Source organism: Amblyraja radiata, chromosome 26 (genome assembly GCF_010909765.2).
Source record: "Amblyraja radiata isolate CabotCenter1 chromosome 26, sAmbRad1.1.pri, whole genome shotgun sequence".
NCBI classification, from domain to species: Eukaryota; Metazoa; Chordata; class Chondrichthyes; order Rajiformes; family Rajidae; genus Amblyraja; species Amblyraja radiata.
This window is the reverse complement of record NC_045981.1, coordinates 2229170-2492735: the sequence shown is the minus strand read 5'-3', so window position 1 is coordinate 2492735 and position 263566 is coordinate 2229170. Positions and strand designations below refer to the sequence as shown.

At 40.7% G+C, this 263566-nt stretch overlaps 2 protein-coding genes across 3 annotated transcripts; both read left to right on the top strand.

Moving 5' to 3' along the window:
* The first annotated feature begins 99997 nt into the window (after positions 1 to 99997).
* On the top strand, positions 99998 to 201672 carry LOC116987808 (protoheme IX farnesyltransferase, mitochondrial). Of its 2 annotated transcripts, XM_033044047.1 has the most exons (7): positions 99998 to 100102; positions 112011 to 112150; positions 123253 to 123574; positions 141223 to 141347; positions 187728 to 187798; positions 196876 to 197108; positions 201234 to 201672. In XM_033044047.1, exons 1-7 carry the CDS (start codon positions 100072 to 100074, stop codon positions 201656 to 201658), a joined length of 1347 nt encoding a protein of 448 aa, XP_032899938.1. In that variant the 5' UTR covers positions 99998 to 100071; the 3' UTR covers positions 201659 to 201672. The 2 variants fall into 2 exon arrangements, with proteins under 2 accessions (XP_032899938.1, XP_032899939.1); XM_033044048.1 differs by lacking the exon at positions 196876 to 197108.
* A 15243-nt stretch (positions 201673 to 216915) lies between these two features.
* LOC116987807 (heparan sulfate glucosamine 3-O-sulfotransferase 3B1-like) lies at positions 216916 to 244922 on the top strand. The gene is made up of 2 exons (XM_033044046.1): positions 216916 to 217762; positions 242848 to 244922. Exons 1-2 carry the CDS (start codon positions 217230 to 217232, stop codon positions 243464 to 243466), a joined length of 1152 nt encoding a protein of 383 aa, XP_032899937.1. The 5' UTR covers positions 216916 to 217229; the 3' UTR covers positions 243467 to 244922.
* Positions 244923 to 263566: the final 18644 nt, after the last annotated feature.

The window sequence follows — 263566 nt, the reverse complement described above, 5'->3', positions numbered from 1 at the left end:
TTCAAGTTATTTTCCTTGTTTTCACATTACTCTACATTATTGCCCCTCCTGCTTCAAAAAGACAATCTGAAAAACCAGTGCTCCTTGAATTCTTTAGATCAGCCCTAAATGTAATCACTTTGCCAAATGTGATCATCACTTCAGCTAGACGCCCCTAAACTCTGGAATTACTTCCAGGAATCTCTGAGCTTGTCCACCTTTCTTTCTGCTTTTATAAAACACTGCTTAAATGGTTACTCCATTGACTAAGCTTTGGTTCACCTCTCTTAGTATCTTCTTGGGTTCCTCAGCAGCTGATAATGTTAGCTGGGGAGATGCAGTGGCGCAGCGGTAGAGTTGCTGCCTCAGCGCCAGAGACCCAGGTTCAATCCTGATTACGAGTGCTGCCTATCCGGAGTTTGTATGTTCTCTCTGTGATCGCATGGGTTTTCTCCAGGTGCTCCGATTTCCTCCCACACTTGGTGGCACGGTGGCGCAGGAGTAGAGTTGCTGCTTTAAAGAGCCAGAGCCCTGGGTCCTGGGTTCGATCCTGACTACGGGTGCTTGGCTGTACCGAGTTTGTACGTTCTCCCCGTGACCTGCATGGGTTTTCTCTGAGGTCTTCAGTTTCCTCCCACACTCCAAAGACGTACAGGTGTGTAAGCTAATTGGCTTGGTATATTCAATTCAATTCAATTCAATTCAATTCAATTCAATTCAACTTTATTGTCATTGCACACATAGAAGTATGGGTACAACGAAATGCAGTTTAGCGTCAGTCCGTAGTAATCGTGCAATATAGAAATAAAAATACAGAATAAGCAAACAATGTGGACGGAGAGACTGGAGAAATCTATCGGCGGGACTCCGAGTTCAGCAATGTGATAGTGTTGTTGTAGAAGCTGTTCCTCATCCTACTAGTACGAGACCTGAGGCTCCTGTACCGCCTCCCTGATGGGAGGAGGGCAAACAGTCCATGGTTGGGGTGGGAGGGGTCTTTGATGATCTTCCCGGCCCGTCTCAGACACCGTTTTCGGTGGAGGGCATCCATGGCAGGGAGCGGGGCACCGATGATGTACTGAGCGGTTTTCACCACCCGTTGTAGTGCCTTCCTGTCCGCTACGGTGCAACTGCTGTACCATACCGTGAAGCAGGTGGTCAGGATGCTTTCGATGGTACAGCGGTAAAAGTTGGTCAGGATCTGGGGGGACAGGTGAGCTTTCTTGAGCCTCCTCAGGAAGTAAAGGCGCTGCTGCGCCTTTTTGATCAGCTTGGAGGTGTTGAGGGACCAGGACAGATCCTCCGAGATGTGTACCCCGAGGAATTTGTAGTTGGAGACGCGCTCCACCTCATATATGTAAATTGTCCCTAGTGTGTAGGGTAGTGTGAATGTGCGGGGATCGCTGGTCGGTGTGGACCCGGTGGGCCGAAGAGCCTGTTTCTGTGCTGTATCTCAAACCTAAACTAAACTAAACTCCAAAGACATAGAGGTTTTATAATTGGCTTCGGTAAAATTGTCCCTAATGCATGGAAAAGCGCTAGTGTACTGGGTGGCGCAGGCCGGTGAGGACTCGGTTGGCTGAAGGGCCTGTTTCTGTGCTGTATCTCTAAAGAAAGTCAAAGTAAAGTCTAAAGCTAGCATGAAGCGTAATGGAGCATTCTGTAACATTAAATGGGAAATATAAATGGAAGTTGTTATTAGAAGGAAACTCTCCGTTCTTTGATATAAAATCCCTCCACAAGTTTATACTGGGAGAGAACTTTTCACACTTCTTGTTGAGCAATGTAATGGAAATTAATTGACAATATTTGGGCTTTTTAACTCCTTACCTTATTCCTATTAAGGTTTTTGAGCATACCTGGAAATTTACACTCCAATCACGCCCTCAGTTGGCACTCTGTGACCACAGTGGAATATTAATTGATGGTTGGGAAACAGTGAACCTTCAGCTTACTTTACATATGTTCAAAAGAATCGTGCTCACAAAATAATAGCCCACCAAAGAAAGCGCATACAATACTCAGCATCTGCAGATATATGCACAATATCTTTCTATGGGTGGGAGGAATTTTATCCAGATAGGAATCTGGGAAAGATAAAGCAAGGTTTACAACTTTTGGCAGGTCTGGCAGCATCCAATACATCACCCATCCATGTATTCCAGGGATGCTGCCTGATGCGTTGTGTTATTACAATATTTTGAGCCTTTCCTTGGGAAATCACCCAGCATTTTTGCATCTTTCTTTTGTCAACTAACCTTCAACCAAATCAGTCTGAAGAAGGGTTTTGGCCCGAAATGTTGCCTATTTCCTTCGCTCCATAATGCTGCTGCATCCACTGAGTTTCTCCAGCAGTTTTGTCTACCGTTGATTTTCCAGCATCTGCATTTCCTTCTTAAACACTTCAACCAAATCAGTCTGAAGAAAAGTTCCGACCTGAAATGTCACCTATCCACGTTCTCCAGGGATGCTGCCTGCCCCATTGAGTTACTCCAGCATTTTGCATCTATCCTTGGTAAACCAGTCTTCAACCAAATCAGTCTGAAGAAGGATCTCGGCCCAAAATGTCACATATCCATGTTCTCCTATGATGCTGCCTGACCCACTGAGTTACTCCAGCACTTTGGGTCTTTCCTAATGTTACATGTTATCCTGTTCTGGCAAAGGGTCTCTTTCACCAGATGAATCCAATAACTGTAGTCTTCTGCTCTTCACTGACAGAAGATAAAGTCAGGTGGGCATGAATAAATCCAAAAGCAGGGTCTTTCCAACATCAGTCGCAGAGCGACGGTAAGCAAATGACACTTGAGCTTGTGCACAGAGTGTGGCAGAGCTCTATGTCTAGGTCAACTCATTTATTGAAGTGTATGAGAAGGCATCCACAAAACAAAGTCTCTTTCCCAATCTCCCCCCCACCGTTCAACAATCCTCTTGCATTAAGTTGCACGGCACAGTGGCACAGCAGTAGAGCTGCTGCCTTACAGTGCCAGACACCCGGGTTCAACCTACAAACCTGTACATCTTTGGGGTGCGGGAGGAAACCGAAGATCTCAGCGAAAACCCACGCGGTCACAGGGGAGAACGTACAAGCTCCGTACAGACAACACCTGTAGTCGGGATCAAACCCAGGTCTCAGGTGCTGCAAGCGCTGTAAGGCAGCAACTCTATCACTGCACCACTGTGCCGCCAATGTTTCTGCATTTAAATAACCTCAGCGGTAAATGCAGCATTTCTGCATTTAACGAACCTCAGCAGAGAATGTGCCGCTTCTGCATTTAGATAGCTGCAGCTGTGAATGCACTGATTCCATTTAAACACTCACTCTACCCATTTAGGCCAGGAGAAGGGAACTAACATCCCCGCACCGTCTCTGTGAGCAGTCAGCTGCACCATGGATCAGGGCGATATCCTTTCATTCTGCGACATGTATTTAAATGCAGCACTGACTGACAGTGATGAATGTCTTCTCCTGCTCTCTAGCTGTACGAGTTCCCTGTGAAATTACTCTGGAGCCACATGGGTAAGTCCACAGCAATGTTGCCTGTCAGTCAGCTACAGAATGTGTCAGGGCTCCACCCGTATCTTTTGTGGAAACTGATAGCACCATGTGTGTGTGTGTCATGTCACCTACATTAACAAGCCAGCCCAGCAAACCCAATGTTTACAGGTAGTACACATCTTTAGGTTTCAACACCGTGACAGCTCTCTACAGTCAAAGTCATAGAGTCAGCACAGCACAGAAACAGGCCCTTCGGCCCAAATTGTCCATGCTGACCAAGAAGTCCCATCATAACCAAATAGTGAAAGGCCTGGATAGAGTTGATGTGGAGAAGATGTTTCCACCAGTGGGAGAGTTCAGGACCAGAGGTCATAGCCTCAGAATAAAAGGACATTCCTTTAGAAAGGAGATAAGCAGGAATTTATGTAGTCAGAGGGTGGTGAATGTGTGGAATTCATTGCCATAGAAGGCTGTGGAGGGATATTTTTTAAGGCAGAGATAGATAGATTCTTGATTAGTACGGGTGTCAGGGGTTATGGGGAGAAGGCAGGACAATAGGGTTGAGAGGGGAAGATAGATCAGCCATGATTGAATGGTGGAGTAGACTTGATGGGCCAAATGGCCTAATTCTGCACCTCACTTATGAACTTACGACCCTCCCTGATCTATTTAATTCTGTAAGTCTTGATTAATTGGCTTCCACCTCTCCAGCGTCTGTTAGGGCAAATGGGATAGACCTTAACAGCTACTGTACCTACAGCACATTGCAGCCACACATAAAATGTCCCCAAAAAGGATTTAAATATCAACTTTTGATGGATTCAAGGAGTATCAAATCACTTGATGTCACCTACACATCCTTGCTTCTATAGGATACCTGGTTTAGATATACCTGTACCTTAAGGCCAGTACAATGCAGTAATGAAGATAGGCACAAAAAGCTGGAGTAACTCAACGGGTCTGGAGAAAAGGAATAGGTGCCAATTCGGGTCGGGACACTTCTTCAGACTGAGTCAGAGGAGAGGGAGGGCAAGGTGTGAAAACGACAGATCAAAGCAGACAATGATAAGGATATGTAGAATGGTTCATTGTTAGTTGAGGGGAAATTGACAGAGGCATAGAATCAGTAAGATTAATCAGAAGGTCTGTGTAATTAGTTGAAGAACTAGGGTGGTGGCAGAAGGATGGAGAGGGAGGGAAAGCAAGGGTTACTTGAAGTGTGCAGTCATGAAGTGACTTGTTGCTTCTTTCCCTGATTCTTTGCATCCGATGCGTAGACTTGTGAAAATTCCTATCATCAAGATTGGAAATGTAAAGACCGCATTGCAGAAGAGGGCAGTGAACTCTGCATACTTACTGTCAAGCTCAGGAGATTTCAGTCAGGGACTAAGAAGGTAGTGTGCCTAATATGAGGGGAAACAGAGAAACCCCATGTCCTGTTGTTACATGAAACAACTTAGCTAAAGCTGTGTCGGAAGTGTTTAGTTTAGTTTAGTTTAGCAAAGTTTAGTTTATTTTAGTTGAGTTGAGTTGAGTCTAGCAGTGGCACAGTGGTGCAGCGGTAGAGTTGCTGCCTTACAGCACCAAGACCCGGTTTCAATCCTGACTATGGTTGCTGTCTGCACGGAGTTTGGGTGCTCCGATTCCCTCCCACATTCCATAGACGTACGGATTTGTAGGTTAATTGGCTTTAGTAAAATTGTAAATTGTCCCTAGTGTGTAGGATAGTGCTACTGTGTGGGGTGATTGCTAGTCGGTGCAGACTCTGAGGGGCCGAACGACCACGCTATATCACTAATCTCTAATGTTTAAAGTCTAGTTTAACAGATGCAGCATGGAAACAGGTGTTTCGGCCCATCAAGTCCATGCTATCACTCATTCATACTAGTTCTATATTATCCCAATTATACATCTGCTCCCAACACACTGGGGACAATTCACAGCAATTAACCTACAAACCCGCATGTCTTTGGGATGTGGAAGGAAACTGGAGCACCCAGAGGAAACCCATGCGGTCAGTGGGAGAACGTGTAAACTTAACACCCAAGGTCAGGATCGAACCCAAGTCTCTGGCTCTGTGAGGCAAGAGAGAGAGAGCGAGAGTGAGTCAAGAGAGTTTAATTGCCAAATGTGCTGAAACATAAAATGAAATACTTACTTGCATCAGCACAATAGGTTTGTAAACTCAGTACTCAATAAATAGCACAATATACAAAAAAAAGGTTCAATAAATGAAACACGATATAGTACAAAACAAAACAAAAGCACAAACTCCCTAGTGCAACCTAGGCAGGTCATAGTTCGAAGATTAGTGATCAATGGAGTCTGAAGAAGGATCCCGACCCGAAACATCATCTATCCTTTTCCTCCAGAGATATTGTCTGACCCGCTGAGTTCCTCCAGCACGTTGTGTGTATCTGTGCTCAATAGCCTAATGGGATGTTGTTGGGAAGAATCTGTTTCTGATTGCTATACTGGCACCTCACGTTTTACGCAGGGGGTTACCATCTTTAAAAGCAACGCCTAATCCATAAACACGTAAATTAAACACATACACAACTACGCTATCAGCTGTAAACTTGGCCACATATTATTCTGAAAATACTGTATCAAGCTTTGGTATTAAAGGAACAAGTGCATTATTTTAAAAACACATACATCTAACACATGTTAAAGGAAAGGTGCCTGTACCTTCTTCCCAATGGCAGGAGTGCAATGAGAATGTGGCCAACAGCTCTATCAGGTGCACCACTGCATTTGGTTGCATGTGTAATGTAAGGAACAGTGCATGCATCTGCTTCAGTAATTCACACCCAAATAAACAGCAAGCCTTTGAGCAAGGTGCAAGATGGCACAACAATCAGCTCAGTAATTTAACAGGTTCGGCACACTAATAATGTTTGTCTTCGGAAAAGAAGCACTCGGGCTTTTCAAGGCTTACAGTTTATTTGAAGATCAGAGTTGGGTTCAGGTGGTGTAATAATTGACTTTGCTGTGTTTTGGTGATCTGATTCCTTCAGCTTCACTGCTAAGCCGAGTGCAAGTTGCATATCAGTTGGAATAGGGCAGAGATCAGTTGTGCAATAAGCTTGGCCACATCTGCCTGAGGTGTCAGTGTTTACCAGTGCCCACAAAAGCTCCTGTATTTTCATTGTCTGTCAGCACACCAATTCACCAATATTGTCGTTAATAAGTTAGAAATGAAAGCGGTTAAATTCAATTTCTTTGTTAATAAACAATACAGGGCACTAATTAAAGAATAACAAGTTAAAACTGAGGTTATTGATTTCATAAATGTATGGAATGCTGGAGATCCGAAAATCAAATATGCTTCATTTTTTGAGTAAAACAAAATAATTATGCTTCCAGTTTTTAAACAGCACAATTTGTTTTCAGCTGTAATTTGTTCTGCACCTTGTCAAACCTTTAGTTTCTTCCTCCCCAGCCTCTTAGTCTGCAGAAGGGACTCAAACCGAAAACCTATTCCTTTTCCTGAAAAGTAACCATCACTTATTCTTTTTCTCCAGAGATGCTGCCTGACCCGCTGAGTTATTCCAGCTTTCTGTGTGTCACTCTCCAGTCTTTAATAAATTGGATATTCTACCACATCGAGTAGCTTGCATTGTGGTATATTTTTCTTAAGTGACCGAAGCAACACAAGCATGTTGGGGTATTTGATGTGCATCAAAGGTGACAGAAACTGACTGCATTATATGGGGTAGACTGTCTCCACACCTCATTTTAAAGAAGTAGATGAAAGTGTTCTCAAGGCTGCAATGATCAGCCTAACAACTTGCCCTGTAAAGCAGCAATTTTTGTACAGCAAGATATCATTATTTGAGTTGTGCCACTGCCATCATGACAACAGTGAGAATTTGGAGCCCAATCGTGTTGGCAATGTGTTGGGATGACCCTCCCCATGATCTCTTCTTACATTTGAAATATCAGGGGTTAGTTATAAAAAAAAATCTCATAATATATCAAACATTTGACTTCTAAGAGCATAACAAGGTGGAAGTGGATTTACCCAAAACAAGCAAGGAAAATAACACACATTTAAAGAAAGAAAAAGATATGTTATAGAAGTATAAGCCATTAAATATGACACATTGTCATTGATCGATTGAACGATACAGTGTGGAAACAGGCCCCAGAGCACAAGGCCACACCAACCATCACACTGGGTTTCACACCCACCTGCTACGCACCAGGGACATTTTAAAGCGGCCCATTAAACCACAAACACGCGCATCTTTGGAATGTGGGGGGAAACCAGAGCTCCCGGAGGAAACCCACGCAGTCACAGAGAAAGAACCTGCGCAATCCATGCAGACGGCACTCGAGGTCGGGATCAAACCCGGGTCGACTGGTGCTGTGAGGCAGCAGCTCTACCAGCTGAGCCACTGTGCTGCCCATCGTGTGGTTTAAAACAGGAAGCACCTTGAATTGGCAAGTTGTAATTTTTAATGTCATTTCTTCCAAACTTTGAAGCTGGATATCTCATAAATTGAAATCCCAAATGTCTTGCAGAGAAACTACGTGCACTGACAAGGGGCCCAGTAATGAGAGGATACAAATTTCAGATAATTGGTTTGCAGGCAGATGGAAAGCACAAACATATTTTTTTGCAAATGAATACATTCTGGAATACACCGCTGGTTAGGAATGGAATGGTGATTACTCGTGGAAAGAATAAATATCTGCAGGTCTGCAGGGATTGATTGGAGAACCTGCAGCAGGAGGATAGCAGATCAGGCTTCTTCTGTGTTGTAGCATTCGATGGAGTAGGAGATTGCAACCTTCACGTGGTCCACCCTGTTTCGACTAATGCACAATCAACCCGACGTGCACAAACAAATGGGTCAAATAGTACAAGTTGACCGACAACTTTAGGCTGTGCACGCCATATGAAAGAAGAAGAAGTAGCATTGGGTGATTCTTGGAAGCATTACTATACGGCAGGAGGTGGCAGGCATGGTGGCGCAGCGGCAGATTTACTACCTTGCAGCGCCAGAGACCCGGGTTTGTACCGTGTTTTCCCCGGTTGCTCCAGATTCCTCCCACACTGCAAAGACGTACAGGTTTGTAGATTAATTGGCTCCGGTAGAAATTATAAATTGTCCCTAGTGCGTAGGATAGCGCTAGTGTACGGGGATCGCCGGTCAGCGTGGAATCAGTGGGCCGAAGGACCTGTTTCCGTGTTGAGTTTATAAACTAAACTATACTAATTAGACTAAACTAACTAAACCAAACTAAACTAAACTGAATTTAAATACTCACGTAGAATGTTAATGTATTATTATATTTCAATTTAGCCTTCATAGTGATATGTGTTGGGGGAGGTATAGTATGTGTTTAGGAAGACGGCGATATTGAGAGAGCATTTATTTCTTTTTTTCTTTATTTCTGGGCTTTCGTGATCAGTCCGTTTCGGTTGTAGGCACATGGACCCTCTAATCCACATCTAAACACTCCTGGCAAAAGATTGCCAGAAAGGGTTTCACTACCCTGGCCACACACACATTTTATCCCTGGCTGGAAATTACAGGCCTGAAAACTGTAATGTCCAGGTTCAGGAACAGCTTCTTATCTACAGCTCACGAACAAGGATTGAGAATGGATTTGACTGAAAACGGAAATAGATAAATTGAAGATTGACACAAATGCTGGAGTAACTCGGCGGGATAGGCAGCATCTCTGGAGAGAAGGAATGGGTGACGTTTCTTCAGAAACTTCATCCAAAACTGAACACAATACTCTTTCACAACTTTACAATATGTAAAACTTTTCACTCCATAAAAATCACTGATGTCCAAGTGGACATCTGTTGGCAAAATTCCCCTCCCCCACTAGCTCAGATGAGAAAGTGGAATAAAATAGAACTTGTGCGAACGTGTCATAAATGGTTATCGTGGATTTGGCGAGCTGAAGGGTCTGTTTTCATGTTGTATCTCTGAACTAAACTTAACCCCCTGGGGTAGAGAACTCCATGAGTTCACCACACTCTGAATGAAGTGATTTCTCTTAATCTCACCCCTAAGTGACTTACACTGAATTGTGCAAACTCTGGTTCACAAAACCCCACTGGGGAAACATTCCTCCTGTAAACAACTTATCAAACATGAATAGTGTTATGAATTAACCAAGCAGGGACTACTGAGTTTAACTGCGTTCACAAGCTAATGTGATTGGTCAGTAATTAATGTATGGTATCTCAAATTTAAAATATGCTTTTGAGACCAAAGATTATAAAATTATATTGGCATTACAGAAGTTTACTGGTGTTTAAAATATCATTGGACTTTCTAAGCAGGTCATTTAGGAAGTTGTTTAGGGGTGTTATTCAAGTTCTTTCCATGTGACACAGGGATAAAGAAAAATACAAAGGAAATCATGATATGTTAATTTAAAAAAATATAAATCAAATAACTAAGTTTGGGTGGTACGGTGGCACAGCGGTAGAGTTGCTGCCTTACAGCGCCAGAGACCCAGGTTCGATCCTGACTATGGGTGCTGTCTTACGGAGTTTGTACGTTCTCCCCGTGACTGCGTGGGGTTTGCCCAGGTGCTCCGGTTTTCTCCCACACTCCAAAGACGCACATGCTTGTAAGTTAATTGGCTTTGGTAAAAATTGTAAATTGTCCCCAGTGTGTGTAGGATAGTGCTAGTGTAACGGGGTCACGGGTCAGCACGAACTCAGAGGGCTGAAGGGCCTGATTCTGGGCTGTATCTCCAAACTAAGCTAACCTTGAATATAAACTCTTGCTAATCAGGAGAAATATATTGGTTTAGTACAAAGTACCTGACTAAAAAGATTTTGTCTTGAGCCACAGTTTTTATACATCCAAAAAAGTTTCAAATCCAAAGTAATGGAATTAGCTATAGACGCACATGTTGTCGAGGTGCACTAAGCAAAGTGTGTTCATTCTTCACAGGCCGACAGAACTGCTGAGGCAGTTAACAACTAATGTCAGGTCATGCTTGATGTCCAGTGTGAGCAGTGGAATTTGATGAGCTGGTGTCGTTTAACACAATGGTAAACATATGTGTCAGTGAGGTGCAGGTGGCCAGATAATGAAGAGCTTCAAGACAAGCCAAGGGTGATGAAAACCAGAAATCCACGTCACCAGCTGACTTTCTTTACAGCACAAGATCAATAACACAAACCAAAACAGCAGAGTGTGTGGAGGTATAGATCTTCGGAATAGTTGGAGGGCAAACAAGATAAATAAATAGTTGTGCGTTCCAACAATGAATATAAATGGCTTTTTTTTTTAAAGTTGCTTTGAGATGTTACTTAACTTTACAGCTTGGCTGAACATCGATGTTCAGCCGGCCTTAGCCTTCGTGAACTCCCGGTTGCCAAATATTTCAACTCCCCTTCCCATTCCCACACTGACCTTTCTGTCCTGGGCCTCCTCCACTGTCAGAGTGAGGCCACATGCAAGTTGGAGGAACAACACCTCGTATTTTGCTTGGGTAGCTTACAACCCAGCAGTATGAATATTCATTGATCTCATTTCAAGTAACCCTTGCATTCCCTCTCTCTCTGTCCCTCCCCAATTCTAGTCGTCTTGCTAGTTTCACTGTTTGTTACCCTTCATTATCACCTCATCCACAGCCAACAATGAACCATTGTGGGCTCCACCTCTCTTGGGTCATCGGTGCTGGCTCTGATTTGTTCTGTACAATTTCATACCTCTAGTTTCTCTCTCCCCTGACTCCCAGTCTGAGGAAGGGTCTCGACCAAAGCCAAGAAGGGTCACCTATTCCTTTTCTCCAGAGATGCTGCCTGACCCACTGAGTTACTCCAGCATTTTGTGTCTATTTACAATTTCCTACCCTTGTAATTGGAATGGTTAATTAAACCTAGAAAGAGTAGGTGAGGCATTTTCCATTAGAAGCAGAAATTCCACTGAATCTTACACAACGGCAACATTTATTTCTCCTACGATAGGACGTTGTCCATTTTGGCCTCGTTGGAATGATTTAGCAGACTGGTTTTCAGCTGATTATATGTTCATTCTGTTTGACCGATCACATTGCCAAGAAACATTTTAAGAATTTTTGTTGACACTCACGGCTGCTTAAAGTTTATTCTTGTGGAGTTCTCTGCATTCAACGATTTTTATTTTCTCAGTTAGTTTCTGAACTTCCTCCAAACTAATGGGAATATTTGCCATGCAAAGGTCATTTACTTCTTAATGGTTGCAACACATTTAATGGCTGCAAACAGATGTGTGTGTTTGGACTGAATACCTAGTATAGAGATTAAAACATTTGACCTTATGTCCCTGATATTTATTGATGAGACAAAGATGTAAAGTGCTGCATACAAAATGAGAATAGCTGAAGCATTAAAAAAAAAGGTTAAATCGAGCAAAGAAAATTATTGAAAATAAACAAAAGTTGGAACGCCTAATTAATGCTTCGTCAATGTTAAGTTGAACTTCAGTTCAGACTAAACGTAGCCAGGCTGATACTGGAATCCATCAGTGAAAATTGTGACTCACCATTTTGACACCATCCACCCCTTAATTTGAGCTCCTGCCATTCAACAATGACAAGTGAATTTACAGCCGTTGAAATGGTGCAATACCATTCATCATGCCCCAGAAAATGACTGACATGGAGTAATTATGATGATGCCTCTGGAAATGAGGCCCACAGAACATGTTTAGCAGGACGCTGCCTGGATTTGAGGCTATTAGATACAGGGAGATACACACAAAAATGCTGGAGTAACTTAGCGGGTCAGGCAGCATCTCTGGAGAAAAGGAATAGGTGACGTTTTGGTTCGAGACCCTTCATCGGCTATAAGGAGAAGCATTGACTGTTTCCTCTGGGCAGCCGGAGGCTGGGGGCATGCCTGACAGAAGTATATCAATATTATTGGAGACATGGATAGGGTGGACAGTCAGACCATTTTCCCCAGGGTGGAAATGTCAAAGACTGGAGGGCATAGCTTTAAGGTGAGAGGGGGAAAGTTAAAAGGAGATGTATGGGGCAAGTATTTCACACAGAGGGTGCCTGGAATCATGTGCTGTCAGGAGTGCTGTTGGCGGCAAATATGACAGTGGCGACTAAGAGGTTTTTAAGCTATTGCCACAGATGGCTATGGAGGCCAAGCCAATGGATATTTTAAAAATAGAGATTGTCAGATTCTGATTCGAAAGGGTGTCAGGGGTTATGGGGCGAAGGCTGGAGAATAGGGTTGAGAGGGAAAGATAGATCAGCCATGATTGAATGGCGTCGTAGACTTAATGGGCTGAATGGCCGGATTCTGCTCCTAAAGCTTACATGTAGGGAATGGAAGGATATGGACATTGTGCATACAAATGAGATTAGTTTATCATGGCATTATGCTCAGCATAGATATTGTGGGCTGAAGGGCCGATGCTCTATTTCTCTCTGTTTCATGTTCTGTGTTTGGCATCTGAAATGTATGCTCTGCTAGGACTGCAAATGTGTTCAACATTCCAGTGTTCTTACCATGTCAGCGTGACAACAGATTTTCATTTTACATCTGGTGTAGTGCTGGATGTTGCCAAGCTCTTATCAATTTGTCGTGTTTGTCTAACAGCAATCAAGCCATTCCAAGTGTGTTGTGTTCCTCTATCATCTGCTCTGCATCCATTTCATTTGCATAATCATCAATTGATCTTTGTATATTAGAACGGGTGCAGCATCAAGAATTTATATTTTCAGTGAAACTCCCAGAAGAAAACCTATTATGTTCTTATAGTCTCATAAATCTGTGCATCTTCCCTTCCTGGCCACAGGGAGAATGTATACATGCAGTTATAATTCATGGTCATTTCAATAGTTTCATCCATTACCACAGAAAAAGTGATCAGATCATATTTATCCTAAAGAACGGAACATGAAAAAGGATATACTTCTGGCATACCTGCTACATTTGGAATGTCACACACACGCACACGCACACGCACACACACACACACACACACACACACACACACACACACACACACACACACACACACACACACACACACACACACGAGTGAGGGTGAGGGGTGATCTTATAGAGCTGTACAAAATCATGAGCGGAATAGATAAGTAAACGCACTGTCTTTGCCCCACAATTGGGGAATCAAGAAACAGAGGACATGGGTTTAAGGTGAGGGGAGAAAGATTTAATAGAAACCTGAGGATTAACTTTTTTATACAAAGGGTGGTGGGTGTATGAAACGAGCTGCCAGAGGAACTCATTGACGCAACATTTAGGAAACATTTGTACCATGAGAAAAACCCCATATCAATTCTTAGCCCCTAATTAAATGGAAAATAATAGCAGCTGTAGGTCCTTCTTGCCTTGAACTGCCGCTCAATACAACCATGGGTGATCATTTAATTCAATACTAATAATAATCCTTGATAGCATTATAACTATGGGCGGCACAGTGGCGCAGCGGTAGAGTTGCTGCCTTACAGCCAGAGACCCGGGTTCGATGGGTCTGTCTGTACGGAGTTTGCACACTACCCATGTAATTGCGTGGGTTTTCTCCGGGTGCTCCAATTTCGTCCCACATTCCAAAGACATTTTGAAATTGTCCCCTGTCTGTAGGATAGAACTAGTGTACAGGGGGATCGCTGGTCAGCTCGGACATGGTGGGCTGAAGTGCCTGCTTCCATACTATATCTCTAAAACTTAAAAAACTAAAACTATATTTCTGTTCTCACTCCAAACCCCTTAATGTCCCGAAATGTATTTATCTCCTTCTTAAAAATATTTATCTACACAGGCTTTGTAGCCATCTATGGTAACAAGGTCACCATAAGTAAAGACATCTCTCTTCTCCTCCAACCTAAGACCTGCTCCTGGATTAAATTGGTCATTGGACAATTTAATTATTTCTTGCACATGTTGATGGATCTGGAGTCATGTGGGCGCTCCGGGTTCCTCCCACATTCCAAAGACATGCAGGTTTGCAGGTTAATTGACTTCTGTAAATTGTCCCTGGTGTCTTAAGGTCATAAGTGATAGGAGGAGAATTAGGCCATTCAGCCCATCAAGCCTACTCCGCCATTCAATCATGGCTGATCTATATCTCCCTCCTAACCCGATTCACCTGCCTTCTCCCCATAACCCCTGACACCCGTACTAATCAAGAATCTATCTATCTCTGCCTTACAAAAATATCCATTGACTTGGCCTCCACAGCCTTCTGTGGCAAAGAATTACACAGATTCACCACCCACTGACTAACGAAATTCCTGCTCATCTCCTTCCTAAAGGAACATTCTTTAATTCTGAGGCTATGACTCTCCCACTGGTCGAAACATCCTCTGCACATCCACTCTATCCAAGCCTTTCACTATTCGGTACTTTTCAATGAGGTCCCCCCTCATTCTTCTAAACCCCAGCAAGTACAGGCCCAGTGCCATCATAAGTTAACCCACTCATTCCTCGGATCATTCTTGTAAACCTCCTCTGGACCCTCTCTAGAGCCAGCACATCATTCCTCAGATATGGTGCCCAAAATTGCTCACAATATTCCAAATGTGGCCTGACCAGCGCCTTATAGTCTCAACATTACATTCCTGTTAATGTATTCTAGTCCTCTTGAAATAAATGCTAGTGTGTAGGATAGGACCAGTGTTCATTGCAAGACCAACTCTTATCTACCTACACATAACCTATATCCTACCATTCCCTGCATATCCATGTGACAATAATGGTGTTAGAGGCTTTTCGATGGATATGCAGGGAATGGAGGGATATGGGCCACTTGCAGGCTGGTGAGGTTGATTTATCTTGGCATTATGTTCGGCACAGACACTGTCAGCCGAAGGGCTTGTTCATGTGCTGTACTGTTCTATGTTCAATGTTCTGTGTACATGGATGATCAGCCATGACCATGTTCAATAACGGAGCAAGCCCAAAGGCAAATCATAAGTTTGTGAGTTCATGTCATAGGAGCAGAATGAGGCCATTCAGCCCATTGAGTCTACTTTGCTGTTGAATAATGGTTGATCTTTCATTCCCTCTCAACGTCATTCTCCTGCCTTCTCCCCATAACCTTTGACACCAAATTAAAGTAAAGTAAAATCAATAGGTGACATTTTGGGTCAGAACCCTTCTTCAGACTGAAAGATAGAGGTGGGGTGGTGGAAGTGGGATGTTGGTAAAGACTCGAGACCAGAGGCCAGAACAAATCAAATTGTGGTTCATTCTTGTCTATATTGGCGGGTTAAGAAGCAATTCACTGTCTGGAAAACAGGTGCAGTATCGCCACATTTCTAGAACATAATTTTCAAATGTAGCACATTCCTTTCTTTATAAGTGGGAGAAAATCACCACAGGCAACAAATGAAGTCCAATAGATCTTTTGGAAAATGTGGATGTGTCTCTCTCTTGGGATGCTGACTGTAAAGCTCTCACCGGAAATATTCTTGTGTCTGTTTTCAGATGCAACTTCTCACCACCCCAGGGAAAACTGGACTAAAATGTGAATGGAAGCAGAGATTAAAAAGGAAAACAAAATGTGTCTTTCCAACTGCTAACACTTGGAACATGTGAAAAGGAAATTGTTAAATGTTGTTATGTAGTGTGACAGAAGGAACTATAGTTACTTGGATGGCATTACATTTTCTTTTCAAGGAAAAGTACCATGCATCTAAAATATTGGGTGCATTTTGAACCTTACATTAAACATCAACATCAAGCTTGGTATTGTTCTGTAGAGAAATATATGCATCTTCTTTCAATTGAAGGATTATATTACTGTTGGTTTGTAGGATAATTGGCCTCTGCAATTAGCCCTTAATGTGTATGAAGTGGATATGAATGTGGTTTAACATGGAACTAGAGTGAACAGGTTCACTAGAGTAAACCATGGATAGTTGGCATGGAATCAATGGACCGAAGGGCCTGTTTCCATGTATATTTTAATCAATCAATCAATTTACGGCAGTACAGTGGCGCAGCGGTAGAGTTGCTGCCTTACAGAGCCAGAGATCCGGGTTTGAACCTAATTATGGGTGCTGTCTGTGTAGAGTTTGTACGTTCTCTATGTGTCCGCATGTGTAGGATGCAAAACTGGGATAGTATGGAGCTAGTGTACGTATGGTCGATGGTCGGCGTGGACTTGGTGGCCGAAGGGCCTGTTTCCATGATGTAACGAAACAAAACAATCAATCAATCAATCAATCAATTATTCAGTAATATACTGCCATCAAGACACCTTTTTAATCAGCAGACTCTAGGAAATGCAGATGCTAGTTATGATCAATTTTTTAAAAAGACACAAAATACAGGAGTAACTCAGGAGGTCAGACAGCATCTCTGGAGAATATGGATACATGACGTTTTGTTTTGGGACACTTCTTCAGACTGAGGAAGGGTTTCAAACTGGAACATCACCTGTCCATGTTCTGCAGAGTCTGAAGAGGGGTCCCGACTTGAAATGTCACCTATCCACGTTCTCCAGGGATGCTGCCTGACCCGCTGAGTTCCTCCAACACTTTGTGCCACCTTTTTACTCAATATTGGATAAATCTGATAAAATTAACTAACCCTGTTTCTCTGCAAATATATGCCACGTCATTTTGATCCTTCGCTATCTGCACTGGTACACACTGAGAGCTCAATATTCCAGCCATGTACTACTTGCTGCTGCAGGTTGGGATGAAGGAGTAGCTGCCACATCGAGGTTAGGCCTTGGAATAATTTGCAGTGAAGTCTTTGAAAGGCAAGAGCTAAGCATCCTCCCATGAAGTAAAATAAACACTTAGGATCAGTTAGGGGCCTTTCCAAAGATCTGCTTGCCGATGCTTTTATCATGAATGCTGGAGGTTGCCAAGGTCTCATCCATTTGATACAGCTTTAGTTGAACAAGCACTGACCAATGAGTAATGTTAGGAAGTTGGGAAAATGAATAATGGCACTTTTAGCTTGCCATCATCATCTGTCCCAAGGCTGTTTCTGCCCTCTGAGAATTATCTGGCTGATATAGTGTGTAATCACAGCTGGTAGGTCAGAATTTCACACCTACCCAGCTGTCAAGCTGAAACTAGATTTCAACCAAAAATGTAGCCTCCTAAGCGGCAGTGTGCTGAGTTAGGGTGTTGTTCATCCAATTGATTTTGGCTCACTTATTTCATTCAATTGTTTTACTTTTTCCACTTACCTACTTTAATTACAGTTGTATAGTCATAGGGTCATAGAGCGTTGAAACAGGCCCTTCAGCCCAACTTGCCCACACCGGCCAACATTTCCCAGCTAAACTAATCCCACCTGCCTGCATTTGGCCCATACCCTCTAAACCTGTCCTATCCATGTACCTGTCTAACTGTTTTTAAAAGTTGCAATAGTACCTGCCTCAACTATCTCCTCTGGGAGCTCATTCTGTACACCCACCACCCTCTGTGTGAAAAAGTCACCCCTCACATTCCTATTAAATCCTTCAACCTCATGTTATTCCTATGTCCTCAGGATCTTGGTTCCCCTATCAAGTTTCAAGATCTATTCTTCTCATGATTTTGTACACCTCTATAAGTTCACCCCATCCTCCTGCACTCCAAGGAATAGAGATCGGGCCTGCTCAATCTTTCCCTATAGCTCAGGCCATTGAGTCCTGGCAATATCCTCATAAATCTTCTCTGTACCCTTCCCAGCTTGACAACAGTTCTTGAATATTGTTTTCTTCAATCTTCAATCTTCTTCTGCACCCAGCGTTGGCTGAATGGCGGAGTGCTCCATTGGAATGGGCAGTGTGCTCTAGGCTGTGGCCAGCAGCTCTGAGTGGAATCTGTTGGAGTGCAGCCATCCACAACGAGGAAGTCCCTGCAATACAGAAAGCCTGGGAGTTTGTCCTCCCACTGCTGCAAGGTGGAAGGTTTCATCCTCACCAGACTCCCCAACTTTTATTCAGTCCCAACACTGACTATGAGAGTAAAGCACAAAGAAACAGAATGGGTCAGGCAGCATCTGTGCAGGAGATGGAGAGGTGACGTTTCGGATCGAGATCCTGCTGAGAATCTGCTTTCTGTGAGGATTCCAGGGGGTGAGGTGCAGCAGGTAGAGCTGCTGCCTCACAGCACCAGAGACCCAGCTTCCATCCTGACCTCGAGAGGCTGTTGATGTCCTCCACCATTGTTCCACCGCTCTGTGCCGCTGTAGGCCACTTCCGCTCCAGGTGCTAGACGTCCCAGAGATGAACAGACAATGTTATGGATCGAGATCCGAAACATCTGTTCTTTCCCTCCACAGATGCTGCTTGTCCTGCTGAGTTTCTCCAGCAGTTTGTTTTTGCTCAAGGTTCCAGTTCCTGCAGTTTCTCGTGTCTCAACATGTTCAGTTGTTTTCCTCTTTTACATTTTTTTAGCGGCACAGGGGCACAGTGGTAGAGTTGCTGCCTTACAGTGCCAGACACCCGGGTTCAATCCTGACTGCGTGTGCTGTCTGTACGGATTTAGTATGTTTTCCCTGTGACCGTGTGGGTTTTCTCTGGGTATTCTGGTTTCTTCCCGCATTCCAAAGACGTGTAGGATTGTAGGTTAATTGACTTCTGTATATTATCCCTAGTGTACTAGATCATTGTGAACTAGTGTACTAGATCATTGGTTGGCATGGATTTGGTGGGATGAAGTGCTTGTTTCCATGCTGTACCTCTAAACTAAACTAAACTTTGCCTTTTTCCATTGCTGTAGATCCCATTTCGAGATTAAGGAGCATCTTTCCCTGGTTTGGCGAGCCATCCCCACCTCCAAGGGCTCCTCCCTCCTGCCACCCAACCATCTACCAACCTTTCCCCTTGCTTCATCTGTGTCCAAACAATGGCTATAGTTTGTTACCTTTTTGACAGGATTGGGATTTGTTATTCCTTGCAGTTAATGGCTTATCATTAGGCTATTCCTTAGTTAATGGCTTATCATATAAAATTTCAAATATAAGTTTTAGAAGTGCAAAGAAAATAGCAAAACACACCGAGTAATTGTTTACATGTCATCATCAACTTGTAAAGGCCCCTGGCCCCTGATGCAGTGTTTCTACAGAAATGGGATTTTTTGGAGAACAGGGATGTTCGAAACATGTTTTCGTTTCTGTATAATCAATATCCTGCTGCTGAAATTGCATTCTCGGGAGTCACGCATCTCAAACCTGTGACTTTCAGGACTGCTAGACTCTGTTAATAAAGGAACTTGTTATCATGGTAAATCACTCCACTCCTGGCTTCTCCACATATTGAGCCTGTACGTTTGTCACTATGTATCTGAACCAGATATCTAAGTGAGCAGCACAGTGGCGCAGCGGTAGAGTTGCTGCCTTAAGGGCCTGTCCCACTTTCACGACCTAATTCACGACCTCTGCCGAGTTTGCCCTTGACTCATACTCGCAGCATGGTCGTCACAAGGTCGTAGGAAGTCGTATGAGGTTGTAGGACGTTGTAGGTAGGTCGTAGCAGGCCATGATGCTAGTCGTAGGTACTCGTGGCATCAAGTAGGTCGGGGCGTTTTTCTAGCCTGATGAAAAATGTCCACGAGTAAAAAAGGTCATGAATTAGGTCATGTAAGTGGTACAGACCCTTTACAGTGCCAAAGAACCAGGTTCGAACCTGACTACGGGTGCTGTCTGTACGGAGTTTGTACGTTCCCCCCGTGACTGCGTGGTATTTCTCCAGGTCCTCCGGTTTCCTCCCACACTCCAGAGATGCACAGGTATGTAGGTTAATTGTCTTCGGTAGAGATTGTAAATTGTCCCTAGCGTGTAGCATGGTGCTAGTGTACGGGGTGATGTGGGTCGAAGGGCCTGTTTGCGCGGCTTTCATAGAGGCACAAGGGAAAATATGTAATTGAAGTGACTGAATTGTACTGATGGTAGTTTTTAATTATTATTTGAAAATGTATTTCAGAATGCCGTTGTCAAACACACTGTGCCGAGCCTGCTGAAAATCATCATGTACTTTTCCATACTTGGACAGATAATTTTATTGCCAAGATTCCTTAGAGTCTGCAAATCAGAATATTTTTAATTGTACCGAAGTTAAACTTAATTATAAGTGTAAACCCTACAGCGGGGAACTCCCACAGAATCGCCATGCTGGCCATCACTATTAGGGGAGGTTAGCTTCAAGGTAGCATTATCTCTTGTTATTTTTCAATTTAAATCTATATTGGATTTCCCAATAATAAACATGCCCTCTTGCCCCTGAGGAAGAAACTGTAGCAGTGTTTCAACATCAAGTCACCAGGCAGTGAACACACCCTGTGATATGCGTAAAATTCCCATGCATTAGTACATCCACAGTAGAAATGAACAGGTGGCTTGCTTTACTCTGGTCTGGTGCAGAGTTTATTCCACTGGAAATCTGAACTGATTTTTTAATCTATATACTATAACCCTTAGCTTTTCCCAGGAATATTAATCATCATTTTGTTGGGGAAAACATTCTAAAATTTAGTGAGAGGATTTGTTTTTCCTTGTCAGCTTTCCACCCATAACTAAAAGTACAGTTAATTGGAAATCAGACAATGTCTTGATATTGCAATTACACAAAAGTTAATGAGTACGTTTGTGTTCAGCTCATTTCTGAACGAGAAATAAACCAGAAACCAGAAGTAATGGCTTTGTGGTTGAATTTTTAGCCCACATTATGAATTGGATACATTTTTCATTTACTAAAGTAGCTGCACTTCAAAGGACTTCAGATTTGAAATTGAATGTCACCATTTTTGGTGCACAACATAGCCACAAGTGTTTGTCCCAATGCCAAGTCATGTGTCATCTTTAAACAATCTAAGTGGGACATCCACACTTGAGTATATCTTGGCTCTCTCCCATTTAAAAGCAGTACATTTTTACAGATAGCAGCTGCTACATGAGCTGACTGTGTCCCTGCATTCACCGCTGCCCACGAGGAAGAGGGGCAAGTCATCCACAGACTGTATTGGAATGTTAGAAGCTTCATGCCATGCATTGGAATTAAAGATAGAACATAGAACAGTACTCCACAGGAAGGGCCTTTCAGCCCACAGTGTTTGTGCCAAACATGATGCCATTAAACTGATCTCATCTGCCTGTATATAATCCATATCTCTCTCTTCCTTACACTTCCATGTGCCTATCTAAAAGCCGAGCCGACCCTCACTTCACTGATTCAGTGCCCTCAGTCTTTAGAGATACAGCATGGAAATGGCCCGTTGGTGCTGACCAGCGATCGCGCTGTACACTAGCACTATCTTACACACCTGGGACAATTAAATATTTTACCGAAGCCAATTAACCTACAGACCTGTATGTGTTTCGAGTGTGGGAGAAAACCAGAGCACCCGGAGAAAAGCCACACGGTCACAGGGAGAACATGCAAGCTCCACACAGACAGCAGCTGTAGTCAGGATCGAACCCAGGTCTCTGGTGCTGTAAGGCTTCAACTCAACCACAGCACCACAGTACCACCTGCCAAAACAGAGTACCCGTGGAGGAAACCTACATGGTCACAGGGAGAACATGCAAACTCCACACAGACAGCACCCCAAGGTCAGGATCGAACCCGGGTCTCTGGCATTGTGAGGCAGCAGCTCCACCAGCTGTGACACTGTGCCGCTTGTTCTATTGAGGATATATTGTACTCATGTATAATATGATTTGACTGGGTAGCATGCAGATATAGTAAACTAATACTCTGTCAGGATCAGTGTAGATGCAGGAATTAACTCTCTGGCACTGGCAACATTCTACTGCATTTTGGTTAGATTAATTTGGAGAATTGTCAAGCTCTATACAAGGAAGATAAGATCTCACCCCTGTGGTTTTCACAATGATTTAGTTCCATTTTCTCAAGTCCCCGAAACATTGTGGGAAATGACTCCATTTAAAGTCAAGTGAAGGTTGCACTCGTAATGGGATCATGTTATTATGCAGAGTGGCTACCAGAACTCCTGGCGTTCCACTGAGATGCTTCATGACCATAATAAATCAAATCTAAATCACAGCCCACATTTTGGTTTCATCACTCCCATTTCCTCTCATAGTCATCTATTGGTCAAGTTTATTTGATCTGGTGTGAGGGCCCTATCTTGTTGATTTGATGAGTCCCAGAGTCAATCTCCACAAGGATTAAGAACTGCCAGGGCCTAGAATTGAAAAGGCCCAGTCTCTCAAAATACACTTGTCAACAGTAGCAAGTGTTAGTTTTATGTTCCTTAACATTTCTCATTCAAAACCATTTAATATCCATCAAACTATAAAAAATATAGAAAGGATCTAAACGAGATGCTATCTCAAAAAGGCAACCAACCTACAAACCTGTACGTCTTTGGAGTGTGGAAGTAAACCGGAAATCCCAGAGAAAACCCACGCAGGTTCTTGGTTCTTCTTGGTTTCTTGGTCCTCCAAAATATTCCAAATGGAATTTAAACTGGAGGTGGTGGAGTGGATCACAAGTACAAACTCAGTACAGACAGCACCCGTAGTCTGGATCAAACCCGGGTCTCTGGCGTTGTAAGGCAGCAACTCTACCGCTGCGCCATCGTGTTGTATGTATATGTGTGTGCGTGCGTGTGTGTGTGTGATTTATAAAACATACTGTACATATATAAAGCTCTCCACTCTACAAGCACACTTGGCCAGGATTTAACCCGGGTCTCTGGCACTATGAGGCAACAGCTCTACCAGCTGCACCACTGAGCTGCTTAAAAGGTGATGTTTGAACTGAAATAACAATGAATGCAAAAAATGCAAGAGAAAATGTATAGATTCATATTGAAATATGACCCTTCAGTGCTTCTGATGAAAGCACACACCCAAAGCATTTCAGGTTTCATATACCGTTTGATCTGATAATTTTCATTAGATCCCGGTATACTTGGGTATATTAGGTCACGGTAACTTGAGAGGATGCCCACATTGCATCTGATCTATTCCTTATCATCTGCTACTTGAGGTCTGAGAGCACTTAATCCTGTCAACAAATGTAAGGTTGTGAAAGGACCCAGTTGGCTGCACTGTCATCACTTGCTGATCAGGACTCACATGTCTGGCCACACACACGTACCACACAAACCAAGCAAAGGTGCCTACAAAAGTTAAAATATCATTCAGAATTAGCTCAGCACTGGCAATTGCTTTTTTCTTTCCGCAGATATATCAAGATGGATGTGGCCTGCAGAGTAGAATTTGCTGGAGAAATCTTTAACCCAAGCTTCCGTCTTATTTCAGTGCAAATCAATGATTTGATACTCCTGCAATCAGTATGATTTTGCATCGACCAATCTTTGATAAAATTGTATTTATTCGGACAGGATGAGCAGTTACGTGGAAACAACAATTATTTTCTGATAACAGCTCTGACAGCCTGAGGGATATGGCACCGATTTTATTTATAAATGACTGTTATTAAATATGACACCTTTGTCAAGTGAATCGCAGGAAGCCATTTAACCACAAACCAAAGCAGCTGGTTTATGAAATGTTACCTTAAGGCCGAGGCCACCCAAGTAGAACAATATCTTCATGTGTAACAGCAAAGAGGCTCCTGTAAATGGCTTGTCTCGTTAAGGCCTTTTGGAACAGTTTTCAAACAAATTTGACTAATTATTTGAAAAACTTCATGGCTCTATTCCATTTGATCTGGGCAAATCGAACCAACTCAGGATTCCTAAACTAAGGAAAAACACATGTGACTGCTGATTAAAGGTACAATTAGTCATAGAGATTCAACTGGTTCCAATCAGTATGTAGTCATTAGACCTGCAGAGGAAATACATCGGAGCTTCTGTTTTAGATTAGTATAGAGATTTAAAAAAATTTTTAACAGTCTATTATTTACCTTGCTTATTGAATAAAAACAAATTAATCCTATTGAATAATTTTTCCCATTGATAGAAGGATGTCATGGAGAAAATACAATGGAATAGAGATGCATGTTACCTTTCATATGTTTCACCTCCAACACAGTAACATATGCGTGTAGTACTTTGTTCATGTAATTTGGCTTCATTGACTGCTTGGCAAATGAAGTTCAAAACCAGAGTATTCTTTGGTACTGAACGAGTATTTTATTTCTACATATTCTTTCGATTTTAGAGACGCGGCACGGAAACAGGCCCTTCGGCCCACCAAGTCCGCGTCGACCAGCGGTCGACTATCAGTAACACTATCGTGCTTAGTGACTCAGGACAATTTACAATTTTTACCGAAGCCAATTAACCTACAAACCTGTACGTCTATGGTGGGAGGAAACATACGTGGTCATGGGGAGAATGTACAAACTCCGTACAGACAGCACCCGAGGTCAGGATCGAACCTGGGTCTCTGGAGCTGTAAGGCAGCAACTCTACCGCTGCGCCTGTGCTATATGCTACTGTATTTTCTACAGTGCATGCGACTAGCTTAATTCTCTTTGATTTTTGTTTTCCCTGGAACAAAGAGGCTGATAGAAGTGTACACAATTAAGAGGGGCATGGATTGTGGTTGACAGTGGACGATGTCTCCTGAAATCAGAGACATCTCCAACAAGATAGCATAGGTTTTAACATGAGGAGTAAGAAGACAAGAGGGGAAGGGAGGAAAAATTCAGCCTCAAATATCCAGATGAGTACTTACAGGGTGGTACAATAGTGAAGTGGGTAGAGCTTCTGCCTCACATCGCCAGAGACACCGGGTATGATCCTGACTGTCTGTGTGATTTGCATGCTCTTCCTGTGACCTTATATGTTTCCTTCGGGTGCTCTGGTTTCCTCCCACATCCCAAGGACATGCAGGTTTGTAGGTTAATTGGTCCTCTGTATATTGCCCCTAGTGTGTAGGGAGTGGATGCAAACATGAGATAACATAGAACTAGTGTGAACGGGTGATCGATGATGGTGTGGGCTTGGTGACCTAAAGGGCCTGTTTCCATGCTGTATCAATAAATCAATGAATTAATCTGGTCAACGTTTTTATCATCCAGAGGGTGTTTGCAATGGCATCACATCAGAAGGTGGTGGAGGCAGATAGTCTCAGAACATTACAAAAATATTTCACTCTACCTAGGTACATGTGACAATAAAGTCTAATTGAATCATTGAAATATCTGGATGAACACTTCAATCACCAAAGCATAGGCTATGGCCCAATTTCTGGTAAATGGGGTTAGTATAGATGGTCAGCATGGACAGGATGGGCTGAAGGGCCTGTTTCCATATTGTATGACTATGAGAACTGCAAGTTATGTTAAATCTTGAAAATCCATTTGTATCCACAGGCATTTAGATTTTGTAGAATTGCTGTCTTTGCACACTTGGTCCAAAGGATTGTTGAATTTTAAGCTAAAATTCCATTTAGTTTATCAGCATTATCAATTTATGTATTTTAACTCTTTTACACTAATTTACAATCAAATGACAAAGTCACAGGGTCAGCTGACAAACTGACCAGATTCAGATTCGTTGATTGTCGTTAAGTTTACTAATCACCATGTCCAGCATGACTTAATCATCATTAGGTTTCTGCCACTTTTACGGTTAGCTGGTCTTCAAAGCTTCCAGAATCTGTTGGAACGTTTGGGCCTAGAGCAGTGTTAGGTTATCTCGTAATTTTTGAAGTTTTAAAATAATAATCACTAAGTAACTCACAAAGTGCTAGAAAATCTGAAGAAAGGTCTCGACCCAAAACGTCACCCATTCCTTCGCTCCATAGATGTTGCCTCACCCGCTGAGTTTCTCCAGCATTTTTGTCTACCTTCGATTGTTCCAGCATCTGCAGTTCCTTCTTAAACAGAAAATCTCAGCAGGTCAGGCAGCATCTGTGGAGGGAATGGACTGAAGATGGCTCGGATCTGAACCCATCAGGGTCCTGACCTGAAACGCCATCTCTCCATTCCCTCCACACATGCTGCCTGACCTGCTGAGTTACTCCAGCACTTTGTGTTTTCCTCAAGATTCCAGCATCTGCAGTTCCTTGTGTCTCCGTCACTCATCAACTATCTTCTGTTGTCCGAAAGGAAAAGAGTTGTTGATTTATTTTTAAATAAACGTGAAGAATTTAAAATTTGGCTTCTTCCTGCTCCTTTTCGGACACATATGATTTCATTTATTTATAGATATTGTTTATGACACTTTATAAATATTTTTGTTTTGTTTTTTGTATGCTGTTTCACATTTGCTTTTTATTCTGTTCGAAATAAATAATAAAATAAATAAATAAATAAATGGAAAATATAATCTGGAGGTAGATTGAAAATGAAATTTGAAATGATTATTTTAGTGATAAATCCATTCACAAATGTGTTACTTTAACTTTACTGCTACTAATCTTTTTTGTATCAGCAATATTTTTAAACATTTTTTTTAAATATTGCGTCTCAATTAGTTCAGGCAATTTCAGACAACATGGATGGAAGACATTTTAAAAATACGCAGAGATTTGAAACCCTGATTGAATTTAAACTGGGTAGAATGGTTGAACACAAATTTAAAACCGCTGCTTGGGGTGGGGTTGGGGGGGGGGGGGGGGGAGGGGGAGGGAAGGATAGTGGGACATATCTGTTTTTTTTTTTTTTCCCTTTTTTTTTCTTCTCACACTTCTTTGGCAGTTCTTTGTATCTTTCTTCTTTTTCCTCATTCTTTCCTTTTTACTTCTTTTCCCGATTCATGTATCAATTTATAAAATGTTAAAAATGAAGCTGTACGGAAGTTGTATAATTGTTATGCCGATTGCTTTATTCTTGTACAATTGCTTCTAATAAAATAAACATTTAAAAAAAAAGAATTTAAACTGGGAACTCCATCCCAAATATATTATGTCCAGCATCCCTCTGTGTTACCTGAAACGTGAAATATTGGGCAACAACATGACAAAGTAATACCACGTGGATTAGGTCAAGATATCCCTCTGCAAAGTATCCATGTGTTTGATGGTTCTTTCACCAGAATGGTTGGCAATATATATTTGGGGGCTACAAAGCTGAGGAACACCAGTTACAGAGAGGAGAAGATTAATTACCACCAGGAGGAGATTAGTGCCAAAAAGGAGGAGGATCAGTTACCAACAGGAAGAGATTAGTTGCAAACAAGAGGGAGATTGGTTACAACATAGGAGGGGAATATGCTTCAGCCCCAGTGAATTAGGATTGTAAACAAATATTGAGCTGTAAAATCAAAGGCAAGTGATTGGTTTCATGTTCTTGAATTATAAAGTGGGAATCATTTAAAACAATATTTTATTAATTTAGTAATTTCTATGGTTTTTCTCTGAGATTTTCAGTTCCCCCCCACACTCCAAAGACGTACAGGTATTTAGGTCAATTGGCTTGGTAAATGTTAAAAAAAATGTCCCTTGATGTGCGGAGATCGCTGGTCGGCGCGGACCCAATGGGCCTGTTTCCGCGCTGTATTTCAAAACAAAACTAAAATAACTGCACATGATGAACTGTTATAAGGTTGCATTAGTTGTGAAAATAATTCAGGGAATTATAGGCGAGTAAAATCTGCAGCAATCACATCGGGAGTGTTTGTACCGTGAGGAACATCTGTCCTGCGGTGTGTGAGGTGTGGACAATGCGATGAATGAGGAAAGAAGTTTTGCAGCAGTAGAGTTGCTGTTTTACAGTGCCAGAGACACGGGGTTGATCATGAATACTGTCTGTACGGAGTTCGTTTGTTCTCCCTGTAACCTGCGTGGGTTTCTCCGGGAGCTCCCAATCCAGTTTCCTCCTACACTCCAAAGACGTACAGGTTTGTCAGTTAATTGGCTTGGTAAAATTGTAAATTGTCCCTATTGTGTGTAGGATAGTGTTAGTGTGCGGGCATCGTTGGTCAGTGCGGACTTGGTGGGCCGAATAGCCTGTTTCCGCGCTGTATTGCTAAACTAAACTAAACTAAACTCATCAACAAAAAACATTATATCTGCCTACATATTCTCTAATGATGTGATTTTGCTAAAACATATTTACATTTCTACACGTAATCTCTGGGACACAATATCTGGACTACAGAAAATCTCTCGCAAGAAAACTCATTCACTGGAATTTACCAGGATTAAATACTAACTTGCTTTTTATTTAAATCAAAAAAAAGAGTTAAATTCACTGTCTTCAGAACATTTGTTAAGCATTATTTTCTTTTGTCTCTTTTGTCCAAACCTATTCTCCTGCTTGTCTTACTTTGTAAAACATTCCTAAAGTGTTAAAAGGGAAACGATTATACACAACTAATCATTAGTTTCTTACTGATCTATTGAGGCCTTATATTCAATCAGACAAGTTCAATATGTTGTTAATTCAAAAGGAATTTGATACCTAGAGTAAAGAAGTCATTGCAGTTTTCATAACACATCTGGAGTTTGATATTGGTTATTACCACAGGTAGTAACTCCAGCGCCAAAATCAATGTAAACCGAGCTGTCGTTGCATTTTCAAAATAATGGGACTAGGAACTATTGAGTGTATTAGACTTCCTCTTGTATGCAATCAATGCCTTTTTTAATTCTGTGAATGGCGTGGAACAATACTAATAATACAAGGAATATAAATGTTGTAGGATCCGTACAATTACATTTTGAAAATAAGCGCCAAGTTTGTTCGTTAAACCTCAGGAACTTCCTTCCTGAACGTTATGTGTTTCCATCTATCTTGCCCCATCTGTTTCCCATTGATTAATATATTGCATCAGTTTGCGTGTTAGCTATGATCATGTCAGTGCTTACCAAATTTATTTATTTACAAAGGTCTTGAGAGTGACACAAACCGTTTAATTGCTTCAATTGAATGCAATGCCATTTTGATGAAGGTTATATGATTGATTTATTTCTTAAGGATTACATTGCATGTGTGAGGAAGTGTGATGCCTGCTGTGAATTATCTTGTACATTACATCTGGATGCCTGCGAGATGTATGAGTTAATTACACATAATTGCAAATTTCCCAATTTGCAGCTTGTGGAAAGGCAAATCTTTCAAGGCCATGTTCTCCAATATCTGGAAAATAATACCATGTGGTCATGAACGCTATTAAGACTACAAAGTGTAAGAGCTAATCTCTTTCGGATAAGACATTAACCCAAGTTCCGATTACCATCTCAAATGGTCAAGATGTGAAAAGAAAACTCCAAGGCATAATTTGTTGAAGAGCAGGGGAATTCTCTTGAAATTTTTGTCCAACTGCTTATTCTCAACCATGGTCATTCAATTTCACCGCTTGTTCATCGAAGTTTGACCAGCTTTGCTGTGCATAAATCGGCTATCATCTTTACCAATAAAATAGGAGTCATCACCCTTCAGAAATAATTTATTGGCTTCAAAGTGTGCTGAGTCAAGAGTCAAGAGTGTATTATTATAATATGTCCCAGACAGAACAAATTCTTACTTGCAGCAGCATGACAGAATATGTAAATACACTACTCTGTATACAATAAAATACATTTTTAAAAGTTCAATGTATATATATATACACACACACACACATATGTACATATAAAAACAAACAATAATAGTGTAAAAAGACAAAGCCAATGCCCGCCAAGTTTATGTAGTTCAGATCTTAAGGGGCTGTCCCACTGCGGCAACGTAATCTGCGAGTTCAGAAGAGTGGCTTCGACCTTCAAGCTCAAAAATATATACATTTTTCATCATGCTCGAAAAAACGCCCCGACCTACCTGATACCACGAGTACCTACGACTAGCATCACGGCCTGCTATGTCCTACCTATGACCTCCTACGATCTCGCGACGACCAAGCTGCGAGTATGAGTCAAGGGCAAACTCAGCAGAGGTCGTGAATTAGGTTGTGAAAGTGAGACAGGCCCTTAAGACTTTTCTAGTAGACTTCAAAAATGGTTTTGGTTTACTGAGATTAATTTAAACATAGAATTGCTTTGTAGCACACTTTGCTTCAGTTGTTATCCTACCTAACATGCTGCACACATCGACTTTGCATAAACAGTACAGCCACTGTAAAAATTAAATCCCCTGGTTAGTTAGTCTACATGATAAAGAAGCAAATCATTTAGCCCAATCCACCCCACCTGGTATCTTCCATTAGGGTCATATTCCTAATCCCATGTGCTCCAACTCTCATATCCCCTTTTCCTCTTTCCTTCATCAATCATTCCAACTTATTTTTAAATATAGATTTGATCTCTGCATCAATCATATGTTCCAGTAATGTATTCTACAGTCACACAAACTCCGGTGTCAAAAAATAATGATCCCCCAGTCTTGGTCCAAACCTGTTGCTATTATCATCACTGTCTTCTTATTCAAAACGTCACTCTCACTAGAAGGTGCCTGCTTTGTAAATAATGTTGCGTTATTTTGAATGGTTAAGAACCTCGGCTTCCTTCCATTTAACTGAAAGTCATTACTTCAGTCTTTTTATTGCATGCTTGTTTGCTCAGAAAGTAGAAATCTCAACAAATTAGATAAGATTAGATTAGAGATACAGCATGGAAACAGGCCCTTCGGCCCACCAGGTCTGCGCCAACCAGCGATCCCCGCACATTAACACTATCACTACACACACTAGGGACAATTTACAATTATACCAAGCCAATTAACCTACAAACGTTTACGTCTTTGGAGCGTGGGAATTAACCGGATATCCTGGAGAAAACCCACGCAGGTCATGGGGAGAACATACAAACTACATATAGGCAGCCTGTAGTCGGGATCAACACTGCTTTATAATAGTTTCATAATATTTAATTTCTTTCCAGTATTCATTCAAAAGCAACAGTTCAAAATTAAGCCATTGATCAGAGTGAAGGTTGGAAAGGGGTGAGATTATATAGTTAGGAGTTTCAAGGCTTGTGGAGGCAACACCCTCCGAGATCGAAAATGGCAGAGATACAAGTGTGTCCAAGGTCATTCTATGATGGTGTCGTTAAGCCGTTTGTCTTATCTGGAATGGTAAGCAAGGCCCTGAAGAGCAAAACATTATTCACCTACCACCATCCCTGGCAGAGTGTTCCAGTCACCCACCAAATGCCACACACATCTCCATTAAACTTTCCACTCTCACTTAATGCCACGTTTGACGTTGCCCTGGGTTCTGACTGTTTACCCTATCTATTTCTCTCATAATTTTAATATGTTTTAACTTTTAACTTTGGGGGCCACACAGTGGCGCAGCAGTAGAGTTGCTGCCTTACAACGCCAGAGACCCGGGTTCGATCCTGACCACGGGTGCTATTTGTATGGAGTTTGTACCTTCGCCCTGTGATCGCGTGGGTTTCTTCACACATTCCAAACACGTGCAGGTTTGTGGGTTAATTGGCTTCTGTAAATTGCCCCCAGTGTGTAGGATAAGAAACTGGGATAACTAGTGTACGGGTGATCACAGCTTGGCGCGGACTCGGTTCGTCGAAGGGCCTGTTTCCAAGCTGTATCTCTAAATTAAACTAAACATCTCCCAGAACTTCCCCCAGCCTCCGACACTCCAGAGAAAACAATCCAAGTTTGATTGAAGCAGGTCATGCATTGTCTTCTGTAGGATAAACAAATTGACTCTCTATCCATGGATCCTTCTTCATAAAATAACTACACTATATCTGATACAATGCAGTCAAATATTCCAATTAGACTACTGCCAGTGCTTTTTTTTGTGTGTGATGTCATGTGGCAGTACAGCACACCAACACCTCTAAAGAGTTAAAGATTTTCACATTTTATGAATTTTAATTTTTATTGCCTTCAATGTTATTAGTCTGTCAAATTATGAGTTGATTGGTCGCAAAACCAAATCAGAAGAGGTGGGTATATTAATGGAAAAAAGATTGTAGCTTAATTTTTAGTTGACATGCGTACCAACACCTTCTTGTTCACAAAAGATCACTGGTCACCACATGACAACATTAGCCCTGACCAAAGGAATTTTTACATCAGCCTTGTTGTTTCTTAATTAGTTTGCACGCCGGTTATATAAAAAAGAGAGCAACCTCCCTATTGTCACGGTTACTTTCCTAATAAATAACCTGTTCTACAAGGCATATTAACATCTTTACCAAGATAATTATAGAAATACATTGTGGATTAAATAAGTACTGATCAATCATAACAGACACATCTAAAGGCTTTCCAATGAGACATAATACGTGTCTAAAACTGCAAATTTGTTCTACTATTTTACACAAAAATGGCGTGGCTCATATTGAGATGAATTATATTTCGGACATTTGCAGACATTGTAGCCGATTGAGGAATGTTAAAGGGTCATTAGTATTGCTATGTTAAAACTCATGCCAATGGAATTACATTCTCAGGAAGAGTCCATTTCAAAGCTGTGTATTCACATCATTTCATTGATGGACTGACGATCATGAAGAAAAGCAGGCTTCTCCTCTGATTTTCACAAGGACTAATAGACTAAGACATGTCTTACAAATGCACCAGTGCAACATTATTATATCTGTGGTTAACCATTCTGAAGCATACCAATAGAATCATTATGGATTGTGGATTTACATTAGTCGTCATTTACTCCAAGGTTAAAAGGCTGTGGGTAAAGTGCCAGGGAATAAGATTAACTGATCAGCTTTTTCCCGCAGTTGGAACAGGACTGATGGGTTCACTGAATTCCCCGCGTGTGTGATAATTCCTTTTTATAAATACGAGGCACACTCAAGATCTAGAAGATGTATATTTTTCACATAGTGTGTTATTTTACTTCAGTTCATTTATTTTGTTTACTTCAGTAAAATAACATGCTTCTTTTAAAATGTTGCATTAATAGATTCAAAACTGTTAAAGCATGAAGACCAAAGGTAAATTCTGGTCGTTCAATGACCACGAAGAGTTTTTATATCATCACAAGAAAGAGAGAACTATTTGCCCAACTGTGAACACTACCGTCTAGAAAGAGTGCTGCAGCAGGTTCATGGCAACTGCTTTTACCTGCAAGTTCACATTCAAAGGTTGCAAATGTCAAAGGTCTTTTATTGTCATGTGTACCAATTAAGGTACAGCGATATTCCAATTACCATACAGCCATACTAAAAAAAATGCAACAAGACTCACAACTATATAAAAGTTAACATAAACATCCACCACAGCTGATTCCCCACGTTCCTCACTGTGATAGAAGGCAATGAAGTCTAATCTTCTTCCCTGTTTATTCTCCCGTGGTCGGGGCAGTCGAACCATCCCCTGTTGGGGCGATCAAAGCTCTCGCGTTGGATCGGTTGAAACCCCAAGCGTCGAGGCAGTCGAAGCACCTGTGGCTCGGAGCTCCCGAAGTCGGTCTCTGACCAGGGACCGCGAGCTCCACAGTTAAAGTCCGCAGGCTCCCGCGGTTGGAGCTCCGAGGTTGATCCCTGACAAAGGCCGCCAACTCCTTAATGTTAGGCCGCAGTGTGGACGATATGGAAAAAAATTCCATCTCCGTTGAAGTAAGAGATTAAAAAAGGTTTCCCCCAACCTCCTCCTACCCCCCACATAAGACAAACAAAAGGACACTAAAACATACATTTAACACATACTAAACAAAACAACAAAGAAGAAAAAGACAGACAGACTGTTGGCGAGGCAGCCATTGCTGGTGCCACCCAGTCTTACACTATCCTAAGTTGGAGATTTGTCATTACTCCATCATTCCTGCAACTAGGTGTACCTTCATTGAGGAAATTCCAGCACTTCGAATCACACAGAAGATCGATCAGAAAACCTTTTACAAAGTACAGGTGCACAACCTTTTATCCGAAAGCCTTGGGACCAGACACTTTTCGTAATTCAGAATTTGTCGGTCTTCGGAATGGAAATTTTTTAGCGTAGATTTTAATGGCTGGCTCAGTGGTAGAGTGCTCGGCTCAAATCCGCAAGGTCGCGAGTTTGCGCCTTGATCCTGGCAGTTACTCGATCGCGAGTTTGAGTCTTCAATGTCGTTTTTTCTTGCAGAATAAATGTTTGTATGAAATACAGTGTAGGAGAGGTGTACTGACTGTGTGGGCAGAACTTTGGAAGTGATTGCCCACCAGTCTAAAAAGCCGCTGTGTCTCCCTGTCCCTGGGATAGCAGGGGGCGATCAAACAGCACAATACCCCCCTCCCCCTCCAACTCCAGAGGAATCCGCTCCCCGATGGGCCGCTACCAAAGATCATAGAGGAGCTCCTCTGTGATCTTTGGCCGCTACAGCGACAAGTGGCAGTTCGCCCACAGCCCGAGCTGCGCCCCCTCATCCGCCACCCCAAGAACAAGACGTACCTTGCACACCATCAGCTTCTGCCCCTACGTGTTCCTCTGGAGTTGGAGCGGGGCTGGGCTGGAGTTGCTGCTGGCTGTGAGTCTCTGGGATCTCCGTGCTTGCAGTGGGCCTGGGGGTCGGTGGGTGGCGGTGGGAGCTGTGGACCTACGGACCTACCTTCGTGGAGCTAGCCAGCTTCGGAGCATGGAGAGCTGCGGGGGCGAGCTGCTGCGACCCGACTCCGGTGGATGGTGACACCGGGAGCTCGCGGGTCCCCGGTGGGAGACTGCTTTGCGGGGCACCGGCAGCGGCGACTTCTCCCGCCCGAATTACGGGGTTGAGAGCAAACATCATAGAGGTTGAGAGTGACCTGGAGGGGGGCCTTACAACGCCCGGCGCGGCTGTAAATTGCCGCGGACTTGCTAGCGCCCGCCGGGGGCTCCAACATCAAGACCGGGGCAGGGCCCTACATCTCCCGGCGTGGCTTTGAGTGGCCGCTCCCCGATGGGCCCCTACGACGCCCCGAGCTGCGCCCCGTCATCCGCAACCCAGGTTCCTCTGTAGTTGGAGTGGGGCTGGGCTGGGCTGCTGTTGGCTGTGGGTCTCTGGGATCTCCGTGCTTGCGGTGGTCGGTGTCCAATTGGTCCTGACACGGTCCTGCTGCAATCGCCGACGTGAAGACAGTGCAAAGCCCCCGCGCCGGTGCAATGGCCGGGGAGCTGGAGAGGGGAGGGAAGGGGTCACACACATGGCCGGGAAGCAGAGGGGTGTAGGTGGGGTGAAACTAAAGGGAGCGACAATCTGCTGCTGCCTGCCCGCTGAGTTAAAAAGTTCCCACGCAAGACTCACGAAACACTGTATATCGTGAGTCTACCGTGGGAACTTTTTAACTCAGCGGGCAGGCAGCAGCAGATTGTCAATTATTAACCCTCCCGCGCAATATACCCTCACCTTCTCTTTTATGAATGGGGATTTAGTTCCCCTTTCTTCGAGGACCGACCGGAGGTTCCGCTGTCACCTCTGCGGGCCGCCCTCGGTGAACGTTTTCAAGGACCTTTCTTCAAGGACCGAAAAAATGTCCGCTATTCGGAGGTTTTCGTTATTTGGATCTTCGGATAAAAGGTTGTGCACCTGTATAAGCAATAAATACTGACTGTGATCTTTAACGGAGCTGGGAGAGCTGCTGCCTCACAGTGTCAGAGACCCAGGTTCGTTCCTGACATTGGCTGCTGTCTGCGTGGAGTTTGTACAGTGTCCCTTTGACCACGTGGTTTTCCTTCAGATGCCCTGGTTTCTTCCCACATCACAAAGACATGCAGGTTTGCAGGTTGATTAGTCTCTGTAAATTGCCCCGGGTGTGTAAGGAGTGGATGAGAAAGTGGGATAACATAGAACTGAAATAGTTACCATTCATCAAAAGGCCTGTTTCCGTGGTCTCCCTTCAAACTGAACTTGACAGTGATGTCTGCATCTTATGCATAAAACAAGAGCTTAATCTGTGGTGCATTTGAAGTCACAACCACAACCTCCTCGACATATTCTCATCATTTTAGTTAACGTAGTCTGATTAAAGACACAGCATAACTAAATAATGCAATTATATTAATCATTTGAATGACACCAAAGGAGCTTCCTTAGGCAACGTTAAAAAAGAGTGAAAATCATTTTAGTAAACTTGAATGTGCACACAACTTAATGCAAATTATAGAAAAGCTCATGAACAATTTAAATCCCATTATTTGATGTGGTTCTATTCACTATAGTGTCTAAATCTTTTGATGGTTGGTTGCTTCCAACGTTCTGCATATATAACTTCCCCACTTTAATTGCATTATTAACTTAATTCTTTGCAGACATCTGTTGGTTTAAACTCAAGTTTAAAATTAACCACAGACTTGTCCAGATTTGAATGTTTTATACACCTTTCGCTGATGTTCACTACATTTGATCCCCGCATTTTTGAAGCATTATTACACCAGTTACTGATTTGTTGGCCACAACTGGAATAGCAAAACCGCAATAGTATTGGGATTTCACAATGATTGCATGACGAAGAAAATGATTGTTCCAATATTATTCTTTTATTCAACCATGCATTTGAAAGTGTACAATTACAGTACACAAGTAGGTCTCACTAATTCTTAGACGAGCTACAATCTGATGCTTCTGCTTATGACTTGTTTATGTTGTGATCATGAGCAGAAGAAGGCAGCATCTATCATCAAGGTTCTCCACCATCTGGAGTAAGTCCTCTTTTTGTTGCCAGCGTCAGGCTGAAGTCACACACCACCAGGTTCACAAACAGCTACATTTCATCAGGTTCTTGAACAAACTTGCAAAACCCTAACCCTACCTCAGCACTTGCACACCACAGACCACCTCTTGCAACACCATGGACTTGCTTTCTAATTATCTTTGCACTGATGCCTTGTTTTTGCACAATCTTCTTCTTTTCGTTGTCTTCACCCGTTTATATGTGGTTGTTGTTTGAGTCCATGTGCCTGTGATGCTGCTGTAAGCAAGAATTTCACCTTACCTAAACCTCCATACTAATGTCATTGTACACAGTATCCTCGCCATTCCTCTAACTTTCTTTTCACTTGTACGTATATCTGGCATAACTGGGCAATGTTCCCTGAGCTGCAATAAAGTGTATAGACAGTTAGAGTAGGCTGTGAGGTTGTGGAATAGAAATATATTTTTTGGCCTGCTTGTGTTTTGTCTGCACACACTGAAAATGGACTTCTCTGGGTGTTAGAAATCTAGAGGAAGTAGATATTCTATAAAATTTGCAAACCACAATGGCCCTTTTGATGGGATACCCTGCTTTAGTAAAAGAGACCCAAAGAGCTGGAGCAACTCAGCAGGTCAGGCAGCATCTCTGGAGAAAAGGAATAGGTGACATTTCGGGTCGAGACCCATCTTCAGACTGAGAGTTGGGGAGAGGGATATTAGAGGTATGAAAAGGGTCAGGACAAATCAGATGACTCTGGAAAGGTGGAACCCACAATGGTCCATTGTTGGCCATGGAAAATGGATATATATATGCAAACAGTGGAATTGGCAGGACAACTGGTGGGTGGGAGGGACGGAGAGAGAGAGAGAGAGAGAGAGAGAGAGAGAGAGAGAGAGGGGATACATGGGTTACTTGAAATTGACAAAATCAACATTCATACCACTGGGTTGTAAGGTGCCCAAGTGAAATATGAATATAAGGTGCTGTTCCTCCAATTTGAGTGTGGCCTCACTCTGACTGTGGACAGCAACGCCAGTATTGGAATGGGATGGGGAATTAAAATGTTTGGCAACCGGGAGATGGCATAGTCCAAGGCGGACTGAACGAAGGTGTTCAGCTGCTTGTCTGCCCATTTACAGGTGCTTCCAGTCACAGTCATGTGAAATTGGCAGTGGCTACTCCAGAGTTGGGTCCTTACCTGCCTCCAGGATCCAGCAACATGCCACTCCCTTCCAGACATCGCTTCATATGTACAGTACCCTGTGAATCATACGTCCAATACAGTGCCAGGCTTTCACATACTCAGGCTGCATTCCAGAGCATTTAGCACAAGCTGCTTGGGAGTTTTTGCAAAGCAGATGTCCCCAAGAGTGGCACTTGCGCCAGGGTGCAAACGACATTCTGGTAATATCTTGCCAGCTGCATCTCTGCATCGACTGAACTCAGCCTGGTGATACAGTAAAGCCATTGCCTGTGTCAATTAGCGCTGGCAAGCTGACAATTGTGACAGGCCGCAGATGTATCTCCATGTTGCTATGTGAATGTTAATGCTGCCTGATCCTACTTTAAGTGTCCTGGTTAATCATAGCAATCCGCACCACCGGACTCAGGAACAGCTCCTTCCCCTCTGTTATCAGGCTTCTGAACGGTCTTTCCATAAGTTAGGGTACTGTCTGATTCACCACTACTGCATAGAGGACATTGGACTTTGTCTGTGGAACTGGTGTGCTACAACACTGAGAACTCTATGTTGCACTCTTTATCTCCCCCTTTGCTCTATCTATTGTATTTGAGTTTGACTTGATTGTATTCTGTATGGTATAACTGATGCATTTGGATAGCGTGCAAAAGCTTTTCACTGTACCACGGTACACGTGACAATAAGAAACCTAAATCTAAACATAAATCTTCAAGGCACTTATTCAAAAATCAGTTAATTCATCTGATTTTGATGAGAGTTGGGAGCTTACGTGCTGGCCTTGTTTTATTCATTGTCATTGTCCATTCCCAATAGATCAATATGACAATTACCAATATTAATTTTATTTAAGTATCTTGAATGAACGAATGAATGATTCTTTATTATCACACGTGACAAATCAGTGACATTCTTGGGTTTGCGAACCACACACAAAGTGACCAAAGAGTTGCCATGTGCAGATCGCCAATCTTTATCGATTTACAAATATATATGTACTTCCATTGTGTTCCTTTCACTCCACTTATCAGTGCTAATTTAACCCTTGGGAAAAACCTTCATCTGATCTTGATTGCTGAATTGTACGTGTGCGATAGTCCACAGGAACACCGAGCCAAATGGAATGGCTGGCTAGATGCCATTGACTACTCTGTCTGCTTCACATTTCCGCACATGTTTGGCCAAGTGTGGAAGCTGGATTTGATCTTGAGCTCAGATGCTGTTACACCCACAACGACCCCAATTGTTTGAATAAGAGCCACAAAACCTTTGGGAATAGGTGAGTGCAAGCAATTTATTATTTAGTTTAAAATGGTGCTGTTTGAACTGTTTTGAAATATTTTTCAATTGTATGCAGAACAGTTCAAATCACCCCAGCCAAATGCACTGAGTGCCCGCACCAGAGGTTCATACGTTATAGGAGGAGAATTAGGCCATTCAGCCCATCAAGTCTACTCTGCCATTTAATCATAACTGATCTATCTTTCCCTATTAACCCCATTCTCCTGCTTTCTCCCCATAACCCCTGACACCCTTATTAACCAACAATCTGTCAATCACCGCCTTAAAAATATCCATTGACCTGGCCTCCGCAGCCGTCTGTGGCAATGAATTCCACAGATGCACTGTAGCAATCCCATGAAGGCAGTTCACCAGCACACCTCAAGGGAAATAAAGGCTGCACGCTCCGATTGTGAGAAATCAATAAATAAAACAACAACCAAATCTCCAAGGAAGGAACTGCAAATCCTGGTTTATACTGAAGGTAGGCACAAAATGCTGGAGTAACTCTGCAGGTCAGACAGCATCTGTGGAGAAAAGGAATAGGTGATGTTTCAGGTCAGCACTCTTCTTCAGATTCCAAGTCTCCAACTCTTGACTGTTGAAGCTCCAATCATCTTTTTATTTTGCGATTGATCTGGTGATTGGCTCATGATTATAAGGGAAACATGGTAGGGAGAGCGTGTAGGAAGGAACTGCAGATGCTGGTTTAAACCAAAGATTGACACAAACTGCTGGAGTAACTCAGCAGGTTAGAGTCTTAAGAAGGGTCTTGATCTGAAATGTCACCCATTCCTTCTCTCCAGGGATGCTGCCTGTCCCGCTGAGTTACTCTAGCATTTAGTGTCTATGTTAGATAGAGCTTTCAATTAGTTATTTGATCCAGTCCACAGCCTCAAGGATGCCTGTGTTACATTAAAGTGAAGGAGCCGTGCAACTGTTCAGCTGGATCATTTAGAGAGAACACTGTCCTGACTGCACAATGTTTCTGCCTGCCTGCCTGCTCCAGCTGCAGATGTTTGAACAACTGGAACCTTTGATGTGGAGAATCATACTACAGGTTGGAACATGGACCAGGAAGTGTGTAGTCATCTCAGGCATTGTTGAAGGCCTTTGAACTGTTTTTTGCATGGAACCAAACAAACTTTGTTCAGCAGATCAGAAAAGCAAGACCATCATCATTCACGGAACTACGATGTGCTGAACTTGGATCAACAGGTACACAGGAGGGAGGTCCTGGAGCCACTGCAGGAACCACTCATGCAGCACGACAGACTGACAGAGGAGAACGTACAAACAACATACAGGCAGTCCCTGTAGTCAGGATTGAACCCGGGTCTCTAGCACCGTAAAGCAGCTACTCTACCGTTGTGCCATGTGCCTCTTCTTTTTGATTCCCCCAGCCTTGGTAAAATACTCTGTGCGTTCATCCTCTCTATTCCTCTTGATTTTCTACACCACTTTAAGATCACCTCAGCCTCCTGCACTCCAAGGAATAAAGTCCTAGCCTGCCCAAAACTTTCCGTATAGCTCAGGCCCTCAAGTCCTGGCAACATCCTTGTAAATCTTCTCTATACTCTTTCCACCTGTAATACCACAATAGAGAAGTGTTATATGAAGCATATGTCAGCAGAGACAGACTCAAGGTCATTGAAGTGAAGGTTTTGAGAATTAATGTGATCCTGACTTTTTTGTTAAAGAGAGCGAATCATAGTCCTAGGTTTTATTGGTAAGCTGGGAGGCTAGAAAACACACTGGGATGATAGAAGTGGTGGAGGGTGGAGGGAGGGGGTTAGAGTAGGAAGAACTGCAGATGTTGCTTTACACTGAAGATAGACACAAGATGCTGGAGTAATTCAGTGGGACAGGCAGCATCTCTGGATAGAAGGAATGGGTGACGTTTCGGGTCGAGACCCTTCTTCAGACTCTTCTTCTTTAGAAGGGTTTCGAACCAAAACGTCACCCATTCCTTCTGTCCAGAGATGCTGCTTGTCCTGCTGAGTTATTCCAGCACTTTGTGTCTATCTTCGAAGGGTTGAGAGTATGTGGGATAGGGAGGAAGTCCAGTTATCTAACAATGTAGGGATCAGGATCTGTAGAGGAGAGGGGCTTTAGCACTGTTAAAGTGAGAAACCAACGGTAGGAGGGTCGTTAGGGTAACGAAACTCCTCTAATGCTCCGAGAAATAACTTCATCCTATGTGTCTCCGATGCAGAGGTAGTGTTGGAGTCACTGGGCTGCTCCATGACAAGAAGTGCCCAGTTAAGATGCATGAGGAAATTGCTATAATTACCTCACATCAACAAAAAGTTGTAAAATCCTGGAAAAAAAAGTATTAAGCAATTGAATAAAGGAGATATGTGGGGCAATTTAATTTTTACACATTGGCGTCTGGAATACGTTGCTTGGGGAAGCTACAATAGTGGTGTTTAAGGCTCTTTTATAGGCATGCAGATATAACATATAACATATAACCATTACAGCACGGAAACAGGCCATCTCGACCCCTCTAGTCCGTGCCGAACACATAGTCTCCCCTATGCAGGGAATGGAGGGATATGGATCATGTACTGGCAGATGTGATTAGTAGAGTCATGTTCAGCATTGACGTTATGGGCCGAAGGGTCTGTTCCCGTGCGGTATTATTCAATGTTTTGTTCTAATCTCCGGGGAGCTGCAATACAAGAAGCAAAAGTGGAGATAGACATAATTGTTTATTTTTAAAAAGAAACATTATTTGTAATAACTCTGTGCATGCCACATGCTGCAGTCAATAGCTCGTAGATGCAATCATTGACCATGAAACAAATGTTTCAATGGGCATTGGCAAGTTTCAGGCAAGGGCTGTAAATGTCAATGCCGGAGTCTTTAGCAATGTTGGCATAGATGCGAAACATAGGAAGCTATTTACCGCCTTTAAAATGGGTGGGGTGGTCCTACATTTAGAGGGCTTAGTGCCATATAAAAGCAGCACTAATGGGAAATGATTAATTTGTGTTGCTATCATTCAATTGATCATTTTTGGGGAAAGGAAATGAAAGTCCAATATACAACTGTGCATTTTGGCAACTGATGTATGGGGATGTGACAGGAAAGCCCCGAATGCTTTTCAGAGATGGATGTGATGACATCAAGTTTCATATCAGGATATTACACAGTAACAAGCCAGATAGAAATGATGGATTGTGACTACAGGCTGGCGAATGATAATGTTAATGATAATAAGTTTCTCTTTGAGTTACCATCAATAAAACATATTTAAGTGAACAGATGGTTGCTTACAGAAAAAACATTTTAGTTTAGTTTAGAGACATAGCATGGATACAGGCACTCCAACCCACCGAGTCCACGTAGACCACTTGTTCACACTAGTTCTATGTTATCTCATTTTCTCATCCACTCTCGACACACTCGGGGCAATTTACAGAGGCCAATTAACCTACAAACCTGGACGTCTTTGGCATGTGGGAGGAAAGCTAAGCCCAAGCAGTCACAGTGAAAACGTGCAAACTCCACATAGAGAGCACTCGAGGAGAGGATCAAACCTCGATCTCTGGGGGTGTGAGACAGCAGCTCCTCCAGCTGTGCCACTGTGCCGCACAATCTTTTCGATAACATCCTCAGTGCTCAGTGCTTCCAATAGTCTGAAGGATGTCTATTAGCTTTTTAGTTTGGTTTAGATTAGTTTAGATATACAGCATGGAAACAGGCCCTTCAGGCCATCGAGTCCATGCCGACCAGCGATCCCCACACACCAACACTATCCTACACGCACTTGGGCTAATTTACAATTTTACCCAGGTCAATTAACCTACAAACCTGTATATCTTTGGACCGTGGAAGGAAAACTGACAAAACCCGCGCAGTCATGAGGAGAACGTACAAACTCCGTACAGACAAGCAGGATCAAACCTGGGTCTCTGGTGCTGAAAAGCAGCAACTCTACCACTGCCCTACCGTGCCACCTTAAGCTAGTTCCAATATGTTGCAAGAAACTGAAGAAGGAAATGAAAGTGAATACTTAAGGGCCTGTCCCACATGGGCAACCTAATCCGCGAGTTCTGGCGAGTTTGCACTCATACTCGCAGCATGGTTGACACGAGGTCGTAGGAGGTCTTCGTAACTTTCCTTCATGCTCGAGAGTGGTCTCCGCATACTTGAGGCCTCAGCTAGGTCGCGGCGTTATTTTCAATATATTAAAAAAAGGTCGCCAATGAAAAAATCGATACTTTTTTTACTAGTAGGTTTAGTCGTAGTAGGTCGGCATGTTAGTCGTAGGTAATCGAGGGTAGTCGAAGGTAGTCGTAGATAGTCTTCATCATAGTCGAAGGGAGGTCGAAGGAGGTCGTCTTCACTCTCCACTATTCAGTGTCCAATTTTCCCGAAGTTAGTCGTAGCTAGTTGAAGCTGGACTTCAACATAGTCGAAGGCAGTCTTCAACATGTCATTTTTCCAAACTCTTCTAAACTGGCCAATTAGGTTGCCCAAGTGGGACAGCCCCTTTATTGAGACAAACCGAGTCTGTCACGTAGAGATAGACACTCAATAAACCTATTGGGTTTTTTTAAACCACTGAGCTGCATCAGTCAGGTTTCATTGCAGCAATATCAAGGGAATAAGTTAAGTATTAGGATAAGAAATTCTCAAGTAATTCAGGAGAGAGGGGTGTTTTGATGCGTAAATCTTTGCTGAAGTAACAACAGCCTAAGTGGTTAATCAGCTTTACCATTAAAGCATTCATCAATATTTCAGATGAAGAGCAAGTGAAAGCTCCATGTGACAGGTAGACATGCTTCAACTGTAACACCTCATTCGCACAGCTTGTTGAGTGCTCCTGACTTTTAAAGCCGTATAATGGGATAAAAGTAATTAGCTAAGGCTTTGAAGTGTTGTAGTATAGACTTTAGCACTTTAGTTGCTCTGTGATTGACAGTACATCCTATCTTTTAATGTTGCTATGTTTACGATACAATACGATACGATAGAACTTTATTTTTTCCAGGAGGGAAATTGGTCTGCCAACAGTCATAAAACACAAGGTACATCAAACATGAAATTAAAGTGACAAGTGGAAAGGATTGGGGATGTGCAATGATGTGGGGGGGGGGGGGGGGGGGTCAGTCTACCGCACGACAGAAGGGGGAGGAGTTGTACAGTTTGATAGCCACAAGGAAAAATGATCTGCATCTTGGTGTAACCAGCCTGTTGCTGAAGTTGCTCCTCAGGAAGCGGGAGCATTACCCGTCATTCATGTCCCTCGCCACCAGGGGCGCTGCACGATTGGCAGCCCCGCCAACAGTCTGTCTGTTTTTTCGTACTTTTTTTGTTATTTTTAGTGCGTTTTAAAAGTCTGTGTAAATGTTCTCAGGTTTCTTTAATGTGGGGGGGGGGGGGGGGGGGGGATCGGGGGAACTTTTTTTTTAGTTTCTTACCTTGCCGGGAATGCGATTGTTTTCCGGGTCGCATCTCCGGTCACTCTGCGGCCTAACATCGATGGGGCTGGAGGCCTCCTTGAGCCCCACCGTGGGGCGTGGACTTAACTTCGGAGTCGATCCCTTGCCTGGGCAGTGTCGGGAGAGGCTAGTCGGGAAGCTCCAATGACGCAGGTGTTCGACCCGCCCCGACGTGGGGTTTCGATTGTATAGCGTGGGGGAGCTGACATCCCCCCCCCCCCCCGATGCAGGAGCTAATCACCCCGATGCGGAGAGCCGAAACCCCGCCGGCCACGGGAGTCAAGATCGTCCTATCAACAGAGGGCTCGAGGCCCCTGACCGCGGGGAGAACAAGGAAGGGAAGAGATTGAACTTTATTTCGCCTTCCATCACAGTGACGAATGTGTAGGTCACTGTGGTGGATGTTTATGTTAAAATGTATTTGGTGTGTTTTGTTGCTTTTTATTTGTATGACTGACTTTGCAAATGAAATTCCTCGTAAAATAAAGTATTATTGTGATTGTGATTGATTGTATAATTTCAATGTGCAGAAAGGATGCTTCCAAATAAGGTTAACTTCTGCATAATTCTGCCTACTTATCCATCCGCATATGCACCGTGAACATAAAAATCTTGACGTATAAAAATGTTCAAAAAAATGTCCTGTTTCAAACACAGAGTCATAAAGTAACACAGCACAGAAACAAGCCCGTCGGCCCAATTTATCGCTGCCGATCTAGATCCATCCAAGCTAATCCCATTTGCCTGGGGCCAGTCCGTCTAAACCTTTCCTTTCCATGTATCTGTCTAAATGTAATTTAAAAGTTGTTGTCCTACTTGCCTCAACTTCTTCCTCTGCAGTTCATTCCGTACACCCAATCGTTTGTGAAAAAGTTGCCCCTCCGGTACCTATTAAATTTTACTATTCTCACCTTAAACCTATGCCCTATAGTTTTTGATTCCCATAATCTGTGGGTCAAAGACTGTATCTTCTACCTATCTATTCCCCTCATGATTTTATATACCTCTACGATGTTATCCCTCAGAATCCAGTTCCCTCCTACCCATTGTCTTGTACGTGTTCAGAGAAAAATATGACTATGAATGCAGTATACAATAACTTATACATTCAAATCGTTTGCAATAAAGTGCCTTTGGGCCTATGGTTCAGTTTCAATAAATTGGTAGCATTTGTAGGAAATATACTTTACCCCGATCATGATTAATGCTCTTTTAAAGTCTCGGGTGATCAAGAAGTAGACTAGTGTCCCAAAGATTGTTTTGATAAGCAGAGAAATTTGTGAATTACATTGCTGAATATCTTTCATATTGTCTCCAAATATGTTGGAGATTGGCTTTGATATATTGAGCATAATGATTAGATTCATCTGTCTCTACAGCCTCTGAACGAATCTTTATTTTATTTGCATTTAGTGTATACACAAACCGCTCCATCCTGTGAATTAGAACAGCCAACAACAGTTCGAAATAATCAGTGTGATGGACATCAATCATGCATGCTTCATCGTGATTTGGGTTGGGGATAAATGGCAACATGTCTATATCATAAGCAAAGACAGGCGTAGAAAGTGCTATTCTGAAGACATAAAGCAGTCCTTTGACAACCGTGCAGAATAAAGTATTTGAGTCACATAATAAATACATTTAGCGGTGTAATTATTAATGAATGTTATTGTTGTAAATAATCATTAATTTAATCACAACCTAACATTTATGTATTCACTAATTAAAACCAATTAATCATGGGCAAGAGCTCTTGAGTCTCAGAGTGTTACGTGTAATCTATAATAGACCTTAACTTGCTGTCAACGGTCTGGCAATGGAAACATTGATAATGGACAGACCCACCTTTTGCAGACACTTGGAGTCCACTTGACAGTTAATCCTGATCCATAATGCTGAGGGCATTGTGTAATGCAATGCCACCTCACGTGAAGGCTAGTATGAAACACACCCGCAAGTGTGCTAAATAAAAACGACAGCTGATATAACCATATCCACGGGTTTTGACTATCGCCAAAAACATTAAGGACTCTGAACGCTTTTTAATGCCCTGTTATTCGAAATAATGAAAAACTGTGCTAAGATTATAAAATTAATTATTTCTCATTTAAAAATATATAAAATACGAAACACAGACAATAAATGCAAGAGCGACTCAGGCAGCATCTCTGCAGAAAATGAATAGGTGCCGTTTCGGATCAGAATCCTTCTGCACACTGAAAATTAGAGAAGGCCAGAACAAATCAGGGCTGGCAACAGAAGACCTCAGAAAGGGTGGAGTCCATAATAGTCCATTGTTGGCTGGGGAAGATGTGCTAATGACAGGAATACAAGGATGTAAACAGTGGAACTAGTAGGATGATTAGTGTGGGGGGTAGGAATGCAGGAGTTACTTGAAATTAGAGAGATTAATGTTCATTCCGCTGGGTCGTAACCTGTCCAAGTGAAATATGAGGTGCGGTTCCCTCAATTTGAGTGTGGCCTTGGTCTGACAATGGAGGAGGCCCAAGACAGATGTGGATAGTGTTAGTGTGCGGGGATCGCTGGACGGTGCGGACTTGGTGGCCTAAAGGGCACGTTTCCACACTGTCTCTCTAAACTAAACTTAAAGTGAGTATTATTTAAAAAGGTAAAACTAGTAAATATTGGTATGAAAAGGAATGTGGGTGTTCTTGTTCAAAGATTCTAGTTAGCTTTTCAGAAAGCTAATGATATGTTAGTGGTTATTATGAAGAATGAAAGATAATGAAATCTTGTTTCAATCAAATGAGTGTTTGTTGAGACCACACCTGCAGTAATTTAGATTCCATGCCTGAGAAAGAATATACTTGTCGTGGTGGGGTACAAATATACATGTCTTGATGGCTTAACAGTTTACTGAAGATGCCTGGATCCTGTTGCCTCTCATTGCAGATTCCAGGCAGAACAATAGTTTAAGGGAAGTGGTTTATTGGCAAGTGTACCGAGGTACAGTGAAAAGTGTTTTGTTGCGTGCTATCCAGTCAGTGGAAAGACAATACATGATTACAATCGATCCATTTACAATGTATAGATACCTGATATTTAAGAATGACATGACATGGTATTCTTTCACGTTATATATCTGCTCAATGGTGATGATCTGGATGTCAATGCTGAGTATGTAGAGTCATACAACAAGGAAACAGGCCCTTTGGCCCAGCTTCCCCATGCTGACCAAGATGCCCCAATGAATGAATGAATAAATATTGCTTTATTGTCACAAACACCTAAGTACAGTGAAATATTTTTGTTTTGCATACAATACACAAAGTATGTAAGAAGTCGCCATGTTCTCACGAAAACCCCCCCCCCCCCCCCCCCCCACACCGTGTCCCTCTGTTCTCTCGGCAGCCCCAACCTCCATGCTGGTCCCTCTTTACTACATTTGGCCCATATCATTCCAAACCTTTCCCTTCCATGTACCTGTCCTGATGGAGGATGGAGGACCATCAATCTTCGATTTAAGTTTGGAACAACACGTTCCTTCAGACATTTGTCAACAAATCACCACTTGGTCCTCAGACAGATGTGTTCTACTACTGCTGCATCTGGCCAAGTGATGTAGTTTAACGCAGTTAAACAAGCCACTCAGTCATGAAGCTCCACTGTTGTTGGTGATGACAGCAACAAGCTTGTGAACAGTACCAGCAGCCATCACCCTTCCATTATACATTGGTGTGAACTCTAACGTTCATCAGAGTAGCGTGGATAGACCAGAACAAAAGCTCCAGTGATAGCACATGGCAAGAAGGAAACATTTTTTGAAGGGGAGAAATACCAAAGTTTGCATAACTGTGGCCTTCACGAGTCAACGGCAACTTACAATCTGGGCAACTTTTCTAGTGAAACCATATGTAGAGAAACACAAGTATTTCTAAAAATATGTGTGGCTTGGAAAGAGAAACATTATCCAGACGTCCAAAATTAGAATAATAATTGTTGAAAAAGCTTTGCTCTAGAAATGGTGCCTTGCCAGGATATGCGTACTTAAATTGGCAATGCATGTTTTACTGTGCCCAGTGAAACCACATGTGCAACTAAGTCCGTCATACATTCTTCATGAGCACTAAGTTTTCTCATCTGCTAACTTTGCTATTAAAAGAATTCAAGTCGGCGTTAGACCATGGGTTTTGTTGTAATTGTTTTGTGGTCTAATAAATAGAGGTAACACTTCACTTAGAGGAAGAAAACGAAAATCAGAAAATCACGGATCAGGTTAAGGCATTGATCAGCTTGGTTGGGTTGGGATTACAAACAGTTGCTTGAGACAACAGGACACTGAAAAAATATATGACTTTAGAATTTCTGTGCCATGCAACATATTGTCTGAAGAAAATGAGAGAAATCCCTTAATAAGCCAAATACATGCCATTATTTACTAAGCCTCTTCTTACATTCCTTATTGATCTCTAGTTTTATTACATGAGATCCAGATTGGTTTTTAAATGGTGCACAACATTAATTACCGAATTAATGAATTACTGAACATTAATTAGTGAATTATCTAACCCTCAAACCCAGCCTTTCATGCATTAACTGTGACTTCTCCAAATCATGTTTCAAAATATATGTCACACTTGCCACGCCGCCACTTGAGACTCTTGCCACACAACTCCCCTGAGCTATTAGGAGTTACACCTGCATTTAATCTGCTCCCCTATATCACTTGGTATAAATACCTGAGATCGACACCAATTGGGTGTTGACTAATCAGTTCTGCGTTCTGTCGGTTCCAGGTCTACATCTTTCGGTTCCATTTGCGTATGGATTTTGGGTTTTCTTTAGTACTTCTCAGTGAGCCTGCATTCGAGTCCTTTCCATTTCGGAGCCTTGACAATATATGAGATTCTGAGATGATAAAGTTTCCTGTTACTAATTACTAATTTCAGATAACCAGTTTGGGAGAGCTAGATTGTGTTGGACTAATCAAGAGTATGCTTTAATACAGCTTCTTTTAGATAAAGAATCAATATTCATTTAAGGTAATTTCAAGGAACTCCGGATGCTGGTATACTGTATACCAAAGAAAGACACAAAATGTTGGAGTATCTCAGCAGTTCAGACAGCATCCCTGGAGGGTCGAGGGTCCCTGGAGAATGTGGATGGGTGCCGTTTCGGATCAGAACCCTTCTTCGGACTGATTGTAAGGGGAGGTGGAGAAGTATAATATTAACAACAGAATAATTGTTAATGTGTAGGAAGGAACTGCAAATGCTGGTTTAAACCGAAGATAGACACAAAATGCTGGAGTAACTCAGGCAGCATCTCTGGAGGGTCGAGACACTTCTTCATTGTTAATGACTGCCAATCAACATCTCTTCCTCATAATATGGGCGATTCAAGCCTCGGATTATCATTTGTTCAGATTGTCTTTTCCTCTCTGTCATTTCTCCAAAGCTATATTTTATATGTTTTTTTTATACTAAAGACAAACATTCATCATTCATTCAATCATTCATCGTCCTTTTCAGTTTAGAGATACAGCGCGGAAACAGGACCTTCAGCCCACCGGGTCCACACCGACCAGCGATCCTCGAACACTAACACTATCCTACACACATTAGGGACAATTTATATTTATACCATGCCAATTAACCTACAACCCTGTATGTCTTTGGGGTGTGGGACGAAATCAAAGATTTCAGAGAAAACCCACGCGGTCACAGGGAGAAGTACAAACTCCCTACAGACAGCACCCATAGTCGGGATTGAACCAGGTGTCTGCCGTTGTATGCACTGTGAAGCAGCAACTCTACCACTGTGCCACCGTGTCGCTGTTCTTCCTCTGCTTTTCTTACTACTCTTAAATTTCTAAAGGAGATACACTGTCTCATCATGCTAAAACAGTAAACACTCTGCCAGTGAGAATTTTTCTCACATCAGTCAGATAGTAAGAGCTCCCTGATGAGATTTCAAGGTTGAAACTAATGGCATAATGGTGGCAGTACTGCATGTTATTTGTGGATACTGGAAGATTCACATTTGGTAAGATCTGTGGTTTGTTTTATGTAAGTGGTAATGTTATGTGGAAAGTCTAGAGTTGCTGTGTGCAAACGACAGAATTTAAGTACACTCCCGGCTTTAATTTAATTGAGTTTTGCGTTTAGTTTATTGTCACGTGTACCAAGAAACAGTGAAAAGCTTTTGTTGGGATTTGTTTTCCACATGAAATGAAGTTTGAGAGGATTTTGGTGATGTGAACTTATCTTGAATAGTTTCATTCGCCTTTACACATTTTGTACTCAAGGCTTTTAAACTGCTGCTACTGAAGAGGCGGAACATGTATGCAGAATGTGACTGTGGTAATTGTGGTTGGAAGTGACAACAGAGCTTTATTAAGGACTCCTACAGATGTTCCATTCAAGTGGGAATAAATAAGATGAAGTGTTGTTAACAAATGTAGCAATTTGGCTGCACACATGATTTGATCCGGTGGCGCGATGCTCTGCTAGCAGTCGCAAACCTTTTAGCTCCGCTGAAAAAAATCGCGATTTTTCGCGTAAAAATCGGGTCTGGAGGTCGGGACCGTTTTAAAAAACCTACCGGAGCACCGGGTCGCTGTGCTGATGACATCATCAGGAAGCGCCGTGAATTTAACGGTGGGGAAAGTCATTTAAAATGAAAAACACGTCTCCAGGTCAGAGCCCACAGAGGAGAGCTACAAAACACCTGCTGAAGACTCTGAAACATCAAGAAACTGCACAGCTGACCTCTGGAGTGGACTCTGGAATGGCTACACGATCTAAGACTGAGATGGCCACAAAAGAGAAACCCGAAATGGAGGAGATAAAGAACTTGGTAAGAGACTTGAGAAAGGACATTGAAACTGGAAATTTAAAAATGATGGAAAACATGGAAGCCGGTAATCAAAAAATCCTTGAGGGCATTGGGGCTCTGCAAAAAAGAGTTGAGGATGTGCAAGAAGAATTAACGGGGAAAATTAATATGGTGGCAGAAGAGACCACAAAGATGTTTGAGGCTGTGCATGAAACTGTTTCTGCAAATGTAACTGCGGTGAAAGATATGGAAGCTGTTGTGGAAGAGATGGCCGGAGATATGCAGGCGATGAAGTTAGAGTTAGACAGCCTCAAGAGTCAACTAACAAAAGTCTCTGATAAATGTGTCGACCTCGAAGCTCGCTCAAGACGCCAAAATATACAAATACGTGGAGTAACAGAGGGAGCTGAGGGGGACAATGCCTGTGAGTTCACTGCCAATCTAATCAGACACGTACTCAAGCTACCTGATGCACCTGTAATTGAAGTAGCACATCGACTACCCAGATTTAAACCAAGATCACAAGGAGACCAAGCCTATCCACGACAGATCATAATCAAACTTCGGGATATCTCAACAGTGGAAGAGCTGATGAAAAAAATTAAACACGGAGAGAAGATGATGTACAGAAATGATTCTATCAAACTCCTACGGGACTACCCTTACGAGATTGTGCAAAAGAGAAGAATGTTCTCACAGACAAGAGAAGCTCTTTACGGTGTCAAGGAAGTCATATGCGGAGTGTATTATCCGGCCAGGATGCGTATTGCTTACAAGGGAGTTTCAAAAACATTTACTAATTCGGTAGCATCTCTTAAATATGCTCAAGAAATCGTGGCAGAACTCACAGCGTAGGAACAGAAGATTAATCACGGCACGAGGACGTTATGAACAAACTAACTTGTTTATTCCCTCAAAAAGAATATTAGAAAAGAGAAATAACACCAATCTTTAAAAATTATTAAATGCAACAGCTTTTCCACGAGAAGTGTCTAGACATTATTATCTCCCCTTGGACATTGTGGAATTCAACTCAAGGACACTTTGTGTTCAAACGGGGAAAGACTGATAAACATGGGAGTGACGATCGGCTGAGCTGAATGGGGAAAACATTACAAGGACAAGTGTCGCTTTACGATCTTACATAGTTTCACAAAATATAGAGAATTAATAATAATTAATAACTAACAATACTAATATAGAAATAGTAATGGAAACTAACTTGAGGTATATAATGGTAAAAATTGTAAAAATGCGTTGCCTGCTATATAACGCAGACAACACTAATCCTATGTGTTTCGCAGCCTGAGTGGGGAGGGGAGGAGACTCAGACACCTGGCATAATTCCAGGAGCCTGACTCTGGTTCACCCTTTCAGCGAACAGCTCACTATTAACAAAGCTAAAACCGATTATAAATAGTTAATAGATAAAGAGTGAGGAATATAGGTAATTGAATATATGATTAGATTTGATAAGTCGGAATGAAACATATATATATAGTGTAACTGGGTGAAATAGAACTAATTTGGAAATGGTACCGACCTCCTAGGTTTAGGGTAATAAAGGCAGCGGGGCTAACTTCATAACATCTACACCGGAAGTGGTATGTCGAATCCCACAGACGAGTGGGACACTCACTACAGTGTCGAATACTCAGACACTGTAAATTTACTTGTTCTATTTAAAAAAAAAATCACAATAGGTCACATCTATGTGTTTTTTTTTCAAGGAAAATCGCGGAAGGGAGCTACCAAAGAAGCCTATAATATAAACGCCCCCCAAATAACCAGAGTCCTGAGGTATGGACGCACCGCAATAAATAAGGTCATTAAAATTGGTAAAAATGCATGACGACAATCAAAAGAAAATGGGAGGAATCACACTATGTAGTTGGAATATAAGGGGTAGTAATGAACCTATTAAAAGAGGCAAGATACTAGCTCAGTTGAAATCATACAACACGGACATTTCGTTTCTACAAGAAACGCATCTTAAACACCAAGATCAGACGAGACTGAGGGCGAACTGGATAGGCCAAACATTTCACTCTTCATTCACTTCCAAATCTAGAGGCACTGCAATCATTATTCGTAAAGGAATACCATTTAAATCAAAGAATATTATATCAGATAAGGAAGGGAGATACCTTATAGTAACAGGAGATATCAATACTACGCCAATTACGCTGGTAAACATTTATGCGCCCAATTTTGATCATCCTCAATTTCTCAATAAAATTTTGAATATAATTGCAGAATTTAATTATCAAAATGTTATAATTGGAGGAGACTTTAACTGTGTTTTAGACCCTTATCTAGATCAATCGATGCAAAAACAAAGAGGTAATATGAAATCTAAAACCAGTGAACTCTTACATACATATATAAAAAATACAAATATAGCAGACGTTTGGAGGATTGCAAACCCGACGGGAAGGGATTATTCGATTTATTCAACGCTACACAAAACATACTCACGTATAGATATTTCCTAGTGGATACAAAATTAATTCCGCATACTATGAACCCTAAATACCACATCAATGCGATCTCAGACCACTCTCCGTTAACTTTTGTTTTAAAATTAGAAGGAATGTTTATGAATAAATCGTTCTGGAGGTTTAACTCGCAAATTTTAAAAGACCCACAAGGGAGTATATATCTAAAAAAACAGATGGACCTATTTTTTGAGATAAATGATACACCAGATATATCCCCCACGCTATTATGGGAATCCTTCAAAGTATTTATTAGAGGAGTCATTATTTCATTTCAAGCTTTTCAAAATAAAAAGAATAAGAATGAACAAAGACATTTAGAAGAACAAATAAAACAATTAGATACAGATAACGCTAAAGATCCAACTATGGATAAACATAATAAAATTCTACTATTGAAATTCAGGCTAAACAAATTGTTGTCAGAGAAAGTTATAACACTATTTCAAATTACTAAACAAGAGCATTTTGAATTCGGGGATAAACCCCACAAACTTCTAGCACGCCAATTGAAAAAACGGGAAAAAGAGAATGCAATACTAAAGATTAAATCAGATAGAGGGGAATTATTAACACTACCCAAGGATATCAATAAAAGATTTGCTCAATTTTACCAGAATCTATATACATCTAAAACGTCAATAGACAATAATAAAGTCTCAGAATTTCTGGATAATTGTAATCTCCCTCAATTAGAACTGAGGGAACAAGAGGAACTGGGAGCACAAATTACTTCTAAGGAGATAGAAGACACAATAAACACACTTAAGAACGGAAAAACACCAGGACCAGACGAATTCAGTAACGAATTCTATAAATCCTTTTACGACATAGTTACTCCACGCCTACAGAAAATGTATACATATGCTTTTAAAGAGCAAAGATTACCTGAAACATTAGCAGAATCAACGATCACATTAATACTTAAAAAATATAAAAATATAGAAGAACCAGGATCATATAGAGCTATTGCTCTGTTAAATACGGATCAAAAAATAATAGCGAAAACACTAGCCAGAAGACTAAGCAGGTATGTTAGTAGATTAATAAATGAGGATCAAACAGGATTTATACCTAAGAGACACTCATTCAATAATTTTAGACGCTTGCTTAACATAATGCACTCACATAAATCTCATGACCAAGAGTTATCTATCATTTCACTGGACGCAGAAAAAGCGTTTGATCAAGTAGAATGGGATTATATGATTAAAGTATGGCAAAAATTCCAAATGGGAGAGAACTTCATCGCATGGATAAAATTATTATATATAACAAACCCACGGCTAGAATACTAACTAATAATATACTATCCACGAAATTTGAATTATCAAGGGGTAATAGACAAGGATGTTCATTATCACCGCTGTTATTTGCTTTGGTAATTGAACCCCTTGCTGAAAAAATAAGAACACACCCGGATATTTATGGTTATAATACAAAACACTCAAATAACATAATATCTTTATACGCCGATGATGTACTATTGTACATCACAAAACCACAAATTAGTATACCAAACATATTAAATTTAATTGAGGACTTTGGATCCTTCTCAGGATATAGAATAAACTGGAACAAAAGTGAAATTATGTCGATAAAACCAAAAGACTCAACACACCTCCGGAAATTCCCCTTTAAAATAGCCACAGAAAAATTCAAATATTTGGGAATTGAAATTACTAGGAAACTACCATGATATGTTTAAAGCCAATTATAATCCCTTACTTAAGAAACTAAATAATTTGATTAAATTCTGGAAAACACTTCCGATGTCCCTAATAGGCAGAATAAACACTATAAAAATGATCTTTCTACCACAAATCCTATACCTATTTCAATCAATACCTATATATCTCCCAAAAAAGTTTTACAAAAAATTGGGAGATATCACAAATTTTATATGGGATTATAAATCCCATAGAATACAAAGAGCACACCTTAATAAACGAAAAGAGTTGGGTGGTCTAGCGCTCCCCAACTTTATGTATTATAATTGGGCAGTAAATATTAAAAATATGATTCACCTGCTGGACAATTCTGCCCAGCAGGTGGACTGGATTGTAATGGAAAGAGAGGACTGCTCTCCATGTAATATAGGAGCGACTCTCCTCTCACCAATACATCTGAATAACAAAAATTATAATAAAAATACAATTATACATAGCACAATTAGAACATGGAAACAAATAAAACAGAACCTAAAATTAAGAAACCTATCTCTTTTAATACCAATAGTTAATAATCCATCGTTTAAACCATCAATTATAGACAAATCATTTATACAATGGGAAAGAATGGGAATCAAAACGCTCGGAGATCTGTATGAATTGGGAAAATTACTATCATTTCAACAACTACAACTAAATATAATTTGAAAAATAATCAATATTTTAAGTATCTTCAAATTCGTGATTATCTGAAAAAATACACAAAAGACTATCATAATATGCCTACAGACTTACTGGATGAAGCAATGAAGACAAAGGCGGAATCAGTGAATCTAATATCGTACTTATATAACATCATCTTAAACATAGAAATACCCACAACTGATGGAATTAGAAGAGACTGGGAACAAGAATTAGCTATAAAAATTTCAAAAGAGAGCTGGGATAATCACTTACTACAGGTGCATAAATGTTCGATCAACGTACGACATACTCTCATCCAATTCAAAACATTACATAGACTATATTATTCAAAAACTAAAATAAATAAATTCTTCCCTAATGTCTCACCCATCTGTGATAAATGTCTGTGTCAAGAAGCTACCATAGCGCATTCTTTCGTTTTTTGTACAAAAATACAAAAATTCTGGAATGAAATATTTGACATCTTTACAAAATTAATTAAAATAAAACTGATACCAAAACCAGAATGGATTATTTTTGGAATATCGGAAGGTAACCCTGAACTAAACGTGTTTCAGAAGAATTTACTCAATTACGGGCTAATAATGGGAAAAAAGCTCATACTTAAATTCGGGAAAAATGCGCCTACACCAACAATAAAAATGTGGATATCATATAATAACATATAACAATTACAGCACGGAAACAGGCCATCTCGACCCCTCTAGTCCGTGCCGAACTATCAAATATGTTTGAAACACTACATCTGGAAGAGATGAGATTCCTCTTAGCAGGTAAAGCAGACCAATTCCAAAAGACGTGGTCTACGTTTTTGGAACTATTATAAGCATACGGTGCAATAGTAATTAAAATAAATAAATAAATAAATAAAAGGTGCCAGGATCTGGTAACGGGGTGTAAAAAAACAAAACATAACAACAAAATAACAAAAACAGACTTGGTTGGTAGTCCCCTTTCTGCGGAGTTTAATGTTATAATAGAGCGATTGTTTCTCCTTTCTTTTTCCTTCTTTTCTAGGATCTTCTTTCTTTCTTTACTTCCTTCTCTAACTTCTTTTCTAAGGGGCTTTCTTTTCTAAACACTCTCCTGCACCTTCACGACTCTTGCGCACTTTCTTTACTTTCTTTACTTCTATCTTTTTCTTAAAGCTCAAAAAATGAAGCGGTACAAAAAATGTATTAAGACATATGTGTTGTGTAGTATTGTAATTTACCGTACTTCTAATTAAAAAATTTTTTTTTTAAAATAAATAAATAAATAAATAAAATGATTTGATCGTGGTATTTCCACATACGTTTCAATAAAGATACAAAATGCTGGAGTAACTCAGGCAGCATCTCTGGATAGAATGAATGGGTGATGTTTCGAGAACAAGACCCTTCTGAAGAAGTCTGAAGAAGGGTCTCAACCCTAAACGTCACCCATTCCTTCTCTCCAGAGATGCTGCCTGTCCCACTGAGTTACTCCAGCATTTTGTGTCCATCTTCGGTGTGAACCAGCATCTGCTGTTCCTTCCTACACATATGTTCCAATAAACATGTTTTCCCAGCTACTGGAAAACTAGATTGGGATGGTGGGTGGGTGATGTCCAACTGATTCCTTTAATTAAGCTACTTCTATCGTTACAGATAAATGGGAAAAAATTACTTTCACTCAAAAATATTTTGAATGTGGTTGTTTGATAACTGCTCTTACACCATAACATGTTTCTATACAATGTGTGACACATTTAAAAGGAATGTGTATGGCGATCAGGAATCAGGAACAGACAAAAATTCCAACAAGATAAACACACTAGGTACAAATTTACTAAGGTATGGATAAAATACATTGTTGTTTTATCATTTACAATTTTGAAGAAGTAGCTCTTTAAATGGAGTCAGGACTCAAGATAATTTAATTGTCATATGTACCAACAATGGAACAAGTTAGCCTGACATCAGTAGTGGGGAAGATGCTCGAGTCGATTATTAAAGATGTAATTGCAGTGTGTTTGGAAAGCAGTGACAGGATCGGCCAAAGTCAGGGAATTATGAACGGGAAATCATGTTTCACTAATCTTCTGGAATTTTTTGGGAATGCAACAAAATAAGGGAGAGCCAGTGTATGTCGTGTATCTGGACTTTCAAAAAGCCTTTGATAAAGTCCTACACAAGAGATTAGTGTGCAAAATTAGAGCGCATGGTATTAGGGGTAGGGTATTGACGGATAGAGAACTGGTTGGCAGACAGGAAGCAAAGAATAGGAATTAATGGGTCCTTTTCAGAATGGCAGGTCACTAGTGGGGTGCTGCAAGGTTTATTTACAATATATAGTAACGATTTAGACGAGGAAATTAAATGTAACATCTCCAAGTTTGCAGATGACACAAAGCTATGTGGTACTGTGAGCTGCGAGGAGGATGCTATGAGGCTGCAGGGTGACTCGGATAGGTTGGGTGAGTGGATAAATGTGAGGTTATCCACTTTGGTGGTAAGAACAGGAAGGCAGATTATTATCTGAATGGTAGACACAAAATGCTGGAATAACTCAGCGGGACAGGCAACATCTCTGGAGATAAGGAATGGGTGACTTTTCGGGTTGAGACCTTCTTCAGACTTATCTGAATTGTGTCAGATTAAGAATAGGGGAGATATAAGGAGACCTGGGTGTGCTTGTACATCATTCACTGAAAGTAAGCATGCAGGTACAGCAGGCAGTGAAGAAAGCTAATGGCACGTTGGCCTTCATTGCGAGAGGATTTAAGTTTAGGAGCAAGGAGGTTCTACTGCAGTTGTACATGAGCCTGCTGAGACCAATCCTGGACAATTGTGTGCAATTTTGGTCTACTAATTTGAGGAAGGACATTATTGCTATTGAGGGAGTGCTGCGTAGGATCACCAGGTTAATTCCCGGGTTGGCGGGACTGACAGAATATGATGAAAGAATGGGTCCACTGGACTTGTGTTCTTTGGAATTTAGAAGTATGAGAGGGGATCATATAGCAACATATAAATTTTTTAAAGGATTGGACAGGTCAGATGCAGTAAAATTGGTTCCGATGTAGGAGGAGTCCAGGGGTCACAGATTAAGAATAGGGGGTAGGCCATTTAGGACTGAGATGAGGAAAAACTTTTTCACCCAGAGAGTTGTGAATCTGTGGAATTTTCTGTTACAAATAACTGAATGGAAACAAAGCCGAAACGCCAAATAACCAAAACCTTGCGAAGCCGAAACACCAACTGACCGAAAGGGTGGGACGCCTAAAAGCAAACTACCCGAAAGGCCGCCAAACTCAATTTCATAACATTTGATGCGGAATGCAGGCCACCAAACACAATTTTATAGCACTTCAGGCAAGGTGCAGGCCACCAAACTCAATTTCATAGCATTTCAGGCCGAGTGCAGGCCACCAAACTCCATTTCATAGCATTTCAGGCAGAGTGCAGGTGACCAAACTCAATTTTGTAGCATTTCAGGAAGAGTGCAGGCCAGCAAATTACCAAACAACTCGTTGCATTGTCATTAAGTGCTAACAAATCATTTATTGCAAGTACATTGATTCACAGCTTAGAATCACAGTTGTAGACTCTCCCTCGCGATCTTCCAGAGTGACTGACTCACGTCCAGGCATCCGCGCATTTATAGTCCTGTCCCCCCCGGAAGGGGCGTTAACTTCATCGTGGTGATTGACAGGCAAGAGGACCAATCAGCTGATCTCAAGATTTTTTAAACACTCATAACTTTTTTTTTTTTCATCGATCGGAAAAATCCTCAGGTCTACCTCAGCGGAGGAGGACTGTGAGTAAGATGGCCAAAAATCATAGCAATATATGGTAGCGTTTTTTCTAAAATCAATATACAGCGCAGACAGGAAGTGTCAAGATGAGACTTTTAGTTATATAGGTGGGCCAAATGTAGGCAGGTGGGACGAGTGAAGATTGGGTACCTTGGCCAGAGTGGGCAAGTTGGGTCAAAGAGCCTGGTTCCATAATGTATGACTCCATGGTTAAACGCAAGTTGTAACATAACTCTCTATGATCATTAATCTATTTTTCTTTTCAAATACCACCTGAACTGCTGAGTATTTATGCCCTATAATTCTAAATGTACAACAGCAAACTTGATTTAAACTTCTCCTTCGAGTATTGAATATCCACTTATTACATTAATGGAAATTTAAAGGCTTCTCAGATTTACTGGCCTTACAATTGTTCATTCTTGGCTAGAAATTCACAGCTGGAGGCACTTTTGTCAAATTCTGAAACTATTGGTTACAACAGATTACTTACTTCAAATAGTTCAGGTAATCTGAGACTTTGTTTTTTTCTGTGCCTCTGACATTTTTAACAAGCCAACCTAGTGAGGAGGTTCCTCAGAGTTAGTCAGCTCTCATGCCACCTCTCATGTGGCACTGCTTTATATCTGTCAAATTCATCACAATTTTTAAAACCAGTAACGTTAGCCATGGGCAGACAAATGTTCTGCAGCATGGTAAACTGATAATACATTTATGTCAACACAAGGAATTGCAGATGCTGGAATCTTGTGTGGAATATAAAGTGCAGAGATGCTCCCTGACCCAGGGAGTTACTCCAGCACTTTTTGTTCTAATACATTTATGTCAATGCATTTGCTTCCCTCGGTTTATATCATTACCATAGACATTTGCAAATTATATAATTTACTTTTTAAATCTTGTCTATGTAGTCAAGGTTTTTCAGGACACAGACAGATTTGTAACTGGTTCGATTAGTGAACAGACCTGGGAGGGTTGGAAGAGCGTTGGGGGGTAGTCAAGCAACTGAACCATCCTACCAACATAAAAACAAAACTTGACATTTTGAAATTCTAATAGCCTCCTTCGAGGTCCAGCCTGTGGTCCCTTCAAATTTTGCGAGTCTTTAAAGCTGGATGAAAGCCAATGCTCAATCCATTTTATACCTGAGTTTGGTTGACAAAATCGTCACAGACTTGTGGCCCAGCTATGTATCATTAATCTGTTAACATATAAATGTGATGGTCATTAGGCCAAATCAATATCAAACTAGGTTGCTGAGGTACCCGTTGCCCATGTTACACCATTATTTTTGCAGTTGATATTATCAAAAGAAGAAATTCTACCCTTGCAATCAGCAAAGATATGTGACTAAAGCTTTACATTGCTCTTTAGCTTTCAGAATAATAAGCCAGTGAATTAATCTAGATTTCCATGATATTCTTTCCTAGATAGCACAAAACAATAATAGAAGCATTCATGTTGTCAGAGTGAACAATGAATGGTTACGTGTGTATGTACACATGAAAAAATCAGGCACATGGTAGTGGCATTTAAGAGACCATCATGGGCATATGGATACGCAAGGAATGGAGGGTTATAAATTATATGCAGGTAGATAAATGATAGTCTTGGCATCATGTTCGGCACAGACATTGTGGGCTGAAGACCCTGTTCTTGTGCTGTACTGTTCTACGTTCTAAATTCTGTTCCTAAAGCCAGAACGTTTACAATCAGAGCAGGCTAAATTATTTTGGATACATTTGGAATCAGAAAGTGAAATGGGAGAATGCTTGTATTTGAATCGTTAAAGGCACTGAGTGAAAAATGAGCAGTTAATGCAGGCTCTGCATTCATTAAGTGTGATTTAAAGAGAAGGGCAGTTGTAGAGGAAAATATTTCATGGTGGCTTGAACGTAATAAGCAAAGGGCACCCAAGACAGGCTTTCTAAAGCTCCTTGCAATTCATGTTGTGATTATATTTTACTTCCACTGAATCAAAAACAGTTGATAATGAGAATACCTAATAACTTTCTTGTGCTGTTACATGCATTTTATCATGGAACAATGTTCATTTGTGTATGAAAAGTGTATGAAAAATCTGCGATAAGTACAAATTACAATGGTGCCATCATTTAAACAATTTATCAATGTAATTATTTAACTTCGAAACATCTTTGACAAGAGTGGGAAACTTACCAATCAGTATGAAAGATCCAAGGCTATGTAAAATATCCACAAACCCCATGGGGCTGGAGTTTGTTCTATTGATGTTATTATGGCTGGGGTGGTTGAAATGTCTTTTGGTGAATATTAGCAAACCAACACCAGTTGCACCACTTTTTTCCATTAGGTTATTTCTTAACATTGATTGATTTAGGAACGGACAAGCAGGTGAGGGGGGTGGAATTGCGAGTGTCAAATGTAATTAAAATCTTGCATAATTCTGAACAATTCACCCTCAAAACCAGCCTTTTTAAAACACTATTTTTCATTTTTAGGGTGGTTCCTTGGGGGCATTGTGTGGGACATCAGAGTAAACCACCCTGCTCTTGTTGAAATAGTTGCATGGGATATTTTTAATCCTCTTCAAGCTTATTTCATCCAAAAGACGACATAACAGTACAGTATTCCATCAGTTCTGTAATTATTACAGAAGTATAAATTGTCAGAAATATCAGGACATAACTTTGTCCACAAATTTAAGTCTAGCGCTATATTTAACCCAGTTTAACAGCCACCAAGAACTGGAAGGGTACTTGTGAGTAGGGTATCTGGTACTTCTCTTAATGTCAATTCTGAAGGTGCAACATTGCGGGACATTTACATTGAACATGAAATGTAGAAAAGTACAGAGCAGGTACGGGCCTTTTGGTCACAATGTCGAGGCCAAACATGATGCCAAGTTAAATTAATTTCAACAGCCTACACAAGATTCGTACCTCTCCATGTGCCTATCTTTTAAATGCCGCTTTCATATCTGCCTCCACCATCAACCCTGGCAACACATTCCAAGCACCCACCATCTGTATGAAAAACAAAAACTTGCCCCACACATCCTCTTTAAACTTTCCCCCTCTCACCTTAAAGCTAGCCTTCTAGACTTTGACATTTCTACATTTCTACCCTGGGGAAAAGGGTTCAGACTGTTTGCCCTGTCTATGCCTCTCATCATTTTATATACTTCCATCAGGCCACTCCAGAGAAAACAATCCAAGTTTGTCCAACCTCTCCTTATAACTAATATCCTCTAACCCAAAGTTGTAAAAAGGTGTTAGCTGGTCTGAACATACATACAGTATGACTGCTATATTCACACTGCAGGCTTTGGGCTGTGAGGCATCTACAATTATTGTTGTGATACTTCACCTGAGGGAAATTTGTTCTTCTCATTGGTCTATGACTATACTACGGATGCCGTGGGTAACTTCATGTTGATCATGTGGGCATGTTTGCTCTTACGCAAAATCATTGGAATTGTAAGATACTCTGGTTGGGATTTTTCCAAATAAAATTTCAAATGATTCTACCACCACATCTTCAATGGCACTGAAGCCCCTGGCCCACTGTCCCGAGATATTCACGATTTCTCCCGAGTTTTCCCCTTGATTCAAACTCAGAGAATTACGGTAATAGCCAGCCGTAGGTACGCGGGGCTATTTTTTTTACTCGTGGACATTTTTCAACATGCTGAAAAAACGTCCCGACTTACCTGATGTCCCGAGTACCTACGGCTGGTATTACGAGCCGCTACGAAATATCTACGGACGCCTACGGCCTCGCTACGGACATTCTGTGGCAGGAAACCCTGTGCCATTCCATTCCAGGTAGATTTCACCTACAGTAGGCCCCTATGTTCAGATGCCTTGAATCTGCCCGGATACACATCCGGCGGGAAGTCTTTGGAAGTGTGTGGAAAGTCTGAGCTTGGTGGTTGTCTAATCACTCAAATCTACTGTTCTTTCAACATCAACATGGAATGGTGTTCTGCATTCCATTTCAACGTTGCTAAGATCTCTCTTTACTTAAGACTCATGCATTATTGTTATCAAGCACAGAATTTAGAAAAGGTGAAGCCTGTTTGCTGGATCTGATGTGATTACTTCCATGGAATATCAAGCTGAATAAATAATCATTTCAAAGGGTTTTTTTTTTTAAATCTATGAGGGCTTTTGAGAATTCAAAACTTATGGAGGACCCTTTAGACTAATTGAAGATACCCTCATCCAACAAAACTAGATCGTCAGATAAAACCCTGATGAAATAAAGGTAAACATGGTCTCTGGTATAAAGACTGCCTCCTGCACCAGAATTCAATGTTAACATTTCTCACTCGGAAGAGCCATTTTAAATTTATTTTCAGTCAACCAGCAGCCCAGGAACTAAACATCACTAAAACTGAAGTATTTTCATGGTTGTTGTTATACCTGCTGCCAGTGGCATGTTTGTACCCACCCTGGCAGTTGGAGAATTTAATTCCAAGTTATTAAATAATGTGGAATGAGTAATCATAACCGTGAAACTGCCCAATTGTTGTAAGATCACAGCTTGTTCATAAAGACCCACAAGGGACAAAATGTTCCCTCGATATCTCTCCTGGCTTAAATGTGACTCCAGAGCAATAGCAATGTAGTTGACTCTGAACTACTCCTTGAAGTATAGATACAAGGAACTGCAGATACTAGTTTACAAAAAAAGACGTAAAGTGCTGGAGTAACTCAGCAAGTCAGGCAGCTTCTGCTGAGTTACTCCAGCATTTTGTGTCTACCTTCGATTTAAACCAGCATCTGCACTTCTTTCTTCCACGTCAGGCAGCTTCCCTAGAGAACATGGATAAGTGACGAAGGTACACAAAATTGCTGGAGGAACTCAGCGGGTGCAGCAGCATCTATGGAGCGAAGGAAATAGGCGACGTTTCGGGCCGAAACCCTTCTTCAGACTTGACGTACTGGTCGGGTCACTTCTTCAGACCGATGACATCTGAAGAAGGGTCCCATCCCAAATCGTCGCTTATCCATGTTTAACAAGGAAGCTGCCTGATCCACTGAGTTATTCCAGCACCTTGTGTCTTTTTGGCACCCCTGGCAGTGGCAGAGTAACCTCCAATTCAGCAGCAATGAGCAAATGGGAATGAATACCAATAACATCCAGGTGCTGTGCAGGAATAATTTAAAAAAATCAAGTTTCTTTACATAAAACAAGACTTGGAAATAGTCATAGTACCATACAGTGTGGAAATAGGCCCTTCAGTCTGACGTGCCTACCACGACCAACATGCCCCATCTACACTCCTCAGTACCTGCCCCATCTACACTAGTGTTCAAGAAGGAACTGCAGATGCTGGAAAATTGAAGGTACACAAAAATGCTGGAGAAACTCAGCGGGTACAGCAGCATCTATGGAGCGAAGGAAATAGGTAACGTTTCGGGCCGAAACCCTTCTTCAGACAAGGGTTTCAGCCCGAAACGTTACCTATTTCCTTCACTCCATAGATGCTGCTGCACCCGCTGAGTTTCTCCAGCCTTTTTGTGTACCCCCCATCTACACTAGTCTGGTTCAAAGGGCCGAATGGCTTACTCCTGCACCTATTGTCTGTCTGCCTGCATTTGGCCCATATTCTGTACGTCTAAACCCTTCCTATCCATGCACCTGTCCAAATGAATTCACAAACATGCACTATTAAAAAGAGATTATTTTATCAGATCCACCCAATTCGTGCCTAAATATTGGATGCAATATTTGTCTGGCCCCTCTCCCCTTCCAGTTTTATTTTCTCCGTCCCTCCACCCCACCCTCTCCCACCCGTCACATTTAGTCTGAAGAAAGGTCCGCACCTGAAACATCATCTGTCCATGTTTTCCAGAGATGCTGCCTCACCCACTGAGTTATTCCAGCACATTGTGTTTTATTCAAGTGAGTTGTTTACTTAAGCTATAGCGGTCATACAGTGGGAGGATGGGGAGGTTAAACACACAGTTAAGATACTTCACACTATCCTGCTAAGCTGCCTTTGTACCTGTTGAATTGCAAGTTGGTTTCTCTTGACTAATCTGCCTGAATAGTCTTTATTTGTCAGAGAAAGATAGCGTCTCTATCTTGCCAAGCCCAGCACTATTGACTCTCCTCACCTGATTTGGTCGGCTCATCAATGCTTTTTACCAGAGTATGGCTGCTGTCCAAAGCAGTGTTTGGAGGAATAGGCATAGGTGCAACTCTGGTTACAGTTAGGAGCATAGTGGGTGACAAGACAGGGAGCAAAATAAGTTTGCTGACCTACGTCCAAGACACCTCACACACCCTTCATCTCATAGTTTTCCAGGCCCCTTTTCCCTCATCTTTACAATGGACGTTCAGTCACTCTATACCTCTACCCCCACCAGGAAGGCCTTAAACCCCTCTGTTTCTTCCTTGACCACAGTACCAGTCAATTTCCCTCTACAAACTCTCTTCTCCGTGTACCGGAGCTGGTCCTCTCAATGACTTCTCCTTCCTCCAAATCAAAGGCGTTGCCATGGGCCCTAGCCATGCCTGCCTTTTTGTAGGTTATGTCGAACAATCCCTGTTCCAGGCATACACTGGCCCTATTCCCGAAGTGCATCGGGGCTACCTCCTGCACCAATGCAGAACTTATGGACCATTAACTTTGCGACCAAATTCCATACTGCACTCAAATTCACTTTACCAATGCCAACACATCCCTCCATTTCTTGATCTCACCTCCCCATCACAGGTGACAGACTATAGACAGATGTCTATTACAAACCTACTGATTACCACGACTACACTTCTTCCACCCTGCCTCCTGCAAAGACTCTATCCCCTACTCCCAATTCCTCCGTCTACACCGCATCTGCACCCAAGATAAGGTGTTTCGTACCAGGGCATCCGAGATGTCCTCATTCTTTAGGGAATGGAGGTTCCCCTCTTCTATCATAGATGAGGCTGTCATACAGGTCTCCTCAGTATCCCGTAACTCCACTCTTGATGTGAATATAACTGGATGGCTGTGCATAGGTTTAGAGTTTAGAGATGCAGCGTGGAAACAGGCCCTTCAGCCCACTGAGTCCACGCTGACCATCAATCACCCAATCACTAGTTCTAGTTAGACTACTTTTGAATCCTACACACTAGGAGCAATTTACAGAAGCCAATTGATCGTCAAACCTTTGGAATGTAGGAGGAAGCCGGGTCACAGGACAATATTATTAACAGCAATAAATGTTATATTTTGTGACATGCAAATCTTAATTTCTTAGTGATAGCTTCTAACAATTTAATATACGTTTCAAATTTCTTTCCAATGCTTCTATTTGTGAGAATTAGGTTTCATTCTGAGAAAGGAAGAAGTTAGATACAGTATGTTTAAGTTTTCAGTACTTGCTTTCTGAAAAGGACTATTGTACGTTTCAACAGAAATCAATGCATTTAATAGACAGTAACTCTATCAAGAAAGTAACGTTTATTTTGCAACAGTTATTAGAATATTGCTATTTTAAATTTATAGTATGAATGACTCATGGACCACACAAATAGATTACATTACACTTAACACTCTCGGCACGAATAATGGATTCCTATTGAAGCACAATCTTAAAATACAGATTTATATTCTCTGCTACTTATTCATCCAGGAAGTAACCGAGACATTTTGGTGCCTTATTAAATGCCACATTGGGAAACAGACATGAAAAGAAATGAAACAATTGTTGCATTAACCATCAGCTCATTTCATACTCGGAAAACTCCAACTTTATTTTTGCACTGTCAAAATTTCCCACACAGTTACACAGATCTTTTTAAGTGCTCAATAACTTGCTATTCACTACATTAATTTTTAAACTGAAGTTTCTCCACTAAATTATTACTCCCATGGGATATCAAAGCGAACAAAGATATCTTGTGATACCCTGGGCCAAAAACAGGACATTTTAATGCACATTCCCCATGTTATATGATTTTCTCTTCTGAGGAATTCATTCTGAACTACAATTTCAATGATCTGCAGGAGGTGGGTCATAAAGGTATATTTTATCCTCCAAAAGGTACATTTCAAAATGGCCATCAATGATCTTCCTATAGCGCCATTTAATAAGGCCGGCCAGCCAGCCTTGTAAAAAGCTACTCTATCGGTGTTGGCCTTTCTCTCTGCCAAATCAGTGCCCATATTTTTGATTGTAAAGTACAGCAATAGAAACAAGCTATTTGGCCCACTGAGCCACACAGACCATTGATTACCCGTTCACACGCGTTCTATGTTATCTCACTTTCACATCCACGACTTACGCACTAGTGACAATTTACAGAGGCAATTTGCACTGTGGGAGGAAAGTGGAGCACCCAGATGAAACTCTCCTGGTCACAGGGAGAACGTGCCAATCCCACAAAGAGAACACCTGAGGTCAGGATCGAACCCAGGTCTCTGGCACTGTGAGGTAGCAGCTCTACCACTGTGCTACACAATTTCTCCAGCTCCATGTCTGAATATTCACCAACGTAGCTGAAATAGAAATAACTATAGTCAGATATTCGCTGAAGCTCAAACCACTAAGCTTCATCGACCTTCTGATTTTCCTACTCGGTTAAGCACAATTTATCATCATCTTCTTCTCAACACATCTCCTCCTCTGACCAAATTGCCTCTGCAGAAGCTGGTTTAAACTGAACATAGACACAAAAAACTGGAGTAACTCAGTGGGACAGGCAGCATCGGACTGAAGAAGGGTCTCGACCCGAAACGTCACCCATTCCTTCTTTCCATAGATGCTGCCTGTCCCTGCTGAGTTATTCCAGCTTTTTGTGTCTATCTTCGCCTTTAGATTTATCCTCTCTATATCTTCTGTTTCTTCAATTCCCTGTACATTTACAATAATCCTCCCATTATATGCTTAATAATATAATTCATTCCAGACTCAATGGCGTTTCCTTTTCCGCAATATGTCCCACTGTCCTCAGTGGCCTACTGTGGCTCAGATATCCCCATGACAGACATTTTATATGTTTAGAAGCATAGGGCAAAGAAACAAGCCTTTTAGTCTACCATGCCCATGCCAACCATCAAATACCCATCTACACTAATCCCATTTACCAGAACTTGGTCTGTAAACATATACCTTGGTAATTCAAGTTCTCATCAAATTATTTTTAAATGCTCTGAGCATACCTGCCTTCTGACTCCACTTTCACCTTTTAAAATGTGTTATTAAAACCCCTTTGTGATCCAGGTTTAGATTTAGGTTCATTATTAGCATGTGTACTGAGGTACAGTGAAGGCTTTGTTTTGCATCTGAAATAACCAAACACATAAATACAATCAGGCCAAGCCCAAATACCAGAAGTAGAGTTAAGGAAAAGATTAAAAAATACTGAATATAGTTCACACCATTGTAACACTATATAGTTCTCAGCATTGTAGCCCTGTTGTTGTCAACATTGTTATCTGACCATAGCCTATGTTAATAATCTCCTCCAGTCAGACAACCCCCTCCATTTCAACAATGAAGCATCCAGTTTCTCCCCTCCCCAACCACCTGCATTCCTTCCAATGGATACACAATCCAGTTTTTCTACCCTCGAGTTGCACAATTTGCAACTCTATATCCTTTTTGGGCTTACTCCTGCCTTTTCATCCCTTTGTCTCACAATCTGCCTATCACAAACCCTGTGTTCGCCTATTATCAGCCTTGCTCTGTCCCACTCCTCCTATTTTCCAGCTTTCTTTCCTACCCCCCTGCAATTAGTCTGAAGAGGGGTTCCCGACTGGAAACGTCACCTATGCATGTTCTCCAGAGGTGTTGCCTGTCCTGCTGAGTTACTCCAGCATTTTGTGCTCCTCCATTTCAAGTCTCTTTACTCTTCTGATCGCGCATGTATCCCTCCACAACACACCCCTCAAGCTCGCTCCTCTCATATCATTAAAAATGCTTCTTTGCCCAAGACTATATTAATCCAGCTAATATTACCTTCATCACCTCAGTAACAATTTTACCTTAAAATCTTTAGAACACTATTTATTTGCATAAATTGCATGATATGAATTAAAAAATATATATATAAAGTAACAATTTGTGAACCGATTTGCACAAGATAACTTCTGTGAAAGGGTCATGGAAAAGCAATGGGAATAGCAATTACACTGTTTTTGATACAAATACCATTGCTCTTGTGCTGAAATTATGATAAATGAGCAGAAGACCTTATGAAAATTTCCTCTTGCAGCCTCAAAGTGAATTCACTTCACTGTCAAATGTAAAGTTTTGAGAGCAATTAAGAGTTGGTTTTAAAACCTGTATTTCACTGGTGAAGTGGCTGGATTGTTATTGCATGGTTAATGAGTTAATATTTTCTTTACAAAAGTAAGTAGACAAGTCTGAGTTGATATGATAAGTTATAAATTATCAAATCACACCAAATGTTATTTCACCAATAAGCCTTAAGTATGAATATCATACCGCAAAGTTTGCTTTGTCTGAATAAACGGAACATGGTATGACTGGTATTTCCCAGGCATTAACCATTTCCCTACATATACATAGGAAGTTAATTGATTAAAATGAGTCATGCTACAGATCCTCCTTCCCCCTGATGCTGCCTAGATTTCCACCCACACAAATCTGTGCCTGTCTGAGTTGACCATCCATAGGTAATTGTTTATCCGCAGACTGGAACAGGTTTCAAGTGTCAACTAGGTCACAGGAGTTGGTCCTTAAGGCCTAGCCCCAGAATGTCCTGATAGCTTTCTGTAAAAGAGAAGTATGGCCTGCACAAAGGTAAGAAATGAATGCTCCTGGTTTTCATGAGACAGGTGGAATAAGAGGTAACTCACCAATTTTGCGCATGTTTTTCTCTGAACTTATATCACCTCAACATTCCTTTCCATATTTCTTTATGACATCAAAGGAAACCATTCAGTCTATGCTGCAATCCCATTCCCTGCTTTAGTGTTCCTTGTAACCCATTTGCTCCACATTTCCATCAACACTGATCCCATCAACTCTGGTCTGAAGAAGGGTCTCGACCCATAACATTACCTATTCCTTTTCTCCAGAGATGCTGTCTGACCCACTGAGTTATTCCAGCTTTTTGTGTCTATCTTCGGTTTAAACCAACATTTGCAGTTCTGTCCTCAACACTTCCCATAAACTCACTGGATTCAACCAGCCACCGACGCTTGGAGAAATGTATAATAACCAATTAACCTACCAATGCAAACAAAATGGGAGGAAGTCGATGCAAGAAACCCACAGGGAGACAGAGCAAACTCCACAGAGGTCAGGATTGACTTCAGATGGCTAGGTAGGGTACATGCCCCAATCAGCATCAATGGTGCCAAAGTGGAAATGGTTGAGAGCTTCAAGTTCCTTGTAGTCAACATTACCCACGATGTGTCGTGGACCAGCCGTATTGATACGGCTGCCAAGTAGGCACCCCAACGCCTCTAATTCGTCAGTAGACTGACGAAATTCAGCATATCTCCAAAGACTCTTCCAAACTTCTATGGATGCATCCATAGAAATCATGCTATTGGATTGTATGATAGCTTGGTTTGGGAACAGCACTGCTCAAGACCCCCAAAATTGCAGAGAGTAGTGGATGTAGCCCAGTCCGTCATGCAGATCAGTCTTTATCTACATTTGGCTTCATCAAAATTCCCGCTGCCTTGAAAAAACAACCAACATAATCAAGGGGTTGTCAGACTGATGGTATAGAAGCTTGCAAACACATGCCACCAGACTCAGAAACAGTTTCTTCTCCTCTGTTATCAGGCATCTGAACAAAAGCCAAGGTATTGCCCGACTCACTTCCTCCCCTTTCCAAACATTTGACTTTATCTCTGGAACTGCTGAGAAAGATACTCTGCACTCTGGTGCTTTCCCTTTGCCCTCACTATTGAATTTGGGCTTGACCTTTTGTATCTATGTATAGTATTATCTAATTTGATTGGAAAGCATAGAAAACAAAGCTGTACCTCAGCACACGTGACAATAATAAATCTAAAATTAAACCTGAAACCTGGTTGCAGGAGTTGTGGGATAGCAGATCTACCAGGTGTGGCACTGTGCAACAACATCTTTAAAATAACAGGAAATAAAATATTACACAAATCAGCGCCCTTGAACCCATTCTAAATATGTTTATGATGATGTGACTGCTAAGTTAAATGATTTTTCATTCTAAAATCCTAAAAAGCATAACAAATAGTGCTATTCTCCGAGTAAGTCTGCAAAAGCCGGACATTAAACTGTTTCTTTCTGGGTAGTATTTAAGGTCAGCAATAGAAATTTTTAGATAGGTCAATGGTAAGTCATGGAACTCAAAAAGTTACTCCAGCATTTTTGTCTACCTCCAGATGTCACTGACATGGGCTCACTGATCACTTGCCAAAACTTGCTGAGCCAAATCTAGAGGGAAATCTTGCATATCCACCATTGGCAGAGTTGACCGACAAGGTCTTGAGTACATGCTATGTTACAAACAGTCTGATGATGTAAAGTGAGGGGCCATTACACCCATGAGACTCTTCTGAAAAACATTGACAGTGGGAAATGTCTTCACCCCAACTATTCAAACAACTTACATTAATCAAAGTAACAAGCTAAACACATAGTAATTATGACCAATTAATGAGCTTCGATTGCCCCGACTACAGATGGTTCAACTGCCCTGACCCCGGGAGAATAAAGAGGAAGAAGAATGGACTTTATTGCCTTCCATCACAGTGAGGAACGTGGGGAATCCGCTGTGGTGGATGTTTATGTTACCTTTTATGTAGTTGTGCATCTTGTTCCTTTTTTTTTTAGTATGGCTGTATGGTAATTCGAATTTCACTGTACCTTAATTGGTACATGTGACAATAAACTGACCTTGAAACCTTGAAACATTAAATAGATCACAAATAATTTATTTCGAAGAGGAACCTAATTTATTTATCATTTTCTGCATTGGTGTGCCACAATCTTCATTGAAATGAATGGTCTGTAGATCGCACAGAAGGTATAGCCTAGCAGAGAATCTGATATATTCCACAGGTTAAATTCTGCTGATTCCCAGCAAAATCGAGTTCCCACATTGGACTTCAATCCAGTGGCAATGTACAGGGAACAGCAGAGGAACATGGCCAGTAAATTGGATTTTCTATATTTACGCATGTCCCAAAACTTACCACCACTTATCACGGACCACTTTAACGTCCAACTTCTGCACTCAGAAAATAGCACTATTTTTTATGCTTTCTAGGACTTTAGTATGAAATAACATTCAACTTAGCAGTTACATCATCGTAAACATATTTAGAATGTGTTCAAGAGCAATGATTTATGTCATTGGTGTTTCCATTTTGAACAACTACGAAATACCAGCAAAATCTAACCTATTATGTTTCTTTGTCGTTGCTGATACCTGTACTGGTTTTGGCTGCAAGTCCAATATAGAATGAGTGATATTGTTGTATTCTGGAGTCACATTCAGACTAGCCCAGGAAAGGATAGCAGATTTCCCTCCTTGTACAATATTGGTATCAGATATGTTTATAAATACAGTATAACAGGACATAATTTTATACCAGAATAATACCATATTATACCAGATTCTTCATTTAATTAAATCAAAATCCCTCAGCTGCCGTGGAATGATAGAGCTCCTAATTTTGGATGTTAGTCCAGGACTGTGGAATACTAGTTTTGTCATATAATCACGATTGTTCTGTTTCCTGAATTAACCACGTTCATCTATGTGCTAATCTAACTGAAAGAGAAATTTAATCTTGCAATCACATTTAACAATGTTAGATTATTCTAAAAAATCACCTCTTAAAAACAAAGTTCATTCATGTTACACGGTTTCAAAGTTAGAAAGGCATTGATAATATACACAGCATTAAACACTCTTAACTCTCCCATGGATCCTTGAGGTATTATTGTAACTAACTCTCAGTAATCAGTTATTCTAGGTGACATTTCACCATCATTGCTCAAGAATGTTTAACAAGGGGAAATAAGTTGTGTAGTATTAATTTGTTGATAAATCATCACATTCAATTGAAAAATCTTGTGGGATTTTTCACAAAGCACTTTTACAAGTGGCTAGGAAAAGTCAACAATCAATTAAATCGTTTTCTTTGATTAACAGTGAAGAATTAAGCAGACCTGATCACACGACAGTTCACTCTGGTTAATAGCTGAAGGATAAAACACATTTTAGTCATATGCTTTGCATCAAATTACATTATTTGTACAAATCCTGCACAAACTAATCAGCTACGCAGGAATAGCACTTATTTTAAATGGTGTCCGTCAAAAGCTTTGTAGAGCAGCAGTTATCCATGAATAACTTTAGTCTGAATTTGTATATGCCAGCATCTGCTGTTATGAAAACATAATGGATGTTCCCCGAGTTTGGAAAACATTGCAAACAGATGAGACATTGAATGTTCTGCATTGCTGTTCTTCAGTAACCAAGCCCTAAGCCTGGTAATTACATTTATGCACTGATACAATTTGTTGGCTTTCTGCGAGGCAGCTCTTATTCTTTGTCATGTTGGCATTTAAAAGCAAATGAAATATAACCATTAGAGCGGCGCCAAAAGCAACAACGATAAATAATGAAGCAAAAGTGGATCACAGTTGCCTGTCATAAAATCTCATTAATGCTGACATCCTGTACAACATGACCAATGCATAAGCACTGATACAATCCCTGGCCTTATGTCGATGTATTTCAGATTAAAAGGAACAAAGTTGGAGGTTGAATCGTCGCAGTTATTTTCCCCACTGTAGCTCTGAATAAGAATCTGTGCAGAGAAAGATATATAAACATGTAAGGACAAATCAGCTGATAAGCATGCTTTGAGGATGTCTGTGTTCATTCTATAGCAGGCAATACAGACCAGTGATGCGGCTTATTTGTTCTGCCACTCACGTTCCTGCACTTCCATTCAGCTTTGGTGAGTTGATTTAACCTCGTGTGGTCTTTAGCCTATGGGACCTTCAAATTATTAGAAGTAAATCTGAGTATTATCCAGTGAATAATAAGCAGCCAATATAACTTCAGAAGGGAAAGACAAAACAGAGCTGATTTTCAAGCCATTAATATCCAATCATCAGTAGTGTAGATACATGGAGAATGGTACACAAGTTCATCACACCATCCACCTTCCCTTTCTGAATATATTCTGCATTTTCCTTTAGCTGAGAAAAGCCAATCCTTTGTTAACACCTATCCTTATCCCTTTAAAAGCTCCTCCCATGACTCAAAAACAAATTTTGTTTCCGAATGCTTGGGACATATTCCAACATTTAGGGTTCAAATAAATGTACAATGTTGTTGGGCAAATCTTCGCTCAGTCCAAATGGACCTACCTGATCTCCTGGTTGCTAAACACTTTAACTCCCCTTCCCATTCTCACACTGACCTCCATTGTCAGGGTGAGGCCAAACGCAAATTGAAAGAATAGCATCTCATATTTTCCTTGGGCAGCTAACCACCCAGTGGTATGGATATTGGTTTCTCTAACTTCAATTAACCCTTGAATTAACTCTCTCTCTATCCCTCCCCCACCCAAGGTCATGTTATTGAATCAAGAGAGTTTTCTTGTCATGTGTCCCAGATAGGACAATGAAATTCTTGCTTGCTGCAGCACAACAGAATATTGGAGGCATAAATACAGAACAGATCAGTGTGTCTATGTACCATAGACCATATATATGCACACATAAATAAACAGATAAAGTGCAATAGGCTGTTACAGTTCAGAGTTTGTTTGATGTTGTGTTTAATAGCCGGATGGCTGTGGGGAAGAAGCCGTTCCTGAACCTGGATGTACCAGATTTCAGGCTCCTGTACCTTCTACCTGATGGCAGCAGAGAAATGAGTGTGATGGGAGGATGAATATTGATTTCATGGTTTTTTGACCCCCACACCTCTGTAATCCATTGAAATCAAATCGCTGGAGTGCGTTGATTCCCTCTAAAGCCCTTTGTACACTGTAATACACTTCAGTGATGGCAGTAGTCTTAACTTTCCATGGACGGGCCAGACATTGGATGTCTATTGCCTGTCTCAGTGGAAGCTGAGGCATTGTCCGGGTGCTGCATGACGATTGCGTGTTCAAATGTGAATGGGTTTAGTCAAAAGATTCAAGCATGTGTAAATATACACAAGGTACATGTCTAAGGAATATATAATCAAAGGGACAAACTGAAACTGAAGCAATCCAATGCACCTTTTTAGTGCATCATTTTATGGCCTATTAAATTTCTCGGCAGAAGAGAAATAAAAAGCCCAATATCATTGTTTATAGATAGACAGTCAGCAAATAACATTTTTCAACATAGTGAATAATATAGTTCACAGAGTGAATAATTAAAACATCAGCTATAATCTCCTCATCCCATGATGCTTTAATATATTGGTCCAGTATTTGCTTTGATAGAAAAGGATATTGGCAAAGATGTATCCAGGTTGAGAAATAAAGGTTATATTGCTTTCAGACACGATTTTCATTGTGGATGCTGTCTACAGACATGGCCTTTGCTCTTTTAATAAATTGGAATTATCGTCCTCTGCATTATCACCATGTGTTATGTTTATTCAGTGCCCTTTACACATGGACCAAACAATTTGTTTAATGTAAGGTGATGAGTACGGATGAAAAATATTGGCATGCAAAGCTTTGTATCCAAATTAAGCTATTATCCAACAATCAAAAATATCATTAAGAATCTGCCTCAATTAACATTCACTCTGATATTTGTCAAAATGATTTGAAACATTGAAAGACCAAAACAAATATATATTTTTTGTTTCCCCTCGTTTCTTCTGTCCTGTCATCGGTGACTGATGCTAGCATTTGCAACAGAGGAACAGCAACCCTCTCAGTACATTAGTAGTGAATGTTAACTTGTGATACATGATTGTTACGTTGGCAAAATATTCATGTTAGACTATTTACTTCTTAATTTGTTTTATGGTTCACCCCTCTGTAAGGCTATAAACAGTAAACACCCCTCTTCACCGTTTACTCTTTATTGTTGTGAATCTTCTGCCCAAGACGTTTCTGAACACCATGTAATAAGATGGATATCAGAAATTCTGCTCCTGTTTGCGAGAAGAAAGCATGTTGTTTCTACTCACACATTGCCGCAGCAATTGGCAGCTGGGGTTTTGAGACTCTATCAGGATCACAGGTGAGTGAAATCTCTGGGTCCAACCTAGTTCAACACAACCATACATTGAATCCTTCTCCATAGGTGTCCTCTAACCTCCCTGTAACATCAAATGACTCCATTCATGATTCTAGACTCTTTTTCTGATTCTTCTCCATTATATGACACACACTACCTTTTTATCTCCATGTAAAAGTAAAGGATTTCCTGTTATTGGTCATGAAGTAAGAATTTCACTGTTCCGTTTCAGGACATATGATAATACAGGAGAGGTTCCTCATACCATAGACCCATTCCATATTTACCAGCGGCATGTATACCTCTAATGTCACAAACATCAACATATGTGGTGGGAGCAGCACTTGGCCAAATGGCCCCTTGTGCCTACTTCTTCATTCAATAATATCATATATGATCTGATCTTGGCCTCCACTTCATTGACTGTTCCCACAACCCTCATCTACCCTAATGTCCCTCTATAGTCTAATCATTAGCCCAGCCTTGAGTATATTCATTGACCCAACCTCCGCATCTTTCCATGGTAGAAAATTCGAAAGATTCACCATACTCATAAAGGAGAATTTTCTCCTCATCTCCCTCTCACTCCTCAGTCATTTTGTGTCACTCCTAAAATTCATGTCTGTTACTGAGATGTTATCTATGTCAGGAGCCAATGTATGACAGTAACGCCATGTAACGGTACTTTTAGGGGGCAGTCGAGGTATTTGGACTATGTTGTTTTAGGAATGATCACTATTGGCATTTTCAGGACAACTAAGTTCTTCCAGCATGAAATTGATAAAGAGCCTGATCAGTTGTCCATTATCACCTTCTATCCTTTGGGACCACCCAGCTTGTACTGAAAGCTCCACTAAATCCTGATCTTCCACCCATTCAAGAGTCAAGAGTGTTTTATTATCATATGTCCTAGATAGAACCATGCAATTCTTACTTTCAGCAACATAACAGAATATATAAACATAGTAGTACTCTGTAAACAATAATAAACAAGATGTGTATATGTGTTTTTATACACACACATAAAAATAAACAACCAATAATAGCGCAAAGAGACAGGTTCAATGCCCTCAAGTCTGTGTAGTTCAGAGCTTATTTGGAGGTTGTATTGTGTGTAATTCAAGGTCATATACATACATTTTAAGTGATAGTTTTAAGCAAAATTCTTGCATTAAAATGTTGATGGATTAACTGAGGGGGTCAGGCAGGATCTCTGGAGATCATGGATAGGCAAAGTTTCAGGTCAATACCATTCTTCAGACTGATTGTACTAGGGAGGAGAAAGCTGGAAGAGGGGTGGGGGCAGAACCTACCCTGGGTTTGTCCCTTTCCACCTTTCTCCCAGCTTTCCTACCCCTACTACAATTAGTCTGAAGAAGGGTCCTGTTATGAAATGTCACCTATCCATGCTCTCCAGAGATGCTGCCTGTCCTGCCGAATTATTCCAGCATTGTGTTTTTTTCCCTCAAGATTCCAGCGTCTGCAGTTCCTTGTGTCTAGAATTCTTGCATTATTCCATTAGTACTTCCCTTCCTCAAACTCGCCGTTACCCACCTATTTTGAGGAGTCGACAACCATCGGGGCAACAGTGATAGTATTTTTTTTTTAAATACAGATATAAAGGAAGTCTGAAACTCTCTTCATCAAAAATGTTATTGAGGTTATTTCCATCAAAAATGTTTAAAGTTATATTGTTAGGTTTTGGTTAAGCAAATGGATTACTGAATGGAGGTGTAAGATGGAGTTGAATGTCAGATCAGCTGTTATCCAACAAAGTAGCTGATGTTCTCGTGTCTGAATTGCTTACTTCTGTTTCTCTAATCCACCATGTGGTTTCTTATTCATTACCGATTTGTGCTGAATGCCCACAGCTTTGAGTTTAATTAATAGCCTTTGTGTGTAACTTTAGCAAAATTTCTTGGAAGTTGTGGCGTGCCACATTTAGCTTTTAAATCCCCCAAGTACAGTGATTCAGGTTTTGTTAAATTAGTTGGAATATAAGGCTTAGGAAAGTAAGCCTTTTTTTGTTTCGCTGGCATACGAAGTACCATGTGTCAAGAAAATATGAAAATAGCCTTTTGAATATTGAGAGAAAACGTTCGGACAGAGAGTGGATTAAAAAGCTAAGACAGGCTACCTTTCCCCAGACATTGTAATATCAGAGCTCCCCAAAATTGATCTAGATATGAATAAATCTCAATCACTGCATTTTTTAACAGGGAGCAGGTATCAATGTGGCTGAAAAAAGTCACAATATGCTGGAGTAACTCAGCGGGACAGGCTAGCATCTGCAGTTCCTTCCACAGAGATGCTGCCTGTGCCGCTGAGTTACTCGGCATTTGCTCACTCCCATCGTCAAAAAGAAAATTCATGAAATTAGCCAGGAATATGTGAATAGTAGTCCTATTGCATTTATCACACAGTTTCACTAGTACCTGTTTGGAACTCTATGGAGGTCTGGAAGGTGCCTCATCATTATTGCACTGACCATTTGGAAGTGAGCCCAGGCTTGAAGAACCCTCTATTTGGTATCAGAAAATTGCAAAGAGGAAAATGCCAAAAAAAGGTAAGGTCGCAGCACATTATGTATCCGAATCCATTCTTCCCTGACGATGCAGGAACTAAGATGGTCAGGCAGCAACTGTGGAGAGAAATGGGCTGTTGATTTTTCAGGTTGAGACCCTGCATCTGGACCACTCTCGTGCTTCTGAGACAATGAATTGGCCTGATCAACTCTCATGCCATGCATGGTTCTAAGCCAATGTAAACTTCAGACTGATCAATGGGTCCAGTTGGGAAAAGAGGGTGCACTCATTGAAGGGAGCCCCAGCAATTTTGTTTGAACTTGATCAGTGAAGATGGAAGCTGGGAGATGCCATGTGCAGTATATTCTTGTGATAGTGCAGACCCCTTTCTATTCACAAACATTGTGCTATGTGGTCTTTTTTGTGAATTAATAATGAAGGTCATAGATTTGGCCTTAAAGCTCCAATTTCTGGCAACTGTGGAGGAAATGTGCTGTACGACCTATGACATCATTAACAGTACAACTGACTCCAGTAAACGCTAAGGTGAATCAGGTCTAGAAGTGCGCAGACCAATTTCCTAACGTTTGCTAATTGATCCAGAAATTATTGCTTGCACAATTTAATGAGCACAGAACAGCTTCCACGCACAATTATGCATGAAAAATGTGCAAATGGGTTCGGTTTCTGGAGAAATACATCTTATTCCAGTTAGCCTGATGTATCTTTATTCCAATCAATCCCATGTTTAGCTTTCAAATAGAAAGGCAGTATTGTTGTCACAGTATTGTTCATTTAACTTAGATGAACTGAGGCAATGTTAAAATCCAAGTATAAAAAAGTGTAAACTCCCACTTCATCCGCAAAGCTTTCTTTACTGTTGTGAATATTCTAAAAATTAAGATATGTTCTGAATTACGAATTGTCTCCCGTTTCATTCCGAATTACAAGTATACCTTGCAACTGGTCATTTTTTCCCATTTCCTTTTCTATTCTCAATGAACATAAACATTCAAAAATTAATTTGGGTAAAATTGTCATACCTGTTCATATTTTGTTAGAGTGGAATAGAGTAGGGCGCTGTGTTGCTTGAAAGCAGGAAGTGATCAAGGCAGTGCCGAATAAGGAGAAAGTAGCAGCCCCAGGAATTGTGTCATCTATACGGATCACCTCCATCCAAGGGATGAAAACATTCTTAAGTTTTGTCAAGGTGTTAGTGGTAATGCAAATAGTTTAGTTTAATTTATTAATGTCACGCATACCAGGGTACAGTGAAAAGCTTTTGTTTGCGTGCTATCTGGTCAAAGAAAATTCTATAATGGTAGGGGGATAGAGGATAGGAGTTAGTGAGGCGAATAGTGGCCAGGGATTGTTTTTACTCTCTGGGAAATCGGCCTGGTGTGATGGAAAGATTCAGCGGAGAACAATCAGCCATTAAGAAGCTGAATAACAGGAACATCATTTATAAACAGGTACTGTAGAAAAACCCCAAAGTTCATGACAGAAAGGGAAAAAAATATAAAAGTAAAGAGATTCGGAATTGAGTCTGAAGAGAGGGGAAAGATGGTCAAGAGGCTTTTTTTAAAAGAAGTTGTTTAATAGATAAGGTTTGTGAAAGAGGAGAATTATAGGCCAGGTGTGCTCGTGTGAGAGGCAGCAGACCAAGGGGTCAAGATGTGAACTGCAGTGGAGAAACAGCAGGAGTGGAAGATTGTGGGTGATTTGTTGAAATTTGAAGGAGAGGTGAGAGAGAAGTTCAGCAGGCCAACAACAGCAGAGGTGTCAGTGGAGCAGGACCAGAAAGCACACCCTCAATCAACGAGGCAAAACAAAAATAGAGATCTATATTGCCAAGGGCTACTGAGATTAAATTATTCACTCCAGAGAGAGATGCAATATTAGTAGATTACTAAGGTGTGTGATTATTAAGCATTGTTTTATAGTGATACAAATGCTGCCATGGAGAGATATAGTGAAATGCTTTAGAGCTTTAGCAATAGGTTATAAAATTGATATTACACAAAATGAACTGCACCAAGTTAGCCTCCATTGTTCTGCTTTCAAACTATAAGATTGATTTTGAACATATATTTCTTCATATTTTATCACACATACATATTTACCCTCCTGCAGTTAATTTACTAAAACCTGGTTCAAATTATTCTATACCTTTTTCTTTTGTGTAGTTCTTGTCTCTGGCTTTTTTTTTTTTTTTAAGGCGGTCAGGTTTACTTGATAGCTATTGGTAGCTATGGCATAAATATTACACTTTTACCATTCATATAGAATCCATCTTTCCTTCAGAAACATCAATAAGTCAAAAAAAAATCCACAATGCAGTAATTAAACTTTGTTGTCTAATTATATGCTCCAGTTATAACTGCGGCATTATAGCCTAAAACAGAGGCATCCCAAACCACAGATCTTTGTTTACCTCTGACTGGTCCTTTTTTTTCAGCTGCTATACTTTAAAAGTTAAGTGGTTGAAGCAAGCCATCTGGAATATTAACCATAACAGCAATTAAAAATTGCTAAGCTTTTAAGACCAGTGGAAACTTTGACCCTTCTTTATAATTAACCTGGACAGAACTCATCAAAAATACAAATAATGAAAGATGCAAAACAAAAGACGTGCATCTTATTCCTGCCTCATTAACTGGGTCTTCTTTTCAAATACTACATTCTGCTACTCATAAACCTGGTACACTTCAACAGTTTTTTTTAAAGCATCATTTTCTTTGTAGGATACAACTTCCTGGATGGCTATAAAAACCTTTGAAAAAGGGAAGCATGTTGATGCAATGATTATACTTGTATAAAATACACACATTTTAATTGGGAGCCAGATGGTTTTGCCTGAACCCATGGACCCAGCTGTACCACTGAACACAGACTTCTCCTTGTCTTTCAAGGGCATCATTGATTACTGGATGGCTCTGAAGGAACTGCCAGAGAATAACAAGGCCGTGTTCTAAACAATCCAGGAAAAAGAGGACATTAACTGTGATAATTAACTATTTAATAACTAACTGTAGGGGAGTCTATAAAAATTCAAATTGTAAAAGTTAATACAACATGTGAAAATTGCGACAAAGTCTGTGTAAATTATTCAGGCTTCAATAGTATTTGTTCTATTCCAGCTCTTTGATATTTTATTCACTAGGCATAGAGATGAAATTCTTTTCATTATTCCCATTATCCTGAATGTATTTCTCTTTTACATTCTTACATATTAATATGATTAGAAATTGTATAAACTGCTTGAGACTACAGCCGCTGATGTTTCTATTACACCAGCTCAGCTGCCAGTGACTGCACAAATAAAGCTTGATAGTAAAGGCAGTCTTCATCCATTATACAACCTTACACTCCAACCCCTGCTCACACTTTTATTCTGTAGTGAAAAAAAGTGCAAAATGACCAATTTATGTGAAACAAAAAAGCCTTCTTATCAAATCAGTTAATCTGAGTGCAGGGACTTGTTGTCTAATGCAATTCCTTCAAATGTTTCAATGTAAATATGTTAAAAACTGTTTCAACACATCACCTAGGAATGGCTAATATGAAGGAAGGATTTGTAGTAGAGTTAAAGAAAGTACTGTACATAAATGTTATATCCTAAAGGTATTTCAATTGTCCATCTGTGTCCATCATTTAGAAATATTGCAGCTTGAAATATTTGTCAAGAATGTAACATAAGTCAGTGCTGACACTGTAATGTAATACAGCTCAGGATATGTGTTAGTTGGCATGGAATACGTTGGTGTGTAAAATCTACTGGAAAAGAAAATTCTTGAAAAAATAGGCAGCTTAGCTTAAATATATAATTTGAAGAGAATGAATAAGAGCATAGACTAAGATTTTTGCAGCAGTGGATACCCCCTCCCTCCCCCTCCGTAGAGTAAAACACAATTGTGAACACTATCAAGCTAAATGAAGCTACGACAGAAATTGGCCACTTCTGGCCACAAATTAGACATCAAATGCAAATTACACATCAGGATGGTCATCATCAAGTGACGACAATCTTTTTGTATTTTTCGGGAAATGCATGCAAAATGTTCAATATAAAGCTGTAACACTACATTCTGGTGTTTTTCTCTCTGCATTACCTGTTGTGAATTAGACTAGAAGATGTGTCTCGACCCGAAACGTCACCTGTTCCTTTTTCCCAGAGATACTGCCAGATCCACTTAATTACTCCAACATTTTGTGTCTATCTTCGGTGTAAACCAGTATTTGCAGTTCCTTCCTACACACGTACTTGTACATTTGCTTGATTGTACTCATGTAGAGTATAATTTGACTGGGTAGATCACACACAAAGTTTTTCACTGCATCTAGATACTCGTGACAATAATAAACCAATACCAATATGAAGTGGGCCCATCGTTGGGCATTCCCAGAACAATCAAGCTTGAATCATGCCACTCTAGGCTGGGACACTTACTTGGGAAAGTTCCTTTTACGTATCTTCTCTGCCTCAGGATCACACCTTCACGATGTCAATGCCTCCCTTTCACCCTCTCCGCTACTACTACTCAGCAAACCAACACATGACCCACACACCTTCAGTTGAGCCTCCCCTTCCCCCAAACCTCGATTGGCCAAGATCTAATATCCAAATCAGTTCCACTCCAAACATCACAACCTGTCCAACTATCTAACAAACCTACTACCACCAATGAATCTCACCCACCAATCCCCACTCCCTGATCCTCTCAAAATACCCCCAGGTTTCAATCTCTCCCTATGGGAGTGGTCATTAATTAGATATTTGTATAAAATACAATTAATTGCTCTATTATTCATTTTAATAGTAGAAAATAAATCCCTTTAATATTGGAATGTTCCAATGAAAATTTTACTTTTTTTAATGACCTTTAATTATATAATTTAAAACTCTTACCACATTCAATTCCATCTTTGGCTTTGTCCTTCCCTCTCTCTGCAACCTGGCCATATCTTCTTTTGATCAATGTTTAATTGTTGACATTAATGTTAGGAATATGTAGTTGTTACCCATTCATAATTCCTCCGATGATGCAGGACCAACAAACCCAAAGATGACTCATCATTCCATACATTTAATTATTCCTGTTTGATGCATTAACCTATAGGTAAGATTTAAAAAAAAAGAATGTAATCGCCTTGATCAGATGCTCATTCTGTATATTTACGAGCATGTCTACCATTTTCGAGCAGCAACATGCATTCGTCTTAAATTCAAAGTCCAAAGAGAACCTTTAAAATCTCTGACTAAGCAGTTAGAAGATTAAATCATCATACTCTGACAGTACATTAATTCTCAATGGCTGTGTCAAAAATGTTTAAAATGATGTACAATATTTAAAGTTGCATTCGTTTTTTTATTTAGACTGTAAGAGTCACAAATGAATACTGGCATCTGAGTATTACTTCACATCCTGTAGCAGGCAGTGTTGTGTATGGTACTGGTGCCAGTTTAGTTGGCCTGCATAAAACCAAATGAAAGTCTCTCACTGTTGGAAGGCAGTCCTTTCCATCCCCAGGGACCAGGGACTATAAACAGAGCTTCCCGTTTGGAAACTTTTAATTAAATAGCTACAGAGTAGTACACATGAAGGATAGTTCCTTCTTAAGAGAGGAATTTGCAAATGCCTAGGGAGGTCTCCAGAAAAATTCCCATTTTCAACACACTCTTTAATAACATGAATGCTCAATATGCCAACATATTCTCAGTAAACTACACTACAAACATTTAAATATATATCTTAAAATCATTGGTATTGGGTAAAAATAGTGTATTAACCATTTCTACATTTGTTAATCAGGATTCACCATGGCACAAAGACTGAACTGCTGAGTTTACCCAATAGTCTGATTTGTCAGATAAAAGAAAGGCTTATGTTTTGTTAAAAATTCTGGCTTTTGATTTATTTTCATTGGTGGTGTTGGCAGAGAGCCATTAATATTGTGATTGTACTACCAATTATCTGTAATTAAAACAGTACATTAATTAAAAAGAAATGAAATTATATTTTCAATGGAGGAGTATTCTTGGCATGATTCTAAGACTGCCAGATGTGGTCTAACTACATAGGCTCACTGAAAATCCATCTGATGCCTGAACCTTTGTCTCCTCCATGAATGATGTGGAACACTCTCTTCTGTCATTTTTTGTCACTCTCCATCTTTTGTTTTTAAATAGTGAGGACAATATATTTATTCGAGACTCATCAAAACAGCATTACCAGACACAATTTGACACTGAACCTCATAAGGAGATATTAGGGCAGGTGTTCAAAATCTCGATCCAACAAGCAGGATTTTAGAAATGGCTCCAAGTTGCAAAGAGAGAGAGAAAGAAAAGTTTACAGATGAATGTCAGGACTTAGAGTCTTGGCAGCTGAAGCATACCCATAGATGGTGGAGCAATTAAATTAGGGAATAATTGAGAGGCTAGAATTGAAACAATATAGATATATTGGAAGCTTGCAAGGCTGGTGTTAATGATAGAGATAGGTGATGTATTTGAGATTTTAAATATTGAGGTGTAGACAATCAAAGACAACAAACAAAGCAATTGGTAGAATAATGTGTTCAAAAGGGAACTGCAGATGCTGGAATATCGAAGGTACACAAAATAATGTATTTGGACAGGTTATGATGTCTGGCAAAGTTTCACATGACGTTATGTTCATGGAGTGGAGAAAGTCCAAGAGGGGCACGTTGGAATAGTCAAGTCTGGAAAACTGTGGTTTCGGAACAGATGAGCTGAGTACGGGTAGAGTAAGATAAAGTTAGAGAAATGGAAATAAATCAATGCTGGTCGAACCTTTATGGAGTTCAGGAGTTCAAATTAGGTGGAGAGTCAGTTTTAGTGTGACTTGCTTTATGGCTTTATGAGTTGGAAAGGGGCCATATTGTGTGCAGAATATTAGTTGGAGAGGTTGCATTAATGTTGAAATTAAATGAATGCCTGAACAGTTGGAAAGTCATAATGGCTTCAGACACTATATTCCACAGAGAGTCTCTATTGACTGGGAAATCTCAATTAGCTGGGGTGAAGGGTGAGGGGTGAGGGGAGCAACGTGTTAGTGTTAGTTGTGTTGTTCCGCTGGTTTGGTGTATTAGAATGATCCATGAATAAGTAGTGTTTAAGAAGGAACTGCAGATGCTGGAAAATTGAAGGTAGACAAAAATGCAGGAGAAACTCAGCAGGTGAGCAGCATCTATGGAGCGAAGGAAATAAGCAATGTTTCAGTCTGAAGAAGGGTCTCGACCCGAAACGTTTCCCATTTCCTTAGCTCCATAGATATTGCCTCATCCGCTGAGTTTCTCCAGCATTTTTGTCTACCATGAATAAGTAGGATTTCAGTTGAAAAACCTGTACCAGTTAGCTGGACTGTTTTTGTCTGAGAGGCTGCATTTACTGCGTTAATTGAAGGATTGCATAAACAAGAGAATCTGTATCATTTAGATGGTGCTGCCAATTTACAGGCCAGAAGATGGACTGTTAAGCTTTAAAATGGATTGGAAGGAGATTTGGACCAGTACTACTAGCGTGAATACAAAGTATAATTCAACATTTAAGCCCAGAAAATAATTTGTAACTTTGTAAAATTGAAGATGAGCTTCGGAATTAAAGCATTTGGGGGCCACAATCACATTAACACAGAGAGAAGCATTACTTGGATCTGGCCCTTGTGCAAAATCACCAAACAGGCACATTTGTGGAAGATAAAAATCAACAAAACTTTGTTTCACGCTTTCCTTAATTACCAGAAAAATTGACTGAAGAAAAAACAAGCTAATCCAAATAAGATTTTGTTCAAAAACAAAACATTTTTCAAATTTGTTGCCATTGACTTTCCATCTGTCATCACCAATGTTTTTCACACCATTCTCCCACATATCCCAGGTTTGGCATAATATTTATGGTACTATACATAAACCTCAGATGACAGGTGTTTAAAGAAACCAGCCTCCATTTTATTTACCCAGGAGACTTTCCATTCAAAACTAAAATTGTGTGGTCAATGGCATTTTTCAGGCAAGTTAAAATATTGTCAAATCAAACTTACACACAGCTTATTAAGAGCTACTTAAAACTACTTCTAGAGTATCATCTTAGTATTTGCGAGAATTTAAAATATTGGTCATAATTTCATTGCAAATACAGACATTTTATACAATCCTTTGTAAGTCTCAAAGTTTATTGTCATATTCTATGTGATCAATATGACTGTTAAGGCTGAGAGTATATTTTGTAATATGGAAAATTATTAATTTAAAACGTGGCAAGAATTGTATTTTACATTTACTGAACGAAGTTACGTTATTGGACAAGAATTTGCATTTTGTAATTATTTTCCATTATCTTTGCCAATGGGCCAAATCCAGTTCATTGACATCTGGCAGTGCCATAGGCAACAGCTGGCTGTCAGCCACTCATTTCTCGGCTTATTTTAGATTTCCGCAAATGCTCGGCCAAACATAGAAGTTTGAAATGGTTTCAGGGTTAGGTGCCAGCATCTGACCAACTTCTCCACTGCTGAGGCCATCATTAAGCCCAGTACCAGAAATAAGAATTTGGTCCCTCAACTTTACAGCAGGGCCAATTGGCATATTTACAAGCAATTCTGTTCAGTCATAGAGTCTAGAATCATACAGTACAGACATTGGGTTTTCAGTTGACCATGTCTCTACCAACTATTATTTATGCAATCAAACAAATCCTATTTTCCAGCACTTTGCCTGCAGCCTTTTTATACCTTGACAAATCAATTGCTTATCCAGCTGCTTCTTAAATGTTATGAGAATATGTGCTGCTACTACCCCCTCAGGCAGAGTATTCCATATTCCAACCACCCTCTAGGTGAAAAAAATCTTCCTCAGATCCTCATTAAACTTCAAATCCCTCATCTTGAAGCTATGCCAATTTATGTACCACTGCAAAAGGAAAAAGTATCATACTATTCGTTCTATCCATGACGTTATATTTCTCTATCAGGTTCCCCCTTAGCCTCCTTCCATCCAAAGATTACAAACCAAGCCCATCCAGTCTCTCCTTACAATTGATAAGCTCCATCCCAAGCAATGAGCTAGTGAATTTCCTCAGTGCTCCCTCGCACGGTGTCACATCCATCCTATAGTGTAGCAACCAGAACTGCATACAATACCCTAGCCGTGATGTAAACAATGTTTTATAAAGTTGTACCTTAACAGTCAAGAGTATTTTATTGTCATACGAGCCAAAAACAGAACAATTAAATTCTTAATAGGTAGCAATGACAATGCTGTATTACTCATCCCAAAATGCATCACTTCTCAGGAGTAAATTCTATTCGCCGCTGATCTGCCGATTGATTAACTGATCAATAAAGGAATTGGTGACTTTTTGGGTTGAGACCCTTCTTCAGACCGAGAGTAAGGGGAGAATTTTTGGGTTGAGACCCTTCTTCAGACCGAGAGTAAGGGGAGAATTTTTGGGTTGAGACCCTTCTTCAGACCGAGAGTAAGGGGAGATTTTCTAAGTACACCATCCTGGCCATCCTTTATATATTCCCGTTGAGCCTTCCTCCTTCCCAGTTCTGCCACATATTTTGTTGTTTTTCTTTAATCTTTTGATAACCAGAGTTTTTTGGACGTGTTTTCATTACCTTTCACCCATACAGGAATATGTTGACTTTTGAACACTCAGTATTTCACTTATTAGTGACTCCCATGTGTCAGATGTAGACTTAACTGCATAAAGCTGTTCCCAGTTTATTTTGCCATACACTCTCTCCAATAAGGACTCTAACTTCTCATCCAATCTTATTTGTTTAAATAACTGCTTTGACATTTACAATGTTACAGTCATTATCTCCATAATGGGGGACAATAATCCCATTAAATTGAATTGGCATGTGTTTAATAGTATCAATTTTTCCATGGAAGTAGATAAATGTTTGAATTGCTTTACTATAATTTTAATGTTTACCATTACCTTTCAGTATTTTATCTTTAAAAAACAAACTTGTTTAGTCATTTGGTTACATTTCTTAAACGAGGCAAGCTGTCAAAGGGCGTAAGTGCATTCTAAGCATAGCAGTGCCATGGGAGTCAGTGCCTGAGGCCTACTCACCTGTCAGCGCCCACTTCACCTCTTGTGCATTGAGGGTCAAATTATTTAGCCCAGTAGCACCAAAAACTAAGATAGCCAAGTGTCCACTTGCGATTCCATTGAGTGGTGCTTTTCACCCAGCATTTCTCAGATACAGAATAGCCTGGCAACGGAGGGAAAGCACATAGTAAATGATAAATGTTTGCAGAAGGTCATGGAAAACTGCCTTGCTCTGCTTTTGACTGCATTTTACCAAGGATGAGTGTGGAGTGACAGGCGTGCATGCTTAGAGGTAAGATGGTCACTTCCTTGGTATTTCAATTCCAGTCTTTCAGGAGTATGAAATAAACTAGAAATAACAGAAAGTAAAAAGAGGAAGTGTGCTGGAAAAACCCCATGAAAAACAAAAAACCGTTCAACATCCGCTCGGTGATGGGGTTGGACAAAAATAATCAGTTGATTCAGATGAGTTTATTGTCATATACACCAGGGTGCAGTGAAACCCCTTGTTTGCATGAAGCTCACAGTTTATAATAAGTTTTAAATACATTTTTGTCCCAAGACTGAAAAACTGGAGCTATTTTATTACAGATTATATTGCTATCAGTGTTAGAATGTCATTAGTTCAAGTTCCACTGCAACACCTGAGCATATAATTTAATCACTCTGGAGAGAGTGGCATCTTTAAGTGCGACACCATACCCACGTCATTGTTGCCTTTACCAAGATGACCCATACCAATTTTGACGGATGCACCATAGAAAGTATACTGTTGGGTTGCATCACAGTTTGGTTTGCGAACAGCTTTGGCCCAGACCGCAAGAAATTGCAAAGAGTTGTAGATTTAGCTCAGACCATCACACAGACATGATTCCCCATCATTGACTCCATCTAGCCTTCGCACTATCTTTGAAAAACAGCCAACATAATCAAAGACTTGTCCCATCCCACACACTCCTTCTCCTCCCTGCTCCCATCGGAGAGAAGGCACAGCAGCTTGAAAGCACAAACCACCACAGTCAGGAACGGCTTCTTCCCTTCTGTTACCAAGCTTCTGAATAGTCCTTCCATAAGTTAGTGTATTCTCTGATTAACCTCTACCAACGTTGCCGTCATTGGAATTTGTATGTGGAACTGAAGTGTTATAATACTAATGGGCCTGTCCCACTTAGGCAATTTTTCAGGCGACTGCCGGCAACTGTCAAGTAGCATGCAGGCGGGGGACAGGGCAAATGGGGGGAGCGCTGTCTGAGTGAAATTCACAAGGTGCAAAGCCAATGTGATACAGGCACACACTGCGATGAACAGGACGGTTGGCGCTGTAATGAAGATGGTGAAAGCACAGTGTACGGGAAGGGTCACGTAAATCCTTTAAAAAAGGGGGGGGGGGGAGAAGGGGGGGGAAGAAGGAGTGGAGACAACTTTTAAGAAGCCAGAAATACACGGCTGTTAAGCTTGGCGACCATTTAACATTACCGGTCGGTTATCATTGGTTGTGAAAACTACTGCTTACGTTTTTTTTCCCAATGAGCCAATGAAGTTCACTGGTCAGCATTGGCTACAGCCTACGAGAACCTTCGACCTCCTGGCGACCCACCTGCAGCACGACCACATGTTGAAAAATTTGCGGTGACCATAATGAGGTCGCGACTAGTTCCCAGAATGCGGGAACTCCTCAAGACCATGTAGGGGACTCCCCGGCAACTACCCGCGAACATGTGGCGACCGCATAGTCTCCCGCAGTCGCCTAAAAAGTCGCCAAAGTGGGACCGTTTGAGTTTGATTGTATTTTTGTGTCGGATTGTCGGATCTGATTGGACTGTTGCAAAACAAAGCTTTTCACTGTACCTCGACATATGTGACAATAGACCTAACCTAAACCAAGTCAGGTATGAAATGAAGCAGGCATTTGTAACATATTATTTTGCCTTGTAATTTCTGAAGCTGAATAATGCAACTGGTTATAAAACTATATCTTTGTTTAAACTTTCCACCTAAACACGGCCAAACTAGTAGGCATATGGCTAAAGAGGGTTTAACCATTTGCCTAAGAGAAGAGGTAGGCTCATAAAATGTAATTTCTTTCCAGATTGTGAAAAATAAGTATTTCTGTCAGTTAAACAAAGTGCTCATTGCGAGTTGTTTGGAGAAATTAGAACACAGCTACTGAATTTTTAAATAAATATTGAAGCTGTTAAATAAAATAGGAGGTCACCATATTTCAGATTACGCTAGAATTCACCCATTCACTTCCAAGCACATTGCTACAAATATATTTTCATAAGGACAAGAAGCCCTCTATTGCATAAACACTCATGTGTTTGCCTTGTGGTGTGTGTGCTTGCCAGCAAAGGATATGAAAAGTTAATAGTAGGTTTGCTTTACACCTTCGGTTTTCATGAATTTAAACTTAGAGGAATTTATACCTGTTTATGTTCTGCAACTAATAATTATGTGATGGGCACTTCTTCAAACAGAAGCCTACTGTAAACAATACCTCAAGTTCAAAAATTTAAAAATGTCTTGATTTTTGTTTTGTCGCACCTGCTGTTAGTTAGGCTTGCTCTTACATGTTTAAGGTTTTGCTTCTAAAAGTACAAAGTGACATCGTCGTTCAGGTGAAACAAGCTTCAGGAAAGCCATGACCCACTCTGATTGCATAATTGTGCAATGACAACTACATGGAGTAGGAAGCATGTGTAAATTAGAGTTGTCAAATTTATTGTCAAATTCTAATTTAGTTTAGTTTAGAGAAACCCTTTGTCCCACCGAGTCCACGCCGACCAGCAATCTCTGCACTAGCACTATCCTACACACTAAGGACAATTTACAATTATTACCAAAGCCAAATTAATCTGCAAACATGTACGTCTTTGGGAGAACATATAAACTCCGTACAGGCAGCAGCCATAATCAGGATCAAACCCGTGTCTCTTGCACTGTAAGGTAGCAACTCCACCGCTGCGCCACCGTGCCGCACCAGGCACAGAAAATGAAATAGGGATAGTCAGGAAAAAAAGATAATTATTTTCTTATGTCTATAAAAATTCCAACAAATCATATCCAAAGGAATAAAATATGACATAATAGTTAATGTTGCAAAGAGTTTTATTGGTTGTAATTGACACTTACCACGTGACGACAAGATTGCTCAATTTTGAAATGACAGGCTTAACTTTCTGTAACAGGTTTAGCCAAAGCAGCAACAACGAAAAGCATAAAGAGCTAAAAATGCAATACACGTCTGGCAGCATCTGCAAAGTCTACATCTCTTACACTCATAGACCCTTCTTCCAAGTGCCCTGCTGCTGCTCACAGTAACATCGCCCACCAGTGAAAGGCCATTTTTAGAATATTTGTGTAGGATCAACATTTTCCCAACTATGTCCTTCAATGAATTAGGATCATCATTAACAAATTTAAAGGTCTAACTGTTTTCAAATTGTGTCAATCTAGGAAACCAAAAAAAATGTCTAACACAAATGTGTGGCATCTTGTTAGTAGTGTCAAAATGAAGACTGGTTGCGCACCCCCATCAACATGATTTGGATGATTGTATCACAGTGTTATACAACTTTTGATGCTTTATGAAAGAGAATGGACAATGTGGGAGAAAAGCCTTTATTGTAGGCACTGTTCATCAAAGAACAATATTTCATTTATCAATGCTGCTGTTCCTCAATATATAAATCTATAGACAAAAGGTTTTGGACTGAAACAATGTTCTTTGATAATATCAGTACTCCTAATAATGCCATTATTTCTCTGCTATGTTTCAACTAAATTACAAACCCCCTGGAGTGCTTTATGACTGACAGCAAATGTAAAATAATGCTAAGTTATAGTGTGATGTAGCAGGAAGAAAACATATACTTCTACCACAGAAACAAATAATTCAATTGAGGGTGATGCCTTGCATCACTTTCCACTGCTTCCAGCCAAACAAAGCTATATTAATTGCCCGAGTGAACAATAAATGTGTTTGAGGCTGTATTGGATCAGCAAGAACATGAAAGATTGGAAAATGATGGATTATTGCACCATGTTGCAAATACTGTTCCCTGCAAGGTCTGGCTAATGGCCAAAAGCATAACCAAAAAGTTATTTTTAGCATCTCTATGTGTTCTACTACTAAACAGTTGCTGTCATTAAATGATGTCTGGGAGCATTGTTACAATTGTAATATAAACTTTTTTTTTGTTGAAACTAAAAGCATTTGACATTTGCCTGGCCCATTTTTGCATGATTTTATCAATGGTTTTTAAAGACAGGAAAATAACTATAGTGAATGTTACCAAAAATACAACCTTAAAATAAATTACATGATGGTAGTTTATTATCCTGTTGGAATGTAAAGCAAAATTATTGGGAATAATTTAAACAACCTGAACTATAACTGATAGTGACAACGGTGACTAATGTTTATTAATTACTCAAACACCAAGAAGTGGACCAACCAGTATAATGTGCATGGTCCTGATGTAGGGTTTTGACCCAGAAACTTTGGCTATTGCCTGACATGCTGAGTTCTTTCAGCAGTTTGCTTTATTCTCCAGATTCCAGTACCTGCAGTCTTGTCTCTGAAACCTTACATGAGATGTCAAGTTAATTTGAGGAAATCCAGCTGAATGTTGCAGCTGACTTTCTGCAGCACCTGAAGCCCACCCTGTTTTCTTAACAACGTCATGTTCAATGTGATAAATGTTGGCCGAAAAGCCTATTTCTGTGCTGTATTATTCTATGTTCTTCTTAGGCAGCCTCCTCATGGAACTTGCTATGTAAAATTTCAAGTTCAAAAGGTGGGAAAGTCTTGTTGCATTCAGCACAATCAGTTGGCATGTGATCCTCATCTGAACAATAGGGCAAATCCAGAGAGCACATCTCTTTACCACAGAAGGCTGTGCTTCTATTAGGATGGGATTGTGCAGCACACAATAGTCTCCCTGCAGTGAAGACTGAGACCCTCACTGCAGAAGACTGCATGATTCTTTCCAATAGCGCAGGAACAGGGAGTGGACCTAACTTCCCATTAATACTCCACACTGGGTGTTGACTGCATAGGCATAGATCAATTGTATTAATTGTGTATTGCAGAAGAGCACATAAACCACTTTTGAACGATTTATTCTGTTTGATGCACCCCAAGTTATCAATTGCTTTGAGCAACGTTTCGGGTCGAGACCCTTCTTCCGAAACGTTGCCTATTTCCTTCGCTCCATCGATGCTGCCTCACCCGCTGAGTTTCTCCGGCATTTGTCTACCTTCGATTTTCCAGCATCTGCAGTTCCTTCTTAAACAAATTGCTTTGAGCAAATGATTTTACACTGCAATTCAATCACACAAAACTTTAAAAAAGGTAAGCTAAGATTTTGAATTTTATGCCGAAGTGTTCTTTGTTATAATCTATTATATCACTTTAACAATATATGGAGAAAATATATGCACTGCACCATGTTATTGCACCATATATCACCAACTTTAATTTCAAATAGCCAAAAATGAAGTCCCATCAATAATCGCTGAGAGGTCTGGGTGGTAACAAAGACAGTTGAATGGCTCCAATCCAGCCTGTTGTCAGGTAACATGCCAATAGAAAAAGTGGAAGTAATAGCAGCTTTCCCTAATTTAGGATGAAAATTACAACAGCATTTTATAAAATTGTCCAAGGTTATTTAATAAAATTCTTGACAGTTTATTGTTCCCCTCAAAGTAAATGAAAATATATGACTGCAAAATTTAAGATCTGTCCCTAACAATATTCAAGCTTTCTTTATACCCATGTTCATGAGAGTTGTTGAATCATGCGATGACAATTTGGCTATCACAGACTTAAAATCCAACAGATTTTATCGTTTGCAGCCATTAATCTTACATTCATTCCTCAAGAAAACAGATGCAGCTTCAATTATTTATAATTAAAAATGCTGGAAGCTTGTGATAACAAACTAGACTTTGGAAGTTTGTCCGTTTTTTTGCAATTATGTCTTTAGTTTACTAATTAGATTCTATTCAAATGTTTCTGCTCTTGTCCTTAAAGCAAATACTCAACTCAAAATATGAATGCTCTAATATTGTAAACACTGGGATTAGGTGTGGCCTGTGTAGACATATAGAGGTTATTTTGGCTTTCAATTCAAGTTCTAAATGTGAATGGCTTAAATGTAAGGTATCCAATTATAGACAATTTTCTGACTTCTGTATCAGTCTTCTACCAATAATGCTAAAAAGCAGTTGAAGATTTTTGTCATCTGATTTCAAGGGTCAGTGTTCTGCAATAATCACAAAGGATTATTGTCTGCTGATTGATTTTACCTCAACTTTTTCTGTAATCATCTCACAAAAGTACATTCTTTCTGAAATCATAATTTTGAAATTATTAATTGCATATGGCCATTTTGCTGTGATCTAAATTGCTTCGTAAGGAGGTTGGGAAAAGCAAAAGTGGAGAGAGACAACGATATGCAGCTATCCAGGTGCTTACGCATGAAACATAAAAACGCTGAATATACATATGGTAAATAATCAGGGAAACAAACAAAATGCTGGATTTTATTGCAAAATGTATGGCATATTAGCATAGGGAGATCTGGATCAGGAGATGCAATTGGTGAGATCATATCCAGAGAACCACATATCATTTGCGTCTCCTTTTTAAAGAGAGATACAGTTCACTCGATTGATCTCCAAAAAGGTGTTGTCTCATGGAAGCAAGATTGAATGGGTTGATCTGCACACATTTGGAGATTACACAAATGAGAGGTGATCTCATTCAACCACATAGGTTGCTAGAAGCTTGATGGGGTTGAAGCCAAGAAGACAATTTGCATTAAAGGGGAATCAAGAACAGTAGTGCTGAGATTTGGAATAAGGGGATCATCCATTTAAGATTTAGATGAAGACAAATTATCCTACTAGAGGGTTGTGAACCTTTGAAATTCTCTACATTTCGAGAACTGAAGCGACTAATCACTGAATATGTTCATGGCAAAATAGATTTTAGATCTACAGGAGAACTGAAAGGTTTTGTGAGTTAGCAAGAAAATGGAGCCACCATCCTTATTGTGGAACAAAAATGGGAACAATATGCCCTATTCCTAATGTTATTTTTTTTAATGCTGTATAAGCATGCACATACATGCTTGTCTGCTGGATACGGCAAAAGGAATATGAATCCTTTCTGTGCTATCACCTCTATGATATAATATGACATAGTTTTGATTCTGTGGGTTCACCTTTTCATCTGATTTTCCTGGGGTGCAAACATTTCCTAAAAATTGTTTCTTCTATTCTCAATCTTACTCTTAACCTTTTACTTAAAAGGTCCTGTTTAACATTATTTTGCACCATGCAGCCTCTAATTTGAAGACCACCACTGATTTGTTTTCTCTTAGAAGTATTGCTATTTTTTTATATATTTGTCAAATGTATCAAAAGCCATCACCACTTCCCAAGGATCTAATGATCTTCATAAAATACTTGCATTCTGTTCCTATTATTAAAGCAATATTCTAAACCTGAAAATCCATCACAGCAAAGTCACTCCCAAAGTCAGACCCAAGAACCCATTGGAAGACAACTACTAGATATTAAACATACATTTATCTCGACGTAGATTAGTTATGCTTAAGCTGTGCCAGAGCAAACAAAATTTGTTTTTATTCTGAGAAATTAAATTATTTACTGGATATTTATCATGAGTAGTGAGCTCCAACAAATGCCGAGAAGGATTAATGTTTTCATACTTTTGATGAAAAAAATGGACAACAAACAGAATAACTTCATGACTACACTAAAATACAACCTTGAGTTACATTTCTATCTTGTCATGTGATGGATGCTTTTGGTTTTTTATTGATATGTTTTGGCAATAAGGAAGCTATTAGTTAAGGAATATAATATATAGTTCGAATTACGGAGACATGGCTCCAGGGTGCCCAAGGCTGGGAGCTAAACATGCATCTCTCCCCAGACGCAACAAGGACAGAGATCCCCTGGTCCTCACCTTTCACCTTTCGAGACTGCTCATTCCGCAACTCCTTGGTTCACTCATCCCTTTCCACCCAAAGCACCCCTTCCCCAGGTACTTTCCCCTGCAACTCCAGGAGATGTAACTCCTGTCTGTAAACCTCCTCCCTCAACATCCAGGGACCCCGACAGTCCTTCCAGGTGGGACAGAGCACCTCCTCTAACCTCAGTCACTGCATCTGGTGTTCCCAATGTGGGCTCCTGTACATTGGCAAGACAAAGCATAGATTTGGTCACCGTTTAGCGGAACACTTACGCATGGTTTGCCAAGGCCTACTGGATCTCCCGATTGCTAACCACTTTAACTCCCCTTCTCATTCCCATACCCACCCTTCTGTCATGGGCGTCTTCCATTGCCAGAGTGAGGCCACACACAAATTTGAGAAACAGCACCGTATTTTGCTTACAACCCAGCGGTATGAATATTGAATTCTCCAATATCAGGTAACGTTTACAACCACCTCCCTTCCCCTCCCCCTTTACTCCCTTCCTCCACTAAAAATCTGTTAAAAGAGATGCTGCTTCACCAGCAGAGTTACTTCAACATTTTGTGTCTTTGATAATATGATGAAGGCTGTTGAAGTGATTGATTGAAAGAAGCAGCATGGAAACAGGATCTTTGACCGACCAAGTCCACGCTGATTTGATCACCCATTCAGTTCCATTATGCAACTTTCACAGCCACTCTCTACACACTTGGGGCAATCTACAGAGGCCAATGAAACATAGAAACATAGAAATTAGGTGCAGGAGTAGGACATTCGGCCCTTCGAGCCTGCACCGCCATTCAATATGATCATGGCTGATCATCCAACTCAGTATCCCGTACCTGCCTTCTCTCCATACCCTCTGACCCCCTTAGCCACAAGGGCCACATCTAACTCCCTCTTAAATATAGCCAATGAACTGGCCTCGACTACCCTCTGTGGCAGGGAGTTCCAGAGATTCACCACTCTCTGTGTGAAAAAAGTTCTTCTCATCTCGGTTTTAAAGGATTTCCCCCTTATCCTTAAGCTGTGACCCCTTGTCCTGGACTTCCCCAACATCGGGAGCAATCTTCCTGCATCTAGCCTGTCCAACCCCTTAAGAATTTTGTAAGTTTCTATAAGATCCCCTCTCAATCTCCTAAATTCTAGAGAGTATAAACCAAGTCTATCCAGTCTTTCTTCATAAGACAGTCCTGACATCCCAGGAATCAGTCTGGTGAACCTTCTCTGCACTCCCTCTATGGCAATAATGTCCTTCCTCAGATTTGGAGACCAAAACTGTACGCAATACTCCAGGTGTGGTCTCACCAAGACCCTGTACAACTGCAGTAGAACCTCCCTGCTCCTGTACTCAAATCCTTTTGCTATGAAAGCTAACATACCATTCGCTTTCTTCACTGCCTGCTGCACCTGCATGCCTACTTTCAATGACTGGTGTACCATGACACCCAGGTCTCGCTGCATCTCCCCTTTTCCTAGTCGGCCACCACTGACAATGAATGAACCTACAAACCCTCTCAAGTCTTTGGATGTGGGAGGAAACTGGAGCATTCAGAGGAAACCCACACAGCCACATGGAGAAGGTGCAAACTCCACACAGAGAGTTCAAGTTCAAGTGAGTTTATTGTCATGTGTCCCTGTATAGGACAATGAAATTCTTGCCAGAGGTCAGCATTGAACCTGGGTCCCTGGCGCTGTCACCAGCTGCACCACTCTGCCTCATCAGGAGACTGGAAGAGAGGAATCCCTTACCCCTGATTCTCAATCTGAAGAAAGGTCTCGACACGAAACATCACCCAGTGCTCCTTTTCTCCAGAGATGCTGAGTTACTGCAGCATTCCGTGTCCATGTTCAGTGTAAACCAGCCGCCTCTGCAGTTCCTCCCTACACAGTTGTTGTGGTTCTAATGACCTGCTGCTGCTCCCAGCCCCGGTAACCACGACAACCGGTCCCGCGGCCGCCACCCGGAAGTGAATGCCGGCGCCGGGCGGGCGGGGTCAGGGCGCGGCGCAAGATGGCGGCCCGCAGTGAGTGAGGAGACACCGGGGGCTCCTTGTCTCAGGAATACACCATGTACCGTGTGTCATGTCGGCTGTTGTCAGGTATGTGCTCGGTTAGCGGAGTCAGAAAATCATCGCACGTTGCTTCAGGCACAAAGAGTGGCGAATACTCGAGTCATCGTGATGTTTCCCTCGCTTCCGATTGACCTTGTCAACCTTGAATTAAGAGGCTTCGGGCGCCCAGATATCTTCCATAACCCGCCACTTAAACAGTAGTAACGTTTCACAGTGGGCGCACGACTTTCCTAAACTGATATCCCGCTTAAGATACACATTAAAATTGAAATAAACGCCCCCCCCAGCCCCACAAAAGGGGTTGGACAGGCTAGATGCAGGAAGATTGCTCCCGATGTTGGGGAAGTCCAGGACAAGGGGTCACAGCTTAAGGATAAGGGGGAAATCCTTTAAAACCGAGATGAGAAAAACTTTTTTCACACAGAGAGTGGTGAATCTCTGGATCTCTCTGCCACAGAGGGTAGTCGAGGCCAGTTCATTGGCTATATTTAAGAGGGAGTTAGATGTGGCCCTTGTGGCTAAGGGGATCAGGGGGTATGGAGAGAAGGCAGGTACGGGATACTGAGTTGGATGATCAGCCATGATCATATTGAATGGCGGTGCAGGCTCGAAGGGCCGAATGGCCTACTCCTGCACCTAATTTCTATGTTTCTAAAAGGAGTCATGTGCATTGAATTGACAAATATCTATATTTAAGATAAACACAAAATACTGGAGTAACTCAGCGGGTCAGGTAGCATCTCTGGAGGGAAGGAATGGGTGACTTTTCGGGTCGAGACCCTACTCCAGAGTCAGCGAAGTGGGAGACTACAGATGTGGAAAGTTAAGGTGTGAAAACGACAGATCAAAGCAGACGGTGATAAGAGGATGTAGAATGGTTCATTGAGGAGATAAAGAAGGGCCTGAAGAAGGGTTTCGGCCCGAAACGTCGCCTATTTCCTTCGCTCCATAGATGCTGCTGCACCCACTGAGTTTCTCCAGCAATTTTGTGTACCTTAGAATGGTTCATTGTTAGCTGAGGGGAAGGTGACGACACGCTATATAATCTAATATTTAATCAGGAGAACATGTGGGACAACTAGGATTGGGGAGGGACGGACAGAGAGGGGGAAGCAAGGGTTATTTTAATTTTAAGTTAGATAAATCAAAATTCATACTGCTGGGTTGTAAGCTGCCCAAGTGAAATTAGAGGTGCTGTTCCTCCAATTTGCATTGGGCCTCACTCTGACAGTTAATGAGGGACAGCACAGAAAGCTCAGTATGAGAATGGGAAGGGGAGTTAAAGGGTTTAACAACCGGGAGATGACATAAGCCTCGGCAAACTAAGCAGAGCGAAACGATCGCCGAACCTGCACTTGGTCTCGCCGATAATATAGTCCACACCTGGAGCAGGAACTACAGTAGATGAGGTTGGTGGAGGTGCAAAAGAACCTCTCCCTCACCAGAAAAGACAGTTGGAGTTCTTGGATGGTCAAGGGAGGATGTATAGGGACAGGTGTTGCACCTCCTATGATTGCAGTGGAAACTACCTGTGGAGGGGGTGGTTTGGGTGGGAAGCGATGAGTTAACCAGGGAGTTGTGGAGAGGATGGTCTCTGCGGAAAGAGGTGAACATAAGAAGATGTGGCTAGTGGTGGGATCCCGTTGGAGGTGGCGAAAAGGTTCGAGGATTATGTGCTGTATGAGACGGCTGATGGGGTGAAAGGTGATATTAGTTCTCCCATTAAATGTATCACTGGCATATACATTGCAAAATAATACATTCTTTAAGAATTTTTTTCAAACGCAGTTTGTTGTTTGAGTATTTTCTCTGAAGAGAATGAAGCAATGACTAATGTTTATAATTATGGAGCCATGCAGAAATGAGCACTTTTGGCCTATCAATGCCAATCCTCAGATATGGCTCTCCCTGACCTCCTCCTTATTTAAGTAGGGTATCTGTTTAAATGCTTTTTAAATGTTGTAATTGTATCTCTCTGTTATCTGGCTGTGCGTTCCAGTAACCTCTGTAAGAAAAATCTACTCATTGGATCTCTCAAGTTTCTCAATATTTTAGTTGCAGGTGGTGTGCAACAAGAATCTGAAATTACAGTGTGTTCATTCTCTTTAAAGTTACTGTTGGTTAAACTTATTTTTATTTTGGACTAAAAGTTCAAAACAATGGCCTCTATAGTGGATAATTACACTGGGCATGGCATTAATTTGGGGGGAAAGCCTGACATTGAGAATTATTTAAATATATACTGTTCACCTGATTCTGCCTTTCATGATAATCAGACATGCCAGCCATTCAATTAGTAATTGCATGTATAGATTGACAGAATAACATTGCAATACACTCCATCTTTCGCAGAATATTTTTGCTTGTATTTACATGATTAATCTGCATCATAAATACTCTATCCTGTGTTAGGATTCTAATTACATGAATGCAGTAATAGTGTGTTTTGCATATTCATATATGCAAATTGGGCCATTGCATATGAAATGCATGCTCTCGAGTACTGATTCTGACTAATTCAAACCGATATTCAAAAAAAAGCTGGAGTAACTTAGCTGGAGGCAGCATTTCTGGACAGAAGAAATGGGTGATGTTTTGTGTCTAGACCCTTCAGACTGAGAGTCAGGGAGGAGGGAGAGGGGGGAGGGAGGGAGACACAGAGATAAGGATGGGTAAGGTGTGCACCCTTCTTTATCTTTGTGTCTCCCTCTCCCCTGACTCAATCTGAAGAAGGGTCTCGACTCGAAACATCACCCATTCCTTCTATCCAGAGATGCTGTCTGTCCAGTTGAGTTACTCTAACATTTTGAGTCTATCTTCGGTGGAAACTAGCATCTGCAGTTCCTTCCTATATGATTCAAACTGATGCTCTACCTTTGATCTCTTGACACTACTGTGCAAAGAAAAGTGAGGAAATATTCTGCTGGTCTAGCCAACAGTTTAAAGATATCTCATAACTTGTTAAGAACAGTATTGATAGATGGGATTTGCTACAGTGCTTTCCTTTTAAACAATGGGGAGAAGACAGGAAAATGGGGTTGAGAGGGAAAAAGTCATGGTCGAATGGTGGAGCATACTCGATGGGCCAAATGGGCTAAATCTGCTCCTTTGTCTCATGCTCTCGAGTTCCCATTGCAACACTCAGACAGTGGATGGCAGCTGGAAGGGAATTTGTAGCATGGCCTTCGGACATGGATTGCCACTGGGCCTACAAGTGTGTGAATAGAGTTAGTCTAGGAAGCATTACCTCAGAGCTTTGTGCAAAACTTGATGCAAGTTGATGCTTTGCTTTGCTTTGCTATGTTCCTTGATTATAGTACAGGCTGCATATTGTGTACCAAGTTTCTCACCTTGCAAAGATTCCACCTCAATGCTTTAAAATGGATCAATTTCTAAAATTAGTGTAACATTGATTGATAATCCTGCAGTTCCTGTAGTGCCTGGCCAATGTTATGCATCTAAATTGAAAAATTGGCAATGATAATGTTATAATGCAGGGAGGCTGATAAAGTAAGATGCAAGTGCTTAAACTATATGCTAGTCATCAGAGAGTGCGGCTTGAGGAGAAGCTGGAATCTGAGAATGAGTTTGCTTTTCCAAGAAGGGTGTCGGCATGAAACATGACTCAAGATCCAAAGTGTTTGATTCTTCAACTTCATTGAAAATGGCAATGCAAGCTTTTGACTTTAGAGATACAATGCAAAAACAGGCCCTTCGGCCTACCGAGTCTGCGCCGACCAGCGATCACTCCGTACGCTAGCACTAGCCTGCACACAAGGGACAATTTATATTTTAACCAAGCCAATTAACCTACAAACCCATACGTCTTTGGAGTGTGAGAGGAAACTGGAAGAAAATCCCACATGATCACATGAGAACATACAAACTCTGTACTGACAACACTCGTAGCCATCTAGGATAACCAATAAATGGTGTTTGTTTCTTTGCTGACCAAGTGTTGTGAATGAATATATCGGGTGAAAATTGCAGCCATACTCTGACCAGAAAGGTTTCCAAGATCTGACTTGGGTCAAAAAGCAGGAGTGTAGATTTTTGGTACAATGGCAAATTTAAACTCCAACCCCCCATCCTTTTCCCCCATCTTATGGTATGGAAATTAGAAACCAGACATTGTAAAGAAGAACATTTTGGATAATGAATCATTTGTTATTTCTGTCTCAGCTGCCAGTTCATAGGCCATGTTTGAGTGTTGACTGTCTGCCCACCCTTTCCAGCAGTATGCGTTTCAGGAAACCCAAATCAAAACCAAAGGCAATAAGGTTGCGGGAGTGTGTGGTGTGAGTTCTAGTTGCCATATTATGTCACACTTGTTATGCATGCTTTACCTAGGCATACTGTTACTTTTGGTGCACGGTGGGGAACCCATAATTTGGAAGGATGTTAGCAACTTCATACATTCTTGCTTTTGAAAATTGCAGCTGTTTTGGCACTTCTAATGGCCTCTAAACTGCTGGGTGTCTAGACGATGGTTGAAGATAACTTTTGTCAGTTAATGTTCATGTAATAGTTTGCTGCTGTTGTAGTGACTCACTTTTGTGATGTCCAGCTGCTAAATGATTAATTTAGCATTAGATTTTCTTTGCAGTTAAGTATATCACAGAAAAAAATAAAGACTGAAAATGTTCAGGCTAGAATAGACAAAGAAAATCTGGCTTGCGCAACTTGAGCTCTGTTATCTACACTGACTGTCGAAAAGTGTAAATGATCCCACAGTTTTTCTGTGAGATTATCTCAGAAGCAGCTGGCTGTTGTAACTTTGGTTTTTGACGTGACAAGCAAATGTATTAGTTTGGATATTTTGATCTAATTTATGACTTAAAATAAAAGTGCTGCTTTAGGGCCCGAAAGTTAAAGAGGTTTCCAGGCAATCCATCTTTATTTTCACCATATTCTTTTATCTGAAAATGAGGGAATAGATTAAATAATCACTTTGAGCACTGCGGTGAATTGAAGAGCGAGAACTGTTGCAACAGAAAATGAAAGTATTCAAGTTGGCTAAGATGATTTTAGAGAGCAAAGTTGGTGAGATGTGTTTTGACAATATGAATTCCATCATTATTTCTGTTCTCTAAAATATTTTCCATTGTTATTGTTGGTGCTAAATTTGTGCATTTCTCCTTTGCTTTGTAAAAAGGTGCAAAGGTTAAGATTTACCTCACCATTGGAGAAAGATGAGAGAATATGTTTTAAAAAAGGTGTTAAACTATGGCATTATTTTTATTTGTATGAAAGGAATTTGTATTTTGTATTTGCTAATACATCTAATTTATGCATCATTTACTGGATTGAAATAAGCAATTTAATCCATTTAGGTCATAAACCTCCTTTCACACTTCTTCATCTAATCTGACCTTGTCCCTTCACTACTGTTTCTCCCCTTAAACGTAGCTATTGCCCTAATCACATGACTCCTTGAAGTAGGAGTTTTATATTGTCACTGCCCTTTGGAGGATAATATCTTTCCCAGAATCTCCTGATTAGCTGTATTGATTACTAAATTATGCTCATGGTTAATCCTTATTAAACCTATAAGGAATTTAAAACAAAGTATTTGAGGAGCTGGTGGGTCAGGCAGCATCTGTGGAGGGAATGGACAGGCAGCATTTCAGGGCTGGACTCTTCTTCAGACTGGAATGAAGAACCACAGAACTCAGTTAAAACTTCTAATGAACAATAGTTTGAAAGTAAAGCTTGGTTTTATTCAACCCGACATTTTACCAATATTTATCACAGCATTCAATAAAGGTATTGCTTCAATATTATGCCCCTAACTATAATCTTTACAAATGGCATATCTCTTGCTCATGGTATCATCTCCAGTGGCTCTATATCCTCTTTTTGCCGTATGCGGATCAGAACGGTTCAAGGCTATGCATAAGTGTAATGTTATTTCTATGCTTTTTAGTCTGTCCCTCCAGAATTTGACTCCAGTGTTTTGATTTCTATTTTAATTACCTTGCTAATCTGCTTTGCTTTTTTAAAACTGATTAGATTAGTCTGCTGCTGCTTTTTGCTTGACTTCTTGAAACTGCCAGTGGTACAACTTGAAATGGCATTGCTTTCTCTTCTGTTATCTTTTTGATGAAATAATTAACTGAGATCATATCTGAGTTTCAGATGTATGTAAAATATTCCCTGGCAATGTTTTGGACAATGTTAATTCTTCAGTATCGCAACCAGAAACATTAACATATTATTCATCTCCTTCGAAGCTTGTGGGGCATTCGAACGTGGACATTTCAAAAATTAATTAATTTGCTTTGAGGCATCATGAGAATATATGAGAATATTTCAAAAATTCATTAATTTGTTTTAGGCATTGTGAGAATAACACTTTAATTTTTTTTCTAAAGATGGTAAGGGAAATAGGTGAACATGTTGCTGTAGCTTAGTGTTATGTTCTCAGGAAATTTAGTTAGATGACAGCAAAATGGGGATTGGTTTAACTGGACATCACAGAGATATGATATAAACACAGATTTTCTTCTCTAAAAGCACAATTTTTTCAAAATTGCTGGATTGAAAATGTAATATAGAAAAACTACTAGTTCATCTGTACAGGCCATATCTACATAATTGGTGCCAAAGGGTTCTATAGATGTAATAATTTGAGTAATGTGTTTGTGGAGAGCTTCAACTAAATATCTGTGCAGAGCATGAATAATGACAAAATTGATCTGCATTTATCCGATTCAAAACAAATCCCAGTTACCGTCTTATCCAGTGTGCCTGCATTAATGCAAGTGCTTCACTGTTCTGGAAAATTGAGTAAATTGTTGTTTAAGTGATTTTTTAAAAAGCGTGATAAATGTGCAGGACATTAAAGTAATGCATGAACGGTCTAATGATTTGTGTATCTTCTCTTTGGTGAAATTAGGTGTAAATATCTTATTTTGATGCTTGAATTAATGCATTTGCATGTAAGGCAAATGTTTGATGTGGAAAGGTTACCTTGTCACACACTGAATTAAATTGACATTAGCAAAAATAGCACGTTATTTACTGGTCATTGACTATATTTAGATAAAACCAAATTATAATCAATTTTCTGGCTATTCTTACGCATGGAATTAATTGCAATATTTTTTATTGGACTGCAACAATTTTATGGACAATTTTTCTGAAATTGTACTGGTTACATTTTTAGTAAAGTACTGCTTAACTTTCAATTAACAATTGGTTTCTTTGTAGTAACACCATTGAAATATTGGATGGGTTTTCAGGTAATGCAGGATTGTTCCAGTTTTATTGAGATTAGTTTAAATTCATAACAACTGCATTGCTATTACGCATATTTGATTTGTAAAATCATACCTCTATAACAAGTGTTCATACACGTATGTGCAATTGGATAGTTTGTCAGGCAATTGTGTTTGCTGCTTATTGTATGTATTGAAGAACATTCAGTAGGTGGCAGTGATTTGCAAGTTTCTTATCTATTTATCTGGGATTTGACCATTTCACGTACCAAAGGAGTCTTGAACATTTGCAGAATCGTGAGTGTACTTTAGCACCTAACAATTTCTGCCAATTACTACTGTCCATTCTCTCTTAAATTTTCTTCAAAGATTAATCTATGGTTATCTCAGTTAGGTAGAATGTGCACAGCAATGATGCTGTAATGTTGTTATGCAGCACTAGGTGTGATCTTGTTTAACATTGACTATTGTGGACAATAAATTATGATCAGCAATTTTCCATTTATTTTGAGGAATTAAGAGTTGCAGTACTGTCTTCTTTTGGGATATTTGACCATGAAGAATATAAATTCTTACAAGTTCTCCAGGGATGCTGCCTGACTCGCTGAATTACTCCAGCAATTTGTATCTTTATTATAGAATTAAAAATAAATAAATTTTAAACGTTGTATTTTTAAAACATAAGTTTTATTTTAATTTAAAGATAGCTGAGGTGGTAGATGTTAAAATGATGAAAGATGTAGCATTGGATTTGTTTTTGAAAAAAACAATTGTTAAGAAGTGCAATTCCCTTCAAGATTATAACTTATAATTTATAATGACAAGCTAGGACTCAATCTAAACTGCAGAGGAGGAACGGTCTAAAGAGAAGCAAATTTGAATCAAAATCAGTGGAAACCATGGTGATAGTAATGATATTTCATTTTTATATCTCCTACAGAAAAATGGCATTTTGCATTACAAGTAAATTAAAATGTGATGTGGCATCACTTTTCTGTACAAGACGGGTGGCTTTGAAGCTATGCTTCTCACAACTTGCATTATCTCATAGAATCTAGTTGTTTCTTAGTCATTTACTCCACTTTCATTATATAAAGTATTAACTGGGATGATTGTCGGCATTTGAGATAAACATTTTGAGGATGTTATTTGCCATCCTCTAATCTCATCTCTGTGTTGCACATGTAATTGCCTCTTGATTTTTTTCACAGCAACTAGGGATGGGTGATAATTACTGGCTTGTAACATTGTGTGTGTGTGTGTGTCTTAACAAAATGGAAAATAATCATCTATCTCGGTAAACAAATACTTGTCATCCATTCTTCTGGTCTTTATACGCTCCATGTTCTCATCAGCTTCCCCAGGTTCTATCACTGACCAACACACTAAAGCCAATTGACAGTGAGCAATTGAAAATGGCAATTACAGTGCCCTCCATAATGTTTGCGACAGACCCATCATTAATTTATTTGCCTCTGTACTCCACAATTTGAGATTTGTAATAGAACAAAATCACATGTGGTTAAAGTGCACATTGTCAAATTTTATGAAAGGGTATTTTTATACATTTTGATTTTGCCATGTAGAAATTACAGCCATGTTTATACATAGTCCCCCCATTTTAGGGCACCATAATGTTTGGGATACATGCCTGCACAGGTGTTTGTAATTGCTCAGGTGTGTTTAAATGCCTCCTTCATGCAGGTATAAGAGAGCTCTCAACACCTAGTCTTTCCTCCAGTCTTTCCATCACCTTTGGAAACTTTTATTGCTGTTTATCAACATGAGGCACAAAGTTGTGCCAATGAAAGTCAAAGAAGCCATTATGAGACTAAGAAACAAGAATAAAACTGTTAGAGACATCAGCCAACCCTTAGGCTTACCAAAATCAACTGTTTCAATCACAATCACAATAATACTTTATTAGCCAAGTATGTTTTGCAACATATGAGGAATTTAATTTGCCAAGTCAGTCATACAAATAAAATGCAACAGAACACACAAAATACATTTTAACATAAACATCCATTGGAACATCATTAAGAAGAAAGAGAGCACTGAGCTTACTAATCGCAAAGGGACCTGTAGTGGAACCACTGCCTGATTAAATACTGGACAGTGAGTGGATCAAGATACAAGATACCTCGGGCTAGCTTGTGAATGATTGGCACCTGTGTCTAAGAAAAACATGGCAATTAAGGCCAAAACTTGTAAAAGTACAATTTAGGTTGTTTATACACTTGGGAACATTTCTTACTACAGGTACTTGCCATTTATTTTAATTGATGCAGCAGTATGAATGAATAGTTTAATCTTTTTTGCAAATATAAACCCAGCCTTTAGTTAATTTGGACTGGAAATTCTGGATATTAGTCCAGCATTGAGGTTGGGAGATTGCAACCTTCATGTGGTCCACCCTGTTTCGACGAATGCAATCAACCTGGCGTGCACAAACAGAAGATCAAACAGAACAAGTTGTCTTAGAACTTTAGGCTGTGCACGCCATACGCAAGAAGAAGAAGAAGAAGAAGAGTCCAGCGTTTTGTTTCAATCTTCTGGTAAATGAATGTTAAGTTATACACACACACAAACACACACACACACACCCCCCCAAACCCCCCCATCCCCCCCCCCCCCCCCCCCCGACATTGTTCACAACTTTTTGCAGTTGTCTTCACTCCTGGACTCTCAGGTTGCCGACCCAGGCCGTGATGCAACCAGTCAATATGCTCTCTACTGTAGACCTGCAGAAGTTCAAGAGAATCCTCTCTGAAATACCGAATGCCATTCCAACTGTGAAATATGAGCAAATCTCCAAATTCCTAAGTTATCAAACTGGGTGTGGTTGGGGTGTTATGAGTATGTGGTGGATTCAGAGAAGGAGCAGGAATAAAGCTGCAGCTTTTTAAACAATGCTTATGTTCAGAGTAGAGAATTTGGGGCAGCAGAAAAATCTCTCTTTCCAGAGGAGCACAGCAAAAAACATTTAGCAATCTGCGTTTAATGCTTTTAATTTGGATTTGTTTCTCCAGGAACAATGAATATGACAACATGAAATTCATTTCTTGGAAGAAATGTGTCCAGTATTACTGTTTAACAATGTGTTGCTTTATGATTTTTTTTGTCAAACATCTGTGTCTGATTATTTCATAACAAGTTTCATGTGCATCTGAGTAGAATTGGCAAAACAATGCCAGTGATAAAGTAGTAAATGAAAACTATTTGTTTTAATTCAGTGCTATAACGATCAGTTATGCTCTTGAGTTTTGAATGAACGGGGATCTACTGTGCATAAAGACACATCATTGACAAAAGATAAAATCTACATGAAATTGATGAGATTCTCTAAGAAATTACTGCAATTCCTACCGTTTTAGTGTATAACATAGATTCAACGGATACATTGCAATATGGAAAATTAACAGGTAATTCAAATATCTTAATGTGACTTAAAAACATTTGGTTTAATCGTGAAAAAACATGAATCTTAAGATTGGGGTGGTTCAGTGGCACAGCTGTATAGTTGTTGCCTTACAACGCCAGAGACCTGGGTTCGACCCTGACTACAGGTGCTGGCTATATGGAGTTTGCACATTCTCCCTGTGATCCGGTGGGTTTTGTCCGGGTGCTCGTTTCCTACCTCACTCCAGGGATGTAAGGTTGTAGGTAATTGGCATTGGTAAAATTGTAAATTGTCCCTAGTGTACAGAATAGTGCTTGTGTACGGGTTGATTTTCCACACAGTATCTCTTATAAAAAAAAAAAATTCTATGTTTACATAAACAACCATTTAATTCTTTATCTCATGAATAAATTATTGTAAGTAATAAAGTTTAGCAATAACTTTCGTGTGTTAGTAAATACATTGGCTAAGGGGTACTGTCCATGGGATAGATTAAAGAGATTAATCATGGATTCTGAAAGAGTTGCTACTAATTGTGGTGCTCCCCGGGTCACTTTAATTATGCAGAAAGCTGCGCCAAAATGATCAGGAAACAAACTTCAGCTGATCAACACATTTAGAGGGAGTGAAGAAGATGTATCTGATTTAATGGGTCACTGCTTTCTGTCACCTACACTCAATCCAAAGCTTGTCATTTGTTCAGTCTATTGTGCGATAACCTGTTTTAACATAACATTAGCCTGTCACCATCGAGAAATTTGTTATATTAATATGATGATTATTCATGGTTGTGTGGAACTTGTATATCACACGCCACCATCCTAAAACTCCACTTAACCAAATATAATAATAATAATACATTTTATTTGTGGGCGCCTTTCAAAAGTCTCAAGGACACCTTACAGAAATTAACAAGAGTAAAAAAACATATAATCGGAATAAAATAAATAATAAAGACATCACCAATACACAAATTAAAGACAGAATTCGATCCAAAGACAAAAAATCAAAAACACAATGTGAAGAGAGAGCAGCGGCAGCCAAACCGCGCCAGCGTACACTCTCCCTTCCGACAGCCATCTTGGACACAAACTAAAATATGAAAGAGTAGCTGATGAAACATTCTCAACCATCCTGATTATCTGAAGTGTGTTTGCCAAAAGGAAATGGAAAGATTGTGTGCAAAATGATATATAATAAATAATTTGTATTTGAGTAAATCCTGAGATTCTGTCAACTGAATGGATGGTATATTTAAAGTATAAGCTTTCTTTCCTGTAGAGTAATAGTTTGCTTTCTTTCCCTTACTTAGGTCGCTTGGGTTTGTGTGTTTTCGAGCCTCTTCACAAAATAGCCATCATCAAACAAATTCTAAAGGTTTTCGTCCATCACTACAGACCAGGAAATGGGGAATGGCTCCAGATTCGACATTTTTACCTTCCTAAATGCCAGGTTAGTAGGTATATTTGAGTATAGAACAGCCAAAGTTAATTTTTGTTTGTCAACATAGAAATCCTCGCCAAGTGTATATTGGGGATAAAACAACTGGGAAGAAATGTAGCACGGTGGCGCAGCGGAAGAGTTGCTGCTTTACAATGTTTGCAGCGCCCGAGACCATGGTTCGATCCCGGCTACGGGTGCTGTCTGCACAGAGTTTGTATGTTCTCACCATGACCGTGTGGGTTTTCTCCGAGATCTTCAGTTTCTTCCCACGCTCCAAAGACGTACAGATTTGTAGGTTAATTGGCTTGGTATAGGCGTAAATTGTCTATAGTGTGTGTATCGCTGGCTGGTGTGAACTCGCGCCTGTTTCTGCGCTGTATCTCTAAACTAAACATAATGATAGTTTAATAGCTACCCTGTTTTAAAAGAAAACTTTATATAAATTGTAACTACAGGATTTCTACAATACTGGATGGTGATATAATGCTTTAAATTAGCGCAAAGGGGATGAGTGGAAATAATAAAGGGAATGTCTGTAATCAGATGCAGACCGATGGAGATTGAATGACACATAGGGTGCTGACTGAGAAGGGATAACAAAGACTTGTCAATGCACTTGATCCGTCAGAGGGAGATTGACACGGACGGAGGAAAGAGAAACAAATGCCGGAAGTGTGAGATAAAGAACACTATAATGGCTGAAAATCTGAAATAGGAGAATGCTGGAAATCGGCAGAAGTTAGGCAGCATCCATGCAAAGAGAAAAATTAAATTAACATTACTTAACTTATCAGAGGTACACAAAAATGCTGGAGAAATTCAGCGGGTGCAGCAGCATCCATGGAGCGAAGGAAATAGGCAACGTTTCGGGCCGAAACCTGGTCTGAAGAAGGGTTTTGGCCCGAAACGTTGCCTATTTCCTTCGCTCCATAGATGCTGCTGCACCCGCTGAGTTTTTCCAGCATTTTTCTGTACCTTCAATTTTCCAGGATCTGCAGCTCCTTCTTAAACACTTAACTTAGCAGAATTGGTCAATGCTGGTGCAAACTGGAAAGTGGATCATCTGAAATTCTTTGTGATAACTGACGCATGTACTGCACCTTGATGGAAGATGGGAAGTTGTTCTTTGATCTTGGGCCCGGCTTCAATGGAACATGAGATATCAAACACAGAGAGCTCACAGCGTTTGGAAAAATAAAGCGATAGACTGTTGGTAGCTCAAGATCACCTTTGATGAATAGACAGACATATTCTGCAAAGCTGTTACCCAATCTTAACTTGGGTTTCTCCAATTCAGCAGAGATAACGTTGTGAGCATCAAATGCCATGCTTACATTTGGTTGAAGTGCAAGTAAATTGATATTTTCATCCATTGAATTAGCAACTAACTTGCACTTCATCCAAATTGGGAATGGAAGAGGTAAAATGGCAAATGTTGCATCTCCTGTGGCTGCAAGTGAAGGTGCAGTGAAAGAGAGAGTGGGTGTTGGGAGTCACTGCAGGAACTTTCCCTTCAGAATGCTGAATAAGGAAAAGAAGATTAGATTACAGAGAATAATCCATTGAATGTGGAGGCCAGTGGAACAGAAGGTGAAGAGAAGATGCTTGTTCAGAGCAAGAATGCCTGACATGGAAAATTCACACGTGGAAGCTCTGACAACTTCAGGAAGGAGAAATTACAGTGAAGGGAAAAGGAAGATAACTTGGAAGCATTGGTATAAAAACTGCCATTATCACAACTGTTTTCTTGGAGCTGGAGAAACGGAGAATGGAATGGACTTTTTACAAGAAGCAGAGTGAGAGGAGCTGTAATAAATGTAGCTGTCGGAATCTGTGGACATAGATGTAATAGTTATAACCCATCTCTTGAGATAGAGAAAGAGGTCCCAAAAAGAAGAAAGGAGGAGTTAGAGGTTGAAAGTGAGACCTGGGTAGAATTTTCAGCAAAGACGATGATGTTCAAGATCAGGATCTGGATCAGTGTACCAGAATAAAAGGCAGAGGAGAGGTTTTGTGAAGGATTGAAACAAAATCTGCTTCACATTTTCTACAGGGATGAGTATAGTGTGGACTCTTGCAGGTACACTTTTGATTTAGGGGAAGTGAGTTCAACGAGAAAATGAGTTCAGCCAACTGAGGGCAGATGATGGTGAAGTTGGACTTTCTGTCAAGGAAAAAAAAAATGAAGAGTCTTCAGATGATTCTGACGTGAGGTAGATTTGTAAAGAGATTGGATGCCCATGAGCCAGTTGGGACCAAAAACTGAAAACTTCCAGACGGTGGGGGTTGCTTTAAGATGTCATGGATGTAAATAGGAAAAGACAAGAAAAGAAAGAATAGAGTCATGACAGGACAAGATGTGTAAGATGGAACTGCAGATGCTGGTTTAAACCGAAAATAGACACAAAAAGCTGGAGTCACTCAACGGGACAGACAGCATCTCTGGATAGAAGGGAATGTTTCAGAACGTCACCCATTCCTTCTGTCCAGATATGCAGTCTGTCCCGCTGAGTTACTCCAGCTTTTTGTGTCTTTCTACAGGGCAAGTACAGGTTAAAATGGGTCCCCTTTGGATTTTGAGTAGTCAGAAGTGGGTCGTTTGTGTTAAGTATTCTCTGTTCCAACAGTGCTCCAGCTGATTGAGAAGTACAGGTGCACAACCTTTTATCCGAAGATCCAAATAACGAAAACCTCCGAATAGCGGCCATTTTTTCAGTCCTTGAAGAAAGGTCCTTGAAAACGTTCACCGAGTGCGGCCCGCAGAGGTGACAGCGGAACCTCCGGTCGGTCCTCGAAGAAAGGGGAACTAAATCCCCATTCATAAAAGAGAAGGTGAGGGTATATTGCGCGGGAGGGTTAATAATTGACAATATGCTGCTGCCTGCCCGCTGAGTTAAAAAGTTCCCACGGTAGACTCACGATACACAGTGTTTCGTGAGTCTTGCGTGGGAACTTTTTAACTCAGCGGGGCAGGCAGCAGCAGATTGTCGCTCGCTTCAGTTTCACCCCACCTACACCCCTCTGCTTCCAGGCCATGTGTGTGACCCCTTCCCTCCCCTCTCCAGCTCCCCGCCCATTGCACCGGCGCGGGGGCTTTGCACTGTCTTCACGTCGGCGATTGCAGCAGAACCAACGGGACACCGACCCCCAGGCCCACTGCAAGCACGGAGATCCCAGAGACCCACAGCCAACAGCAGCCCAGCCCCGTTCCAACTCCAGAGGAAAACTGCAAACTGGCCGGAGACGTCAGGACCACCAGAAGCCGTTCCCCGAGCTGCGCCCCCTCATCGGGACACCGACCCCCAGGCCCACTGCAAGCACGGAGATCCCATAGACCCACAGCCAACAGCAGCCCAGCCCAGCCCCGCTCCAACTACAGAGGAACGTGGGTTGCGGATGACGGGGCGCAGCTCGGGGCGTCGTAGGGGCCCATCGGGGAGCGAGTTGCTGTTGGTCCTGACGTCTCCGGCCACCTGCCATCCTCCGGGAACTGTACCGCCCTTGCAGGAGAGTGGGGTTGTTTGCAGTTGCAGAGGGAGGGGGCAAGGGCGGTACAGTTTCCAGTCTCAGCTCCAGTCCAGGGCGGTGGCCGGAGACGTCAGGACCAACGGGACACCGACCCCCAGGCCCACTGCAAGCACGGAGATCCCAGAGACCCACGGCCAGCAGCAACTCCAGCCCAGCCCCGCTCCAACTCCAGAGGAACACGTAGGGGCAGAAGCTGATGGTGTGCAAGGTACGTCTTGTTCTTGGGGTGGCGGATGAGGGGCGCAGCTCGGGCTGTGGGCAAACTGCCACTTGTCGCCGTAGCGGCCCATTGGGGAGCGGATTCCTCTGGAGTTGGAGGGGGAGGGGGGTATTGTGCTGTTTGATCGCCCCCTGCTATCCCAGGGACAGGGAGACACAGCGGCTTTTTAGACTGGTGGGCAATCACTTCCAAAGTTCTGCCCACACAGTCAGTACACCTCTCCTACACTGCATTTCATACAAACATTTATTCTGCAAGAAAAAACTACATTGAAGACTCAAACACGTGACCGAGTTTACTGCCGGGATCAAGGCGCAAACTCGCGACCTTGCGGATATGAGCCGAGCACTCTACCACTGAGCCAGCCATTAAAATCTACGCTAAAAAAATTCCATTCCGAAGACCGACAAATTCTGAATTACGAAAAGTGTCTGGTCCCAAGGCTTTCGGATAAAAGGTTGTGCACCTGTAGTAATATCAGGTAGCACACAAGTATAAGACATTTTGAGGATTTTAATGTTTTTTTGCTGTTGTGTATTATGCAATTATTTTTTCCTTTATTATAACTTCCTTTCTCATTTGCATTTATCCTCTTCTCCCTATCTTTGTTATTAATGCCCAGTTATCGAGATTCTCTTTTTTTCAGGAACGTGACTACCTCTTCTATCTCAATCGTCTTTACTCGTGCAAAAGCTGAATTGCATTATAATTTCTGCCTCCTTTGTTCACATTTCAGGAGGATTTACTATTTATTTTACTCCACTCGAGGAGAGGTATATTGTTTAATCTGTGAGTCGTGTATCCGGACTCCTACCTTGAGTTGAAATGATTTAGTTTACATTGTGGGTGATTTTAAAATATTGGCCAGCTAGATCAGAAGAAAAGTATCACTGATCGCTTTATTGTGTGATTGCATTCTTGCATTGTTCCACTTCTTTCATGTTGTGATTGAGTATGTGAACAGACCTAATGTGAAGTATTCAAAGAATTATACTTCAGTCACAGCTGATAGAGTGCTGATTGGACTGCCATTGCGATAAATCCTAACTGGGCAGTGAATTGATTCTTTCAGTGATACATATAACATCTACGTACATTAATGCTTTTGTGCCACAATTTATTTACATGTTATACCAATGTAACGATTAAAACTGGCAAAGTTATGAAATAGTTTATGAAAATGTTCCTTTGAAGGCTCAATAATTTGATTGGATCAAAATTCAAACTTGAATCACACAAGTTACAAAGTACATTGTGAATGCATTTAGCACAGTGGCAGAGCAGCAATAGAGTTGCAGCCTTATAGTGCGAGAGACGCAGGTTCGATCCTGACAGTTGGGGGCTGTCTGTACGGAGTTTGTACATTCTCCCAGTGATCGCTTGCATTGCCTCCAGGTGCTCTGGTTTCCTTCCACATAGAGGTGCAGGTTTGTAGGTTAATTGGCTTCTGCGTAAAATCTGCCTGGTGCAGAAAATTCCGATTTAGCCTAAAGATGGGGGCTGGAGAGGAGGAAGTTGTTTATATTAGTGGCAAAGATGGAAGATGTTGGCTTTGACCTACCTAAGTTTTAAAGAAATAAGCATCATTTATTGATGCCTTGATTGCAAGTCTGACAATGCAAACAGTCAAGAGTGTTTTTTTGTCATAACCTGAAACGGAACAACGAAATTCCTACTTGCAGCAGCACAAAAGATACGTAAAGATGGTACTCTGTAAAGTTTACAGTGTAAAGACCATAATAAACAACAAAAAAGTTCAGTGTATATATAAAATATTAATGTAAAAACAAATACAATGCACCCAAGTCTATGTAGTTTGGAGCTTATTCGCACGTTGTACTATTTAAACACATGATGGTAGTAGGGAAGAAGCTGCTCCTGAAACAGGACATTACAGTTTTTAGTCTCCTATACCTTCTTTCCAATGGCAGGAGAGAGATAAAAGCGTGGCCAGGGCGGTGTGGGTCTCTGATGATGCTGGTTGCCATAGTATTTGGGGAGGACTGTATCTGTGATGTACTCACTACTTTATTCACTACTTTTTTGTAACCTTGTTCATTCTTGGGCATTCAACGTGAAGTAACCAATCAACATGCTGTAGAAAATCTTCTCAGGAAATAGAGGCATTGGTGGGCTTTGTTTAAGATTGCATCAGTGAGCTGGATCCAGGATAGATCTTCAAGGAGATGCGCACCCAGGAATTTAAAGTTTTTGTCTCTCTCCACCATCGTCCCAGAGTTGGAGACAGGTTTGCGGATCCACAACCTTCCTCTGTCCAAAGTCAACACTCATTCCCTTGTGATACTGACGTTGAGAGGAAGTTTGCAGTGGAATGGTCAGTTGTGTTTTAGAAAATGGCTGTTTTCTACATATCCTTAAAGGAATATTCCTAATAAGATTTTAGGCGGCATAGTGGCACAGTGGTAGATTTGCTGCCTTACAGCGCCAGAGACCTGGGTTCGATCCTGACTATGGGTGCTGTCTATACGGAGTTTGTACATTCTCCCTGTGACGTGTTGGTTTTCTCCAGGTGCCCCGGTTTCCTCCCACATTCCAAAGACGGAAAAGGTTTGTAGGTTAATTGGCTTCGGTAAAAACTTGTAAAATTGTTCCTAGTATGTAGGATAATGTTAGTGTATGTGGTAATTACTGGTCGGCACAGACTTGATGGGCTGAAGGGCCTGTTTCTGCACAGTATTTCTAAAGTCCAAAGATGAATTAATGGCCTTACAAGTAAATATGAAAATTATTTCTGGTACGTAAATTAAAACACATTGGTTCAGATAAGTCATCAGATCAGTGGGAGATAATTCCAGAAAATGGTGCAAAATATTCAGAAACTTTAAGGGCATTAAGAGACAGCTGCTCTTTTCAAAGCTTGTGGTCTTGTCTCGGCCTGTATTGTTGTTAGAAAATGAGCAGAACTCTTCGAGTTTTGTTTTTTGCCCGTGGCTTTAATCGTATATACTTTGTGCATTATTATTATCAAGCTTAAGTTTTGCCACAACAAGACTATATTTAGACATGAAGTGAAGAAAGGCACCTACACGCTACAACCTATATTTTAGTTTGTGCTCTTATGTGAGTGATTATTTTTAATTATTATTTTGATTGCTTAACTTGTTTGTATTTGGGGAAGAAAAAACTTAAATTCTTCAAGGACTGATGAATCCATTGCAGTCTTTCATTAAAAATAAATGCACTTTGGTATCATGTTTAGCTTCGATTTGAAGACTTTGCTTTCATTTACGCTTCGTAAACATTCAACGAGGATTGCTACTTGGCAATTTAACAGACTAATGGTGGGGAGTTGCTTTTCAACAGATTTTATTCTGATGGCTGTAATTATAGACACTTCTGAACATGGCGTGCTACTGACAAAATTTTACGTGCTGCTGGTGCTGGAAAATAGACCAAGAAATATCATGGCTATAACAAAAAGCTAGAGCCCTAAGAGCAGTGGTTCATTGTTGGCTGCAGAGAATGTGTTAACAAGTGATGCAAACAGTGAAACTCAGCAGGACAACAATGAAACTAGTACGATGACTAGGGCGGGAGAGGGATGGAGAGGGGATGCAAGGATTCCTTGAAGTTAGACAATTTAATATTCATACCGAAGATAGACACAAAAAGCTGCAGTAACTCAGCGGGACAGGCTGAATCTCTGGAGAAAAGGAATGGATGGCCTTTTGGGTCAAGACCCTTCTTCAGACTGAAAGTCACGGGAAAGGGAAACGAGAGAGAAAGAAGATGATGTAGAGAGACATAGAACAACGGATGAAAGATATGCAAAAAAGTAGTGATAAAGGAAACAGGCGATTGTTAGCTGTTGTTGGGTGAGAACAAGAAGCTGGTGCGATGGGTGGGGGATGAATGGAGAGAGAGTGAATGCCAGTGTTACTTGAAGTTAGTGAAGTCAATATTCAGACCACTACGTTGTAAGCTACCCAAGCAAAATATGAGATGCTCTTCCTCCAATTTGCGTTTAACCTCATACTGACAATGGATGAGGCCTAAGACAGAAAGGTCAGTGTAGGAATGGGAAGGAGAATTAAAATGTTTAGCAACCGGGAGATCAGATAGGTCCAGGCAGACAGAGCGAAGGTGTTCAGCGAAACGATTGCCTTGTCTATGTTCTGTCTTGCCGATGTATCAGTCCACATCTTGAGCAACAGATACAGTAGATGAGGTTGGAGGAAGTGCAAGCAAACCTCTGCCTAACCTGAAAGGACTGTCTGGGTCCCTGGACAGAGTCGAGGGAGGAGGTATAAAGACAGGTGTTGCAGTGGAAGGTACCTGGGGAGGGGGTGGTTTGGCTGGAACGGATGAGTTAACCAGGGAGTTGTGGAGGGAGCAGTTTTTGCGTAAGCGGAAAAGGGTGGAGATGGGAAGATGTGACTGGAGGTGGGATCCTGTTGGAGGTGGCGAAAATGGCTGACGATTATGTGCTGTATGCGACGGCTGATTGGGTGGAAGGTAAGGACGGGGGGGCACTCTATCCCTGTTGCAACTAGGGGGAGCAAGGCTGGAGCTCTGGGGTACCGAGGAGACACGTGTGAGGGCCTCATCTATGACGGAAGAGGGAAATCCCATTTACGAAAGAATGAGGACATCTTGGATGTCCTGGTATGGAACACCTCATCCTGAGCCAGTTGTATTAGCATAACATTTCAGCATTAGCCTCTCCTTACTGCACTTGTGGCACATGCTGAAATATTCTGCAAATACAACTGGCTCACATAAACTCAGACCCAGATTAGCAGGGTCCCTGTGCCCTGCGTGAGATTTCTCGGCTGCTCTGGCTTCCTCCCACACTCCAAAGTCGATCAGGTTTGTTGGTTAATTGGCTTTGGTACAATTGTAAATTGTCCCTAGTGTGTGCAGGATTGTGTTAGTGTACGGATATCGCTGGTCGGCACGGACATGGTGGGCCAAAGTGCCTGTTTCCATGCTGTATCTCTAAATTAAAGTAAACTGAACTAGAATTAATAAAATACACTCTTTTAAAAGAATAAGCCAGTTGATTATTTTGGCCAGGAATCAGTACTGAACTTTTAAAGAATGGTTTGAAGGAGATGTTTGCACCACATTTCCATGTGCACCAGGAATAGTGGCTGGGCCTTGGCTGTCTTGTTGATCGGGATTACTCCTTTTCAAGAGCATGAATATTTTCTCATGTCAACATATGGAATATTTGTCTCAGGTTCTGCAGCTTCTGTCATTCATCCAATGTACCAGGGATTAATTGTCTTATCTCTGTTTTCTTTGAGCCCTGGATAATTGAGAGAAGACTGTGTTTTAAATAGATAAATAATTGAGGAATATGAAACTTTGGATGGCCAGTGTTGCAAATTGTTTTTAGAACTTATGTTTTGATCTGAAATATGATAACCCACAGCTCATTAATCTGCTCAGTTTTCTCAATACCATGCTGTCATTTTTGAAATTATGATTTGCATGGTGTCTCAGTGATTTACCATATGGTGCATTTACTAGTTTTACATTTCAATATAAATAGTTGCAAAAAAGCTTCCTGTCTGCCAGATGCAAGAGGTTTTATGTGGAACAAATGGGTATTTTTTTAATCAGATTCACAATGAACAAAATTGCCCATCATTCAGAACTTATTATTCAGTCATTAAATTGCCAGTTTTGTTGAAAGAATTCAGAAGCATAAATGAAACAGAGAACAGCGAATGTAATACACTGATTCAGTTAAGATTTTTCTTCAGAGAATGGAATTGCAATACTTGGATGGAGATTTATTCTGCATTTTTCATGCGCCATCAGCTGATTTGGGAAATGGTTAAAGCTGATTGACAGTGCCAAGGGTGAAATATGGTGTTGCATTCTTCATCACTGATAATCCCTACCTTTACTGATCACGAACAAACAATGCATCTCGATGCAGTCAACTTTAGATCCCAGCTATTATTCAAAGCATGTTTGCTTAGAGGAGATTGTTTCTTATTGTCATGAAGATCTAGGTAGCTCCAGTGCACACCATGCTTTCTGGAGGCACTGTGCCATCAGTAATGTTCTTTGTTTGAATTTGTTCCATAAGCCATTACGAAATTGCTAGTGGCTTCATTTTTTCTAATCTGAACAGTAGACCCAAAGAACTGCATCTTGAGTAAAACGCACAATGCTGGAGTAACTCAGTAGACCTGGCACCATCAGTGATAGGATACTCCCTGACCCACTGAGTTACTCTGCCATTTTTTTTGTTTTAATCCGAACAGGCCACGTTTCACACTTCCTGGTAAATTGACACTTCTGAAGAGGGTCTCGACCTGAAACGTCACCCATTGCCTCTCTCCAGAGAAGCTGCCTGTCCCGCTGAGTTACTCTAGCATTTTGTGCCTTCTCGTATATTGATATATATATTTAAACTTCTCAGCTTTTTAGCACATTCTTAATGCAATTATCTGCTATAGATTCATATGGATACATATACCAGCCTTTGGACTGGATGGGTTTTATATTGAAATTTTAATAGCACTTTGTTAGTCATACTCTCATTCAAAATCTGTACGCTGATATTAACAATAAATAACGATGCCAATCGGTACCCAAAGTGACATTGTTTTATTTTCTTTACATTTTCTAGATCAGTTAAATAAATGTCAGCCATAGATTTTTGTAGTATATTTGAATGCTTCAGGAATGCAGCTTTATCTACACACGTCATTATTAATTCCCACCATAGTGTTTAATTAATGGAGTGTCTTGACGATTTTGACAAGTCTATTCATTTTAAATCTTAACGGTTGGATCAGTACATCATAATAGTTGCAAATTGATTGCGATTTGTACATTAGCTGCTCGGTTAAGACAACAATAAAGATGAAAATTCATTTAGTCGATATACAGTTATAACCCAACAAATATAATATTTTGTTAATACCTAGTAACTTTGTTTTCATACTTTTACTTTCCCATATGCTGCAAGCAATTGTTTTTATTAACAATACAACAGGTAAAATTGTTGATTTGTTTCTGATGGTCTGTGAATGTACAAGCTTCAAGCAGCTCTTGACATGAAATAATTTTGTGTTCTGTATCAAAATGGTTGATGTTCTTTCAAAAGGTGAAAAATAAAACAATTCTCTGGGATGAATAATTATATTGTGGAACACAACTACTAATATTTATCCTCAGCATTTTATGTGATTCTCTATTTAAGAGCAACAAAATCTGTAATCAACTATCAAGTTGCAACACATTAAAGCTAAATAGCAGACAGCCATTTAGATTGTTTTTTTAAATATTGCTTTGGAAAGCAATCCACTGTGGATTTAATTAGTTTATTTGTTCTGCTGACTTTGTACCTGAATTGTTTCATTGTTTCTTTCTTCTGCAGTATGTTACCAAAGTTGATAAAGTACTGTACCAACGTGCAAAACCCAAAGCTGAACCATCATCAGCACCTTTTCCAGAGAAGCCACCTCTGATCAATGATGTTGTTGTACGATCAGTTCAACAAGTTCCCACAATGACACCATATCCGTCCAGTCTTCATGAGGCTGAAGAACAAATGCCAGGGAAAGCAGGAATGGAAGAAGTAGCTGATGATAAAGGAACTTCCCAAGATAATCGAGAAGGCAAACAGTGGAACGAGGTGAAAGTGCAACTCGCAGATCTACCAGGGATCTATGCAAAGCTATCTAAAATAAAACTCACAGGTACTGCATGATGCTATCACACACCCCTATTAATATGGAGAGAACTGTGTCTTTAGAAGCTGATTTCATTCTTCTGAAAGAGAATAATTTTATATTGCCACTCTTTTGCTCAATAGATTTGCCAAGTGCAAAATAAATCACTTTGCCAAATGATATCCCTACATGAAAGCCCAAAAAATAGAATTACTTAAGGGCATTTCCTGATTTAAAAAAAAAAACAGTACTAGTGCATTTTTAATTTGCAGCACATTTTAATCATATATTTCAAGCCAGAAATTTGGCTCACTCATCACTTGAAGTCCCTCAAGTCATTAATTAATTATAGTTTACAATGTGGTTTTGGTGCTTTGAATGGAACCAGTTTATAAGTGACTGTAGGGAGGCTCTAGTATGATCTCTCTTCCCATGTCCTGGCCGATTTTAGAAACTAGTATTCATCTTGGATTTATTGACATGAATGCCAAGACTTCTCTCTTCCTCCATGTTGTTTGCCCATTGATTGATCTGTGGCAGGTAGTGAGTGTGCCAACATAAGGGATCAACCTTCTTGATCTTCTCCACATCAATCTATCGGTTGCAGATTGCTTAGATAGCATTTAATATGGAGTTAAATTCCTGTCTTCACATTGAAGGCATCCTTCATTGTGTAGTCTTAGCCCCAACCCAAAACCTCACTTATCCATGTTTTCTAGAGCTGCTGCCTGACCCACTGAGTAGCTCCAGCATTTTGTGTCCTCCATTGTGTTATATGTCATTATATTGAGGCTAAACTCAGAACAGATTGGGCAGTTCAAAAGTGGTATCCACCAGGTGGGTGTTTAGTCTATCATCTGATGTGGCAAAAAATGTGACACTAGTCTGATGAAGATGCAGCACAGTATGCAAACCAAACTGTGCTGGAAAGCACCAAATCATCTCAACCAATGTTTCAGATCAACGTTCTGCACTCTTACCACACCGAATAGTGAATCATAATGGACAATGTAGAAGATGCATTGTGCTTAAACTACACCAACCACACCTCTCATATCTAGGAGTCCTTATCCAACAGCGCAGTGGAAATACGTACCTTTACTAAAAGGACTTCCACTGCGCTGATGGAAGCACACTGCCATTCCCATACTCCAGCCAAGCTAGTTCAAACTTGCAACTGAAGGGTCTCGACCCGAAACGTCACCCATTCCTTCTCTCCAGAGATGCTGCCTGTCCCGCTGAGTTGCTCCAGCTTTTTGTGTCTAACTCACTTACTTAACACCTCCCATTTGAAATAACTTTCTACTTATTTAAAAAAAAATCTCAGTAAAGACAGTATAATGCCAAAATGTTAAAAACTCTTTTCAGCAAGATTAAAACCATGTTATTTGCCAGGATGATAAGAGACTGTATCCAATAACCACTTTTATTGAAAAATACCGTGTGACTATTTAACAAGCCAATCATTTCAACAAGAAATAGTGAAATATTGGCATTTATTTTGAACTGTTATAGAGTAATGCGACATGCAAACAGGCTCTTTGGCTCAACTTGCACATGCTATGCATATGTATATGTATTTTGTATATGCTACCAATATGTATTTTAAATGTTGTTATGGTACAAGATACATTTATTTGATACAGTGAAATGTGTGGTCACCATACAGCCATAGGAGTAAAAATAAGAACACAACACACGGTAGAGTCCAACATAAAACATCCACACACAGCAGAATCAAAGTTTCCCACTGAGGGAAGGCACAAAAAGTTCAGTCATCTTCCTCTGATGATCTTCGATGTTCACCCATGGTCGGGGCCTCCCGAGCCCTCCGCAGGCGCCACTACGGGTGGCCCGATGTTTAGGCCCGCTCATCGGGACGATGGAACTCCGACGTCGGACCGGGAGAACAACCTCAGCAGCTTGGAGCTCCGAATCGGCCACTTCCTACCGGAGTCTGCGGCTCCCAAAGTCCACAGGCCGCGCTGGGCGGAGATTCACGCTGGCAACCCTCGGCAAAGGGATCCCAGGACTCCGCAATGTTGAAGTCGGCGCCGCCCGCGCTGGAAGCCCCACGAACCACAGCTCCGCGATGTTGAAGCAGCAGGCCCAACACTCCGGAGCTTCAAACGGCGATCCAGGTAGGCATCACCCGCTCCGCGATAAATCCAGTGCTGCGCTGCCGCTGCTGAAGCTCTTGTCCGGTCCCTGGTCTCTGGCAGGAAAGGCCGCTCCAATCCAGTTGGTAGGCCGCGAGGAGGGAGGCGTGGACGCAACTCGGAGAATAGTTGCATCCTCGCCAGGAAGTGACTGGGAAACGGTTTCCCCTTTACCCAACCCCGCTCCCCCAAATAGAAAAACTAAAGAAACCTCTGAAACAAACTGTTAAGACAGACTAAAATAAAAACAAGATAGAAAAAAACTGACAGACTGTAGGCAGAGGCTGCCATCAATGCGGCGCCCCTAGTGGTCGCAGTACCTGCCTCAATGACAACCTGTCGCAGCTTGTTCCATACACCCACCACCCTTTGTGTGAAAAGGTTGCCTCTCAGGTTCCTATTAAATCTTTTCCCCCTCACTTTAAACCGATGTCCTTTGGTTCTTGATTCCCCTACTCTGGGTAAAAAGACTATACATCTACCGTATCTGTACCCCATATTATTTTGTACATCTCTATAAGATCACCCCTCATTCTTCTGCGCTCAAAGGAATAAATCCTAGCCTGCCTAACCTACCCCTGTATCTCAGGCCCTCATTTACTGGCAACATCCTCGTAAATCTTCTCTACGCTCTTTCCAGCTTAACAACGTCTTTCTTATAGCACAGTGATGTAAACTGAATACTACAAATGTGGCCTCGCCAACATCTTGTACAACTGTGACATCATGTTTCGACTTTTCTCCTCAATACTGTGACTGATGAAGGCCAATGTGCCAAAAGCTTTCTTGACCACACTATCTATCTGCCACTTTCAAGGAATGATGTACCTGCACTCCTAGGTCCTTCTGTTCTACAACACTCTCCAGTGCCCTGCCATGCACTGTGTTTCTAAAACAAGTCGACTGAATTATACCTGTTTACAGCTGGTACAGCTCCTGCCGCACAGCACCAGTAACCTGGATTCATTCTGGACCTCGCGTGCTGTCTGTGTGGAGTTTGCACGTTCCCACTGTGATCATGTGAATTATCTCTGGATGCTTCCATATCCCAAAGATGTGTGGGTTTGGAGGTTAATTGGCCTCTGCAAATTGACCCTAGTGTGTAAGGAGTGGATGCAAACGTGGGATAACATACATCTAATGTGAACAGGTGATCGATGGTCAGGGTGGGCTCATGGGTCAAACGGCCTGTTTCCATGCTGTATCTCAAAGTTAACCTTTATAGAAGCTAATAACTAGTAATATTATGTTTCAATTTTCATGTTTCTGTGATTTCATTTTACCCTCCTGAGGTCCGGACTTTTAGAATCCTAAAGCACTTCTAAGAACTAGACCAAGTTTGGGCTATTAGTTTTCAAAAGTAATTGCAGTTGGCTTTTCACAAATGCACAAGTCTTTTGTTATGTGGAGTTTATCGTTAAATGTTGAGTTGTCGTGCAGAAGATGATTGCTGTTCCCATATCATGAATTTTGATGTCTTAGAGTTCAGAGTTTACAGCATTTAAAAACTCAATTATTTTGAAGCCTGACATTAAGTTGTTACTCATTCAAAAACATTGCAACTGTTATGGTAAATTGCATGTCAGGCTTCAAGACCTGAAATGCAGAAGCTCATAAAAGCAAACTAGTGCACAGCACACCTGATTGTTAGGAATGTGCTGTAAGAAAGAGTTTGGCCGAAAGTGTCAGTGTTTAAGTTTTTATCAATATATCCAATCTGTTGACACAAATGCCTTCAAGGTTGTTTTGAGAAAAGAAGGTCCCTTATTATTTCTCTTGATTTTGTAAGATGATTTGTAGCATGGATGGCAGATAATAGATTCACCTGATGAGACATTATTAAAAGGAATAATCTAACAGGTATTTATCAGAATCAGAATCACACTTTATTCGCCAAGTATGTTTTGCAACATACGAGGAATTTCATTGGCCAGGTCAGTCATACAATAAAAAGCAACAGATCACTCAAAAACACATTTTAACATGAACATCCACCACCGTGACGTCTACACATTCCTCACTGTGATGGAAGGCGAAATAAAGTTCAAGTCTCTTCCATCTGTCCTTCCTCGGTTGATGGGACGATCTTGACTCCCGTAGCCGGCGGCGTTTGGGCTCTCCGCGTCAAGGCGATCAAGTTCCCGCATTGGGGGATGTCGGCTCCCCCACGCCGGGCGATCGAACCTCGCGTCAGGGCTGGTCGAACCTTCCACGACGATGGATCTCCTGACTCGGCCCTTGATGTTGATTCCACGGTGGGAGCGATCCCAGGCAAGGGATCAGCTCCGGTGTTAAGTCCACGCTCCACGGTGGGGCTCACGACAGTCCGAGGATGCTTCCAGCCCTATCGATGGTAGGCCGCAGAGCGCCCGGAGAATGTGAACCGAAAATTAATCACATCTACGGGAAAGTAAGAGCTTGAAAAAAAAAAATGTTCCCCCGATCCCCTCCCCCCTCCCCATATAAAACAAGCCGAAGAACATTAAAACAAACTTTTAACACACTACAAAAAAATAACAAAAAGAATGAAAAAATGCACAGACTGCTGGAAGGGCAGCTGTTACGACTCCCGAATGCAAGTACTTCAGAGCCACGTAACACAAGTCAAAAACCAGGTTCAGGTTCAAAAAACAGTTTTAATGATTCATTGGAACACAAAACTCAAACCTGATTTAAACAACCCAGTCAGGGATATGGATAAACCGACAAACAATTTAACAATGCTCCAGCCAGCCACACCATGGGCCGTCGAACCGGAGATTCCAAAACCTGCCCAAAGAGATACAACCCTGAAACCAAAATACACGAAAACTCTAAGGTCAGCCCTTATCCGTCCCAATACAATATCTGATAACAAGGAATGGTGAAAATACACAAAGTTCTATGCCATGTGGTCAGGCTGCCTCAGCCCCCACCAACAGTCTGCTCATCAGTCGGAGTCTACGACGAAGAGAAGGATCCTGGGAAGTTCTCGTATTTATACTTCAGATGAGTCACCCGTCACCTGACGCAGCTGGGCCAATCGGGTACAGGAGCCTTTAACCCCTCGATTCCAGACTCACAGCCACGAGGCCTGTACTTGGGATAGAAACAGAGAAGTAAGTACATAGCATTCACCAGGAGGGGGACAGTGCCTAACACCCCCACCCAAAGATACTGAATAAGTTTCTGAAAATGAACTAAAAAAAACACCACCAAATTTCAGCAACTATTCAGTAACACAGACATCACTGGCGCGACAATGCATCAGCCAATACATCATCCTTGCCACGGATATGCCAGTCAAATGAGACAACCGCAAGGGAAGCGTCTCCAAAGCCTCAGAGTTACTCAGCATTCCCTGCGTTACTGCCACAGACAACCGTGCCTCCCCCACATCACCACCCGTGTCAGGGGGCAGCACCACTGCAGCCAAAACATGCTTAGAAGGACTTAGCTCCGACCCATCAACCTCCACAGGCTCCTTCCTGTCGAACCAGTCCTTCATCCTAGACTGAGCAGAGGCAAGATTACCCATTGCCAGTTCGCATGCCCTCCTCAGTCTAGAGCGAAGAGTGCAGACGTGGTCTAAAATACTTCGTTTTGTATCCTCCTGCAACCATTTCTCCTTCAGGACCCTCAACGGACCACGTACAGTATGCGCGAACACCAGGTCAGCAGGACTGAACCCTAAAGACTCCTGCACGACCTCACGCACCGCAAACATAACTAGATGAACCCCCTCATCCCAGTCTTTTTCAAACTCCAGGCAGTAAGTCCTCAACATAGATTTCAAAGTCTGGTGAAACCTCTCGAGAGCTCCCTGGCTCTCAGGATGATACGCACTGGAGTAACAATGCTTAATATCTAACAACTTCATTACCTGACCAAAAACCTTCGACATGAAGTTGGTACCTTGGTCACTCTGCACAACCTTGGGCAAACCGAACAACGAAAAAAACTTAGTGAGAGACTTAACAATTGCAGGGGCAGTAATTCTACGCAAAGGGACCACCTCCGGAAAGCGGGTAGTCGCACACATAATTGTTAATAAAAACTTGTTGCCCACCCTTGTCCGAGGTAGAGGGCCCACACAATCAACTAGAATCAAACGGCTCACCGACCACAGGGATTGGATATAAAGGCGCAGGAACAATCGATTGGTTCGGCTTTCCTGCCACCTGGCAAATGTGACAACACCTGCAGTGCTGTTTCACGTCCTTTTTCAACCCTGGTCAAAAAAAATTCCGTAAGATGCGGTCATACGTCTTATTGACCCCCAAATGTCCACCCAGTGGACCATCATGAGCCAAACAGAGTATCTCGTCCCTATACCGACGAGGCATCACAATCTGATCAACCACGCTCCAATCATCATGCCCAGATATATCCAAGGGAGACCACTTTCGCATCAGTAAGCCATCCCTTAGAAAATACCCCTTTGCTGTGGAATCCATATCCCCCTCAGGCACTGCGCAGTCGAACAGATCAGATAAACCTGGATCACTCTTTTGCTCCTCAACCAGCCGGTCACGTGACAGTGACACCGGCACATTTCCAGACACTATCCCATCTTGAGATGGAGAAACACCCTTCACAACACAGGATCTATCATCCTGATCCCCAAAAATGCTCTCACTCAGGTCCACCACATCCTCAAACTTCGCCTGGCTCTTAGCCATAGCCCTCGTGACAGCACAAGCTGCGAAGACCTTTGGATGCTGCATAGCCAATCTATCAGGACTCTGCACATCGGAACAGCCGTCACCTCAGGAGTGACTAAAACTCTACCTCCTGCCAAGTCATTCCCCAAAATCACAGAAACTCCCCCAACGGGAAAACACGGCCGTAACCCAACAGTTACCCGGCCTGAAACCAACTCGGACTCGAGACGCACGGTATGCAAAGACACTACCATGTCATCCATCCCGAATCCTACCACTGGGACACTTGACCCAACCGATGATTCCCCAGAAAACGGCAGTACACCATCCAATATAAAGGACTGAGTAGCACCAGTATCACGCAAGATGGATACTGGAACTCTATCACCCCCATCCTCTAGAGAAACAAAACCATTCATGATGAATGCAGAATAATTCCTACACTCATCAGACTCAGGCACCTCGGGTACGACAGGTGCCTTCTGTGCACCCACCAAAGCCACAGGCTTTGCATTTTTCTGCTTCAGAACGGGACACGACTTTAACATGTGCCCTCTCCTTCTACAATAGTAGCACACAGGACCTTCATCAGTCTTTACATTTCCGTCAACCTTATCAGCTCGGACCTCCCCCTGTATCAACGTGCTGCCACTTGCAGGCACAGAAACAGCTTTGACACTGCCACCGGCGACACCACCACGATCAACCGGCCGTGCACCAAAACTATAGGATCGCCCAACAAAATCAGATTTATGAGTCAATACATACTCATCTGCCAACACCGCAGCCTTAGACACCTCATTCACCTTCTGCTCATTAAGGTAAGTAGTAACCCTCTCAGGGAGACAGTTCTTAAAGTCTTCCATAATTATCAAGGCCCGCAGTAGCTCAAAATCCTTCACTCCTTGAGAAGCGCACCACCTGTCAAAAAGTGCCTCCTTCTCCCTAGCAAACTCCACATAAGTCTGACTATCAAACTTCCTAAAGCGCCGGAACTTCTGCCGGTACGCCTCTGGAACTAATTCATAAGCCCTTAATACTGTAGACTTCACACACTCATAGTCCAGACTGCTTTCAACAGATAAAGACGAGTACACCTCCCGTGCTTTACCCACAAAGACACACTGCAATAGCAAGGTCCACACGTCCCTAGGCCACTTCAAGGACAAAGCCACCCGTTCAAACACTGTGAAATACTTGTCCACATCCTCCTCACGAAATGGGGGAACCAGGCGGATGTTCTTGCTCATATCAAACTCCCGTTCCCTAGAAGAAACCCGGGAATTATCTATTTCTTTTTTCCGCAGCTGAAATTCAGCCCTTTTGGTTTCCTCCTCAAGCTCAAGCCGTTTCATTTCAAGAACATGCATGAGCTCTTTCTCTTTTAACAAAGAGGCAATTCTCTGTGACTCAAGCTCCATCTCCTTCAGTTTAATAATGGCCTCCATGTTCTGACCAGGCTGAACAGAAGGTGGGGGACTGTCTGTACCACCAGGCAAAACCCCAGCCTCCACCAACGCAGCCCACAACTCCGATTAAATGGAGTGTTTCTTTGAATGCTTGTCAATAGTCACGGCATAGTTCTCAGCCAGCAAAATCAAATGCTCTTTCGTACATCTATCAAACAACTCCCGACTAGGAGCCTCAACAAATTCTTTCACCTTAAATTCCATTTTCTAATGTAGCACCAAACCACCAGCTAAAACTTGGGCCTTAATGCTACCACAAACAGGGAAGAAAAAATTCCCTCTCAACACACAGACTTCCTCAGTCCAGAAGCCTACCAAAAATACCCCCTAAAAACGTCTAGGGTCCTCAAAACTTAGGACGAGCCCCCATTTTGTTACGACTCCCGAATGCAAGTACTTCAGAGCCACGTAACACAAGTCAAAAACCAGGTTCAGGTTCAAAAAACAGTTTTAATGATTCATTGGAACACAAAACTCAAACCTGATTTAAACAACCCAGTCAGGGATATGGATAAACCGACAAACAATTTAACAATGCTCCAGCCAGCCACACCATGGGCCGTCGAACCGGAGATTCCAAAACCTGCCCAAAAGAGATACAACCCTGAAACCAAAATACACGAAAACTCTAAGGTCAGCCCTTATCCGTCCCAATACAATATCTGATAACAAGGAATGGTGAAAATACACAAAGTTCTATGCCATGTGGTCAGGCTGCCTCAGCCCCCACCAACAGTCTGCTCATCAGTCAGAGTCTACGACGAAGAGAAGGATCCTGGGAAGTTCTCGTATTTATACTTCAGATGAGTCACCCGTCACCTGACGCAGCTGGGCCAATCGGGTACAGGAGCCTTTAACCCCTCGATTCCAGACTCACAGCCACGAGGCCTGTACTTGGGATAGAAACAGAGAAGTAAGTACATAGCATTCACCAGGGGGGGGACAGTGCCTAACAGCAGCCATCGTTTCGGCACCCCTTATAAAGCCTTTCTGATGGTCAGAATATCACAAAATGATTCAGAGCTAACCATTTGATGCTTTGGGTTTGAAATGGCCACTACGTTTCTCCATTGCAATGCCTCAAGTACAGAAAGAAGACATTCTTTTTATTTCGCCCAAGTGTTAGCTAAGGGTCCTATTGGCCAGAATACCACAGAGCTCCTTGCTTTTCCTGCACATGCTATTGTTTGTAGCATCTTTTAGTTCCACAAAAACAAAGGGGAATCCCATTTTGGCAAATATCAAATCTTATCAAATCTTTCCCCTCTCACCTTCACCCTATGTTCTCTGGATCTTGATTTCCCTACTCTAGGTACAAGACCATGTGAACCTACCCGATCTATTTTCCACTTTATTTTGATACATTTCTGTGAGATCACTCCTCATCTTTCTGCACTCTAGCCTGCCTTAACTCTCCCTATAGCACATGCTCTTGGGTCCTGGCAACATCCTCTTAAATCTTCTCTTCACTCTATCCAACTTAACTTCTTTCCTATAGCACGGTGACAAAAACTGAACATAATACTCCAAATGTGGCCTCACCTGAATTTTAATTCTGTTTCCCTTTCCACAGATTTTGTGCAATTTGCTGAGTGTTTACTTTTGTTTAGTTTAGTGATGCTGTGCAGAAACAGGCCCTTCAGCCCACTGAGTCCGTGCTGACCAGTGATCCCCGCACACTAACACTATCCTACACACACTTGGGGCGATTTTGCAATTTTACCAAACCAATTGACCTACAAACCTGTGCATCTGGCGTTTGGGGGGGAAACCTGGAGAAAACCCACACAGATCACGGGGAGAACGAACAACTCCGTACAGATAGCACCTGTGGTCAGGATCGAACCTGGATGTCTGGCGTTGTTTCCAGCAATTTTTAAATTTCAGATTCACAACTAGTGCAGGTTTAAAAAAAAAAAATAATTTCATTAATTTGTCTAAGATGCCAAGATACTGGAAGTGACATGATTAAAATATCAAAAGGAAAATGTATTTATTTATATGATCTCCCATGGTCTTCGAATGTTCCAATTCAGCAGAAAAGCTAATGCAGTTAATTTTTTTGAAGTATTGCATTGCCTGATCATAGTAAAGCCTTAGTCTCATCAACCGACACCAAGCCATTAGCTATTATTGAGAAGGAAACAAAGATGATCCGGGTGATACTTTTGACTTCTATATGCTTTCACTCATTTTGGATGTGTATATTATTACTGAACTATGAAGAAATTGATCTGTTAAAAGAGTAACTCCATTTTGTGGCTTGAATCTATCACAATCGAGTTGTTGAATATCTTTGGATTGAAAATATTCATTTGAAGATAATATTTATCCAAGCAACAATTCTTATTCCATGCATTATATAATGTTTGCAAGTGCAGAACGTCTGGATAAATGAATCATTGGTTTTCTGCAATGGCATTGCCATTTAAGTGAATTTCATTTACTGTTACCTTTATTCCCTTGGAATGTATTATTTGCTATAGAGTTTGAATCTAGTAAAGCCATACAATGGTTTCGTCCCGAAACGTTGCCTATTTCCTTAGCTCCATAGATGCAGCAGCACCCGCTGAGTTTCTCCAGCACTTTTGTCTACCTTCGATTTTCCAGCATCTGCAGTTTTAAAAGCCATACAATTCGTTTGTGTGACATGGGAAGAGAGTTTTCTCAGTAGGGCTCATTTATAGGCTACCCAAAGTAGATGCTAGTTCGGTTATTTGACAATTTATAATAATTAACTGAACAAATCCATTAAAACAATTTAATTGCTGTTGCAATTACATTTACGGGATGAAATATATCTTGCAAGGTCAGTGGTAGCAACTAAACACCATTTGTTTTCCACTTGCCTTTTACACAGATCAGTTGTGTCGGCAAAATGATTGTAACAAATGTACAGAGCAAATCTATGTTTGAAATTTAATTAACTACCCATCTGCTACTGGCCACTTCAATTACATTGGGAAATTAATTTTGTACTTTTCACAGACTGTAAATAGGAAAAGCCAGTTTCCATTGTGACTTTTGACTTCTAATTCAATTTTGTTGATTTCAAAATCAGCATTTTTATTAATTTTCTGCTGTTTACATAACAGTCCATTTAGTTGTTTTGTAATGGAATGTTGTACACGGCCTAAAACTGGCAGCAAACTCATTTCTAATGTTGTATTTGCAACTGGAAGATTCTAAAAGTACAGAAGAACACAATGGTGGATGACTGGAAGTGGAAGACAAATAGGAATCCTTACGTTCTAATATTAGTGAAATAGATTAAATAAAAGTAATGACATCTTATTCCGGATTATCACAGTAGAAGAAACACGACAGACTCCTTGTGATGATTTCAGTACAACTTGCTAAATACTAATATCAGTCTGAAGAAGGGTCTCGACCCGAAATGTCACCCATTCCTTCTCTCCAGAGATGCTGCCTGTCCCGCTGAGTTACTCCAGCGTTTTGTGTCTATGCAAAATACTACTATGTGAAGTACTGATATGTAGTTAGGGAGACTATTCTGAGACTTGGATTAACTTTGGCTCAATTTGTAATCTGACGATTGCATATGATCTTATATCCACGGTTTGTGTTTACAGTAGTTGTATTGCATTGCATATATCTATGGACTTCTAGTTGGTGGAACTGCTGCATTAGTATAATTATGCCTAATGTTGAGGTTAAGAAAATAATGGCTATGTCTTAGTACATTTTCCAGTGCGTTGTCCTGCTCTTAGCAGATGTATCTTTCTAACCTAATTAGCAAATATCTAAATCGAATTGCCCCAGCCAGTCTGATCCGGAACCTCACCCATTCCTTCTCTCCAGAGATGCTGCCTGTCCCGCTGAGTTACTTCAGCTTTTTGTGTCTATCTTCAGTTTAAACCAGCTTCTACAGTTCCTTCCTACACAAATATGTCCTGCTGTTTTGAGGCAGGTGGGGTTTTAATTCATACATTTCAACAGTATCTGAATTGGGGTTTTAGGGCGAGCAGTTATTGGAAAAATTGTGGTTAGTTATCTCCATCAAGGATCTGTTTAAAATTTCTTGACTAGTAAGTTCGAGTGGTTCATCATTAAATTTATCCTATATTGTACAAATGGATATTCAACACACACTGTTCAGTTACGAGATTGTGGTGTAAACTGACATGTCGGCCCATGCATGATACATGGCAAAATTCTAATTCATCACGAGACTGGTTAGGCAATTACAAAGAAGGATTTGAATGTAAAGCCATGTGCCCAGAAGACTAGCTGTATCTAAACTATGTAAAGGATTATGAACTAAAACTAATGAACAGCTATTCCAAAAAATTATGGTATCGGATAACATCTGATACTTGTAATGAACTAACTGCTACCTTATTCTTTTAGCCTGCCAGTAAAAGGATGCCAACAATTGCATATTGTGGACATAAACAAGACTGAATAGCAGCTGTTGAAAGGAATTTTGTAATTCATCAAGTGATTAAACTGCAATGCAACAAGATATTTAGAATCCAAATTTGTTTTTACCTCGTATTGGCCAAAGTCCAGGACAGTTTTTATAAAGAGAAGTTTGTATCAGCAGCCTGGTGCTGATTATTGATGGGCATACTAAATGGCATTTTGTGGAATTGTTCCTAGTAATTCTCCTCAAAGACTAGAAGTGAAGGTATTTTGATGAATGACATTTAGTTTAGAGATACAGTGCAGAGACAGGCTCTTCGGCCCATCGAGTCCACACCCACCGGCAATCCCTGTATACTAACACTAGAGACAATTTACATTTATACCAAGCCAATTAGCCTACAAACCTGTATGTCTTTGGACTGTGAGAGGAAACCACAGCTTCTTGGAGAAAACCTACACATGTCATAGGGAGAATGTACACCCTCCGTACAGACAGCACCCGTAGTCAGGATCGAACCTGCGCCTCTGGTGCTGTAAGGCACTGTGCCTCCACGTGACAATAATTAGCAGGGAGATTGATGACTTGCAATTCTTCCATGCGTTCTAGAACGGTCTTAAATCTGACATGGTCAGAGAGCAAACTGCCAGACTGACGCCACACATAATATTACTGGTGGTGAGGAAACCTCGGACACTAAAAGATCACCAGAAAAATAATGATTCAGGCAAAACTTCTGATGAGTTGTATTATCTAATTAGCAACGAAGGAATTGCACTTGATATTCATCCAGCTGAACAGTGTCACAAAGTTCTCTTGGGCATCAACATTCCATTTAAAATGTAGCAACCAAGGTCGTGCAGGCATTCTACATTGGAAGTACAAGGATGGGAACAGGCGAAGAATCACAGAATCGACAAGTTCTCTACACAATCAAACTATAGAATCCTTTCTGTGATCAGCAAAGTCCAAAAGCGGAAGCCTTCAGTAGGAAATCTAAATTAGAATAGAATAAAGATTGGGAAAATCCAATTACTGGGGAGGAAATAAAAGATTTAAACATTTAAAACAAAAAGCTTTGTTTCAAAAGAAATGAAATTATACACTTATAAAGTTACATTTTCAGGATCAAAGAGGGTGTTCGATCGGTCATGATGCCTTTAAAGCTCACCAATTGTTCAGTGCCACAGTTGATTTTTTTTCAGCTGTCTGAAGTAGGGTCTCAAGCCGAAACGCCACCCATTTCTTCTCTCCAGAAATGCTGCCTGTCTTGCTGAGTTACTCCAGCATTTTGTGTCTCTCTTCAATGTAAGCCGACATCTGCAGTTCCTTCATGTGCAGGAGAAAAGTATTGCTCATTATTGCAACCAATTGGTCTAATAAGATATGAACCATTTGTAGAGTCAAAAGCGAATCTGCAAGAAAGTTTTGATGTTATGCAAAGTATAAAAGTTGAACATTGGGTGTCTTATCAATGCTTTATGCATTTGCATACATAAGCAAACATTACCTGATTTCCTTGGCCTCAAACAAATACAGGAGTGACTAACATGCATGACTGAGCCCCAAACATTGAAGTATCGTACCCAATTTTCTTGAAAGTATTTACCGTTAGAAGCTGTTCACAGTATGTTTTCCTTTTATGTATGCCTATCAATAGAAGATAAGATCATGAAGGCATTATAAATCTAGTTTTGTAACCGTGCTGGACACAAGTTGTAATTGCAGGTAGACAGAAATGCTGGAGAAACTCAGCGGGTGAGGCAGCATCTATGGAACGATGGAAATAGGCAATGTTTCGGGCTGAAACCCTTCTTCAGATATCGCTTTAGTGGTATCTTAAGTGGTAACTTTGAATGATCCATAAAGTTGTCAGCAATCAATTGCAATAATGCTAGCTGGTCTCCAACATACCAAACAAGCCCTTCATGGGAGAACTCAATAATTACCTGGCTTCGGCTCATGTAGAAAATTATGGATTGGATATCATCATATTCCAACAGAGTGTTGTAACTATCTTCTTAACTGAATATGAACTGAAAAAAACTTCTAACACAAATTAGAGAGACGAATGTGTTGCTGTAGAGGCTGGAGAAAGTATGGCAATTTGTTTTAAAAGGGAAAAATAACTTAAATCATAAACAAGGAAGAAACCATTCATCTCCGAGGCACAATTATCTCGGGGAGTCTGAGCCTTATTTTACAGCGTCTATTACTCTGTCTATTACCTATCCAAATGTTATTTGAATTGATTCGATTTTTGACATCTTATTCAGGGAGTGATTTCGATTACTCCCTTGTATCTTTAAAAGTGTTTCCCTCGGTCCTTGAACTGTCTGCTAATTTCAATATCTCTGCTTACTCACCCTATGTAATCCAGTCATGGTGTTGGAGACTTCAATCTCTGCATTTTCATCAAAGATCTTGATCTCAGGTCCTCCATTTTGGCTGAAATACTCCATCTCTACACTATTCTAATAAATCTCTTCTGCATCATTTAAAGGAAGCCTGCTGACCTTGGCGTGTGCAACTCTGAATTTGTCACAATGCTCTAGATTGTTGCCCCGCCAGTGTTTTGTCCAGGTTGAACATAATTTCCTTGCTTTTCTAACCTCCAACCCCTATTTAACACTGCCAGGATTGCAAATGCTATAGCTATTTCTTTCAGTGATTTATGCGCATGTACACCCAGAACCATCTGTGACTTGACACCCTTCAGAACTTTAACATTTACCAGAACTGGAGTACCGTCTCGTTTTTGTCCGCAATATATAATCTATCACTTCACACTTGTGTTAGTTTTCAGCTGCACCTATCTGCCTGTTCTGATAACATATGTATCCCTGTCGTTCTGCAGTCTGCTACTGTCCACACACTCAAAACCTTTGTGTCACTTGGGAGTTTGCAAAATGTTATCCTGCACATCCATGGCCAAGTCATTTGCTTTTTCTTTTTGAAGCCTATTTCCAATCCCAGTGACCCTTTAATTTATTTTGCCTCAATTTTACTAATTGACCTTTTGTGTGAGACTTAATCAGATCTCATCCACCACATTGCCTTGATCGGAAAGCAATCACTCAAGTTAATCCAACCTAATAAATCTGCTTTATCAATTGAAACTTTTCCAAGTGCCAGTCCATATTGATTATTTTAAAAAGCTTCTTCACACCTGCAGCTAAACGCACTGGCCTGTAATGTCTGGCATGTCATACATCATCTTTTGAGCATGTTTCCAGTTGCGCTGGTGTCTTTCCTGCACCAAGGGCAGTTAGCAAGAATGTGACAAGCCCTTCTGCAACTTAAACCCTCCCCTCTCAAAGCAACAGCAAAGCAAAGAGTTAGATAGAGCTCTTAAAGATAGCGGAATTAGGGGATATGGGGAGAAGGCAGGAACGGGGTACTGATTGTGAATGATCAGGCATAAACACATTGAATGGCGGTGCTGGCTCGAAGGGCCGATTGGCCAACTCCTGCACCCTATTGTCTATTGTCTATAACATTGGATGGCACCCATTGAACACAGTGTCCAGTACCTCCTCTATCAGTTTGTACCCCATTCAATATCTCTACCACCTTTCTCTGAATGAAAAGATGGGTGCCGTATGGAAGGAAGGAATCTTTGTGACTTTGCTTAAATTAGCAGACCTAAATAAAGCCCATTGCGATCCAAGATGACACACAAACCAGGCAATTCATTGTGTGCTCGTCACTGAAGTGGATCTGCAATTACACATTACAATCGCTCCACACTTTTAAATCTCTACCCCAAAAGCAGCCTTTCTAACTATGCTAAATGTTATTCCCTTTGTTATACCTAATCATAAGAAAGATCTCGACCTGAAACGTCACCCATTCCTTCTCTCCAGAGATGCTGCCTGTCTCACAGAGTTGCTCCAACTTTTTGTGTTTATCTTTGGTTTAAACCAGCATCTGCAGTTCTTTCTTTAGGGCCTGTCCCATTTGCGCCTCATTTACTCGTCATATGTAAAATAGGTCGATGCGTCGTTACGTGCGAAGTAGCGCACAAATCACGCGTCATCATGCTGTCTGGTGCTCGTGATTTCATTAGAATACCCTGCAGCGCGCGGCGACGCATGTTTTCGCACGGTGACGTAACCATGCGTCACCACGCGATACACGTAAGACGTCGGGATGCCAGGGTGCGATGCCGATGCGTCAGCGTGCGTACCCAATGCGTCAGCGTGCGTACCCAATGCGTCAGTGATAAGTCACGCAGGTGGCGCGCGAGGATTTTGTGCACCACGAAATCCTGGCACGCCGCGTGATACCGTGCGCAACTCCACACTACTCCACGCCTCTCCTATTGCCGCCGGGTCCTCTCCAGATGCCACCCTAGCGCTGACCCAGGCCCCGGCTGATGTTTTGGGTCGAGACCCTTCAGACAGTTCTGCAACATTCCAGACTCAACATTATTATGAATAAGGATAGCTTGAATTGTTGACCACAAAATCAAAAAAGTACAGATTGAAGATTCCACGAAACTCTCTCAATCAACTGACTTAAGGAAATCCTAAAAAAAAAACAGCAAAGTTCTACGTAGCCCTGTGCCATTTTAATTTATAATTATTTCCAAAGTGCTTCAAAATGGTGCATGCTCTGGAAGTGTTAGTTACTGAGAATGACATTTTTGAACTAGACCTCAGTAGCTGAGGGTTAGTGTTTTTAATTATTTTCTATGTACTTTTTTGTACTTAACACATGGGGAATCTATTATTTTAAATATTTTGTGAATACATAAAAGAAAACTGATCATGATGGCCCAATCATGGATTAGTCTTAAACTAACATTTCTCCAAATTATCCCAATATCTACCCAGACTAATTCTGATAATGAATACCATAAATAGTCTGCAAAGATTCAACATAAATTGAACAAACATTGAAAGGGATATCAAACATTTTTGACTAACTTTTCAACGATCATAGAAGTAACTGAAATAAGGTGATAATGAAATTATAAGTGATTTATTTTCTTCCTGTTTCCTGTTTATTTCAGCGTTAGTTGCAACCACTGCGGCGGCTGGATTTGCAATGGCACCTGTACCCTTCGACCTTAGCTGTTTCCTTCTCGCCACTCTTGGAACAGGCCTTGCTTCCTGTGCTGCCAACTCGATTAATCAGGTGAGTCATTCATTTTAACACACACCAGGCAAAAAACAGAGCATTTGTTTTACAGAATCACACCTTCCTGGGTAGGAAATCATGTTGGTGTGTGTATGGCAATGCTGAGTGAGTAAACCTCCACCATTAAAACATAATTTTCAATGTTGCTCCCACTTAAAATAATCTAATATCTTTGTTGTTTATTTAAAATAAATAGTCTTTGAAAATCTGACAAAAATTAAATAATACACAGTGCACAATACAATTTATTTGTCACTTGAACCTCATAGAGGCTCAAATGAAATGTTGTTTCTGTAGTCATACACACAAGAAAAAAAAGACCCAAGACACAACACAGTTTACACAGACATCCATCACAGCGCATCTCCTCCTCGCTGTGATGGAAGGCAAAAAAACTTATCTCTCCCCTGCACTCCCCATTCCCCTCCCGATGTCAGAGTCAAAGCCCCCGGCGGGCGATGGCAATTGTCCCGCAGCCGTTGAAGCTGCGCCAGGCGGTGATGTAAGGCCCCGCTCCAGGCACTCCTCGACCCCGCGACTCGGGCGGGTGAAGTCGCTGTTGCAGAAGTCTCGAAAAGCGGTCTCCCAGCAGGGACCCGCGGACTCCCGGTGTCACTGTCTGCCAGACCTGCGGTAAGCCTCCGAATCTCCGGGGGTCGGGTCACAGCAGCGCGCCACCACCGCTCCACCCGCTCCGGACTCGGCCAGCTCCATGATGGTGAGTAGCTCCGCAGCTCCGTGACTGGAGCCCCAGGACGTTCCTGCTGGAGGCCGCTTGACACTAATCAAGTGATAGTTCCTGCCATTCTGTCATAAGACGCTCAGGATATTTTGTTTTTTATGCTTTAGTTGTATAATGAGCATAATAAGGGGTTGGTCATTTTAAGTAAGGAAGAGGCTAAACTCTGGATACCTTGCATCTCTGCATTTAATAGTATAACTTTGAAGCAGATGATTAATTTTGTTCATAATTTTCTGTTGTTAAAGATTTGTACTCTTGATTTCTCTCGATTAAATCTTATATGTATATTATAATGAATATTAGCAAGCAATGAAGTTTGTGTTTACCTGTCCTCGAGTTGTATCAAAATACTTTGTAACAGTTGAAGGAAATCTGAAGCTAGTTATTGTTATGTAGTCAACTTCAAGGTTTGAACTTTGTCAAGTCCCACCAGCAGCAGATGACATAAATGACCATTTTGCCCACTTTAGTTAAGGCCAGGTAACGACTGGAACATTACATTTCCAGATTATCTTTGAATAACATTATGGAATGTTTGTGCTCATTTGAAGTGCTGATATGAACTTTATAAAGTTATTCATCAAAAAGATGGCTGATTCGACAAAATAACATGAAGACACATGAGACTGAGGAATCTTGAGCAAAATGCTGAAGGAACTCAGCGGGTCTGGCAGCATTTGGGGAGCGAAATAGGGCGGCCATGTTTTGGGTCCAGACCTTTCGTTAGACTGAATCAGTCTGAAGGAAGGTCTAGACCCAAAACTGCCAGACATGCTGAATTCCTCCAGCATTTTGCGTAATGACAAACCGGCATGCACTTCATGTTGGGACTTAAATCAAAATAAAATGCTTCTGAATGAATTCAGCTGATTTGTCAAATTCAGGTGCCATTGTCGTTAATTTCGTGTACACAGTAGAATCAGTCACACCAATAAGTAATTTGTGACTTTAATTTCATAAAAAGTGACATCAGCTGAGCTGTATGTAATAGTACAAAGAGATAACCTGGTATCCCTTGTGACCTGAACTGTGTATTTTTCTGTTCAATAAATATTTCTTTAATCTCTAATTTTACAATCTTCTTGTGATTAGTAAGAATGTGACTTTTTTATTTCAAAGGTAAATTTATGCAAACTAGACATTTAAAAGTTGTTATAGAACTGGTGTTGAAGAGGCTTTCAGATAGGCACATGGAAGTGCAGGGAATAGAGGGATATGGATCATGTACAGACAGGTGAAATCCACTCAGTTAGGCATCATGTTCAGCACAAACATTGTGGACTGAAAGGACCATTCCTGTGCTGTACTGTTTTATGTTCTATATTTTAGTCCAATCACATACATTATCTTAGTATGTTATATGAAAGCACAAAGAAAAAATGTGTACTGTCGTCTTACTTGATTCAAACAATAAAATATCTCTCAGCTTTGCTCAGCTTTTAGTTTTATCTTAAAAATAACCCAAATGATTGCCCATGTATAGATTTTTTTTTCTGCACCTGAAGGGAAGATTGCCCAGAATCACAACTGAACATCTGGGAGATCTGAGCTTACCACCGATTTCGTCATGTAACATTTCCTCCCACAGTAATGAACTTGGGTTTATACTTGAGAGGTCTGGATTTTGCTTTCCCCAAAGGTTAATAGGCAAATCATAGCTCTAGTACAATATAACACTTGCATGAGAATTCAAACAGTATTTCCCTCTCCCCCGACTTTCAGTCTGACGAAGGGTCTTGACCCAAGACATCACCCATTCCTTCTGTCCAGAGATGTCCCACTGAGTTACTCCAGCATTTTGTGTCTATCTTCAATTAATTATCATCTGGGTTGTAATTCAGAAATGCAAGTTCCACCGCAATTTATTTTGAAGTTTCAGTGAAAACTTGATTGAAGATGAATGAACTCCATTTGACTAAGTATAACGATTTCTCGTACTGTATTGGCACAATCAGCATTTCCATTTTGAGCCAAGATCTGCAGCTGGTTGTGTTAGTTTCTCACTCCGGCTGTGCATCACTGGAAGGAAGATGACATTTGTTTTCTTCCAAATGATATTACAAAGTTTTCCAACTGTTGGAAAAACGATGGCTACCAGCAGGACTGCAAAAAACAAAAGTAGACATTTCCTGAGCCGTAGGGAATCTTTTTTGACAGCCTTTGCTCATGGTGGTGAGCCGTATTTCACAGAAGTTGGATAGAAATATCTGATTGACCTCAGCAAAGTCTGCATGGCTTTAGTCAGACAGGTTGCCTTAAGCAATCATGCTGCCTTTAATCACAGTCGATGAAGTGATCGTGATAGGGACATATCAAAATATTCCTTGGTGGTTTCATGCTGTTGTAATGAAACTGCATCTTGAAGTCATTGTGTCAATACATCTTGTGAATTGTTGCAGTTCTTGTCTTTAATTTATCATTTTATTTGATAAACTATAAAATTGTGTAAACTAGAGAGAAAATTCTTCCAGAGCAATAAAGTACACAAATCACCACTTATCACCAGACTCAGAAACAGCTAGTTCAGTTCTCTGCTATTATCTGACTCCTGTACACATCTTTTAACCATATGATAAATGCCTGGCTCTAAATTTTGGGTAACAATTTAAGTTCACTGCTCAGCTAACTGTCATAAACGGCCTCATTTTTAATCTATAATCTCAATCGAGCCTTTTGATTTGCTGCTTGTTATTCAATTGTTATCCTGTTATCAGGCAAAAAGTACGTCCTTTTGTGATTGAATCAAAATATTTCATTTATTTTGGCTGCCTGCAGACAAACTGACATTTGCCACAAGATATTGGTAGAATAAATGTTGTTTCTTAATCCAATTGGCAAAATTCCAAATGATTGGTATAATTTATTTAACAGTGTCACGCAGGCAGTTTACCTCAGATTGAAGTTTTATATATTTAATGACAAGACAGTCCTACATTAATTTATTTTAGTAGAATTACCTCAAGCACATCCCCACATCTTTTCGCTCTGTTATAATCAATGTGTGAAGAATACAAAATCAAAGTTTGATATCTTTATTAAATTCTTAAATTTTCCCCTGATATTTTGTTTAAAATAATACAGATAAGTTTGAATCAATACGAGTTGGTTAAGTGACTGGTTCTCTGACTGAATCATAATTTTAAGATTACATTGATACCTGTGCGATTGATCTCAGCAGCTGTATGTAAAATTGACAGATCTTGTGCCAAGGTCTTGCTTCACAAATAATCATTACACTGAGAACAAAAAGCATTCCAGGTGATCAAAATGTGAAAAACTAGTTAAGTAAAAGAACAAAGGAAAGACTATCATTTAAGCCATAATTTTCTGGGTTGTCTGTGAGTTATACTTAAAAGTAGAATTGTTGTTTCTAACTTGTCAAACTAGCTTTCATGAACTGATCCACCAACTTTCTGAAACCTTTTTATTTGCTCTAAATGTTGCCTTATTGTTTACCTTGTTATTCTAGGTTCTTGGGGCCTTTAATCACAACATTGTTGCATGATAGTGCCAAAACTCTTATACTTCCCCCTTTTGCTTGCATCACGACTCAATGATAACATTTTCCTTTTTCAATCTCAGTCATGGGATAAAGGACCACTCCAGACACCCTGAGTCTTGAGGGACTGTTGCACTGAGACAATTGGCAACTTTAATATGAACCATTCAGTTGAGACACCATGTTCCCTTTCAGAAGTTTGTCAAGTATCTGGTTGTACTAACTGAAGTTTTCCTTGTGTTTCTCAGCTCGTATCTCAGAAATAAACCTAAAATGCAAGTTGGTGTTGATTACTTGTAAAAGTTAGTCTGCTGCAATTTTGACAAATGTTTTGCCAGCCGTCTTGGGACCAGCATTGGGTTATGGAAAGCATCCTTCAAAATAATGGTCTCTTTTTAAAATTCACATTTATTATCCATCATCAAATGCATGTCAAAGGATGTTGTTGTGTTTAACTTAAACACAAGAAAATAGGAGCTGGGGTTGGGTAGTCAGCTACTAGGCCACTCAAGCCTTGTCCATCATTCAGTATGATGGTGGCTGACCTCCACTGGCCTCAACCTCTCTGTGTGTGTGTTCCCTGAAACCCAAACTCCCTCAATCTTTCAAATATCTATCTATACCCTAAATATTTTATAATGGCCTCCACCACCCTTGGGTCAGAGAATTCCAAAGATTCCCAAATCTCTGAGGGAAGATATTTCTCTGTGCTTCAGAGACTGGCCCTTTAGTTTAGAACTTTGTCCCCTTGTTCATCACTTTCCCAATCTTGAGAATATCTCAATGTCTATTTCCCCTTAGGTTAATGTACTGTTGGAGTAAGTCACTCTTCAGTCTTCTAAACTCCAAGGAATACAGACCCAAAATATCCTGTTGAGACATCCCGCTCATCCGAGGCTTTAGCTTGAATCTGTTGGACTACCTCCAATCATGCCATATTCTTTTTTTAGGTAAAGGAACTAAAATTGTGCACTGTATTTCAGCTGTGGCCTCACCAACACCCTGTTCAACTGCAGCACAACCTCCCTATTCTTAAACTCCAATCCTTATGTAGTGATGGCCAACATGGCATTTGCTGTCTTAACACTTGTTGGACCTGCCTGCCAACTTGGTGCCTGAACAAAATTTACACATGGATTGACAACTGATACATATGTTCCAATAAGAGTTCAACAAGAGAAAGTCTAACCATGTCTCCTTGGCATTCAACAATGTTAACAATCTAACTCCCTTTATAAATATCCTATTATTTGTCATTAACTACAAATTTAATCAAACCAACATATTAGAGCCCGTGTATCCTGAGATAAGTGAGCCGCATTCGATCGCCAGCTGCGGGTGCATCGATCGCCTCAACTGTGGATGGTTTGGCTGCCACGACCACGGGAGAATAAAGAGGGAAGGAGATTAGATTTTTCCATCAGAGTGAGGAATGTGGGGAATCTGCTGTGGTGGGTGTTTATGTTAACTTTTCTGTAGTTGCGTGTCTTGTTTCTTTTTTATGGTATGACTGGTAAATTGAGTTTCACTGCACCTTAAATGGTACACGTGACAATAAAATACCTTTGAACCTAAATGGCTAAGGCTTTCCACCATCTAACAGATCATTGGGTGTGATGTTCTGATGTTTTCCATCCTTGGATTGCTGAAGCTCTACCAGGACTCTTGTTATTCTTATCCTCTACAAATGCTGCCTGAGCCACTGACCTACTTCATTCAGTACTTCTTGCGTTTTGCTCAATGTTCTAGCATCTGCAGTTCCTCGTCTGAAAAATATCCATTATTTTGAATCTGTTTTCCTTCATGGCCCTTGTTATTCTGACCTGGATGTTTACTGCTATTCCTCGATTATTATAGGTCAGAATCCTAAAATTCCCCACCAAACCGCATTCTTTCAGTGCTTTCAGCATCGAGATTGCAGCAGTATGTCGAGGCAGTTTATCATCGCTTTTTTTCCAGGGAATTAAGAATACGGAACAAATACTGACCTTTCCAGCAACTTGCATTTCCCACAGAAGAATAATAAAAATTAGTTCCCAGTTCAGGAGCCATCTGTTTAAAGAGAAACATAATTAATGTTTCACATTGACCTGCTTCTCTTACCACAAATACCGTCTATTGAGTATTTGCAGCATTTTTTTTTTTAATTTAAGATCTCCAACACTGACAATACATGTATAAACACTGCTGTAATTTTTACATGCTGAAACCAAAATGTATAAAAATGGCCTTTATTAAAATCTGACAATGTGCACTTTAACCACATGTGATTTTTTCTATTACAAATCTCAAATTGTGGAGTAGGGAGGCAAATAAATAAATGATGGGTCTTTGTCCCAAACATTATGGAGGGCATTGTCTTTTGTTTCAAAACGATTAGTTTTAATAGATTGATAGGCTAATATTTTTTTCTTTTACGACACCATGTAATCAAACCTAAGTGATCTTATCAGTGAATCACATATCCATTAAATGAAACATATTTTAGAGAAGGATATGCTACAAGATAGATACTCCAAGCAGCAACTTTAGAAGTTGATCAGCCATTTTAATTGAATGATATTGTTTAATAAGAATTTACATCTGAAAGTCAATTTCAGGTATTTTAGTTGTTACATATACACTTATTAGCTAATGCAATCAAATAATGTACTCTTGTGCCAAAAACTGATCTAACTAATGCTGGTATAAAAATATATAGGGCAGTAATTTCTAGTTTGGCATAGAATAATTAAGGGAGTGAATATGCTATATATTTGCAAAGGAAGCCTAGTTTGTTAGTAGTGTAACAAAATACTTTTTATAGAAATATAAACGCCATTCAATGTAATGGTTGGCAAAAGATGTGTGTTCAGTAATAACCATGTTCAGCTGCTTGGCTTGGACTTCTGATCTTGCATCAGTAGGAAACCAATTTTGGCATCAATTCTTTATTTGGGGAAAACAATTACTTTTGCTACAATGCAGTGGGCGACAGCAAGAACCTTTTGTGGCAGAACATGCTAATTATCACTTTCAACCGCTGCAAACATTAGAAAGTGATCTGCCCTTTAAAAGTAGACCATGAGTGAATGTAAATGTTTGGCATCCAGGGGGCAAAGTTAACGAGCTACTCGTGTGTTTCCAGTGTTTGTAAGCTTGGTTTTGTATTTGCATTGTGTTTGCAGTTTTTGAAATGCAGCTGAAATTCTTGTTCTTTCGTTCGAGTGCCACTTGCAGTGGGCTAATTAAGTGTTACACTGGAAATTCAACAACCCTTTTAGTCCATTACAAAAATAAGCATTGTTTAGAGGAGCGCAAAAGCATCTAACCTCTACTATTACATAATCTGTATGCAGCTTTCCCCATTTTTAAAATTTATATTCTGGTTAAACAGTACTAATGACGACTAGTTTGAGAATATATATTTAAAATAAACTAGACCAAGTGGGACCCGTTGGGTCCCGTCCCCTCAACGCATGTTGGGGGGGGGGGGGGGGGGGGGGGGGGACATGCGGCGTCACACACACACACACACATACACACACACACACACACACACACACACACACACACACACACACACACACACACACACACACACACACACACACCCATTAATATTATTCATTTGCTCCTTTTCCCCCACCCTATCCACTCACGCATAGCCCCCAACTGCGCAGGTGGGGTTAGAGAGGGAGAGGGGGGGAGGGGTGCAGAGGGAGAGGGTGAGTGAGGTAGAGAGGGAGGGGGAGGGGGAGGGGGTAGAGATTGAGGGGTGTGGGGGGGGGGTGGGGGGAGCAGCGTCACAGGGGAGGGCTGGTTCCCGAACGGAATACTCCACCAGTCACCCATAGGTCCCAATACTCACCACACCCTAGAGAGGGAGGGGAGCAGAGAGGAAGGGGGGGGCAGAGGAAAGGGGGGTCAAGAGGGAGGGGGAGCAGAGAGGGAGGGGGTAGAGAGGGAGGAGTAGGGGAAGGGAAGGGGGTAGGAGGGAGGGGGTAGATAGGGAGGAGGGTCAATAGAGAGGGGGTCGATAGGGAGGGGGAGGACAACTTGTTCTATTTGATCTTATATGATTGTGCACGCCAGGTTGATTGCATTCGTGGAAACATGTGAAGGTTGCAACCTCCCACCCCTATAATCGTGGCCCCCCCCCCCCCCCCCCAGGAAGGGGCGTTATTTTCATCATGGTGATTGACAGGCGAGAGGACCAATCAGCTGATCTCAAGATTTTTTAAACACTCATAACTCTTTTATTTTTCATCGATCGGAAAAATCATAGGGGCTGCCTCAGCGGAGCAGGACTGTGAGTAAGATGGCCAAAAATCATAGCGATATTGGGTAGTGTTTTTTCTAAAATCAATGTATAGCGCAGACAGGAAGTGGTAAAGATGATACTTTTAGTTATATAGAAAAGATAGATAGATAACAATTGCACAACTTAGGCTTTACATTGCATTATGATCAGCAATGATTGTAGAAGAAATGCAGTAGAGACTGGGACAGTCGAGGTAATATTTTTCTTTTGTGTTGTTAGTACCACTTGTTATTATCCTCCAAGTTATTTGGAACATTCTGTTCATTTTTCTCCAATTGAATATTACCAGTTTGTAACTGGATCTTGTCTTATGATCTAAATACCTTCAGGCCTGATGGCAGTTACTAAAGAATCCCAAGCAACCCCATGAAATGAATGCATCAATTAAAGAATGGTAACACATCAAAGGCTGCAGAAGAATTGTAATGTTCAGATAATGAACAGATATCCAAACTTGCATTTATGTACCAACCATTACATCCACGATCACTGCTGGTGTTTAATGACCATGAGGTGCTTTTGAAGTGTCATCACCACTATTGTAACGTGGCCAACAGTGCATAGGAGGATCTCACACAGAACAATGAGATAAAATGCATGGTTGTCTCTTATGGTTGTTTCCGTCTTAAAATTGTTACAGTTTCAAAAGAGCTGATGTTAGAAGAAGCAAATGAATCTGGTGATTCTGCTATGCACTCATACAGATGCAGAGCGGAAACATGCCATTTGGCCCACCGAGTCCATACCGACCAGCAATTCCCACACTATCCCCTACACAAGGAACAATGTTCACCAAAGCCAATTGATCTCCGAACCCGTATGTCTTTGGAATGTGGGAGGAAACTGGAGCACCCGGGGAAACTCTGTACAGACAGCGCCCGTAGTCAGGATCAACACACTGAGTTTCTCCAGCAATTTTTAGATAAAGCATGCTTCTCATTTTGATATAATTTACACAAAATTATTTGGCGTACAAGGGCTATGTTTACACATAGGAGTTATTTTGCAAGTTACGTCAAAGTATTGTGCAACATTTAACATTGCTATACATGCCTTGCAGCTCTGCAAGAGTGTGTTGTATGTACATAGAGAAATGTTTTGGAAGTATGTTACTGGCACATTAAATACCCAAGGCATGGGATGGGCTTTTGGTAAGATTCCATTATATGTCACACAGAATTATCGTATCATGCAATTAAATCTCCAGCTGCTGCCTTACATTGTTTGCTATGAAAGGGAAGAAATGAGATTCCGTGATGAAAAATATCAACAAAAATGCGCTTCACCATCTTAAAGTAGTGATCTGAATAAGATGGGATCCTCTACTGGAAACATTTGAAGGTGGCATTTGAAATTGTTAATTTGCTTATTTTTCAAGTATTTAATACATGGAACTAGTCTGGAGATGGAAGAAACAGCAGATGCTGGAATCGTCAGCAAAATATTTAAGTTCTGAAGGAACTCTGCTGGTCTGGCGGGAATGGACAGGAAAAGTTTTGAGTTGGGACTCTTCTTCAAATTGATTGGAACAAGCAACTTTTTGAATCAGACAGTTCCTCAGACTGATGCAGACTCAGTTGAAATGTTGCCTGTCCATTCCCTCTATTTGTGTTGAAACCTGTCTGCTTAAATGATTAGTTTAGAGATACACGGGTCCACGCTGAACATCGATCACCTGTTCACAGTAGTTCTATTATATCCCACTTTCTCATCCACTCCCTACACACTAGTGGCAAATCTACGGAGGCCCACAAACCCGCACATCTTTGGGATGTGGGAGAAAACTGGAGCACCCAGAGGAAATCCATACGGTCACAAGGAAAACATGCAAACTCCACACAGACAGCACCCAAGGCCAGGATTGAACCTGGGTCTCTCGAGCTTCGAGGCAGTGGCCATTGTAAAGTTTGAACATAAATGAAATTTAAAATGTGGATCTATGGGGGTGATGTTCAGTCTTGGTAAATGCAGTAAGTTGACGGTTCCTTCTATTATCATTGTTTCCAAAATAATCTTGATTTAGGCTACTTACCAAGTGGTACACACTTTGTTCCACATATTGTGGTTCTGTAGTCCTCCATCTATGATCAACTTCAGTGCATAAAGAGGCACCTGTCAGACGAGATATAGTACGTAGCCACTCTGAAATAGCCCAGATGAAATTATTCAAACTAAGCTTTTATCATCCTCTAAAACACCAGAATAATAGTCCAGAACCTTCTTTTTCTAAATTTTATGCATGCCAAAAAAACGTCTTAATCTTTTCAGAGCCATGTTGTCTTAAAATACATTGAAACCGACCTGCCTAATATTGTCCACATTTTGTTTCATTAAAACTAAATTATGGTTAGAATGCAGGATTAGATCAAAATAAATTTTGCTTTGCTGGGCTAAAAGCAGGGCATCTTAGATGACTTTTATTGTGCCTTTGTGGCTAGTTTTGAAATGGGTTGCTTTAATAGATAAAACACTGTAGTTGAGATATTAGTCTGTTCTTAAATAGGTTGTTACATAGAATATGTAGGCAGTGAATGTGTTGTAAAACTAATTAGAGTTGATATTTTCATTGTTGAATATCATTTGCTCTTAAATCAGTAGTATCAATTAATGTGTTTTTGAACATTGAAATGAGATCAAGTGTAACTTGTAAGATGAATAATGATGATATAAATATGTCAATATTTCAGCTACAAGTTTTTACTTGGAATTAAATATAATCCGTTTCAGGGTCAGATCAATTTGATGAAGAACCTCGGGTTAAAATCTCATGATGAAGCACCTAAAGAATGAATGCAAAGAGACAGATAAGGGAGATGGCATGAGGTTCTGTAGTTTATTTAATGAATTAAACCAAGCATTACTTAATTCATCAAAGCTGCTGTCAAGTTCAGTCTGCAGAAAGCTGCAGCAATTTAAATATTAAAAAAACAGCAAGCAAACATTTATACACAAATGGTTTTGGGTTGGGTTTTTCAGGTTAGACATGAATGCAAAATATTATGTTCTCTTTACCTTTTAGTACCAATTTGCAAACTACATTGAACAGACATTTGTTCCCTTAAAAGAATTTAAAGGTGCCATGAAAGAAAGCTTCTCGAACTTGCGAATCAAACGCTGTGGTGTATAAATAGACGATTATGTAATAATAGGCTTGTCATTTTTACTGATATAATTCAAAAGCACATAAATTATTATAGATCAATAATTTAATATTGCTCTTAAAAGTTGAAGTTTTTAAAGCATTTATTGCAACATATTTTTGGAATTTATTTCCACGTTATAAATTTCAGTGCATTTTAGAATGTCGGACAAAATATAAATGATTCACATTTTAATATTTCCGTTGATATCTGGCTCTTAGACAATTGCATAATCTCTGTTTTGACTGTTCTGTAAATATTTTGCAAAACATTACTTTTACTGAATTTTCAACTCTCTTCCATTGAACTATTCTGTATTTATGCTTCCAATACTCTGTTGTGCTGCAGCAAGCAAGAATGTCATTGTCCTATCTGGGACACATGACAATAAACTCTCTTGACTCGACTCGACTTGTTCCTAAAATTGATTTTTAGTAGAAAGTATGTTTTTGTGCTAATATCTTATAATGTATCTTAATGTGAAGAGACATAAAGCTTCTGCAGCTACCCATTTCATGGCCCAGGAGATAATATAATTTTAATATAATTAGCTGCATTTGCCAACGTTAATTCCCCCAAGTAGATATGGTCTCACTAGTCCAGTTTTCCCATTTCTGTCAATTACCTAATCTTAATGAACAAAAATCGAGACTTATGGAGAGAGTTAGAGACAGCAAGAGGTTTGAGGAAGCCTGTTATGTAAAGGAGCAGTAACAGAAGTAGTAGATGAGAAAATAGGATAACATTGAACTAGTGAGACGGGTGATCATTGGTCAGTGTTGACTCAGTGGATCGTAGAATTGAGACCATACTGTATCTCTAAACTAAATTACACTAATCTTACATTAAACAAACACGTTTCAGTACAACTGGAAGCAATGAGAAGAATTAAAAGGTTTTTGAGGCTGAAGATCATTTTGATCTCCCCAGTATATCAAAATATTTCACAAGGTTGCTTAAATTTTTCCATTATTCTAAAAAAAAAAAAAACGCTTACCTGAACCCCTAATTCCACCCCAACATTGTAGCAATGTTATCGTAGGGTTGCAGGGGTTCAGGTAGGTGGCCGGTTTAGAATTCCTTATAAATTCTAATTTGTAAAGAATAACTATATTAGAAAGGTCTGTGATACATAAAGAGAATGTAGCATTTTTATATGAATAGATTGGAATCCAAGTGATTTTTTTGGCCTAATTTTGAATTGCAGCTTATCGACTGAAAGAGCAATGTTTAGTGAAACCCCAGTGTTTTGAGAGATGTGTGCAAAATGCAAGGCTGATGTTTGCAATCAACCTTATTCCATTGAGAGCATGATGGCCAGAGCCTCCTGTAGTTGCATCTTCACAAAAGCTCATTCATTTCACCCTGTGATGTGATTTACCCAGAACATCTCCACTCAGTGCTGAACATGAGCTTCAGAACTTGATGAGTCAAGAGCCAAATAGCTTTAACACTGGCATCCGTCCAACATGCGAATAATTGCCCAAGTATGTCCTTTGCAAGCGGAACTTCCCAAACTAAGTTCATGTGATAGGAGCAGAATAAGGCCATTTGGCCTATCAAATCTGCTCCACCATTCAATCATAGCTGATCTACCTTTCCCTCTAAACTCCCATTCTCCTGCCTTCTCTCCATAACCCCTGGCACCTGTATTAAACAATAATCTATCTGTCTCTGTCTTAAAAATAACTAGCCAGTTACCACCTCATCAGTCTCTTAGCAAGCATTGACATGATGGAAGAAGTTTTGTTTAGAGATAGAGCGTGGAAACAGGCCCTTCGGCCCACTGAGTCCATGTCGGCCAACGGTCACTTGTACACTAGTTCTATGTTATCCCAGATTTGCAAATTGTAAGTTTCCTTTTAAGATACAAACCAACCAATCTTGGAGATTATTCATATTAACAGCTCAATATCTTGGAGCCTGCTGTTGCCCAGTGTCTGAATTCTGCAGAGCCAAAGTACTGCAGAAAGCATTCTTGGAAGAGAAATAACAGCTGGACAGGCAGCATCTCTGGAGAGAAGGAATGGATGACGTTTCAGGTCGAGATCTTTCTTCAGACTCTTCTTCAGACTACCTTCTTTAGTCTGAAGAAGGGTTTCAACCTGAAACGTCACCCATTCCTTCTCTCCAGAGATGCTGTCTGTCCTGTTGAGTTATTCCAACATTTTGTGTCCATCTTCGGTATTAACCAGCATCTGCAGTTCCTTCAGACACACTTGGAAGAGAAGTGTTTGTTGTTGCTTTCTCTCCTTTGCTAGTTATTTCAGATTTCATTCAACACCTCGTACTTGTACCACCCTGATTGCAGCAACGTTATCACAGGGCTGCATGGGTTCAAGTAGGTGGCTCATTTCTACTTCAAAGGCAAATGAGATACATGAATAAATGTTAACCATTATAGGAAAAGGAATCAAAACAAAAATCTAATCCCAGGTTTACATAAGTTTGATGAAGAATTTATTGATCTAACAATTTTATGAAGTTATGTTCTTTTTTGATAAATGTTAACATGATATTAATTGAGTATTTGCGGTGACCAGTTGATTTCAAAGTGTCCTGTGGAGTGATTATTTTCAGTAATGGAATGCCGGTAGAGCTGCTCCCTCACAGTGACAGTGATCCCAGTTTCATCCTGACCTCGGGTGCAGTCTGTGTGGAGTTTGCACGTTCTCCCTGTGACTGCATAGATTTCCCCCAGATGCTCCCCGTTCCTCCGACATACCAAAGATGTGTGAGTGTGAAGGTTAATTGACCTCTGTAAATGACCCCTAGTTTGCAGGGAGTGGATGAGAGGGTGGGATAGTGTAGAACGAGTATGAACGGATATTTGATGGTTAGCGTGAAATCAGTGGGCCGAAGGGCCTGTTTCCTTGCTGTATCTTTCTAAACAATCTTCAAAATAAAATCTCAGCAATGTCTAATTGTCTTTCCCACAAAGTATTTACACCATTATGGTTCTCCTGGAATAGAACTATAATTTTAAATATGCATACAGTTACTTCACTCTATTCTCAGGAAGTGTATTGACTCAAATAAACACAAGCCGTGGATCTGAAAGATGATATTTTGATTTCTTACCCTTCTACTCAAAATGATAAAGGCATCAACCATCAAAATATTCCTCTGTTTATTGGCTGACATTTCACTTTTAGATGTTTTTTTGTCCTTGCTATTTGTGCTCTCAAACAAAATGTTGTACAACTAGTTGTTGATGCCCACACCCTGATTATTTTTCTATGTTGCTTTTGTATCGAAAAATAATGAGTCCATCCCTTGAGTTTACCTGTACATGGACATCTTGCAGCTTTTTTTAAACCACAGGTCAACTTTAAGTAATTCTGACAACCCCACTAATCATTTTAAATGCACTCCCCTAACACATTTTGAATACATAATTAATCTATTGTATGAGTGATGTTAATGTATGGGTCAAGGGCAATTCCTCACGCATCACTTGCAATATGTTTTAGACCTGCAACCAGCATGTTGTACCAGTTTTAACAATTGAGTGCACCAGTTACTAAATCACATTTGTCATGCCTCCGATATTTGCCAACCCATCCAGAAATCAATATAAATGAGTTTGTTGGGAAGGACAGTAATTATGTTAAACATATGTTAATTAGATGCAAATTTCAAATTGGGTTTCACTTCTGTTCAAACCTAATCAATAAGCTCCCCTGCCAAGTTACTATTAATAAAATATATTGTGACAATGAAACGCAATTGCTGTAAACCAGACTTTTTTTTAAAAGCATGCAATGTGCCCGTGCCACTAGACTTTCTAAAAATTATTCTATTGGCAAGTGATATTTCTTCTTCAGGAGATCTGCACTTAATTAATTAGCAGCATTAACTGCAAGAGGGAGAGGCACAAAGGAAAATGCTGGCTTGCTTTTCTCATGCAGATGCTTAATGTATGTGTTTGGGGGCTTAGATCAATATTAAGATACTACATTAATTTTGTTGCTTCCTGTTCTTTTTAGACTGTCGGTGTATTAATGATCTGATTGTTATGGTGCTTTGTCAAAACTAACGATGAAGGATGGAGAAAGTTTGTTATGGATTACACTTGGGGAATCTATTTAATCAGCGTGTTGATTCTCATCTAAGTGTACGGTGCCCAGGGAAAGAATCAAGTGAATCTGCATGATTCAATGTCGTTCAGATCCTCATGTAATTTTCTTACTGACTGTGTACTTTAGTCACTGAAAGTGTAATCAAGCAAGGAACTTTAAACCGTGTTCTAGATGGGACCATTGTGCAAATAAACATTACATTGTTCATTTTGCCAAGATTTGGAATGAGAAAAATCCAAATGAATCTGTCTTTGTGAGAGTGAATACAATAATTAAATATACAGAAATGAGAAAATAAAGAACAAATTTATGTCAGTTTATGGAGAAAAGCTTTCATTAAAATAAAGATTTTGAAAAGTGTACTGATACTAATGTATATAAACAAAATGTGTGCAGTTTGTTCTCAGGAACTGTGACAGTGCATGGCTTTGCCCGTGGTATATAATACGCACGCACATACGCACGCACAGATAGATAGATATACAATAGGGTTATATATATACTTCTGGGATCTTGTAGCACAGATGCACTCTTATCCTTGACCCAAGTCAACAATGCATCAGTCAAGACACTGTTTTCAGAGACAATTACAGGATGAATTAAGAAACTTTTTGTCTGATATCAATTCTTGAACATCCAAGTTTTTTCCAGCTAAACATTGGGAGTCAAGAGCAATTTATCTTAAAATCCACGCACCAGCTCCATCCTCTTGCAAAAATCGTGGATGAAGCAAAAATATTTGGAAGTACTTCATGTTCTTATGATGCTGAGCTTAAGACTCCAGCACAAGGTTAGCTACTCGTGTCTCCGAATCAAGTCCTTTTCTGTTGCTACTTCATCTCCTTCAGCTCACCTGCCACTTAAAGCTAGTCATTTTCAATGCCTACCATGATTATCCCAGTACTCTCTACTTTGCCAACCTATTTTCTATCCTCTATGGTTCCAGTCTATCCAAAACCTTAAGACTTCCATTCCAGATCACACACTTTTTCATTCAAAAACCACTCCTCATCTTTACTAACCTGCATTCTCAAGATGTTGACCCATTGAGTTACTCCAGCAGTTTGTGTTCCGTGCAAGATTTCAGTGTCCGGTGTTTCTCACATAGCTCTCCTTCTCTCAGACAGTTCGCCCTGAATTATTCTGCCTATTTTATGGCACTCCAGCATGTCTCTTCTGCGAAGCAGTGGACACTGAATTTCAGATTGTCTCTTGGCATTGATTCCATTTTCTTCATCATTCTTTAAAGCCAATTGGGATCTGTGGTAGCCTGTTGCTTTGTAATTTTGCATCTAGTTATTTTAATGTAATAATGATGTTTGTAGTATTTTTTAAGTTTTGCCTGAATTTGCCAAACAAAAGATTAATCATCGCAGGGGAACTACAGAACGGATGTGTTTTTCAAAATCTGCAATTGAAATTCTAATCCAGGCAAAATGTCGTCAATGATGCAGGGGCACTTTGGCAGCATCAACTCTTCTTGAGTATGAAATGTGAGTAGTTTGTTGTATCCCACCAATTACTGATAATATGTATCGAAACCAGAGGCACAGACTGGTGAGGTTCACCTAATGATCATCTGCTGTTTGACAGTGAGCAGAATAATAGGTTGCTGGTATATTACATTCTAAATCACAGAAACATGTTTCTCCGTTGAGACTGAGTCTTTGTGGTTTGTGGTATTAACACATCTACTGCTGGAGGGCTGGAATCCACACCATTGAGCCACATTGCCCGTTAAAAAGACAAATGATTGATTTCTTGCATTAGTGAAGCAGCATGTTTCAACAAATATGTATGTTTGGGCCTTTCAGAGTTTGAAAGTATGTCAAAATATAATTTTAAATATTTGAGGAAAATTACAACTGTTTGTGCTTTGCACAACTGGAGAGCTATGAACAATAAACGCTGGCTTAAATGGAGTTACGTTTAAAAAGGGAGTTTGAATGACTGGGAGGACGTATTGCGTGTTGTTCAAATGTTTGATTAAAGATGTGAAAGATAAGTAGTCCACAATCAGATCCACTATTCTCTTTCCAAGAAATTGTTCAATCTTTCTGTATATTTTTATTTTTAAAACAAGGCACAAGTCTACAGCAGGAGAAAGATGGTGGCTGGGTATTTTCCCACTCAGAACCTTTTATCCACCATAAACATGGTAGGGGATATTATAAAAGCATTTACTAAATGCTGTCTTTATTTTGATTGTGCTGCTCAGCATGCTCTGGATCCAACTGGTGCCCAATTGTACGTAAATACTATTTGAGTCTTTGGTGTATGGGTGAATTAACACTAACTCTACTGGAAAATGGTCACTTGTCAGAATGGAAATTTGAGCCAGCTGGACAGCTGTTAATGTTTGTTCACTGTATGCCGATATGGTTGACTCCTGTGGAAATTTAAGTGTTATGTTCTGTTGGTTCTTTTAAGGGAACAACTTTGAAGGAGTTGCATGCATATCAATTACAATTGGCAATGGTGAGTTTTGTTAATGTCCAGGAGAGAAAATCATTAAGTGGTTATGTTTGGCCTCAAAAACTGTAAAATCGTCCCACTGAGCTCCTTCGTACCATTGTGTCACTTGGAGAAGAAGGCACCACACACATTTGTTTAGATGCAAAAACAAAATCTGGTTATTACTCGAGAGTGATGTAGGTGTCAGAGCTCTTTTTCTCTTCTATAACTTTCTGCTGTGCTGCAAATGTTTTTACAATACCTATTCTTTAAGACTTGCATGAAAAAGAGACTTGAAGCCATTTTGTAACATTTTTCACTTGGGAAAACTGTATGTGATTTTCTGCTGGATACTTTAGCTGGAGGGATGACAGGAAGTGGTTGGAATTTGTGCAGTCTGAAAAATTGACCATTGTTTCATCCAGCATATTTCTCTAAATATTTTCTTACATTTCTTTTTCTTGAACTCCATCTCATCTGTACACAGGAACTGATGCTGGAAAGTACCTCAGACAGCAATTTAAACGGCATGTTTTGTTTTACTATTTTATGCATGAACTAACATGAAATGGCCATCTTAATGACTTGCATGTTTGCACACTGTAAAAATTGACTCATCAGGAAGCCCTTGAGCGCTACAATCTTCTTCAAGACGCCAAGGCTCGAAATTTCCAGCATAGCAATTGAATAAAATACGCACCTCTTGTTCAGTAAAAAAATAAATAAATGCACATAATTTTGAATTTCTGGTATGCAGGCATTGGCAGAAATGTTAAAATTAAACGATTCAGTTGTGCACAGCTGTAATTGTTTTTGACTGCGATGCCTTCTGTCAACGAATGTAACTGAATTATATCCAACAATGGGAAAACTTTTGGTTTTTTAAGCAGTTAATCCATCCTTCTTTTCTCGCTGCTCGTGTCATGCCCTTTCACAGCTGACTGTCTGTTTTGGTCATGCAGGTGCGCCTCAAGGCTGCCTTCAAATGCTCATTAATCTGCCCAAGACTAATTATTTCAGAGCATGAATAACAGTCAAGTATGTTCAATTTCTTTCAAAATATTAAATGCAGATGCAGAAACAAAATATTAATTTCTTCCAGCAAAATGCAGAACTATTAATGACCAAATTCGTCAGATCTGAATCAACAAATGTACATTGCTCAAAAAGAAATATAAGAATAAGATGTATTAAAGCCATTTTAGCTATGATCAAATATATATTCTAAATAAATCACCACAGGCCTATGAATGCATATTAACATTTATCTTAATTTGTTGCACAGATTGAACATTATATTTAAGCTTGGCAGTGCCTTTTTATTGATAACATCAATTTCACTTTGCATTCACAGATCCATAAAAGAACATTTCCACCATTTACTAATAAGAATTTATCAATGTTTTCATTTCAGTAACGATAACATAAAGCCTGGATTTCTTTTTCAATTGTATTCATAATAATATAATATTACTGCCAATGAACACAATTAAAGCAGGGATGATTTATTGATGCATGCATATTTACTTTTTATGTTTTGACAAATGATTATATTTTCATGGTATATTGTCATTGATAAATTGTCTGGCCCCAGGTGTAATATTAAAGCTTCAAATCAATGAAAATTGAAATTAGTGTTTAAAAAAAGAAGCATTGATTTTATATGTCAAAATTATTAAAACACAAGATTCAGATTCTAATGATATGTTTCAATTCTAAAATCGTACATCAAGAAATACATTCAAACCTCATGCATTTGTTATCGCCAAACTTTTTTGACGCCGCTCCAACAAGTAAGAGCTGTACATATTGCCAGCAACTATCTATTGACTGGGAAAACATTAAGCTACGTACAAAAAAGTCAATGACTGCAATTGTTATCCTAGTGGCCTATTCAAGCTCAGACCAGCCTATTGTGGTCATAAGGTCATGTGATAGCAGCAGAATTAGGCCATTCAGCCCATCAAGCCTACTCCACCATTCAATCATGACTGATCTATCTCTCCCTCCTAATCCCATTCTCCCCATAACCCCTGACACCCATACTAATCAAACGTGCATGTTGGGATCCCATTTTGTTGCACTACAAAACCTAATCAAAATGGAGCTTATATTTTGTGGCCTGGAATATGGAAAATTTGGTGAATAGCTTATCAGTATTTCATGAGGCCAATGTTTACATGGCCATCTCAATGCATGTATGCTGAACACGCTAATATACCTGACGTGGGCAAACAACATCATACAAATATTCAACAATACATTGCTTTAAAGAGTTTCACACAGTGAATTCAAGAAAATCAGTAGGCAGGGTGCCCATCCCAAACTCACCAAGGGCTGATCAATCAGCACACGGGCAACGTCTATGGGAATATGACCATTGATAAACCTGGCACTCCTCCGTGAAGGAAATGGAACAAACAATGGAACAAAGTGCTGGTGTAATTCAATGGGTCAGGCAGCATCTCAGGAGAACATGGATAGGTCATGTTTCGGTTCAGTCTGAAGAAGTATCCTGACCCACAACATCACCTATCCATGTTCTCCAGGGATGCTGCCTGACACGGTGAGTTAAACAAGCACTTTGTGTCCTTTTGTGTAAACCAACATCTGTCGTTCCTTGGTTCTGCAGTATGACCTGTTGGTTGATTACATGGAAACCAACTTTCCCTTGCATGTTACCTGAGCCCTACATGTGGAAACTGAATGCCAGTCAAAATGGCCATACCCAAGTACCAGCAGCAGCCATTATTATTTATTATTATAATCTTGCACTGTATAAGAATGTCCAGCTGGAGATATATATCCAGATGTTTGAAAATCAGAGAAAATAAAAGGACTAGGCTCATATTTTAGTGCTAACACCTGTTGGCACTTTTCAGGTCATTTTTTCCCCCTCCTTTATGGATGGTGAACAGGCTGCCCTTTTTATGTGTTTGATTTACTCCAATTATTTTGCAATTAATTTAACAGCAGGAATATATTTTGACTTTTATGGACATTGGAAAATAGATGCAAGGCTACTGTTCTGTTCAGCTCAGTGTGGTACTTGGATAATATTGATGACACATCCGACAATATTATGTTGACAGTAGGTGTCTGCCCAACACTATTATAGCAATCTTTCTGCATAAACATAAATTATAAAGCATGTCCACCCTATTAACCAGCAGGGCTGAGTGATACTTGCAGTGTTTTTTATTCTAGTAGTATAAAATAACAAGCTTTGTGAATTAATATTAAATCCTTAACTAGGTAATATTCTATGATAAAGTGATTTTGATGCAATGCAATGAACAATTTATATGAAAAATGTATCTTTACAATTGGAATTGTTTTACATCATGGAAGGTGGTTTAACCCAAGCAAGTACTTTAAGCAGGATTGGCACAGTGGAGCAACTGATAGAGCTGCTGCCTCACAGCGCAAGAAACCCGGGTTCAATCCTGACTTCGGATGTTGGCTGTGTGGAGTTTACATATTCTTTCTGTGACTATGTGGGTTTCCTCCGATGCTCCGGGTTCCTTCTGCATCCCAAAAACATGCAGGTTTGTAGGTTAATTGTCTTCTGTAAAATTGCCCCTAATGTGTAGGGAGTAAATAAGAAGGTGGAATAAAATAGTATTAGTGTGAATGGATGATCAATGGCCGATGTGGGCTGTGGGCCGAAGGGCCTGTTTCCATGCTGTATCTCTAAACATCAGAATGATATGGCTGATGAGAGCAATCACGTTTTATTTAGACATCCAAACTATAAGTACGACCAGAAGAAATAGTGTGAGTGGATGTTATTTTTACCCTTGGACTGTAATCTTAGAAGACTTTTTCTACAAGAATTTGGGCATTAATCTTTCCTGACTTTGATGTTATCATTGTTAAATAAACTTGGCGATGCTTGTCATAAAAGCGATTATTTGCTGCTGTAATTAAAGTTCATGTCCTTGAAGTGTTAACGAGCACCAGTTTGGAAATTCTGTTGTAAATTTATGTTACTGCTTGACTAAGATTTGCAGTGTGAGTGTCTCAGAAGCTGTCAGCATTTTTTAATTAGCCTGCAGCCATTTGTTTTAATGAAGAAAACAAATATACTGGAATTACTTTCCTTTTCAACTTCTTTAATTATGAATCTATTTTGAAAGTAGAAAGCAAAAGTTAGCAAAGCACGTCCATATTGCTGTCTCTGTATCTCTCAAAAGTACCAGAGCTTAGACAGTAATTTAAACTTTCAAGACAACATTGTTTTCTATAAAGCAGCATTTCTTATCTTGGTTCTGTTTAAAGAGTCCAACATCATCTGAAAGCTGTACAGACTTTCTGGCAGTCTTTAAATTAAAACAATTTATCAACATCAGAAGGATCAATTGGTTGATTGCTATAATTCTCGACCAATATGATATATGTTGCAATTGTATTTAGTGGGTAATTCTACCCTCCACACCAACTATATTCTACCCCAATTCAACCAACAAGTGCATGGTTGTTATTTCATTACCTCTGGTGGAATAAAGGGCCTGTCCCACCTAGGCGATTTTTTTGGGCGACTAGAGGCAACTGCCACAACATTTTCAGCATGTTGAAAATTTTTCGGCGACAGTGGCGAAATTTTTTGCTGTCATAGGTTGACGTAGGTGTTATCGTAGGCTGTTGTAGGTGTTATCATAGGCTGTTGTAGGTGCTGTCGTTGGCTGTTGTAGGTGTTATCGTAGGCTGTTGTAGGTGCTGTCGTAGGCTGTTGTAGGTGCTGTCGTAGGTGCTGTCGTAGGCTGTTGTAGGTGCTGTCGTTGGCTGTTGTAGGTGTTATCGTAGGCTGTTGTAGGTGTTATCGTAGGCTGTTGTAGGTGCTGTCGTAGGCTGTTGTAGGTGTTATCGTAGGCTGTTGTAGGTGCTGTCGTAGGCTGTTGTAGGTGTTATCGTAGGCTGTTGTAGGTGCTGTCGTAGGTTGTCGCCAGATGTCGTAGGTGAATTCCATTAACACCAGTCCCTGGAAGTCGCCTAAACAGTCGCCTAAGTGAGACAGGTAAGCTTTATTTTGCAAAGCTCTTATTTATTTTCTTATGTGAACGAAGGGTGGTACTTGACGTAGGCCTCAACCATTGCTTGGCCACCAATAACGTTCACCAACGCCCATCCAACTGCCAGCTGTGCCACACTATTTGGTTTGGCAGAATTTGAATTTTGTTTTCATTTTTAATGATTGTGACAGATAAAATTGATTATTTTTGCACGTTTATTCCTGTGTTTGTTGATTAGATTTGCTGTAATTTCTCATGGTTAGTTGTGTGTGTCTGCCCATTTGTCCATTATAATACACATATACAATACAATTACAATTATAATACACAATTAAAAGCTTTATATCATTGACAGTGTGTGTAAGGAAATATACACAAATTAATAAATCATACCGGTGAAATTCATTGTGTTCATATGGCAATTATTTTACATTTGTTAGAAAAAATGTTAAAAAAAACGTTTTAATGTCACCAGAATGGACCGATTAATGAAATGACAGAATTTTTTAATTGATCTGTTAATATGATCAAGTCTGCGAAGAATTTCACAGATAAATGATCGTGCATTCGGCCTGGTAAGGTACTGAGGCATATGTTTGATAAAACATTTTCATTTGAGGTCACATATTCGGGGTGTACAGAGTTCAACAACAGAGATCACTAGACCGCACCCCACTTCAGAATAACACTGTTCTGAATAATACTGCAGGAAATGAGTAGTTTTATAGATATTTAAAGTTCAATTTCAGTACCAGTGATGTAATGCAGATATAAGAAGTTAGCCAGAGGTTTGCTTTGGAAACAAGTCATTTGTGTTTTTTCTTAGCCTTCAGGGTAGATACTTATTTACAACCGGCAGTGAAGGGACGTGATGTTGTTTAAACATTTCAATACTTTTCTCCCAGTAATAATTCAGCCAGCATATCATTACCTCCAGCATGACAGCTGAATGTTTTTTTTATATTGCATTGTACAACTATATTAATGACTCTTACCTGAAAGCTAAAATCAACTATTTAAGTTGGGTATTGTGGAAATGTCACCCATTGTTACAATTTGAATAACGTTCCCATATTATACAATGAGAAAGTACTATTGACTGGTCACAGTGGAATTATTTATCTTGAAGGGTAGAGATGAATATAGGAGCACATGCAGACCTTTAGTTCCTTGCATCCAGTTTTGACTCTCACAGCATTTTAATTTTTTTAAGAGATTGTTTCCTCAACATCTGATGTGAAAAACAGAATTGCATCTGTTATCGATTATAAATCAGCAGGTGCTTAGGCCTTGGGTACCCCCAAGCTGATTGGCTGTTTGCCCGGAGGCACACAGAGGGTAGATTGTGTGATCCTATAAATGTTTGTGTGTGTTCGGCAAGTCCCTAATAAAATATGATGGCCTGGGCCAACCCATTTGAATTGGAATACATATTTGAAAGCCCAAAGGATTCGAGCTGTTTCCTTGAATCTGCAGGCCAAGGCTTCATCACACTGCTGTTTTTGAAGTTCCTCAAAATGCTAAAAGCTTTCCCTCATCCAGATGAGTATGATTTTGAAATGTGCTTTGAAGCATGTGGCTGCTGTTGACTAATTGTAATAATTGCTTTAGTTGGGAACATATTAACATTTGGTTTTTAGTTTGGGTACCACAAATTGTTTGCTCAGACTGACCAATTGCAGTTATTTGTTTGCTCACCTCATGCTGTGTGTCCTGCTAGTTTACTTGCTATTTCCCCACATTAAAAACACCAGTGGTGTGTGAATTATAAATGTAATGTCCAAACAAATTCCTGAAACTGTTTGCTGGAGTAGCACTCGCCATCATTTGTTTCCATTGGGAATGTAAAGGAACTTATTGAATCAAAGTCCTTTGAATGAAATTCTTTTCATGTATGGTCAACCTCTGCCATTTCAATCATTTATCAACTTCATTGTTTATTGTAAATCTTCCAACATTGCCTGGTTACATTTTGTTTTGTGTGTATGTAACTGCCAAGGAACTACTGTGAGGATATCTTGACATGGTAACTATTACTGCCTTAAAAAAAAAAAAGATAAATAGTGTTTGGCAAATGAACCCTACATACGTTTAACTACATTTTCTGCCTTCAGCAAAAAGTTGTTCTTGGAAACATTTTGACTTGGAGTTTTGCCTGGATAAATAGTAACCAAAATGTGGAGAAAAGATGGTAGTGGCAAGATCTATGAGAGAACTTTATTCACCAGGTATCTTAACGTCAGTTTTAATTTGCCAAGGAAATAATAGATGATGAAGTGGAATTGTTCTCAACCGTAATAAAATCTAGATGACAATAATTTCTTTATATATCATATTTTTATGTAAGCTCCAAAATGCTTCACATCTAATGGCACCAACCCATTCAATTTAATTACTCTCAGAATTTAATTACGCTGCATAGGTTTGCTACAAAATTAGTGCTTGAGAATTTCCTCCAGGGTTTGTGGACTGAGCCAAGATTTGTGGAAAGCATATGTTAATTAGATCGAGGAAGATTGATTTAAGGAGAAAAGTATACGACCGACACGTATTTTAGTAAGAATCAGAGAAAATAAATGTAAACAAGATAGAGCTAAACTTTTTTTACATTTAAATTTAGTGAGGGGGGGAGGAACACATTTGCACAAGTTCTAAATGCTTGGTAAGGTTTCACAAAATAAAAAGGCAAAATATATTATTTAAGCTGCAAGTCCATGGGTTGGAAACGGGATGAACGTTACTGTGGCAGACTCTTATTACTCTTAACAGGTAATACATTTAATCATGTCATACAAACCATCTCCGGAGTTTCCATTGTAGAGATCAGGAAGGGCATCCCAAAAGTACTGCCAACCAAACTTTGTTACCTTGTACCACTGACGATACCATGCTCTACTCAGGGGATTCCACATGTGGTCTGCTGAAATATAACTTTAAAACAAAAATATTGTGTGCTCCAAGCAATTGATGAGTGTTCACTGATTGTGGGGCTGGGCTTTCTCCTGCCAATCTCGCATCAAAACGACTGTCGTGCGTCAGCCACTACCGACCTGTCGCGTAAATGACGGCCAAGTGGGACAGGCCCTTTATTAAGTCTCAAGTGAATGCTTATAATGCACATTTGAGAAACTTGCATACTGGAGTGATAAAATAAACACGAAATGCAGCCCCAACCCTTGGTGACTATGAGAACTGATGTAGGCAAACCCTTCTCAAAATGTCTCCACTGGAAAAACACCATGAGCTTATGGTGTGGCTTATTAGATTGTCTTTTAAAAGAAAGGACCATGCTGCATGTCCACTGAATAAATATAAGGACTTGCTGACGGAGTGTTGCCACTCTGATGCAATGTGCTCCAATTCATTCCTGAGACTGCCGTCGCACTGAATTCCTAATTTCTACTGTGACACAATGAAACCTTGAACAGTAGGGGAGGCACGTCCCCAGGAAAAGGCTGAAAAATTATAGGGCAGTGTTGTGTGGCGTATTCCTTGCATTACATGGTAACTTGTAATGATCAAGTCTTCAGTTGCCTTTCCCTCCCCAAGTACAGGGAGCTGCTAAAAAAATGAGAATTAAATATAGAATACTCCCTTTGTTACAAAACCAAGTATGTAGCCTCATTAGTGTTTGGAATTATATCTTTAAACATCTGGTTGTGAGATACTGCAGAGAGGTATTGCATATCTTTCATTCAGTGGAATTCACAAGATATCCCTGCATGGGTCTTGACTCATTAATTACACTGAGTATTATGTTGTAATGCAGCAAAACCTATGAAAACCTTGCAGTTGTCTAAAGCAGTCCCTTGGAGTTAAGATGTTTTGCTTCCATTCCAGTTCCGTGAGTTATAAGGTGAGATTTGCAGACTCATGGATGGGGCTTGATGGGACAAATCAGTGGGCTCCCCAGACTATTACATACTTGCCTTTGACCTTCTCATGCTCCTGCTGGAGGGACTTGAAGCATTCATTACTAGTCCGGATATTTCTGTTAATTTGAGCAGTCTTAAGCCAAACCGTGCTGAAAATCAAAAAGCTCATGACAAGACATTTACCTGAAATGGTTACACAGCATCTCTCTATAAATGCTGGCTTTCTGTTTCTATTTCCAATTCTCATGAGTTCACGAGGACGTTGATGTTTTTTATCAGTGAGGCGTTGCGGATATTCTGGAAGTCTCAGAGCCATATAGCATGGTAAGAGGCCCTTCGGCCCAACTCCTTCATGCCGACCAAGATGCCCCATCTAAGCCTATTCCGTTAGCTCATGTTTGGCCCATATCCTTCTAAATGTTTGTGCTATCCTGGAACCACGTGAATCACTTGCCATGTTGGTGTGAGCTTGGAGTAAGTGGCTTGTTTGAAGAGTTTTAATCAGATCATGGGCTGCTTTATGTGTTATTGTTCCTCTCTTTGATAAATTTACATGCAGAACATTTTGAAATTCTGCCATGTTCTAGTCCCTTTTTTTTCCATTACTTTTAATGTAATCACAGGTCGTTTGTTCCATTTGCAACATTTAACATTTAGCGCACTAATTTATTTTCTAGACCCTGCCAGTACAGTCCTGTATCACTAAACATTTTTTTTTCTGCTTCATGCTACAAAAAAACATTTCTGTGAAGTTTCACAATCTTCAGCATAACACTTGTGTGGAATGAAGATTGTGCTGGAAATTGTATCTGCCATTCTGTATTGTCTGTTGTAGACAACATACAGATTCCTATCTGCCCACCTTGGCTCTTCCTTCAATGCCTGCCAGATCCTGCTGTTAGATGAGACTGTAGCCAGCTTTTAGGATTACAGCAGTGTTGTCAACAATAACTCTTTAAAATGAAATAACTGCTGTCAATCAGGGTTCCAAAGATGTTATGGAAGATTTTAATCCAATCTCTCTGCTCCTGAAATAGAAGTTTTTTCACTTGTCCAAAATTGTATTATTACACAACCCAATATGATTAGTAAGCAGTATTCCATACACCAAATTTCAACCAGTTATGAAATTAAGTGCAGATTTTTGGCTACAGTATAATATTGAAATGTTTGGCAGCTTTTGTTGATCTATTGTAGAATTAGGAAAATATAAAAAACCTTTTTGATTATGTTAATTGGACTGAATTAACTCATTTTTAAAGATTTTTGGTATTTCAGAAATGCAGCTGGACTGTTTTGCATTTCATTAAGTTACCAATAGAAATAAGTAAAGGGCCTGTCCCACTTAGGCTATTTTTTAGGCGACTGCAGGTGACTAGGCTGTTGCCACATGGTTGCCGGGGTATCGCCTGTCTGGTCGTGAGCAGTCTCCTCAGTCGCCCAGAGTCGGAGCGTCTTTCTGGTCGCCGCTGGATTTTTAACATGCTCAAAATTTTTCGGCGACAGTGCGTTGACGCCAATGAGCGTAGCTTGACTTCTCTTGATGTAGGTGCTGTCGTAGGTTGTCGCCGGTGCTGACTTTGGTAAATTCCATTGGTGACTACCTATGTCAACCAGCGACAGGTACCGGCGACTGAATTGTCTTCAGTTGTGTTCAGTTGTGGCCGGGTCGTAGCTTGTCGCGGGTGGATGTAGGTTGACTTCGGTTGCGTAGGTTATCACCTGTGTGGTCATAGATGTGGTCGTGGGTGGACATCCTAATGGGTTGCCGGTTGTCGATAGCTTGATGTCGACTAGGTGGTAGGTTGTTGTAACTTGTCATAGACATTGTCGTGGGGGGTCCAGTTGCTGTTTTATCAGCGACCTGCTACGACTGACAGTCGCCATCAGTCGCCTAAAAAATCGCCTAAGTGGGACAGGCCCTTAATATATTAAATAATGTACATGCAGGGCTGGTCTCTTTTAATTTTGCATTGGGTAATCTCTTATAACTTTCTTATCTCTGCTTGTACTGGGCAGTGGCAGAATGTAATGAACCGTGATTGCTTTTATAATCAAAACAACACTCAAAAGCATTTCAGGATGGAGACAAATGAAGTACAAGAGTTCAGAGAACTGTTACAATATTAACTTGTTCTTTACCAGGTTTGCATTTTATGGTAATATATTTAAGAAACCACAAAATGGGCATAGGACAAGGCTATTAGTCCCCTAAAGCTTGCACTGCCATTCACAGTGACTGAGCTTCAACATCACTTTCCACCCTATTCCTCTAACATCTAGAAACTTATCGATCTCATTTTTTAATACAATATATGATCGAGCCTCCATTACAGGGACTTCTTCTAATTTACCACCCTTAAAGTGAAAAAAAATCACCTCACTTCAGTCTGAAATCCTTTCTTATATCCCTACATTTTTCCCAAATCTATACTATTAAACACTTCTAATCATTTTGAATGTTTCAATCAGTTAACTTCTCGTTCCTAACAAAAATACAAAGACCTGGCCTACTCAATCATTCCTTTTAGGACAATCCTTCATCCCAGGCACCTGACCGGTATATCTTTGCTGCCTTCCCTCTGCACTAGGTATATCCTTATTTTGGTTAGGAGATTAAAATTGAACATTATATTCCAGGTGTGGTCTTCCAAGGTCTTATAAAATTGTAGTAAAGCATCCCTACTTTTGTGCTTGGATCTTTTAATTGCCTGCTGCACCTGTATGCTAACTTTCAATATTTTATCACAAGGATATAAAAGTCCCTTTGAACATGAACATTTCCCAATATCTCAACATTAAAACAAAAAGACTCTATTTTATTTTTTTTTAGTTTAAAAAAATAGCACAGTTGAAAATAAGAGTTATACGATGTGCTGTTTTTGTCCAGCAAGCAATGATACAAAACTTGTTAGGTACATTAGAGGTAACTTCATTCTTGGAAAAGCCATTATTTCTGATTTAATGTTTGGACATATCCAGCTTATCCGTAAAGAAAAGACACAAAGTGCTGGAGTAACTCAGCGGGTCAAGCAGCATCTCTGGAGAACAGGTCTCAGTGACATTTCGGGTCGGGCCCCTTCCCCTGAGTTACTCTATCACTTTGAGTCTATTTTTAGTAAATCAGCATCTGCATTTCCTTGTGTCTCCATCTTACCCATTTAAAAAAAAAATTTAGAAAGATCAGGTAGATCAACCAACTGTTGGTGCTTTTTTATGTTGGAAAAGGCCTTTGACATTGACACACCGGCAAACAGAACTTAATGTGTGTGTATTGGAATACATGCAATTCACTATTTCCAAAACTCATTCAAAATGGAACAAGTTATATTTGGCAAATCTTTTTACATCTAATTTGAAGAGAGGAATATATATAATAAAATTAACCTGCGTTCTTCCTGTACCTGCATACTTTAAATCCAGAACCAAAACAAAATGTATGGCTTGTTACCTGTATTCAATTTCCAGCCTGTATTAAGTGAAACACAAAGACAACTAGTGAGCAAAAGCTGTTTGTTTTTTCTGTACTTGCTTTTCATAATGTGATGAACAAGTGGACTGAGATAAGTAACCACCAGGGCTTGAAATGGTTGCTGATTGAGGTATGCAAAGAATGATTCTTGACGTTACTGTATGTGCTTTGTGGTCCACTATAAAATCTATCAAAAACAATTTCCTGTGATCCATACACTGCCAAATTTACTGGTGCGACTTTTCAATAGATTAACAGGAAATGTAATTGTCGTATGCGGGTTCTACTGATTGCAAAATAACATTGTGGGATATGTTCTATATTCATATTAGTTTTGGAGCATTTGTGGCATTTGAGAGTTAGCTGACAATTCACTGCATTATAGTCATTGAGGTATACAGCATGGAAACAGGCCCTTCAGCCTATCCAGTTGATGCCGACTATCAACCCTGTAAAGTAATCCGACACTAATCCTATTTTATTCCACACACATTCTCATTGCCTGCCCCCTGATTCTATTACTCACCTTCACATTAGGGAAAATTGCAATGGCCAATTAACCTACCGATGCGCGTCTTCGAGATGTGCGATTTCTTTACTTATTATTTGAAGTAAAATAATGTAAGATTAAGAATGTTTTCCTAGTTTGTTATTTAATTCATGATTTTAAGGTCTATTATTCAGATGGTTTTTCAATTAAATGAGCTTTCCATTGATGATTAACCTTATCGGGACCTGGAACGACTCAGCTAGAGTCTGAAACTGGTGCACTGCCCCTATATCGTAGAATCTGAATTAGAAGCCAAGAGGTAGATAAGAGAAAGCCAAGTATTAATTGAATTGCATGTGGGAAATGATATGGGTTTTTTAATTGTCCATTTATGTTATACTTTCTAATAGAAAAGGATAATTCTGCACCTCCCAATGTACCACATTTGTGTGTGTGAGTTGAAATGTATTCAGACCCTGGCACTGCCTCCAGATGTACAACATTTAAATGTGCGCAGTTGCCAATTTTTTATATTTGTGATTTTATCGTTCTCTCGTTCATAATTCTCAAATGCGTGGACCAATGATGTGATGCTCACAAACGTCAATGCCAATGATCAACTTCATTGATCCACATTTAATTTGGTTCTTGGCAATGTTGCACCTCTGAAAGCTTCTGTGTTTCTCAAGCCATTCCAGCACTTTCATTGATGACTCAGTGGTGCTACATTACAATTTGGCTATCAGTTTCTAAGTACATTTTTGCACAGTTCACATAATTCAGGTTAAACATTTTTTTCCGCAGAGCTATGGGAATAGTGTACTTGAGGAAGGAACCTGAGAAACTAAAGTACATGAGGAACTTTCATTATGCTATCTTCCAATATTAAACCTTAAATTAATACAAAGAATAACATTTGTGAGATGCTACTACAGTAGTACATTTACTATATAGCTGAATGCCAAGATAACATTGTTATTTCCATTCAGGTGGCATCTGTATATTTTGTTATTACAGTAAAAAGTAGACAGTAATGTTTGCATTTGTATCAAAAAAAGAGAATTTGAGTCCATGCTGGTATTTATGAGTCACCATTCATCTGCATTTTAAATAGTATTTTAAAGCAAAAGCACACGGTTGATTCCACTTTACAATGTAAATATAATTACTACTTCCTAGTACATACACCTTACACTTCATCAAAAATATATCATTTTAATTTGCACAGTTTTCAAATAATTTACAAACAGGTCAACATTCATGTTGGGAAATCTGTGCAGGAAGTTTCAAGTCAGGATGATTGCTTTACCTTTCACAACATGGCGCATTAAAAGGCTGTTACTTTAGATCAAATAATATCAAGTAGCAGCACGATGGCATTGCTATAAAGCAGAAATATTTCTGAAGAGATCTGCAGCAGAAAGATAATGTAATTCCTCAACCAGAAAAGACCTCTGTCAAATAATGTAAATACCTAGAAGGCATTTGTTCATTAATCTCCCATAAGTACTATTAAAGTTGGGGATTGGAACAGCACCGTCTATTTACTTCATTTTTTTTTGACAACTCAACAGTTTGACTTCATAAGGAACATCTGGCAGGGAAGGATTTTATTTAATGGGTTAATTTGATGTATTGAATAATTAGATAGAAATTAAATATATACGTGATGATGTGGAGTGCTAATCTTTCACGAAAAGAAACATAGAGCATGAATGCTTCCATTATCCTATTTGATTTAGTATTTCTACCGCATTTGTAATACATTTATTGTAAATCATTGCAGTTTGAATAATCAATGTTAGATCTAATTTTCTAAAATTCAATACTAATTGTCAATTGATCTAAAAACAGTCTGCTAAAGGGTTAAAAAATAAATAAAAGCCTGAACATTTGATTCACTTTTTTTTCATTAACTTCCAATGTAATCTGGTTTAAGATTAATGAGGCAATATTATTTAAATTCCAAGACTTGCAGGCAAAACTGGAATTACAATTTCAAATAGCAGCTAAGAGTGATGACTTAATGCATCTACATAGGTTTTCAAATTTGCATGTTTTAAATGTATGTTTAAGGCAGGATTCCATCTTTATTACTGCCACAAGGTGTGTTGGCTCAAGGGTAGAGAGGGAAGTGCACACAATTCCTTTATATATGCTGCAGCTTTTGCAAAGTTCTGTTGGGTTGTTCACAATCCAGACCCTCCCATGGTTTCCTTCGGATAATATGGCACATTTCAAAGTGTAGAAAAAGTAAGTTAATTTCTGCTAACATGCTCTTTCAAGGAACCCCCCCCCCCCCCCCACTTTATTAATATCCATCGTGGAATAAATATTGGTCGTACCCCAAGCATAACTCCACTGCTTTTCTTCGGAGAAAGTCCCCTGCAGCCTTCGGCACCTACTCGAGCTGATCAGGAAGACAATACTCCTGATGGTCTAACTTTCTCTAGTGCTATACTTGTGTTCTAAACTATAGCCGGACACTCAAACCACTGCAGTGCTCCACATGCTCACACACTTCAGACTGCACTGTGGCCAACATTGGCAGAATTGTTTTAGATGGTGAGTCTTGAGAAAGCCCAAGAAAGCCAAGTTAGTTGGTTGATGGTTATACATTGCTTTCATTTGAACAGCTAATAATCTTTGTATGCTTGCATTCATTGGAAACAAATACACTTTTATTAACACTTTCAGATGAGTGAAAAAACACTTTCAATTCTCAGTATTTAACCTTAAACACCAAGCACCTAGATTAAAACTGAAGCTGATTAAAGCCTGATAAAGGACAATTGGAGAAGATTGTCGTAAGGTAATGTGTATAATTTAGCAACTGGAAGAATTATGTTCCTCCTTGCATTTTAAGAGTGTAATGTTGTATTGCAGTGTGTAATTGCTTCAATTTTTTTGGATGTACTTCAAACCAGTTCAAAATATCATGCACAACAAAAATATAATTGTATGTTATTTTTGAAGGGAATTTTCCAATGATAAGTTTAGGTATTATTCTCACAGACTATAGATAATAAATGATTTGAGTCTCTATGAATGAATAAAATTACCAAGTTATTGTTCGCAACAAAATATCACGCAATCATAATGGGGTTATAATGGCTGTCGTACATACATCGATTTGACTTTGTATATTTATTGTATAGCAACAAATTAAAAAATGCTACTTCAGATGAACATTTAAAATGGAATTATAAGCTGATAAAAGCGAGTTTAGTTAAGTTCAGTTTAGAGATACAGCGTGGAAACAGGCCCTTCGGCCCACCGAGTCCACACCGACCAGCCACACAACACTATCCTACACACTAGGGACAAATTACATTTATACCAAGCCAATTAACCTACAAACATGAGTTTGGTGAAAGATTCCTGCTCAAAAAACACATTCTAGGTGCATTGAGAGTAAATGATGTTTGCTGGGCGCAGTGGAACAGAAAATACATCATTAGGCTAATGTGTTTGGAAGGGCTGGTTTCAGATTACAGCAAACACACACTAATTTACTTGTGTACTGACATTTATTTCAACATAGAACTGTAGTTTGTTAGTCTTCAATTAACAATAAACACAATTACTATTGTAATGCATGTAAGATCAACATGTTATTACCCCAAATAGTATCCTGAATGCTTCACCAAATTTGTGAACACCTCAGACCAGTAAATACTCTATCATTCTTTATATTTTAAATTAATTGAATCTGAAAAGTTTCTATTATTTGCTACATTTTAATTATTGCTTTAACAAACAGACTGCATCAATTCACGTTCCTCAATGACAAAAAAGAGTGAGTATCTGCTTTGAATTGAGTTGGCACTTAACTTTATTGATAGACAGGGTGAATGCACAGAATCTTTTACCCAGTGTAGGGGAATCAAGAACCAGAGGGCATAAGTTTATGGTAAGTGGGTAAGCATGTAATAGTTACCTGGGAGGCAATGCTTTCACTCAGGGGGTGGAGGGTAAATGGAATGAGCTGCCAGAGATGGTAGTTGAGGCAAGTACTACAACAATATTTACACAGGTACATGGATAGAAACGGTTGAGAGTGGGTGTGGGCCAAATGTAGGCAAATGGGACTCGTTTAGATGGGGCATCTTGGCTGGTATGGACAAGTTGAGCCAAGGGGGCTGTTCCGTGCTGTACGACTCTCTGACCTTATTAAGGAATAAATATATCAGTGACTTTCAACATTTGAACAGTTAAACACAGATTTGATATCTTGCCTGAGTATTCCTGCTCCTCTGTACTAATGTAGTGATTTTTATTATGAAGGATAGTAGCACATTGAATATCTGTTAAATGGTCATAAAATCTTCAAGCTCACATTCGGATCGCATGGAATCTTAAATCATTGACAAATAATGTTTCTGGATTGAAAAATTAAGTCCAGAATTTTAAATATTGAGATTTTAATTTTGGTAGATTATTATTTGTATATATTTTCCTGTTACTCTTGTTTCTGTTAATAAGTTTTCCTTTGCTCTTAAAAGTTTGTTTTGTATGCAAAATGTTTCATTGTGTTAAATATTCAAGCTTATATTGCCTGTCCTAGAATCTGTTCACTTGGTCCTCATTCTGATTACCGGTAGCTAAGGCATTACACAGTCAGTTACCCTGTTCATAGGGCCCACATGCACAGTGGATGTGTACTCTGCTTCAACTTTCTAATTACTGCAAATGATAGGGCAAAGGCCCTTAGTAATGCTGGACAAATGTAAGCAGTATGAATGGTGAGCACTATTCATTTGCTGCTGATTGCGAAAACAAATCCTTTATATAACGCATGTTCCTTGGCTTGTTTCCCATCATAAACCAGTGAAAAAGCATGCATGATATGAAGATTTGTTTGGTGCTTTGCCTAAATGGCTACAAGCCAAATATGAAGCTGCCTAAACTTGCTCTAACTTGTGACGGCATGGCCCGTTTTTGCAAGGTCTCCACTTGTAAAACCCTTCGGGCCTCATGTGAAAAGGTAGCACAGGTATATGCATCATTCTTCTATGGTTTTAATCTATGCCAAAAAATGTGTGTCTTTTCATGGAATTCATTTTCTTCCTGCCTGTTGATTTTCCATTCCTTTTTATTTGTTCTGTATGTTCTTTTACAATCCTTTTCAATTTCTGATTTGAGTCAATACTTCCTTCTCTTTGAATAATTGTGGACCATTTATTATTTTGATATTTTGATAGTAATTTTGAATTCAAATTACAAGTCAATATATCACCAGAGCTGAATGAGTGTTTCTATATAGAACATAGAACAGTGCAACACAGGAATGGCCCTTTGGCCCACAATGTTTGTGCTGAACATGATGCCAAGTTAAACTTATCTGCCTGTACGTAACCCATATTTATTTCCTGCTCTTCCATGTACCTATCTAACAGCCTCTTAAATGCCGTTATCATATCTGCCTCCACCACCATCCCTGGCAGTGCATTCCAGGCCCCCATTACTGTGCATTTGCCCTGCACATCTCCATTAAAGTTTCTCCCTCTCAAGTTATAGCTATGGCCTCATGTGTTGGACATTTCCACCTTGGGGGGGGGGGGGGGGGGGGGAGGTTCTGACTGTCTACCCTATCTATGCCTCTCATAATTTTATATACTTCCATCAAGTCTCTCCTCAACCTCTTACATTCCAGAGAAAACAATCCAAGACTATCTCTGTAGCAGAAATCCTCTAATCCAGGTGGCATTCTGGAAAACCTACTCTGCACCTTCTCCAAATCTTCCACATCTTTCCTGTAATGGGACAACCAGAACTGCATGCAATACTCTGAATGTGGCTTAACCAAAGTCCTTTGGAGCTGCATAGACTTCCTGACTCTTATATTCAATGCCCCTAGCAATGAAGACAAGCATACCATACGTCTTTTTTACCTTTTTTACATTTTGTTTCCTTAAGCAGCCGAAGACTGTGCTGGCACACATAATGACCCCTCGTCAAACGTATGTTTGGTAAAAGTATACCCTAGCAAGAACAGTCCCATTAACTAAACAACTCAGTGGAGGCCCTAAAGAGGCAAGACCTTGCTTAAAGCTTTGATAAACTGTTGAGGCATTCATCAAAGATTTAATTTATGATTTTGGCAAAGGATGTTGAAGTGTTCTGAGAGACTACGTAAAACTAAAACAAAAGAATTATTGTAATAAAGCGTGCTTTGTTGTAATTTGATTCATTGGCGAATGCTTATACTGCCTACTTTAAGATATGTGGGACAACACATGTGATAAGGAATTTAGATTGCCCAGAGAATGCAGATTGGCAGGTAGCTAACTCATACATTCATTTGGCTAATAATTAGGAAGATAACTATTATACTGAAGAAATTGGCCAGTTGAGTGGTGCTTTCAGGTCAAACTTGGGAGTAAGATTAAACCACGAGCTGATGTGTGAGGGATATTCCTGCAAGATTGGAAAATGCCTAAATACACTTAGTTGATTGGAATGTGAGAAAAAATGCAGAGAATAATTGAGCTGTGGAAGTTCCCAGATTCCCCCCTCTGTTCCCACAAAGTGACCTGGGTTGTTTTAGTCTAATTGGTCTTTTCTCCCAGAGGTCAAGTGTGCGGTGAGGAATGTATATAGCAAGGTATGCAACGTATTACAAATCTGTGGTAGAGGCAGGATAGATTAGAAAATTATTTCCCTGTACGTCATTGATGCTATGTTCAGTTCAGAAGCTGGAGAGACGGCAGAATCAAGGTGTAAGAGATTAATGGTTTCATTAATGGATTTGTGAAACACAATCAAAACAAAATGTCAACCATGCAACTTGATAACTGATAGTCTTTTATTAATGATCATTCTTAACATCATAAGTAATTCTTAAACATTTTAGTATAAGAATTTAGTTAGATTCTGTACAAAGCATAGATAGATGTGGCACATACTGAGTGGCACGGTGGCACAGTGGTAGAGATGCTGCCCTACAGCGCCAGAGACCCGGGTTCGAACCTGACAACATATGCTGTAGGCACGGAATTTGTATGTTATCCCCGTGACCACGTGGGTTTTCTCCAGGAGCTCCAGTTTATACCCACACTCCAAAGACATACAGGTTTGTAGGTTAATTGGCTTGGTATAATTGTAAATTGTCCCTAGTGTGTAGGATAGTGTAAGTGTGAGGGGATTGCTGGTCAGCGCAGACTTGGGAACAGCCTCATTACGGTAGCCGTGAATTTTTCAACATGTTGAAAAATTAGTGACGACTAGAATGAAGACGCCATGGAGAGTAGCGAGAAGTCTCGCGCCGTAGGTGGGTCACCAGGAGGCAGAAGGCTCTTGGAGGTTCGCGTAGGTTGTAGCCGGTACTGACTTTCATTGGCTCATTGGGGGGAAAAAAGGAAAGCAGTAGTTTTCAGAACCAAGGATAACCGTGTGATGTTAAATGTCCACCGAGCTTCACAGCCGTGTATCTCTGGCTTCTTTAAAGTTGTCTCCACTCCTTCTCCCCCCCCCCCCCCCCCCCCCCCCGCCCTCCCCCCTCTTTTAAAGGACTTACTTTACACTGTGCCTTAGCCATCTTTTTGCAGCACCAACCTTCCTGTTTATCGCGCTGTGTGCCTGTATCATCTTGGCTTTGCACGTGTGAATTTTTTAGACAGCGCTCCTTGCCCTGTCCCCCGGCAGCATAACGGGCTGGTGAAGGAAGCGATGTGTTTACGTGTGTGTTCCACTCTGACAGTCGCCGTTCCAGTTGCCGGTTTTTCAGGCGACTACCGGCAACTTGACAGTCACCGGCAGTCCGCTGAAAAATCGCCGAAGTGGACAGGCCCATTAATCTGATGGCAAGTAACCAAGTGAGTGGCAATGCCTAAAAAAATTATTTTGTGCCACAGAAGAAAACTTAGGCTAGCTTCCCAAAATGGAAGTGGGATTGCCAGGAAGGGACAAGGAAATGGAATATTAGAAATTACAAATAAATGGGTAATGGATAGACTGCAGTACATGAGTGTCATAGAGTGCACTTGGTATTTCATCAAGTACTCTCAGTTGACCTGGGATAAAAGAATAAAATAGCACTGTTTTCTAAAGGGGTCGTTCACAGCCTAGCTATGCTTTGTGCTGATCAATTAAAGTCTGAGTATTAGCTTCACACAAGGTGCTTCTATGCATTATTCATGTCCCCTTGGAACTGTGCAGATGCCAAGATTTCGAAGTAGTGAAAATGAGCACAGTTCAGTGGAAAACCAGGATTCAATCCCAAATCCATCAGGAGATACTTGAGGAAAATGGCAATGTTTTCTCTTGGGACCAAGAGAATTTAGAAGGCCTGGGTTTACAAGAAAATTGATAAATTGAGATTGAAATAGTTTGACAAATTTTAGACGTCCAAAAGTCTATCATGGTGAGCAGCTGAATTGGATTTATACTTCTAGATATTCTGATTTGGGGGAACAATTAGCAAAGGTCGATAGAGGGAAAGATATGCAGCAAAGGGACAAAGTAATTTCCTTGCGTTACAAAAACTTTGAACTGGCCAGAAGAACCTCTAAATACATTTTATTTTCGACGTGATATTTTAAAATGGTCATTACATTTAATTTATCAAATGGTCAGAAGTAGACACAATATATTACCTTATTTATTTCAATAAATATAATGAATTATTATCTGTGAGTTTTCCAGCATGCATTCCACTGCAATGGTAGTTAGAGATTAATGCATCATAAGCTTTTATCTATTTCCTTTTGCTTTAGACTGTCTAATCTTGAGAAAGTTCACGGTGAGTGTTCTTACTGTTTGAAGCAATCAAACCAAATAATGCAGAAAATGCACAGGGCTCCATTTATCAACCAAAATAAGGGATTAGACTGTAGATTTGATTGCAGAAGTAATGAAGGGTTTATCCAAGGTTTGAAACGTATTAAAAGATATTACTTACAAACATCTTATTCCTCTTCCGTTGCCCACATAATGCAGCCTTAAGTGCTGTACGTTTACTGTTAATGGCACCAAGTTGTCTCTAAGATAGATTACATCACAAAGAGTTTCTGATGTGAAAGCCAGTTTTTAGAATAGATTAATACCCACTGTCCCCAGCGATCTGATCATTAATTTGATTAATTATTTACTAATGCGTTATAAAGTTTATAGTGGCACGGTAATGCACGACTCAACCAAAACATTATTTTCTGTGCATGATATCATTCAGTGAAACGTGCATGCAGTCATACCTCACAGGTACAAAGTCATAGGGAGCCTTTAGAGTCTAACATGCTCATATTTCAGCTGATGATCTAACCATGAGGTTTTAGACGCCAGTTGCAGTGGCAGATTTATTTGTACTAGTCCTTGACACAGTATGCATTGTCCATCAACTTGCAATATTTTGTCTATTCGACAAGGATCCTTGTTCAGTGCTTAGTCTAGTGTTTGTACAATCAAGGTGATACTTTTACTACCCTCCCTCCCCCATCCCCCCAAAAGAAAACTCTTTCTCTCCAGCTAAGGGCAGGAAATGTTTATGCAGAATCTTTCCCAACTTCACAACATTAAATGGTACCTTTCTGCTGATGACCAATTCTTGCCAACTATCCATCCACTTGTGAGGGTAAATAGCCCTCTCTTCAAAAATACATTGTCAGCATTTCCAACAGTAGAACGCTGATCTGAAGCGTCAGCATGGATTTGATAGCCAAATTTTGTTTAGTTTATTGTCATGTGAACTGGGGTACAGTGAATAGCTTTTGTTGCTTGCTCCCCAGCAAACAGCGGAAAGACAATACATGATTGCAATCGAGCCATCCAGAGTGTACAAATACATGATAATGAGAATAACATTTAGTGCAAAGTAAAGTCCGATTAAAGATAGTCTGAGGATCTTCAATGAGGTAGATAGTAGCTCAGGACTGCTCTTTAATTGTTGATAGAATGGTTCAGCTTCTTGGAAGCTTCGGGACAGCTTGGAAGAAACTGTCCCTACATCTGGAGGTGTGCGTCTTCACACTTCTACGCCTCATGGGAGAAAGGAGACGAGGAAGTGACCAGGGGTGAGACTCGTCCTCCCGACAGACCAAATGTCTCCATATTGGCCAAAACGACAAAATCTTCGACTCAAAGGAGTCCTGCCACTTAGGTCTAAAATATTAGATATTAGCATTGGAAATCCAGAATTTCTGGAATAGTTACATATGCTAGACTTTGTGGCAGCATACGTCAGTTGTGATATTTACAGAGTGAACAACAAATGTCTAGCTTTTTAAAAGAGCGAAATACGTAGGAAAATACAAAATTAACATTGAAAGCTTGGCTTTCCTGTTCAAACTATTAATAATTTTTGATGTGAATTGAAGTCCAGCACACTTTTTATGTAAGACTAAGTGGAAATGTACTTAAACAATTATCCCTGTAGACACAAGGGACTGCAAATGCTGGTTTACAAAAAATGACACAAAGTGCTGGAGTAACTCAGCGGGTCAGGCAGTATCTGCAAGACATGGATAGGCAAATGTTTTGGGTCGGCACCCTTTTTAAGGTGAGTGTAGTATGGGGGTGGGGTGAGCGAAAGCAGAAAGGGGGGAGGGAGCAGAACGACGTCAAAACCAGGAAAGTGATAGATGGAAAAGAGAGGGGGGGTGGGGATGTGGGGGTGATTTGTATTTTAAGTGTGCCTCTATCTTTAACTGCATCTCTGATATTAATATTTCCAACCTGCTTAGCCAAGCTTGTAGCTTTCCTGCAATGTTTTAAAAGGGTGTTTGGATCATTTTACAAGTCTGGATGTGCGTTTTAAAGTAAACACTTTGATGGAAGGGAAATTGCAAGCAAACACTATTGTAAAATTATCATTTATTTGCCAAGCAACAGATGCGTGTGATGTGACAACGTTTTATTGCTTTTTGTATGTGTGGGTGCCACAGACAGCTTTCATTCAGGTAGTACTTTCAATATATACTGTAAATGTGGCCAAAGGTGTTTTGCAAGTCTGAATCGATCCAGTTTATGCAACTTTCTGGTTTATCTTTTAATGTGACCATTTTCAGTTGATTCTTTGATCTTTTCATGAGAATGTTTGTTTTATCTTATCTGAACTACATGTTTGCCATAATTCTTGGTCGGTCCTCATATTGAATGAGCAAAATCAACTTTTCATACTGAGTTCTTATCAGCAGCAGAGGGTCCAGGCAGACAACTGGCTGCCAGAGCAGTATTAATATTGTACTGCTGCTGACTATCATTAGGGAAGAAGCAGCTGATGATTAGAAGATTAGGAAGACAGTACAAAACTTGCATGGTCCCATTTCATGACACAGCTCATAGATGTTGATAAGTGGCCGATGTCGACTTAAGTTGTCATTCTTCCTATCACGCACTCGATGTCTAGAATTTCCCTCTCCCAAAGCACCTGTTCATGTACCAAACCTCATTGTAGACCTGTTCACAATAATTTTATCAAAAGCAGCTAGACGGTTTTGGGAACTGTCAAATTTTGTGAATTCAATTTTGCTGTTATGTTTTTCCGACATCTTTGGAAGTAAAATTGTTTTAAGTTTGCATTATTTTGTACAGATAATTCAATTTGTTCTTCAGGAAAATAATTGAACAGACTTAGATATCTAATGGTAGCCCTCTTCATCAAATGCTAGTATGTTTTTTTTACCAAAGTGCTTTTTTTAAAATGTTTCATCTCTTCCTATTTGAACAGAGGAGAAGAACTGTGGTTAAAAATTCAACCAGAGTTCTTTGGCATTAAATATATTGGCAGATTGACATGAAATAATGCAACATGTGAGCAGAATTGTGAGTTTCTTCAATAATATTATCTCTCATAATTACACTTATTTCCATGTAAAGATTATAATTTCAAGATGACCTTCCTCTGCATTTATGCATTTATTTGTGTCAATACATTTGAATGATATCCAAAAGGAACTATACTATGTAAACTATATTTTTCTCCATCAACTTCAAGAGTTCATAGTCTTTCCTTTGAACATCACAGAGGACACTATCAAGATGTCCTATTTTAGGCCAACATAAACATTACAATTCATCAGTATAAAAATTCTCATCCTATCACTGATGTTTGGGTACACTCATTGTTTCCCCAAGATTCTGGGTTATTAATCCAGTACTTTAACCGTTGTGGCATTTGCAGTATGCTTAAAAATCTTGTTCGTACTGAAATTACTGAAGGGTTTCCTGCTGGATCTAATTGGCCAACATTTAGGGAACATCAGTTTTCAAGTGCCCTGTTAAGTTTTCGTTCTCATTTCCTTCCTTATTGAGATTATTTCTTCGTCACCTTCAGCCTCAGCCAACATCTGGTTATTTGTGGAAGTGAAAACTCAGAATTAGTCTAAAATACATTGAGATTCTGGAAAAAGAAACAACTGCTGGTTATACTAATGTGAAGAATTATACATTTAGAAAGTTACCTTCAAAGTTCTTGTCATAGAATGAGACTTGAAATAAACAAAATTCTGTTCTAGCTGTATCCAAAACAATGTACAACAAAACTACTTTGATTCATTAGCTGTCCTGCATAAACATAACAGGGCAAAGAAAGCTGGACGTGTGCCTTGCACCATGAGCTAAAACAAGTGTTCTATAGATTTGCACCTGGCGTCAGTCAAATAGCTGCAACCCAATCAGCAAGTGTCCAATGTTCTGGGTCAGTTACAAAAAAATACACAGTATAGCAGCGCTTAAGTCTGTTTTATGCCATTGTACTAGATCAGCTGTCAATTGTGTGCCTTTCTTGTGAGGGAAATTCTCTCTAACATTTAGACTTTGAAGTAATAAACCAGCTGTTTCAAGCACCATTTGGACATACTGTATGTATGTCCATGTGTCCTTCAAATAGTGCACAAGTCTGGATGTGATATGTTTATTCTTGCAAGGAATAGACGTTTGAATCCTCCCAAAAAACTTTCATTCAGAAAATACTCTAACTGGAACCAATTTGTATATGCACATGGGATCAGTATACAAGTGGTTTAACTAATGAACATCACACTTCATTTCAACTATACATTAAGAGCAATAAAATATAACACAATATGAAATTATCAAATATCCAATTGGGTTAGCCTAAGCTTCAGGTGCCATTAAAACCTTTACAGTACTGCTAGTATGCTGTGCACCATGGAAATCCCACTGATCTGACACAAAGATCGTGAAAGGATTGTGAAAATTAAATACAGCCACAGCCAAACAGTAAATGGTTTCAGTTTGTAAAGCAGATTTCTTCCAATTTTGTCTGGTTGTGATATTTAAGAAATTGTCTTTGGTAGATTTCTTATGCTCATCAAAGTAAACAGTGGCAAAATATCCACACTGAATTTTATCGAATGTAAATTACTGAAGACAGCCTAATGTGCCTGTCCCACTTAGGCGACTTTTTAGGCAACTGCAGAAGACTATGCGGTCACCACATGTTCGCGGGTGGTTGCCGGGTAGTCGCCTTCATGGTCGTGAGGAGTTCCCGCATTCTGGGAACTAGTCGCGGCCTTATTATGGTCATTGCAAACTTTTCAACATGTTGAAAAATTAGCGGCAACTAGAAAGAAGCCGCCATGGTGAGTAGTGAGAATTTTCGTGCTGTACGTGCAATGGTAGTGGGTTGCCAGGAGGTCGAAGGTTATCGTAGGTTCTTGTAGGTTGTAGCCGTTGCTGACCGGTGAATTTCATTGGCTCATTGGGGGGGAAAAAAATGTGAGCAATAGTTTTCAGAATCAAGGATAATGTCCGCCGAGCTTCACAGCCATGTATCTCATGCTTCTAAAAGTTGTCTCAACTCCTCCTCCCCCCTCTTCCCCTCCCTTCCCCCCCCCCCCTCATTTAAGGGACTTGCGTGACCCTTCCCGTACACTGTACTTTCACATCTTAATTACAGCGCCAACCTTCCTGTTCATCGCGGTGTGTGTCTGTATCACATTGGCTTTGCACCGTGTGAATTTCACTCAGACTGTGCTCCCCCCACTTGCCCTGTCCCCTGCCTGCATAACTGGCATAAATTATTCAGCAGACTAATCATAACAAATTTGAGCAACTTTACATTTGCATAGAGTTGTTCGTCAGATGCTACAGCCAATGGTGGCTCTTATAATATAAAACCAGCTGTAGCCATACTCAAATTCAGTTTTTATTCAAGAGTTCATTTTAATTTAGAAACTCTCAACTGCTCAATTTCACTGTGTCATGGACATTTGTATAGTAGTGACTCAGTGAAACAATACAAACTACAAAATGCTACATCAACGTTGCAAAAGGTTATCAGCTTCATGCATTGTTACGTTTTGTGTTCTGGTTTATTTGTCACTGCCCAATTATGAACTGACATTTATTTATTTTCTGAAAACCAGTTAGAACATAGAACAGTACAGAACAGGAACAAGCACTTCAGCACACAATGTCTGTGCCCAATACGATGCTAAATTAAACTAAACCCTCTGCCTGCACATGATCCATATCTTTATATTCTCTGCATATTCATGTGCCTTATCTTAAAGCCCCTTCATTGCCACTATCATATGTGCTTCCACCACCACTCCTGGCAATGCATTCCAGACACCTACCAATGGGGGAAAGAACATTGCTCCTCATTACTCCATTAAACTATTCCCTCTTCTCCCTCACCTTAAACCTATGCCCTCTAGTATTTGTTGTTTCGACCTTGGGAAAAATATTCTGACTGTCTACCCTGTCAATGCCTCTCATCGTTTTTTAAACTCTGCCTCTGATGCTCCAGAGAAAACAATCTAGGTAGTTGGGAATCTATGCAGCACCGTGGCCAAAATATCATCAGTCTGGAGTTATCTTTACTAAAACTAATTTTAGCTTTGTTTCTGTGTAGTTTTAGTTTAGAATTTAGTCTTGAGATAGTTCATCATTCTTTAGAGGAATTTTGCAATTTCATACCTTATTGAAAAGTGGCATTGAAAATAATGTTTAGTACCATCATAAGTCCAGCTCAAACCCACCAGACACTCTATTGATCTACTTAGAAATCCTAAATCGTGGTGGATTTAGTGGGGAAGGAAATGTGGGTGTTGCATTATTTTCCTTTGTATAATGTTCATCTACTGTTGGAAAGTGTAAAAGCAAAACGATGATTCTTGGTTTTCAAATTAGAAATCAGTAGATTTCCCAGAAAAGGGCTTAATTTTAATAAACCTTCTGTGATGTTTCACCATTATTGTCCTATTATTCTGCATAATATCAGGTTCACTTTACCGATATAATTTGAAAATTGATGTTTTAATCTCCTATGTAAAATGTGGAATGACTTTATAGGATTTATATTGTGAACAGAACGCCTAACATTGTTTTATAATTCCATGCAGTTTTTCGAGGTGCCCTTTGACTCGAACATGAACAGGACAAAGAACCGACCTCTTGTCAGGGGGCAGATTAGGTTAGTCTCCTTTCACCATTGTACTTGCTACTTTTAACAATTTTAAGTGTTTTTTTTAAGGATTTATAGAATTAGAAATGTGTGTTGGTACGTCCACCATCCTTGGGTCCAGAGTCTTGTCAGATTATCCATTTTGCCGGACCAACAGAGGTTGCGTAATAATAATTCAACAATTATTGGCCCACTAATTATACCCCTCCCGTGTCTCTATAGTACCATGGACTGCTGGAAATTTAAATAAAAAATTAGCAATTAACAAATAAGTAAATAATTAACTCTTTCATGACAGAGGCACACATCCCTAAAGAGCATGCACCAGACGCAATGCTCTCTTAATTTTGCTCGGTTTAACGAAAAATCGGTGATGGACCTGTAATATGTAATGTGAACTAGAAAGACAAGCTGATCTTGAATTCCAGACTTCAAGATCAAACGTCTTGAATGTTTCCACTTCCATTCTATTTGCCTCTATAATGTGAAGCAAATTGAAGGAAAGTTTAAAAATTCTCATTTGCTTCAGCTGTCTCTGAACAACCACCTTATTCCATTATTCCAATTCCACATAATGAGCGTTCAGTCGTACTACATTTTGAAACTTCTGATGTTCAATTTCTCTGCTCCAGTAGTATCTGCTCAAAATAAGATGCTGGTGATGAGGAATTAGGAGCTGTAAAGTAGCAAAGAAATTTAGCTCTCTGTGAACACAGATCACTAAAAGTTGCCCTACAGGCAGAAAAACTAATAAGAAAATACTGATGTACTGTTGGCCTTTCTCTAAAAAAGGTCGGATAGAAAAAGAGTAGGTTATTCTCTAGTTGTATGGAGTTTGAGTTGAATTGCCTCTGGACTATTTTTTTTGTTCAGTTTAACGCATTATTCATCTCAAACACTAATAATGCAGAGATTCACCATAATAATATCAGAGTTTATAAGATTTAATTTTGTAGACCAATTATATGGACTTGGCTTATATTCCCTCGAGTTTAAAAGGCTGAGAGGTTATCTATTTAATTAAGATGTTTAAAGGGATTCAGTCGGATAAATCTTGAGAAACTATTCCATGCGTTGAGGATTCCCGAACAAGAGAAAATAATAAGATTACTGCCTGATCAAGTGGAAGTTAAATTAGTTCCATAAAAGTAATAGCAGAAATGTAGAACTCTTTCACTCCACACGCAATAGTTATTGAAACTTCTGTACTGAACCATTTTCAAGGCTAGTTAAGATCTTTCATGGATAATGTTATCAACCCTGAACCCTGATATTTACCCTGACTGACACAGCTAAGCCGGCTATATAATAGCAGTGATGTATTATTGTGGTTCCAAATTTTATTTCCCTGGACATAAATAGACCTAAGTTTTCAATGCAAAAGTATAATATATCTCCTCTACGATAAAAGCGTTTTGGCACTATATACCAGGGATGTGATTTTTTTGCGATAGATTTTGTAAAAAAAAAAAGTGACTAATTGGAATATATGCCTCCTGCACATTTTGAGCTGCACATTGCATTTCCAAAATTGCCTGTCCCCATAGAGTCATTTAAAGTATTGGTTTCAGGTCTCTTCCAGTACAGGAAAGAAACAATCAATGAAATGCCATTCTTTTGTTAAAATGTAAACTAGTCTATGTTGTTAAAATCACTGAACCGACACTGTTCTAAAGATTTAGATGAAAAAATGAAATGATTCAACGCAGATTCCTCTTGTACATTCATTTAATGTGCACTGTGATTTTGATCTCAACAATTACAGAGTACTCTGTGACGTTTCACTCTGTCTCACCAGTGTGCTCTGCCTCAAAGGTATAAAACTTAAAGCATCATGATGTAAAATTCAAGTGCTCTCACGACCTTGGATTCTTACACATTAATCTTGCATGCACGCTATTGACCCTTCACATTTCAAGACATTCTTTCATTACTTTCCGGAGGCTAGGGGGCCATGCATCCAGAGGTGTACAATGCAGGTTTCCAACACATTAATTGCAAGCTTGGGCACTTGATAAATTTGACTGCGTTATACCTCACGCTGTGTGAGGAAACATCCCAGATGCTCATCTATAAACTTGGAGTCACAGACCATTTTGCTAACTGAAGGCTCCATCTGCTTTTGGTGAGGAGCAGAGAAGAACGATGGACTCCTAATGGAGCTGTCTTCACTGTTGCTCTCATCTTCTTCCAGAGGTCAAACTGAGTTAATTTTATGGAACTATCCTCACTAATGTACAATTCATGGTTTGTAATTCTACCTATTTTAATTCCAAGAGCAGGCAGATAGTTGTAATTCCAAATTTTAATTTTCTAAATGTAATCTCTATAATGTTATGGATGTTCCACCTTTGGCAACTGAAACTTGTTCAGAGCAGTAAAATATTTAATTAAACATTTATACGATCATTAAAGCTCAAAATAAGGCCGTATCATTTCTTACATCACTTTTACAATATCTCATAAAATGTGTACTCATCTTTCTAAACTGCAAATTTCATTCCAATGTCACAATCTGTTAACTGAGTAACTACAATTATGAAGAATATGTGCACACATTTTCAGTTTATTTGTGAGCATCCTATTGATTCTAGCAGATTGTCAAAATAACATATTGTATTATCCCTTTTTACTTAACTGAGAAAGGGGGACAAAAAAAGTAGCGAGTGATGAGAGCTCAGAAAACCTCTGGAAGTAAAACAATTTTCCGCCCCTGTTTTGGTAGCATGAGTTAACGTGGAGTTGCATAGCACATCATAGGGTTCAGTTAATTTTAGGTATTATGTAAAATATAATGGTGGAGCAGCGGTAGAGTTGCTTCCTTACAGCATCAGAGATCTGAGTTCGATCCTGACTACAGGTGCTGTCTGTACGGAAATTGTACGTTTTCCACGTGACCGTTTGAATTTTATCCAGGTGCCCCGGGTTCGTCCCACACCACAAAGACATACAGGTTTGTAAGTTAATTTGGCTTTGGTAAAAAAAAAGAATTGTCCCTCGTTACAATGGTACAGAATCTGGACATCCCATATTCAATGGCTGGTTTAGATGGGCTTGAGATACCAGTGGCTGTTACATGCATTTATCCGCACATTTGCTCGAATCTAACGTTAATCGTGTTTACTTCAGTGGAGCTCACAAGTCCTGGGGTTTTGTCCACATGTCTTGGCAAGGTGGCAGAGGAGATGGGAAATTGAAAAAGTAGACATAGAGGAACATGGAATTTGGGATTTGATAAATAAATGTGTGGAGAAGCAAGGAAGTTATGTTGAATATTCATGAAATACTGGTTTAAACCCATCTTGAGTATCACCTGAGTGTGTGTACTACTTTTGAAAAAGGTCATCACAGAATCTACATGAATAAATTATTTTATAATATTCAATAAATGTATCCTATCACACCACATTTCAAAGCCAATTGTTTCAATGGTTGAGACTGGTTTATTGAAGAGAACAGTTTAGCCTATTAATATAAAATAGGATTTGTGAAACTGTTAAATGTGATTTTTATTCATGGTTTCTGCAAACACTCCCTCCAATTTCAAATTGAATCCCATTCCTCACCCATGAAAGCTGAATGAAGCAAAACCTTTTTATGGTGTTTTATTTATAATCTATCATATTTATGTTTATTCTGACCTGCCCATTTCACATTGATCCTGTGTAAGTTCCTATTATGTTTGGATGAAGTATTAAGTGAAAGAGTAATATAGCATTCATGCCCACAACAGGAGTTTTTAAGGAGAATCTTTAAGGAGATTGTTCTGATGAGTGTTTAATCCAATCTTATTTTACATTTGGAACAGGCAATGTTGAATCTTGAAGGCTCTTTTAATTAAGTTTCATTAGGAATTGTGTTTTTGGTTCATTAATCTGATCTTTTTTTTGCTTTTTTGCTCTTAAGTTGATGTTTGTAGAAAATGTTAACCATTAATAATGTATCAATCAGATGTGTCGATGGGCATCATGAATGCAGAACAATAGAATGGAAAATAAAGATGATAGTCATGAATACAAACTGCTGGAGTCTGAAGAAAGGTCCAGCCCAAAACATTGTCTGCTTGTTTTCCTCCGCAGATGCTGTCTGAACTACGGAGTAACTCCAGTCATTTGTTTTGTGTTCAAGATTCCAGCAACAGCAGTCTCATAGAAACATAGAAAATAGGTGCAGGAGTAGGCCATTCGGCCCTTCGAGCCTGCACCGCCTTTCAATATGATCATGGCTGATCATCCAACTCATTATCCTGTACCTGCCTTCTCTCCATACCCCCTGATCCCTTTAGCCACAAGGGCCACATCTAACTCATGTCCTAAATCATCTAACTGGAATCCAAACCTCACATAAAAAAATTTAGGGTCAAAAGCTTTTGAAAAAGAAAACTTCAAAAGCGCTCCAATGCTGTAAAGAGCTTGCAGGTCTAAAAAAAAATCTATTTTTAAGTGAATTGAAATGTAATTTGATTCCTCTTTACTGTGTTGAGGTTAATAATCCCTCTGCTGTGATAAAGCATAAGTGGCTGCCCTGATCATGGGCCAATTGTGTAGCCAACCTTGATGTGTTTAAAGTGGTTGCCATCCTCATTTGACAGGCTACTGCAACTCCATCATGTTCCTGGTTAGATTTGGGATGATGGATAGGAAGTAACGCCTGGCTCTGCAGCAGAACTTGTTCATGCTACCCAATTATGAAGCAACAACACCTGCCCCCAAGAACCCTTTGTAAAATATACTGTCATTAATATTTACCTCGGAGAGCTCCATAGATCTTTTTTGGTGAAATAAGCGCACATTCCTTAAAAAAATGTCAATGACCAACTGAAAGTTGTTTTGAACAATTATATAAATAGTTTAGCGAGTAAAGAATTAAAATAGTGCTGGAGTTTGCACAATAGATTTTGAACAATGCGTGAAGGCAGGTTCAGAATTCCTGAAGAGTTCCTTGAGATTCAAACCAATAATTTTTAGATAATGTCACATTTTGATATTTTGAGGTAATATTAGATTTTCCTTCCTTTTGTGTGAAATATTAATTTGTTGATGATGTAATGGAATGATAATAAATCAACCTTGTTTATGTCCACATGCTGGAGCATTGGTACAATCATAAATCACTGTAAAATATATATATATTATCCCATCCTTAAGAGACATAAGATTGTGCAGCGGAGCATGACCTCCTGATTGCTTGGACCCCCTTGTCAATGGACGAAGCCTTTGTCAACACCATCTGTTAGCTAGAATGCAATGACCATCCCTCATTAAATAAAATTAACACACATCCATCTTCTGCTCCTCGGAACTGGAAGAAGGATTCCGAGCTGAAACATCACCTATCCATTCCCTCCACAGATGCTGCCTGACCCACTGCGATACACTCTACTTATTCTATCTTTTTTTGCATCATGTGTTATAAAATCCATCATTCAGAAAAGTAATAACGGTATATCAACTTGCAAACTACATCTCTGCTGCAAAACTGATCAGAGTCTCTTTGAGCTGCAGATGCTAAACTGAAATGAATCCCTGGCACCTATAGGTTTTGCAAATTAAGCAGAAATTGTGGACATCAGCTATCAGACTTGAGGAAGGGGTGACCTGCAGATGATCTGGCTCCTCCCACCGACTTCCATGGAACATGCAGCCCATTTACAGTATAGTGCTGGTAATGCATTAGTAATCAGCAGGCACGTGGTGCTGTAGATACTGGAGCCTTGAGCAAAAGCTGGAAAAACTCATTTGGTCTGGCAGTATCAGCGGAAGGAATGGACAGGCAACGTTTTGGGTTGGGTCTGAAGAAGGATCCCAAGCCGAAACGTTGTTGTCCCTTCCCTCCACAGATGCTGCCTGATGCAGAGTTGTGCTATAATGCAGAAGCCTGAACTGACAATCCAAACATCTGACTTCAACTTCCAACATAACACCAGAGAACTACAATTCTGTTAATAACTGTAATTGGAAAGAAAAGGCCAGCTAACAGTAATCTAGACAACCAAAAGCTTGTCATGAGAACTCATTTGGTTCATCAGTGCCTTTCACAAGAGGAAACCGTCAGTTCTCTATGTGATTTCATGACAATGTGGTAACGAGGGATGGACAATGATCGCTGATGTAACCAATGATTCTGACAAATGAACAAATAAGGTGGTAATTCGAAATAAAACTGACCTGATGAAACCAGTTAAGCCTGCCTCGAATGGCAATTGATTCCCGAGTTTGTTGCACTGAGAATAACGTTGTGTCACCATACGGATAACCTGCTATTGCAACTCTTGGGCTGTTTGCACTAGTAATTCCAAAGGAATTAGATCAAACTAAGGAGCAACTCGTTTCTAACATGCTTGGTAACCAGAACAGTGCAGTAAAAGTTACAAACCAACATTGTTCTATTTTGATATCAATGTTTTTTATATCACCATTTCACCTTAGTTTCAGGCTTAATTGGTTTCCTTTCTAGAAGCCAGTTCTTCACTACAGGAAACATCCTCTCCACATCCATTCTATCTAGGCCTTTCATTATTTGCTAGATTTCATCCTTCTAAACTCTGGCATGTATGGGCCCAAAGCCATCAAATGCTCCCCTTAAATTAACCCAATAGATTGCTGGATATTTGCAAAACTAAGATTTTGGAGCAGGGCCAAAAAGTGGCTTTCAAATACAAACTATAGTAATAGACAGCCTCCTGAAGGGCTGAATGTGCTTCTCTTGCTCCTGTTTCTCATATTATTATAGGCATTCTACTACCCTGAGTAATCATGCACATCAGCAGGGGCTCAGCTTTGTTCACCTGGGTTTGCTGGGAGCAATTTATGTTTGGGAAATCAAGCAGCTGAAATCTGGAACCCAACCTGTCCCTTTCTCACGCAATAAACTCCGAAACATCAGGAAAGATGCCACTGATTCCTAGATCTTAATTGTATTAGTTCAATTAAAATATGGAAATTACACAAGCCAATTTGTCATCCTGAAGTTGTAAAAATGATTTAAATATATCCTGCTGAAAGTTGCTGAATGTTCAATAAACAAACAAGCTTGATGTGTAATGATTATCACCGTTTGTGTGCAATCTATGGTTCATTTAATCACTGCTGAGTTTGTGTTCAGTCAGCCTAATGTGGAGCAATGTTTGTCATGTCCAGATGGGTCATTAAATAACCTATGTGAAACATCCTCCCATTATTCACTCTTCCAGAGGTCCTTGCAAATGTGAACTGATAGATGTGCTGTACCTAATTTCAGAAGAGTAAAAAGAAAACTTGTGCAGTTCCTTACAATTAATAGTTTTTAATGCAGTCATTTTGAAAACAAAATACTCATTTGAGAATTCATTGCACTCCATCATACCCATCGTTGATCGAGGAAATTAATATTTGCCCAACCATAAGGGCAGCACGGTAGCATAGTGGTTGTGTTGCTGCCTTACAGCGCCAGAGACCCAGGTTCGATTCTAACCGTGCTGTCTGTAGGGAGTTTGTACGTTCTCCCTGTGACCGCATGGGTTTTCTCTGGGTGCTCCTGATTCCTCCCACAATCCAAAGATGTACAGGTCTGTAGGTTAATTGACTTTGGTAAAAAATTATAAATTGTCCCCAGTACAGTATGTAGGATAGTGCGAGTGTATGGGGATCATTGGTCGATAATAATAATAAATTTTATTTATGGGCGCCTTTCAAGAGTCTCAAGGACACCTTACAAAAATTTAGCAAGTAGAGGAAAAACATGTAAGCAGAATGAAATAAATAGTAGAGACATGACTAGTACACAAATTAAAGACAGAATTCAATTCAAAACACAATATGAGGCAATGCAAGCACAGATGAAAAGGGAGGGGGACGTGGGGCTAAGGATAGGCAGAGGTGAAGAGATGGGTCTTGAGGCGGGACTGGAAGATGGTGAGGGACACGGAATTGCGGATCAGTTGGGGGAGGGAGTTCCAGAGCCTGGGAGCTACCCTGGAGAAGGCTCTGTCCCCAAAACTGCGGAGGTTGGATTTGTGGATGGAGAGGAGACCGGCTGATGTGGATCTGAGGGACCGTGAGGGTTGGTAGGGGGAGAGGAGGTCAGTGAGATATGGGGGGGCCAGATGGTGGAGGGCTTTGTAGGTGAGGACCAGGATTTTGTAGGTGATCCGGTGGGAGATGGGAAGCCAGTGAAGTTGTTTGAGGACTGGAGTGATGTGATGCCAGGATTTGGTGTGGGTGATGAGTCGGGCGGCTGCGTTCTGGACCAGTTGGAGTCGGTTGATGTAGGTGGAGCTGATGCCAAGGAGAAGTGAGTTGCAGTAGTCCAGTCGGGAGGAGATGAAGGCATGGATGAGTCTTTCAGCAGCGGGAGGTGTGAGAGAGGGTCTGATTTTGGCGATGTTGCGGAGGTGAAAGAAGGAGGTTTTAATGACATGGCGGATGTGAGGCTCAAGGGAGAGGGTGGAATCAAAGATCACGCCAAGGTTGCGGGCCTTGGGAGATGGGGAGACAGTGGTGCCGTCGATGGTGAGAGTGGGGTTATTGATTTTGCTGAGTGTGGATTTGGAGCCTATGAGGAGGAATTCTGTTTTATCGCTGTTGAGTTTGAGGAAGTTATGTTGCATCCAGGTTTTTATAGCTGACAAACAGGAGTTGATATGGGAGAGGGGGGGGGGGGGGGGTTGTGGGGGGATTTGGTGCCGAGGTAGATCTGGGTGTCATCGGCGTAACAGTGGAAGTCCAGGTTGAAGTGGCGGAGTATCTGACCAAGGGGGAGGATGTAGATGATGAAGAGGAGATGATGAGGTCGATGCAGACTCGTTGGGCCGTAGGGCCTATTTCCACGCTATATCTCTAAACGATACTAAAAGTAGCGTAAGCAAGTTCATTCATAATCTCAAACTAAACAACTATAACTGATGTAAATGTTTTGTGGCATGGGATGGCAAGGGAGAAAATGAAAACTGGCAACTTTTTGAGTTTATAATGTACTGTATCACCAGTTGTGCATCCCTGGGATCTTAAACAGTGTGTTATTGAAAAGTAGAGATTAACTTTCCTTCTGGCTACCTGTGAATTACATATCCAACTTGCTGATCTGTGTGTTTTCTTTTAAACCCCTAGTCCTTTACATGCAGTATCCTTCGCTGCTGCCTGCAGTGTGCCCGGTATAACGATTTTGGCACTTGGAATTAACCCACTAACTGGAGCATTGGGAGCCTTTAACCTTTTCCTCTACACATGTTGCTACACCCCAATGAAACGGCTGAGTATTCTCAACACCTGGGTGGGCTCTGTGGTTGGTGCTATTCCCCCAGTCATGGGCTGGACAGCAGCCACTGGCAGCATCGGCGCAGGTAAGTCCTTTACTAATCAATCTTCCCAGGAAGATTAAAGATGTGCATATACCATACAGCAATTTGATTTTGTAAAAACTCATCTCTACCAATTGTAAATTTTAAGATGAACAGCTTTGAGGAACAAAATCTCCCATTACCTGATACAACTGTTCATTGGGTCAGACTAGGTGGAAAAACCTTAACAATGTTGTATCATTAGTGTTGAATAACTAAATCTTGCACCTGGAAGGTCTATACCTGTAAGTTGATTGAAAGATGAATCAACTACAGTGGAGGATCAACTTATTGGATCGTACTGAGTAGAGGAATAAGGAATAGCTGACTTCTTACAGATGTGTATTATCACTTTAGATTTTAGAGATGCAATGTGGAAACAGGCCCTTCGGCGCACCAAGTCCACACCGACCAACCCGTATTCTAATGCTATCCTACAGACTAGAACAATTTACAATTTCCAGAAACCAATTCACCAACAAACCTGTACGTGTCTGGCATGTGGGAGGAAACGGGCGCACCCGGATAAAACCCATGCAGTCACAGTGAGACAGCACCCGTAGTCAGGATCAAACCCAGGTCTCTGGTAATTCTGTAAGGCAGCAGCTCTACCACTGCGCCTCTGTGCTGCCATAATGTTTATCTCTGTAACATAAATTATATTCCTTTAAACACTTATTTTGAACTGATCCAGTCAAATTTCTAAAGTGCTCTCCCTCATGAAACCATCAATGTGTGCATCAGCATTGTTGGGTTAAGTCTGTTGTTCACCGTGCATTAAATGGCCATCAGTTTTATAATTTAAACCAATTAGTTGTGTTTGGTTGTTTACGCAGGATGTCATTGAGTCTCTGTTCCTGTTAGGATCAAAGTGATAGTTCAATGAATGTTCATCCCATGATTATTTCTAAACCTGACTCTTTCCGGCACCAAGGTTTAATTGGACATAAACAATGTCTGCAGCCATTTAGATGAATGAATATTTTCCGGGCACACATTCAAATCATCGAATGCACTTGACATGCTTGTTGCTAAATGCTATCTTATTCCTAAACCAAATGCAGAAAAGCACAAGTTAAAGGCTTATAACTAATGCACAAACCACCCAACTGCTGATCTAACCCTGTCCCAGCGGACACACAATGGCCCTTATCATTAATTGTTCATCAGATAAAGAGATTTTCTCATGGTGGGTGGTGGCACTGTGGAAGAGCGCTTGACACGATGCATCCTTGGTGGCCTCAGGTCACCACGATTCCAAGGACCAATGTTTTATCCCAGATATTAATGATACAAAAAGCTGCTGCAATTTTCACTCATTGAATGTTTCTACTTCAATATTGCTTTATCTAAAGTGGATTCATGAAGATGTTTCTGCCCTGTTGCTAGCAGGCATATTCAAACTTCAATGGTTGGTGGGAAGTGAGCTCAAAATTGAGTTTTAAACACATTCCATTTTTTCGTACACTGTGGTCTCCGCTGTAACCCTATTTAAATGACTGAGGCACATTTAAGTAGAGCTGTCTATATTTGTATCTCTGGATCTCAGCAAGGCAGGATCCCCCCCAAGTGTAAACAAATCTTCATTCCATTAGAACCACCAACACATACAGTAAATGCAATATAAGGGCATGCACTCTAGCTTAAGTTCACATTCAGAATATGTATCTGAATAGGTCCTTGTAATAAATTGCAATTAACATGAACAAATGTCAAAATCATTTTAGCAGATGTCGATTATCTAAAATCAAGGCTAAATTTCAATTCATTTCATAACAATTCAACACTCTACACAGAATGTCTGTGGTATAATTGTCTTTCTGGAACCATAAGCATTATCCTACTCAGTGTTTTTTTTAATACTTTGACATCAGTATAAGTTCTACATAAACTGCTGCCGCTAGCGGCCACACTAATGGCCTTTGAGCTACCTGGGAACAGTGAAGCTCTCTGTTTCTCTGACATATTTCCAAATGAACGGAGCAAATGTAACTCGTAATCTGTCATCAGAGTGACCCTGCTCTGGGACACTAATGTAAACAGGGCAGTTTCAGGATTGGACATCTTCACGGACTAGATACCCATTCCATCTGCTAATGTAAACAAGGCTAATGACTCTCACCGCGCATCCTGTCACTTCCATGCTGTGAACCATAAAGAAGACAGTCAAAGGGTAATTACAGCATATCATTTTTGTCCTTCCTGTGGGGAGAATTATAATCATCATGATAATGAATTCTTCCTCAATTCATAGTTTTTTGTAATTGCACATTGTATTCTATTTCTGCAGTTGTGTCTTTTACCTGTGATTAATGAAACCATTGAACCATACAGCATGGACCAGGCCATTTAACCCAACTATTGGGGTACTGATTGGGGATGATCAACCATGATCATATTGAATGGCGGTGCTGGCTCGAAGGGCCGAATGGCCTACTCCTGCACCTATTGTCTATTGATTATGCTGGTGGTCTTGCTGAGGCAGCGTGAAGTGTAGATGGAGTCATTGGAAGGGAGGCTGATCTGCATGATGGTCCACAGCTCTCTGAAATGTCGATGAACTTCTGGGATCAACCAGATTTGAGTAGGATTCTCCACAGTCCCTCTGGGTTGACAGAGGCAAAGGATTCTGTAAGCTTGAAAAAGATCATGTATGGCATCTGAACCCTCCTCCTGCATTGTTTTGTAAATTTTGCCCTTCCCAATCCTGTTTGTAGTCATGTCGGAGTGAGGAGGGAGCTGGTAAAGGTCTTCTCAAATGGATTCTCTACCCAACATTGCACAATAATTTCCACCCTACAGATGGGAGACAAAAATACTGGAGAAACTCAGTGGGTGAGGCAGCATCTATGGAGCGAAGGAATAGGTGACGTTTCGGGTCGAGACCCTTCTTCAGACCGATGTGGGGGGGGGGTGGGGGGGGGATGAAGAACAGAAGAAGTGGAGACAGTAGGCTGTGGGAGAGCTGGGAATGGGAGGGGAAGGAGGGAGAGAGCAAGGACTACCTGAAATTGGAGGTCAATGTTCATACCGCTGGGGTGTAAACTACCCAAGCGAAATATGAGGTGCTGCTCCTCCAATTTGCAGTGGGACTCACTCTGGCCATGGAGGAGGCCCAGGACAGAAAGGTCGGATTCGGAATGGGAGGGGGAGTTGAAGTGCTAAGCTACTGGGAGATCAGGTTGGTTAATGTGAACTGTGCAGAGTTTGTTGTTTACATCTTACAATGCTTGCTCAAAGGCCTATATGAAATGAATTTGTGTTTGATTTTCTGTCCCCCACTAGAGAACAACTCCATGTCTTGGCTTTGATATTACTTTGTAAGGCCTTAATCAATGTTTAGCCTGCTGTTAGTGAATTGTGTACAAATCTGGACACGGTGTATAACTGATATAACTGCACAAACCATGCCCTTGGCTCCTTCCCTCTTTTTTTTTTGTTGCATATTTTGTAATATAATTAATATCTTGCTTTTGTAAAATGAATTTTTAAGCAAACTAAAACAGTTCACATTTTTAATCACATTCTGAGTCATTCATTAGCACATATGACATCTTAAGTAGATTAAATCTGATGCCACATTGATCTTCTGTGAAATTAGTTTTTGTGTTTACACAATTTTTTAAATAAGACATTGCAGTGGACTTTTCGACTCATAAGGCAGAATTAACATGAATCAAAAAGTTTAAAAAATGTACTCAGTTTTCACTTTTAAGTGCTCTTTTTAATTCAGTATTTATTTCACCTGGTTTTAAGAAGATGTTATGCATTGTTAATGGCAAAACAATGTGCACGCTGGGCACATTGTGTAAAAGAATAATCAAAGTTGATATTGCCGTACTTCAGAAGGGCTTCAACCTTGAAAAGGGAAAATGTTTTGTAAAAAATATTTTTAAAGGGAAAAAAACAGTGCTGGAGTAACGGTAGGTTAGGCAGCATCTGTGGTGACCCACCTCGGATGCTTCTTGACCTACTGAGTCACTCCAGCATTACTTTTTTTTTTGTAAACCAGCACTTGCAGATTTTTTTGCTTCTCTATATTCTTAACGGAATTCAATAATGTGGGGCAAGAAACATTTAATTCCGTAATGTTTCAAACCTAAGACATCTCCTTTTCTCTTTGTTTAGGTGCCTTGTTATTAGGTGGCATTCTCTACTCCTGGCAGTTCCCACATTTCAATGCGTTAAGCTGGAACCTCAGAGAGGATTATTCACGAGGAGGATACCGTATGATGTCCGTCACGCACCCCGCGCTCTGTAAACGGGTGGCATTCCGCCACTGCTTTGGTCTCATTGGACTATCAACGCTCTGTTCTGTCTTTGATGTGACCACGTGGACCTTTCCCCTCATTTCACTCCCAATAAACTTGTACATCAGCTATCTCGGCTACCGATTTTACAGGGACTCCAGCCGTAACAGTGCTCGCAAACTTTTCTTCTGTAGCCTCTGGCACCTTCCAATGTTACTGCTCCTCATGCTGACCTGCAAGAAATCAATAGCTGGAAGTGAGAGTACGATCCATCATCAAGTTCAAACAGAAATGCAAGTGTAATGTTCTTTTTTTTTTTTTTTACTTCAGAAGGTAGCTACGGTTATTTCTGTGCCATTTGCCATTGTCCCATAAAGTGGGACAGTCTCATTTCTGTTCCTCGATGTTTTACGGTTTATTATTGCTGTATGTGATTCTGCAATGTTAAATGCAAGCAAACTTCACTTTTCATAGGAATAGGTTCAGGCTTTTAGAAACATAGAAAATAGGTGCAGGAGTAGGCCATTCGGCCCTTCGAGCCTGCACCACCATTCAATATGATCATGGCTGATCATCCAACTCAGTATCCTGTACCTGCCTTCTCTCCATACCCCCTGATCCCTTTAGCCACAGGGGCCACATCTAACTCCCTCTTAAATATAGCCAATGAACTGGCCTCAACTACCTTCTGTGGCAGAGAATTCCACAGATTCACCACTCTGTGTGAAAAATGTTTTTCTCATCTTAGTCCTAAATGATTTCCCCCTTATCCTTAAACTGTGACCCCTTGCTCTGGACTTCCCCAACATCGGGAACAATTTTCCTGCATCTAGCCTGTCCAACCTCTTGAGAATTTTGTACGTTTCTATAAGATCCCCCCTCAATCTTCTAAATTCTAGCATTTTCACCCCTCAGGCATGCCTCACTTTCCCTTTCAGTTGTAATTTGGTGCAATTATATCTCAATTATTTTTCGCTGCCATAGCTCCATAGTCAGTCAGACCTGTATAACATAAGAAATAGGGGTATACACAGGCCATATGGTCCCTCGTCATCTGCTCCATCATTCAGTAAGTTCATGGTTTGAACCGACCTGAACTACACTATACTGCCCATCTCCAAAATGCTCGACTTCCTAACTAGCAGAAGTCTATTGATCTCGGTCATAAAGGCTCCAGATATCCCAATATTCACAGCCTTGTGGGAAAGAGGTTTCCAGATATCCACTAGTTGTGTGGGAATAAATGTTTCGCAATCCCCTTCCTTAATCGCATAATTCTTTTGTTCTTCATTTGTCCATTCATTTAAATCACTTGACTATCTATATCTACCCTAACAAATCATTTATGACTCTTTAAATCCCTTGATCAAGATTACACCTTGAATTACTGTGCTCAGAGGAATATAAGCAAAGTTTATGCTACTGTCTTCAAAGGTTAACAACTAGCAGGTTCCACATCTCCCTCATTGTGTCAATAAGGTTATTTTGTGATTTCCATTGATGTAAAAGAAGGGTCTCGACCCGAAATGTCACCTATTCCTTCTCTCCAGAGATGCTGCCTGTCCCGTTGAGTTACTCCAGCTTTTTGTGTCTATCTTCGGTTCAAACCAGCATCTGCAGTTCCTTCCTACACACAATGTCCTTTAGTATCCCGTTATGGCTGTGGATGCCTTAAACGCACAATACATGCACAAGGAACTAACAGATTAATGTATCACTAAGTGCTTTTGAACACCAGTGAATGTTCTGAAGTGCTGGCCAGAATTTCAGCAAAGATCATTGGACCACAATTTGCATTATCGTGGAATTAATTATAAAATATGTAATTCAGTGTGTTCTTCAGAGGAAACTAAAAGAAATTCTCATTTATTGTGACACTTTGTTTAATTGCAAATTCCAGGTATCTGCTGTTAATACTTGAGGACTTACAACCAAGTTTACATTTCTCTTCCAACTATATATGTGTGGTTAGCACTGACATATATGTTCAGAAGTACTCCGACAGTTTATGTTGCAACGTTAAATTATTTTAAATTAATGAGTTCGAACTGTTTCAAGGTGTTATGCCTGAATTGTATTCTTCCTGCGTAAGTTCAATTGAACACAGGTCATTCAACAATTGATATTGTTGACCATGTCCATTGAAATTGATGGTTGAAAATCGTTCAGATCTCATATTGGGAATTACATTACGAAACTATGTAAAAAGATTAGCGTTTAAACCACACACTATTATGCCACAGTGTTGATACTTTGATATCAAAATTGGTAGATGGTGTGATTCTTCAAATTCATACCACATGGGATAGCAGACTTGTAACTACCATCCTTTCACCCCAACAAAGCTCAGAGATCACTTCTGTAGTTTCAAGGTGACAATGTATAAATAGAATAACCATATTTTTAGCAACAGTGATGCAGTTGTTAAATCCAAAGTGTTTCATATCTATGTACCAGAAGTTGCTTTAGAAATGACAAGTGTGGTCAGGATGTGAAGTAATCCTCCAGTAATTAATGACTATCATTATGATGATTTAAAACATTGGAATCAGAACCTTAAGCAAATAAAGTTTTGTGAATGTTTGTAATAAATGAGTATAACTGATCATTGTGAAATGAGTCACTTTCTTTTTGTTTGAAGGCTTTAGAATTCTGTTGTATTCGGTTGTGTGGTAACAGTTTACATAGAAACATAGAAAATAGGTGCAGGAGTAGGCCATTCGGCCCTTCGAGCCTGCACCGCCATTCAATATGATCATGGCTGATCATCCAACTCAGCATCCTTTACCTGCTTTCTCTCAATATGCAATGCAGACTGTTGTTCGAATGCTGAGCTCTGTGGAGTAGTTTTTAATTGAAATGGTACAAATGTGTTTAGATTCTATTGTGCCTTTGTGCTTAAAAGTAAAATAAATGTTTTATATTAGTTTGTGTAAATACGAGTCAATCCCAAGTTATGTCGGGGATTATTACTCTGCCCTTGAGGACAGATTGTGTTTCTCTGAAAGGATTTGGATAACATTTATTAGAGGTCTCTTTAAAGTAACTGCTCTTAATTTTGTTTCGAGGAAAACTGAAACAATATTTCACTCACTGCAGGTGGATAAATATATTTGTTAACTGCATATACTCCAATGATTAATATCTCAGTTACTAAAGGGATAAGTATTATTGTCCTTTCAAAGTTTGGAAGATTATTTTTGATTAAGATTAAGTTAAAAAAGATTCCAGGAGAAAGTAATTGGAATCTTAACTTTACAACTGTGATAATAATAATAAATTGTTATGTGGAGAGAGGCAATTGAACCCATTGTGTCAGTGCCAGCCCAACATTGGTCTCCTGTAATTCTACTTCCTACTTCTTTTACTTATTATCCTAATGTTCATGTTCAATACTTGGTAACTTCATTTTGAAAAACATTTTATAGGAGTCCATACCAAGTTTAAAAAAAAATTGTTCCTGGTGGTTTAAATACTGGAATATCTATATTACTAAAAGTCTGATCTTGACCACTTCCTATTGCTCTGTATATTGATTTCAGAAGAGACGCTGTGATTTTTGGCCATCTTACTCGGAGTCTCCCTCCGCTGCGCAGGTCAAGAGGATTTTTCCCATCGATGAAAAATAAAAGAGTTATTAGCGTTTAAAAAATGTTGAGATTCTCGCTCCTAAAGGCCACACCCCTTCCGGAGGGACTATAAAACCCGGAAGTGTTGAGTGCCTCAGCCAGTTTCTACAAGATGGGGGAAGCGAGAGGGTCACGTCTCAGTCTGAGCTGTGAATAACACTGAACACATGTCTACTAAACTGTGAGTGTGGTTTTACTGACCTTGAGTGCCCTTAATGTGGTTTGAAAATGTGGTTGGTTTGAACCAAAGCACAGCAAATGGTTGGTGGTGGTTGGTTTGAGCTAAAGTACAGCAAATGGCTGGTGGTTGTTGTGCCTACCTTCGATCTAAACCAGCATCTGCAGTTCTTTCCTCCACATCTCCCCTTTTGGGTTGATGTACTATCAACAAGACACTGATCAACTGAGGGCATTAGAATTCACCCTGTTGACTTACCAGTGAGCTATCCCTGTGTTAACATTTCTGAAAATAATTACTGCTTTATTGCCTCTGGAAGATTGCAGTTTGTAAATTAGCTCTGACTACTTATATTGCAACAGTGATCAGATGTACACAGATCATTTATTACACAAAGTGCTAGAGTAACTCAGTAAGTCAGGCAGCATCTCTGGAAAACATGGATAGATGACATTTCAGGTCAGGATGCTTCTTGAGACTGAAGAAGGGTCCTCAACCCAAGATGTCACCTATCCATGTTCTCCAGGGATGCTGTGTGACCCACCGTGTTACTCCAGCACTTAGTGTCTTGTTTTGTAAACCAGCATCTACATTTCCTTGTTTCTATTTATTTTTGGTTGTTAACGGCTTTGAGACAAACATCCTAAAGTCATGAAAGTCGTTGTGTGTGAAAGTTTGGCCAACCAAGTGCAAATATTATAAAATATAAATAAAACAAATTATGGCCCAAAAAATGTTGCATCCACTGAAGGATTAAATCACATAAAATATTACCCTGTCAGAAACCAAAACAAAATTGTTGAAAAATAAATCAGCTAGTTGATTCTTTGTCAATGGTTTATTTACCATCTCAGATTCTATAATTCTGCCGTGTTTCGTTTTAAAATATCCTACACGCTCACTTCAGTTATTCACTATTTTGACTGCCATGTCCCTGACAATGAAACGATTAGTCCTAATTGAAAATAAACTTTTAAAGAAACCTGCTGAACAGGAATTCTCACATTTGTTTAAATCATTCTTATTTATTGTCAAACACACAACTTTTTTTTATTACCCTTAAAAATCATTGAAAATAGCACGAATAAACCCTGGTTAAGTAACCTATAACTCGAGGGGGTTGGGTGGGTCACAGTACAGTTGTGTGTGCAATAAGTATGATCTGTGACAAGGAAGTGAAGCGTGGTTCAAGTGAAATCATCGTGAAGCATCAACGGGCCATGGTTGTACGTGTTCATGGATCAGGAATCTCTCCCATCCCAAGATAAACAGTGTCACGAACAGGCAGTGCTCCACCTAGAGGCCTCAGCAAGAAGTTCAACAAAGACAAATAGCCCTTGAAGCTGGAAATTAAAACTGAAGACCCCCTTACCCCCTCCCCCTCCACCCGTTTGATAGCCAGCCACAATGGGCAATTGGGACATTTAGTGCTCATGATTTGCAATGTAAAACTCGTATCCTAATTGAGATGCAACGTGCTGTTGTGGGGTCAGTGGGATGTTTGTTTTGTCGAACGCTAACATCAATATGATTGCACTGCAGAAAAGATTTGGTTAAATGATCCGATTGCTTTACTCATTGCAAACGTGTGATTCTGAACACGGTGACGTTTGCCCTGGACTTTCTCAAGGAGGGATACAAACGCTGTCCATAAGTACAGAGACACGCACAGCCTGTCTACCTTCACCATCGTTGCGACCAAAGTTTCATGTCGCAAACGTTTTTTTCCCCCAGGACCGATCCGAGCGGGACCATTCCAATGCTCGGTCGACAAACTCTGAAAACTAGGCAGATCCGCTCTCTGCTGCCTGCCACAGTGTTAAAAGGTCCAGACTCCTCGCCAAACACCTTGCCGGTAACCCCCTACTCCCGACCACTAACAGCAATTCGTCAGGTTTAATCTCACAATCGCGTTCAAATACCTTCGTGGTCTCTCAGCGGCTTCGCCCCTCGCTGTCTGTAGCGGCTTCGCCCCTCGCTGTCTATGGTCTCCTGTCGGTAAATGTCGCTGAATGTGGAGTTCCCCACATTGATGTGAACACACTGGTTTCCTTTCCCAACTTTTGGCGGCTATGTATAGGGGTAGCTAGATCCCAAACCGGGGAATTACTTTCCTAAACTCTTCAATTTAATCCAGTCTTTAGGATTCTCCATATTCTCTAACGTTTCAACCAAACTAATATCCTTTCCCGTATCTTCAGCCCTCTGGCGAGGCTGGAGGTACAAGTTGCACCATATGCCACTTCGCCCACTCCAACGCGGCTTCCTCGGCACCACCCCGCGCTCTACCCTTTAATTTAAACGTGTGCATTGCCCTTGGCCTTCATGCGGCAGCTAAATTCCACTCTCTGCGAATAATTTACAAACGGATTCATCGTTGGATTAATCGATGACTATTCGACGAGTTCCCACAAGTAGAACCATCCCTCGCCGCACCGACTCTCCAACCCCGTCATCCCGTGTTGGTTCGGACGTTATGAAATACCTCGGGGATGGAGATTTCTGCAAAGATAGATGGATACTTTTGGGCAAATGCACACGAGTTGCTTAAAACTGAGCATAAAACTGTAGCATCTAGAAATCGATAAACATACAAGTTTGAACTACGTGTTGGGCGCGCTGCTAATAAATGACTTCGCCTCTTCACTATCCCCGAACGTTGAAGAAATGGTAATCTCGCTAACGTGTACACGAATCCTTCCTTCCATCCCACAACTCCCCTCTCTATTAATTTTATGTGCTGTAGGTTATACTTGAAGGAGTTGTTAAAGAGCAATTAATCCCAAATTAAAACTAGCTGGGGGTTAAAGGTCAGCAATAATTGCATTTTCGCTCTTGTACAGCTGGGCGCTGGCTGGGGCAAGAAACCAGGCAGCTGGGCGAGGGCGGCTTCATCCCACCATTAACCCCTTGTATGTACATTGACAGAGAAGGAAATATCGGGCAGATTTATAAACCTCACTGACCGTGTATCCAATACATGGTTTTTTTTCTGCTGCTATTTGAGTAATTGTGCCTGTAGGTCTCACGCACCTCATTCATTGAACTGTTCTCAAACGAGTATAGACCTGGACCAAGTGAATCAGTCAGGCGAAGGGTCCCGACCCGAAACGTTGCCCATCTATTCCCTCCACAGATGCTGCTTGACCCGCTGTGTTCTTCCAGCGCTTTGTAATACCTCTAGATTCGGGGACAGTTTTTCCCCCCCAGTTGTTATCAGGAAACTAAACCGTCCTCTCACCAACTAGAGAGCGGTCCTGAGCTGCTATCTACCTCATGGGAGACCTCCCGCTGTGTTACCCCCCGGACTATCTTTAATCGAAATTTACCGGAATTCATCTTACCCTAAACGTTATTCCCTTTATCTTGCATCTACTGTGGCCGGCTTGATTGTAATGACGAATAGTCTTTCAGCTGGTAGACAAAAATGCTGGAGAAACTCAGCGGGTGCAGCAGCATCTATGGAGCGAAGGAAATAGGCAACGTTTCGGGCCGAAACCCTTCTTCAGTCTTTCAGCTGACTGGATAGCACGCATCAAAAATAATTTCACTGTACATCAGTGCACGTGACAATAAACTAAACTAAAGCAACTAACGCACTTTGTGTTTTACTCAAGATTCCAGAAGTTGCCGTTTTATGGGTGAATTTAGTGGAAGCGCGCTCTACATTAGAAGGTTGGGATGTTTGAAACAGTCTTGGAATGGATCAACCCGAGGTTTACCAATTAGCCAGGACAATAACTGTCCACATTTGATTTGATATTTATCGTTAAGTAATGCAAGCCCTACCGCTCCAAGTGGAAATCTCACCCTTATCTTTTCTGGGACTTTTAATCCTCACTGAATATAGCGAACAATATTTATGGATAATAAAGATACATTTCTTTCTGCTTATAATCTTTCAACCAGTTGGTGGTTTGGTCGATGTTTTTAGTGGAGAGTATGCTATTGAAGAGATTATCTACTCGGTAAAAATATTCCATATTCCATATTCAAAGGATTTTTTAAACAATATTTTTGTTACTCTCAATAATTGTGTACAAATGGTTTACCCCAGAACAGAATGGAAACGATTGACTAGGTTTTCAAAATACATTCATATGGTGTTGTTATATTTCAAATCGGGCACTTGTGCGTGTAGTGCGATCAGCTCACAGGGTGGGGGGTAGAATTTTGAAATTCAATCAGTCGCCAACAGTTTTTGAAGCCGGCGATAGATGTCTATAAAATATGGCACAACCGGTTTGTCATCTTTCAACTAACGTCTCCTTTAGCAATTATATGGTGACTAGGTTACTGTCGCTGCAGGATAGTTCCAGGGATTCATTTTATTTACGAAACGCTCTCTCAGAAATCCGTGCCTTAATAAGGATTCGCTAACGTGAGTATGTATTCCCATTGCTCAGTCTAGTCTGACATTAGCGCAGTGCTGAGGAAGAGGTGTCCGGTCGGGATTCATGTGTAGGGAGGAACTGCACAAGCTAGTTTAAACCGAAGAGCTGGAGTAACTCAGCGGGGCAGGCAGCATCTCTGGAGAAAAGGATTGGGTGACGTTTCAGGTGGTGACCTTTCTTCCAGAGCTGCTGTGTGAGATACCTGCTGAGATACCCCAGGTTCTGAGATTCCTTACCCCCGGACTGGTGAGAATCCCCAGTCTTCATTCAGAAGAGAGAGCGGGAGATTTATGGTCATGAAGGGAATCAAAGGATGTGGCGGTGGTGCTGTAAGTTGGTGCTGCGGTAGAAGTTCACATCATCTCACGCATAGATAGGGTGGACAGTCAACCTTTTACCCCAGGGTGGAAATGACAAAGACTAGAGGACATTGTTTTAAGGCGCTGCGTCAAAGTTGAAAGGAGATGTGTGAGGCAAGTTTGTGTATAATTACATACAACGGATGGTTTGTGGTGATTGAGGCACATTCGATAATGGTGGGTAAGGGGCTTTTAGGGGGATTCACGGATATACTGGGGATGTGCGGGATATGAACCATGTGCAGACAGGTGGGATTAGTTTGTCTTGGCATCATATTCGGATATCATTGTAGGCTAAAGGGCCTGTTCCCGTGCTGTATGTCTCTATGTTATATGAATGGCCGAGCTGGATCGAAGGGTTGGCATTCTTGTTCCAACTACTTATTTCCTTTCTAATGAAATATTAAGTTGGGACCATCAGATTTCTCAGATGGATGTAAAATGGTGTTAAGGGTTATGGGGAGAAGGTATGAGAATTGGGTTGAGAGGGAAGGATAGATTGGTTGGCGGAGTAGACTCGATGGGCCGAATGACCTAATTCTGCTCCTATGACTTAAGAACTTATGAAAATATACCATATACCATTTCAATATGAAGCAGTGAAGTTATCCTCGGTATCCTGATCAGCTTTAATCTTTCCATCAATAACACTAAAGCGACGGTCATATTAATATACCAACGAAGGACCTTGTTATGAATCGATTGGCTATGTTTTCCTAAAAGGCAGCAATCATACATTTCAACATTTGTTTTTAAAATAGCTCTCGGGCCTTCTGATGCCGTCAACTGGCAATATAAATGTAGCTTGTTCGTTTTTTACATCTCAACAAGAAACGGATGTCATTTAATACAATTTAGTACAGATTTAAATATGTTTCTGTATTGGAATCTAGAGCTGTACAACACAACACAAATCTGGCCCTTCAGCCACCTTGTCCATCCGGACTAAGTTGTCATATCGAGCTGGATACATTTGCCTGCAACTGAAGCGTAAAAAGGGCTAAAGAGCGACATTGCTGGAACTTGTTATCCGGCTAATCAGCAGCTGTAGAGGCAGAAACCGAGTCGACGTCTCAGCTCTGTGCTCTGTCATCTCAACGTCCAGGTTATTTATTAGAACCATCAACTCAGTTTCCCTCTATAAAGTTGCTGCTGGAACCGCGAGATATTCCCAGCAACGGCTGTTAGTTTTCTCCCTAAATAATGGCAGCAGTTTAAAAACAAATCTGATTTGGTGGTATATTGTATTTGAAGTCTGAAGAAGGGTCTCGACCCGAAACGTTACCCACTCCTTCTCTCCAGAGATGCTGCTTGTCCCGCTGAGTTACTCCAGCTTTTTGTGTCTACCTTGTATTTGAAGTTGGTACAATTACAATCCTATTTCCAGGTAACGTTTACTAAAGGTGCAGATGCAGATTTCCAGTTTAGACTGATACATCCACATTGAAACACAACATGTTTTAAAGGCACTGCACTTTAGAAGAGATAGATTAATTGCGAATCCGGAAGCACTCGTCAGATTTACGGTGATCTTTAAGAAAAATCCTCTTCAGGTTAAAACGGCCGAGGATTAGACGGGCAGTGTAAGAAGGGCGCCGTAATCTAAACCTGGATTGTTTCCAGATAATCCATTGTAATGGTCATCGCGGACAATGGGCGAACCACAGAGAGGCTAATTAGGTGGATAAAGTATGGATATGATATGCTTTGCCTAAATATCAGATTGTTGAATGGTCCACGGTGTAAAACGTGCTTCTCCCGTTCCTTATTTATAGGAATTTGGCCCAAGTATTACTTTTCTTGAGATAATGGTTATCATTGTATCAATTTTCAGTTGAATTCCATTTAATTTAGTTCATTGGCACGACGTTAATATAAACATCTTCCAGCCAGCCAGCCAGCAAAGATATGATCGCTCCACCGTAGCCGACCCGACTGACTGCATGTATGACACAACAAGCTGGAGTAACTAACTGTATGTCCGGCTTGTTAGATTCACTTTACTTCATGTGAAAACTTCCAACACTGAACTGAGAATCCTAAAAGCAAAGCTGAGCTAAAGATTCACCCCCGCAGCCATGTTTAAATGAGCGTGTTCATCCAAACACACTTGGAAGGGGGAAGGGGTTGAAAGACTAACGATGAGGGTCACACTGAACTGCATAGCTTATGGTCGCATTTCTTTCAAATAGTCAAAATCAGACACTTGTGTGGATTTTTTTGTTTGAGAGGAAGGAAGCAAGGGTAGATGTAAAAACATCTGGTCTAACCATGTCAGATGCTTTTGGCACGACTCTTAGTCCAGGAATCATTGTCTGTGTTCTGTGATCTAGAAACGGCTTCTTTTATAGTTTACCCATATTTTAATGCTAATTTGCAAACACAGAAGAAGCGCCCAAACAGATGTGAACCATTTGTTTGGGTTATAGTTCATTTGTCAGGGAGAAGGGACGGCTGCCTCGCAGGATATTAAATATTACCTCGACCATTCACCGGCACTTCATATTTCAGAGTTAGAATAGATGTCGAGTTTGTAAGGAATAATGAATCTGTCCAGCGCTGCAGAAGAAGACAGACGAGTGCTTGGGGAATTTTAGAAATGGAGTAAGTATTTATAATAGTTCCTGACCACATCCCGGGAAGTTTACAAACACTCTTCACGCCAGCCCCAGACCTTGTGCTTTAACCCTCGAAGTGCTGAACTTTCTTATTATTGTTTAAAAGTGTCTACAAGGCGACAGAATACTTTTAGAATCAAAACCACATCTCCATCCTGACCATTTCCCGAAAACAAGTAACACTTTGAGATGTAAAATCCATGCCTGTGTACGCGTGATACGAGAGTGATGTCCGTTTCAACATTAAAACCTTGTATTTACTGTCCCCTCCTCTACACGGAGCAAGTTGTTTATTCATTTCAATAACCGGATGATCTATTTTATATAAGACCCTCCTACCAACAAATAGAGAGCGGTCCTGAGATACTATCTACCTCAATTGAGACCCTCGGGCTATCTTTGATCGGACTTTACTGGACTTTATTTTGCAGTAAACGTTACTCGCTTTATTCCCTCATTACGTATCTGTACACTGTGGATGGCTCGATTGTAATCAGTAATCACGTATTGTCTTTCTGCTGACTGGACAGCACGCAACAAAAGCTGTTCACTGTACCTCGGTACATGTGGCAATATACTAAACTCAATATTAGTTTGATTGCCTCTTGTTCCATGCGTTTTACATGAAAACTTTTAACAACAATCTATTGCCTGCCCACCTCCAACGTGGAGATGTTTTCACAGCATCACTGCCAGCTATTTGTACTTGTCGGTGTTAACTCCGAGATAGAACACTTATTTCCTGACTCTGATGGTAATTAACTGATCTCTGAATGCCTCATTGATCAACTGCTAGGAATCATTTGCTCTTTTATTCATCTCAATAGGGTCTCCCATTTAAAACAAATGACCGGCCGTGTTTAAAAGAGCGAAACTGTTTACATGTTATTATACTCCATGATCGATACCTGTAATACAATAACTTCTTATTTCATACTGTACTTCACTGTAGAAGCGAAATATACGCGCCGGTTAATATACGGCGCAGAATTTGAAATCATGTTAATATTACCTATCTATCCGCTTAGTGCTTTCGATCCCTACCCATTGATCCCTGTCCAATCAAAAACGATTCCAAAATATCGATTTACATGTCAAAAAATCATTTTAGTTTTCTGGCGTAGATGGGACATGATGGTCGGTGTGGGCAAGTTGGGCCGAAGGGCCTGTTTCCACGCTGTATGACTCTGTGACTCCACTAACTTTGATTCGATGCGTGATTTAGTCAGACTGATTTCCAACTCCAAATAAAGTATGAAGTTAAATTAGCCTTGGGTGTAATGTAATACCAGCGCATGCTACAGTTAATTGTGGGGATATACATAGAGTTCACAGAAATTAATATGACTTCCTAATGTAATCTGTAAGGGAAAAATGCATTGATGTAATACTTCTTTGAACACACGTGAGTGAGTAAACTTCATAACCCCACCAAGTGTACACAGATCTACATACACCGTGCAGAAACATGGATAGAAACTCTCCTCGCGAACGCAGTTATACAATTGTGACACGCTATTATGCTTCAGTTTCAACGCTAAACATTAACTGATTAAATTGGAGAATGTGACAAACAATGAAGTTGTATCCCTAAAGGCAGCCACGTTACGTGACGGGAAAATCTAACGCATTGGGAAATATTGGTGTGTAAATTGATAGTTACCCGTTCAGTTATGAACATTAATCTGAGGTTTGAGATGCCAAGTTCATGGTGACCGGGGTCGGTTATATACCCATTGCCCTAAGCAATGCTTGCGGGGATTGTACACCGTAATAAACTCAATATGCAGAGTTACAAATCGATCAATAATTAGAAAAGTGCCTTCTGTTTAATTTCTTGCAGCCAAAACAAGGATAGTGTGTAGATCGGATTAATACACTCGTTAATTACTCTGAACTGTAACCAGTATTCTATCAATTATCTATCCAGTTTACTTGGCGAACATATCAGCAAACGTTCATTTGTTGGAAAGATTCGCTCATTCCAATTAAAGGAGGTATTATTCCGTCTTCTCCTCCTCTCCCCGCCCAACTTTCCGGAAACCCCCCCCAAAAAAGATCTTGGAACACCTGCATGGAGGGCCTTTAAATAGGTTCAAGTCTGGAAACTATTCCCGAACCTTACGTGGTCATTCCTGCAACAAATCTGCTTTTGCCGGGAATTGTGTCTCTAGTTTTGGGTGTGTATTAGTCACGCGTGTTAGGTCGTCGAAATCGCCCTCGCATCCACCCGTCAACTTTCTGTCAGATTCATGAATTGTAAATGAACCGAGCGCTGATCTGCGCTGGACTGCGGCTGCTTTACAGAGCCGGGGCCATCCGTAAACTGATTAATGCCATACAATTAAAATCATTATCAAAGGAAATGAGATGAGCGGAGAAGACAAAACGAAGACTGTCTGCTTCCATTTCGATGTAGATTTCAATCCACGCCTATTAAAAGGACGGAGTAGATTTACAAAACCGATATTTGTTGAATGAATATGTTACCTCACAAGCAGACATTGTGAGTGACACCAGAACTTTACTCATTTGTCATCCAGGCCCTGTCTGTGGCGCTTTTCTCATTATTCATTGTAGACCCATGAATGTCGCAAATTTACTGTAAAACTACCCGGTAACATATTCCCTCCCGACCCCCGCCCCAACTATAGAAACAGCCGATAGACGCGTTTCTCGCCATTTCTTTGCCCGAACTCCAAAAAGAATGGGTTATTCCCACTTTTGTTCCAAGGATTGACTTCGGCAACAAAAAAACACTCGATTAATTATTTTATTGGGCTGTTTAAAGCGAGTCTGTTTCATTTCAAATGAATCATTGTTAATTGCCACTTAAAACGGGGAGTACCATTCATATATTTGCAAATTTGAAGCTGTGATGTAGTTTGTTAAAATGCTGAATCGTTCCAAAAAAGACTTTATAGAATTAAGAGATCAGGATCTGGTACTAAAAGTAAATCCGAGGCTTTGCAGTTTAAGTGTTGATGTGTGTTTTGCTTTCAAAGTTGGTGAAGATTGTAAAAAAAGCACTGCGCGAGGCGCTCGCTCTCCGAAACACCGAGGGGGACATACACGTCCACTCTTGATGTACAGACGTCTTAATAAAGATCATACACGACAAAAAAAAAACACTTGTGACTCATTTCACCCCTATCCAGAGGGCTAAATGACCGGAGACTGTAATTGCCAATCTGATAGCCCACTGAACATATTCAGCCTTCCGTTGAATTACAGTATCAGGATTTGAGATAGTTATTCTTAACCGACGGAATATCACAGCGGACAATATAAACCGATCGAAATATGGTCAACAGATATAAGATATTAAAGGACATTTATTTCCACAACTGTGGATAATCTAAATACATAATGACATTGGACGGGGATTAAGAACCTTGATCTGATATTTTAATTACCACAAAATTATATTTGATTTTTTCTTATTTACCGCTTTAACTGTACATGGATATCGACGTTTAAAGTTATTAGTTGCTGTGAATTAGTTTCATCCACAACGGAGCTAAATCTAGTTTCAAACAAAGTTTGATAACGGATAACAAACTCTGCATAACATGACGCATTTGGACATTTTAGCGCCGAATGTTTCATAAATCAGGCTAATTAAACAAAGGAACGTCCAACCGATAATGAAAGGAAAGATGATACATCGATGACGGAATTCAATTGGCTTTGTCCCCTTTGTGCAAGTGTTGGTAACTTTTGAGATTGTCCCCTCATCTCCGGCATCGGCGGGTCCTCTAGATTTTGGTTTAGTCCACGAATTAGCCGAGAGATTAATACTTTATAAAAAATCATTCCATCCATATATTTAATCTAACCCGACTGCCCCGTCTATTAATAGTGTTGCCTCTGCACCAGTCTCCCCGTGCCGCTATCAATATCAATTACCGAGGTACGTTTTCTACTTGAAACTGATGAGAACCGCCGTGAGGAACGTTCCTGTCGACCTACACAAAGTCAGGAGCCTATCTCGGGGTAAACTGGCCGTTCGGGTTCGATTCACTCATTTCCGTCAGTAGCGGGAGAAGTCAGGGTGTGTTAAATGCAGCTTTCCGGCGCATTTCCACTCTGGCACGCTTGCTGGTTTGGGGAGAGGCGAAGGACCAGCCGGCACTTACCAAATAGGGCCAGCGTAATACGTGTTTAAATAAAAAGGTCCTGTAATGTATCGAGCGATAGATGGGTGGCGCGATGGCCAGGGAGGGGAGGGTGTAAATAAACTCCCGGCCAAGTTGGACAGGGCTCCAACGCCAGGTGGGCATGGTCGGCACGTTTACCTCTGATACCGACTCTGGGCCAATTGAGAAAGCAGAGGGCGGTCTGCGGGCGGATTGGAGAACGCGCTGAGCCCATGTCAGCTCATCTGCACTCAAACTCGCTGAGGAGTGGATACTGGAGCCGTCGATCACCCGGTGTCACTGCAGCAGGCTGCCGGGGTGTAACATTAAACTGGGGAATTAGAACGAGAGTCAGCTCGAAGCGGGCGCAGGCAGGCGGGATACAAGGGGGCCGGGCTGTTATCTCATTAGCCAGCGGTTGCTTTTCCAACGATGTGGCCACAAGCAACAGGCTGGTGATCGCACGTATCTCTTCCAGATGATGGGGGTTTATTTGTCCATTCCAGTGCACTTTCTGTAGGAGTTGGCTGGTTTACAATGTATGTGACCGACAAGGCATGGAATGTAGCCTGAGCTGGTATCATTCAGATCTCACTTCCCCGGCCGCGCTCCGCAAGAAACTGTTGCTGCTTTTCACCATGTTACTCCTCTGGCTCTACATCCTGTACTCTTGCGCCGGCCTCTGCCTCTCTCTGCCCAGCCTGGTCTACGACTACGAGGCGGGCCGACAGAAGTCAGCCACAGCCTCTGGCGCCGGGGTCTCGGAGCTGAGGTCCAAACTGCTGCTGCTTCGCTCGCAGGCGGCAGGTGAGGAGACAACGCCGGCCACCAGAGACTTACTGCAGGACTATGCGGCGGCTTCACAGACCGACATCCCCACGGCCGCCAGCGGACACTCGCCGAGGCCCTTTGATCTCAACCTGGGCGGCTTCGGAGCGAAGAAACTCCCGCAGGCCATCATCATCGGGGTGAAGAAAGGGGGCACTCGGGCTCTGCTGGAGTTTCTCCGGGTTCACCCCGACATCAGGGCCGTTGGGGCAGAACCGCACTTCTTCGACCGACACTATGACAAGGGGATGGAGTGGTACAAGTGAGTACAAGGGAGTAACAATGACTGTCCCATCGGCTGTCGAGAGCCGGGCCCCGCGTTGTGGCACCAACAGCAAACGGTGCCACAAGCCGGGAGACTGCGCTCGCTTCAACCTGGGAGGGGGGGATGGGTTGAATCCGTTGTGAATGTGTTAATTCAAAACTGCAATAGCTGTGCGGATGTTGGCTGCTGTGGGCGACGCGTGGAATCGGCCGTCAAACTCCCGGCGCGGTTATTTGTTGCGCGGCTCCCAAACAAAAACGGCATCTCCTTTTGAAAACCCAACTCCATGTCCCCTCCTTTGGTGATAGCATCTCATGAGCAGAGTTGTAAACCCCAGCCCACATTGAAACGTCCGTGTCAGACCAGTTATAATGCAACATTCTACCTTTAGTCGGGCAGCGAGTAGTAATGTTAATACTCGCTGCTCACGGCCGTAATAAACCTGCGTCTTAATGTTCCCACATTCCTACAGGCGATTTATGTTCCGTGTCATTGTTACATCTCCGCTGTCTGCAGAGAAGTTTGAGTTTGCTGGTGTGACCATAAAACGTCAGGGTAACCTTTGTTTTATATAACACGGTCGACTGGCAAAATATCGCCACTTTTCCAGCCCTTGTCCATTTTCACAAGTTTGAACCATATTCAATTAGTGGAATAATAACTTGCGCGGATCGGCAGACTTTATTATTTATCGCCGGCCAACCAAGAAAATCAAAAGGTACCAAGTTATAAATTTAGTACGGATGGTGACACACGCGAAGAAAGGGGTCCTCCAACTACAAAAGGCAGCTGGAGGCAAAATCTACTGTGCGTTAAACTCTTTATTGCGATCTAAGGGTACGATCTGGCAAACACATTATTTCGGTGCGTCTGTCTGAAGTTTAATAAACCACGATTGGGTATACAACCATCTACGCTAGCTGGTATTACAGAAGCTCCACTTGGACGAACGACTGTCTAATCCTAATCTAGGTCGCAGTTTCAACTGATTATTTTCCCAGAGTCGTACTTTTGGTGTGCGCTGCGAATCGCGTGTGACTTCAATGTCTGTGTGTGTGTGTGTGTGTCGAGGGTGGGGGTGGGATGATCGAGAAAGATCATTAAAATAAGTTATGGTGCAAGACTCATTGGGTTAAAACTGTAGGGAGCCGAGGGCAGTGCGTTTTTATTTTTATAGTGCTCCGTAGTGGCCCAAGAACAGGGTATATTTTGTCAGTTCAAAAGGTGAAACCCAGCAGCCTTTTAGTGCAGATCCATCAAGTCAGGAAACGTCTCAGTAACACAAGCTGTGGGAATAATGCGGGATGCAGGGAAACTGGAGATTTCCCTCTTTCCAGCGAAGCTCTCTCTGCCGGCTGGAGATTCCTGTGAATGCATTCTGGAGGAGAGCCCTCATTTCCACCCCCTCCAAGGACGGAGGGCATCAACAACAACAAAATCTTCCCATAACCAATTTGCTCTCCGAGATGTTCCGTCGCCGCCAGTCACGGGGAGATGAGAATGTTTGTGTAACTTGTGGCCGCTCTGATTTTAAACGCATGTTCCGGACACGTAATAACAGCCCGCCGCCTCGGCTCACCTGCGAAGTCTGGTCTCCCGGCTAATTTGCCCATTTAAGACGCACCCATTCGTGTCCCCGGCCAAGAAGACATTTCTCAGAACCCAGCCTTGGTAGAAAGTGACATGCAACTCGAGTTAAGGATCTAACTGGTAGAGCTGGTTTTTGCCCCATTTGTTCAAATTACAACAATACCCAAACAAGGCTTTAGAGGTGCCTGCACTAATGAATTCTAGTGATCTGATGATTGACAACAATTACTGGAAATTGCGTTTATCTTCTCTGGAGATTGTTGGCTTTACCGCGTCTTTACGCCCCGGCACAATGCCGATCGTTAGAATTGTGAAATTGTACCGATTCTTTCAAAACGAAGTTCCTCCATAAATATTTTTTTCTTGGAGCTTTCGTGTTTTTGTAGATGTGGTTTTACACGTGTTGGTGGCGGGGACTGATATTGAAAGCGATTCGAGATGAACCGATCATGAGGAAGAGCCCCGCTATTTCTTCAAAGCCCGAGTCTTAACAAAGCGGGTGAGAGGCAGGAGAGAGAGAGAGCGCGGGAGATCAGTCCTTTCACAAATTAAAAACGAAAACTAAATGACAATGTTGGGTTCGTAGTTGTTTTCAAAATATTGGAGTGTGTAGATTTAATTCTACCTGGCGATGAAACGCTTCGTTTCATTTAGTATTCGGGTTGAAAGATTTGTTTTAATTGAGATAAGAAAACAAGGTGTCATTTCAGTGCTGGCGCGACCTCCAGAATCTGATGAGCGTTTTATTCTGATCTCTCTCACCCCCTCCTCTCCCCTTCCACATACAAATACTTCCAATTGTCCTGTGTCTTCCTAAACGCCTCGGGGAGGGAAGACTTTGATGTAAAGTTTTGTAGTTGATGAAACGGCACTCTGCTTGAAAGGCAGAGTTTAGTTGGGAGAAAGTTTCAGCTTCTAATGTCCCCCTCCTCCCCCCTCCTGCTTTTGAGAACATGTCAAGCATTTCATAATCATTGTTCGCAATTATTCTTCTCCCATGAAGTGTATCCTACCGGAAAGTTATAATGAATTGTATAATTTGCAAGTCGTTAAAATACGATTTGTTTTTGTAAATATTGAGATTTATGGATTATTTGCTTAATTGCCCAAGGACAAGGATTTAAAAAATCGTCAGGGAAAATATAACCATGGATGTAAATACTCATTGTTCCTTAAAGTGGGGTGGGGGGTGGGGGGGAATAATCTGAATAAATAAAACCCCAACTTTAGCTGCAAGTGGCATTAAGGTAAACTCTTTCGGGGGTGGGGGGGGGGGTCATTGTTTCTCTTTCCAATATGTTCAATATATTACAACATTGAAGTGTGTGTGTACACGTGTACGATTTTTTACAAAGGAATCTAGATTTCTGATTAAGAAATGTTAGCAACCCCATTGGATCATGGATAACGCGGGGTATTCGCGTGTAGTTCTACTGGATTATGAGCAGTGGGGAAAAAAAGGCCAGTTAAGTAAATGTGTAGAATATTTACGTGGCGGAAATCCCGGTTTTTTGTTGTTGATTTTTGCGCTTGGCTCAGACTGCGCCGTGGCGCACTCGTTTGTTGACTTGGATCGAGTGGAATGTAAATCAACAACAACAAAAGGAAAGGAAAACAAATCTCTCCAAATGTCTGCATCCTTCTCCCGGCTCTTCAGAGACGTTTGTCTGCGACTCTCTGCTGTGAGAGCGGGAGAAGTGTCAACAAGTGCGGGCCCACTGCATTATCATTGGATGGAAAACCCTTCAGCTTCACGCCAGGAAGAACTGGAAGTCCATTTAAACTGAATTTGAATGAGATGGGCAACTTTAGAAACTGAACGAAAGTCTTTCCCTTTACACCTCCCGAAATAGAACGAATAAGGACCCTGATAGAAAGCTTAAAACTATTAACCTATTTGGCAATAGTCTCAGTTCAATTTCAGTTCAAACTAATCTTTTCTCCTAACTTTGCCAACCGAAAATGCACAAATTTGCAAATTAAATTTCAGGCGGCTTGGTTACTTAATTACACTTCATACACAATCCAAAGCATATGTTACATTAACTTGGCAATATGTTCGGCATATATGTTGTGGGCCGAGGGACATGTTCTTGTGATGCATTTTACCATGTTCTATGCGCATCCCACTGTCAATCCATTCCGGTCAGATCTGCGCCCCTGGGTTGAGCGAGAAAACAAAAATAAATGGCTCGGTCAACAACAATCCCAATGGGCTGCGGGGAGTGGAGTTTTTAAGTTTGTTTCTATTTACTCTCATAACACAGAACAGTTGTTTCCACCTACCCAAATTTCCTTCGTTTAACCCCCCCCCCCCCCCCCCCCCCCCAAAACAAACCTTGGGACGGAGGTGGGAAACGAAATAAACAAGAATGTCCATCTGCCAGGGTTTGGTCGGCAGCTTCTTGTCGAGTTGGGTCTGGGGGCTGACTACGGCCAGAAACCGATGGTTTAGCCCCGGACTCGTTGATCAACAGATACCAACGGAATTAGTCGGGTGCAAAGTTGTTCATCCTGTATAGCTAGCGTTGGGTCTTCTAAAATTGGATCGCGACCACAGATCCTTCGTCCCTTTGACCCGAGGAGCAACTAATTGCAGTTTTGCAAACTAGAGTTTCCTCAAAGTTCTTCTATTCCGGTGTCCACGGCGTTTATTAATATTAGTATGTTTTAAATAGACGGAATAATGTCTCCTGTTGCTCCAATGTCCAGTTGCCATTCAGACTAAATCACCCACGTTTTGCCCTCTATATTAATTGGGTAGATACTTTACAGGCAAATTAAATCGGTTGACATATCCAAAATCGGTACATTTTAAACGAAATTCATAACGGGATGAAAGCTTGCTATTGACATTGCGTTTGTTTTTGAAGGTTTGTTGGGGGTGGGGGAGGGGAGGAGGAGGGGAGGAGGGGTGGGGGGGGGGAGTGCGGGGATTAAACCTCGTTTTTCTTGCAGAGGTATAAATAGCCTGTGTTCAGAGGCAGCTCGCTGTGAGTTCTCCGGACAGATGGCCATGTTCATTCTGTGCTTCTGCTGCCACCGTCAGGCGGTGCCGATGCACCTCCTCCTCCTCAACAAGGCTCGTTCGTTCCACCGCCAACAAGTGCCGACCGAACCCCCTCAGCAAATAGGAACTCAAAAAGGGGGGGGGGGGGGGGGGGGGACAATTCTTCACTCCATCCCAAAGGATCGAGTTTGTTTCTGCCTCGCCTGTAGGAGACTTGAAATGTAACTCCACAACCCGTTCCTGTCTCTCCGTGCCTGCGAATGGCATCTCTACCCAGCCAATATCCCAACCAAGTTTAACTGCCATGTACACCAGCACTGTTTATAGAGTAGACACCAGTCACATGGATATGAATACGAGTGGCACAGCGGTGCTGCCTGACAGCACCAAGACATGGGTTCAATCCTGATCAGCACCGAGTTTGCACGTGGTTCCTGAGACCGCGTGGGTTTTCTGCGGGTGCTCTGATTTCCACCCACACTCCAAAGACGTACAGGTTTTGAGGTTAATTGGCTTCGGTAAGAATTGTTCCTCGATGCGGGATAGTGTGAGTGTCGGGTCATCACTGGTCCATGGACTCTGCACTGTATCTCTAAAGTAAAAGTCTAAAGATCCACAACTATGCAATTTACCGAATTAGTATTTGGCAGCAGGGGAGACTAGTGGGGAATGGAGTGGCTTAGAGGTGCCACACACTTGATTGACCAAATGGGATCTTAATGTCCTAAGGAAATCTACAAATTGATGATTTGTGCGACTGGGAATTGACGGCTGGAAGGTTTCTCTTTATTTCTCAAACTAGCCCCGTTTGAGAGGTTGTCCAGTTTCCTGTGGTGATCTCCCCAGCTGTGTGTGAGGCGGAGGCAGGGACAGGAGGGTTCACTCACAACATCCTGAGGTATTTGCTGAGCATTCAGTAACATAAAACTACCCCCCCCCCCCCCAGTAACATTTTAGAAAATAACAGCAGTAAGTTTTTAGAAAGATTGAATAACTCCAGTTAAATTTGAACTAATATCTGTAACCAGGAACACCGACTGGTCTAAACCCAGTGGGAAACGAACAGTTGGAGAAATTGATATCCCCGGACAGGGTTTTAACCTGTGCTTGCATTGGCGTTTGTCCTCAACAGCCCCTCTCAAAGAGTTGTAGGATAGCTGAGGATTTGCAAACATAAACTTCTGCTTTGCAAAACATTGGCTTGACTTGGTCATTGTAATTGGTTGCCAACCATTATTTTCAGTAATGTGTCGAAAGGAACTGCAGATACTGGTTTACACCAAAGATAGACACGAAATGTTTGAGTAACTCAGCGGGTCAGGCAGCATTTCTGGAGAGATGGAATGGGTGACACTTCGGTTCGAGACCTTTCTTCAGTTTAATTCAACACTTTTTTTGCTGGGCCAGTTTTGTGTGGCTGAAACCTAATCAAGTTATTGTCCAAACCCTGGGAAACCTGAAAGTATGAGCATCTCTGGTTAGAATTGTAATCTCATTGGGGTTTAATAGTGTAAGAGAACAATGTGACTCAGTCTTGACGAAGGGTCTCGACCGAAACGTCACCCATTCCTTCTCTTTTCTCTCGCCTGTCCCGCTGAGTTATTTTGTGTCTATCTATGTTCCCTTCTAAGAATGGGATGGACAGTTGGCAACGGAGAATGTAAGAGCAGCAAGGTAGGGTGTTGGGGCCGCCAACGGTAAGGCACAGATTACCAATGTCATGCCATTTGACTTGTGGAGCAGGAGCAGGAAAGGGGTGTTTGGGGCGGAGAGGGGGAGGCTGCGGAGAGGCGGGCGTGGTGAAGGCATGTTAGTAGCATCAGCTGCCATCACCGATTGGAATCCAGTGGATAAATATCCTCGCTTGTAGGGTTACATAGAAATAAATGCCATTCTTATTGCTGATGAGCCGCAGACCAGTATACCCTTGAGGGACTTATGCCCTGCCAATAATAGATGTATGTGTCTTCAATGCCGATATATGTACACCGTACAGGCCATTGGTGGAGAATGGACATTACTTGGGTTTGGCTCCCTGATCCCCATGTGGTGAACAGTACTGTGGGAGAAGGAAAGGAAAGACAAGACAATGTATTTTACTTTTCAGTAAGTTCCAGTGTGCAGAATAAAATCTAAGTTCATTATAAAAAGAAAAGTCCAGAGAGTTTGATTCAACGTTTGATACCATTTTTTTGTTGCTGGGGTCAGTTGTGTGCTGCTGTAACCTAATAAGGATTCTTGTTCAGACCCTAGGAAACCTGGATGTACGAGTGCCTCTGATTAGAATATTAATCTCATTGTAGTGTGAAAGGACAACAGTGTGACTCACTGATACCTTAATTAACTAGAATGATTTGTGTTGTTACATTTCAATCCTTATCAGAACTGTACTGTGTGCCAACTTTGGAGACATGGAAACATGTTTTATTGAAGTGAATCTCCTTGTATCCTGGCGTTTCAATAGGCATTGCAGATATATTTGACTATATACATTTAAAATAATAGCATGAATTAAGAGATAATAGTATAATTCTATGCAATAGGCATTTTCTTTCAATTCGTATATCGTGCATTGTTTAAATTGTATTATTAAAGGGAACATAAAAGCAGCACAATCTATTGTAGCATTGTTGTTGCCAATGTGGCAGATCCACTGTGTTGCTGAAACTTAGGTTCTTTACTTAACGAATTGTTGGTATTTGGGGACCATCAACTGGCGCTAGAGTAGGACTCTGTGTAACTTTTGTCCAGGAGATTGCAGAAGTCACCTTTACCGAAAACATTGTAAATGACAAACAACATGATGGGTAAACGACCTGCCTGCTTGTTGATTTTTTCCTTTGGTTAGTTTATTGACACAATGTCTTTTGCACGACAAATATTGATTTATTTACCCACTGCTGTTTTCCATTCACGTGAACTTTTTTGGACTGCATTTTAAAAATTAATTCCAGTATTTATCTTTGAATAAGGCAAGATATGGGGAACCTTCCATTGCACAGTCTGATGAGGTTCATCGCATGTTGGAACAAAGTTGAGCTGCAGTTTTGAATTTCTATCGTAACATTTGAGTGATTACATATTCTCTGAGATTACGTCAAAATTATCGTTAAAAGAACCCCAGATAATGCTGGTGTAATTAGTTGTATATGAAGTATCAGTACCAGGGTCCTCCTGTGTTTGCTTTACAAGAATTGAGGTTTTGAAGTTATCATTAATTAGTCTATCTGAAACAACGTTCTGTGAGGAGGACAATAACCGACAGGACAATTTAAAAAAATCGTAGATAAGAAGAGGACAAGCAGTTCAAGAATGTGAAATGGTTTTAATGAGATAGAATTATTATTAATTGTGGTTAAAAACAGACTACATTCTTTCATTTGGACAATCTTACACTTTGACTATTTTAATTTCCATTGCATTAATGTGTGAGAGAGAGAGAGAGAGACATCTCAACTGTACATTGCCCGCACTTTTCAATGGTCTTATGGAAAGCACGGAGCACGTTCATTTTTATCAGAATCCAGACAAACATGCTTCAGACAGCTGCAATGTTTCAAATGGATTAATACCAAATTTCTTAAAGGGTTTTGAATGCCGTTATGTAAATACACAGATTGAGTCTGTATTTAAAATGAATTTGCAGGGAAATAACTATTATGGAGAATTTGCAGTACACTTTACAAGTTTGCAAATGGAGTTTTCATAACTACTTCCATTATTGATTAAGAGTTTAATTCTAATTTTAAATGGTAATATATTGCATGTACATTCGTAATAGCTCATGTGCAGGATTAGTTTTCACTCAATTATCAGAACTGAGCACTGGTAATATTTGTTTTATGGGTCAGATTAATGTGTCACACTTGAGAAATCAGTCAATTATACCAGTCGTCATTATCTCACTTAAAAAAATGTTCTTGCATATAGCTAATTGTTAACGCTGATATAATTATATTTTAAGGAAATTAAGATGAATTGAGTTATGATGAGTAGCAGTCTCTCAAACCCTTCCAGATCAATTTAAATAGGTAATAAAATGATTATAAATCAACTGCATTATCATTGATAATCACGAGATTTGTTGATGGGAGAGAAACTAGTGAAATTATACAAGCTTGTTTTAATGCCAGAAAAATATCTGTACAACTAATGATATGTTACCACAGAGATGTACATATGATATATCATATGTACATACAATACATATGGTGCATACAGTAGTATACATCATGGTATAATTTTTAATGACAATTTCATGATTATCCCTGGGACAGTCGCAATGAAGTTGCTGAATGTATGGAGTTTGTATGAGTATCTATAAGTCTATTAGAGCTGCACTTACTGCTGCCTTATGGTTTCCAAAAAGAATACATTTGCCTTCCTGCTCACTGTGTAAATATCACAAATACCTTGCGGTGAACACTAACGATAGCATATTTGATTGTGAATATTCTACTATCTGAAATAGTTGTTGCATGTGTTGCAATTTCTCCATTTATGCTGCCAATGGTTCTGATGCTTTCACACGGTCAGGTGAAAACTACCTCATAACATTGCTCTTCAGTGACCCAAGAATTAGCATGGAAATTCACATTCCAAATGAGCCATCTAGAAAATAGCTTGTCATACTTATTTGACCCTTCTATGTGAAATTCCGTAGTTAATTATTAATTGGTTGTTCCTATTCTTATTTAGACCCAAAAATACGATTGCTTAATTTCGAGAATTTATTTTATAAAATCTGTTGAAATTGTTCTTTGGAAAGTTACAGTTTGCTTTGCAAGCATAATGCTGTTACACTTGTTTTTACTTGGCAAGGGGGTCACGGATAGGATGTTTTCTGCTGGATATTTGATATAGTTAAGTCTTTGTGACTTAAACCATCATCCACTTATATCACATTTAATCTTATTTTTCTATCAGAATAATATACCATTTTCATATTAACAATGGGAAATGAACACATTTATAATTCTTGGCAACACTGTTTGATTCATCTAGTAAATCAGAGCATTGAAGAATGTGCATTGTGCTAAAACTACACAACTGAATCATAGCAGTGCAAATTAGCATTGCTTTCTGTTAACGTGCAACGTCTGTGTCATTATAGAAGAAATACTTTTAAGTTTACTTACTCTAGTGATACAGGTCAAAAGATAAGACAACGGAACTATCTGTTTGAGAAAAAAATTTGTACTTTGAGTTTTTATTTATTTTGCTACATCTTTTGTATACATCCAACATTAAATACTTTTTTTTTTTTCAAATGATTGATTTCTTTGACGCTGGTGTCCTTTTGGACTGCCAGTTCTTGACCAAACTGGCTTGCATTTCAGATTATGTAATGAACCATTAGTATTCTGGGTAAGGTCAGGCCTATATCCTGTAGTTTAAGGAACAAAGTAACGAAACCTCGTATCAGTGCTGTTGTTTGATTGCCTAATTCACTACTCCGATAGATTTAATGGGACAGGCAGGTTTAATAAAGTTATGGAGTCACACTGGGCTCTTCTGCCCACCATATCCATGCCAAGCATCGATACCTATCTACAATAATCCCACTTGCCAGCACTTGTTCCACAGCCTACTCTGCCTTTCATCAAGTGGATAATTAAATGTTGTGAGGGTACTTGACTCTACCAGTATATTTGAGATTGCAACCAGTCTATGGGTGGGGAAAAAATCTTCCTGAGATTCCCTCTAAACCCCTTACTCACGTGATGTATGTGATTCTATCCTTTCTGGTCTTAGATGCCTTTGCCATGGGGAAAGGTTTCTTACTAGCTACCCTACATATGCTTCTGGTAATTTTGTGCACCTCATTCATGTTCCCCCGATCAGCCCCCTCTGCTGCCATTAAAACAATGCTGACTTACACATTTCTACAAAGCGCTCTGTGCTGTAGCATGCCAAACACACCACCTGTTCTGATATTTGTCGGAAACAGGAGGATCCAGTTATAAAATAATTCATCTCTTGCAGTAGAGCTTGGGCTTGGAAAATAAACCTAACCATTCAAAGTGTAAACTGAGTGTTGCACTGAAACTGGATCATTTGAAAACTTACACTGAGGTCAACTTATTACACGTGGGGTCATTTGTAGAACGTGAATACAGACCGATTGGCTTTCAATTGATTTTTATATGTATTACAGGGTTTGTTCTGTAGTTTATAAAATGGTCTGACTTCTGCATAGCTTTTTCTCTCAATAAGATGAACCCGTATTAGTAAAATTGCAGGTTTTGTTAGAAACTAAATGAGAATTCCTTTCTCCTTTCACCGTTATTTTTCTCTTGGTTTCAGTACCGCGCATAATTTCATGATCGGTGGGAAAGCCTTGAGTGGCTTGCTCAGTGTATCAAGTTAATGCTGGCCTAAGACCTGTGATCGCAAACCATAAAATGCTCTTGTCTGAAGTTGTATGTAATTAGGCCACTGTGAGGCAAAAGACAATGTCCTCCCTTACAAAATGTTCGGCTTGAAGAGCACTTATCACCCGAGTGCAATTAAGTCCCAGTGCACTGGGGGGAACGGGTGTTGTATAAATAAAACACTTTCCTCTGTACATTAAAAGATTACTTTCTCTCCTGTATTCTTTGTGATCATTATCCCAACAGTCTCTACCTAAGCAGCATAAAAAACAGTGGGGAGCTGCGGAATCACATGCAAACCCCTTGCATCCTATCCCGTTCCAACTCCTTAGCTGGACACAATGCCTGGAGTGGCCTCTTCACAGCAGTGGAATTACTTCTGCTGCACAAACCCCTTTCATCTTGCACTGAGAAGCAGTGGATTGTTTTCATTCTGAATTACAGAGACTAATTGTGAGGGGGACATGGGGAGAGGGGAGGGCTGATGCTACTGGGGTGGCCTGACACCCGCTGATCACCACTGAATGTGGCCACAACAGTTGGGAAAACATGGCTGGGACAGATAGGAATCCCCCGCTGAAGACGGAAACAAAAGTGATTCAGTCCAACAGGAACTCCATGTCAAACACCCATGTCAGCAGAAAGCCTTCAACACATGGTGTACCATCAATTATTGTTCATGATCATTCAAACAACTCTGCTCATCCAGCCTCTTCCAGTGAATATTTCTTGTTCCTTAGTAAAGTTTGCTTTCTCCTGTAGCTGAAGTCAGCTGTATCCATCAAAGCCAGTGATCTGTAGGTCCCTTGCACAGCAATAAAACCCTTCTTAGTTTTATTTTTTTAGTTTAGAGATACAAGCCCTTCAGTTCACCGAGTCTGTGCCAACCAGTGCTCGCGTGTACACCACTCTATCCTATATAGATCAGGGCCTGTACTATTTCTATGCACAATAATTTGCACTATTCTACACATTAGGGACAATTTACAATTTTTGCTGAAGCCAATTAGCCTACAAGCCTGAACGTCTTTGGTGTATGTGAGGAAACCGGAGCACCCGGAGAAAACCCGCGCGATCATGGGGAGAACATACAAACTGAAAAGACAGCACTGGTAGTCAGGATCAAACCCGGGTCACTGGTGCAGTAAAGGCAGCAACTCTACCACTGTGCTGCCCAAGTTGTTTTGGACAAAACAGAAATATAATTTTATGTGTTTCTAATTTAAATGTTGGATAGTTATTCTAATATGGAGCTCCTTACTTATGTTAATGAACAACATTAAGAGGGACACCAAGGGCATAAGGAGCAGCCAGCACCAAACCAGTTCCATCAATGATTAACCCTTAACGCACCAGTGACTCATCCATCCATCAAGAGGCACGAACCTGGCGTAAACACTCCTGTAATTTTACCAGAAAATGTCAACGTTGACTATAAAGTTCTAACGGTGCTGACACCTTGAGGGGGTTCTTCTCATGAAGATTCTTTAGTGATAAAGTAACGTTTGGGAAGATTGATGTTCGCTCTGTAAAATATTGCTGTTGAGGTTGAAGCCATTTGCAATCCATGCGGATAATTAGTTCCCACTAATGCTATAGCAGCAATAGCTCTCAGATCCCTGGCTAATGCAAATGAATGGTTAATACCACCACCCCCCTCTCCCCCACCCCCCCTTCCCTCCCCCTAAGGGATACATGGATAACATTTGAATCAATTGCAGATGAGTAGCCTTTAAGTTATGTGGTTTTTCCTCATAGGTATTGGTGGAAGAGTAACTTTATGATTTATTTACATTTGCCGTACACTCATTACTGGGTGCCACACTCCTTACTAATGAGCATGGAACCAATTTCTTCATGTTTTATTTCAATGTATCATGCACGCTCTCCAAAATGGCTTCTAACAAATGGCTACAGTTGCGCATTATGTAAATGGCAACATTCTGCTTTAATTCGTTGCTTCGCCATGGCGATGCCAACCAAGCAATGGAATTGGTGCAGAGAATACTCTTAGTTATTCTTGTTAAAACAACAGAACATGAATATAAAATCTCCCTCGGGCTCATCCAGCCTCTTCAGGGTTCAAACCTCTCACAGTCTTGCAATATTTATTTAACCAGTTTCCAAGCATGAGGCACAACAGCAGAGTCGTTCCAGGATGTAACTGTATCGGTCTACATGTGTGGCAGATTTTGCACGGGGCCAGTGATGTCCAACAGTCCTGTTTCATGTGGAAATTGAAATGCCCAGGGTATGAAAGCGATGGGAAGTAAAGGGAGAAATACAGAACAGCTGTGTAGGAAGGAACTGCAAGATGCTGCTTTAAACAGAAGTAAACACAAAATGCTGGAGTAACTCAGCGGGACAGGCAGCATCTCCGCAGAGAAGGAATGTTTAGAGTCGAGACTCTTCTTCAGTCTGACCAGAAACGTCACCCATTCCTTCTCTCCAGAGATGCTGCCTGTCCCGCTGAGTTACTCCAGCATTATGTGTCTATTAAAGAACAGCTATTTCATTCATCTCAAAATGATGGGGACTACAAATTGTTTTATCTGATGCCATCCTTAAAGTCATAACGTATTTCTCATTTTGCCTCATGTGTCCGTGTTGGATAACTACCCGACACAGAACCATGGTACAAGTGTCTCCCAAATCATGCCATGTGCTTCCAGCAATTCAATGTGGAGTTTAGTTCAGTTCAGAGATACAGGGTGGAAACAGACCCTTCAGCCCACCAAGTCACCATCGACCAATGATCGCCCATACACTGGTACTATCCTACACACTAGGGGCTGAAGAAGTGTCTTTAACCAAAACATCACCTATTCCCTTTTCTTCAGAGATGCTGCTTGATACGCTGCCTGTTTCTCCAGCTTTTTGTTATTTATCTCACAATTTACAGAAGTCGATTAACCTACAAACCTGCACGTCCTTGGAATGTACAGTGGCGCAGTGGTAGAGTTGCTGCCTTACAGCGCCAGAGACCCGAGTTTGATCCTGACTATGTGTGCTCTTTGTATGGAGTTTGTATGTTCTCCCTCTCTCTGCGTGGATTTTCTCCGGGTGCTCCGGTTTCCTCCCACATTCCGCGGACATACCGGTTTGGAGGTTAATTGGCTTCTGTAAACAATCCCTAGTGTGCAGAACTAGTATAGAACTTGTGTACGGGTGATGGCTGGTCGGTGTGGACTCGGTGGGCTGAAGGCCCTGTTTCCACACTATCTCTAAACTAAAGGAGACTCACTACTCCTGACCGTCAGAGTGAAAACATAAGGATGGGAGGTATAAGGTGCTTTCAAGACATGAAATGGATTGGAGTCGGAATTATACAACTCCGATCAATTTCTGAACTATGTGGATCTGGTCCAAATTGTGTATTCTCACAAAAGATATCTACTAAAATCAAAAGTACTTGCATGGAAGCATGCACGGGAAAAATGCACAGGAACCTGCATGGAGCTGTAAATAATGCGGCTGAGCCTTGTATTCGGTTCCAGAATGGTGTCAGTTCTACTGTGCTGTACATGAACTAGAATTCCCTTTAGCTGAGTATCCTGTGCAAAAAAAAAAAAACTGCTGGACAAATTCAGCGAGTCAGGCAGCATCCGTGGAGGGAAATGGACAGTCGACGTTTCAGGTTGAAACCCTTCCCGTGGGCTGGCAGAGTAGAGGGGTGAGAGTTAGTATAAACAGGTGAGGGGGTTGAGACAAGACATAGACAATGGGTGGATATAGCTGGTGTGGGATGAGTGTAGATGGGACATCTTGGTTAGCATGGGCTAGTTGAGCTGTTTCCATATTGTACGTCTATAAAGCACGTATGTAGCACAATAGACACTGGTGCAGTGGTAGAGCTACTGCCTTGCAGTGCCAGAGATCCCAGTTCGATCCGGACTATGGGTGCTGTTTATACATTCTCCCTGTGCTTTTCCCCAGGTGTTCCAGTCCCCTCCCTCACTCCAAACACATACAGGTTTGTAGGTTAATTTGGCTTCGGTAAAAATGTTGAATTGTCGCTAGAGTGTAGGATAGTGCTAGAGTACAGGGTGATGGCTGGTCGGCATAGGTTGTTTGGGCTGAAGGGCTTGTTTCTGTGCTGTATTTCTACACTGCACTCTGCTGCACAAATTGGAGTGGCTAACTTGTACTTTTTGTGGATTAAGTAACAGAAAATACCAATCTAATTTCATCCCTAATGTGCATCATTTAATCAACATATCACAGGCTTCGCGACTGGGCAGGGCATACCCGTGGAAAGACTTATCAGGTGCTATAAATGTAACTTTTTTAAAGTGTGTGTTGAGAGCTTTGTTCTGATTGAGGCCCCAAACTGCAGTCACTTTGATAAATCACACTTTGATAAGCCTGTGTTATTCCTGAGGTGATTAGATAGGTCAGTAACAGGTTACTAACACCTCTGGCAAACAAGCAAAGATAAATGGATGAATCAGCTCACCATTAGTAGTCAGTGGTAAGGGAGCATTTCTATTTCATGCACAGACTGTCTGTGGTTGCAGTAATGAATGGCTTGGATTGCATTCTAAAGTGTTGGCTTTATAGCATGCATAGGTACGGCACAATCCATAAATATTATTTTGGAGAAAGATACAATACAAAGTTCTGTAATAATACAGAAGGTCAGGCGGCATCTCGGGAGAACATGGATGGATGACATTCTTTAATCGGGATCTTGTATTGTCATAGGAGCAGAAGTAGGCCGTTTGGCCCATGGCTGATCTATCAACCCCATTCTCCTGCCTTCTCACCATAACCCTTGTCACCCTTACTAATCGAGAATCTGTTAATCACCGTTTTCAAAGTTCCCAAAGACTTGGCTTCCACAGCTGTCTGCGGCCATGAATTCCATAGATTCACCACCTTTTGATTGAAGAAATTCCTCCTCTCCTTTTTAAAGGTGAGTCATTTTATTCAGAGTCTATGCTCTCAGGATTTAGACTCTCCCATTAGTGGAAGTCTAGCCCCTTCTTCGGACTCTGTGTTCTCCAGAGATGCTGCCCGACTGACTGAGTTACTTTGCTCAAGATTCCAGCATCTGCAGTTCCTTGTGTCTAACATTCTTTTTGACATTGGCCTACTTTTTTACCTAGTTTATGACCTATTGTCCTTGTATGAAGCTCCTTGCCGCATTGCACTCCTTGTTTGGTGGATGGTGAGAGCAGAGACCTGTTTGCACAATGAGTGTCTCTGTCAGCTCATTTTGCACAGCACATGGTGTAATTTTCGAGCAGGGGAGAGATCCAAAGTGGTTATTTTCCTCCGTGGTTTTCGTAGGAAGGTTATGCAACTGCTGTGTTACCAGCCTGGGCAGGAATGAGAAACACTGCCGTGACAGACATTCACCCTGACAATGTTTCAGCAAGTTCAAGTCTTGCCACAAAACATTGCAACGCTCATCATAATGGGGAAAGTGGATGTTTGAACCATTAGAAGTCACAGTGGCGCAGGGGTAGGGTTGCTGCCTTACACAGCTCACAGCGCCAGAGACCCGGGTTCAATCCTGCCTATGGGTGCTGTCTGTACGGAGTTTGTACGTTCTCCCCGTGACATGCGTGGGTTTGCTCCGAGATCTTCAGTTTTCTCCCACACTCCAAACTCGTACATGTTTGAAGGTTAATTGGCTTGGTATAAATGTAAAAAATGTCCCTAGTGTGTGTAGGATAATGTTAATGTGCAGGGATCGCTGGTCGGTGTGGAGTCGATGGGCCGAAGGGCCTGTTTCCGCGCTGCATCTCTGAACTAAAGTAATCAATTGTAGATTGTAATCAAGGCCTCGTTAAAAACCCTTTGGAAAGGAGAACTGAGAAACTGGTCTCCCTGCTCATATTAGCTGTTATGGTCATTACACAATCAAGTTTTCTTTCCCAAAACGAAGGAATTCAGTAAATATTGAGATGTAATAAACTGCAGATGTTGGAGTCGAGCAAAACACAATGTGCTGGAAGAAATCTGGAGGCCAGGCAGCATCTGTGGAGAATCGATAGATCCTTTGGAGTCTGAAGAAGGGTCCCAGCCTGAAAAGTTGCCTGTCCTATCCCTCCGGAGATGCTCCCTGATCTGCTGAGTTACAATTGCACCTCCTGTTTTGTTTCTTCTGTGAATATTGCTTGGTTGCCACGATTTGCCCAAAGGCTTTGGAAAAATGTCACTGAACATTGTGCCTGGCAGAGGGAAATTCATATCGGACCCTCTGAAATTGTAAGAAGCTACCATCTTCATTGACTTCATTAGAAATGTAGAAATCATTTACCTAGTTTTGCTAAGTCTTTTGTTGATGAATCGCACACAAGTTAATCTGGTAATGAACAGTCTGCAGACAGCACCTCTGACTAATGCAATGGTGCACTTGGAGTGGTGGAGTGCAGGTTTGGAGCAGATATTTACCCAAAATATTTAGCTCGGGGCGGCACAGTGGTACAGCTGATCGAGTCACTGCCTCGCGGCACCAGAGACTCGGGTTCGATCCGGAACTCGGCTGCTGTCTGTGTGGAGCTTGCATGTTCTTCTTGTGACCGCATGCGTTTCCCCTGGGTGCTCCCACATCCCAAAGACGAGCGGGTTTGTAGGTCAATTAGCCTCTGTAAATTGCCCCAAATGTGTGGGGAGTGGATGAGAAAATGGGATAGTGTGAATGTGTGATTGATGGGTAGCATGGACTCAGTGAGACGAAGGGCCATGCAGTTTTCACGCAGTATCTTTCAATGAATCAATCTAAAACCTCAGTTCTTCCATGTTGTTCTCCAGCAAATAAAGAGGCCTCATCTGTGAAGGTGTCACTGTGCGATGTCCAGCGATCCATTCTGTTGTTCTGTTTATATTACATGATGCAATGATGCCATGGTATCAGGGCCCCAGATAATGGCCGCAGAGGATGAATGCAAAATTGCCACTTTAAAACAGGTGAAATCTTGTTTGAACCATGAATATATAGGTTTTTTACGGCACTGTGCAAACAAAATTCCTCTGCTTTATAGTCAGAAGTGGGAGTAGATGCACATGGAGTCTGATGCACTTAATATCAAAGTGTATAAAGCACAGATGTTTCTAAGTTTGACAAGACTATACAAGTCCTCAAAAAGCTAATCTGACTTAATTGTATTTATACAGTAGTTCATCACAAGATGTTTGACTTTTGCAGATCCTTTTCCAGAGCAAGCTTTGACATGATATGTCGTTTTATTTTTCCCTATAATCTATGGCCCATTATTGTAGAGTTTCTGCTTTGGCAACCATGTGTTTACCTGTATACTATCGACTTTCTACTTAAACCATTTGTGGAAGCTTTCAACCCAGCGGTATGAATATTGATTTCTCTAACTTTAACAAGTAACCCTTAATGCCCCTGTCCCACTTAGGAAACCTGAACGGAAACCTCTGGAGACTTTGTGCCCCACCCAAGGTTTCCGTGCGGTTCCCGGAGGTTTTTGTCAGTCTCCCTACCTGCTTCCACTACCTGCAACCTCCGGCAACCACCTGCAACCTCCGGGAACCACACGGAAACCTTGGGTGGGGCACAAAGTCTCCAGAGGTTTCCGTTCAGGTTTCCTAAGTGGGACGGGGGCATTACTTTCCCTCTCCATCCGTCCCTCCCCTACCCTAGTTCTCTTACTAGTTTCACGGACCTCCTGATTAACTTTACTGTTTTTATGCCTCGTTGGCAGCTGATGATGAAACATTCTACATTTTCTTGCATCGCCTCTGCTTTGATCTGTCTTTTCAACACCTTGCGCAAGGGTCTTTGTACCTTTCATATCTCAAGTTTCACTTTCCCCCGACTCTCAGTCTGAAGAAGGGTCTCAAGCCAAAATGTCACCCAAGGCTTAGTTTAATTTGAGAGTTTTGTTTCCTGACTGATAAGAAAGGTGATTGTATGAAGATAGAACACAGAACAATACAACGCAGGAACAGGCTCTTCGACCCACAATGTCTGTGCCAACCACGATGCTTAGATATCCTCTGCCTGCACTTGATCCATATCCCGCCACTCCCTGCATATCCACACACCTATCCAAAAGCTTCTTAAATGCCACACTCTATGGGCAGAAATGTTCCAAAGCGATGTATAGGGTGGCACAGTGGTGCAGGGGTAGTATTGCTGCCTTACAGCACTAGAGACCTGGCTTTGATACTGACTGGGTGCTGTCTGTACAAATTTTGTACGTTCTTCCTGTGACTGCGTGGGTTTTCTCCAGGTGCTACGGTTTGCTCCCACACTCCAAACACGTACAGGTTTGTAGGTGAATTGGATTTGGTAAAAATTGTAAATTGTCCCTAGTGTGTAGGATAGTGCTAGTATACGGGGTGATCGCTGGTTGGCATGGTCTCGGCTTAGTTTTTTATTTTAGTTTGGAGATACAGCGTGGAAACAGGCCCTTCGGCCCACCGAGTCCACGCTGACCAGTGAACCTTGTGCACTTACACGATCCTACACACAGTGGGGACAATTTACAATTTTACCAAAGCCAACTAACCTACGAACCTGTACGTCTTTGGAGTGTGGGAGGAAACCGGAGCACCGAGAGAAAACCCACGCAGGTCACGGGGAGAACGTACAAACACCGTACTGACAGCACCTGTAGTTAGGATCGAACCCGGGTCTCTGGCGCTGTAAGGCAGCAACTCAGCTGCTGCGCCACTGTGTCGTGTTGAAGCCTGCGCCAGGCTGTTTGTCGTGTTTGACTCGCTAAAAACTCCACGTTGGAGGGTATTTTCTCATTTGGAAAAGTTAGCTCCTACTTATTAAGTGCTTCAGTACCCTTACTGAGTTTTTTAAATGGTTTTAAGGAAACTAAAACTAATGATTTGGCTCGTGGTGTTTTAAAAAAATATGATATTTGATGTTTTTTGATGTTAAAGGTCTAACAAAGCAGGTTGATTGTAAAACTACAGCTGAAACATTCTGTTTGAGCAGATGAAAGCATTAAACAGAGAAAGAGCCTTTCCTTTAGTCTATCTTTTCCCTTAAATGGTGCATCTGTTTGAGGTGGATCTTGAGACTGCCTTTTGATGTTTAGTTGATTTAGACACATCTTCAAAGCATTGGTGTATCTTTTTGAAATTGTGAATGGAGCTTGTCACTTATTAAAGCATTGGATGAGGCCCTTTAACCTAACAATTGTTGATGGAACCAGTTATACCAATCTGGGATAAAGGAGGCCAGTGCAGTTTGCAGCTTGTTTCCTGTGCTGAACCTTTCAGCTTTGTCAACTCGAGTTGAAAAGTAAATGAAGAAACAAAAGAGTTGTTAGCAGAACGAAGTAATGTGGAAGAATATCTATTTGCTGACAAAATCTTTGAATGACCACAAATCATATTGATGTCGTTTCCCTTTCTATCTGGTGGGCGATTGGACTCCATAGCCTTTTGTTGTAATCAAACCATTGAATCGCAAACAACCAGAATTACTGACTGTCCACTTTTTCAAGAGTCAAGAGTGTTTAATTGTCATTTGTACCGGAAATGGAACCACAAAGTTCTTACCTATTCACCATTTTTAACGTATAGATATGGGCGTTGACTTTATTTCTTTCAGAGTGCAAAAATCTAAATGATTCTAGTGTTTAAAACAAAGGCAATGTATATTTAAAGACAGGATGAAATCTTTTGGAATTAGCACACTTGTGGCATGTCCAGTACATGGATGTGATGGTGATGAGGTCAAATCACTGGACGTTCTATTCTGTGCATAAACTTATCTCCTCTGTGATGTTGTATTGAGCATTGCACAGATCTAATTTGGGGTTTATTTTTGACTCGTGGGGGAACAATGTAAAATGTTTATTCCTGCTCAGAATGTACAGTGCTTGCGAATATTAATCTAAAGCACTATGATTACATTAAAACATGCTACAAAAAGCATGTGGATGAATATCCCTGTATTAATCTGTCCTGGTCATTGTTTTAAGCTGCCACCATTCAGAATTAAATTAGTTAAATCTCAACAAAAGGCAGCATCAGCCAGTGGCCAAGGTATTGCTGCCAACTCAGGCATAATTCAGGTGTACTGATACTAAACTACCCGTTATTGAAATGTTCCTAACTTTGTTGGGTCACAGGGTACAGTACAGATTAGATACACTTTAGTTTATTATCACATGTACTGAGGTACAGTGAACAGCTTTTGTTGCATGTCAGCGGAAAGGCAACACATGATTACATTCAAGCCATTTATGGGCCTGTTCTATTTAGGCAAATTTTTTTTTAGGCAACTAAAAAAATGTCGCCACATAGTCGCCGGGTAAGTCTCCTCAGTCGCGCTAATATTCGTAGCGTCTTTCTGGTCACCACTAAATTTTCAACATGTTGAAACTTTTTTGGCGACAGTGGTTTTGACGCCAATGAGCATAGCTTGACTTCTCCTGACGTAGGTGCTGTCGTAAGTAGTCGCCAGGATGATATGGGTTGTCGCCATTCAACCCCCCACCTCCCCTCACTTGTATCCACACAATCACATGTGTAGGAAGGAACTGCAGATGCTGGTTAATACTGACAATAGACACAAAGTGCTGGAGTAACTCAGTCCGTCAGGCATCATCTCTGGAGAAAAAGGATAGGTGATGTTTTAGGTCGGAACCCTTCTTTAGATGGGTATTCAGTCTGAAGAAGGGTTCTTCTGACTCAATAATTCACCAATCCTTTTTCTCCAGAGATGCTGGCTGACCCGCTGAGTTACTCCAGTCTCCACCTATCACATGCTTGGCTTTGTCCTGCTCCCAATTCTCTTCCAGCTTTTCCCCCTACTACAATCAGTCTGAAGAAGGGTCCCGAAATAATACGTCACCCATCCGTGTTCTCCAGAGATGCTGCCTGGCCCGCTAAGTTTTGCACAAGATTCCCTGGATATGTTGGCTTGTATAGAGCATCAGTGAATTGGTTTGCCATCAAGATAATTGTAACCTGACTGTTTTTCCTTTAGTCCTGCTGTTTCCACCACCATTGTGCCTCTGACTGCTCAACCCACCACCTGACCACATCTCACTTTGTTCTCCTGATGAGTCAGATCTCCAACAACCTACTGTTTAGAATACCTATGATAGCCAACAACTTTTAAATGAAACTCAAAACAATAACCACTTTTTTTCCACTGCATATTCCAGTAAGTTGCCGGCAGAGTGGTAGCAGCACCAGAGACCCCGGTTTGAACCTGACTACGGGTGCTGCCTGTGTGGAGTTTGTACATTCTCACTGTACCTGCGTGAGATTTCTCTGGGTGCTCCGATTTCCTCCCACATTCCAAAGTTGTGCATGTTTGCAGGTTAATTGGCTTCTGTAAATTGCCCCTAGAATGTAGGATAGAACTAGTGTACGGGCGATCGTTAGCCGGCGTGGTCTTGGTGGGCCGAAGGGCCTGTTTCCACACTGTTTCTCTAAACTAAACTAAACTAAAACTGAGCACAATAACTAGCACGGTTCAAATAGAACAACTGATCATATTTTGCAGATTTCCTCATTTTTATCTCCATTTCATTGAAAAATTATTCAGAGAACATGTGTTCATCGATGTAGACTTGGCATTTTATGATCGCACATAGATAAAGTGCTCTCTTTATTAAGGATGCATTGAATTGGATTTGAAGAGCAGATTATCTGGTGCATCTGAGAGCAGGGAGTGGACAGTGTTCTGATTCCTATTAGTGTGACTGCACTTCAACTGTAGCACTTTGGCCGATTAGGCAGTTGTGAAAAGCACTACATCAAAGCAAGATCATCCTTTTTTTTTTTAACATAGCATACCAAAATTTACAAGGGCACAAATTATGACTGTGCTGTGCATTTGATCACACTGAACTCCCACTACTTCTTTCTAACTTTGTTCCTACGAGTAAAAACAGTCAATCAAGCTTGGCGATTTCTTTTCAAGATTAACTCAATGTTTACATACTGAGGAAGGTGGTGAATCTTTACCATAGCACAGACTCAAGATTTCAAGAGTGCTTATTTATCATGTGTAATGATATTATTTAACGCGGGCACATTAATTTACGGGTACATTAGACAGAAGAACAACAATAAACATCCAATACATTATCGGTTATACCAAGTGAACTGGACTGCGATTTGACGGAAAGGTTTGCCAGTTCCCTGACATGGTTGAGAATTTGTTACACTTGAATATAAAATAACATTCACAAATCCTCTACTCTTCTGTTCATAATAGTCGGTGAATATCCCCCTGAGAAACTGTAGCAGATTAGCACAAATTCCTTCTGTGCAGACAAAACCTCCAGTAAAGGCATTAGACCAGGCACTGAATTATAAAATGGCCACCTGCTATTGATAGGTTGTCACCATCTCGTTTCTTTTCTGACCTGCAAAAACCCTCGGCTTATTGCTCACTTCATTTGCACCTTGAGCTTTGTATTTTATTTCTCCAAAACTTTGGGTCTCAGTATGGAAAGGTTCCAAGTATAGTACTTAATACACTAAGTAGGCCAATCTGTTCTTCGGCTAAGGCAGGTCTTTACGGGTATTAGTGGAAAAGCTGCTGTCCTTTCACAAAAAAATCTTCTTTAAGTTTGCTTTGAATTATAACATTTAATGTGTGATCCCCAACTTTTTTTATTTGTGGCATTTATTTGTGCATTGCTGGCAAGACCAGCAATTTGTCCATCCCTAATTAATCTTAAACAGGAATGTCTGGCATTATATTGCGCTTGTAATATTTGTTCTTAGTGACGACGGAATAAAAATAATATGGACTGTAGCTGCTGCTTTTCCACGTGCTCTGATCTAGAGACCTCAACTGAATTTCTTCCTTTCAATTCTTGCTCTGCATTGTGTAACAGCCATTAATAACTTGTTCATTACATTTATCCAAGGCAAAGGTGTGTGTGTGTGTGTGTCTGTCTGTCTGTCTGTCTGTCTGTCTGTCTGTCTGGTCGGTCAACTAATGAAAGACAATATTCAGTGAGTATTTCTCATTGTGATGGTTGGCACAGATTGTTTAGAGAGGATTATTGCTGACGGGTTTTCTGGCTGGGAAGGAGATCTATTACAATAGCAACATACAGAACAATTTCATGAATCATTATTTTGATTTACATTGTTATGTTGAGCTACTGCAATGGGTATGATTTGCAATAATTAGATGCCACTAATAAGCAGTTGTAGTGTTGGGTAGCCGAGGCAGTTTCAGAATCAAGAGCTTTATTGAAATCGGCTCTAGAAGTATCTGGAGTAGATTTTGGTTAACAGAATTTGCCAAATAATTTTTGGAATTTCTGAATTGGGGATGTTTTACACAACACAGCAGGACCATTGTTATAAAACATATATTCCACTTGAGTTATATTTGGACCCATTGAGATCTCAGAAAGTAAACCTCAGGGCTGAAAGGTCTATCTTCACTCAGATGACTGACAGAGCATCTCGTGTGTAATTTAGATTTTAGTTTAGAGATACAGCATGGAACTAGGCCCTACAGTCCACCAGTGATCACTGCACACTAACAATATCCTACACACACCAGGGACAATTTACAATTTTACCAAATCCGACTAATCTGTACGTCTTTGGCGTGTGGAAGGAAACCGGAGCACGTGGAGAAAACCCACGCAGGTCACCGGGAGAACGGACAAACGCCGTACAGACAGCACCCTATGGGCCTGTCCCATTTAGGCAATTTTTTTTTTTTAGGCAACTACAGGCGACTAGTTTGTCACCATATGTTTGGCGGTGGTCGCAAAAAGTTGTAGCATCTTTCTGGTCACCACTAAACTTTCAACCTGTTGAACATTTTTCGGCGACAGTGTGTTTGATGCCAATGAGCGTAGCTTGACTTCTCCTGACGTAGGTGCTGTCGTAGTTTGTCGCCAGGATGACGTAGGTTGTCGCCGTTTTTTCGGCGACCTGCTACGACTATGACAGTCTCCGGCAGTTGCCTAAAAATCGCCAAGTGGGACAGGCCCGTTAGTCAGGATCGAACCAGGTTCTCTGGCACTGTAAGGCAGCAACTCTACCGCTGCGCCACTGTAACGCTCCTCTATAAAACATTGTGTACATTCTATATGAGTTGCATCTACCATATATTTCTGACATTTAATGCGACACACTTTTTACTCAGATTGACTAAAATATGTGTTTTCTTTCAGGGACTTGATGCCTCGGACACTGGAAGGTCAAATCACCATGGAGAAGACTCCTAGTTACTTTGTCACTATGGAAGCAGCTGCTCGAATCTATGCAATGTCCAAGGATGCCAAACTAATCGTGGTGGTTCGGGATCCTGTCACCCGAGCTATCTCTGACTACACACAGACTCTCTCTAAAAAGCCCGATATCCCCAGCTTTGAGAGCTTGACTTTCAAAAACCGGACTACAGGCTTGATCGACACGTCATGGAGTGCTATTCAAATTGGCATCTATGCCAAGCACCTGGAGAATTGGCTGCAATACTTCCCCATGCGCCAGATCCTGTTTGTGAGCGGAGAGAGGTTGATCAGTGACCCAGCGGGAGAACTGAGCAGGGTGCAAGACTTTTTAGCTCTGAAGAGGATCATCACAGACAAACATTTCTACTTTAACCAGACCAAGGGCTTTCCTTGCCTGAAGAAGCCCGAGGGCAGCAGCAAACCCCATTGCCTGGGCAAGACAAAAGGCAGAACCCATCCCAACATAGACCCGGAAATAGTTCAGAGGCTGAGAGACTTCTACAGGCCTTTCAACATGAAATTTTACCAAATGACAGGACAGAACTTTGGCTGGGATTAAGGTCAATTTGATAACAGAGACATGAATTTATTGCTATATATATATATACATACATATATATATATATATATGTGTAACTTGTACAGAAATCTATTTTATAATAATTTATTTTTAATTCTTAAGCAATTAATTCACTAAGCTGCCTAACCACATTGTACACTGTATATAGATCATATCTTCTAACATTCCACAATTGTATTTGCATTGCTCATTGATGGTGCTGTCTTTCATTGATTACGTTTTAATATCTAAAAGCACATTTTTTTTGTTACGGGTATTCAGTGTTCATAAGATCTAACGGTTGGACATTTGATTCCTAGCTGATAAACATTGGGAGCATGTAGACAGTTCATCATGAAAGCAATGACTGGTCAGTTGGTCAAACTCAGTGCAGAATTCAGTCTACAGTGGGAAACCAAAGCCACAGGGCCCCTGAGAGTGAAATCTCTAATAATGTCATTCAGACCTATTTCTCCATTTTATGGACAAAATGCCATCTGTTTCTTTAACTTATTTTTTTTAAAGTGAGCTGCTTATCAGATATCTATTATTTAGTCTACATCCATGCTGATCTATTAAGATTAGCTAGAAAATGTGCAAATAAACTAAATACAATTTTTCCTATTTTTTTAAAATTTGGATTCTCATTTTGCATGTTAACTGATTTTTAACTCATAGATTCTGATCTTTTTGTTTTTAAAGTCACTCTTGCTTTTAAATATAGAAACTCCTCAAATATCACCATTCAGTGACGAAAACTGTTCCTCTACAAAATGGAAACTCTCTTTAAAATGTTGCATTCACTGAGCCTGCAATAAGGTGCTCTACACAACTGTTTTGCAATAGATATCAATTTCACATCTGCTCTGTTCACCCAATTCATAATATAACGGTATAAGAAAGAATTGCAGATGCTGGTTTAATCGAAGGTAGACACAAAATGCTGGGGTGACTCAATGGGTGAGGCAGCTTCTCTGGAGAGAAGGAATGGGCGACATTTTGGGTCGTGAACCTTCTTCGGACTAATCTGTCTGAAAAACGGTCTTGACTCGAAACGTCACCCATTCCTTCTCTCCAGAGATGCTGCCTTACCCGCTGAGTTGCTACTCCAGCATATTGTGTCTACCTTCATAACATAACAGTGTATCCAATCTATTGTCTTCCGCAAGGTAAATTTATACCTTGACATGGTGGTTAGCTATAAATTTGTAATAATAAATATGTGGCTGAGTTTTATTCAGCTTGCATTCAAAAGTACGTATATTAGCAAATGGTTTCTGATAATATTGTACTTTAGAATAGTTAAAGTGTAAAAAAAATATGTAAATCAAGTATTTTGTGGTATGTACAACAGAAAATTAATTTTACACAGATAAAAATGTTTCTTTCTAGGAATTTGGGAAAAAAGCATCCTGTTTCTTGTTATGAAGAAACAAATAAAATATATTTTACCAAACTAATAGTCTTTCATTTTTCTGAAAATGGAATAGTTATTCATAAGTTTGTAATTCTTAGCCTTCCACTTAGAGACAGCATATGATTATATTGTTTCATTCAGTGACAAAACCAGTTCTTATAGAAAATAGAAACTGTCTTTTGCCTGTGAACCAGCAGATTGAGACTCATTATATTTTCACTACTATCGGTTGCATGCTGCACCAATTTCAAATATGACAAATTTGAAGCAAGAACTTTAATTTAAAAATGACCAAAAAAACATACTTGAAAACCTAATTACAAAATCATATTTTAAACACAGAAGATCTCCTTTATTAGAACAGATCGACTTGTACCTTTAACAATTATATATTGGTTTTCCATGGATGACAATCAAAAACTTTTTCGTGGGATGTTTGTGACTATAACTTTAATTATCAACATGAATTACATAGAAAATAGGTGCAGGAGTAGGCCATTCGGCCCTTCGAGCCTGCACCGCCATTCATATGATCATGGCTGATCATCCAACTCAGTATCCTGTACCTGCCTTCTCTCCATACCCCGCTGATCCCTTTAGCCACAAGGGCCACATCTAACTCCCTCTTAAATATAGCCAATGAACTGGCCTCGACTACCTTCTGTGGCAGAGAATTCCAGAGATTCACCACTCTCTGTGTGAAAAATGTTTTTCTCATCTCGGTCCTAAAATATTTCCCCCTTATCCTTAAACTGTGACCCCCTTGTTCTGGACTTCCCCAACATCTGGAACAATCTTCCTGCATCTAGCCTGTCCAACCCCTTACCCCACATTTCTAATAATAAATAAGCAGTGGGGTTATTCACTGATAGAAATGTTTGCTAATTTGTGGTGCTGTGAGATTGCTTGTTCAAAAACCACAAATATCGTGCACAGTTTAGTTTAGTTTAGAGATACAACGTTGAAACAGGACATTTGCCCCACTGACCAGCGATCCCTGCACATTAACACTTCCCTACACACACACACACACACACACACACACACACACACACACACACACACACACACACACACACACACACACACACACACACACACACACACACACACACACACACACACACACACACACACACACACACACAACAATTGATACCAAACCAATTAACCTACAAACCTGTACGTCTTTGGCGGTTAGGGAACATTACTGCTTATGAATCTGGAAAAGGGAGAATGATGGGCATATAATCCTCCAACATTTTTGCCACCTCCAATCCACTACTGGCCACATCTTCCCATCTCCACCTCTTTCTGCTTTTCCACAGAGACCGTTCCCTCTGAAACTCCCTGGTCAACACGTCCATTCCTACCCAAACCACCCCCTCCCCAGGTACTTTCTCCTGCAACTGCCTTTACCTGGCACCTCGACTCCATCCGAGGAACCTGACAGTCTTTTCAAGTGAGGCGGAGGTTCACTTGCACCTTCTCCAAACTCATCTACTGTATCCTCTTTTCCAGATGTCAACTCCTGTACACCGAGATCGTTTCGCTGAAATGTTCCGCTCACTCAGCCATAACCTACCTGATCTCCCAGTTGCTCAGCACTTTAAATCCCCCTCCCATTCCCAGTCTCACCTTTCTGTCCTGGGCCTCCTCCACTGTCAGAGTGAGGCCCAACGCAAATTGGAGGAACAGCACCTCATATTTCGCTTGGGCAGCTCACACCCCAGCGGTGTGAACATTGACTTCTCTAACTTCAAATAGCCATTCCTTTCCCTCTCCATCCACTCCCACTTCCCAGTTCGCCCACCAGTCTTACTGTCTCCAACTACATTCTATCCCTGTCCCGCCCACTCCCCTGACATCAGTCTGAAGAACGGTCTCGACCCGAAACGTCACCCATTCCTTCTCTCCAGAGATGCTGCCTGTCCCGCTGAGTTACACCAGAATTTTGTGTCTACCTCCCCACTCCATCCGTTAAGAGTTAGTTTTACACCATAGTGTCTCGGTGAAGTTCTCTGGGCGATATCAGTCTGATGCTAATCACATTCTCATTTTAGCACTCAGTATGGTAAGACATGAAAGACATGAAAATATGTTAACACAAGAAAAATAAAACCTACTTAAGCATGTTCATCCAAAAAAATAATAGAGCTGGGGATTTCTTTAGACAATGACAATATAAATTGGGTTAGGATGTATTTGAATGAAGTTCAGGAGAGAGAGGGAGAGAGAGAGATCTGTTGAGGGGGATTTTGGGGTTTTAGTCAGTTGGAATGTATAGTTTCTGGTCTGCATGTACTCAGTGGCCAGAGGGCCTATTCCACACTGTACACCCCAGAACCCCTATAAGTGCCTACAGTTATGGTGTGCATTCCTTCCCCTGACTGACACAGTTTACTGATGTCAAATGCTTCTGGTCAGTTGCAGATAGAATTGTTCCCTTGGAGCTAAACTAACATTAGAACATTGATGACCAAATTAGAACTGACCTGAGACACCAATAAGTGTTGATGCTGCAATCTTGAGCAAAACACAAAGTGCTGGAGTTTGAAGAAGGGTCCCGAACTGAAACTCTTTATGTCCATGAGTCTGGAGAAGGGTTCCGACCAAAATGTCATTTGTCCATTCCCTCGACTGATGTTCCCTGACCCGCTGAGTAACTCCAGCACTCCAGTATTTGAGTTTTATTTTTGTATTGGTGCATGAACAGAGGCAATTCTATTTTAAACTCTCATGATTAGAACTCATTTTAAAAGGTAAGCAACTGTGCAGGAAATGTTAAACATGGTTTCATGCTTTAGTCTTAAAGCTATAGGAGCAGAATTGGGCCATTCACCCCATATAACCTTCTCCGCCATTTAATCATGGCTGATCTACCTTTACCCCCTCAACCCCATTCTCCTGCCTTCTTCCCATAGACTTTAACACTCTTACATTCAATCAAGAATCCAATCAAGAACCTGTCAATCTCCGCTTTAAAAATACCCATTGACTTGGCCTCCACAGCTATCTGTGTCAATGAATTCCACAGATTCACCACCCTCTGACTGTAGAAATTCCTCCTCATCTCCTTTCTAAAGATATGTCCTTTTATTCTGAGGCTGTGCCCTCTGGTCCTAGACTCTCCCACTGGCAGAAATATCCTCTCCACATCCACTCTATCCGGGCCTTCATTGGGGTTGGGGTTGGGGTTTTGTCGAGGAACGATATATATATATATATGAACAAAAAGAAGTGTGTATGGAACTCTCCAATGCTATTTACCTTACCTGCATATGGAAATTGGATAAGATGCAAAGATAGCCTCAGGTAAATCTTTGAATGCCAAGATAATGAGACTTTAAAGGTTTCTTGCAATAAATCTTTGTTTTGTAATATTTAGGATCTAGCACAATGTACAGAGGTTGCACAACAATGCTTTTCCAGTGCATGGTGTTCTTTGACCTCCGCTGTCACTGAACAGTCATTTCCTTTGGCGTGATGCTTCAGTTCCAGGAAATTAGAAACTTCTGCCCTGTCATATGTACGAATAACCAACTATTAACACGTTCTATGCCAATCTTTATATCTATACTTTTAAACCTATAAAGAAATGTTCAGTAACAATTATAAAGCCTATCATCTATTTGATGAAGAATAGGCAAGAAGAATGTTAATTGAAATGTTATCAAAGTAAAACTGGAGAACTGCAATGAAGGAAAGATTTAAAAAAAAATCCTGATATTTTTAAATAGATTAAAATCCAATTTTTTTTAAACTGATACTGAAAGATCAATAAAATCAGTGAGAAATATCCATACCTAATATCCTACTTTATTAGGATATCAAGTGTTAAGAATAGGATAGCGAACAAATAGAAGTATGTTGAAATGTATTGGCTTACCATTACAGGGACATTTTAGGAGTGGCTTTCGAGGTAAACATGTTTTCACAGGCCTGTGTCTAGAAGCCAGATAAATAATTAACAGATTAGTATTTACAGCAAGGGTGTGACTGCAAAACTATTTGCAAAGGTATTTTTTTAACTGTTCATAACCAAGGTTTGTCCCAAATGTCAATGTTATTGAAGGGAAGGACAAACCGAATGGTGTAGTTAGTTGACATATTGGAGTGCCTGGGTTCTATAGCCCTTAGTGATGCAATGGAATTTGTCTCTTAATCTCTAGTTGGACAGGCCAGAATGTATCAAGCATAGTTCACACGATTTCATGCCCAGAACTCGGCTATATTCAGATAATGAGGTAAGAAATGTTGCATGATATGGTTCAACACCTGACTAACACAGGGCTGCAGCTCACTCTAGAACATTTTAACGTATTTAGAATGTAAAGCAAGCTAAAATGGCAAATTGGACAATGACAAAATAACATAGAGACACCAGGAACTGAAAAAGCATCAAAGAAATCTCACAAAGTGTTGGAGTAACTCAGCGGGACTCAGCGGGTCAGGCAACATCTCTGGAGAACATGAATAGGTGACGTTTCGATTAGTGACCCTTCTTCAGATAAAGGAACGTCACTTTGTTTTATGAGTTTAGCTAGATTAGATTAGATTAGTTTTTAGAGATACAGCACGGAAACAGGCCCTTCAGGCCACCGAGTTCCGCGCTAACCAGCGATCTCCGCACATTAACATTATCCCACACACACTAGGAACATTTTACACGTACACCAAACCAATTAACCTACATACCTGCAAGTCTTTGGAGTGTGGGAGGAAACCGAAGATCTGGAGAAAAAACCCACGCGGTCAAGGGGAGAACATACAAACTCCGTATAGGCGGCCCACATAGTCGGGATCGCACCCACACCACCGGCGCTGCAAGTGCTGAAGGCAGCAACTCTACCGCTGTGCCACTGTGCTGCCTGGTTTATGGTCACCTATTCCAGAACACAATGATATTCTTTGTGTATATGAACCTCAAATAGTGTACAGTAAATGCAGGAACTAATGCAATCTGAAATGCTGGCTGTCTCTTTAAAATGTGCTTATTGTGGTGGAATCAACATTTTACTCCCCCACTACATTCAAAGCCTGATTCGGCAACTCAAACACTCAAGAATGAAGGAGGTTGCAAACCGTGGTGTACATTGCCCTGTCCACCACAGATGCTGACACCATTGAAGGGATCTATAGGAGGCGCTGCCTCAAAAAGGCCGCCAGCAGCATTAGGGACCCACACCATCCTGGCCACGCTCTTGATTCACCTCTGCAGAAGGTATAGGAGACTGAAAACCATGACCTCCAGGTTCAGGAACAGCTTTTCCTCAACAACCATGAGGCTATTGAACATGACAAACACCAACTAAACTTTGAACTCCAAACTGCTTTGGTTGTACTCGGGACTTTGGGCTTTTGTTGGTTTTCTACTTCAGGTATATTGGCTTTTTTAATTGATCAAACTTTTTTTTGTTTGTTTACTATTGAGTAATTTTACAAACCTGTTGTGCTGCTGCACGTAAGAATTTCATTGTTCCACTTCTATGCGTAGGACAATTAAACATGCTTAACTCTTCAATTAGTCTGATGAAGTCAGACCCAACCCTAAACCTCAGCTATTCATGTTCTCCAGAGATCCTGCCTGACCTGCTGAGTTACTCTAGTAGTCTGTGTTCCATGCAAGATTTTAGCATCTGCAGTTCCTTGTATCTGAATCAAGATTTTAATTCAGGTTTGTCCTGAAATATTGATGGCAGATGCATTGTTGACATCTTGGACTATAATTTGTGATGGAGACAAAAATACTTCTTTCAAGTTCATGTGGATATTGTGGCACAAATCAATTTACAAATCACTGACAGGTCTATAATAGAACCAAACATTCCATTGTAAAAATATAACCATTTAGTTTCTGGATTATATAAAAGCTATTAATAGAATTACATTGATCTTGGATAAAGGGATCTACTGTGGTGCATTGTCTGTGATGATTGAAGGAAGATAATACAAAATAATATGATAGGCTGATCCTCTGATCAATGACCAAAAAGGATTTGCTGTTTGTTTATGCATGTCATTGAAAGATTATCCAGATCTCAACTCAACCTCTTAAAGGATTGTGGATTTGCAATTTACCTGCAACGGTGAGGTAATCTAGAGTGAGCAGATTGAAAAGAGGCACAAAAATATTACAGGTATTTACAGTATTGTCAGACAACTGCTTTGTTAAACATTAACCCAGCTCCTTTGTAAAAACCTCACTTCAGCTAAGAGCATTACAGCAAATCTTTGAGGTTAAAAAAATTGTATTAAATGATTAGTATTCAGATAAACTAGAAATAGAATGTCAAATACTTGCAATCCTGATGCAGACCATCTTATTCTCACTAATGCATCAGTAATTGGGAAAGTGATCCAATTACAATAACAATACCAATCACCTGGATGCTATTTCAGAATTGTAATTTAGAGTATTGTGTTCTGTTCCGGGCACCATTTTATTGGAAAGATGGTTTCTAGCTGGAAAGGGTTCAGAGAAGATTTATGAGGCAGCTGCCAGGGCTAGAAGGTCTGAGCTATAGGGAGAGGTTGAGTAGGTTGTGACTCCATTCCTTGGAGTGCAGGAAGATGAGGGGGTAAAGTCCACAGGCCCTGTGGTTGGAGCTTCGATCCCCAGCAAAGGGATCGCAAGCTCCGTGATGTTAAAGTCCCACAGACTCTCGCGGCTTGGAGCGCCGGGTCGGTCTCCAGGAAAGGCCGCCAACTCCACGATGTGCGGACGGAGATACCATACGGAAACAAAATCACATCTCCGTCGAGGTAAGAGATTGAAAAAAAGTTTCCCCCAACCCCTCCCCCCCATCCACCCCCCCCCCCCACATCAAACAAACCAAGGAACACTAAAACATACTTTTAACATACTACAAATAACAAAAAAAAGAAAGGACAGGCAGACTTTTGGTGAGGCAACCATGGGCACCACAGCATTGATGTGCAAAGAGAGCTTGGGCTTCAGGTCAGTAGTGGGTAGAGTGATAAAGAAGTCATAGTGCCTTTATTGGGCATTGAATATAAGAGTCAGGACGTCATGTTGCTGCATTATAGGACTTTGGTGGGGCCACATTTAGAGTATTGGGTGTAAACAAGTGCTGGAGAAACTCAGCAGGTGCAGCAGCATTTATGGAGCGAAGGAAATAGGCAACGTTTCGGGCCGAAACCCTTCTTTAGAGTATTGGGGTAGATAAAATGTTCAAGAAGGAACTGTGCAGATGCTGGAAAATCGAAGGTAGACAAAATTGCTGGAGAAACTCAGCGGGTGTGGCAGCATCTATGGAGCGAAGGAAATAGGCAACGTTTCGTCCCGAAACGTTGCCTATTTCCTTCGCTCCATAGATGTTGCTGCACCCGCTGAGTTTCTCCAGCAATTTTGTCTACCTTTAAAGTATTGGGTACTGGTGTGGCTGCCCTATTATAGGGAGGCTTGAGAGAGTGTGCGGAGGAGATTTACCATAATGCTGCCTGGATTAGGGGCTATTATCCATAATCTAAGGTTGGATTGTTTCCTCTGCCGTTTCAGAAGCTGAGAGATGTGGTAGAAGTATATAAACTTATGAGAGGCACAGATAGAATAGACATTCAGAACTTTTTTCCCCAGGATGGAAATATCAAAGACTAGAGGACATAGTTCTACGGTGACAGGGTCAAAGCTTAAAGAAGATGTGCGGGGACATTTTTTTTACAACAAAGGTGGTGGGTGCATGGAATATGCTGTCAGGGGTGGTGGTGGAAGCAGATATGATAGTGGCTTTTAGGAGGCTTTTAGATAGGCACAGGGACGTGCAGGGAATGGAGGGATATGGACCACATGCAGGCTAATGATCTTTGATTTACATGGCATCATGCTTGGCATAGACTTGTCAACTGAAGGGCCTGATCTTTTGCCGGCGTTGTACTATGTTCTATCTTTTGCGTCCAGCTTTGGTCTCCAAATCTGAGGAAAGACATTCTTGCCATAGAGGGAGTACAGAGAAGGTTCACCAGACTGATTCCTGGGATGTCAGGACTTTCATATGAAGAAAGACTGGATAGACTCGGCTTGTACTCGCTAGAATTTAGAAGATTGAGGGGGGATCTTATAGAAACTTACAACATTCTTAAGGGGTTGGACAGGCTAGATGCAGGAAGATTGTTCCCGATGTTGGGGAAGTCCAGGACAAGGGGATAAAGGGGAAATCCTTTAGGACCGAGATGAGAAAAACATTTTTCACACAGAGAGTGGTGAATCTCTGGAATTCTCTGCCACAGAAGGTAGTTGAGGCCACAGTTCATTGGCTATATTTAAGAGGGAGTTAGATGTGGCCCTTGTGGCTAAAGGGATCAGGGGGTATGGAGAGAAGGCAGGTACAGGATACTGAGTTGGATGATCAGCCATGATCATATTGAATAGCAGGGGCAGGCTCGAAGGGCCGAATGGCCTACTCCTGCACATATTTTCTATGTTTCTATGTTTTATGTAAGCTAGTGAAACTTTTCCTTAAAAAATCAAGGTGAAAAAATATCAACTGCTTGCTTGCATGAACATGCTTTCAGCCAGTGATAAGTATCTCATAACTGAGGTAGAATGCTTTTATCACCAAGGGACAGACTTCCTAAAATTAAAAATAAAAATTACAGTCCAATCATGCTGTATTTACATAATTTCTATTCTTAATGATGCAGCTGTCTGTCAAACAAAAGATTAGAATCAACATTCCATCCACACAGTTTCAGACTGTAAATTAATGCAGAGATAAACATGGGTCCCTTCATCAAATGCATGACAGGGGAAATACACAGACAAGACTAGGAGTCTCCCTGCCCTCACACCCACACTCATATTGCCGGGAATGAATTGCACAGAATGGCATTTTCTCACAATTCTCATTGCAAACGTGTGTTCTTGCAATGGAAATGCAAGATGGCTGAAACAAAACTCAATGAAAATGTAGCAATTCCATAAGTCACTGCCAAAGCAAAAGTGGCAGAGGATAAAATTCACGTCTTTTGTGTCTGGGTTTAAAAAGTTTCGCCTCACTGCCTGTTTGACTTGGCTGTTCCATTGGCTCAAAGAAGTTACATTTAGGCTTGATTCCATTTTATCTCCCTTCCCATTCCCAGACCGACCTTTCTGTCCCGGGCCTCCTCCATTGCCAGAGTGAAGCCACACACATACTGGAGGAGCAGCACCTCATATTCCCCTTGGGTAGCGGACAATCCAATGGTATGATCATTGAATTCTCCAATTTTAGGTAACAACCTCCTCCCACTTTCTCCCCCTCTTGTCCTGGTGGCACCAACTGGGTGTGCAGCCATTTCCCGCACAATCCTGACCCTCTTTACTCTTCTCCATATTTCCTTTCACCTATATCCCTTCCTCTGGCTTCACAGGTCATCACCTTTCTTTATCATACATCCTATTGTCACCTATTCATCTCTAGCCTTTGCCCACACACCAAACCCCCCACCTCTGTATCCAGCTATCCTTACTACAATCTGTCTGCAGAAAAATCCCCATACAAAACACTACCATATCGTCCAGAGATGTTGCTTGACCTACTGAGTTACTCCAGCACATTGTGTTTTTTTTTGTAAACCGGCATCTGCAACTGCTTGCATCTCTGAGTTAGATAACTTGGTAGAAACACTTGCTGGGGTGCAGTCCGCTGCCATTGGTTATAGTTTGAATTTTGGAGCAGCGCAGTTGGCCAGGACTTACCGGCGGTTATTTCGACAGCTGATTTCTTATCTGTATAAAGGCAGTAAGTCAGAAGTTAGTTCAAGTTCCCGTACGAGAGGGGTTCACCGACGGGCTGAGCCGTGATCAGCGCCGAGGATGGAAGCAGAGAGAGAGAGCGGTGTGCTGCTGTAAACTGGACCCCGCGCATATCCTCTATTGCCAATAAAACTGATTTTGAACTAAACAGATGAGTGAACCTTTTTTCTGTTTGACTCGTCAGATCCTCGAACTTGTTCCCTTGCAACAGTCATACAGTGTGTAAACAGGCCCATCGGCCCAACTTGCCCACACCCACCACCAACATGTCCCATCAACACTAATCCCACGGCTGCATTTGGCCCATGACTCACTAAACCAGTCCTAACCATGTACCTGTGTAATTGCTTCTTAAATGTTGTGATAATCCCTGCCTCAACTATCTCCTCCTGCAGTTTGTTCCATACACTCACCACCCTTTGCGTAAAAATGTTACCCCTCAGATTCCTATACAATCTTTCCCCCCTTCACCTTAAACCTATGTCCTCCAGTTCACCATACCCCCACTCTGGGCAAGAAACTCTGTATGTCCACCTGATCTATTCCTCTCATGATTATATACAATTATATATGATGGGCAATTTATTTAGTCAGAGGGTGGTGAATCTGTGGAATTTATTGCCACAGGTGGGTGTGGAGGCCAAGTCATTGGGTATTTATAAAGTAGAGATTGATAGGTTCTTGACCAGTAAGGGTGTCGAAGGTTATGGAGAGAAGGCAGGAGAATGCGGTTGAAAGAGAAAGATAGATCAACCATGATTGAATGGTGAAGCAGACAATGGGCCAATGGCCTAATTCTGCTCCTATGTCTTAAAACCGTACACTAGCACCATCCTACATGCTTGGAACAATTTACAATCTTTACCGAAGCCAATTAACCTGCAAACCTGTACATCTTTGGAGTGTGGGAGGAAAAAAGACCACCCAGAGAAACCCACTAGCACGGGGAGAACATAAACTCCGTACAGACAGTACCCGTGGTCAGAATCAAACCGGGGTCTCTGGCGCTGTAAGGCAGCAACTCTACCGCTGTGCCCTAAACCCTCGACACTAAACAAGACTAACTTCAGCAACTATGACCTTCTTTGGACCTTGCTTTGCTTGGATTATGGACTTTGTTTTTTGCACTAATATGGATTACCTGGTATTATGGTCATTAATTTATTGTATTATTGATTATTATATATTATCTTTGAGTTATTGCATGTTCTTAACACGGCCTGTTAAACGGCAGCAAGTGAGAATGTCATTGTTGAAGGTTCATTTGACAATTAAGCACTGCTGTCTCTTGTGTGAGCTGCTGGTGGAATTGGACATAGCATGGATGCTACTGTGGATGCAAGCACGACACAGCTCTAGCAGTGTTGACTTGAGATCATAGACTCGAGAGCAGGATTTTTCACGTCTGGCACTTAAATTAAATTAAATTTCTTTATTTATATAGCACATTTTTAGTCAACTTGCATTGACCCCAAAGTGCTTCACATAATTACATCCACACACACAGGCAAAGGTGGGTGAAGTGTCTTGCCCAAGGACACAATGACAGTATGCGCTCCAAGCGGGATTCGAACCAGCTACCTTCCGGTTGCCAGCCGAACACTTAGCCCATTGTGCCATCTGTCGTCCCACTTGCTTGATGCTGGACGGTGTGTCAAATATTACTGATTATTATTGAGAATGCAGCGGGGAGGGGGTGCCGAGAACTAATGGGGACCTGGTGGGTGGGTGGGTGGGGGGAGGGGTGGGGACGTGCCAAGAATGAAGGGGGACCCGACGAAGGGGGGTCGGGCCGAGAACAAAGAGGAGCTCAGTGGTGTGCGTGGGGGTGATGTGGGGGGTTGGGGAGATGCCAAGAACGCGGGGGGACTCAGCGGGAGGTTCCAAGAACGCGGGGGGTCCTGCAGGTCGTGAGGGGGGGGGGGGGGGCAGGGTTGCTGCCACATGCTGCGGCAGGCAGTGGATAGGACTGTTCGGTGAACCTTTGTGTAACTTTGTCGGTGCCAAGACATGGCGACACTTGTGTACTGCCTAGGTGAGGTCTGCTTCATGATTGTATCGGGCTGTACGCAACACAAAGCATTTATCTGTACCCAGGTACATGTGACAATAAAATATCGTTGAATCATTGATTTATGTGGAGGGTTTGATAGAATCGGATAGTTTGCTCGACTTGGAGGTCAGTGATGAACCAACCACATTGTTGCGTGTCTGAACTTGCATATTACCCAGATTGAGTAACGAGAGCAGTTTTCCCTCCACAAAGCCCTTTAGTGAGCCCAGATGGTGGTCAATGATAATCCAGTCATTCCATTGTTACAAATATGGTCAGTATCTGTCTTCTTCCAGATTTATTTAATTAACTGACTTTTGATTCCCCAGCTGCAACGCATAAATAGAAAACATGAGGTTTGAGATGGAAACTGGAATAGAGCAAGATGAAAGAGGCTTCAACAATTAAATGTAAAATACATGTACATTCTGGCTCTTGCTATGAAGCTCAGAAGATTATCTCTTCCATTTGGCTCGGCCAGATTTTTCTCTTGCCTTTTTCTCTTCCTTCTGGTTCTACAGTTTTTTTTTGCCTTTTATCCCTTTCCTCTAGAAAACCAATCACTCCCTCAACTCACCGTTGTATCTTTGCCTTTCTGTAATCCCCTTCTGTAATCCCGTGCTTTAAATCGTTACTGGGTTCGTCCACATCTGCTGTGTTTGTCTTCCGCACAATTCAGAGAGGTCATGTCGAAAGTATTAGGAGCAGAATGAGGCCATTTGGCCCATCAAGTCTACTGCACCATTCAGTCATCTCTTCCTCATTCTCCTGCCTTCTCTCCATAACATCTGACACCCGTACTAATCAAGAATCTATCTATCTCTGCCTTAAAAATATCCACTGACTTGGCCTCCACAGCCTTCTGTGGCAAAGAATTCCACAGATTCATCACCCTCTGACCAAAGACATTTCTCCTCATCTCCTTCCTAAAGGAACGTCCTATAATTCTGAGGCTATGACCTCTGGTCCTAGACTCTCCCACTAGTGGAAACATCCTCTCCACATCAACACTTTCCAAGCCTTTCACTATTCGGTAAGTTGCAAAATAAGCTGCCTCTTTCACCGACCTTGCTGGCCTTCCTACCCCATATACTGTCTGGAACTAACTTCACCTTTCTCCCACCAGCCATGCAAGTGTCCTGTCCACACAACCTTGTTAAACTGACTTCCCTCACCACCTCCCAATGCAATGGCAGGAGATTTTTCACACAGAGAGTGGTGAATCTCTGGAACTCCCTGCCACAGAGGGTAGTCGAGGCCAGTTCATTGGCTATATTTAAGAGGGAGTTAGATGTGGCCCTTGTGGCTAAGGGGATCAGAGGGTATGGAGAGAAGGCAGGTATGGGATACTGAGTTGGATGATCAGCCATGATCATATTGAATGGCGGTGCAGGCTCGAAGGGCCGAATGGCCTACTCCTGTACCTAATTTCTATGTTTCTATGTCTCTATATAACACCTGCCTTTTTAATTCTTCTCTTCCCACTTACCATATTTCCAAAATACTTTCCTAATATCCAATGATTATTCTTCAATTCCACCTGCTCTGGGCTTGTGCTGTTTTGATTATCATCTCATCTTGCTTTATCTCTGCAGCTTAAAACCTCTATTTTGTTTTAACTTTTCCCTGTTCTGACAAAATATCTTTGATCGGAAAAGCGATTTCTCTCTCTGTTAATATGGTCAATGTTTGTTTAGTTTAGTTTGGAGATCAGAGTTGTCATGGGCCCTTCTATCCAACACACAAGGCCAAATGACAGATTAACCTATAATTCACCTACAAACCTGCACATCTTTGGAATGTGGGGGCAAACTGGAGAAAACGCACGCAGTCACATGGAGAACGTACAAACACCGTACAGACAGCACCCGTAGTCAGGAATGAACCCAGGTCTCTAGCACTGTTATGCCCCTGTCCCACTTGGGAATCCTGAACGGAAACCTCTGGAGACTTTGCGCCCCACCCAAGGTTTCCGTGCGGTTCCCGGAGGTTGCAGGTGGTTGCCGGAGGTTGCAGGTAGTAGAAGCAGGTAGGGAGACTGACAAAAACCTCCGGGAACCGCACGGAAACCTTGGGTGGGGCGCAAAGTCTCCCGAGGTTTTCATTCAGGTTTCCTAAGTGGGACAGGGGCATAATAAGGCAGCAACTCTACCACTGTGCTACTGTGCTGCCCTTAACTGAATTTAATTACATAATGAATGAACATTATATTTTACTGGAAGTAATACTTAGTGGTCTTTATTATAATTACTCCTATTAAATGAGCACTTCAGTATTACCTGGGGACTGGACCATAAAGAACCATAAACTGGACTGCTAGATTATGATCAATATTTGTAATCTTTAGACATTAACATGAGTCTCAAGAATAAACAGTGCTTTATCAATGTAATTGTAATTCAATGTAATTCAAGTACACAGGTTAGTTTCCCCTCATGCCAACTCTAATACACCAAGAATATAATGTTGGAATGTATTGTGACTTAGTGAGAAGGCATTTTCAGATAGTTATTACAGTCATTTGTGTGCATGCTTTGCAGTCTTACCGCCAATTAATCTGCAGCACATTGAAGAAATTCCACGATGGCTATATAGTATAAGCTAGCGTAATTATTAGCTGTAGTTAATTACCAGTAGTTGTATGTGGACCGCAAAGTCTTGAATTCATCTCAAAAGCGTCCACCGATCCGCCAATTAGTTACCAAATACTTCCCTCTTTCTTTTCTTAAGAAAAGCCAAGTGAGTCAGGACTGTGGAGTTCTCAGGAAAGAATGACCTTGAGATTCAAGGTGGATAAGGTGCTATGGATGAGAGCAGACCAAATGTAAAGCACTGAACGTACTGAAACAACGAAGAGGGAGACAGGTAGTTAATTCAATAAAGCTTTGTGTCAACGAGGTGGAAACACACAGAACAGGTCATGAACAAGGACTTAAACAATGGGTAAACTAACTGAGCTGAAAGATGTGTTTTGAACATTCCTGGTATTTTGTGGCATGACTGTATGGTAATCGGGTTTCACTGTACTTTAATTGGTACATGTGACAATAAACAGACCTTCGAGACCTTTGAACCTTCTTATGTACCTCGTTTATATATGTACAGAATGCTAAATTCTTTCTGTAACACAATCGAGAGGTTTTGATAACCATTATGAGCTAGAAGAGAACAGGTTGAAAGCCATATACTCAGCTGTGCAAAAATGAACGCACTTGTATTAATATAACACTATTTATGATTTCCAGACATCCGAAGTGCTTTCGAGAGAAGGAAATATCTCTTGAGGTGACATCACTGTTAAACTATGCAGCGCAGTGTCTTACAAACAACAATGTAACAAATGAATAAATTAAAAACAAAACTGGCGCCGTGGTATAGTTGCTGCCTGACAGCGCCAGAGACCCGGGTTCGATCCTGACTATGGGTGCTGTCTGTGTGGAGTTTGTACGTTCTCCGTGACCGTGTGGGTTTCTCCCGAGATCTTCGGTTTCCTCCCACACTCCAAAGGCAAGATTCAAGATTCAAGAGAGTTTACTGTCATGTGTCCCTGATAGGACAATGAAATTCTTGCTTTGCTTCAGCACAACAGAATATAGTAGGCATGAATACAGAACCGACTTCCTGAGAAGATTACGGAGAGTCGGATTGTCAAGGAAGACTCTCTCTAACTTCTACAGGTGCACAGTCGAGAGCATGCTGACCGGTTGCATCGTGGCTTGGTTCGGCAATTTGAGCGCCCTGGAGAGGAAAAGACTACAAAAAATAGTAAACACTGCCCAGTCCATCATCGGCTCTGACCTTCCTTCCATCGAGGGGATTTATCGCAGTCGCTGCCTCAAAAAGGCTGGCAGTATCATCAAAGACCCACACCATCCTGGCCACACACTCATCTCCCTGCTACCTTCAGGTAGAAGGTACAGGAGCCTGAAGACTGCAACAACCAGGTTCAGGAATGGCTATTTCCCCACAGCCATCAGGCTATTAAACCTGGCTCAGACAAAACTCTGATTATTAACAACCACTTTCTGTTATTTGCACTTTACCAGTTTATTTATTCATGTGTGTATATATTTATATCATGGTATATGGACACATTTATCTGTTTTGTAGTAAATGCCTACTATGTTCTGTGTGCTTAAGCAAAGCAAGAATTTCATTGTCCTATACAGGGACACATGACAATAAACTCACTTGAACTTGAACAGATCAGTGTGTCCATATACCATTGTATAAATAAATACACACATGAATAAATAAAACAGATAAAGTGCATATAAACTAATAATGGGCTACTAATGTTCAGAGTTTTGTTTGAGTTGAGTTCAATAGCCTGATGGCTGTGGCGAAGTAGCTGTTTCTGAACCTGGACGTTGCTCCTGTACCTTCTACCTGAAGGTAGCAGGGAGATGAGTGTGTGGCCAGGATGGTGTGTGGGTCTTTGATGATACTGCCAGCCTTTTTGAGGCAGCGACTGCGATAGATCCCCTCGATGGTAGGGAGGTCAGAGCCGATGATGGACTGGGCAGTGTTTACTACTTTTTGTAGTATTTTCCATTCCTAGGCGCTCAAGTTGCCGAACCAAGCCACGATGCAACCGGTCAGCATGCTCTCTACTGTGCACCTGTAGAAGTTAGAGAGAGTCCTCCTTGACAAATCGATTCTCCGTAATATTCTCAGGAAGTAGAGGCGCTGATGTGCTTTCTTCAGAGATCTTCAGAGATGTGCACGCCCAGGAATTTGAAGCTCTTGACCCTTTCCACCATCGACACATTGATATAAACGGGATTGTGGGTCCCCATCCAAAGTCCACAATCAGTTCCTTGGTTTTGCTGGTGTTGAGGGCCAAGTTAATGTGCTGACACCATATGGTCAGTCGGTCGATCTCTCTTCTATACTCTGACTCGTCCCCATCAGTGATACGTCCCACAACAGTGGTGTCGTCAGCGAACTTGATGATGGAGTTCGCACTATGACCAGCTATGGTTTTGTACAGTTTTGTAGGTTAATTGGCTTGGTATAAATGTAAATCATCCCTAGTGCGTGTGGGATAGAGTTAATGTGCGGGGATCACTGGTCGATGCGGACCCGGTGGACCCAGGACCTGTTTACGTGCTGTGTCTCTAAACTAAACTAAACTAAACTAAACTAAACTAAAAAAATGCAGGAAATCGGAAATAAAAACAGAAAACACTGGAATCTCTCAGTAGGTATCTGTGGAGAAATTATCCCTTGAAAAAGAAACAAGAATTAATTTTTCAGGCTGAAGTCATTTCACTAGTGACTGAATTATCTGCTTTCAGGTAAAACAAAGTCTGGAGTAACTCTGCAGGTGAGGCAGCATCTGTGGAGGGAATAGATGGGCAACGTCTCAGTCTGAAGAAGGTCCCCACCCAAAACGTTGCCTATCACTCCTTCCACATACGCTGCCTTACCCGCTGAGTCACTCCAACATTTTGTGTTTTCCGCAAGTTCTCAGCATCTGCATTTCATTGTGTCTCCATCTGTTTTTTGATGTTTGTTGTGGGGTAAAAATAGATCGGAGCATCAGAACTCTTGTTGTTGTTGGTCACTCTTTCTTCAGTAAGACCATAACACTTAGTTCATAATGTTGCAACGTGTATGGAGATGGCTGATTAGACCATTCAAGCAGATTGGGAGCGGCTGTTTGGAATTGGAGTTTTGTGCAGTTGGCAAACTGGATGTAACATCGGGTTGGTCATAGAAGAAAGAAGGTAGTGGTGGAGGGTTTTTTTTCTGATTCGAGGTCTGTGACCAGTGATCCGTGCTGGGATATCTGTTGTTTGCTACATGTGGTGGAATCTTCAAATAACCTGAGAGCTTGGTGCAAAGCTGAATCACTTAAGATCGATACACAAGGCTCTCAATGTAAATTAGTTCTGCAAAAAAAAAGGATAATTACATGAAATGATAAATCTACAGATGCTGCTTGATTTGCTGAATATTTCCAGTATTTAAAGTTTCAGTTGTAGCGTTTGAAAATCTGCGATATTCTGCTTTTCAATAACATGTGGTCAGATATAGCCAACCTTATCTCCTGATTTTTTTAAAGAGCGCCACAAGCTATTAGTTCTCTCCTTCTGCATTTGATTTTCCACTCACTTATGTAGTCACCATCGTTGCAAAAAAAGCTAATCATAAAATGATAAATAATGAATCAGGTACAGAAAAGCTACAAACTGAGGTCCTGCAGGGCTTAAAGAAACATTTTAACGACCCTGGCTACATTCGTCATTTATAGATTCTTGAGAACATGTAACTTTCTGAAAAAGATTTAAAATGCTATTAATAATGCAGATCAATTAAGGAGAGTGTGACTAAAACTAGAAACACAGTGAATGGAGAGTATAAAGAAATGAGGGATAAAAGTATGAACCAAAATATCCAAGTAGTTTTGGAGTGAAGTTTTAGCTCTGGTACATCTGTGGTTAACATAACTCTTTCTAATCCTATTTGAAATTAAAGACACCTGTGCTTGAGCTGAATGACTTTATGAGGGAATTTCTAAAACCTCGTAGATTCTTCGATCAAATACTGTATGCTTTCCGTCATGGAGACAGAGAGTTCACCTGATTGTTATTGGATAACATGTAGTTTAATTGGTATTTAATAAGATTTATTGATGCATGGAAAGAATACATGAAAGAGATACATTGACAGGAAACGATGAGACATGTTTCTTTGAACTTTGCAGAACAATTTCAAGTCGTATGGGCCATGCCAAGTGCTGTTTAGTCCGTTCACCATGTCTTTATCCACAAAAGATAGATAGAACTGAACAGAATAAACAAGGGCAGTTATATTAAACCAGCTACTGACATGCCAGGTTTAGTCTTCATTTATTCTTTATTTAGT

Excerpts from the sequence above, each read along its gene's own strand:
- LOC116987808 (XM_033044047.1), top strand. The coding sequence starts at position 100,072 with ATGTACCGTGTGTCATGTCGGCTGTTGTCAG. Across the intron at positions 100,103-112,010 it reads GTCATGTCGGCTGTTGTCAG|GTCGCTTGGGTTTGTGTGTT; the intron begins GTATGTGCTCGG and ends TCCCTTACTTAG. Across the intron at positions 141,348-187,727 it reads CTGCCAACTCGATTAATCAG|TTTTTCGAGGTGCCCTTTGA; the intron begins GTGAGTCATTCA and ends AATTCCATGCAG.
- LOC116987807 (XM_033044046.1), top strand. The coding sequence starts at position 217,230 with ATGGAATGTAGCCTGAGCTGGTATCATTCAGATCTCACTTCCCCGGCC. Across the intron at positions 217,763-242,847 it reads AAGGGGATGGAGTGGTACAA|GGACTTGATGCCTCGGACAC; the intron begins GTGAGTACAAGG and ends GTTTTCTTTCAG.